Source organism: Oryctolagus cuniculus, chromosome 2 (assembly GCF_051225735.1).
Source record: "Oryctolagus cuniculus isolate XC-2025 breed Fujian yellow rabbit chromosome 2, ASM5122573v1, whole genome shotgun sequence".
Taxonomy (NCBI): domain Eukaryota; kingdom Metazoa; phylum Chordata; class Mammalia; order Lagomorpha; family Leporidae; genus Oryctolagus; species Oryctolagus cuniculus.
In genome coordinates, this window is record NC_142868.1 from 197,187,500 (window position 1) to 197,431,292 (window position 243,793).

At 57.3% G+C, this 243,793-nt stretch overlaps 6 protein-coding genes, 1 long non-coding RNA gene and 2 pseudogenes across 21 annotated transcripts; 3 read left to right on the plus strand and 6 right to left on the minus strand.

Moving 5' to 3' along the window:
- The window catches only part of LOC149128203 (uncharacterized), a 5,778-nt pseudogene extending 4,734 nt beyond the window's left edge, over positions 1 to 1,044 (minus strand).
- Positions 1,045 to 19,557: 18,513 nt separating this feature from the next.
- On the minus strand, positions 19,558 to 26,956 carry RRM2 (ribonucleotide reductase regulatory subunit M2). The gene is made up of 10 exons (XM_051827838.3): positions 26,816 to 26,956; positions 26,660 to 26,734; positions 26,257 to 26,400; positions 25,920 to 26,036; positions 25,098 to 25,231; positions 22,180 to 22,274; positions 21,944 to 22,077; positions 21,295 to 21,399; positions 21,092 to 21,205; positions 19,558 to 21,019 (listed from the first exon to the last, which is right to left on the minus strand). The coding sequence occupies exons 1-10, from the start codon at positions 26,912 to 26,914 to the stop codon at positions 20,867 to 20,869; spliced, it is 1,170 nt and encodes a 389-aa protein (XP_051683798.3). The 5' UTR covers positions 26,915 to 26,956; the 3' UTR covers positions 19,558 to 20,866.
- A 12,743-nt stretch (positions 26,957 to 39,699) lies between these two features.
- Positions 39,700 to 51,083, plus strand: CYS1 (cystin 1). 2 transcript variants are annotated; one of them, XM_089327844.1, is made up of 3 exons: positions 40,811 to 41,803; positions 48,355 to 48,407; positions 49,480 to 51,083. In XM_089327844.1, exons 1-3 carry the CDS (start codon positions 41,489 to 41,491, stop codon positions 49,664 to 49,666), a joined length of 555 nt encoding a protein of 184 aa, XP_089183970.1. In that variant the 5' UTR covers positions 40,811 to 41,488; the 3' UTR covers positions 49,667 to 51,083. The 2 variants fall into 2 exon arrangements, with proteins under 2 accessions (XP_069925564.1, XP_089183970.1); XM_070069463.2 differs by lacking the exons at positions 48,355 to 48,407; positions 49,480 to 51,083 and adding an exon at positions 42,272 to 44,436 and having other exon boundaries at positions 39,700 to 41,803.
- Positions 51,084 to 62,246: 11,163 nt separating this feature from the next.
- KLF11 (KLF transcription factor 11) lies at positions 62,247 to 72,864 on the minus strand. 2 transcript variants are annotated; one of them, XM_089327846.1, is made up of 4 exons: positions 72,663 to 72,852; positions 71,215 to 71,484; positions 69,155 to 70,079; positions 62,247 to 62,480 (listed from the first exon to the last, which is right to left on the minus strand). In XM_089327846.1, the coding sequence occupies exons 1-4, from the start codon at positions 72,702 to 72,704 to the stop codon at positions 62,338 to 62,340; spliced, it is 1,380 nt and encodes a 459-aa protein (XP_089183972.1). In that variant the 5' UTR covers positions 72,705 to 72,852; the 3' UTR covers positions 62,247 to 62,337. The 2 variants fall into 2 exon arrangements, with proteins under 2 accessions (XP_089183972.1, XP_069925565.1); XM_070069464.2 differs by lacking the exon at positions 62,247 to 62,480 and adding an exon at positions 63,674 to 65,987 and having other exon boundaries at positions 72,663 to 72,864.
- A 35,815-nt stretch (positions 72,865 to 108,679) lies between these two features.
- GRHL1 (grainyhead like transcription factor 1) lies at positions 108,680 to 153,913 on the minus strand. Of its 3 annotated transcripts, none has more exons than XM_051833272.3 (16): positions 153,726 to 153,913; positions 151,058 to 151,244; positions 148,171 to 148,241; positions 145,487 to 145,778; positions 144,582 to 144,658; positions 142,856 to 143,012; positions 142,573 to 142,684; positions 141,711 to 141,805; positions 124,882 to 125,040; positions 120,551 to 120,635; positions 119,162 to 119,301; positions 118,429 to 118,466; positions 116,024 to 116,115; positions 115,693 to 115,778; positions 111,709 to 111,773; positions 108,680 to 110,013 (listed from the first exon to the last, which is right to left on the minus strand). In XM_051833272.3, the coding sequence occupies exons 1-16, from the start codon at positions 153,743 to 153,745 to the stop codon at positions 109,899 to 109,901; spliced, it is 1,791 nt and encodes a 596-aa protein (XP_051689232.1). In that variant the 5' UTR covers positions 153,746 to 153,913; the 3' UTR covers positions 108,680 to 109,898. The 3 variants fall into 3 exon arrangements, with proteins under 3 accessions (XP_051689232.1, XP_051689231.1, XP_051689229.1); XM_051833271.3 differs by having other exon boundaries at positions 120,584 to 120,635; positions 145,487 to 145,883; positions 153,726 to 153,912; XM_051833269.3 differs by having other exon boundaries at positions 145,487 to 145,883; positions 153,726 to 153,912.
- Positions 153,914 to 154,077: 164 nt separating this feature from the next.
- LOC149128204 (uncharacterized) lies at positions 154,078 to 157,413 on the plus strand. Its single transcript, XR_016229554.1, has 2 exons — positions 154,078 to 154,339; positions 157,190 to 157,413. It is a non-coding gene; the product is annotated as an uncharacterized LOC149128204 (long non-coding RNA).
- An 11,866-nt stretch (positions 157,414 to 169,279) lies between these two features.
- On the minus strand, positions 169,280 to 238,857 carry TAF1B (TATA-box binding protein associated factor, RNA polymerase I subunit B). 11 transcript variants are annotated; one of them, XR_016229560.1, is made up of 17 exons: positions 238,712 to 238,857; positions 235,850 to 235,948; positions 232,696 to 232,783; positions 229,325 to 229,422; positions 227,596 to 227,691; positions 223,093 to 223,243; positions 210,356 to 210,512; positions 206,079 to 206,178; positions 188,026 to 188,173; positions 184,871 to 185,048; positions 183,916 to 183,959; positions 181,676 to 181,766; positions 181,196 to 181,296; positions 175,490 to 175,573; positions 175,154 to 175,224; positions 174,481 to 174,703; positions 169,280 to 170,091 (listed from the first exon to the last, which is right to left on the minus strand). XR_016229560.1 is itself a non-coding variant. In XM_008249995.5 (15 exons), the coding sequence occupies exons 1-15, from the start codon at positions 238,727 to 238,729 to the stop codon at positions 169,890 to 169,892; spliced, it is 1,764 nt and encodes a 587-aa protein (XP_008248217.3). In that variant the 5' UTR covers positions 238,730 to 238,857; the 3' UTR covers positions 169,280 to 169,889. The 11 variants fall into 11 exon arrangements, 4 of the variants coding, with proteins under 4 accessions (XP_008248217.3, XP_008248215.3, XP_089182944.1 ...); XR_016229559.1 differs by having other exon boundaries at positions 223,093 to 223,246; XR_016229558.1 differs by lacking the exon at positions 181,196 to 181,296.
- On the plus strand, positions 225,679 to 226,188 carry LOC108175786 (activated RNA polymerase II transcriptional coactivator p15 pseudogene; annotated as a pseudogene).
- Positions 238,858 to 240,633: 1,776 nt separating the features above from the next.
- On the minus strand, positions 240,634 to 241,065 carry LOC149128205 (cytochrome c oxidase subunit 7B, mitochondrial). Its single transcript, XM_089326820.1, has one exon. The coding sequence runs from the start codon at positions 241,015 to 241,017 to the stop codon at positions 240,775 to 240,777; it is 243 nt and encodes an 80-aa protein (XP_089182946.1). The 5' UTR covers positions 241,018 to 241,065; the 3' UTR covers positions 240,634 to 240,774.
- Positions 241,066 to 243,793: the final 2,728 nt, after the last annotated feature.

The following is a 243,793-nucleotide window of genomic DNA, read 5'->3' on the forward strand; positions in this document are numbered from 1 at the left end:
GGTCACAGAGGGGGGACACAGAGGTTGGGGACACAGAGGGGGGACACAGAGGGGGTCACAGAGGGGGGAGACAGAGGTGGGGGACACAGAGGGGGGAGACAGAGGTGGGGGACACAGAGGGGGGACACAGAGGGTGGGGGACACAGATGGGGGACACAGAGGGTGGGGGGCACTGAGGGTGGGGACACAGAGGGGGGACACAGAGGGGGGACACACAGGGTGGGGACACACAGAGGGGGGACACAGAGGATGGGGGACACAGAGGGTGGGGACACACAGGTTGGGGGACACAGAGGGGGGACACACATAGGGGTGACACACAGGGTGGGGACACAGAGTGTGGGGGACACAGAGGGGGGACACACAGGGGGACACACGGGGGACACACAGGGTGGGGACACACAGGGTGGGGACACAGAGGGGGGACACACATAGGGGTGACACACAGGATGGGGACACACAGGGTGGGGGACACACAGGGTGGGGACACACAGGGTGGGGGACACAGAGGGGGGACAGAGTGTGGGGGACACAGAGGGGGGACACATAGGGGTGACACACAGGGTGGGGACACACAGGGTGGGGAACACACGGAGGGACACACAGGGTGGGGACACAGAGTGTGGGGGGACACAGAGCGTGGGGGACACACAGGGTGGGGGACACTGATGGTGGGGAGACAGAGAGGGGGACACCCGGGGTGGGGGGCTCCCACAGCGGCCCTAGCAGGACTCTCCCTAAAAGTGGGCAATGCTGCTGTGAAGGCGGAAGTCCCAAAGCCGGGGCCTGGGCTCACGGGGTCACCGCGACCTTGCTCACCCCGGCCACACCATCCGCCCTCCCGCTGTCCTCTGGAAGCCCCTTCCTCTTCCCAGGGAAGCCTCCCCTCCCCCAGCTCCTCCCACCCCGGAAATTAGGAACACCCCCAGCCCGACTCTGGGCCTCCACGGAGCGGCTCCTGTGCGCTGAACGGCACAGGACACACTTCTCATCCGTGTAGGGCGGGCTCAGTCCACAAGCCGGTAGAGACGTCTCTGGACGCATTGCCATGACAGCTGCCTGCACGGAAAGCCCTGGGGACGGCTCCCGGGCGGCAGGCACTCGGCCCGAGGGCTGACCAGCTGCTCCCAGCAGCAGCCACCCGAGTTCTTAGAGGTCAGAGCGGCCGAGATCACCCCTGATTTGGGGAATGGAGAGAGGTGGCCGCTCGGCCCTCAAGGTGGGAAGCCGCGGACCCAGCGCACTGCCCCCGGGTGGGGGACATTGGCCCTGCTCCCTTCAGCCAACTCCCTCCTGGGCCAGCGAGAAGATGACAGTGACGGGGCAGAGTCAGGACCCGGGGCAGCTGGGGGCAAGGGGACCATGGCCATCACACACCTGGCAGGGACTGTGCACAGGCCGAGGGGCAAGACCACCACGACCCACACCTGCTGTGCCACACGGTCCACCCTGCCCCCCACGCACACCCCCACCATGCAGCCCGCACAGCGCCTGCCTGCAGGGTCATTCCACACCCTGCCCTTCCTAGCAGATCTGCAGCCGGCTATGGTGGCGGCGAGCAGGCTTGGTCAGGGGTACCACGGGGGTCTACCTGCTGGCTCACTGCACTGAGCAGAACGATCCTGGTACAGGGAGACTGGCTCTTCCCAGAGCTGCAAAAGGGGCGGTTTGCACGTCACCCACCTGTCATTCCCCCATCCATCTACTGAGCACCGGCTACGGGGCAGGTGGGATGCCAGACCTGGGGGAAAACAGGCAAATGAAATGCGGGACAGGTGCGGTGTGGGGACAGCAGGGAGGGAGGTGGGAGAGCGGAATGCAGGGGCAGGCCAGAGCACTTGGAGGGGGATGGGAGGCATGACCCCTGAGCCCTGTCTGCAGAGGCTGTGTCAGGCCTCACAGGCACACAAACAGCACTTTGCACCCAGCTCTGTGGAGACAGACGTCCCTAATCCTGCTTTGCCGTCAGGCCGACGTGGCCCTAGCAAACTGGCCATGCCTGTTGCCGTCAGAAGCAGCCCGTGCACACCCAGCCGTGTCCTCAGAGCGCCATGGCCGCCCCGCACCAGCCCCCCGCCTCCGGGCCGTGCAGCTCCTGCAGGGCTCATTTTTCCAGACTGCAAACTGCAATTCCAGGGGCAGCATGGAAGATACAGGAGGCTCCGGATGCCAAACGCCCAGGCGCCATCCCCAGGGAGCAGGCAGCAGAGGGGGTCTCCCAGACCCTGGGGGCCAGGCCCCTTGGAGCTGCAGCTGCAGCCTGGTGTTTGGAGAGGGAGCAGAAATCAGTGGCGGGAGCTTGCAGGTCAGCCGGAAACGGGGGTGGGAACGCGGGAGGCAGGGTGGGAGCAGCCCTGCCCGCCGGGGCTCCTGCCCTGGGCCGTGCCCAGCCCCGAAGCCGGCTCTGGTCTCTGGCCTTCTGCCCCTCACTGTGCTCTGGAAGGCACACTTAACTCCGAGCAGTCATTTTCATCAATTGGACGGAGTGTAGTCAATGTTCGCTCTGCCAGGGAAATGAGGCTTTGCTGAAAAGGCATCGGGATGCAGGCAGGTGCTCCTGGCGAGGAGGCGCCGGGGACCCACAGGCTCCTAAATCCCATGGCGCCTCCTGGGGGGGGGGGCGGAGGGACCTCCTGGAGCCCGGAGTGGACCCATCAAAGTTCTGCCGGCCGCTGGCATTGGGGCTCGCTCTCGGCGTGCAGCCCCCGCCCACCATGCTCTTGGGCGGGGCTCTGTCAAGGGTGCAGCACCCTCGTGGGACACACCCAGCTCAACACTCAAAAGACCCTGACACTCACACCCCCGAATCAAACACAGCATTGCCCGTTTTGGGGACAGCATCCGGGTGTCTCCGCGGAGGACTTCTCCCGGGTCGCATCCTGTCTTCCCTCATTTGCTGCCCTGGTCACCCAGGAGAAGGCGCTCGGGCGAGGACGGAGCGTCCAGGGGCACAGAGCCTGCTGGACCCTGTGAGTCACACAGGGTGTGCGGTGAGTGCCACCTGCCTCATGTCCCAGGGTGGTCAGCCACGGCCCCTGAGTCGGGTACAAGCCCCCGCCCCCCAGCGCCAGTCCTGGAGGGGTCCCAGTGGGGCTCAGCGAAGGCGTTCTGGGAAGCACCTCTGCTTCCCACGGCGGCCTGGGGAGTAGAGACGCCCCCCCCACCGGGAACCGGAAACGCCGCAGCCAGGGAGGCCCCGGCGCACACAGGGAGGCCCCGTCGATTCCCCGGGCCCAGCTGGACTCTGAGCCTGGCTCCACAGCTTTGCATCCCCAGGGGACGGCAGGAGACAGGAGCGCAGCTGTGACCTAAGGGGCCGGCAGCAGGGCCACAGCTCTGCCTGAGTTCCCCTGGGGCTGGAGTCCCCCACCACACCCACGTCCTTTTCCCATAGGTCTCCCTCTCACCTGCCCAGGGGCAGCATCCAAACCAAGGAATGACCAGCTTGGCTCCAATCCAGCTGACCCCCGCTGACCCTGGCAGGTGGGCATCGCCTGCATTTGAGGCCCTATGTGGTCATTTCAGCCACCTGGGCGTGGCTTCCTGCCGGATCACCTGCTGGCCCACTTTCTCCGTAACTCTGCCTTTCAAACAAATAAATACTTTTTTTTTTTTTTAGAAAAATAAAGGTAGAGGCCGGCACCGCTGCTCACTAGGCTAATCCTCCGCCTTGCGGCGCCGGCACACCGGGTTCTAGTCCCGGTCGGGGCACCGGATTCTGTCCCGGTTGCCCCTCTTCCAGGCCAGCTCTCTGCTGTGGCCTGGGAGTGCAGTGGAGGATGGCCCAGGTGCTTGGGCCCTGCACCCCATGGGAGACCAGGAGAAGCACCTGGCTCCTGCCATCGGATCAGTGCGGTGCGCCGGCCGCAGCGCGCTAGCCGTGGCGGCCATTGGAGGGTGAACCAATGGCAAAGGAAGACCTTTCTCTCTGTCTCTCTCTCTCACTGTCCACTCTGCCTGTCAAAAAAAAAAAAAAAAGGTAGAAAAATACATACTGCATGTTACAAACATGCACCCAAAATGCACCCCCCCACACGCCATGCACACACACACAAGCACTCAGGCTACAGGACACGATTTCCTGATGCCGCAGGAGGGCCGTCAGCACCTGTCCCCCACCAGGTGCCAGGCAGGTCCCAGCACGTGTTCAGCAAGAAGCTGGCTCAGAGAGGTGTCGCAGAGCTCCAGGGAGGCGAGGCTGCCGTCTTCACTTCCGCCTCCCAACTCATAGAACTGGAAACATTGCCCTCGCAACCAGGCGGAAGGTGGCAGATGGGGGGGACAGCGGAGGGGCAGGCTGCCCTCGGCCACAGGGTTTCTCCCTCCCGGCTCTCCCAACCCCATCCCGAGGTGACTGGGCGCCCCTCTCCCGTCTGCTCCTTCTCTGGACTCAGGGAGACCTGCAGGGGCCACGTGACTTGGCCAAGGTCCCCCAGGTGGCCCCCTCCCCCTAGAGCTGGAGCCCAGCCTCTGCTTCCTGTCCCGCCACCCGCCCCCGCTGCACAGATGGCGGGCGCTAATGACGGCTGGGGACGCCCCTGGAGTGGCCCTCTGGTTTCCGCGGGAACGGGTGACATTCAGCGCCACACTGAGCTGCTCCCTCTCCCCACAGCCCAGGGCTAATTGTCCTGACTCCCTTCCAAGAGTGTCTCTCCGAACAGCCTTCGCAGGTACAATTAGGCGGGTTCAGCCTGACTCTCACACTCCCGTGCTGAAAAATCCAATCAGCCAGGATCGGAAGTCCGCTGAGAGCCTGCTCGGAGCTGGGAATAAAGCTCACACATCATTACCCGCCCCCGCCCGCCGGGGAGCCTGGGCCCGAGACCCCATGCCACACAGCCAGAACCGCTCCCTGGCCAGAGCCCGTGACTGCTCTTGGTGCCCTCTCCTCCCTCCCAGCACACACCCCACCCCCGACTGCTGCCCCCTGAAACCCTGGACCGCTGTTGACTGGCTCAGAGGATGGGCACCACAGACAGCCCCAGGCCACGAAGGTCCCCAGAGGCCACCTGGTGAGAGATGGTCCTGGCCTTATTGATGACACCCTGGGGCCTCTACGCCAGGGGACGCCTGTTTGCTCATCCATAAACTAGAGGGCTGCGAAGGCGAGGGGTCCAGGCTCGGGGTGAAGCCAGTTTTCCTTGATGTACAGTGAAAATCCTGCGTGTGGGCGTGCACTGTGGCATGGAGGGCTAAACTGCCCTAGGGCCACCAGCATCCCATATGGGCGCCGGTTTGAGTCCTGGTTGCTCCACTTCCCATCCAGCTTCCTGCCAACACGCCGGGGGAAACAGCAAGTGATGGCTCAAGTACTTGGTTCCCTGACACCTACAGGGGAAACTCAGATGAAGTTCCTGGCTCGTGGCTTTGGCCAGGCCCCGCCCAGTTGTTGTGGTCATTTGGGGAATGAACCAACTGATGAAAGACCTCTGTGTGTGTGTGTGTGTGTGTGTGTGTGACTCTACTTTTCAAATAAATCAATCCTTTTAAAAAACACTCTGAGGGCCGGCGCCATGGCTTAGAGGGTAAAGCCTCTTCCTGCAGTGCCAGCATCCTGTGTGGGTGCTGGTTTGAGTCCCAGCTGCTCCACTTCCAATCCAGCTCTCTGCTATGGCCTGGGAAAGCTGCAGAGAATGGCCCAAGTGCTTGGGCCCCTGCACCTGCGTGAGAGACCTGGAAGAAGCTCCTGGCTTCAGATGGGCCCAGCCCTGCAGCCATCTGGGGAGTGAATCAGCAGATGGAACACCTCTCTCTCTCTCTCTCTCTCTCTCTCTCTCTCTCTCTCTCTCTCTGCCTCTGCCTCTCTGTAACTATTTCAAACAAATAAATAAATCTTTAAAAAAAAAAAAACACTCTGGGCCATGCCCCCTCCATGGGCTCCCTGTGAAAAAGCGCCCAGCCTGGGCACCAGCTGGCCCAGGGCTTTGTGGAGCTGAGCGAGGGGAGGGCCCCGCACGCTCCGGGCCTCGGTCTCCCCGCAGGCATGGACAGCAGAGAGGAGAGCCCTCGAAGGACCAAGGAATTGGGTGTTTCCCGCCTACCTGCTCTGGCTGGCACCTCCAGGACTGTGCTGAGTGAAACTTGACGGGTCTCTGACAAAAAGCAAAGGAAAGGAGAGGCCACTCCCCCCACATCACCTCCAAGACCTGGGGAGAGTTAATCACGGCCAGATCCGCTCCCCACTGGAATCTGACTGCCGGCGCCTGGCACTAGAGGGAAGGCCCGCCCAAGGCCAAGGTCCAGGGCTGGCCGGCCTCCCCCGCCTCCCGCCCGCAGGACCCCTGCCGCTGGCCTGGTTCCAGCCGCTTCTCCCGGGATGAAGGCATGGGAGAGGAGGGCTCCGGCCTGCTCAGGTGGGGTCAGGTCAGCGTCAGCTCCAGCGTGGGCACCGCTGTGCCGGGGGCCCCCTGGAGCCACGGCCACACCCCAGCCGGAAGCGGCAGGGCTGGCTCCGAGCCACGTGCCAAGCTGGTTGGTATTGAACTTCAGTTAAGCATCGAGAGTTCAAAAGGCCGGATTAGTCCAGGCGCCGAGAATGAAATCAGCGGGCACAGTTCACTGCTGCTGGCCTCTCATCCCAGCCGCCAGGCGGAGGGAGGGGGGACGGGCTCCAGCACCCAGGAGTGCCATCCCTGCCCGGACGGGGCCAGGACAGGACGGAGGCGGCTTGGGGACCAGCCCCCACCCCCACCCTCAGCGCCAGGAGGCCCTCGGGTGCCCCGGCTCTCCTCAACCCCACCCCCATGCAGCGGCAGACCTCGTGCATGGGATGATGGAAGGCACAGGTTCAAATCCCGGCCAGGCCACGAAGAAGCGGGACCGAGCATCGGCTCCCCGGCCGGGATTATTCACGGCTCCTAAAATGGATCCGGCACCTGGGGCAGTCAGGGGAGCCAGAAAGGGCCCAGGCGTGGCGAGACGGGTGAGCGTCCCGGGCCACGTGGAGCCCCGGGCCGAGCACGGCTTCCCAGAGGAAATCGCGGAGCAGGGTGAGGCCAGGCGGCTCCGTCCAGGTGGTGGCGGCCTCTGGGCAGGGACGTCCCGGCTCGGGGGGGGGGGGGGTGTCCTCTGCTCTCTCATGCACTCTTTGGTAAAATGCAGTGAGCTGCGCCCTTGCAGCCTGTGTGTCTGCGCCCCCACAGGGGGTTGAGAGAGGCCCATCAGAGCCCCCGGGTGAGGCTCCCTAGACAGCGCACGGGCAGGACAGCCAGCGCCAGCGGACCTGGCCGGATCCCCACGGAGCCCGGGACACAGGGAAGAGAGCAACTGAGGATGGCTGAGCCAGGGGGTGGGGGGGCTGGGAGTGGAGAGGGCCCGGCAAAGGGCGCGGAGCTGGGGAGCTGGGGGCCGGCGGGGACCAGGAAGGGGCGCCTCCCGAGGGCAATGGAAGACGAGCCCTGGGCCCCACCTCGGGTCTGACAACACCAAGATCGCTCGATGGAGATGAAGGCTGGGCCTGCGCTGTGGCCAGCGGGTAAATGCAGTGCCCGCATCCCAGAAGGGCACCGGTTCGAGTCCCGGCTTCTCCTCTTCCCATCCAGCTCCCTGCTGTCGCGCCTGGGAAAGCAACAGAAGATGGCCCAAGTGCTTGGACCCGCGTGGGAGACCTGGAAGAGGCTCCTGGCTCCTGGCTTTGGCCTGGCCCAGCCCTGGCAGTTTCAGCCATTTAGGGAGTAAACTGACGTATGGAAGATCTCTCTCTGTAACTTTGCCTTTCAAACAAATAATACCTCTTAAAAAGGGGGAGGGAGGTGACGCTGTGGCACAGCAGGTTAACGCCCTGGCCTGAAGTGCCAGCATCTCATATGGGTGCCATGACCCGGCTGCTCCATTTCCAGCCCAGCTCTCTGCTGTGGCCTGGGAAAGCAGCAGAAGATGGCCCAAGTCCTTGGGACCTGCACCCACGTGGGAGACCTGGAAGAAGCTCCTGGCTCCTGGCTTTGGATCGGCTCAGCTCCGGCCATTGCGGCCATCTGGGGAGTGAACCAGCGGATGAAAGATCTCTCTCTCTCTCTGTCACTCTTTCAAATAAATAAAATAATAAATCTTAAAAAAAAAAAAAAAAAAAAAAAAGACGAAAGCCAGATTGTGGCTGGCTGCAGAAAGGCAGTAAGGACGGGGACGGGACCCACTCATCCTTCTAGGTCCAACCCAATGCCACCACCTCCAGGAAGCCTGCCTGTGGGCCCTTGACTTTACACACTGGTGTCCCTCCTGGGGCAAAGGTCACCCGCCCTGCCTCCCGGCACACAGTAGGCACCTTTGAAACGGCTCGCAGGCCCCAGGGGGAGACGGTGTCAGGTCCGGGGCTCACACTCCCCGGGGTAATTCACTCCCCTGAACCGGGCATGGTGTCCCGGAGGAGGAAGGTCGCTGATACAATGAGGCAACATGGCTGAGTCTGCCTGTGAGTTACTTGCAGGGTCACAGTCGCTAACTCGCTGATTGCTATTTTGTTTCAATTTAGCGCCTTGTTCATCCTGCCAGGAACTTCCAGCACAGCCGAACCCAGCACTTGCTCTCCAAGCAGATCGGATGCGAGACGCCGGGTGCCCCGGCAGGGTGACGCCAGGCGACCAGAGCAGGGCCCGGTTCTCACGCTCCTGGTGAACTCAGCCCGGATCCACCTCCCGGGGCTCTCCCAGGCCCCCCTGCCTCTTCCCCCGGGCAGAGGTCTCGGCGTCAGGCCACCCAGGGGGAAGTGCCGGGTTGGTGCCCGGGCGAGACGAGGAGGCTTCATTGTCAGTTAAGCAATCGCCAGAGCCAGCTACTGTGCTAACGTTTCCTTTAGAACCCATTTTACGGATGAGCATGTGGAGGCCCGATGTCCAGCAGCTTGCCCAGAGAGAGCCGTAGACGGGAGAGTGGAAAGGCAGGGTCTGGCTCCAGGACCCCCGCTCTGTCCACCCCACCAGGCTGAGCTGCTGTCAGAGAGAAGACCAAGGACGGCAGCCGCCCACGGGGGAGAGCCAGGCAGGGCCAGCACTCCCCACGCTCCCCCACACACGGGTGTCACCTCAGCCCCCTCTACACCCCCAACCCTCGGGGCCAAGAACCAAAGCCACTCCTCTGTGCACCCCGCTCAGAGCCCAGCCCAGTTCCTGCACACAGCAGGGTCGCCAGGAGCGGGGAGAAGGCAGCGCAGGGGTGAATGAAGTCGGAGCTCCCCCGCTGCCATGTCCTGCCCCGGGGGCTGGGGGCTGCGGAAGCAGGCCCTCCTCCTCCTCGCTCCCCAGCTCACTGTGACCCCAGCTATAGCCCAGGCTGATGGAAACCTTGGATCCATCTGGCTTTTCACCCCTGGGCTTCACAGTCTTTGCACTTGAACTTGGCCATGACCTGTGTGCTGAGCTGCCCTCCCAGATAGCATTCACCCTGCAGCTAAGCCAACTCAGAGACCTCACTGCCACGATGGAGCCAGCACACAGGTTAGCTGAAGGGAAGACTCACATTAGACAGTCTCGTGTGGCTGATGTATAAACCTGAAGCCATTTTTTTTTTTTCACTGTCAACAAGCAACCAAGCTGTGACCGGTACAGGACAACTTTCTCCCTGAGATGCCGGCTTCCTGTTGTCTGCCATCCCAGGCCTCTTTCTGGACACGGCCACAGGGGCCCGGGTGTCCCGCGGCACGAGGCTCTGACCTCTCATGCGGCCCCACCTGGGTCTCCTCTCCTGCTGCCTGCAGTGGGGTGCGTGCCCCGGCCCTCCCGCTGCCCTTGCTGCCCAGGGATGCTGCCCGTCCCCGCTCCACGTCCCCTCCCCAGCAGCCCCTGGGCGGGGCTGAGCTCAGCAGCTCCCTCAGCCGCTCCAGCCCCCCCGCAATGAACAGCGAGTGAATGAATGAGCCGGCAAGCCCGCGCCTCCATCTGCTCCCTGAGGGAGAGCAATTCTGAAATTCCTGTGGCAATTTCCAGGTTTAGGGATTTCCTATTTTCCCCCAAGCCACGTAAATATTTACAGAGCCAGCATTCGCACACATGCAAGTCTTCCCTACTCATTTAAACTACTTTTTTTTTTTTTACAGATTTATTTATTTATTTATTTGAAAGGCGGAGTTACAGAGGCAGAGAGAGAGAGAGAGAGATCCCCCATCCGCTGGTTCACTCCCCAAACAGCCACAATAGCCAGAGCTGGGTCAATGTGAAGCCAGGAGCCAGGAGCTCCTTCCGGGTCTCCCACGCGGGTGCAGGGGCCCAAGGACTTGGGCCATCTTCCACTGCTTTCCCAGGCCATAGCAGAGAGCTGGATCGGAAGTGGAGCAGCCAGGACTCGAACCGGCGCCCACATGGGATGCCGGCACTGCAGGTGGCGGCTTCACCCGCTACGCCGCAGCGCCGGCCCCTCTGGCTGAGTTCGGCAGATGCTGCTGAGGTGCGAGTCCAGGTTCCGGGCCACAGTCCTGATGCCGGCTCACCAAGCAGCGATCCTCAGTCCTCGAAGATCGGCGCTCCTCCGTGCCCGGGCTTGGAATCGGAGTCCGTTCGCTGACGCCCCTCCTCGCAGCGAACCTCAAACTACAGCCGGTCTCCGGCTCCTTCCTCTCAGCCCTCTCACACCTGGCCATGCTCTTCTTTCTGGAAGTGACCAGCGGCACAACCCCGGCGCGGCCGCGCTGTCACAGGAGGGCAGCGCAGGACCAGCTCCCGGCCCTGCTCGGAGCCTCCGGGCGTCGCGGCGACGCGGCAGGCCAAGCTCGCCAGGACCGAGCGCCAGCTGCTCCACACTTGCCCCCCGGCCTGCGTGGCCAGCAGACTGGGTCCAGGACGCACCGCCAGCACACAGCCACGCCAGCTCTGTCCACGCCAGCCGGAGTTCCTGAGACTCTTGTGCCAGGATGGAGAGAGGTGACAGAACACGTGGGACACGCGTGGGACCCAGGAGGCAGCGGGAGGAGCCGGGCTCCCGCGTGCGACCTGCAGACTGGAGCATCAGCTGGCCTCTCTCTCGGTCTGTGTCCGCGTCGGGGATGAGCCGGTTCCCCGCTCGCTGTGCACACTCCCGTCTCCCACGCTGGGGTCCCCACCCCAGTGTGGTTCCCCCCCCCCACTCCCCTGGGCTCAGCCGGCAGCCCCTCGAGGCCTGCTCCAAACCCACCTGATCTGAGCTCTCTGGCTGACCTCCAAGCACAGCCCACCCGGGCCCAGGTGCAGGAAGGAACCAGGGGGACCAGCACACACCTGGGTGGGGGGAGGAGGGTCCAGCACACACCTGGGTGGGGGGAGGAGGGACCAGCACACACCTGGGGGGGTGGAGGGACCAGCACACACCTGGGCGGGGGGGGGACCAGCACACACCTGGGCGTGGGTGGGGGAGGGAGCAGCACACACCTGGGCGTGGGTGGGGGAGGGAGCAGCACACACCTGGGGGAGGGGGGAGGGAGCAGCACACACCTGGGGGGGAGCAGCACACACCCGGGCGGGGGGGGGGGGACCAGCACACACCTGGGTGGGGGGGTGGAGGGACCAGCACACACCTGGGCGGGCGGGGGAGAAGCCAGCACTCGGGGCAGCTGAGATGAGCTTACAGCCCCGGGGAGAGGGCCCTTCCCACACAACGGCTGAGCAGATGGCGCGGCGGTGGAGCCTGGGCCGAGGCCAGGCACAGAGCCACCCTCACCGTCCTCTACCCCTGGAGCAGAGGCACCGACCCTCGCTGCCCGAGCCCGAATATTCCCGACCACGCAGAGCTGACGCGGGGGACGGAGGCGGCCTGGGAGCTGGAGGAGGCGGGGCCTGGAGCCACAGAACCTGAACCCTCCTGTGGCCCTCACCAGCTGCGTGGCCTCAGCTCCCAACCCCGTGTCCGGCTGAGCCACTGATCAGTAGCCAGGAAGGCGCCTGGTGAGCGGTGGGCGCACTAAGGGCAGCCTGGGCTTCGAGCGCACATCTTGGGGGGGTGAGCCGGGGTGTGTGTGTGTGTGTGTACAGGCTGGCACCTTGGATCCACAGCCCCAGCTCCCGGGAGACTCTCCCAGCGCCAGTCCTGATGCCTGGCTCATGGCTCCCGGCTCGTGGACTCGGTCCCAGAGATGCGGTTCGGTTTCTATTTCGAGTGCACGTGGCATTTCACGGAACACTCAGACACCGCGCCACGTGTCCGAGAGATGAAGCTGCCGTTCTCGGCCCCCAGCCCACCACACAGCAGCCAAGACCCCTGCCCCTAGTTCTTTGCGGGGGTTGTGGTGTGCCCACGGACCAGAGGCGCCAGCCCAGCCCTGGGGGCCCCATCCACAGCGCCGGCAGCTTCACCCTGTAGTCCCTGCTGGGTCTCCATCTCTCCAATCCGGCGCAAACAGCATTTCCACAAACAAGCGAGGGGCAGGGCTGGGTGCATCCCACGCGGGCGCGCCAGTTCGAGTCCTGGCTGCTCCACTTCCACTTGCGCTCCTGCTAACGCGCCTGGAAAATCAGCAGAAACGGCCCAGATGGAGCTCCTGGCCCTGGCCCAGCCCCGGCTGTTGCAGCCACTTGGGGAGTGGACCAGCGGATGGACGCTCTCTCCCTCTTAATTGCCCATCAATCAATCAATCAATCTTCAAAGCAAATGAAACCATGGATACACCGGGACGCAGCGCTCATGGCAAGCATGGTAAGGGCCGTGAGCATGCACACCAGGTCTACGGCCTCCCTGAGGCCTCCCCGCCTCTGAAGCGTGGGTCTGACTGTGTCGCTTCCCATCAGAAACCCAGGAGGGCTGCTGGATGGGTCCAGACCCCCGAGCCCAGCGCCGAAAGCCCCTCAAGACCCTGGCTCTCCCCCCACCTGAACCGACCACAACCACACGGAGCTGCAGGCTTCTGCCAGGCCCCTCCCACCTGCACGCTCTGCCCTGCCCCAGCCTCTACCCCCTCAGGACGCCCATGGATCCTTCCCCCGTCAGGGGGAAGATCGCCGCCTCTTGGATGACTTCCCTGGTTCTCCAGCAGCCTGGGCTCCCTACATGCTTTGCACACTTGTCCATCACCCCACCAGGCTGGCGGTCTGCCACCCCCTCCCCCCACCCCCAGCTGGAGAGCAGGGACCTCTGACTCCCTGGACAGGTGTGGGCCTGAGCCCTGGCTCCCAGCGCTTTTCCACTTAGCCACAACAATTGTGCACGGCCCCGGGGGCTGCCCTGGGTCACCCCCTCCCCATCCGCAGGGTGCGTGAGAGATGCTCACATGTCTGGGGCCGAGGAAGCTTCCAGACTCCCCAGCCGAATGCCGTGAGAAGGCGGGCAGCTGTCTGCAGCTGGAGACACGGCCCGAGGCCGCAGAGCCTGTAGAAGCCAGGAGTGGCAAATGGCATGGTGCCAGCAGCTCCATAAAACCCATTCTCCCCATCACGCGAACATCTCGCAGGCAGAGGCTCCCAGAACGCTGAGGGAGAAGGAAGCCGTGCGCCAGCCAGGCGCGCTGAGGGCTGGCCTTGGACCTCGGGAGAGCCCCAGGATGACACCCCATGGCTGCTGCCCACTGTCTCCCCAAAACCTCATGCCTGGCCCAGAAATGGGGCACTCGCAGAGGCAAGAGCAGCGGATCCCTACAGGCCTGAGCCTCCAGCTTCAGCCCCGCTGTGGGCTACAGTCAGCGTCTACAGCTACCCACAGGACCCCCTGCCCAAGAGGGAGAGGCGGCGGCCCAGCCGGAGAAATCCGCGAGTGGACAGCAGGAGTAATGCAGGCGGTGGGAGGCTCCCCCTCCTGGCCACACCCGGGATAGCAGCCGCTCTCTAACCTGGCGTGGGAGGCCCTGCACTGAGCCAGAACACCAGATGCCCAGGGTGCGGGGGTGCAGGCTGGAGCCACGCGTGTGGCAAACCCTAGTGGAGAGTCTGGACGCGAAAACCTGCCCCCAGAGGAGACTCACAGACAGGGGAGGGGCGGGACGCGGCGGTGGGCCGGGATCCTGGGGCCCAGGGGAAGTGGTGAGGACGAGGCAGGGCTGCGGGCCACAGTTCAGGGCACAAGGCTTGTGTCTCCCCTGACCGGCAGTGTGGCCTTGAACAAGTGACATGACCTCTCCGTGCCTCCGTTCCCAGACCTGGTGAGCAGGAGAGGAGTCGGCACACATGAGTGTGTAAAACAGTGCTGGCCGAGGTACACCAAGGTGAGTCCTGGGGTCTCGGGGGACGGTGTCAGGCGAGGCAGGGACGCGAAAGGGACGTGAGCCGGGGGCAGTGGGTGCAGACGCCTCCTCCGGGGGGCCCGCCTAGGGCACACATCATCCTGGCCGTAAAGCCAGCAGTTAGGATCCCGTGTCCCATGCTGGAGCACCTGGCTTCAACGCCCAGCTCCAGCTGCTCCTCCGGGGTCCCCCCTGAAAGGAGCGGCCGAGAGCCGCCATAAAATGGCCTTAATAAAACAGTCCTGGGAAATGGGGAGTAAACTAAGTTCACAGAGAAAGCAGATAGCTACTAGCCAGAGATAAGGGCTACTACCCAGAGATAAGGGCGACAGAACATCCTGGTATGCACATAAGCCCCCTCCCCTGTGCTTGTTCAAGCTTAACAAAGAAACCGTGAGGCACGTAGGGCACGTAGCCACCCCTTTCTGCTCTTCAAGGACCCCCTCCCCTTGTCCAAGCTTAGACACGTAGGGCGTAGGGCACGTAGCCCCCGTTTCTGTTCTCTCCTCCTCCTCCTCCTCCTCCTCCTCGACGACCTCCTCCCATTGTAGTTACCCAATAAACTTACGCCACCCTATGGTATGTTAATTTTGTGGTTTTGCCCCTGAAAAGCTGTGTGAGATAGCTGCTCTGGGCTCCTCTCGCTTGCTTGCTGCTTGCAGCAGCAGGGGGCCCATTTGCGCAAATGAAATAAAAATTACCTCCTGCTCTATTGCATCGTCTGGTCTGGAGTCTGTGTTTCTGGGGTCGTCACAAGAGGACACCGCTTTTGGGGTCCTACACCCCCAAGCCAGTAACTGGGTCCCTGCCACCCATGCGGGAGACCTGGGCGGAGTTCCCAGCTCCTGGCTTCATTACCCAGCCCACCCTGGGGCATTTGGGGAGTGAACCAGTGGACGCAAGCATGGGCTCTCTCGCTCTGCCTGGTTGGGGGGGACAGGAGAGGTGTGGGCTGACCCCCAGGGAAGGGTGTTGCCTGCCGACCCCACAGGAAGGGCCAGGGTCTGAGAAACCTCAGCGGGGCGTCCCTGCACCCCCACTCTGGCTGCCCTGGCCGCGATGGCCGCAGGAGGCTGGAGCCTCACCGGAGGCGCCCTCTCCTGTCCTCCCCAGCTCCGCCGCCCAGGTCCAGGGGCCCGCATCCCTCGCTTCCTAGAAATGTGGATGGCAGGTGGGGCCTGCAGCGCTCACCTCCGCTAAGAAAGCCCGGGTGCCCAGGGAGGCGCTGAGGCTCCCGCCCAGCCCCGGACCCGGCCACTCGCGGCCCTGAGAACTGGCGTTTCTAGGCAATGCGGGTGCTGGCCGGGGCGCCCTATGCAGCCTATCCTGGGGGCTTCCCTGCCAAGTCCCTCTCCAGAGCACCACCCAGGCCGCTGGCGGCCCCTTCTGGCCACACGTGGTATAGCAGAGGCTGCTGGGCAGGCAGGGGCTGGGCCTGGGGCTGGAGCAGGCCTCCCATACAGCCACAAGCACAGGTGTCCGAAAGCCTCTGCTGGGACTTGGAAGAAGACAGGCCCCGGCCCACGAGGGCTGAGTCTTCCTGGGGAGGCCACATCATGTGAGGGACACTATCATCACACAGCCTAAACCCCCCCGACACCGAGCCATTGACTCTGACGCTCTGAGCACGACACCGCTTGCCCATTTTCCAAGTCAACCCTGAACCCCTCAAGAAGCAGGTCATGGGGGCTGGCGTTGTGGTGCAGCGAGTCAAGCTGCCACCTGCGGCACTGGCATCTGGTATGGGCACAGGTTCCAGTCCCGGCTGCTCCACTTCTGACCCAAGCTCCCTACCATGTCTGGGAAAGCAGTGGAAGACGGCCCAAGTGCGTGGGCCACTGCACCCAGGGGAAGCTCCAGGCTCCTGGCTTCAGCCTAGCCTGGCCCAGGGTCATTGCGGCCATTTGGGGAGTGAAACAGCAGATGGAAGATCTCTCTGTCTCTAACTCTGCCCTTCCAATATTTTTAGAAAAAAAAAAAAGCCGGCGCCACGGCTCACTAGGCTAATCCTCCGCCTTGCGGCGCCGGCACACCAGGTTCTAGTCCCGGTCGGGGCGCCGGATTCTGTCCCGGTTGCCCCCCTTCCAGGCCAGCTCTCTGCTGTGGCCAGGGAGTGCAGTGGAGGATGGCCCAAGTGCTTGGGCCCTGCACCCCATGGGAGACCAGGAGAAGCACCTGGCTCCTGCCATCGGATCAGCGTGGTACGCCGGCCGCAGCAGCCATTGGGGGGTGAACCAACAGCAAAGGAAGACCTTTCTCTGTCTCTCTGTCCACTCTGTCAAAAAAAATAAATAAATAAATAAAAAAGGTCAGGTCATCACCTTCTGTAAAGGCTCAGGTGGGCAACTCCTCACCCTGGTCCGGGCGCAAGGCCACAGAGCACGCACACAGCAGTGAGTGTGGCTACACCCCCGCTGCTCTTGGGCCCTGAAATTTGAATTTCATAGGATTTCTTGAAAGATCCTAATAACCTGTGCTCCTCTAAACATTCACTTCCCGAGCACTCACAGCTGGGCCTGCTGGTCAGACGAGGGAGGCTCCAGGTGGAGGGAGGAGGACGGAGACAAAGATCCAGGGAGAAGGGGGGAGCCCAGCACCCAGCCCAGGTCTCCCACATAGGGGGCGGGGCCCGCACACCTGAGCCGTCACCTGCTGCCTCCCAGGCTGCGTTACAGGGAGCTGGACCAGACAGGGCTCTAGATACGGGATGCGGCCATCTCCAGTGGCTGGCATCTGGATTTCTGAGCCACACGCCGGTGCCCACGCATGTTTTTTTCTGTGTGAAATGGTCTAATACACCAAGAAGAGCTCCCTGAAATGTCCCGCGTCCTAGCCAGCCGCCTTCAGCGCCAAGGGCCTCTTAGAGATAAGCCCAGCGCCTTCTCGGTAAGAACTGAGCACCAGCTGCTGGGGGCAGCGGGGAGTGGCCCCCTCTGGAGTGAGCCAGCGTCCCATCATGGTGCTGGCTGCAGACCTGAGATCAAAAGCCGCAGGGCTGACCCTGGAGTGGCTGAACGGCACGGCCATGTTTCACCTCGCACATCCTCTCCTTGCACCTGCTTGCTCTGCACCTCCGCCCCAGGTCACGATGCGGAAACTGAGGCCAGGAGAGGCAGGCCCCACGGTCAGGTGGTCAGGTCACTTCTGCCTCGGGCTTCTGTCCCTTTAGGGTCGCAGGTGTCTGCAGCCGGAAGGCCTCAGGTTTCACTACCCTCCCCATCTCGCTGGAGCCCCGCCTAGAGGGGGCGGGGTCAGAGCCCTGTGTAGAGCAATGGGTTCAAGTAGCTTCCCGCCACCGCAAGGGGAGCCCCTCCACACAGGGAAGTGCTTAGTCCCAAGAGGCTGAGTCACCCCGTCTCACTGCTGCAGCCACAGGGCTGGGGCCATTAGAAGCCCTGAGCTGTCATCCGGACATCCAGCACTGGCCACCCAATCACAGCTAACATCGCAACAGCCAGGCAGCACACAGGCCCGAGGACAGCAACACTCGTCCAGCTCCTGCTGCCCACAGGGCCAGCTCTCGGGCCGGATCGGGGCCCCGGCACAGCCGGCAGGCGCCAGTCAGGCTTGTCCACTGCATGTGAGCAGTGAAGCGTGACTCTCCATAGACATGCCTGGGGCTTGCACAGACCAGGAACACGTCCCATTGAAGACAAGTGTGTCCAGGCATTGGTGTTTGGGATCACAACGCACACTGCGTGCTAAAAACCACTGAACTTGTCAGGAGCCCAACCCACCCGGTCCCAAATGCCTGAACATCTCTCCGTGCTACCTAGTTTAAAACTGCAGGCTCCCAGGGCTGGCATGGCACAGCAAGTAAAGCCACTGGTTCCAGTCCTGGCTGCCCTGCTTCCAATCCAGCTCCCGGCTGATGCACCTGGGAAAGCAGCGGGGGATGGCCCAAGTGCTTGGGCCCCTGCACCCACATGGGAGACTTGGAAGAAGCTCCTGGCTCAGGACCAGCCCAGCTTTGGCCTTTGCGGCCTTTTAGGTGGAAGCTCTCTCTCCCTCTGGCTTTTGAATAAATAAATCTTAAAATAAAAACCGCAGGCACCCAGTGCCCCTACCCCAAGGCAGATGAAGTCCAAGAGCCTGCAACCAGGATACAGGGCAATCCTGACCCAGCACCGGGCCATGTCCTGCGGGTCCTGGGCAGCTGGTCCTGGAGGACAGCAGGAGCCAGGACTGCACCTTCCCTCGGGAGGCTGTCCTCCCACCTGGGAGCCCCCCCCCCCTTTTAAGATTTATTTATTTGAAAGAGTACAGAGGGAGGAGAGGCAGAGAGGTCATCCATCCGTTGGTTCACTTCCCAATTGGCTGCAATAGCTGGAGCTGTGCAGGACCCAGGAGCTTCCTCCAAGTCTCCCAAGCAGGTGCAGGGGCCCAAGGACCTGGGCCATCTTCTACTGCTTTCCCAGGCCACAGCAGAGAGCTGGATGGGAAGTGGAGCTGCAGGGACTAGAACCAGCGTCCATATGGGATGCCAGCACTGCAGGCAGCTTTACCCACTGTGCCACAGCGCCACCCCTGGGAGTCTCTTGAAACACAGCTGCCTGACCCAAACCAGCTCAGCCAAGCGCCTCTGAGAGGGCAGAGCAGCTAGGTTCTCGCCTCGGCTCAAATCCACTTCCCACAAACACACACCTATGAGTACCCCACCCCTGAAGGCCTCCTGCTAAGGGCCTGCACCTTGCAGCGGAGCCTGCTCTGAGCCGCAGAAAGGAACCCCAAGGACAGGAGGCAGCAGCAGCGCGGGGCAGAGCATCACCCTTAGCCCTGGCTGCCCCTTCCCTGACCGCGGCCGTTCTAACCCTCAGGGCTGCCCACACACCTGCTCTGTAGGAGAAAGGCGAGTGAGCTCCACCAGCAGGGGCCTGCTCCCCACCCAGCCCCCAAGGCTGACAGGGCAGCCGCTCACTGAGGAATGGCTGCGCTGGACAACGAGTCCTCAGAGGCCCAGGGCACGTGGACAGGTGGGTAGGAACTGAGTGAGCATAGACAGGGACCAACCTGAGCCATCCAGGCCCACAGGTAGCTGGCTGGCCGGGGGCAGCCTCAGCTGGGAAGCCCAGCCTGGCTGCAGGGCCCTGGGCAGGTGCTCGGGGCACTGCCTTCCAGGTGCACCTGCGACTCCTGCCGGAGCCAGAAGCCCCTTCCCCAGAACTGAAGGCAAACGGACGCGGCGCTCACCAACCAGCCGCTTCTCCCAAGCCAAGAGGCACATTTTACCAGACAAGGAACTGGCCTAAGGATGGCTTCAGTCGGCCTAGCACTGTGCAGTGTCCCAATTCAAGACTTTGAGATGCTTGTACTAAAAACCATTCATTTCCCTTCCAACGTTGAAGGAGTCTGGTTGGCAGAATTCTCCCATCATGGAGCTAACGGAGTCAGCTGGCCGGCTTCCTCCGGCACCTGACAACACGGCGCGGGCTTAGTTAACTGCACTGAGGTTCATGACTCGCATTTATTAGCGTTAGGCAACAATAATTTAAAAGACAGAAAGGGCTCCACGTTACAGGAATTTTTATAATTGATCGTTTATACAGCAAATGATGGAAACAGCAATGCACAACACCATCAGCCACCAATCACCCGGCTCCCAGCTCCCCTTCACCTCCCAAACATCTCGGCTGCTTCTCCCCTAACAGGAGGCCAGATTCAAGCCAGCTGTCACCCACGTTCATGCTTCCCCCTGGGACGTCCACTTCTCCGGAACGTGTGAATAGCTCCTATTTTCTGAAGGTTTAGGACCCGCCAGGTGACAATCGTACTTAGGTGGCTGCTGGTTACACTGAGTCATTTTCACTAAGCATAAACTTCAAGATGACATGGGGTGATTTTCAAAGCATGAACCACAGGTGAGACCTAAAAGGACATACGTAGTACCCATACCCTAACTCAAGCCACATAGTAAATAGGAACGGACTAAGTCAGCAGTACCTACTGACACAAGCAAAATCACAAACAGCCTCCAGGGGAGCCGGTTCAGCCCCGGTCTCACCAGTGAACAGGAGCAAGACCTTCGTCCTCGAACAAAACCCGCCTATCAGGAGATTCACAATGCTACCTTAGACCCCCCCAAAGAGGCCCTGCAAGGACCTTCTCCTACGAGCAAAGCTAGAACACTTGGAGAGCCGCCTGTGCCCCTCCACAGGCTGAGGGGGCAGGCAGTCCCCCGCCACGCCCCGCTGCACAGGAGCCCTGCTTCCTCAGGGGCATCGCAGACCGAGGCGTGAGGACCACCTTAAGTTCATTAGGTGCCTCAATTCATTCACGAGGTCAGAAATGACAGATTTAGCTTTAGTCGCTCAGTAAGTAAATTTTGAATTGGTTCCCATTAGTGGTAAACATAAGACTTTGTACGCGGGAGAAACCGAGCTGGCCAGGCGTTCCCGACAGCACAACGTCTGTGTAAAGTGCTGGCTTCAAATGCAAGCTGCTCAAGTAAACCCTGGAATCTGCTTTGAAGCAGCGAGGCCGACACCCTGCACCTGTCTGTGGCAGCCACTGTGGGGCGTCCTACTGGCGGGCTGGCTGAGGGTCCCCCCGCGAGGGCAGACTGCCTCTCCTAAGTGTCCAGGTCGCTTTTGCCGAAGCGTGCTTCCTGGAAGACAGCACCGGCACTATGAAAGAGCACACTGAGGTAGCTACAGACGCCAGGCACTAACACTAGGACAGTTCGTGGTGCAGCTCGGGACGCTTTTCCGAATCTTTTTTTTCTCAGGAGGGGAAAACTAAGAGCGCATCCTCGCGGTTCGCTTAGAAGTCGGCATCCAGGGTAAAGGAGTTCTCGGTCGGGCTCGACATCACCCCCATCCTCTGATACTCGCCCACTCTCTTCTCAAAGAAGTTGGTCTTCCCTTCCAGTGAAATGTTCTCCATGAAGTCAAACGGGTTCTCCACTCTGAACACCTGGAACGGCGCAGGGCGAGTTAGACCCAGAACGCCGGTCCCGAGACCGGGAGGCTCCCAGCCGCACCTTACCTTGCTAAAGCCGAGCTCCAGCAGGAGCCTGTCGGCCACGAACTCGATGTACTGCTTCATCAAGGCGCAGTTCATGCCGATGAGCTTCACGGGCAAGGCCTCGGTGAGGAACTCCTGCGGGCCAACACAGCTTCCCGTTAGGACGAGCGCCTCGCTCGCGGCCTTCTGGAGCCCGGGGTGGGGGGCCCACGCGTACCACGCACCTGCTCTATCCTCACAGCGTTGACGATGATCTCCTGGACTCTCTGCTCCGACGGCTTGTGGACCAGGTGCTTGAACATCAGGCAGGCAAAGTCGCAGTGCAAACCCTGGGGAAGAAATTAAACTCAAGACCACTCCGAAGCCAGAAGACCCCTACCAGAGCGGAACGGAGTTTTACAGTCCAGCCTGAAGAGCAACACGCATGTATAAATATAGGGAACACATGTCAGCAAGTTAAAGGGCTTCATTTTTTGCTGAATAAGTATGTGGACACGGGGCCGGCACTGCCGTGCACGGGGTTAACCCGCTGGCTGCAACACCGGCATCCCATATGGGCACCAGCTCGTCCTGGCTGCTCCGCTTCTGCTCCAGTTCCTGCTAGTGCGCCTGGGAAGGCAGCAGCAGGTGCCTAAGTTCTGGGGCCCCTGCACTCACACGGGAGACCAGAGTTCTGAGTCCTGGTTTTGACCTGGCCCGGCCCCAGCAGACACCGGGAAGTTAAATCAGCAGATGGAAGACCTCTCTAACTCTGCCCTTCAAATAAGTAAATCTTAATAAACAGGAAATAAACAAACGTGGATATGGAGCCATGAGACCTGTGTGCCTCTCAGAACCGCAGGTGTTCAGGGTGCAGCCTGAGACTGGACTCACCTCATCCCTGCTAATAAGTTCATTGGAGAACGTAAGCCCGGGCATCAGTCCTCGTTTCTTGAGCCAGAAAATCGACGCAAAAGAACCAGAGAAGAAGATGCCTTCCACCGCAGCAAAGGCTACGACGCGTTCTCCTGTCCGAGAGTTTCCAGTGAGTCACGGCATTCCCAGGGAAACCCGCAGTGTCATTACCGGGAACACGCGCTCTGGTCTAAGGTGGCCACGGGCAAGCTTACCGTAGGTCGCCTCTTTGTCCCCAATCCAACGCAAGGCCCAATCCGCCTTCTTCTTGACACAAGGCATCGTCTCAATGGCATTAAAGAGAAATTCCCTAGGAGGCGTAGACAGCATCAGTATTTAGGTCAAAGACCTCCAATTCCCAAAACTTCTAAATAACAGCACCGGATTGAAAGCCAAGTTCAACTATCTGTCAGCTCTCTCCCCAAAAGAACTCAGAATGAACTGTTTTCTTTTCACTATTTAGCTTTTCCCTTGAATATTACTTTTAAAAAGAGTTGACAGGCAGAGTTATAGAGGAGAGATGGTAGAGGTTGAGATCGCCCATCCACCAGTTCACTCCCCAAATGGCTGCAATGGCCGGGACTGTGCCAGGCCAAAGCCTGGAGCCAGGAGCTTCTTCTGGGTCTCCCACGAGGGTGCAGGGACCCAAGTACCTGGGCCATCCTTCGCTGCTTTCCCAGGCCACAGCAGAGCTGGACTGGAGGTGGAGCAGTCAGGGCTTGAACCAACACCTATATGGGATCCCGGCACTGCAGGCCACAGCTTAACCGGCTGTGCCACAGCATTGGCCCCTGAATATTACTTTTAAAAATCTCAATATTTGAGGGTCGGCACTGTGGTGCAGCGGATTAATGCCCTGGCATGAAGCGAAGGCATCCCATATATGGGCGCCGGTTCTAGTCCCGGCTGCTCCTCTTCAGATCCAGCTCTCTGCTCTGGCCTGGGAAAGCAGTAGAAGATGGCCCAAGTCCTGGCTGGGCCCCTGCACTGTGTGGGAAACCTGGAAGAAGCTCCTGGCTTCAGATCAGCACAGCTCCGGCTGTTGCGGCCAATTGGGGAGTGAACCAGCGGATGGAAGATCTCTCTGCCTCTCCAATAAATAAATAAATCTTAAAAACAAAAAAACAAGCCAGTGCTGCGGCTCAATAGGCTAATCCTCCACCTAGCGGCGCCGACACACCGGGTTCTAGTCCCGGTTGGGGCACCGGATTCTGTCCCGGTTGCCCCCCTTCCAGGCCAGCTCTCTGCTATGGCCTGGGAGTGCAGTGGAGGATGGCCCAAAAGTCCTTGGGCCCTGCACCCCATGGGAGACCAGAAGCACCTGGCTCCTGCCTTCGAATCAGCACAGCGCGCCGGCCGCGGCAGCCATTGGAGGGTGAACCAACGGCAAAAAGGAAGACCTTTCTGTCTCTCAGTGTCCACTCTGCCTGTAAAAAAAAACTCAATATTTGGGGCCAGTGTTGTGGCAGAGCAGGCAAAGCCTTAGCCTGTGACACCAGCACCCATATGGGCATAGGCTTGAGTCTTGGCTGCTCCACTTCCAATCCAGCTCCCAGCTAATGTGCCTGGGGAAGCAGCAGCAGACCACCCAAGTGTTTGGGCCCCGGCACCCATGTTGGGAGACCTGGGAGAAGCTCCTGGCTTGGGTCTGGCCCAGTCCTAGCCATTGCAGATATTTGGGGAATGAACCAGCAGATGAAGATCTCTTGTGGTCTCTCTGTAATCTTGCCTTTCAAATAAATCTTTTTTTTTTTTTTTTGACAGGCAGAGTGGACAGTGAGAGAGAGAGACAGAGAGAAAGGTCTTCCTTTGCCGTTGGTTCACCCTCCAATTGCCGCCGCGGCCGGCGCGCTGCGGCCGGCGCACCGCGCTGATCCAATGGCAGGAGCCAGGAGCCAGGTGCTTCTCCTGGTCTCCCATGGGGTGCAGGGCCCAAGCACTTGGGCCATCCTCCACTGCACTCCCTGGCCACAGCAGAGAACTGGCCTGGAAGAGGGGCAACCGGGACAGAATCCGGCGCCCCGACCGGGACTAGAACCCGGGGTGCCGGCGCCGCTAGGCGGAGGATTAGCCTAGTGAGCAGCGGCGCCAGCCTCAAATAAATCTTAAAAAAAAAAAACAAAAAACCTCAACATTTGATTTAGGCTGATGAGGGCAACTTTAGATATTCTTCAGCTCATATTGAAGTCCAAGGCCAACACAACTATTCTATGCTGGGGCTTAACTGGCATAATTATTTCAAGTCAGATCAGTTCATGGGCCGACCTTTTCCAGTTCTTTGAAGAACCACAGTCTTCACTGCTCTGCAGGCCACTGTCCGACACTGCCCCACAGACGAGCACTGGGGCACTAACTGGGCCACAAGTACATTAAGCCAACAGAACAAGCGGATAATTCTGCTATGCTGCTCGCTCCAGGGCAGGAAACCACCCTCAACGGGGTCTTCCTCACTCCCACCTCTGCTGCCCCTTGATCCTGGTGCCTGGACCGGGAAGATCTCCCAACCTGCTCCACCCGATGACCTTGCTTTCTGCAGCCAGCCAAGGTCATCAGACATGGAGCTTCCCCCTTCAGTGCTGTCCTCTCGGCCTCACCTGGCTTCTGGCGCCAATCAACCTTCCTGACCCAGCCCCTCTGGGGCCGCACCCCTAGTCATGCCCTGACCCACACAGCCCCATCTTTTACCCCGAAGTCTCTCAAGCCCCCCTTCTTCCAAGCCATCCCCAGCAGCCAGGTAGCTCCAGCGTCGCCACTCCCCTCCCGCGCGAGGCTCCTGGTCTGAGGTCACCCTCCCCATTTCCCCTGCTCTCCCAAGCACCTCCGACAGCAGCTACCATCTCAGCCTCCGTAGCTACACGAATCTCCAGGTCATGGCTGCCTCTACACTACGTGATCCCAGACACTCTGGGCCCTAGTTCCTGCGCTAGATTTAGATTGCAAGCTGCTCGGGGACAAATCACGTGCTACTTGGGGTCCACTCCCCCACCCGACCCTGTCCCGCATGCAGGTTCTGGACAGATTTGCCACACGAATACTGTCAGACCCAGGTTTTGGTTCATCACACCCAACCTCTAGGGTTCTCTTCCGAAAGGAATTAGATTGTCCGAGACACCTCTGGGCACCTGAAGCTCACCTTTCCTTGGGATCTTTAATGTACGTGTCAATCAGGAGGCTGTACATCTCGGAGTGTATGTTTTCCATGGCGATTTGGAAGCCGTAGAAACAGCGGGCTTCAGTGATCTGAACCTCCTGGCTGAACCGCTCCACCTAGTGGCAAAACAGCAGCGTAAGAAAACCTGCGTGCGCTCTCCTCACACCCTGACTGGGTGGCGTCTACACCCCTTAACACGCAGCACCGATCTGGGACAAAGCTTGGCATCTCACGGCATGTGCTCCATTTACAGACCAGGAAGCAGCTCCACCGAGTGAACGCACTGCTCCTACCATGAGCTTTTTTTTTTTCTGACAGGCGGAGTGGACAGTGAGACAGAGACAGAGAGAAAGGTCTTCCTTTTGCCGTTGCTTCACCCTCCAGTGGCCGCCACGGCCGGTGCACCGCGCTGATCCGAAGGCAGGAGCCAGGTGCTTCTCCTGGTCTCCCATGGGGTGCAGGGCCCAAGCACCTGGGCCATCCTCCACTGCACTCCCGGGCCACAGCAGAGGGCTGGCCTGAAAGAGGGGCAACCGGGACAGAATCCGGCGCCCCGACCGGGACTAGAACCCGGTGTGCCGGCGCCGCAAGGCGGAGGATTAGCCTAGTGAGCTTCTTTAAGGTCAGGAAGGAAAACAGCTTAAGAGGTAACCACCACAGGGACGGCGAGGCAGGAAATGCCGTGATACAAGCAGTCGCTTATGGCTCAGTGCACACTCGGTCCAGGAAAAAAAACTAAGTGAGGAAAGAGAACCAGTTCTACCTTGAATGTTTATGTGAATTCCAGGCGGACGGGGTACTCACCAGGTTCTCATTGACGATGCCGTCGCTTGCCGCAAAGAAAGCCAGCACGTGGGATATGAAGTATCTCTCCTCCTCCTTCAGGGCTTCCCAGTGCTGGATGTCCTTGGAGAGGTCCACCTGAAATTTCAAACGCCCGCGATTTCAGCAGAGGGAAGGGCCGGCAGCTCACACCCCGCCCTGTGTTCCCTCCGCCGGCGCCGGGTCCCCCGGCCGGCAGCACCCAGCACCCTCGGTGGGGTGGGGGGTGGGGGGTCAGATGCTAAGTGCACTTCGGTCCAAGTCCAAGTCCAAGCCCCAGCGTGGCGTCCTCCCAGGGCCAGGTGCCGAAGGCGCTCACCTCCTCCGCGGTCCAAAAGGACGCCTCGGCTTTCTTGTACATGTTCCAGATGTCGTGGTACTCGATGGGGAAGATCACGAAGCGGCGCGGGTTCTCCCGCAGCAGGGGCTCGTCCTCCACGCCAGCGGCAGGCGCCGGGGACTTCTGTAGGGGGAGAGGGAAGAAAAAAAGCTAAGTGCAGGCCGAAGTCGACGAACCCGCCTCTTCCCTCGATCCGCCGAGCCGGGTCGGCCGTCGCCCTGGGCCCCGCGGTGGGGGAGGGGGCCCCCGGGAGGGCCCGCTTTGGCGGGAAAGCGGCGGGGGGGCGGGGAGCGCGCGAGTCAGCTGAGCGGACAAAGCGGCTTTGGCGCCAAGCACGGGCTCCCCCTGCGGGCAGCCCCGCGGGCCCCGCCCCGCCACTCACCGGCTCCGCGGGCTCCTGGAAGATCCTCCTGGCGGTCTTGCTGGCCAGCACGCGGGTCCCGCTGAGGCTCGGGGGCTGCGGAGAGACGCGTGTCAGGGGCCGGCAGGCCCTCCCCGCACCGCCCCGCCCGGCCCCGCACCGCGGCCCGGCGCTCACCGTGTTCTCCTTGTCGGCGAGGCTGAGCCCCTTCAGCGGCGACAGCTGCAGCTGCTGCTGGTCGGCGAGGGTGGCGAGCGGGACGCGGACGGAGAGCATGGCGGAGACCGAGGCGGCGAGAGCGAGGAGCGAGGAGCGGAGAGGTGCAACCCGGACGCGGCGCGAGAGCGACTGCCGGCGGCCCGGGCCCGCGGCCTTTATATGCGCGCGTGCCGGAGGGGCGGGGGCCCGGCGCTCGGCCCTTCCCATTGGTTGCCCCCGGCCAGGCCCCGCCCCGCGGCGCGGCGCGCGGGAGATTCAAGCGCCGCGCGGGAGCTCCCTCCGCGCCTCCCGGGGCTGCGGGGCGTGGGCTCCCCGCGCGGTCGCGCCAGGGCTGCGCACGGCCGCCATCTGGGTCCCTGGGGCGGGGGTGCCATCCCGGGATCTGCCCTGCCTGCGGGTCTGGGCTCACCGCACGGCCGCCATCTGGGTCCCTGGGGCGGGGATGCCAGCCCCCGGGATCTGCCCTGCCTGCCGGCCTGGGCTCACCGCGCGGCCGCCATCTGGGTCCCTGGGGCGGGGGTGCCATCCCGGGATCTGTTCTATCTGCGGGGCCGGGCACGCCGGGCCTGGGCTCCTCGCGCGGTCGGCACCAGGGCTGCGCACGGCCGCCATCTGGGTCCCTGGGGCGGGGTGCCAGGCCCCGGGATCTGTCCTATCTGCGGGGCCCGGGCACGCCGGGCCTGGGCTCCCCGCGCAGCCGCCATCTGCGTCCCTGGGGCGGGGGTGCCATCCCGGGATCTGTTCTATCTGCGGGGTCCGGGCACGCCGGGCCTGGGCTCCTCGCGCGGTCGGCACCAGGGCTGCGGCACGGCCGCCATCTGGTGTCATCCCGGGATCTGCCCTGCCTGCGGGCCTGGGCTCCCGGCACGGCCGCCATCTGGGTTCCTGGGGCGGCGGTGCCAGGCCCCGGGATCTGCCCTGCCTGCGGGCCCGGGCTCCCCGCACGGCCGCCATCTGGGTCCCTGGGGCGGGGGTGCCATCCCGGGATCTGCCCTGCCTGCGGGGCGACAGCCGCGGTCGCTGGGCCCCGAGTTCTCAGCCCCGGCGTCCCTGCGAGTGCGGGGCCTGCGGCTGTGGGGGTGTCCGCATGCGAGGGGCGTGCAGCCTTGTAAACCAGCTCGAGACCCCGGGGCGGCTTTCCTCCGAAACCCCGGCTGCGCGGGTCGCCCCTGGCGTACACCCCCCCCCCGGCGGAGCGGAGACCCCGGAAGGAAGGTTTTGGAAACGAGGGAAGAACCGGGACTTTGCGGCCGGCTGGGGCGGGGGGACCCTGCCGTCCGGGCCGCGAGGGGCGGGCCCGCTCCGGAAAGCTCCATTTACCGACAGCTCTGACCGACGCCCCCCGCCGCCAGAAAGGGCGAGCGCCGGCGCCATTCCTGGCTTAACCTATGACCTTTCGGCTCAAAGAGCCCGTATGCGCTGTGGAAAACGGGCGCGCGAGCCCAGGCCGCGGTTTCGCCCTTCAACTTTCCGCGCCAGTTTTGACGTCTACTCCCCGATTGGCCCGCGAGAGGGCAGGCTCCGCCCCCGACCCCCCCGGTTCCCGGCAGGGCGCCACGCCCACTTGCGGTCACGCCTACTTCCGCCGCCGCGGCCACGCCCCCGCGGGGGGTGGGGCGGGCTTCCCGCTGGTGCGTGGCCGGGAGGCAGCGGACGATGGCTCCGGTACTGGGCGGCGCCGCACCTGCCGGACGCCTGCAGCGCGCTCGCCGCCCCGGCCCGGCCGCAGCTGCCGCAGGCCGCTGGGGAGTGAACCTTTCCCCTACCCTCTCAAATAAACAATATTTTAAAAGAAAACTGAAAGACCGACGATAAGTATTCCCTCACGTCCATACTCGAATGTCCCGAGTTGTTTCCTGTTTAGGATTTGTCGGATGCTGCATCCTATCCAGGGTCTGTTTTGTGTTTGGTTGTATCTTTTTTAAGTCTCTTTTCTTTTTCTTTCTTTATTTGAAAGGCAGAATGAGAGAGGGGGAGGCAGGTCTTGCACCTGCTGGCTCACTCTCCAGACGGCAGCAATGGCAAGGCGCCCCCCCCCCCAACCCGGGTCTCTCACGGCTGGCAGCGGCCATCCGCTGTCTTCCCCAGAGCAGGCACAGGGACTGGGAGCAGAGCAGCCGCGACTCCACCGGCCAGCGTTCACCGCCGGGGCTTACCCCGCCGCCTCCTGCCGCCGTCCCTCCTCGGCCTCCTATGATTGAAATCCCCCTCCTTTCCCCCACAAGGCCGACTTTCCCAAGTCCGCCGGTTTCCTTGCAGAATGTCCCAGATTCTGCATTTGCCTGGCGGTTCCTACCCCCGTCCCCGGCTATAAACAGGAAGTTGGGTCTGAAGGCGTTGTTAGGTTCAGGTTAAGTTATTCACAGGAAGACCTCACAGGAGGTGAGAGAATGAAAACTGGAACCCAGGTCTGAGTAATCCTGGGCGCCTGCAAACCACGCAGCCCTGTGCCGCTATGGAAAAAACGCTTTGCTACCGGCAGATGCCGCTCTCGGCCGGGAGACCTTGGCTGCTGGGGAAACCGGCCCCCAGGATGGCGGCCAGGGCGCCCCGCTGGGCTCACAGCCTCACTCTGGGCCAGGCTGTGTGGCTGGCAGGAGACTGGAGCCGGCCGCACGCGAGAATGAGTCGTGGGTGGCGTCCCCCCCCCCCCGATCGTCCCCCCGGGTGACACGGGACACACAGGCAGCCTGGCGTAGAGGCCCCTGCTCACAGCCAGCACCAGCGACGGTCACAGGAGAGGGCACTTCCGTGCGGGTCTCCCAGCCCCAGCGAGGCCACGGGAGCGAGCCCAGCCCGGAGCCGCCCAGACAGGACTCTGCGGACTTCCTGCCGCCCCCAGCTCTGAAAGTGTACAAAGATTTGTGCTTTAAATTGTGAATACACGTAAGGCTACCTTGGCCACTTCCACTGTGCGATGGATGGCGTAAAAGGCATGAACCTCGCTGCCCGGCCACCACCGCCGTCCACCCAGAGCTTTGCCCAGCCCGGACCTCTGTACCGTGGAGCTCACTCCCCCGACTCCCTCCCACCACCCTCTCTGCCCACCACCCCTGCAAATGTGACTCCCCCAGGTGCCTGGTGTAGACGGGGCCCCAGCCGTGGTCTCTCTTCTGACTCATCTCCCTTAGCGTGGTTCCGACGTTCATCTGCGCTGTGACATGGGGGGGGGGGTCCTTCCTTCTGGGGGCTGCGCGATGCCCACCACGTGCTCAGTGCACATATGTTCAGGGCTTTTCCCTTCTGCTACCCACCCGCCCCTCCCTCGTGGGGTCCTCTGGCTTCCCAAGCACTAACGGCCCAGGGAAGTGTGCGGCCAGCCTTCTCAGGCCCCTGATCATCCCGGTCTCTGAACTGGTCGGTCCCCTGGTGGCTGGAGCATGGCTTGGCCGCGGCACGCTGAGAGCCAGCCAGCGAGCTGAGGGTGAGGTTGGCCGGCCTCCCGCTGACCCCTTGGTCACCACTGTCTCCCCTCTCCCCCCAGGGCCTGACCACAGGGCCTTTGCATGCTCTGGTCTCCCTGCTGTCACTTCTCCGTACTCCCCCCCACCCCATCCGGGCCCCGTCTGAAGGCTTTTCCCACGGATCGACTTGAACAGTAAGAATTCCAGGCCGTTCCTCACGACCAGCCCAGCTTCCTCTTGGCTCATTACTGAATGACTTTTGCTTTAACACCGCCTGCCCTGGAAAGGGAGGTCACCTTTCTTATTTTCCTTTTTTAAGATTAATTTTATTTATTTGCAAGGCAGACTGAGAGAGAGAAAGAGGTCTTTCTGCTGGTTCACTCCGCATATGACCACAGCAACCAGGACTGGCCCAGGCCCAAAGCCCGGAGCCTGGAACTCCATCCGGGTCTCCCATGAGGGTAGCAGGGGCCCGAGCACTTGGTGCACCCCAGGAACATTATCAGGGAGCTGGATCGGGAGTGGAGCAGCCGGGACTTGAATGGGGGCGTCCCACGTGGAGGCTTAAGCCACGGCGCCACCCCAATGGCCCTGGGCTCCCCTTTCTCAAAAGGGGCAGAGGGGAGGGAACAGCCAACGGGAAAGGAAAGTCATTCGGAGCTGGCGACACGTGCAGATGGAGGCGAAGCTCCCCCAGCCGCTGCCACCACCCAGGCATTTTAGCTGATCTGTAACCAGGAGGTGCCGGGTCAGCGGCTGCTCCTGAGCTGCGAGGTAGAACTTCCCAGAGCGTAGCTGCTTTCAGAGAGATCAGTGTGGGAGTCAGGGGGGAGTCCCCTGTGACCGCTCACTGGGTGACCTTGGACAAGTCACTGGGCCTTAGTGACGCGGTGAGCTTGGTGGTCCGACCTCAGGGCTCAGTGTGGGGCAGGGTGTGTCAGGCTCAGCCCTCTGCACCCCGCACCCACACCCCGTGGTCTCCTGTTACAGAAAACTTCAGCGGCTTGTCCATGGCCTACTTCTGTCCATTTCCTGGCCCCACCCCCCACAGCCCTGTTGAGTGCCGGCTTCATCTCCTTCATCTCGTTGTTCTTCGAGGCGTGAAAATGACCATTGCAATTCAAAGCTCTCTCTCTGTGGACAGCAAACTCTGTTCTTCATGATAACTGTCCATCAGGGCTGGGGAACTTGCTTCTTCCGAGGGCCGTTTGGATATTTATAACATCATTTATGGGGCACGCAAAATGATCCCCTTAAAAATCAACCTGGCCATCGCCGCGGCTCACTAGGCTAATCCTCCGCCTGCAGTGCCGGCACCCAGGGTTCTAGTCCCGGTTGGGGCACCAGATTCTGTCCCGGTTGCTCCTCTTCCAGGCCAGCTCTCTGCGGTGGCCCGGGAGTGCAGTGGAGGATGGCCCAAGTGCTTGGGCCTCTGCACCCCATGGGAGACCAGGAGAAGCACCTGGCTCCTGATCGATGCAGCGCCGGCAGCGGTGGCCATTTGGGGGTTGAACCAATGGAAGGAAGACCTTTTTCTCTGTCTCTCTCTCTCACTGTCTAACTCTGCCTGTCAAAAAAAAATAATTCTCAAAAAAGAAAAATCAGCCCGCTGTAGGTTTATTGCACTCCGGGTCCCACCCATGGTTGCCGCAGCAGGGGCAGACCCTGTCTCTGGTCTACACAGAGACCCGAGCCATCAGCACGGCTGTGTCACATCCATACAGAGCTGCACTGATCCAAAGCCATGAGCCAGGAGCTTCTTCCGGGTCTCCCACATGGGTGCAGGGCCCAAGGACTTGGGCCATCTTCTACTGCTTTTCCAGGCCACAGCAGAGAGCTGGATCGGAAGAGGAGCAGCCAGGACAGGAATCGGCACCCATACGGGAAGCCGGCACTGCAGGCGGCAGCTGTACCTGCTACGCCACAGCACCAACCCCAAGTCCTAGCAGTCTTGAACACGCATGTAGGTCATTTCCAGTTTTTCCCTACTGTGAATAACGCCGCAGTGGACACCCTTGTGGTTCCTGGAAGTCGAATTACTGAGCCTAATGCTGAGGGTGAGGCAGGGGTCAGGAAAGATAAGACCGCCAATCCCGAGCCCCAGGCACCACCCAAGTCCCATCATCTTCCCCGCCCATCAGCAGGGTGGAGCGGCACACCCACCCTCAGCAGGCAGCTAATCTTTGTTTGTTTTTTTTTTTTTTCTTTTAAGATTTATTTCATTGGAGCCCGTGCTAGGACACACTGGGTAAAGCTGCCGTCTGCAGCACCAGCATCCCATACGGGTGCTGGTTCGGGTCCTGGCTGCTCCACTTCCGACCCAGCTCCCTGCTAATGCTCCTGGGAAAGCAGTGGAGGACGGCCCAAGTGCTTGCGCCCCTGCACCGTGAAGGAGGCCTGGATGAAGCTCCTGGCTTTGATCTGGCCCAGCCCTGGATGTTGGGGCCATTTGGGGAATGAACCAGCGGATGGAAATTTCTCTGTATCTCCCTCTCTTTAACTCTGCTTTTCAAATGATAAAAATATTAAAAATAATAAATAGCTGACCTTGGGTCAGCGCCGCGGCTCACTAGGCTAATCCTCCGCCTTGCGGCGCCGGCACACCAGGTTCTAGTCCCGGTCGGGGCGCCAGATTCTGTCCCGGTTGCCCCTCTTCCAGGCCAGCTCTCTGCTGTGGCCAGGGAGGGCAGTGGAGGATGGCCCAAGTGCTTTGGCCCTGCACCCCATGGGAGACCAGGAGAAGTACCTGGCTCCTGCCATCGGATCAGCGCGGTGCGCTGGGTGCAGCACACTGGCCGCGGCGGCCATTGGAGGGTGAACCAATGGCAAAGGAAGACCTTTCTCTCTGTCTCTCTCTCTCACTGTCCACTCTGCCTGTCAAAATAAATAAATAAATAAATAAAAATAAATAAATAGCTGACCCCATCACAGGGCGCGTCCCACTCTGCCCTCATCCAGTCTCACAGGCCCCCTCACCCCTCGTTTTGGGGCAGATGGTGTCCCTACACCTCTCGCACGTCGAGGTCCTGATGTGTGGCTCACCTGGGCTCTGGGACTTGTCCTGCAATGCGTGTGCCACGAACGGCCACCAGGGGGAGCCTCCGCCTTTGTGCTCACTCCGATGCCTCCCAGCCAGAAGGCACAGGAAGCAAACTTCTCCCCATTGCTCCCCAGGGCCTGGGAGACACCCGGGCCTGACCCAGGAGCTGAGGAGCAAAGCAGGAGTCGACCCGAGGTCTCTGTGGAGGGAGGGCAGCCGTCCGTTATTCAGAACGCACACTGGCACAGGTCCTTGGGGGGACACGGGGTCACAGAGCACAGAGCACGGGTCTGCCCTGGGCCTGGGCACCCGTGGCCACCTCGCCGTGAGCGGCCTCACCGTGATCCTTGGCAGTTGGCACAACGGTCCCTCCGGGCGCACGTGGCCCTGGGCAAGCGTCTGCTCTGAGCCACTGCCCGCTCGTTTGGCAGGACGGCTGGGACAGTGCCACCTGCTAGTGTCTTCTCAGCTCCTGTCTCGTGCCGGGCCGTGCGGTGCTCACACAAGTCCCAGCTGTGGCCGGGGCAGAAGCACCAAGCCCGCGTCGGTAGAGCACCTGCCGTGTGCCCTGCGCTCTGCCTGGCTCAACGGTCAGCCCCGCGTGACAGACGAGAAACCAAGGCACAGCAAGCCTGACCCCCTGCTGGTCTGGGACGCATCAGGGCACTGAAGACCCCGGTGCCGACCCCCACATCCCATATCCGAGTGCCTGGATTCCAGCCCCGGCTCCGGCCACTGATTCCACCTGCTGCTGATGCAGGCCCAGGGAGGTGAAGGGTGATAATTATGTCCCCGTGATCCGGGTGGGGGACCTGGATTGAGGCCAGCTTCGGCCTGACCCGGCCCTGGCTGTTGTGGGCATTTAGGGAATGAGCCAGTGGCAAGAGTACTCTCTCCCTCTCTTTCTGTCTCTTTGCCTCACAGATAAAGAATCAATACATTTTTAAAAGTATTTATTTATTTATTAGAAAGGCAGAGTTACAGAGAAAGAAGGGGAGAGAGAGAGAGAGAGAGAGAGAGAGAGAGAGAGAGAGAGAGATGTTCTATCCACTGGTTCACCCCCCAAGGGGCCACAAGAACCCAGGGCTGGGCCAGGCCAAAGCCAGGAGCCAGGAGATTCATCCGGGTCTCCCATGCAGGTGCAGGGTCCCAAGGACTTGGACCGTCTTCTATTGCTTTCCCAGGCCACAGCAGAGAGCTGGATCGAAAAATGGAGCAGCCAGGACACCAGCCCCAGTAAACTCAACTTTTAATTCTATCTCCCGTGAACATACAAAAGTACCTCCATCCATGAGACGGAAGGAGGTCGACAGGGAGAAAACAGGGGGGATGCGGGGGTCCGCAGCGCAGGAGGGGTCGTGTTCAACGTGTGCCTCCCGCACAGAGGAGCGGAGAGAAGTGGGTGCACGTGCCCGGCCCGGGAGAGCGGCAGGACAGGGGTGGGGCCGCAGGAGAGGCGGGGAGACCAGGGCCCCTCGGAGGACGTCGGCTGCTGCCCTGGAAGGCGCGGGGGTCAGTGGCCGCACTCGAGGGAAGGGGTGCGACGAGACCTGCGCTCGGCGCCTGCGGCGTGGCAGGGGCCGAAGCAGGTCAGGCTGGCCGCCCGGCTTTCTCCACGCCACAGCTGTCAGCCAGGCAGTGCTGGGAGTCCGGCCAGGGTCCATGGCAGAAGGACTCGGAGCGGCAGTGGCCGGCCGGTGGGGTTGTGAGGGAGGAGTCGCCGCGAAGTCCAAGTGTCTGGCCTGCGTGGGATTACAGGGAGTTTGGGGCGACCCGTGGCGTCAGGGAGAGGCCAGCTGTACCCCGTGTCTCCCCAGCCCCCTGCGGGCTTCTGCCCAGCCTGAGCCCCACACACACCGTTAGTGGGAAAGCGCGCATGCGTGTCTGGTCTCTGTGTGTCTGTGTGTGTGCATGTCCCTGTATGTGTTATGTGTGTCTCTGTGCATCTCTGTGTATGTGTATGTCTCTGTGTTATGTGTGTGTCTCTGTGTGTGTGTTTGTGTGTCTCTATGTGTCGTGTGTATATCTGTGTGTGTCTGTGGTTGTGTGTGTTTGTATGTCTGTATGTGTTATGTGTGTGTCTCTGTATGTGCTATGTGTGTGTCTCTAAGTGTATCTGTGTGTGGTTATGTATGTGTATGTCTCTGTATATGTGATGTGTATCTTTGTGTGTCTCTCTGTGTTTGTATGTCTCTATGTGTTATGCGTGTGTCTGTGTATCTGTATGTGTCTCTGTAAGTGCTATGTGTGTGTCTCTATGCATTATGTGTGTGTCTGTGTGTGGTTATGTCTGTGTATGTCTGTGCTATGTGTGTGTCTCTATGGTTATCTGTGTGTGTCTGTGTGGTTGTGCATGTGTCTCTAGATGTATCTCTGTGTGTTTATGTGTGTGTGCGCTCTGGGGCCCGACAAGGCACCCAGCGTGCGACGGCCACGCCCAGGGCGCGCAGACCCACATACCAGCCCCCCTTTCTTTCCGTGGAGAACAGCTTCAGACTCCCGGGAGAACTGCGCAGACAGGACAGAGTTTGCCTGCCACCCGCAGCCTGGCCGTGGGCTGTGGCAGAGCCACAGGGCGGGTTCCGAGAGGAGCTGACTCCGGGAGCACCAGTGGCCGTCGCAGCCTCGCTCGGCCCCCAGGGGCCCCGACGTCGCTCTTCCGGGCCAGGGTCCCGACTACACTGAGCCGTCATGTCTCCACCTCCTGCAGTCCACGACGATTCCTCTGTCTTTCTGTGGTGTTAAATAAAAAATGTTGGGAGCTCAGTGTTTGGACCAAGACTCTGCCCAGGGGCCAGACAGACCGAGCTACAGATGGAGACGGAGGGGCCGGCGCTGTGGTCCAGCGGGTGATGCTGGCCCCATATGAGCACAGTTTGGGCCCTGGCTGCCCCACTCCCGACCCAGCTCCCTGCTAGTGGGCCTGGGAGGGCAGTGGAAGATGGCCCACGTCCTTGGGTAAAACATCTGCTGGCACAGCCCCCGGGAAGCCCACTCTGTTTTAGGGGACAAAGTGTTGCCTCATTCTAGAATCGACACCAAGCCCACGAATGTCAGGACCCGGCACTGTTGCGGGGCTTTCAACAATGGGTACGTGCCTGGCATCTCTGCCACCTGAGAGCCTGCCCCCCCCTCCAGGAGCCAGCCCCAAGGGCAGAGCCGCCTGGGTCTGGGTCCCTCTCTCCAGCGGTGGCTCCCAGGGTCCCTCCCAGGCGGCTGGGCTGAGTCTGGAGGCAGGAGAGCAGACCCCGAGGCCGCGGGAAGGCTTGGAGCGGGTGGGGGGCACCCCCGCACTCCCAGAGCCCCCGCCACTGCTCCTGGCTGGGCCCCAAGCCTTTGGTTTCGTGCTCGCTGGTGCATTTCCAGTAGTGGCTGCCCCAAGCCCTCTGAGGACACCCCTCCCCCCAGCCCTCGGCTGAAGGCCACCCTGCTAAGCAGGTGGTAAGGCCCCTGCATGTGGATCCCACTTCCCCTCCACTCCCATCTCCTCTCCCCTCCACTCCCATCTCCTCTCCCCCTGCTTCTGCACCCCTCACCCTGCTGTCTTCTCCCTGGCGCTTGCCGGCTTCTGCTGGGGCCGCGCGTGTCAGCTCCCCCGCCCCACTGTGCACCTGCTGCTGCCCGCGTCCACCTTCCCTTTACTGAGTCCACGGTCCGTCCCTCCCACTGGCCGCTGAGCTCGGTGAGGGGACGCCGTGGCCGCTCGTGTCTCTGCCCCAGACATCTCCGCGGGAGCTGCTCTACAAACCATCCCAGAGTGCCATCACACTGAACTCATCTGGGGAGAGACGGAGTTTGTTTTCTGATAAATTCACTTTATGGGAGGCCGGTGCTGTGGTGTAGTGGGTAAAGCCAGCACCTCAGTGCCAGCATCCTATGTGGGCGCCAGTTCGAGTCCCGGCTGCTCCATTCTCTGCCGTGGCCTGGGAAAGCAGCAGAAGATGGCCCAAGTCCTTGGACCCCTGCACACACATGGGAGACCCAGAAGAAGCTCCTGGCTCCTGGCTTCAGATTGGTGCAGCTCTGGCCATTGCAGCCATCTGGGGAGTGAACCAGCGGATGGAAGACCTCTCTCTCTCTCTCTCTCTCTGCTTTTGCCTCTTTGTAAATCTGCCTTTCAAATAAAAAACAAATCTTAAAAAAATTCACTTTCTGGTACATTTGGATCAGTACTCTTCAGTGGATTAAAAATAACTTTTTAAAAAAAGATTTATTTATTTGAAAGGCAGAGTTACAGAGAGAGGGAGAGAAAGAGGGTGGGGGAGGGCTTCCATCTGCTGGTCACTCTCCAAATGGCCCGAATGGCTGGGGCTGGGCTAATCGGAAGCCAGGATTTGGTGCAGGGATGCAAGCACTGGGCTGTCCTCCACTGCTTTCCCAGGTGCATCGGCAGGAAGCCGGATAGGACCTGGTGCAGCCAGGACTCGAACCAGCTCCTGTGGGATACTAGCGCCACAGGCAGCGGCCCCCCCTGCTATGCCACAGAGCAGGCCCCACGTGCCTTTTCAATAAATAAACTAGCAAATCCTTAAAAGTGAGTCACTCTGTTGCTCAATCTGTCCTGTTTTAAACCCTCCATGAGCTAGAACAGGACCGTCTTGGAAATCCAACTTTATTAGCTCCAGGGCACTGCGGAGCCCACAGAATCCAGGTTTCCTCCCGTGGAGGCAGCCGACAGGCAGCGCCGCAGGGACCAAGAGCTCCTCCCGGCTCACACCCACCCCAGCAGGCCCAGGGACCTTCCCCGTGGTCCTCCCGGGAGACCCAGGCTGATGGAGCTGCCAGCCACAGTGCAGAAGGGAAACTGGGCACAGACGCCCCAGCACTGAGCGCCCTGTCCTGGGTCACAGCCCGAGAGTGGCCTGGGCCCACCCAGGCGGCCGTGCGTCCCTACTGTGCGCCCAGAGGCGGGGTTTGGAGAGCAGTGTGCGGGGGCCCACGCTGGATGGATCCATCCAGAGAGGCTCCGGGAATGCACTAGGAAGGCACACCCTGACCCTGAGTGTGCAGACTGGGATGGCTGTGCGGCTGGGCCAAGGCCAAAGCTGCCGAGTCCTGCAGCGCCTGGGTTCCCAGTGTCGGAGGACCGAGGCGGCCCAGAGCCAGCCCCCACGCACCTCCCCGCTGCGGGGCGCAGCCCTGCTCCTCGGGGGTGGCTTTCTCGCGGGCCCCACACTCCTGTCTGGCGGAGAGGCACAGGAAGGGCTGGGCAGCCTCCTGCACGTGCCCGCGCGCCAGGAGTAGCCCTCACGCTCCGAGCTCGGCAGTCAGTTCTCCCACATCTCATTCACTGGGGTGTAGCCAGCAAATGCAGAACCTGGGGGCGCCAGGCTAGGGCTGAGTCTAGCTCTGCGGCTACGGCTAGGGACCCGAGGCCTTAGGCAAGCTCCGCTCTGTTTTACCACCTCTCCGCCTTAGAGGGCTGTCGTGAGGCCTGTGAATGAGCTGAGGTCTGCAAAGGGTAGGAAGCATCCAGTGGGAGAGCCCAATGGGGTGTGGGCTTCCGCTTTGGCCTGGTCCAGCCCCCTGTTGCAGATATCTGGGGAGTCCAGTGGATGGGAGATCTCCCTCCATCTCTCTCTCTCTCTCTCTCTCTCTCTCTGTGCCTCTCAAATAAACAGATCTTTCAACAACAAAAAATGGGGGTGGGGCAGAGCACTAGGGCCCCCGGGGAAGGGTCGGCTGCCCCCAGTGGGTGGAGCCTGCCTGCTTGGGAAGGGAGAGTCGCTTCCCCTGGGCCTTGACCCCTGTGGCTTGCCGGGAGTCCTGGCACAGACTGCGCAGGCATTAATCAGTAATCCATGGGAGCAGGCTGGGACTTCACTGAGCAAGTTAGAGAGCTGCCGGTGCAGAGCCAGGACTCTTAATGTTTAACCTGAGCTCTCCCTGGAGGCCTGGGGCCGGCTCGTCTCCAGCGTGTGGACGGAGCCTTTTCCCGGCACTCTGGGGCCTGGGGTAGGTGCGCCCAGCAGGGACCACCCAGACCCAGCACTTCCGCGTTGAGGAAGCCGCTGTCCATGGTGGGGTGTTGGAGCTTACAGTGGGCGGGTTCCTGTCGATGGCACATTCTCTTGGCCAGTGGCACTGCAAAGGCTAACTTCTGGGATGTCGACTCCACACTTCCTTGACCTCGATGCCCTCTCCACTTCTCCCCTCCCCCTCCCTTCCAGTTTCTTCCGAAGATAAATAATCCCAACCAAGCCAGGCCTGAGTATGTTTTTCTAAAAGATTTATTTATTTATTATTTATTTGAAAGACAGAGAGAGATAGAGAGAGAGAGAGAGGTATCTTCCATTCACTGGGTCACTCCCCAAATGACCTCAACAGACCTCAGGGTCTGGCTGAAGCCAGGAACTGTATCCGGGTCCCCACATGTGGGTGCAGGAGCCCAAGCACTGGGGCCATCTTCTGCTGCTCTCCCCGGGGCGCATCAGCAGGGAGCTGGATTGGAAGTGGAGCAGCTGGGACTCGAACCTGGGGTGCCAGCATCACAGGCAACAGCTTACCCCGCGATGCCACAAAACATAGTTATGTTTTCTAAGGGGTCTCCAAGTCTCCCGCTTGGAACCGTGGGTTCCTGGAAAAGTGAGTCAGCCCTCGGGGCGTCTCAGGGCAGCAGATCTGCAGGAGACGGGACCCGCACTCCCAGGGGCCAGCACTGGGGGCGCTGTCGCTTGCTGTGGGAGGCCTCTGATGGGAGCCACTGTTGGGGACTACTGCGCTGCTGGCTAGGGGCTCGCATCCCACACAGCAGCTCCTGGGTTCGATTCCCGACTGCAGCTCCACTCTGCTTCCCTGCTAATGCAGACCCTTGGAGGCAGCGGCCATGGCTCAAGGGACTGGACTCTGCCACCCACGGGGAGGCCCGGATCGGAGCTTCCAGGGGTGCGGGCACTCGGGGAGTGGGACAGTGGGTGGGAGTCCTTGCTCTCTCTCTCCCGGTCTCTGAAATTGGTAAATCAATTTTAAAACTCATTCTGGATTTTGATCGTGTTCGGTGGAAGCCAGGTCTACAACTGCGCCGACCTTTAGTGTCCTCTCAGAACGGGAACAACAAGCTTGGCTCCACGCCTGCAGAAACAGAGCCGCCACGCAGGTGTGGGGGAGCAGGACAGGACCGCGCGGGCCCGAGTTACGGTGCCTGTGGCGGCGGGGGTCGGTTCATGAAAAGTCGTCTCCCTGAGTCCTACTCCCAGACGCTGCGTTTCAAGGTGGGCTGCTTCCTTGAAGGGACTTAGAGCCCTGTGTGGACTTAGAGCCCCCACACGCGTGGAGGCCTGCACGTGGCCCCTCGGCTACCCCTGCACACCAGGAAGAGGGGGTGGGCTTCTCCTTCTCTCCGTGAGACGGCCACACAGGAACCGATTGCAGCCCCGCGTTCACTCCTTGTTCTCCCGCCTCAAGGTTTCCACGCCCACCCTGCAGCTGTCAGACGGGGGAAGGGCCAGTCTGCGGCTGGCCAAGTTCAGCCCAAATCCCACCCCGCAGCGGCTCCGCAGCCCCACGCCCAGGTCCCGTCCGCGAGCAGCGCCCCGGGCACCCGGCGCCCCGGACACCCTGCACCTGCGGCAATGGGCGCCCCGGGCTCCGGCCTGGAAACGGCGGGGAGGAGCGTTGTCCGTCTCACGCAGCGTGGACACGCCCACTCTCCCCCAGTGAGCGGTGCTTGGGGTTGCGGGGGACTCCGGGGCAGAGGCAGAGACGCGAGCCGGGGTCCCAGGAGGGTCCGTCTGCATTGAGGGTGGGGCGCTGAGATGCGAGGCCCCGCGAATTCCCCGGTCTGGACCCGCGCGGGCGCTCTGACCGCGCCCGCCTTCCCCCCGCCTCTGGCCCCATTTAACCCAGGGTGGGGGGTGGAGCGAAGGGGCTCCGGCAGGGCCAGTTGCGGGGTCGACCCGGAGATCCCACAGTGCCCCGCACGGGCCTACAGCGCCGCACCTGCCGGGCTGGGGTCGCCCCGGGGGCTTGCAGGGTCCCCTGGGCGCGGGCGCGGGCGCGGGGCGGGGGGGGGGGGCGGGGAGGCGGCGCCTGCAGCTGCGTCCCGGTAGGGCCGGGATCCCCCGCGCCTGCACTCGCTCTCTCCCGCTCCCCGCCCCCGGATCCGTCCCCGCCCCGGGCCGCGCTCCCGCGCTAGGCCGCGCCCCGGCGCAGGGCCTGCTCGGGCGTCCGGGCGGCGGCGGGCGCGCCATGGGCAGCGGCAGCAGCCGGAGCGGCCGGGCGCAGAGGCGGCGGCGCAGCCCTGACAGCCGCAGGCCGGGGGTGGGTGGGGCGGCCGCGGAGGGCGGGGCGGCGCCGCGGGGCCCGGCGACTGCGGCACAGGCCGCGGGGGCGGCGCGGGACGCGGCGGACCAGGACCCCGGCCCGGCGGCGCCCCCCGACGGCAGAGAGGAGACCCTGCGCCTGCTGGACCAGCTGCTGGCGGAGTCGGAGACCTGGGGTGCCCTAGAGCCCCCCGCTCGCGGCCCGGCCCGGATCCGACCCGCTGCGGGCGCAGGGAGTGCGGTGAGTGCGCGGGACGGGTCGGGGGCGCGCGAGACCCCAGCCTAGCGGCTGCATCCCCACGCGCGGATTTGGGCCTCCTCCGCTGCCCGCCCGCCCCCTCCCCAGGCCCTGCGGTCCTTGCGCCCCTCGCCCACCCCGCGTGTCCCACGCGCTCCCCGAGCCCCCGCGAGCACCCCCGGCCCCGCAGCCCTGTTCCTGGCTGTGGGGTCTTTCCAGCCGCCTCCAGCTGCCTTCCAGAACACTCGTGACGACGGCCCCGCTGAGCCGGGGCCACGGTAGAAGCGGACCGGAGAGGAGGCAGGGGGCGGCAGCACCCTCTGGGGGCCCGGAGGCGGTGGCCGTGGGCGGGGACAGGCGGACAGCCCACGCAGCCAGCGGGGCTGAATCAGCGCTCGGTTACATAACACGGCCAGGGGCCGCGGGCGGGAGCTGGAAGGTTCCGCCAGCCCTCGCGGTGTTGGTTTTCAGATGCCTGGGAAGCGGTGAGCAGGGACCTCGCCCCTCCGACTGCCCGAGCGTCAGGGCGACGGCCCGCCCTGGGCCTGGCAGCCGCCGAAGTGGACAGCGCCGGGACGCTGCGCACAGGGGCGTGGGGCGCCGGACCTGGCGCGCTCGGTGGGCGCGGCCGGACGCACACGAGGGTGTCCGGAGGCCGGGATGAGGTCTCTGCCAGCTCTGGGCACCTCCTGCTGTGGGCGCGCCCTGCAGGGCTTGGACTGCACTGTGGAAGCTGTGTGCGTCCCGGAAGGGTCAGGACGGAGAAGGACAGCCGAGGGGAGCCGACAGGCAGGCTGGGGGTCCCCCGGTAGCAGGCTGAGGCTGAGCCGAGCTCCGGAGCCGGTGAGGAGGTGGTTGCCGGCAGCTGCGGTCCGTCCTCTCCTCCTCTCGAGGTGCACCCCTGGGATCCTGGTGCCTGGCTCTGAGCAGCCTGTGCTGGGGAGGGGGTGTGCTGGGGGAGAGGGGTCCTGCGTCTGTGCTTCCTCTCTTGGGACCTTCGCGGGATTCCCTGACTTTCCACGCCTTAGCAAGACCCCACTGAGCCAGCAAAGCATCGGAAGCCGAGAAGTCAGCTCTGCACGGGCACTTGACCCTCAGACGTGTTACTGTCGCCTGTGCAGAAACGCTGGAAGACGTCCCGAGCACAGGGAAAAGGCCGAGTGGGGACAGGAAGGAAGGGAGGGAACGTCCTCTAGGGCCGGTGTTCTGGTGCAGTGGGTTAAACTTCCACCTCTGATGCCACATCCCATATGGGTGCTGGTTCGGGTCCCGGCTGCTCCACTTCCGGTCCAGCTCCTTGCTAATGCTCCTGAGAAAGCAGAGGAAGATAGCCCTGCACGCACATGGGTGACACGGAAGAAGCTCCTGGCTCCTGGCTTTCCCCAGCCCTGGCTGCTGTGGCCATCTGAGGAGTGAACCAGCAGGTGGAATGTCTCTCTCTCTCCCTCTCTATAACCCCTTTTTTTAAAAAATGATGTTTATTTATTTGGAAAGCCAAGTGACACACACACAGAGAGAGAGAGAGAGAGATCTTCCACTTGCTGGTTTGCTCCCCAGGACTGGGCCAGGTACTCCATCCCATCCACAGCTGGGCCTGCCTCACCTTCTTTCTCTGGAGGTTGGAAACTCCTTCCTGGGACGTGGCCCTCACCGTTGGAGGCTCACGGCCAAGGGCTGTTTCTCTGGACCCTTTTGGAATGGGTCCTTGGCGTTTTAGCCTTGCAAAGCCTCTCCCAGATGCGGCTGCCTGGAAGCCAGGGCGCTGACCCCAGCATGGGAGAACAGTGCCCTCTGGTGGTGAGTGTGGCAACACCACACGCTGAGAATCCTGGCAGCTGGGAGTTGGGTACTAGGTCTGCTACCTTATTGCCAGGTTCTCATCATAAAATAATGAAACAAGGGCCGGCGCCGCGGCTCACTAGGCTAATCCTCCGCCTTGCGGCGCCGGCACACCGGGTTCTAGTCCCGGTCGGGGCGCCGGATTCTGTCCCGGTTGCCCCTCTTCCAGGCCAGCCCTCTGCTGTGGCCAGGGAGTGCAGTGGAGGATGGTCCAGGTGCTTGGGCCCTGCACCCCATGGGAGACCAGGAAAAGCACCTGGCTCCTGGCTCCTGCCATCGGATCAGCGTGGTGCGCCGGCCGCGGCGGCCATTGGAGGGTGAACCAACGGCAAAGGAAGATCTTTCTATCTCTCTCTCTCTCTCACTGTCCACTCTGCCTGTCAAAAAAAAAAAAATAATAATAATGAAACAAACAAAACAACCAGGGATTCAAATGATACTTTTTAGATAAGAGGAAGGGTAAGTCTATACAGTCAGTGGAGTGAGAGGAAATGAACTCTTGGTGAACACGCGTGGATCGCGGGAAGCTTGGGGAGACAGAAACCAGACAGAAACTAACACAGCGCCCCGGGGCGCTCGGGAGGCAGTGAGCTTGTGTGCTGTCCCGATGGTGGAGGGGCAGCTTACGGAAAATGCGTACTGTGACGAAACTGTGTGTGGACTCCAGTAGATTTCTACTTCCCACGACCCTTTTGAAATCCCCTCACATGGGTGCCTGTGTTACATGTCCAAAGCTCATCTTGAACCGTCTGCAGCTCTTCTGTGTCACTCTGCGCTCCCGTTCCCACGGCCCCAGCCCAGCCCGCACACCGCCCAGGTCCAGACCGGCAGGCGCCAGCGGTGGGAGCTGTGTCTGCCCCGGGCCTGGAGCCGCCCCCAGGGGCTGCCGTGTCTTTGCTTTCCATCCCATGTCCCGCATTCTGTGTGGCGCCTGGAAAAGTCACGCACAGGTGATCACCCCTGAGGTGATCCCCGGCCCATGCCTTGCAGCCGAGTGGGCAAGAGCCAAGGTCTCCAGCCAGGGGGTTGCAGGGCCTGAGACCTCCGCAGGACAGCCCTGTTGTCAGCTTGGGGTTTAGTGGCATTCATATTTCCCAGGGGTCACTTCAGGTGACTTCCTGGGGAAGAATGGCCGGCCTCTGCCCAGCCTGCAAGAGGGGGGCATCCCTGGGCCGACCTCAAGGTGCACCCGGCTCCCTGAGACCACACCTTCCCAGGAGCTGGGCGGGCTTCTGGGTCCCGTGTCACTCAGGATGTTACCTGCATGTGCTGTCTCCTGGCTCACAGCACCCCCTGGGGTGCGTCCCCAGTATGCAGATGAGGCTTAGACCTCGGAGCCCACCCGCGGGGGCGAAACTGGGCCGGCCGTGCTGTGCGGTGCCACCGACCCCAGCTCCACTCCCCGCCTGACCAGGAGCTCCCCACGGTCTGAGTTGCAGCTGGGGGACTGGGCGCTCAGCTGGGGAGGGTGCGCCAGTGTGGACTGAGGACTAGTTAGGGGGCAGCCGAGGGCCCGGCCCTGCTCTGCTGACGGTAGAAGTAACCACGGCCAACAGGCACCGAGCCAGCATCAGCAGCGGTGAGCGCTCACTCTACTGTAGCGGTTGCTGTTGACTGAGTACTTAGCATGAAGCACTGTTAGGGGCCAGGCACACTGATGGTCGCTTTCAAATCCCTCACAATAGCCGTATTTGCAGAGTGGTGAAGCCGGGGCTGAGACCCGAGAGCCCTGCCCAGGGAGCTCAGCCCTGGGGAGGAGCTGGGGGGGGGGTCTCTTTTGCTTTATAAAGGTTTATTTGGCGGTCGCCGCGGCTCACTAGGCTAATCCTCCACCTAGCGGCGCCGGCACACCAGGTTCTAGTCCCGGTCGGGGCGCCGGATTCTGTCCCGGTTGCCCCTCTTCCAGGCCAGCTCTCTGCTGTGGCCCGGGAGTGCAGTGGAGGATGGCCCAAGTGCTTGGGCCCTGCACCCCATGGGAGACCAGGAGAAGTACCTGGCTCCTGCCATTGGATCAGTGCGGTGCGCCTGCCGCAGTGCGCCGGCCGCGACGGCCAATTGGAGGGTGAACCAACGGCAAAGGAAGACCTTTCTCTCTGTCTCTCTCTCTTTCACTATCCACTCTGCCTGTCAAAAAAAAAAAAAAAAAAAAAAAAAGGTTTATTTATTTGTCTAAAAGGCAGAGTGACAGAGGGAGAGACCTTCCGTCCACTGGGTCACTTCCCCCAGTGGCTGCACCAGCTGCAGCCAGGAGCCTGGAACTCCATCCTGGTCTCCCATCTGGGTGGCCAGGGACCAGGCACTTGGGTCGTCCTCCGCTGCTTCCCCGGGTGCGTTAGCAGGCGGCTGGATCGGAGATGGAGCAGCCGGGACTCCTGTGGGTGCTGGTTGGACGCGCCACAGCGCCAGTGCCCGCCCCTTCTCTACCTGGAGCTCTTGGCTGCTGCCATGCCACGCCCTCCTATCTCACAGACACTGCTCAGCCCACTGCTGGCTCCAGTGGGGTCGCCGGCACCCCCGGAGCACAGCACCCGGTCCTTAGGTAGCTGGTGGGGGTCCTGGATGGAGCTCCAGGCTCTTGGCTTCGGCCTGGCCCAGTCCTGGCTCTTCCTGGCATTTGGAGAGTGAACCAGATGGAAGATCTCTGTCTCTGTCTCTTTGTTTCCGTGTTTAATAAGTGAACAGATGAACAAGCGAGGGTCCTAGGCAGGCAGTGCAGCCCCGTGCCCCGTGTGGTGTCTGCTGGGACTGGCCCTGTGCCACTCAGGACAATGGGCATCCTCCCTGCCCTCCACCCCAGGGCTGTCCCGCGTAGCAGGTTTCCCATGGGTACAGTCAGGACAGACTCATACACATCACAGAGCGCCTGCTTCCTGGGGGAGGGAGTGGGGGAGAGGTGACTGCGCCCCTCCCTCCCTGTGCTGAACACCCGCAGTGCCCCTGCAGGCTGTGCCCGCTTTGCCTGGATTTCTGACCCTAATGGGAGCCACAGGCCACCAGGGCCCAGCCTCTGAGCTCAGAGCCCGCTGTGTCTGCGGGGGCACCCGCGGGGCGCAGGAGAACGAGGGCGGGGGAGGGGGACGTGCTCTTAGCAACGGGTCACTCGGTGCCACGAAACCTCAGACGTGGGCCGTGGCTCTCCAGGCCTGGCACGCCACGTCCTGAGTTTCCAGGGGCTCCATGTTAATTCTGTCAGGCTTATGGAGCCCCTGTCTTCTGTGGGTTTTTTAACAGATCTTTTAAAACCATTTTTCCACCCAGAAAGGGTTATAGAAGGTAAACTCATGAGTTTTTGTGTGTCTCAAAATATTATTGGTTTTCTCTAATCCTTTTTTCAAATGTTTATATTTATTTGAAAGGCAGAGCAAGAACAAGGGAGAGGAAAGGGGAGAGAGAGAGAGAGAGAGAGAGAGAGAGAGAGATGCTTCCCTCTGATGGTCCATTCCCCAAATGACTGCAACAGCCAGGTCTGAGCCAGGAGCCAGGAGTTCCCTCCTTGTCTCCCACATGGGCAGCAGAGACTTGGGCCATCACCTGCTGCTTTCCCAGGTATATTAGCAGGGTCAGAAGCCAAGTAAGTAGCTAGAGGTGAGAGGCAGGTAACCCATGTGGGTGCCACGGGGCCCTGGTCCCTGGAGGTGAGAGACAGGTGACCCATGTGGGTGGCACGGGGCCCTGGTCCCTGGAGGTTGGAGGCAGGTGACCCATGTGGGTGGCATGGGGCCCTGGTCCCTGGAGGTTGGAGGCAGGTGACCCATGTGGGTGGCACGGGGCCCTGGTCCCTGGAGGTGAAGGCAGGTGACCCATGTGGGTGGCACGGGGCCTCTGGTCCCTGGAGGTGAGAGACAGGTGACCCATGTGGGTGGCACGGGGCCTCTGGTCCCTGGAGGTGAGAGGCAGGTGACCCATGTGGGTGCCACGGGGCCCTGGTCCCTGGAGGTGAGAGACAGGTGACCCCCTGTGGGTGGCACTGGGCCTCTGGTCCCTGGAGGTTGGAGGCAGGTGACCCATGTGGGTGGCACGGGGCCTCTGGTCCCTGGAGGTGAGAGACAGGTGACCCATGTGGGTGGCACGGGGCCCCTGGTCCCTGGAGGTTGGAGACAGGTGACCCCTGTGGGTGGCACGGGGCCCTGGTCCCTGGAGGTTGGAGACAGGTGACCCATGTGGGTGGCACGGGGCCTCTGGTCCCTGGAGGTGAAGGCAGGTGACCCATGTGGGTGGCACGGGGCCTCTGGTCCCTGGAGGTTGGAGGCAGGTGACCCATGTGGGTGGCACGGGGCCCTGGTCCCTGGAGGTGAGAGACAGGTGACCCATGTGGGTGGCACGGGGCCCTGGTCCCTGGAGGTTGGAGGCAGGTGACCCATGTGGGTGGCACGGGGCCCTGGTCCCTGGAGGTTGGAGGCAGGTGACCCATGTGGGTGGCACGGGGCCCTGGTCCCTGGAGGTGGGAGGCAGGTGACCCATGTGGTTGGCACCCCAGGAGGCAGGAGTCTGGGTCTCTGGTTCTGTCACTTGCTCTCTGCGTGAGCTTTGTGAGTCACTCCTGCAGCGGGGCCTCAGTCTTGTGACCTGTGAAGTGGGCGGGTGGGAGTCCCAGCCTGGGAGAGCCCATGGCTCCCAGACTGTACATGGTGGCTGCATCCGTCCATACAGAGCCGGGACACTGGGCAGGCTGCGCCCTGCCGACCGTGACAGCCTCTCCTCTCTCCCCTCCCCAGGCGCCCCCAGATCGCAGCTCTGAAGACCGTGTGGGGAGCAGCAGTGCCCCTGAGTGAGTACCCGGAGCGTCTCTCGTCCCAGCAGTCTCGGCCTCCTCTGAGGGCCACCCGCTGCCCCCAAAGCCCTCCCATCCCACCGTTGCTCCAGGGCAGCCCCTTGTGGGTGGCATGGGGCCCTAGTCCCTAAAGGCGACAGGTAGAATGTCCCCATGTGGGTGGCACTGGGGTCCTGGTCCCAGGAGGTGAGAGGCAGGTGACCCTCTGTGGGTGGCACTGGGGCCCTGGTCCGTGGAGGTGAGAGGCAGGTGACCTATGTGGGTGGCACTGGGGCCCTGGTCCCTGGAGGTGAAGGCAGGTGACCCATGTGGGTGGCACGGGACCCTGGTCCCTGGAGGTGAGAGGCAGGTACCCCCTGTGGGTAGCCTGGGCCCTTGTCCCTGGGGGTGAGAGGCAGGTAACTCCCTGTGGCTGGCACTGGGCCCTGGTCCCTGGTGATGAGAGACAGGTGACCCCCTGTGGGTGGCACAGGGCCCCTGGAGGTGAGTGGCAGGTGACCCCATGTGGGTGGCACGGGGCCCCTGGAGGTGAGGGGCAGGTGACTCCATGTGGGTGGCACGGGGCCCCTGGAGGTGAGGGGCAGGTGACCCCTGTGGGTGGCCCTGGTCCCTGGTGATGAGAGACAGGTGACCCCCTGTGGGTGGCACAGGGCCCCTGGAGGTGAGGGGCAGGTGACCCCCTGTGGGTGGCACGGGGCCCCTGGAGGTGAGGGGCAGGTGACTCCATGTGGGTGGCACAGGGCCCCTGGAGGTGAGGGGCAGGTGACCCTTGTGGGTGGCACGGGGCCCTGGTCCCTGGGGGTGAGAGGCAGAGCTCTGAGCTTCCTCTGGAACAAGGTCATGACCTCAGCCCCACCACGCATCCCGGACCCTCTGCGTCCTGCTCCCCACTCCCACCCACCCGTCCAATCAGAACAGGGAGGCGCGGCGCTGTGCGTGGTGCTCCGTCTGTCACTGCTTCCTCGGCTCCCCGTTAGCCTTGGCCTCCACTGGGACTGGCAGTTCTCAGGGCTGCCACGGAGGTGAGGGGCCCGCCTCCCTTCAGCCCGGCCTGTGTTCTCACCTACAGAGCCCCAGGGAGCAGCCACAGGAGGCCCGAGAAGCAGTGTGCCGTCTCCTACGACCCCTCGGAAGAGGAGCTGATGGCCAGCATCGAGCGGGAGTACTGCCCAGAGGGTCCCCCCGAGCAGGCCTCGGGGCAGCCAGGTGCGGGGGGGGCACCCCGCCTCCCCGCCCAGGGCCCTCGCTGGAGCTGACCCTCCATGGTCCGCTTCCGGATCTCTCAAGACCGACCTTTCCAAGTTCACGTTCAGACGGTGCTGAAAGTGGCCATGATGCTTGCTGGCAGGGGGTGGCCGCTGCGCAGACCAGGCCAGAAGGCAAGCTCAGGGGCCGACACACAGGTGCACGGGCCGGGAACAGCTCCCTGGGGGCTCCTGTCCCAGGGAGCCCGGCTGTGGGGTTCTCCTGCAGCCTGCGACACTTCCCCTTCCTGGTCACCCTCGTCTCATGCAGGGGACAGCTCACCGGGCATGGGTGATGCCAGTGAACCCCTCCTGGCAGCCACCCCTAGTGCTTCTGGAAGGTTCTGTAGGGAGAGGGGCCTCAGGCCTCATGTGGGTCCCAGGGGAGGCTGGACCCCCCAGAGCCTCTGAGTTTTGTGCCAATGACTCGCCCGGGGATGTCACTGGCTGAGGCTCCTGACTGCAGGTCTCGGCGGGCCCGGGACTCTGCATTCCTACCCAGCCCTCGGCAAGGCCCAGCTGCCGCCCTTTGAGCCCTGGATTCGGGGCCTGGGCTGCGGACTCCTCTCTCTGGCGTCCCCTGCTGGGAGCCCCGGCTGGAAGCTGCAGCTGCCACTCAGTTCCTGGCTCTCGAATCCCCCGCAGCGGGGCCCAGGCCCTCGCCCATCTGATGGCCTGGGATTGTACAAGGCCGGGGCCACTGCTCGTCCCTGCTGCTGGGCACAGAGCTGCCTGCTTGGGGAGGCTGTGTGTCCCTGACTCAGCTCTCCCTGCTGCAGCCTGACTCAGGCCCCGGGGACTTTCCGGACTTCTTCCCTGGGTGGAAGCGGAGCAAGTCACTTCGTGGGTGACAAATACGAAAGTGGACTTGCCAAGGACGTCCTGTGAGTGGGAGGCAGGGCCAGTGGCAGAGGTGGCCTGCCGGGGACAGTTGCCATGGAGACCAGGAGGCGGCTCATCCCAAGCAGCTGGTGAGACTGTCAGTACACGAGGGGGTAATGAGGGAACCAGGCCAGCTGTCGCTGAAGCCAGAGCAGGTGCTGGCTTCTCCCGCGCCCTCCCAGCGGCACGGCGGCCTCCCCAAACACCCTCGGTCTCCTGGGCACGGTTGCCCGCCCACGCGTCCTTGGCCAGGGGCAGGAGCACCTCAGGAGCTCCCGGCGACCGCTTGGCCCTGTCTCCAGGCCCGCTGACGTCACCGGCAGCCGGGCATCGCCATGAAATTTCGTTACTTGACAACAGTGCCTTTGATGGGCTGACGGCAGCTGGAGCCTGTGGCTGCGAAGTGCGAGCCTGGAGCAGCCGGCCGCCGGCTCAGCCCCCAGCGCCCCCAGACCAAAGCCCCTCTGCTGGCGCACTGACGAAAACCATTGCTCTCGTTATGCGAATACTTATTGTAAAAGAGATTAAAATTTTATTTCTTATTGGATCAGGCTTTGCACTTAATGATGCCACTGTTTACAATTTTTTAACAATTTATTTATTTGAACGGCAGAGTGACAGAGATGGAGAGACAGAGAGAAAGAAATCCTCCACCTGCTGGTTCACCCCCAAAGTGGCCACGACAGCCAGGGCTGGGCCAGGCTGAAGCCAGGCGCCAGGAGCTTCATGCAGGTCTCCCACGTGGGTACAGGGGTCCAAGCACTTGGGCGTCTCCCGCTGTTTTCCCAGGAGCATCAGCAGGGAGCTGGGTTGGACGGCGTGGGCTGCGGCTGGCCCCGGGGCAGCAGGGAGCACACACAGCTGTGCGTCCCGGCGGCATCCCGTGACGGGCTGTGCTGGCTTCTGGAGCAGCAGGCGTGGGCGTTGCCCAGCCCGGGTCCCCAGGGCCCTGGGAAGTCCTTCTGCGCCGGCCGCGTGTGCCGGGCGAGCACCGCGCCGGCCTCTCAGTGGTCATCGGTAGCTTCTGAGGTCAGGCTCCTGTCCAGAGCCAAGTGCAGGATCCGCCCAGCCGCAGACTGGGGCCGAGACGGGGTGTGGCTGCGACAGAGGGAGGAAGAGCTGACCTGTCACTCACTGGGAAAGTCTGTCACCGCGCGGTGTCGCCGGTTCTTCTGGATGCTCCAAAGACCCCGGTTGGAGAAAGCCCACCAGGTGTGTGTCCCAGGCCTCTGCTCTTGGGCCGCTGGCACCGTCCTGGCTGGGCTCTTCCCGCTGCTGCTGTCGGCTCCGGCCCCCTGCTCTCGCCCGGGACAAGAAGCTTTTGGAACCACCCTGGTCGAGGGCTCAGAGCGGCTCCTTCCCCTGGGCGGCTGTGCTCCCTCACGTGGGCTCCGCCGCCTGGCTCCAGGTCACATAGTGGACGAGGGTGCCCGCTCCACAGCCCTGGCCCGGGCAGGGGCACTGGCGTAAATGCAGGAGCCGCCCAGGGAAGGGGGCGCCCGGGGGGGTGTCTCCTTTTTCTTTAAAAAAAAGACTTATTTATTTATTTAATTTGAAAGGCAGAGTGACAGAGGGAGAGAGCCTTCATCCATTGGTTTAGTCCCCACATGGCTGCAACAGCTGAGGTTGGGCCAGGCAGGAGCCAGGAATTGCATCCGCGTCTCTCACACGGGTGGCCAGCATCTGCTGTTTTCCAGGCGCATTAGCCGGGAGCCTCGTCAGAAGCGGCGCAGAGCCCGCGCTCCAACGTGGGGTGCAGCTTAACCTGCTGCACGCAACCCCCACCCGTGGCTTCCCTTTTTCTACTCTGGCATCGTCAGGCAGGAGAAAGGTGCCCGTTGGCAGCCCGAGGACAGAGCCTCTGCAGGCCGGGAGGGGTCGGCGCCTCCTCTGGGGAGGAGACCGCAGTCACACCTGCTGCCCCGTGCCGGTCGGGACCCCGACCAGCGGCCCCGTCTCCCGGTGTGATGAAGCCTTGGGGCTCCAGACTTGGGAAGAAAGAGCTGCTTTTCCCTGAGGTGCGGGGCCCCAGGAAGCAAGCTGGCACTTGGGGTCCCAGAGGAGGACGACAGCTGCTTGGGGCCGCGGCTGTGGGACGTGGCTCCTCGGGGGTCGGACAGGACAGCCACCGAGCTCCAGTAGGAGGCGTGTGTGGCTGTGTGTGGCACCGAGGGGACGAGACTGCCCTCCCGCGATGCGGGCAGATTGGAGTGAAAAGTAAAACAATTCTGTGACCTCATTACACCTTAAGTCGGTGCAGTACAGTTCCAGACGCAGCTGGTGTTTGTCCTGTTTCACGTTGATCCAGCAAATGTTGGAAGAGGTTCACTCTGAGCCAGGCCCTGTGCCCGCTGCTCTGTGGAGGTACAAGAGAGACGAGGTGGGAGAGAGCCGGGTGCCGTGGGCACACACACAGGACACAGCCTTCCGTCGCTGTTCCCATCGGGACTAGGCTGATGCCCCAGCAGTCAGACCCCAGGTCCAAGCTGCCCTCTCCATCCTGGGCACCGGGGGTGAAGCAGCCAGGCCCCTTGCAGCAAGAGCACTGGTGGGTGGTGGAGCCGCGGCCGGAGCCCAGGGCTGGGGGGAGGCGGGGACTCCAGGTTCAGCCTCACGTGTGCCCACCACGTGGTCCCGTGCAGCTCAGCGCCTCCTCTGTCCCAGCAGCTGCTCCTCCTACCTCCTGTGAGACCCAAATGACAAAGGCCTCGTTGGCCGCTCTGGCAGCCGCCAAACGCGTGTGAGTGAGGGGTGGGACCCGGTCTGTGCCAACTGGGCCTGGCCCAGACACGCTGAGCTCAGCCGGGGTGGGGTCTGCTCTCCCCGCTGCCTGCCCCACTTCCCAGCAGGAGGCCCAGTGGTGCTCCCTGCCTTCGAGACTTTGTGAGGGGCTTCAGGGGGTCTCTAGGGGACACTGAAGGGAGTTGTGAGACTCCATGGCGCCCCCTGGTGCCCTCTCGGTGGCAGTGTGGTGAGGGTGTCCCACAGAAAAGCTGCCGGACAGCTGGGTCCCAGCTCTTTAACCAGGGGCCAGGCAAGGGCCCGCCAAGTGGGCCCCGGGCGCCCTCTGTCCTCAGGAGCCCAGGTCTCAGCCACGTGCGTCAGCCTTGAGAAGCTGATCCAAACCACGATACCTGCACCTGGAGAACTGGTGCACACCCCACACCTGCACCCTGGAGAACACACACCCCCTGCACACCTGCACCATAAACACACACCCCGCACACCTGCACCCTGGAGAACACACCCTGCACACCTGCACCCTGGAGAACACACACACCCCACACCTGCACCCTAGGGAACACACACCCCCCACACCTGCACCCTGGAGAACACACACCCCACACCTGCACCATAAACACACACCCCACACCTGCACCATAAACACACACCCCACACCTGCACAATAAACACATACCCCGCACACCTGCACCCTGGAGAACACACACCCCACACCTGCACAATAAACACACACCCCGCACACCTGCACCCTGGAGAACACACACCCCGCACACCTGCACCCTGGAGGACACACACCCCACCCACACCTGCACCATAAACATACACCCCACACCTGCACCCTGGAGAACACACACCCCACACCTGCACAATAAACACACACCCCGCACACCTGCACCCTGGAGAACACACACCCCGCACACCTGCACCCTGGAGAACACACTCCCCCTGCACACCTGCACCATAAACACACACCCCACACCTGCACCCTGGAGGACACACACCCCACCCACACCTGCACCATAAACACACACCCCGCACACCTGCACCCTGGAGGACACACACCCCACCCACACCTGCACCATAAACACACACCCCACACACCTGCACCCTGGAGGACACACACCCCACCCACACCTGCACCATAAACATACACCCCGCACACCCGCACCCTGGAACACACACACACACACCGCACACCTGCACCATAAACACATACCCCGCACACCTGCACCCAGAACAAACACCCCCCACACCTGCACCATAAACACACACCCCACACACCTGCACCATAAACACACACCCCACACACTTGCACCATAAACACACACACCCTGCACACCTGCACCCTGGAGAACACACACCCCACACACCTGCACCATAAACACACACCCTGCACACCTGCACCCTGGAGGACACACACCCCACACACCTGCACCCTGGAGAACACACACACCCCACACACCTGTAGCCCAGAGAACACATACCCCACACACCTGCACCCTAGGGAACACACACACCCCACACACCTGCACCCTGGGACACACACACACCACACACCTGCACCCTAGGGAACACACCCACCCCCACACCTGCACCCTGGAACATACACACTCCACATACCTGCACCCCAGAGAACACACACACACACACCCCACACACCTGCACCCTGGAACACACACTCCACACACCTGCACCCCAGAGAACACACACCCCACACACCTACACCCCAGAGAAAAACACACACACCACACACCTGCATCCTAGGGAACACACACACCCCACACACCTGCACCCTAGGAAACACACACACCCCACACACCTGTACCCCGGAGAGCACACACACACCCCACACACCTGCACCCTAGGGAACACACACACCCCACACACCTGCACCCCAGAGAGCACACACACACCCCACACACCTGCACCCTAGGGAACACACACACCCCACACACCTGTACCCCGGAGCACACTCACCCATGTGCACATAACAGCCTTCATCTCGGGGTGCCCCATGCCCCCAGCCTAAGCGAGGCCCGTCTGTGTCTTGAGGCTCTGCAGCCCCGTCCTGCAGTCAGCCACCACAGTACCCCAGGACTGTCAGCACCATCTCCTCATGTGGGGGTCCCCAGGTCCCCACCCCTGTCCCACAGCCTAGAGACCCCTCCAGCAGCAAACCAGGGCAGCGCGCTGGCTCCCTGCCCCCATTCACGTCCACAGTGTCTCCACGGCCGGGTGGAGCTTCTCCCAAGCTCTCGCTTCCTGCCCGGGCTTCTCCCCGTCCCGTTATTCCAGCTGTGAATCGGGTCCTTTTGGTCTGTGCTGGGCAGAAGCGGAAGTCGTGGTGCTGCTACTTCAGTATTAAGATTTTCGTCTAACGCCCGCCTCTATTACTGGTTTAGTGCTCAGACAGCTGCAGGCTGGCCCCTGGGCCCCGGGAGGTGGCTTCTTGTCCCTGCAGCGCTGGCGCTGACACTGGCAGGACTTGCAGACGTCTGTGTCCCCACACGGCCACCTTCATGGAGTCATTTGTCAAAACTGAAGTCCAGACACTCACATGGGGCCTGCAGTCTCTCCTTAGCCCTTGGCGTTTTCAAGATTTACTTATTTGAAAGGCAGAGTTACAGAGAGGCAGAGGCACAGAGAGAGAGGTTGGTCTTCCATCCGCTGGTTCACTCTCTAAATGGCCACAACACCCAGAGCTGGGCTGATCTGAAGCCAGGAGCCAGGAGCTTCTTCTAGGTCTTCCATGCAGGTGCAGGGGCCCAAGTACCTGGGCCTTCTGCTGCTTTCCCAGGCCATAGCAGAGAGCTGGATTGGAAGTGGAGCAGCTGGGACTCGAACCGGCACCCATATGGGATGCTGGCACTGCAGGCAGTGGCTTTACCCGCTACGCCACAGCGCCGGCTCCAGCCCTTGGTTTACAAAACGACAGTTTGTCTAAGAGGCAGAGTCAGAGTGAGCTCCCATCTGCATCTTTACTCCTCAGATGCCCGCAGTGGCTGGGGCGGGGCCAGGCTGAAGCCGGGAGGCAGTGTGTCCGGGCCAGGCTGAAGCCGGGAGGCAGTGTGTGTCCCACGTGAGCAGCAGGGGCCCAAGCCCTTGGGCCAGTTCCTGCCGCCCCCCAGGCTGTGCGTCAGCAGGAACCTGCAGTCGGAAGTGGAGCTGGGACTTGAACCCAGGTTCTCCGCCGTGGACAGTGAGCTTAGCGTTAACCACTAGGCTAACTGCCCACGCGCAGTCCTTGTTTTATAAATAAACTAAAGCCCAGGAAGGGGGATGCCTTTCTCCGTGACACTTAGCTGATGGAGTCACAGCCTGAACCAGGCTTCTCTCACCCCTGCCAACCTGGCTGCCGACGTCAGACCTGGCGTCGGGGGAGACTCGGGCCCCTGTGGCAGCCAGGAAGGCCTGCATCCCCGCAGCACGTGTACCCTGAGTGGGGGCTGCCCGGGCTCCTCCCTCCCACAGGCAGACCCAACTGCCCACTCAGGGTGCTTCCTGGCCCTCTGTCGCAGCCCCGCCATCTTACCTGTTGCTTGGAGTGTTCTCAGATATTTTCCCATTTCGGTTACTCACCTTACTGACTGAGATAAACCCTCTAGGTTTCTGAACCAACGCAGCAGGAGTTTATTAAATGCCTTTTGGATGGACGGGTGGACAGGTTTAAGGGAAGAAGAGTAGGTGGGTGAATGATGGATTGGTGAGCAGATGGCTGGTATGTGTGGGGTGGATTGATGGATAGAGGGACGTTCAGAGGCGTGTATATGGGTGGATGGGCAGGTGAATCTGAGGGAGTACGGGTGCGTAGGTGGATGGACGGACAGATGGATGGATGGCTGTGTGGGTCGATAGGTGGGATGGTGGATGAGTAGGAGGGTTTTAGGGAGAATGAATGCATACATGTGTGAGGGGGGTAGGTGGGTGGGTGGGTGGGTGGATAGACAGATGTGTGTGGGGGCTGATGGATGGATGGACAGATGTGTGCGTGTGGATGGGTGGGTGGGTGGGTGAGTGCACAGATGTGTGTGTGGGTAGATGGATGGTTGGATGTGTGTGTGTGTGTGTGGGGGTGGGTAGATGGGTGATTGGATGGGTGGGAGGATGGGTGGGTGGATGGATGGATGGATGGAAAGATGTGTGTGTGTGTGGGTGGATGGGTCTTGGGGAGGGTGACATGGGAAAGGGGTCCCTTTCATGAAGGAGTTTACATCTTAGCCTGCAAACTGGATTTGAAATAAACTAAGTTCTGTAAAAATCTGTCGTGTTTTTCCTGGCTGTCAGAACTCCCAGCCTTGCAGGAGTCCAGAGCAGGGGTCCCTGGAAAGCTCGTGTGAGCTGAGGCAGCCCAGTCCTGCGTCACATCCCCTCCCCCCGCAGGTGTCTTGTCGCTCTGCTCATTGGCCAGTTGTCCTGAGCTCAGCAGGAACTACAGAGGGAGAGGACGCCTGCTGGCAGAGTCAGCTCCAGGCTGGCCTGGAGCCCACGGGCTTCTGGGAGGGGAAGTGTCAGAGGGCAAGGGCTGTGTCCCCACCTCTGGGTGGGGAGTCCCTGAACGGGCAGGAAAGCTGTCCGCGCTCACACCCTGAGGGGGCCCAACCATCAAGGAAATGTCTCGTGTTCCTCAGTTTTACTTTAACTTTTAAAAATATTTTATTTATTTGAAAGACAGAGTTTTAGAGTGGGGGGAGAGGGGACCGAGGGAGAGGGAGAGGGAGAGGGAGAGGGAGAAGAAGAGAGAGGGAGAGGGAGAGGGAGAGAGAGTATATGAGAACCTTCTCCACTGGTTCACTCCCTAAATGGACACAGTGGCCAGGACTGGGCCAGGCTTTAGCTAGGAGCCAGGAGCTCCATTTGGTTCTCCCAGGTGGGTGCAGGGGCCCAAGCACTTGGGCTGTCCTTCGTTGTTTTCCCAGGCACTTTAGAAGGGAGCTGGATTGGAAGTGGAGCAGCTGGGAATCGAACTGGTGCCCATATGGGATGTGTCTCAGGCTGTGGCTTAACCCACTATGCCACAATGCCCGCCTACGTCCCCCGCCCCCTTTTCTTTTTTTTTTTGGACAGGCAGAGTTAGACAGTGAGAAAGACAGAGAGAAAGGTCTTCCCTCTGTTGGTTCACCCCCAAATGGCCGCTATGGCCGGTGTACTGTGCCGATCCGAAGCCAGGAGCCAGGTGCTTCCTCCTGGTCTCCCATGCGGGTGCAGGGCCCAAGGACCTGGGCCATCCTCCACTGCCTTCCCAGGTCACAGCAGAGAGCTGGCCTGGAAGAGGAGCAACCGGGACAGAATTGGCGCTTCGACCGGGACTAGAACCCGGTATGCCGGCTCCGCAGGCAGATGATTAGCCTAGTGAGCCGCGGTGCCAGCTTACGCTCCCCATTTTTAAAAAGCCTAGACAAATAAGCAAGCTGAAAGCAAAGGAACAGAGGCCAGCACTGTGGTTGAACAGGTGGGGCCACCACTTGTGGTGCCATCATCCCCTACCAGGGCGCGAGTTCGAGTCCCAGCTGCTTTGCTTCCATTCCACTTCCCCTTAATGTGCACGGGAAATCACTGGAGGGTGGCCCAAGGCCTTGGGTCTCTTGCACCCATTTGGGAGACCCGGATGCTCCTGGCTTCATTCGTGGGAGTGAACCAGTGGATGGAAGATCTCTCTCTCTCTCTTTTCCTCCACTCTGCCTTTCAAATAACGAAATCTTAAAAAATAAGCAAAGGAACAGTGATGTCGGCCAGAAAGTAGTTAAGAGCCTCGGTGGCAACACAGTGGGGAATGGTGGCTGCAAAGTCTCAACGCTGAGGGTGCAGGCTTGGGGCTGCCACCCAGAGAGAGTTTTCCAGGTGAAATGCTGGCTGGATGCCGCTAGCATGTGCACACAAGGCCACGGCCAGCGTGGGTGACAGTCTCAACTGTCAGTCTCCCTGATAGGCAGGCCTGCATGGTGGTGAGCCCTCACCCCTGCTCTCCCCTCTGTGTGGGCACAGGGCCACTCCTTCCCAGGACCCCTGGGAAGCTCCAGCCGGAGGCCGGCCACCCCAGGAGAGTTCGCTGAGCCAGGGAACAAGAAGCCAGGGGCTTGGCTCATCCTAAGACACGTGGCTCACAGATTCCAGGGCAAGGACCCGGCCCCCTACACAACACACGTGCTTGGCACCTGCTGCAGGCTGCACACCACCGCAGCCCAGGGACTCTCACAGCGGGGGGAGGACGACTTTTGCCTTATGGTGCTAGCATTCCAGAGTATGCATGCATGTATGTGTGTGTGTGTGAGAGAGAGAGAGAGACAGAGAGAGAGCACTTTCGCATCCATTGGTTCAACCCCCAAATGCCTACAACAGCTGGGCCTGGGCCAAAGCCAAGAGCTGGGAATTCAATCCAGGTCTCCCACACGGTGACAGGGATCCAGTTAGTTGAGCCAACACCTGCTGCCTAATAAGAAACTGCAGTCAGGCGCCGGGCCAGGCATCAAGCCCAGGGGCTCTAGGTAGGACAGGTCTTCCACCCGCATCCCACCTGCTGAGCCAAACGCCAGCCCCTGCAGCACTCACGGAACACACTGCACGGGTTACACTGAATTGCACGGGCTCCATTTTACTCCCCCAGTGGTAAGCGCTACTGGCCCAGGTTGCAAAGCAGCCAAGTGGTCAGGCCTGGGTTTAATTAGGGCTTTGTTGTTGTTCCAAGTTCAACAGTCTTTCGGGGACCTCACAGTCAGCTCTTAGAGACGTAGGACACATCTGGGGAGGTGCTGACGAGGTGCAGGGACTGGAGACGGCGCCTGGGCCCGGGAAGCCCCTTCAGTGACAGCCCCGGGAGCAGGTGCTGGGAGCTGGCCCAGGGCCTGTTCAGGGCTGAGGCACTGCACCCCTCCGCTGCTGGGGGCGGCGGCGGGGGAGGGGGTGGCTATCTGCCAGGGGCGGCCAGGAGACTTCCCAGGAATCATGTGCCTGGAGGGAGCGACCTGGCGCCTGGTGACCCCGTCCAGGGCAGCTGTCCTCTCGGACAAGGGCTGGGATCCCTCCCTGGCGGCCTCGTGGCCTGCACTGGCTGGCTTCCTACGAGGCTGCAATCTACTGAATCATTGCCGATGCTGCATATTATTAAACTCTGAGCCACAAATACATCTGAGGCAGAAACACTGATGAATTCCTCACGTAGCTGCCAGCACCGCATCCACGCGGGGACTGCCCCATTCCTGGTGAACGCTCAGAGTTCTTTTTTTTTTTTTTTTTTTTTTTTTTGACAGGCAGAGTGGACAGTGAGAGAGAGAGACAGAGAGAAAGGTCTTCCTTTGCCGTTGGTTACCCTCCAATGGCCGCCGCGGCCAGCGCACCATGCTGATCTGATGGCAGGAGCCAGGTACTTCTCCTGGTCTCTCATGGGGTGCAGGGCCCAAGCACTTGGGCCATCCTCCACTGCACTCCCGGGCCACAGCAGAGAGCTGGCCTGGAAGAGGGACAACCGGGACAGAATCCGGCGCCCCGACCAGGACTAGAAACCGGTGTGCCGGCGCCACAAGGCGGAGGATTAGCCTAGTGAGCCGCGGCGCTGGCCAGAATTCTATACATGTACGCAGTAAGTGCCCTACTCATTCATCGCAGTAGAGCTCAGCTCGACTGATTTTTCTTTGCAGTTTCTTATTCTGAGTTAGCTGTCACAGCTCACTGATACGCTGGAGCGAGTCCAGAGTGCTGACTCCTGACACGCGTCGTGTGCGTCTGGAGAACTCCTGTTTTTCTAGACCCCAGTCCCATCAAAAATGCAGTTTTCAGTTGATAGAGCTGCATATGGCCTTGTTTGAAAAAAAAGCTGTCACTCTGAGGAAACGCTATGACCCACCCCTCGGGAAGTCTTCCAAGCTCGTGCGGACGCTGGCCTGGAGGTCGAGTTCAAGAGGAGGGAACTCCTGACGTGCTGCATGACGGACTAAGCGGAGGGTTGTGCTACAGGCACACACAGGCCCTGGCAAGCATGGAGGCCACGGTCAGCCTTCCCTGGGGACGGCTGTGGACACCCTGTAGAGCTGACGCAGGTCCCGGCGGCAGCAGGAGGCAGTGAGCGTGCCGAGGGCCGGGAAAGGGAGGGGCAGCCTGGGATCTATCAGCAGGGATTCACGTGGATCCACCTGCTAGGGAACCGGCAAAGCTCAGGGGGACAGGGCGGTGACTAAGGCGGCAGCAGTTAGCTGGTGACAAAATGCCCGAGTGCGTGCTCACCCTCACTGCTAACAGTGCACACCAGCCCCAGGGCCGCCCGAGCCGCAGGAGCTTCAGGCCTGTGTGGGCACCTCAGACCCCACGGAACTACTGTTTTCGCAGTGGCTGTGCAGTCATTTGCTCCCTGTGCCCACCATCGTCCCTCCCGCCTCCTCACAGGTGACGTTCCTGCCCTTTCGCCCAGGAAACGCTCTGTGGGCACATCTGTCTCAGGGTGTCAAGACGTGGCACCGGTGGGCACCTGTGAGGCGCTGCTGGGAGAGGTGGGAAGAGCCAGCCGGCACACGGCTGGCTGTGCCACGGCCGGGCGGCCCAGGCAGTGAGATGCAGGGCTCTAGGCTGGGACATGACCAGACATTTCCAGATGCCTTCTTGCAGCGGGTAAGCAAGTGGGCGGAGCTTGGAGGGCTGCCCAGGATCCAGGAGACCAGTGGTGGCGGGGACCAGAGGACAACACTGGCAAAATGAGGAACGCCACGTGCTGGAGGCGCTGCGTCACGCATGGTGGCAGAGTGAGCGTGGGCACGAGGCAGGCGTCAGGGTGATGCAGGGTGACCCGAGTCTCGCAGCTGAACGACCTGTAAGGACGGACATGCCGTTCTTTTGGAAGACAATGAGGTTGACAGAGAGCGCAGGGGCGGGGCGGGGGTGATTCTGGGATGCTGGCGGAACAGACGCCATCACGTGCAGACACAGTGTCCAAAGTTCCAGTCCCAGGAGCAAGCCAGACACTCTCAGGGTCTGACAGTCTGCCTTTTTTTTTTTTAAGATTTATTTATTTATTTGAAAGGCAGTTAGAGAGAGGTAGAAGCAGAGACAGGGAGAAAGGTTTTCCATCCAGTGGTTCATCCTAAACAGCTGCAATGGCCGGAGCTGGGCAGATCCGAAGCCAGGAGCAGGAGCTTCTTCCGGGTCTCCCACGCGGGTGCAGGGGCCCAAGGACACAGGCCATCTTCTACTGCTTTCCCAGGCCACAGCAGAGTTGGATCTGAAGAGGAGCAGCCAGGCCTCAAACTGGCGTCCATATGGGATGCTGGCACTACAGACGGTGGCTTTACCTGCTACGCCACAGTGCTGGCCCCTACATGTTTTTTTTTTTTTTTTTTTTTTTTTTTTTTTTTTTTTTTTTTTTTAAGATTTCTTTCTTTATTTAGGAAGGCAGAGTTAGAGACAGAATCTTCCATCTGCTGGTTTGCTCCCCAAACGGCCGCACCAGTCAGGGCTGGGCCAGGCAGAAGCCAGAGACTTCATCAGGGTCTCCCATGCAGGCTGCAGGGGCCCAAGCACGGTGGCTCTACCATCCATGTGGGAGAGTCAGACGGAGCCCAGGCTCCTGTGTGGCCTGGCCCAGCCCTGGTGGTTGCAGCCATTTGGGAAGTGAACCAGCTGATGGAAGACCTCTCTGTCTCTCCCTGTAACTCTGTCTCTTGAATAAATGAATGAGAGAGAGAGAAGAGGAGAGGAGAGGAGAGGAGAGGGGAGGGGAGGGGAGGGGAGAGGAGAGGAGAGAAGAGGAGAGCAACCAAGCAGACTGAGAGGAGAGAGAGAGAGAGGAGAGAGAGAGAGGAGAGAAAGAGACCAAGCAGACTGAGAGGAGACAGAGAGAGAGAGAGGAGGGAGAGAGAGGGAGAGAGAGAGAGAGAGAGACTAAGCCGACTGGCCCTGGCTGGGGGTGGAGTCGGGGAGGCCCCTCTAGCACACCTCTTCAGTCCCACTCTGCCAGTCACTCTTGGCACGGGAGAACGACCTACAAGGTCACAGGCTGCTGCCACGGCTGGGTGGTTGGTAGTTCTGAGCCCCCCACAGGCCCGAGAATTGACGGGTGGTGACTGGCAGGGGCCTGGGGCAGAGTGCCCTTGGAGGCAGTCCTGGGGGGGCTGGGCACCCAGCTGTCTCTGCTTCCTGGCTCGCGCCTGCCTCCCCTGAGCAGCCCAGGCCGTGGGGCTGGCGAGCCAAGGTACAGCCTGCTCTCCTCATCAGCTCTCTCAGGCAGTCCACTTCCGCACTGACCCGGAGCCAGGCCCGCCCGAGCGCCGCCGCCTCCCGCGCCTCCTTCAGAACCCACCCCTGGAGGAGTCTAGGGAGCAGGAACCCGGGCGGGGAGCTCAGGTGGGGCCAGCGGTGAGCCGGGCAGACCTCGGTTCCAGAGACGCCGGGCAGTCAGACGACACAGCACACAGGTCCAGTTTGCAAATCAAAGAAGTTTTATATGATTCCAAGAAAAAAGTGACATTACACATACCCATTTAAATAATAAGCCTGTTACATAAAACGTAATTATGGAAGTCTACACTTTAGTATCGAAACCAATTAAAAGGCTCAAAGTCAAAAACGATCAGCACAATTGCTCCCGCGATAAAGTGCATGAGGGGGACCGCCTGTGGCGCCCGGCTCCAGCCCCCACGGCCCGCAGCCGAGGCGCCGGCCGCACGACGGGGCTCTGGTTCGCAGAAGAATACCTTCAGCCAGGAACCGCTTTCCAACTCAGACTCTTTCCACAGACAAACGGGGGTGCGGGGGGGGGCAAGGACAGTGACATAGTGACAGGGACACAGACGTCACTGAGTCTCCTCAGGAAACGGAGCTTACGTCAAAACCATCCCACAGAATGCAGAGACAACACCGGCCGGGATGACGTCTATGCGACAGGCAGCCACTCAGACCGTGAGTTATCCACCAGGACACCAGGACTGACCGCACACAGCAAGGCATCAAATTTAACGCCACTTGTGACATACGCGTTGTCAAAGACGTTTATGCTGACTTTTAAGGAGTCGGACAAAGGCTTGGGGCAGCAGGGCAAACACGAGCTATGTACAGTCACGGGGCGCCTGCAACTGTGCGCGTCTCAGACAACAGGACATGCAACCAGAAACGTGGACTCCCAGAACACACCCACCCACGCACGGGCATCTCAGAGCAGCTGCTATTAGAGGGGCAATAACACGCGGGGCGTGGAGAGGGCGGGATCAGACCGCGGAGACCTGAACACGAAGCCCAGTGACTCAACAGTCCAGGTGGAAGCTCAGCACGGCACACAGCACCCTCAGGCCGCCGAGGCAGGGCAACGTTCCCGATGTTTCTGCATTTGCTCTGTTGCCAGAAAGCCCACTGTGCAGCGACAGCCGGGTCGGCGGCCCCGGGGAGGCCAGCCTGGTATTTCCAGGGCACGCGCTCAGACACCTGCACAGCGGCGCCCAGGGCCTCCCTTCTGGGGGGCTGCAGAACAGCCCACGCCGAGCGGTGTTCCGTCTGACCCGCCTCCCTCACAGAGAACGCAGGGCAGCCACTGCTACAGCCTCCTTCCCACAGTTTCTCCCGCTGAACAGAGGCGCCAGAGCCTCAGAGCTGTCTGCCCGCTCATCTCAGCGGGCGCCCTCCGCGGAGAGTTCACCCGGCGGCACACACGCTTCCTCGTTCTCCGCCACGCATGATCCGGGACAGGTAAGGCCACGCTGAAGGAAGTCAGCTGATGATCAACGGAGCAGCTGGGTTTCAGGGTCGCCATCCTCTTTGTGGCACCCCAGGTACTAACAGGACACGGCGCGGGCCCAGGAGGCGCACGCACGCACGCCGAGAGCCTCGGGTGCAGGCCAGCGGCTCGCGGGCAGCCTGCCCAGCACGTCCTTGGGAGCCACAGGGGCCCGGGTCTGGTCACCAGGCATGGCCGCCTGGAATTCCGCTTGGAAAGATTATGGGAAACTGAATGCAATTTTTTATTCAATCAGTTCTGATTCCAACAACTCTTCGATCTAGAAAGCCCAGTAACAACCTTTTTTTTTGAATAATGTGCCGAGTTTACTAAAAAGCAGGGTCATTACAAAAACTTCTTATTAAACACTGAAAACAAGGCTGTAAAATCATCTACCTAGGAACTGGTAATTTGAGCACCAACAATATAAATATTTTTATAAAAAGCAGTATAAAATTAGTACCCTGTCTCGCTTCTACAAAACATGAATAGAAAGGTTGTAAAAATCCAGATTTTGTAAACTTTATTGCCGAAATGTTTGTCTGAATGCTGGTGACTTAAATTATAAAATTTTCTTCCATTTCCTTAAAAAAAAAAAAAAAAAAAAACCTTCAGAAACTACAAAAGATACTGAACAGGGTCTCACCCAGAAAAGCAACGTTGACGCACGCTCCAGAGAACCAGCCCCCCGTCCTCCCGCAGTCCAGGGCCTCCTCTGGGGACAGGAGCCCGACCCTCAGGCGGAGGCCGGCACGGGCGTGGGGGCTCCCGGGCTCGCGGGGCTCTCTGCCGCGGCGACTCTGTTCAGTCTGCCGACCTCGGCCTGCCAGCCGGGGGCCTTCTTGGCGGTCATGTGGCGCCGGGCGTGCTTCGTCAGGTGGTCGCTGCGCATGAAGCGCCGCTCACACACGGGGCACACGAACTTCTTCTCTCCCGTGTGGGTCCTGCGGTGGCGGGACAGCTCGTCGGAGCGGGCGAACTTCTTCTCACAGCCGTCCCAGCTGCAGGCGAACGGCTTCTCCCCTGGGAGGCGAGAAGACACACGACGCTCAGCACCTCCCGGATCGCCTCATTTCAGCCTCTGCCCAGCGGAGCCTCAGAAGGAAGTGCCGCCTAGAACTCGGACTGCTGACAAAGCCAGCCAGCCTCCGAGACGCAGCCAGGTGCAGCGCCAGGGCCAGAGAGGCCACCAGCCTCATGTTAGGAAGGGATCGCCAGTGAAGATACATCTCCCGGAACTGCGGCGGGGTGTTCTCGAGGGGGCAGTGCCCGTCCCTGCAGGAGGAACCACGCTTCCAGAAAGTTCTCCCGGGACTGCCACGACCACCACCTCCGCAGTTCCTACTTCACTGGCAAACAGATCGGTTACAAAACAGAGGGCTCAGAAATCAAAGCGCCGGGGCGGCGCTGCGGTGCGCAGGTTAAGCCATCACTCGGGGCGCCGGCACTGCCAGTCAGACCGCCAGTCCCCGTCCTGGCTGTGCGCTTCCCATCCAGCTCCCTGCTGACGTGCCCATGAGAGTGCTGGGCCCTGCCAGCCACGTGCCAGACCCGCACAGAGCCCCGGGCTCCTGGTGTCAGCCTGGACCACTCCGGACTGCTGCCGCCCTTTGGGGAGTGAAGCAGAGGGATGAGCTCTGTCTCTCCCCCTCTCTGTCGCTCAGTCTTGCAAACAAATACATCTTGAAGAGAACAGCCACTGTCAGGACTTCGCTTCTGTCTAACAGAGTCACCAAGACAAGCTACTTCTAAAGGAAGGACTGCTCAGCTCATGGTTTGGAAGTTCACGATGCGAGGGCAGAGAATTCGGACTGATTTTCACTCTCTTAGCAGCACTGACTCCGGGCAGCAAACATGTAACCCGTGGCCTCCGGGACACCTCCAACATCCCACTAATACCCAACACCCTCTCGTGACACGCCTTAAGCATGTCTGTCACTCACTCAAAGTTTCGGAGCATCAGGGACGTACCCCACGTGTGTCCTCCTGGAGGTACGGGGGTGAGCAGAGGGCCTTCCCCACAGAGGCCGGGGGCTCCCCCCCAGCAGAGCTCTCGGGGCCCCTCTGCGCAGCAGGAGCACACCCCTTCTCTCACCAGGCTGGGAAACACACAGTGCACGCGTGACCACTGACTTGTTAAACGCTGTTCTAGGACGCGTCTTCCCTGGATCATGACCGATTCAGCCATCTCCATCTTCACACAGTTAAGCTGTTGGCACAGCACTTTGTCCAGCAGGTGGCACATAAACGGTTTCAATCAACGAGTGAAATCCACAACTCTCAGAGGTGAATTAACAGGAAGACTCGGTACTATGATGAATCAGACAAGCAGCACGGGCTACGAAGGCCCTGTGTGTAAGCACCAGGCTCTGCCAGGGCCTGAGCACGCCGCCCGCAGCTCACACGCCGCAGGCTTAGCCCCCGAGGTCTATGCTAGTGGCATGTGAGAGCTGGGCCTTTAGAAACGACTGCGTCAAGGCCCTGCCCTGACGGATGGACTCCGAGGTTATGGAGGCGGGGGCTTTGACATAAAGGCAGCTGCCTCAGGTGTGACGACACAAGGAAGCCCCCCCCACACAGATCCTAGGCAGATGCCAGCCTCCAGGACTGGGCACTAAATAAACCTCATTCTTGATAAATTACGACAGCAACAGCAGCCAGGAGTGCTGCCCTACTGCCTCGTGGACGCCCTGGGGCTGGACACACCAACAGGCCTCTGGCGCCGGATCTGTGCAGTTCCCTACCTGTCAGCAACACATCAAACACACACCATCCATCCACTCCACTGACCCCAATTTAAACATTTTTCAGACTGGTAGAAATATGTGAAAAGTGATTTTGTCCAGGGTAAACTATTTCTCGAACTCCAACTGTTTACTAAGTGGCACGAGGGTACGTTTCACAACTTCACGGCTATTTCAGCTGGAGTGCTGAGGTTAGCAGGAGAGGAGCCCGTTCTGATCAGATGCTTGATTTGATCAACACCCCAGGGAAGCTGGCTGGAGAAGCCGGGACGCCTCCTTCAGCCCCTGCCTCCACCTGGAATCTGCGCTCTGGTGGGATCTGAAGCCCCCTGTGCCGCTGGTGTCAGGGCCTCGCGCCCACGACAGCAGAGCCCCGCCCACTGCGACCAGGCCAGCCACCCCCATCTCACACAGGACGCAGCCCCCACTGACCAGCATCAGGCCCGAGTGTGAGACACGAGGGATTCACACTCGGGGGACAGAGGACAAGCACACAGCAAGTAAAGAGCAGAGAGACAGACAGCAGCCTACGAGGGTCAGGGACCGGAGGAAGAGAGCGACACTCTGAGAACTGGTTCTGGCGGCCCTGGGAGGGCTCCCAGACAGTGAGGCGGCCGCACAGCGAGGAGGGCCCTGGCGGCCCGTCTTCTTCAATGGGCCAGCACCAGGGCCTGGGCCTCACGCACGGCCGCCGGCAGTACAGGGAAACAGCACGTTCCTTCCCACCTCCCTCCTGTGGAACCTCTGACCTGTCACGGTGACACCGTGGAGTGAGCAGACTGCTCAACTGTAGGGTCCTTTAAAGCCACGCAACACAACGCAACTCACAGGCAGGCCGCCCTAAACCTCGCCCTCCACCCCTGCTCCTCTGCCTGCAGCACGCAGGCCTCCGCCCATCAGCGTCCCGGACACAACCCCGAGGCGCTGTTCAAATGTAAACTTCAAAGAATGGCAAAGCCCAGCTCAGTTCCCCAACACTAGCCCGGGCTCCAGCGCCTGCGGCCAGTGGCCACTCCCTGGACGGCCGGCCGAGAGGGTGTTTCTACACACAGCTGTCTGCACAATAAAGCCAGCAATCCCCAGATCTTTAAGAGTGGCTGAGATTTCTCCCTTCTAAATTGAACACTTCCTCCTCAAAAGAACGAACTATTTGTCTAGAACATCGCCGAGTTCGACGTCTACAGTCTGGACAGAGCCTGCCCACCAGCCACCCAACAGGCATTTCAGTGAGCGCCACCGTGCATGTCCTAGCACGCAAAGCAGCATGGGTGTTTCCTGCAACACGGAAGTGGGCACCGCGACCCCCCGGAGGGCTATGGGAGGCCCACCATGCAGACGCCCGTGCCCTCGCCCCGCTCTGCAGGAAAACCGGACGGCTGTGCCGAGACCGCGGGCGTTTCGGGACCTCAGGAAAAGAGCTCAGGGCGCCCCCCCGCCCGGGCGTACCTGTGTGAGTGCGCAGATGAGCCTTGAGGTGGGAACTTTTGAAGTAGGTCTTCCGGCAGCCTGGGAAGTTGCACACGTAGTTCCTCCTTCGAGAAAAGTCTACCTGAGGGGCGCAGTTTTGGCTGGAGGTGATGAACACTGGGGCGGGCGCGAGAGGCAGCAGCTTGGTGCTGCCGACAGCCACGACGCTGGACGTGCAGGAGGCGGGCTGGGGCAGGGCGCCCGGGGGCAGGACCAGCATCACGGCTCCCTGAGGCACGGGCGGGCCCACGAACACGGGCGGGGGCGCGGGGGCCGCCTGGGGGAGGATGGGCTTGACAGTCCCCGAAGACAACTGCGGGGCGGGGTTCAGAAAAGCTGAGAACGTGCCACTCGGTCCCGTCACAGGGACCATCTGGCAAAGGACAGGGGGGCTGGGGACAGAGACGGCAACCACAGGCGTGGCTTTCCGTGGCAAGTCATTTTCCGGATTCTTTGGTGAGCACCCTGCCTGCTGGCCTCCGCCGGTGGCCAGGGAGCCACCGGACTTGTGCAAGCGAGGCTCGCAGGACGCCGAGGTAGGGCTGAGCGGAGTGCCGGCGAGGCCGGGGTCTTGCAAAGCCTCCAAATGTCCCAGAGGCTGTGCCCCTCCTTGTCTCCTGTGGGAAAGCTGCTGTTCTCGGGCGTGCGCGGCGCAGTGCGCAGGGGCAGGGCTCTCTCCAGTGTGGCGGATCACGCTCGTCACCACGGCTCTGCAGGGGACGCCAGGGGCGGGCTCCGCAGGTTCTGGCCGCAGGCCTGGCAAGCCCCCCTCCGCAGCCCTGCCCAGCACTCTGGCTGCCGCAGCAGAGGATGGCGGGACGGCCATGACTGCGCATGCTTGGGAAGGAACAGGTGTCCGGGCGGATGGCTCCACAAGATCCGGGCTCTGAGGAGGCGTCATGCACTTAAAAAAAAAAAAAAATAGTACCGTATGGAAAGGTTGTTTGGATTAAATATATTTTTTAAAGATTTAATTACTTGAGAGGCAGAGTTACAGAGAGAGAGAGAGAGATCTTCCATCCACTGGTTCAACCCCCAAATGGCTACCAGTGCCGGAGCTGTGCCGATCTGAAGCCAGGAGCCAGGAGCTTCTTCTGGGTCTCCCATGCGGGTGCAGGGGCCCAAGACTTGGGCCATCCTCCACTGCTTTGCTTGGGGTAACTTTTCAAAGGGATTTATTTGACCCTGTTGCTCCAGGAGGCTGGTCCGGGCCTGCTCGGCGCCCCAGGCCCTCAGGGCTGCAGAGGCACGCGCTCTCAGCCCCTCCCATCTTGCTGGCCCCTCCCAGACCCGTGCTCGCGCTGGTTGTGAGGCTGTCGGCGCGGCTCCTGCACCGCACAGCACCCACACGAGCGACTGACGCACTCGGACTCCAAGGGGAAGCACATTTTACTACAAAATGAACGCTTTTCACAGTCCTGCGGGTTCTGAACACCCAACACAGCCCCAGCTCATCAGTGCACGGTCACTGACCGCCAGAACCGCACCTGGCTTTTCGCTCCCACCAAAAATTCTCACTACCGTCAGGAGGGCCAGGGCTGCCACAGCCCCCTCCACCACCAAGTCCAGCCCGGGACAATCACACCACAGGGTCCTGCCTGCTGGCAGCCCACGCACTCAGCTTCTCCCGGCTGCAGCAAGGCAAAAGGCAAAAGCAAACACCAAGAGCCACGACTCACTGCGCCAAGCTCACGCAAGAAGCTGGCCATGGCACAGAGGCCAAGGTGCCAGAGCAGGCTGCCTGAAGGCAAACCCAGCCCAGCTCTCTCCAGCTGCCGCTGCGCACCCCGGGCCTGCGCCGCGTGGCGGGGCGGCCCTTGCTCGGCACCGCAGGGCTCCCCGGGAGAGGAGGGACGCCGCTTTCTCCCGTCTGCCTGAGGCTGCATCGCATGGCGGGCGAGCGGGGACCCTCCCGCATCCCTCCACACCCACAGGGAGCATGCACCTGCCCTGCAGCCCCCAGCGCCTCAGCACGCTTACCGAGCCGTCCCGGTCATTCCACACCCACCACACCCACGCCGCTCTGCCCCGCCTCTTACCAGGGTGGACAGAGAGTGGAAGTCCTTTGGTAGCTCGGGTGTGGCCGTGTGCACGCGCACCGCGGTGGGGACGTCCCCAGCGTCCGAGACGGGTGTGAGGGGCCTGACCTTTACCAGGTCCCCGTCCTGGGACCTTTGGCCCCAGGCGCTCATGCAGACCAGGGCCTCCACGGCTTCGATGTCCGTCTGTCCCCAGACGCCGCCCGTGGACCTCTCGCTGTCATGCCGCTTCCGCTCCAGGATCGACTCACAGATGTCCATGATGTCCACCTAAGGCCGCACGAGACAAGGGCTTATCGGTCAGGGGCAAAGCCGGGAGGGAGACCCGCTCCGGCCAGCTGGAAAGGCACACCGGGACCTGCCATGCACGCGACACTCCACACGCAGCTCCGAGTCCCGGGGCAGACGCTAGCTAATGGACGCTCATGACAACTCGGCTCCGGAGCCAACCGCGAGCCCGCAATTTCCACCGAAACCCCGACTCCTAAAAAAGGCTGCGAAGCCCACGTTTTGTCTTGGGTAAATGATTAATTTACCCAAGTGGCTGGGAAGGCCCCCCCCCCCAGCTGTCCAGCCCTCAGCCGCGGGACCAAGCCCCCGCCGGCTCCTCTGCAGACACCAAGCCTTGCAGTCCCTTGTTCCAGCCCCGAGGCTTGCTGGGATGAGAGGAAGAAGCCAGCCGGGGCGAGGGGAGCAGGGAAGCCACGGGGACACTGACCGATCTGCTCCCAGGACTTGCAGATCTGCAGACACACAGCTCCCCGCGCTCTGCCGAGGACCGCCCGAGCAAACAGGTGACGCACCCTGCCCCGTCCAGCCGCCCTGGCCGCCTGGGTCCGGCGGCTGCTCCCCCAGCCCAACACGCCCGCACCTCCCGACCAGCAAGGCCTGCACCCCGAGAGCCCCTTCCGGGCCTCGATTCCCGCCCCGCGCCCTCCCCACCTCCCGCGTGCCGCTTCCCGCCAGCGCCCTTCGCCCCGCCCCTCCGGCCGCGGCCCCGCCCCACCCACCCCACCCGCGGTCGTGGCCCCACCCCCTCCAGCCCTCGCCCCGCCCGCGTGCCGCGTTCCCGCCAACCGCCCTTGCCCCGCCCCCTCCCGCCATGGCCCCGCCCCGCCCCACCCACCCCGCGGCTCCGCCCCTGCCCCACCCACCCCGCCCGCGTGCCGCGCTCCCGCCAACCGCCCTTGCCCCGCCCCCTACCCCTCGCCCCGCCCGCGGGCCGCGCCCCCACCCCACCACCGCCCTCCTCACAGGGCCCGCCTGACGTCATGGCTGGAAATAGCCCGGCGCCCGGGCGGGGCGGCCGCGGCGCGCGAGACAAAGCGCACGTCAGGCGGCGCCGGGCACACGCCCCCTCCCCGCCCCGGCCCCGCCGCCGCCGGGCCCCGCGCCGCCCCCCCCCCCGCTCGGGCGCGCGCCCTCCCCGCGCCGACCCCGCCACTCACCGCGCGCGCCTCGCCCGGCCCCGCGGAGCCCGGTGTGTGCATGGCGCCGGCCGGTCGGAGGCAACAAAGCGGCCGCGAGCCGCGAGCGCGGCGCACGTGGGCGGCGGGCGGCGGCGACCGGAGCTGCTGCGCCCGCCCGCACCCTTCTGCCCCGGCGCGGCCCTCGCGGCGCGGGAGGGGCGGGGCGCCGCCGAGGGAGCGGCCGCGGGGGCGGGGCGCCGCGCGGACCAAAATACGCCGCGCCCTGCAGGGGCGGGCCGGCCGGCGCCAGCCAATCGGCGCCCGGACCGTGCGCGGCCGGCCAATGGGCGCCGCGAGGGGCCGCGTGATCGGAGCCTGCCCGCGGCGTGATCGCGCCGGCCGGGAGGCGGCACGTGTTTTGGTCGGGACCAGGGGGCGGGGCCTGAGCCCTGGAAAGTAGGGGAAAGGTCCCGGCGGCGGCGGGCGCGCGGGGCCGGTTGCGGCCGGGCTGGGGAGGGGGCCGGCGCTTAAAGGGGCCGTCCGTCGCCGACGTGGGCGCAGGCCGCGTGGAGGGGGCCCGTCCGGGAGCAGGGAGCCGCCCGTAGGCCGCAGCCCAGGGCTTTTGTTGTTGGGTTCTGCTGGAGTTGGGTGAACCCTGCGCGGGAAGACGGCGGGAGGCTGCGGGTCCAATGGCGCCCCCGCACTCGCGCCTGTGCAGCCGCCCAGGCCTGGGCCACCTTCCCTGGACGCCCTTCCCCAGGCGTCTCTGGGCCCCAGCTTGCTTCTCGGTTAAGCGGAAGCCCCTCTTGTTCCTCCCAGGGGCCGTAGAAACGCCACCGCCTCCGGGAAGTCCGCGGCCTGCTCTGTGGGTGGGCACTTTAGTCTTTTTCCTGTGCATTTGGGTTGCCGGCGTCTCAGCTGGGGGGCAGCGGGAGCCGTGCTGCGCTTGTGTCCCTGTCCTGCAGCGCAGCACTGCCGGGTGCACAGGAGCTCGCCGCCGGTGAGGGTGGACAGGACCCCCGCTCCGCGGGACTGCGCTCCGAGCAGGCCAGACCGGCCTCTCCGCACAGATGAAGTCACAGCCGGTGGAGGTGTGGCTGGCTGAGACCGGCAGCGGAAGAGGGTCGGGTTCCAGGCCCAGGCTCACCTGGTGGCCCCCGACCGCTCTTCCTAACCGCACGCACGTGGCACCTGGGAGGGATCTTGAACCTTGCAGGGGCTCCTGCGGGCTGACCGGGGCTGTGAGCCCTGCGCCCCGGCGCCTCCCACCCCCACCCCCACCCCGCGCCGTGGTTGCAGCTGGAGTTTGAGTTTGGGTCCCCCAGTGGGGGCGTGTGGGAGGCAGCTGGGATTAGATGAGGTCAGAGGGGGCCCGGCGGCCTTACAAGGAGGACTAAGCCAGTGGTTCTGGCTGCTTCCGGTCACCGCCGAGCTCGCTGGCTGCTCTCTGCAGTGCCCCTCCCAGGGTGGCCCCGTGTGCCTGCCGGGCGCGCGTCCGCTCTCCCTCTGCAGGGCCCCTGTGGCCGGCTGTGTCTAGTTGTCGGTGTGCTGTCTGCCTCCTCGTCGGATTGCAAAGGCGCGGTCCCTGGGAGTGGAGCGGGAGAGCGAGCGGCGGGCCTCCGCCTAGGCACCCGGCAGACGCCTCTGAGCGAGGGTCTTGGAACCAAGCCCCTGTTCTCGCCAGACCTGGAGTGCTTTCTCTACGCAGGACCCCACCACGGCCCCCGCTCCTTGATGACGGTCACCTGCGACCCCTTCCTCTGGCCGTCACACCTGCTCACCCAGCACCTCCCACCACGGCCCCCGCCGGCATCCACACCTCACTCCCGGAATGGTCTGCAAGCAGGGGTGGCGCCCAGGGTGTACTCGACCCTCAGCTGCAGGGCTGACCCTGCACCCCCTAGCGGGAGTCCTTGGCCGTCGCAAGAGGGCCCCCGCCGGCACTTCCTGTGTTGTGTCTGCCCCCACCTCCCCAGTCCAGAAAGCCATGCCCCCAGCCACCCTCCTCAGCTTTGCAGTGAAGTGCCCACCCTTGTCCACGGTGTCTGGGAGACGGCAAAGCCCTCCTGGGCCCCTCCAGAGAGCAGACAGGCCAGCGGGAGGTGGCAGGGGTGACTGGGGTCAGCCCTGTGTCCATGCCTCCATATCCCGCTGTGTGCATGCGCTGCTGTCATTTCACACTGTGTTTAAGAAACCAGGCGGCTCGGGGCTTCTGCGTCCATCAGCCTTTGTCCAGGACCCGCTCCCAGAGTTGCAACTGCCGGATTCATGGCTCTGTGCGTCTCTTGGCCTGTTTGTCTTTCTTTCTTTTTGGCAAGTTTATGGAGGTGCTACAGAGATTCAAGAAAGAGTGGAAACCCAAGTGTTCAACTCGGTGAGTTTTCACAAGGCAGGCACACTGTGTCACCAGCACCCAGGCCAAGACACGGAATCGTGCCAGAATGCGCAGAGTGCCCTGGGGCCCCCTTCCAGCCCCTGCTGCCCCCGCCCCGCCGCCTGCCCCCTGAACATCTCCCAGCACCGTGAGTTGGTTGTGAGACACACAGCACATTGCCCGGGGTCGCCTGTGGCTGGAGTTGGCTCGTTGCTGTAGACTTTGCCACAGTGCATTGGGCGGGGGTCGCTGGGACTGTGTCCGTTCTGGGGCTGTTGGTGGGAGAGCTGCTGTGGAGATTGGGGTCCTGGGTGCGTGCGTGTCCAGGGTAGCCACTGGCCCGTTGCCCTGGGATGTGCTGTCCTGTCTGCAAAGCCAGCCAGTTCCACCTGTCTCCGCTGAGCCTGGGCTCTGACCAAGTACGCAGGGAAGAGCGCCGGCAGCACTGTCTCCTGTTGGTGGGTTTTCCCGGAGAATGCTCCCTGCGCTTCAGAGCCGTCTTGCTCTCTGTGTTCCTGGAGGAAGAGTTTTGACTGCCGGCCTAGAAGCGTGAGCGTGGGACCCAGATTGAGAAGCGGGGAGGGGACTGGAGGGGGAGCACCCAACAGGGGAGCCAGCCCCGGAGAAAGCACCTGCTGTGTGGACAGACAGCTTCAAGGGAAGAGATGTCCTTGGCCCCTCCGGCTCCCTCGTGCCCTCTCTGCCGAGGGCAGACGCAGGAAGAAGGCTCCGGACCTGGGAGCCGATAGGTCCGCCTGTGGAGCGGAAACCACCCCGCCCGTGGTACCGGTTCTGTTACCGCATCGCCGAACAGACGAGGCCGTCCAGCTGAGGGTGTAGGAATGACCGCTTCTTCTGAAACTGCAGATCCTGGTTCTCTCTTGCTGATGTGTCCCATCTTGTGAGGGGCTGGCGATCATGAGTGGCGTGTGACGCTGCTGATCGCGAAAACACTGCCCACCCCACGGCAGCCCCCCAAGCTCATTCTGAAATCTCGTGGTCAGAGGAATCCCCAGGTCTGGGAATCCTGGCTCCGTGTGTTTAGCAGTGCCTCCAGGTCTGATAGTCTGGGGTTCCACCGGACTGATCCCCTTTCCATGCTGCACTGGGGGGCGTCCCAGACCTGTTACGGGGGAAGACCCACCCTGGACAAGACCCTTCCTCTGCCCGACCCTTGTCCCCAGCCAGCCCTGGCCCTGGCGCAGAGCCCAGTGTGGAGCCAAGAAAGGACTCCCCGTGTGTTAGCCTCTCGCTCGTTCGGGGCACACACCTGCAGGTGCCGCTGCCCCGAGGCCTGGGGCTGCCCTCCTGCCTGCCCTGCTCTTTCTCTCTGTCGGGCTCACTGGCTGGAAGGAGCCCAGGGCCCAGAGCTTGCTGAGTGTGCTTGGCTAAATGGCCTGATACGTGGTTGACCAAGCACATGGATGAATGACTCACAACGCTGCCGATGCAGGCCTGTTGGGGGCCTGCCTGGACGTGAGTGTCCATTCCTCCTGGCAGCCCTGGGGCCCCTGTGAGGGGGGAGCAGTGGGGCGTGAGGGGCGTGAAGGGCAAACCATCTGGGTGAGCCCACGCACTTCACAGAGGAACTGCAGGCGGAGCAGGTGCCGAGAGCGCTTGTCTCGGGGGAGCCATCATGAGGCTGCCTTGTCCCGGGTGTTTCAGGTCGGAGGCGGCTCAGGCCAGCGACCAGGAGATCCCACGGCGGGCGCGAGGTGTGCTGGCCACTAGCTCGTCCCCATCTTCAACGCACCGCATTCAGCCGGGTTTTGTAGAAGATGAGGCCGAGGAGCAGAGGTGAAGCCGCCACCCCTGGCAAGTGAGCCATCACCCCGACTCCTGCTTCCTCTTGCCTGCCGTCCCCTCCTGGGAGACGGGCTGAGCTGTGAAAGTGGGCTCCGCGCTGTTTGCTGCCCTCGAGTGGTGAGGAAGCAGGTGTACCTCGTGCCTGCTCCTGCCGTCCGGAGGGCCCCGCCACACCCCTGCTGCTGTGTCTCCAGCCTCTGTGCGTGTCTTCATCCCTGCTGGCCCTGGGTCAGGTGGAGGACCATGTGGTCCCAGTCAGCAGTGGGGCCGTCCCGTCTGGGTGGTCGGGCACTTAGCAGGGCCTCGGAGACCTGGGCTAGCACAGCCCGTGGTGCAGGGAAGCAGAGCCCCAGTGGCCCATGGTTGCGGGGCCTGGGGGAATACGACCCCTTCTGCCCCCCAGCCCCGGCGCTTGGCAGGAGGGACCCACAGACACTGGGCTGCACCAGGCACCCAGGACCACACTGGACAGGCAGTGGGCGGCAGTGGGGACCGCTTAGCTCCTCCCACCTGCAGAACTGGCGAGAGGCTGCTCGTGGGCCAGCTCCCAGAGAAGACGTCATCTGAGCTGGGTGTGAAGGGGCCTGCAGGAGGTGGTGGCCTTTTTGCTGCTGACGACACACCCCGCCTGCCTTCACTTCTCCAGCTCCGAGTGGGGCCTTCTACACTGTGCACACCAAAACGCTCCTGGGAAGAAACTCCCAGCACCCTGCAGGCCCGTGGCTCTCCCCCGTGGGCCAGGAGGGCGTGTCAACAGACCACCACACCCTCCCAGGGCCTCGGGGCCAGAGCGTCTCCCACGCGGCCTGAGAATCCGCATCCGGGCATCACGCTGTGAGAACTGCAGCTCTGAGCAGCCCCTGCCTCCTGTAGAAACACCTGGAGACCCAGGGCCTGGAAGCAACCCGTCCCATTGCTGTTAGTGAAAGCAGGGAAATGCTGAGACTGCCGCCCTCCCAGCACACACCCTTGGCGCTCACCGCCATCCCAGCCTGCCAGTGCTGGCCGCTGTCCCGAGATGCCCTCCTGGGGAGGCCAGCGTGGCCTTGGGCAGAGCACACAGAACCTCCTGGCCTCCGAGGACAACGCTCCCGGCTGCCCAGCCAACCGCTTGCACCTGGGTGTGCTGCCAGCCCGGCTTCCCCAGTGACCCAGTGCGGCCTGGGCCCCGGCCCGGACAGGGCAGCGGGGCCAGCCAGGCGGGACTCAAGGCCTTGGCAGTGGCAGTGGCGAAACATCTCACCAGGGCTATCTGTGTGCGGCCCGCCCCCCCCCCCCGGCCCTGCCCCGTTCCCACCGACTGGGGAGTGCCATGCTCATCCTGGCACTTTGCCCGGCCTGACTGGCATTTGTGGGGCTGTCCCTGTGTGCCACAAAACCTTGGGAGGGGAAGGCTGCAAGCCAGCCAACTCCTGATTCAGCACCAAGACGGATTTTAAGAGGCAGGCCGATCCCCAGCTCAGCTTCCTATGGGCAGATCGGCCTCTCTGCCGGGGGCTTCCCTGGCACCTGGGGCCCCCCATCACCAGTAGCTCCCCTCTGCCCAGGCTGCAGTCAGTGCCCCTGCTCGGGGTCCCCACGTGGGCCTCTCTGGGGCTGCCCCATCAACTGTGATTATAGTTCCCATCTGTCTGCACCCTAGACGGGAGCTCACACCCCAGCAGACGCAGGAGTCTAACCAGGGAGCAGCCTGGTGGGCTGGGATCGCCCTTCGCCAAGCCAGGGTGAGCTGAGCAAGAGGCCTTGTGCCTGGATTAACCCGGAGCCTCTTCCCAGACACCGTTCAGCCCCGGAGTTGCCCACAGACCTGGGCTGGGCCCTGTTGGGTCAGCCTGGGCTGCTCTGCACCTGCGCGGGGAGCCGGGTGAGGTGTGGTCTCTCCACCAGCATCCTGTGAGCGCTGGGCGTGGCCTTTCACCTTCTCTCCCTGCACCAACATTGGGCAGGAACTGGGAGCGATGACCCCCTCCCTCTGCTTGGGGCCCGGTGGCAGCACCAGCTCTGGACCGTAGCTGGGGGTCTGGCAGTGTTAGTTTGTGGCCCTGGGTGTGGGGGCTGCAGCAGGTGAGGGTGCCACTGTGTAGAGACGGGGGTGACACAGCCCACCGTGACGTGGGCGGTTTTCCGGTCTGTGAAGTGATTGACAGATCCACTTCCGGGAATGTCATGGGGATTAAATGAGATCATACGCCTGCCATGTGACAACTATGGGGTAACCGATGACTTTGGAATTTGCCCCGGGGCAGGGACGCCCCCAAGGGAAGCCCAGGTAGCACAGAGCACCTGCCCTCCTGGTGTGTTAGCCTCCTGCTCGCTCGGGGCACACACCTGCAGGTGCCGCTGCCCCGAGGCCTGGGGCCGCCCTCCTGCCTGCCCTGCTCTTTCTCTCTGTCGGGCTCACTGGCTGGAAGGAGCCCAGGGCCCAGAGCTTGCTGGGCGTACTTGGCTAAATGGCCTGATACGTGGTTGACCAAGCGCATGGATGAATGACTCACAACGCTGCCGATGCAGGCCTGTTGGGGGCCTGCCTGGACGTGAGTGTCCATTCCTCCTGGCAGCCCTGGGGCCCCTGTGAGGGGGGAGCAGTGGGGCATGAGGGGCGTGAAGGGCAAACCATCTGGGTGAGCCCACGCACTTCACAGAGGGAACTCGAGGCGGAGCAGGTGCCGAGAGCGCTTGTCTCGGGGGAGCCATCATAAGGCTGCCTTGTCCCGGGTGTTTCAGGTCGGAGGCGGCTCAGCTGTGGGGTGACGCCGGGGCAGCCTGACTCTGCAGCAGGCAGAACCGCTGGCCCCTGGCTGCGTCCGGTCTCAGGCCCGACTCCCACACCCGAGGTCCCCTGAGATAAGAGGCGGATCTTCGAGGCTTCGGGGGAAATCCCGGCACACGAAGAAACACTTGCCCTTTGTCATCTCATGACAGTCCACTGCAACTCGAGCGCACGCGTGGTCTCCTTGGCGAGCCAGGATGAAGGAGAGGCCCAGAGTGCCGGGGCGCCCCCGCCTCGTGGTGGTGGTGGTGGAAGCTCGCAGCTTCAGGCCGGGAGCTGGCGCTCCCTCCCAGACGTGCGATTCTCGGGGTGCCCTCTGCGGACACAAGGGTGCTGGGGAGGGTGTTGGAGTCACACACACCCTGGCTGCCAACACGTGGCTTCACTGCTGCCTAGCTCTGCACCCCAGGTCTGTGGGGTCAGCCCGGGCGGGGGTGGGGGCTGGGAGGGTTTTCCTCCAAGACTCCCAGGCAAGCGCTCACAAAAACAACAGGGGCGTGAATTGTAAAGGAGTGGGTGGGGGCTAGGCAGGCGCCCAGGAGCCAGCTCCTGCTCCAAGACCCCACCTGTAGGAAAAGCCCCCTACACAGAGCTTAGGGGTCCCTGATGCCAGGCTCTCACAGGGGTCCAGCGGGTGGGGGGGACGGGAGGGCCATGTGGACAGGGGCTGTCAGGGGGGACGCATCACAGGACCTGCACAGCCAGGGTGCCGGCTTGCGCGGCACAGACCAGAGCCTCCTGTTCCCTCTGGCACTGGGCAAGGGTCCCCTTGGGAGGAACACCTGCTAACTGTCATTAAAACGCAAGAGTGCCGGGTGGCACAAGCCTCGCTGCGGGCTAACAGCACCTGGACGTTATGCGTGAAGGGTCAGCTTGCCCGAGGTTAGCAAAGTCTTGGGACTCGGTGAGCAGAAGCTTTCCATTTGTGCCGGAGACCACAGATCCACGGGGCTGAGCGCTGGGAGCAGGGGCAGCGTTAGCACTGCCCCACGGTGGGAACACACAGCTGATGCGTCAGCCGCTCCCAGCCCCACACACCTGCCACTCTCGCTGAATGCCCACAGACCTAGCAGGCAACACCGCCCCCTGTGGCAGGGGCTTACCTGGGCCACACAGCCCGCGGGGGTGCGAGCTCTGCGCCCGGCCCCGCCCACCCAGTGGGGCGTGGTCAGTGGACTGCGGCTGGGGGTGTGAGGCTCTAATTTAGACCTGTAAATTATGTCTCTGTGGTTGGCACAACTATTTGTTTAATAATTTTATGAATGACATAAATGATTATGTTATTACAACAGTAGCTCATCCTCACTATAGAAAACAGAAATGCAGAAAAGCATAGGAAAACAAAGATTTTCCTCTTCTCCCTGTGCCCCCTCCCCCTCTGCCCTCCCTCCTCCCCCTTCTGTCCTCCCTCCTTCCCCGACTGTCCCCCCTCCTCCCCCCTTTGTCCTCCCCCCTCCCCCCTCTGTCTTCCCTCCTCCCCCCTCTGTCCTTCCTCCTCCCCCCTCTGTCCTCCCTCCTCCCCCCTCTGTCCTCCCTCCTCTCCCTCCTGTCCTCCCTCCTCCCCCTCCTGCCCTCCCTCCTCCCCTGCCTGCCCTCCCTCCTCCCCCTCTGTCCTCCCTCCTCCCCCCGCCCTCCCTCCTCCCCCCTCCTGCCCTCCCTCCTCCCCCTCTGTCCTCCCACCTCTCCCTCCTGCCCTCCCTCCTCCTCCCTCTGCCCTCCCTCCTCCCCCTCCTGCCTTCCCTCCTCCCCCCTCTGTCCTCCCTCCTCTCCCTCCTGCCCTCCCTCCTCCCCCTGCCCTCCCTCCTCCCCCTCCTGCCCTCCCTCCTCCCCCCTCTGTCCTCCCACCTCTCCCTCCTGTCCTCCCTCCTCCCCCCGCCCTCCCTCCTCCCCCTCCTGCCCTCCCTCCTTCCCCTTCTGCTCTCCCCACGCCTCCCCAGTCCTAGGGAGAAGCAGCGAGTCCCTCCTCCCCCCTCTGCCTGCCTGAGTCTGCTCAGGCTGCCCTGACCAAACGCCAAACAGCTGCTGTGTGCTTGTCAAGGCTCTGGAGGCTGGACGCCTGGGATAGGGCACATGGCCAAGTTCAGGGTTGGGGGCTGTGTGCCAGGCTGCAGAGGGCACCTGCTGTGTCCTCCCGTGGTAGGAAGACTTCCAGCCGGCTCTCCAGCCTCTTCCTATAAGGGCACCAGTCCCATGCGTGAGGGCTCCACCCTCGTAACGTAATCACTGCCCAAAGCCCCGCCTCCGAGGGCCACGGCTCTGGGGGCCCAGCGTTTGGGGTAGCAGGTTAAGCTGCACTTGTGAGGCCAGCATCCATATCCCAGTGCCGGTTCCAGGCTCAGCTGCTCTGCTTCTACCCAGCGCCCTAGCAATGCACCTGGGAAAGCAGTGGAAGATGGCCCAAGGACTGGGCCCCTGCCACGCACATGGGAGACCCAGCTGGGCCCAGCCCCATCTAGGGAGTGAAGCAGCGATGGAGGATCTCTCTCTCTCTCTCTCTCCCCCCCCCCCGCCTCTCTCTGTAACTCTACCTTTCAAATAAATAATAGTAACCACTCTCTCCCCTTCACTGGATTACTTGAAGAATTGGAGTGGGGGCCGGCTCTATGGCATAGCAGGTGGATTAAGCTGCTGCCTGCATTGTCAGCATCCTATATGGGCGCCAGTTCGAGTGCCGGCTGCTCCACGTATCCAGCTCCCAGCTAATGTGCCTGAGAAAGTAGTGGAAATGACCCAAGTGCTTGGGACCCTGCGCCCACATGGGAGACCCTGATGAAATTCCAAGCTCCAGGTGGGTGCCGCGGCTCAGTAGACTAATCCTCCGCCTTGTGGCATCGGCACACCGGGTTCTAGTCCCAGTCGGGGCACCGGATTCTGTCCCGGTTGGCCCTCTCCCAGGCCAGCTCTCTGCTATGGCCAGGGAGTGCAGTGGAGGATGGCCCAAGTGCTTGGGTCCTGCACCCCATGGGAGACCAGGAGAAGCACCTGGTTCCTGCCTTCGGATAGGCGCAGCGCACCGGCCGCATCGGCCACTGGAGAGTGAACCAACGGCAAAGGAAGACCTTTCTCTCTGTCTCTCTCTCTTACTGTCCACTCTGCCTGTCAAAAAGAAAATGAATAAATAAAAGAAAGAAAGAAAGAAAGAAAGAAATTCCAAGCTCCAGGCTTCACCTTGGTCCAGACCTGGCTGTTGTGGCCATCTGGGGAGTGAACCAGCGGATGGAAGATCTCTCTCTCTGCCTTTCAAAGAAATAAGTCATATATATATATATATATATATATATATATATATAAAATGTGTGTGTGTGTATATATATATAAAGATATATATATATACACACACATTTATATATATATATATATATATAAAGAATTAGAGACGGCATGCCACAAAACATGGCTCTAGCCAGCAATCAATCCCATGATCGCCGCTGGAAATGGTTTTATTTGGCTTCGCCGGGCCCAACATGACCCTCATGTCAGACCGTTTGCTTTCCGTGCATGGAAGAGAAGGGGGTGGCCTGGGTGCCTCACACCTGTGGCTGCAGCCAACGCCCAGGCATGCTCCCCCTCCCCCGCAGATCCTGGCAGGCACGGGGTCTGGGCACCCGCCTGGTGCGGGGACAAGGCCTGCATGTGGCCGCCTGGGTGGGGCGGCCAGGAGCACCCTGTCCTACGGCGAGGACCTGGAAGCGCGTTCTGGAAACACCGCTCACTTTTGCTGCTCGTCTGCTTCGGAGCAGGGGTTGGAGGACACACGAGTTCCCAACCTTCTGGCTTCCTGGCAGGCAAGGAAACAGGGGACGGGGTGTCCCAGGCCTCTGCGTGGGGGCCCTGCGCAGGGGCTGCTGGGAGCTCCTTGTCCCCCAGAGGCCGCTGAGGGCTTTGTCTTGCTCCTGCCTCGGCCCCTGTCGTGGGCCTCGCCCCACCTCCCCCGCAGCAGGACACAGCGGGGCTGATGGCCTCTGCAGCCAGCACTGGGGTCAGTGTGGCGGCACACGGTGGCAGCCGGGCTCTCTGCAGCCCACCACGAGCCAGCTGGACTCCGGAGGCTCCGGCTACACAGACTGGTGGGGCGGGGGGAGTCCCAGCACTACCTTGCCCATGTGTACCTCCCACTCCTCGGGAGAGGGTGAAATGACTCCCCCCACCCCACCCGACCCCAGAGAGCAGACACGCTCTTGGCTGACTCCTTTCCAGGCCCCTGCCCAGGGGGTCTTGCCACAGGAAGTTCTGGGAGCTTTAGCTGCTGTCCCCAAGGACCAAGTCTGGGGCTGAGTGGTGGCAGCCAGCTGTGCCAGGCGTGGTGGGGGCTGGGCCAAAGGAGCTGCAGGGAGGAGGGGGCAACTGGGGCAGGCAGGAGCCTCATCCAGCCCCTAGGGTCAGAATCCCCCTCCCCGGAAAGGAAAGGGAATGGAAGGGGAGAGACTAGGGGCAGGGGAGATCCAGAAGAAAACGAGTGTCTCCCACAAGGCCAGGGCCGGAGGGGCTTGGGCGCAGCTGCCCCCTCCCCACGCACACACCTGTGTAGGGAGCTGGGGCGCGGCCCATTGCCAAGGCGAAGCCAACAGATCTGAGCTTTCTCCTGAGGACGGAGAGGAGGCCCTGGTAGGACCTGAGGGAGGAGGCCAGCCTCTTCTCGCATCAGGACCGTGGTGCTGGGTGCACAGGCCCAAGCTGAGCCCGGGCTGTGTGGCGGCTACAGCAGAGGTGTCATCCCACAGTTGGTGAGGGTCCCACGTGAGGAGACGGCACTGCTGGGTGTTGCTGGGACTCCCACAGCCAGCGGCGGGGCGGGGCGGGAGGGGCTGCGTGGGGCCCAGCTGGAGGCTGTGCAGGAGAACCGGTGCTTCCCTGCGGCACTGTCCGCAGGGCCGGGGCTTCCTGTTGGAGTGAGCTGGGGCACCCGGGGCTCCTAGTGGGGCCCACAGCCCCCTGCCCTGTACCAGCCCACCCCTTCAGGCAGAGCCTGTTAGACAGCCTGTTACAGCCCAGTGATTTTCAGACACTCCATGGGTTGGAGGCAAGCCACAGGTCCTGCCAACAATCAAGGGGCAGGGCTTGTGCAGGTGGGAGGGAGGATCTTAGACGTCCGTCCTCCCGGGAGGCTGCCTTCGGCCCTTCAGTGAGAAGAGGATTCTGTTTACAAACCCGCTCTGAGCTGGTTCTGCTGGCTGGTCCGGGAGGTCCCAGGTTGCAAGGAAGCGGCAGGAAACTCCTCCCTTGTACCTGTTTCTGCCCAGGAGTTTACCTGAAAGGCCTCCTTGGAAAAACGGGGCAGGCGCTGACCAGCCCTTCCCTCACCAGGTCGCCGAAGTCGGCCATCAACCCTGCACCGGGACACAGGTGAGTGGCCCGGGGTGGACGCGACGCAGCCTGGCCAGGCGGCGTCTCCCGGGGCTTCTGCTGGCACTGGCGGGGGTGGCAGAGCTGGGAGCACGCGCATCTGCGTTGCTCTGGGTTTTTGATGTTTAGGAAGAAAGCTGCCCTGAAGAGCCACGCTCAAGCCTCGACGTGGCTTTCATCTCTCCCAGGCAAAACCCAGGAGAGGAGCGCTGGGCCACATGGAAAATGTACGTCCAGCTTGCCAAGAAGCCACCAAACTGGCTTTTCAAAGTGCTTCCTGCATTTCACGACCCAGCAGCTCTGCAGGAGTGAGCCTCACCAGCACGCACTGCTGCCCATCTGTGTGTGAGTGTGAGTGTGCGCGTGTGTATTTGTCTAAGAATCAGAGGGGGCCGGCGCTGTGGCGTAGTGGGTAAAGCTGCCGCCCGCAGTGCTGGCATCTCATATGGACGCCAGTTTGAGTCCCAGCTGCTCCACTTTCCATCCAGGTCTCTGCTGTGGCCTGGGAAAGCAGTGGAAGATGGCCCAAGTGCTTGGGCCCCTGCACCCGTGTGGGAGACCTGGAAGAAGCTCCAGGCTCCTGGCACAGCTCTGGCTGTTGCAGCCATCTGGGGAGTGAACAAGCGGATAGAAGACCTCTCTCTGTCTCTCCCTCTCTGTAACTCTGCCTTTCAAATAAATAAATAAATAAAAGAGAGACACACAGACAGACAGACATCTCCATCTGCTGGTTTACTTCTCAAATGGATGCAACAGTGAGGCAGGGCCAGGCCTTGGGGAAGTCCATCTGGGACTCTCCCGCACAGGTGGGGCCCCCACCTGCTGCCCCCAGGGTCTGCGTTAGCGGGAAGCTGGAACTGGAAGCCAGGGCTGGCTTAGGTACTCCGGCACATCTTAACCGGCTGGCCACACCCCGGCTCCCCGCGGCCCTGGTCTTCACCTCCTAGGGGATGGAAGTGACGACGTCACTGACGTCACCGTGAGCTCTGCTGTCAGGGCCGCAGGAGGAGCCTGCGGCTGCCGTCGCCCGGGTCTGCGTCCGGCAGGTTCTTCTCTAGGCAGATTCCTCAGAAACAGGGCAGCTCCTGTGTCGCCACCTCTTCCCCGCTGTTCTCTGCCAGGTTCTTCCTCTTCTCACCAGGCAGACAAGAGAGCGGTGAGCAAAGGGCCCTTGTTGAAGAAAGCCTAGAAAGCGCCTGGGCAGCCGGGAGGCCCCGCCTTGCAAGGACGGCCGTTTGTCCCGCCACTGCTCAGCACTGCCTGGCGAGGACGCCTATGCTAATGAGGTGTTCTGTGAGAACCAATCAGGGGGCTGACAAGGGAGTGGACTGTTTGGGACTGTTTTGCACAGACTTGGCAGAGTGCTCAGTCAGGCTGGGCAGACACAACCACATCTGAAGATGACATTGTGTGTGCTTCTGCCTCCTGCCCGCCCTCGGCTCCCGGAGGGCCGCCTCCTGCCTGCTTCTTCCTCCCCCACCCCCCCCCCACCCCCCGCCCGGTCCCTGATGCAGTGGTGTTGAGCATCTCTCCCGGTGCTGACACTTTGGCTTTTTTTTTTTTTTAATTAATTTTTTATTCAAAAGTCAGAGTTACACAGAGAGAGAAGGAAAGAGAGAGAGAGATCTTCCATCCGATGGTTCACTCCCAACTGGCCACAACGGCTGGAGCTGCGCCAATCCGAAGCCAGGAGCCAGGAGCTTTTTCTGGGTCTCCCACGTGGGTGCAGGGGCCCAAGCACTTGGGCCATCTTCTACTGCTTTCCTGGGCCACAGCAGAGAACTGGGTCTGAAGAGGAGCAGCCGGGACTAGAACTGGTGCCCATATGGGATGTCGGCACTTCAGGCCAGGGCGTTAACCCGCTGTGCCACAGCGCCGGCCCCTTGTTCATCTTTTTAACTATCTGATCGACTGCTTTGCCAATTCATTTTTGTTGGGTTGGTTGTCGAGATCGCCCTCGTTATTATTATTATTATTATTATTATTATTATTTTTTGACAGGCAGAGTGGACAGTGAGAGAGAGAGAGAGAGAGAGAGAGAGAGAGAGAAAGGTCTTCCTTTGCCGTTGGTTCACCCTCCAATGGCCGCTGCGGCCGGCACACCGCGCTGATCCGATGGCAGGAGCCAGGTGCTTCTCCTGGTCTCCCATGGGGTGCAGGGCCCAAGCACTTGGGCCATCCTCCACTGCACTCCCAGGCCACAGCAGAGAGCTGGCCTGGAAGAGGGGCAACTGGGACAGAATCCGGCGCCCCGACCGGGACTAGAACCTGGTGTGCCGGCGCCGAAAGGCGGAGGATTAACCTAATGAGCCGCGGCGCTGGCCGCCCTCGTTATTAATGTCAGATGTCACAGTGCCTCAAGTGTGTTCCCCTGCTGCGGGGGCTGCCACGCCTGTGTGTTCATGTGTGTGCTCACACGTGTGTCTGCTCACACGTATGACAGGTGCATGAGTTCACAAGTTGTACTCATGTGTGTGCTCACACATGCCTCTGCACACACATATGACAGGTGCATGAGTTCACATACCATCTGTTTACGTACACCACCCAACAGCAGCCTTTGATCAAAACTAACAGAAAAACTGAGGTAAGGGGCCGGCACTGTGACATCGTGGGTAAAGCCGCTGCCTGCAGTGCCGGCATCCCTTATGGGCGCCAATTTCAGTCCCAGCTACTCCTCTTCCGACCCAGCTCTTGGCTATGGCCTGGGAAAGCAGTGGAAGATGGCCCAAGTCCTTGGGCCCCTGCACCCCCGTGGGAGACCTGAAGGAAGCTCCTGGCTCCTGGCTTTGTATCAGCTCAGCTCTGGCCATTACAGCCATTTGGGGAGTGAACCAGCTGATGGAAGACCTCTCTCTCTTTGTCTTTCCCTCTCACTTCTGTAACTCTACCTCTCACATAAATAAATAAAATCCTAAAAAAAAAAAAAAAAAAAAAAAAAAAACTGAGTTCAGAGCTACAGAACCCTTGCCCATGGCTATGCAGGGCACCTTGCTCCTCGGGCCCCCGATTCCATGTTGGAATTCCTTGGGGTAGAGCAATGAGGAAGGACAAGTGCCCCACTTCAGGGTTTAGGAACCTGAAACTGATGACCAAAGTCCTCAAGTCAGTGACAAGAACCCAAGTTTCTTGGCCTCAGGGCCCCAAACCCTCTCACCCTCTCAGACATGACTGCGGCAGGCACCAGGGGAGTGGATGGAAAATCTCTTTCTCTCTGTCTCTGCCTTTCAAATAAATAAAAATAAATACATGAGGGGCTGGCGTTGTGGTGGGGCAGGTACAGCTGCCAACACCACCTTCAACGCCGGCATCCCATATGGGCGCCAGTTCATGTCCTGGCTGCTCCACTTCTGATCCAGTTCCCTGCTCATGGCCTGGGAAAGCAGTGGAAGATGGCCCAAGTGACACAGAGAGAGGGACACACACACACACACACACACACACACACACAGAGGGAGAGAGAGAGAAGGATCTTCCATCTGCTGGCTCACTCCCCAGATGGCTGCAACAGCCAGTGCTGGGCCAGGCTGAAGCCAGGGGCTTCCTCCGGGTCTCCCAGGTGGGTGCAGGGGCCCAAGCACTTGGGCCATTCTCCATTGCTGTCCCGGGCCATGAGCAGGGAGCTGGATCGGAAGTAGAGCAGCTGGGACTCATACTGGCGCCCATTTGGGAAGTGGGCATCATGGATGACAGCTTTACCCACTATGCCACAACACCGGGCCCATCTGACTTTCAAATGAGTAAACAGATCTTTCTAAAAATGAAATAAAAGAACAAGCATACGGAGCTTTTCTGGGAGGAGCCACCCAGGTATGTGGCCCTGGTTAGGGGTGCGGGTGCTGCAGACAGCGCACGGTGCCTGCTCAAGGTCTCACAGCTGCTCACTGCCAGGGGCCTGGTGGCCGGGAGGTGGACTCTGGGGACTGGGGGCAGTGACCATCCTGAGAGTCGGCTGGGTCATGAGAGGGGGAAAGGTGGGCTCACCTGCTGCCCACCTGCGGGGTCGCCCGCCCTGCCTTCCTTTGCAGTTGGTTCCGAGGGGTCTGCCTCCAGCCGGGGCCCCCCTCTGCAACTTCCCGGCGTAGCAGCAGGGGAGAGGGCAGTGCCTCCATGCACCAGCCCGGGGTGGGGTGGGGCCTGGCAGTGGGGGTCCCACCAGGGCCTGAGGCTCAGCCACCCTCACTGTATGGCCCCGACCCTGAGCAGCAGACCTGTGCTGACCCAGCCGCTCTGTACTGACAGCCCTGCCTGGGTCAAAGTCATCCCAGCCCCAGACGTGGAAGCTGAGAATCCAGGTCTCCAAGAGCCGGCCCGTGTGCACACCCTGCGTTCCGGAACGGGTCTGCAGACCTGCGGGCTCACCTGCATGGGCCAGGCCTGGCTTCCCAGAGTGCTCTGTGTCCTTAGCGCCGGGTAATCCTCCCCCTTAGGAAAGTGCGATCACGGGGGGTCAAGGGGTGTGGGGCTCCTGCCCCATGCAGGGCATGGCCACACTCGTTACAACACAGCCCATGTGCGGTGGCTGCAAACTGTACAGCTCCCTAGAGAAGTCCCGGGCAGCACGTGTGGGAACCTCACAGCGCTCACCTCTGGGCCACTCTGCTCCCGGGACTCTGGCTCAGGAAGCTAACCGGAGGTGGAGAGAGCAAGTGAACGCTGCAGAGCTAATCGTCGCTGGTAAAGAGCCTGAGTGCCCGAGCCTGGCCCATCGATCACGTCACAGGCACTCAGTGAACAGTTCACAGCCATCAAGTCAGTGCTACGAAGAGCGTCCGGAAAATGCTTTTTGTACTGCTGTTGGACTGAAATTTGCAAAATGGAATTGAGGAGGTGGGTTCAAGTTCCGTTTTTGGAAAAAAGTGAGAAGAGAATTTAGAAAAAGCTGATGGAGTACCAATGGTGAGCGCAGGTGATTTTACGGGTGACTTAAAATGCCTTTTTTACTCCCCAGTCATCTAAAGCCCATCGCCAGGGGCCAGCATTGTGGCGAAGCTGGTTAGACTGTCGCCTGCGATGTCAGCATCCCATATGAGCGCTGGGTTGAGTCCTGGCTGCTCCATTCTGATCCAGCTCCCTGCTAACGTGCCTGTGAAGGCAGCAGAAGATGGTCCAAGTACTTGGGCCCCTGCCACTAACATGGGAGACCGGGATGGAGTTCTTGGCTCCTGGCTTTGGCCTGGCCATCTCCTGGCTGTTGTAGCTATCTTGGTAGTGAATCAGCGGAAGGAAGATCTTTCTTTGTCTCTCCCTCTCTCTTCTGCCTTATAAATAAATAAATAAATAAATAAGGGCCAGTGCTGTGGCATAGCAGGTAAAGCCACCACCTGCAGTGCCGGCATCCCATATGGGCGCCGGTTCAAGTCCCAGCTGCTCCACTTCTAATCCAGCTCTCTGCTGTGGCCTGGGAAAGCAGTAGAAGACGGCCCAGGTCCTTGGACCCCTGTACCCGCGTGGGAGACCTGGAAGAAGCTCCTGGCTCCTGGCTTCAGATCAGCACAGCTCCAGCCATTGTGGCCATATGGGGAGTGAACCAGCAGATGGAAGACCTCTCTCTCTATCTGTCTCTCTCTCTCTGCCTTTCAAATAAATAATTAATGAATCTAAAAATAAATAAAGGAAACTTAATAAAGACCAGCCTGGGTCTCTCTCGCTTGCCTTGAGGGATTCTTTGAATGTTAATATTTTCCATGGTGACTGATACTGGTCACGGAGGGGAGGGCGGCTGTAGGAGCGAGTCTCGTGGGTTCTTTTCCTCAGCTTAGTATAGACCTAGAAAGCCGGGAAACAATTTGCAAAGAGGCAGAAACTGTATTTGACAGAAAAGAAACTTTGATTTGATTGGCAGGCGACAGAGAAAGCGTGTGGTCTGGGAGGAGCGCAGGTGGCGTGCCGAGCGGGACACCGGCTTGGAGAAGAGTCTCGGGTGTTTAAGGCGCCACTGTCTGTTCATTGGGTCATTCTGTGGGGCGCCCATTGGACGGGGCCTTCACATACTTTATGTTGATTGGCTTGGGGCTCGTGGAGATAGCGGGGGTCTCTCGGAGACAGTCCATCTCCTTAGGGCCCGGTCCCCTCCTCTGCTAGCTCTGGGTGGACGATTGCAGCTAACTTGAAGGCCTGGTTTAAACCGCAAGGTCCCACAAGACAGCCGGGGTCTCCTAGAGCCGGTCCGACTCTCCCCGGGGGCTCAGCCCCTTCCCCGCCAGCTCTGGTGGAAGACGGCAGCCACCCTGGAGTGAGATCTAAAGCCGCAAGGTCGCGCACGCAGCACAGAAGCTGTCAGTGGGAGAGGCCGGTCGGCCTGGAGACAGCTTTCCAGCCGCAGCCGGCAGCCTGCTGTGCCGGCCGTTCTCCCGGGTCCGAGGGCCCGCAGACCCCAGCCGCACGGGCCGGCCTCGGTAACTCTGCCGTCTATCGGTGGGAATACCTATAGACAAAAGGGACTCTCCTTGCGCTCATGTGGGTGCCAGCTCTGCCCCTCAACACTGCCCCGCCCCATGAATTCAACAGGCTCCTATTGGCTCATTTGTCTCCTGGTGTGATGCAAGTTTCTCATTTGTCACATGTCCAATATAATTTTTAAATTTTAAAAAATGTTACATTTATTTGAAAGAGAGAGAGAGAGATCTTCCATATATGGGTCCCCTTTCCTAAAGCCCACAACACTGGGCCAGGCTGGAGCCCGGAGGCCTGGAACTCCATCCAGGGCTCCCACTTGGGCGGCGGGACCCAGTCACTTGAGCCATCACTTGCAGCCTCCTGGGGTCTGAGGGTCTAGCAGGAAGCTGGAGCCAGGATGAGGCACTCCTCTGTGGGACGTGGGCTTCTCCTTATTTTTTTAAAAATAATTATTTTATTTATTTGAAAGACAGAGTTATAGAGAGAGCTAGAGCCAGAGAGAGAGAGAGAGGTATTCCATCCACTGGTTCACTCCCCAAATGACCACAATGGCCAGAGCTGAGCTGATCCGAAGCCAGGAGCCAGGAGTTTCTTCCGGGTCTCCCACGTGGGTGCAGGGGCCCAAGGACTTGGGCCATCTTCCACTGCTTTCCCAGGCCACAGCAGAGAGCTGGATTGGACGTGGAATAGCTGGGACTTGAACTGGCGCCCATGTGGGATGCCAGCGCTGCAGGCTGGGGCTTTAACCCACTGCGCCACAGTGCTGGCCCCCCTCCTCTTTTAAAAGACTTTACTTATTTATTTGAGAAGTAGAGTTACAGTGAGAGGGGGAGACAGAGAGAAAGGTATTCCCTCCGCTGGTTCACTCCCCAGATGGCCACAATGGCCGGTGCTGTGCCGATCCAAAGCCAGCAGCCAGGAGCCAGGAGATTCTTCTGGGTCTCCACATGGGTGCGGCAGCCGAAGCACTTGGGCCATCTTCCACTGCTTTCCCAGGCCATAGCAAAGAGCTGGATTGGAAGTGGAGCAGCCGGGACTCGAACCGGCACCCATATGGGATGCTGGTGCCACACGAAGAGGATTAACCCACTGCGCCACAGCCCTGCCCCCCTTTAATATTTTATTTATTTGTTTGCGAGGTAGAGCTACAGAGGGAGAGACGGAGGGAAAGGTGGGACGCGGGCGTCTTAACAGCCACGTCCGCTGGCTGCCCAGCCCCCGTCACTGGGGCTGGGTGCCGGTCCCTGTGCTCCCACACTGCTGGGAGTCCGGATTTTCTGGTCTTCCTGTGGATGGAAGCTTCTGGAAGATTCTCTCCCCACTCCCCAGTCACTCTGCACTTCAAATAAATAAATCTTTGGGGAAAAACACACCTCAGAACTATACGCATAAAAATGTAAATTTGTGTGCAGATGACACCTCACCAAATCTCAGTTTTAAAAGAGGGTGGTTGGGGCTGGTGCTGTGGTGTAGTGGGTAAAGCCACTACCTGCAGTGCCGGCATCCCATATGGGCGCCGGTTCAAGTCCCAGCTACTCCACTTCCAATCCAGCTCTCTGCTGTGGCCTGGGAAAGCAGTGGAAGATGGCCCAAGTCCTTGGACCCCTGCACCCACGTGGGAGACCCAGAAGAGGCTCCTGACTCCTGGCTTTGGATTGGCACAGCTCAGGCCACTGCAGCCATCTGGGGAGTGAACCAGAGATGGAAGACCTCTCTCCCTCTGCGTTTGCCACTCTGTAATTCTGACTTTCAAATAAATAAATAAATAAATAAATAAATAAATAAATAAATCTTTAAAAAAGGGGGGTCTTGGCTGGGTGCCTGATGTATTCGGCACGGAGCCCCCACTCCTTGTGGGCAGAACTGCATTGACCCCACCTCTGGCGCCCCCTGGAGCCCCCGCCCCGCCCGCTCTTCCTGGCAGGCTCCTGTTCTGTGCATGTGTGGGTCAGGGCTCGCTCAGAGAGAGACTCAAGGGGCTGCCATCTGTGGGCGCCTCTGCAGCTCCTCTGGGCTCCACCCCGGCCACCCCGGGGCTCTGCACTCCTGCCTGCTTTCCCGCCTCTCCCACGCCCTGGGCTGTGCTTCCCTGAGGGCCTGAGCTGCCGCCGGGCAGAGAGCAAGAGTGAGACTGGAGCTTCCCTCACCTCTGTCCCCTCCTGGGGTGGGGTCGGAGCCCTGTGGGGTCGTCCAGGCTGGAAAGCAAACAGCTGTGGTTGGGAGGTGTGAGTGACACCTGTCACCCTCTACGGCTGGAGCTGTTGAAGGAGTTCTCTGTGCTCCTGGCCCAGCGTCCCCAGTGCCCTGGCTCAGGCAGCCCCCGGACCTCGTCCCTGCTCATCCTGGTCCTGGAACGCTGCCCCCACCCCGGCCACCCCCAGCTCCCCTTCAGCTTCTGCTTAGACTCGGGAATCTTCCTGATCTTAGGCTGAGCTGGGGCCCTCCTGGGTGCTGCTGGAGCTCCCTGGGTGGCCCAAGGACCACATGCTGCCCACCCCCCACACTGAGCAGCCGGTGACCATAGCCGCCACTGCCTCGCGCTCCGTGGCACGTGTGCCTTTGCCTGTGCCTGGAGCAGCTCCCACCAACATGTGCTGAGCAGACACAGGGATGAACACATGCGAGCACGCACACACGTGAGCACGCACACACGACCTGTGTGGTCCACAGACTGGGCCCTGCCTGGTCCTTGGTGGAACTGTGGCCTTGGTGGTCCTCCAGTCCAGCATCCCCGTCTAGAGGCAGCCCCGGGGGGGCCACCCCGGCCTCTTCCCCTGGCTCCCCCAAGCAGTGGGGGAGGCTGGGCGAGCCCTGGTGCTCTCGGCCTTATCTCCCCCAGCAGAGGCCTCGGCAGAGACACAGTCTGCTATTTGTAACTCCTGGAAACCGGACTCCCTCCTGGAAGGCCCTGGCACGGAGCATCCCCCACCCCGCTGAGGCGCCCGGTCCCCTGGCTGGGTCTGCGCAGCCGCAGCCTGGGGGCCTGGAGACCACCCTGCCTGCCCCGGGACAGGGCTCGCTGTGCCTCAGCTGCCTCCCGGCCACCCTCACGTCCAGCTGGCCACCAGCCGGCTCAGTCTTGCCCTTCACCCACTCTCGGGAGCCCCTCCCTTGCGTCTTGCATCGGGGCCTCTGTCCCTACCCCCACTGTCCAGCGGTACCCGGAACCACCTCTGTGGCCGGAGCTGGTCTAGAATAACCTGCCCAAAGCCCCTCTGTGGCTCCAGCTTCCCTTCGGGGCCAGCCCTGAGCACGTCTGGTGGCAGAGTCCCAGGCTGAGCTGGGCCCTGTCCTGCCGCTCTCCTGTGGGTGAGGATGCAGGTGTGACGAGGAGGGGTTGGGGGGAGCCTGTGTCTGCAGGGGGAGGAGGGGCGGAGGCAGGGGGGGAGGGGCGGGAGGCAGGGGGTGGGGGGCTGCGACAGAGCCCTGGAGGCAGTCACATTCCTGCCTGTGGTCTGAGGCCAGGGTCCCGCCCAGGACCCCACCCTCTACAGCTCAGCCCTCCCTCTCCAAAGCCTCCAGGTTCTAGCCTGGCCCAGGGTCCTTCCTCCGGGTGCTCAGGTCACCCCTCTGAATTCAGGGACCAGCCCTGCCTCACCTCCCTCCCCATGTAGGCCCAGCTCCTCCACAGACATCTTCGCCCACTCTCACTGGCTCGGGGCTGTGTTGGGAGGTGTCCCGGGGTCTCCAGGCCCAAGACCCTCTGCGACCTTCACCGGGAGCTGGGTTTGGGCACGAGACAACAGCTGAGCTGATGGAGGTGGGACTAGGCCTCTGCCCTGAGTGGCACCCCCGGAAGGCATGGGGTGGGCACCAGCAGGGCGGAGGGCGGGCTGGGGCTGCTTCCTGCCTCGGTCTTGCAGCCTGACTTGGGCTGCGCTCCTATTTTCCATCAATTTTCAGAAGTCAGCCAGAGACTTCTGCTGCGTGTAACCAGGAACGCTGACTGCCCTAATGGAGATGCGTGAATCAGCTGTGTTCCCAGCACCCAGGGCCAGGCCTGGAGCACGAGAGAAGCCCTAGGCGGTCAGCATCTTCCTCCTTCCCTTGGACGGCATCCCTCTGCGGCCCGTGCGGCCGGGCTGACGCGTCCCCTGAGGACAGGCTGCCCGGGGGAGAGGCTGAGCAGCGGACGCATCCTTGCTGCTTGTGCCTTCCCGTGGGGGCTCTGGACAAGCCTCGGGGTCCCAAAGTTAACTGCCAGGCCACTGCTGACCCACCCCCAACACGCACACACATGCATGTACACACATGTGCACAGACGCTCACGGGCACACGGACACATGTGCCTGTCACTGCTGCTACTCACCCACCTAAGGCCTTGGCTGCCACAAGAGGTCCTGCCCTGCCCAGTGATGTGGCCCTCCCAACCCGACGGCCATCCGGCCGACTACAGAGCTGCCCTCAGCAGGGGTCCCTGCCTGTGCTGAGCCCATCTCCAACCTCCCCGCCAAGCGTCCTCCAACCCCTGCGCCCCCTCTTCCCTCTGCGCCCATCACTTCTCCTCCCCACTTCTCCCTGGCCCTCACGGACTTAGAGCTCCCACCCTCACTCCTCCTGCTGCCCCGCCCCCACACGGCATCCCTGGAGACCTCCCATGGCACCCTCCCCAGCAGCCTGGGCTCTGTCCACACTGGCAAGGTGGAGATGCCTGGGAACTGTATTTCAGGAAGCCGCTGGGCCAGACACTGCCACCTGCTGTCCCCTAGCAGCTCATGCCACAAGCCCTGTCACTCTGCTCCACAACAGACTGCCCTCAGCACCCTCCCCTGTGTCTCCCCGCCCCCAACTCAGGCCTGCACCATGGGCAGCTCCTCCAGGGGACACCCTCTTCACCCTTGAATCTGACCTCAGGCCTGGCTGTCCCCTGTTCCTACATGACCACTTCCCTACCCCGTGGCTGCCCCATCCCCTGGATGGATGCCTCTGTGCCCCACCACCCCACTCCAGGCTCCCATCCCCAGCCAGGCAGGGCGTCTCCCTAACAGCTCTGGATCAAATCACTTGGGAAGATGGCAAGAGCTGTTACTTCTCCCTTCCTTCCTTCCTTCCTTCCTTCCTTCCTTCCTTCCTTCCTTCCTCCCTCCCTCCCTCCCTCCCCGCCCCCACCAATGTTTAAAATAATTAATTAATTTTCGTTTATTTGAAAGGCACACACACACAGAGTGGTCTTCCACACACTGGCTCACGCCCCAAGTGCCTGCAACAGCCAGAGCTGGGCCAGGCGGAAGCCCGGAGCTCAGAGCTCAATCTGGGTGTCCCATATGGGTGGCATGGGTGGCAGGGACCCAGCCACTTGAGCCATCACTGCAGTCTCTCAGGGTGCGCATTAGCAGAGCCCGGTTCCCGTCGAGGCACACTGATACGGGACGTGGGCACCTCTGCTGCTGTGCCAGGGACGCGCCCCGAGTGCTGCTGTTTCCTCAAAGGGCTGAAGGCAGTCCCCACGGGGCCGTCCAAGTTGGCCGCACCGAGCGCCTGCCCCGGGCTCAGCACATGGTGCAGCAGCCCCTACTCACATGAGCCCATGAGGTTGTGCCAGCAGTGCCCCTCTCCTCACAGGGCAGACACTGGAGGCCAGGAGGGTGCGGCCCCTCACCTGGCCGCCCGGCCTGGCGGCCCCACTCCCTGCAGGCTGCGGGATGTCTCGGTCGCCTCTGATCCCCTTCCTGACCTGCCCCAGGCTCCCGAGCTCTGGGCTCTGCTCACCTGGGAAGGACCAGCCTTGCCAGCTTCAGATGAAAGCCCTCCCCCAGAACCGCAGTGACCCCCTGCAGCCTGCGTGCCCACGTCTCCTGCAGGACGGGAGGGGGCAGATGGACACCCATTCTAGGAAGGGCACAGGCCCAGGGAGCTGCAGGCAAAGGAGAGGCTCTGTGGCCTTGGGGGCAGGCCTTGGGTTTTCTTGCTCTGCGTTGACAGGAGCCCGAGAACAGAACTGCTCTCCAAGAGGGGATGAAGGTGGCAACCGAGAGCTCACTCTGGTGCCCATCTATCCTTCCATCACCAGGACACCACCATGCCACGACCATGTCACACCATGCCAGCACCATGTCACTATCACATCACCACCATGCCACTATCACGTCACCACCATGCCACCATGTCCCCACACTGTCATGCCATCACCATGGGACCACTGTATCACCCTCATATCACCATGTCACCACATTTTACCACCGTGCCATAATGTCACCACACTGTCATGCATTACTACGGGACCACTGCATCACCTTGTCACTATCTTATCATCACCGCACCATCATCATGTCACCCTCATTATCACCATGTCACCACATGTTACCACCATGCCACCACCAGGCCATCACGTCACCATCACCAGGACAACATGCCACCTGATCACTATGCCATCACCATGTCACATCACATCACCCTGCCATTGTCATGTCACCATATCACCAGCATGTCCTCATCATGCTCTAATTCTGTCACCATCATGTCCTCACCATGCCTGCACCATGTTACTGTCATGCCATCATCAGGCCACCCCTATAACATGTGGTCACCAAGTCATCTGGGCAGGATGACCCCCCACATTCCTGCCCACACCAGGGTTCACAGGGTGGGGTAGGCAGGGTTGAGGGTGATGGTGGGGCCAGCCCCTTAGGTGGCTCTGAGAGGAAGGGCAGCCATTTCTCTCCTGCCCTGCCTACCCCACCCTGCTCTCTGCTCCTGGGGCCTCAAGTCCTGGTCCAGGCAGAGCCTGAAGCAGGGGCCAGCAGAGCTCAGTGTGTCTGGTACATGGATGCAGGGGTGTCTCACCTCTCTGGGCTTTGCTTTCTCCATCTGCACCCCAGGTGATGTGGTGCCTGCCATGGCTCTTGGGACGGTTATCTCTGCCCTGGTGTTCCTGCCTGCCCAGGGCCCTTGTCCCCCAGGTCTCTGCAGGACTGATGTGAGGACAGTGTGCTGAGGACCAGGGTGGGGCGGGGAGCAGGGGTGCACTGGGGGCCGTGGCAGCCGGCAGGGAGCAGAGGAGTTGGCTGGGTGGTCCGGGGTCTCAGCTGGAGTCCTGTCAGCAGCCAGGTCCTCTGACTGATGCCACGCAGGGGACAGGGTCTCTTCTCTCCAGGAAGGTCCTAATGGTGGGAGAGCAGGAGCAGCAGCTGGTGTTCGGGCTGGGGCTGGGGGTCCGAGGTGCTGGCAGTCTCCTGGCCCGGAGCTCTCAGATTTCAGCCCAGAGCAGGGAAGGGACCGGAGTGGGAGGAACTTATGCCAGCAACACGTGACTCCTTTCAACTTCAGGGCCTGGAATGATCCAGAGGCCGGAGCTGGAAGTGGGGGAAAGGTTGCAGCGTCGCGCCAGCCGTGGGGCTGTGTGCCAGGGCCAGCAGGAACAAGGCTGCTGGCCAGCTGGGCCAGACATCCACAGGCTAGCCACCGCCTGGCCGCCAGCCCCTGGGAGGCGGCACATACCTGCGGCCAGGCCTGGCCAGCCATCTGGTCCCCGCAGGGGGGTGGGATGGCCTGGGGAGGGCCGTGGGAAGCAGGCCTGCTGCGGCGCCTCCCTCCTCCTGCCTGGATGGGGCTTCCCCAGGCCTGGCCCATGGCTCTCCTAACAGGGGAGCTTTCTGGCGCCACTGCTGGGCCACAGAGAGCCGGAAGGGAGGAGTAGGCTGGACAGAGGACCTGGTGGATGTGAGGCCTCTCCAAGGGCAGCAGTAAACTGCCCGGCCCTCCTCGCCTGGAGGCAGAGGACAGCAATGGAGGGAGAACAAGAGATAAAGCCGTGCCTGGGCCCCTCGGCAAGGCCTGTCCAGGTCAGGCTGCAGCCAGGGTGTCGGAGTGTCCGGAGAGAAATGGGTCACTCGTGAGGCCGACGCTGTGACTGCTTGTGGCCACCTGCCCACCCCGGCTTCTGGCCACATCACACGCCCATGGCCAACGCTGCCAGGCCATGCGGGGGCAGCTCCACAGTAACAGATCTCAGCGGGGAATGTTCAGTTGCTTCCAGGTTCTGGCTGTCTGCTGGAACCAGCAAGTAGTGGGCCAGGCCTCCCAGAGCTGCTCTGCACTGGCTGCCTGGATCCGGCCGTCAGGTTTGGGGATTGGGGCTGGGGAGGCCCCAGGAGGCCCCTCAATGCCCACCCGGCCCCAGGGGAGCTGGAGCAGAAGCAGCGACCAGCCTGGCTGCCAGGCAGCAGCGAGGGCACACAGAGCGGTGGCCCCGCTGGCTTCTGCTGAGCCGATCCTGCTCTGTGGACACTGGACAGGGTCCCCCACAGCGTCCTCCACAGTGGACGCCAGGCAGGCTTCGGGCATGGTGAGGGGAGGGCAGCTCTGTCTGTGGCTGTGCGACAAATCTTCGAGCCCCCAGGTCCCAGGCTGCCTCTCTGTGAAGTGATTACTTCTGTCTCAGTCCCTGCCCCAGAGCTGTCCTGGAGAGGGGCTGGCTACTGGCCCTGGGTTCCACTGCCTCAGCGATGCCTGCCCCTCGGAGCACGAGCAGCCACAAGGCAGACGGGGTGGAGGGCTCCGGGCAGGCACCTGGGCGCAGGCCATCTGGGTGAGCTGCCAGGCTCGCCTTGCGCTCCATCTGCAGCCCAGGGCAGGTGTCGACTGCCGGCTCAGTCCCCACAGCGTTTGGACAAGGAACGGGGGAGCAGGGGAGAGACTGTCTGCTGGGAGAGGCAGGACTGAGCCAGGCAGGGCCCTGGGCCCCGGGGGGCCGGATGCCCACCTGACCACCTTCCTACATGGCTGACAGCTGAGCCCAAGTCTGGGCAAACCAACCGCTCCCTGCGCCCATGCTGGGGACAGTCACCCTGGATACTACCCAGGGACAGAGCGCTGTGAAGAGGACCCTGTTTTTTTTTTTAAGATTTATTTACTTATTTGAAAGTCAGAGTTACACAGAGAGAGGAGAGGCAGAGAGACAGCAAGAGTGAGAGAGAGAGAAAGACAGAGAGAGGTCTTCCATCCACTGGTTCACTCCCCCATTGGCTGCAACAGCCAGAGCTGTGCTGATCCGAAGCCAGGAGCCAGGAGCTTCTTCCAGCTCTCCCACATGGGTGCAGGGTCCCAAGGACTTGGGCCATCTTCTACTGCTTTCCCAGGCCATAGGCAGAGAGCTGGACAGGAAGTGAAGCAGCCAAGCCTAGAACTGGCGCTCATACGGGATGCCGGTGCTTCAGGCCAGGGCATTAACCCGCTGCGCCACAGCGCCGGCCCCAGAAGAACACCCTTGACCTTGGCTATGTATCAGTCAAGGTTCTCCACAGAAACATAATAAGAGCTGACAGATACACAGAGATGATAGACGAGCATAGACAGGACGATAACAGATGACAGACGTTAGAGACAGAAAATGACAGGACTCGGCTTGCACAACTATGGAGGCAGAGGCCCATGGTCTCCCATCTGCATACCAGGAGAGCGAATTCAGCCTGAGCCTGAAGGCCTGGGGGCATCAGGGGGGACAGAGGACTGAATGGTGCGAGTCCTTGTCTGGGTCGAAGGTCGGAGGACCAGAAGCACTGGCGTCCACAGGCGGGAGAAGTGGATTTTCCAGTTCAAGAAGACACGGCGAACTGCCCATCCTCACTTCGCCATCTTCAGCTCCTGAAGGTCAGCGGCGCTCCAGCCCGCCTGGGTGGGGGGCTCTTCTTTCCCCAGTCTGCTCACTTGGGCGCTGTATCTTCCAGACACAGCCTCCCAGAAACACCCAGAAGCAATGCTTTATCAGCTCCCTGGACGCCCTGAGCCCTTGTCCACCCCTTCTCATCCACACCTATCTCCTAAAACCACACTGGACCTCCACACACAGACGGCAACAAGGGCATAATTCCACCCAGCAGAGCAGCCCTGTCCATGTACGACCACTAACACACAAATGCCTTCCCCTGGAGAGGCCCTGAGTGGTGCTCCCTCCCCCTGATATCCTGTAACTTAAATACCAGGATGTAAAACTAACAGTACTTAATGCTGATGTGTTAATACCCCCTATGTCACATGGCAGGAATAAGAGCAAAGAGAACGAAGACATTTGCTCAATATACTAGATACACTTGTGCAGGCAATGCATGCGTAACAAAATGAGGGGAGATGCTCACGACAGCCGCGGCCCTTACCTCTGTAACTGGTCACTAGGTCACCTACAAGTACCCTCTGTTACCATCTACACTGTGTTCTCTGCTTTCAGCGAGTACCCGAGCACATTGACCCAAACCTTCCTTCCTGAGGGTCTGGCTGTTGGTAATCCTGCCTGGACTAGGGCAAGGTAATGGCAAAGGGACACCCAAGGGATCCCTGCACCCCAGGGGTAGCCCCCCCCCGCCGTAGAGTGGCCGGTGCCCCTCGGTCCAGTCCCGCACTCAGCTAGCACAGTAACTCTGCTTTCCCTGTTGATTGAGCTGCATGAGGCGCCCCAAGTGGCCAGGCGGCGTCAATGCGATCATGGTTGCCTCATGGTGGAAACGTTTCTCCCTTGGGAACTAAGACCTCTAGGCCAGGGAGTCACAGGAACACACCGCAGAATTTTCCAGTGGGTCACTAGGGGCACTGCTGAGTAGCCACACCCCCCGGTTCCATGAATGCTGATACTGGAGAAACAGCACCATTTCTCGGCCGCTGCAGAGCCTTCTGGAAAACCCTGTGCTGCAAGTATTGCCACCCAAAGGCACTCTCACCAAGCCTTCACAAACCTCAGCCCACCGCGTGTCCAGCCAGCTGCTTTAAGCTCCTTTGTGTTACTATAGCTACATACTTGTGGCAAGACATGTTAGAGAGAAGACAGGTTTCTTTTGGTCCAAGTTCTGGAGGTCAAGGTCAAGGGGGCACATCTGGCCCTGGCTTTTTGCTGGCAGAGTCCTGAGGTGGTGCAAAGCATCACTTGGCAAGAGACTGGAGGTGTGCATATCCATCGTGCGGTTTCTCTCCCTCTCCTTGTACGGCCACCAGGACTCAGTCATGGGTCTCCACCCCAACCAATCACTTTCCAAACGCCTCACTTCTTTTTTTTTTTTTTAATTTTATTTTTATTTTTATTTTTTGATAGGCAGAGTGGACAGTGAGAGAGAGAGACAGAGAGAAAGGTCTTCCTTTGCCGTTGGTTCACCCTCCAATGGCCGCCGTGGCCGGCGCACCGCGCTGATCCGAAGGCAGGAACCAGGTACTTCTCCTGGTCTCCCATGGGGTGCAGGGCCCAAGCACTTGGGCCATCCTCCACCGCACTCCCGGGCCACAGCAGAGAGCTGGCCTGGAAGAGGGGCAACCGGGACAGAATCCAGCGCCCCGACCCGGACTAGAACCCAGGATGCCAGCACCGCAGGCAGAGGATTAGCCTAGTGAGCCGCGGCGCCGCCCCTAAATGCCTCACTTCTAAACACCACGGAGGGATTAAGTCCCCACACTCCTAACACCATTAACATAAGACTTTGGAGATAAAACCACTACATGAGTTGGGGCATCAGGGGACAAATCATATTCAAACCATAGCAGTGACGGATACGGCAAGACCAAGGAATCCCGCGAGCATGGGCCACTGTCAAACTTTGGCTGTGCACTGAGTTCCTTGATGGGGGAGATGCTGTATGGAATGCCATGGAGGCGGCTAAGGAACTGTTGCTAAGTCCAGGCTGCCAGTTTGGGCAGAAGAACTGCATGCAAGAGTGGCAAACATACACCCAGGACAAGTGTCTACCCCAGCAAGAAGAAACCCTGCCCCTCGCATGATGGAAACCGTCGACACAATCAACTTTCGGGTAGCTGGCTGATCGCCCGGGGAATGGTGCCATGACAGGAGCTCTGGTTGGTCTTTGTTGCTGACAGACTGGGTGGCCAGCCACGGCCATGGCCAGGTTGGCCTTGGTGAGTGGACGTCCATGTCGCAGAGCTCATGCACAGACCCCGTCCTTGCACGAGTGTCGTTTTATTCAAGAATAAAACCACCGCAGGTGGGAGGGTAATGCCGCGGGGTGGGGACAGCTCCTCCACGGGGGCTCCGTGTCCCCAGCTTTAGCAGGGTCTCCCGCACGTCCTCTTTCCACCTTCCAGGATCCCCTTTCTTTGCCAATCGATGCCCTCGAAGCCCTGAAGTTGTGAATTCAACTCGCGTGGAGATTCAGCTACTTGCAGAGGGAGCTTCCGCGTCTGATCTGCAGCACCTCCAGCCTCGTGGCCACGGGCGAAAGGCTCTTCTTGAGGCACCTAGAGGCTCTCGGGTCACCCCTGCAGCGCTTGGGCTGGGCATGTCTACCCCCGGCTCATCTCTCTCCTTCACCACACTGTCCAGCGACACGAGGACCAGCTGGGCAACAACAAGTCCTGGCTGTTGCAGGCTCTGGGGAGAGACGCAGGAAACTGAAGTCTCTTGACCTCTGCCCTAGGGGGCCCAGTGGAGGTGTTTAGAGTTGGTAATGGGAGCCGAGGTCAGCCCAGCTTCTCTTTCTGCTTCCTGGTTTAGCACCCTCCCTCTGGCGGCCTGACCTCTCCAGATGCCTACACTGCTGGGGCCGCCCAGTCTTGAACGGCGACCCTCCAACTTCCAAGCTGAAGTAGGGCTTCCTCCTTCCCCAGAAGCCCCCTCCGGCATTGTAGCTCGAACACTGACTCACACAGGCACACTCGAGCTAGGATCCTCCGAGGAGGGGTTCCTTATGCAGCGGTGGCACTGTCACTCCAGCAGGAAGCTGCCAACCCCTGAAGGGGCAGGGAGTGGCCTCCCATGGCAGGGGGCAGGGGACTGTGTAGACCACCTGAGGCACACGGCGAGCTTCCGGAAGAGCTCCTGGAGCCCAGAATCCACCTCCCCCAGCCCCTACAGTTGGTGCAGCCCAGGCAGGTGAGCCTTGGGGGAAGGGAAGTGGAGCATGGGTGTGGGGTGCCCAACAGATCTCTACAGGGGCCAGGTGTTTCCTGGAGGGCATTTGGGACTCCTCAGTGAACAAGTCAGACAAAACGCCTTGTTTCGGAGGATGGAATGTTCTGGAAAGCGAGGCGAGTGGTGGGCAGTGAGCATAACAATTATGTGAAATATACAGCACGTTAGAAGTGCGCACTGCCATGAACAACCCAGAGCAGGCTGAGGAGGTCAGAGGTATGGGGCGGGGGTGTGCCATGGGGATGGGGGAGGGGCCAGCAGCACTTGCCCTTCACCCGGAAGGGATCTGTTTCCCGCCCCAGGTCTCGGCCCTCAGACATTTTCCCAAGCAGGCCCCTGAATTTTCGTGTTTTTTTTTTTTTTTTTTTTTTTTTTTTCTGACCCTCCGGCCCCAGAGGTCATGTTCCCATGGGGTAGGCTGACGTGATGTCCCCTTACCCAGGGCAGGGGGCAGGCCAGCACAGCGCAGGTGTGTGCTTGGCCTTGCGGGTGAGAGCCGACTGCAGCATGGCCCTTGGCTCACCGGCATGGAGGGAGAAGCGTTCGCCGGGAAGAGCAGGGTGACTGCCTGATTCATCTTGTTGCCAATGCCACGGACACCCGCCAGGCCTGACAAATGCCGGGACCGTGGCTACAATCAGGTGATCACCTCCAGTGTGACTGCTGGCAGAGGCCATGGGTGAAGCTTGGCGGCCGGGGAGGTCGGGTGACCGCACACCTGGTTAGGCAGCGTCCTCGGCTGCCGGTGTGATGAAACAGTTTCCGCCACGCTCCAAGAACGCAAGAAGCCAGAATGGCCGGAGGAGGGTCAGAGGGTAGAGGGCACAGGTCGTGGGAGTAGCAGGCCCTCCTTATCTGCTACTGTACTTCCCACCCTACTTTTTTTTTTTTTTTTTTTTTTTTTTTTTTTTTTTTTTTTTTGACAGGCAGAGTGGACAGTGAGAGAGAGAGACAGAGAGAAAGGTCTTCCTTTTGCCGTTGGTTCACCCTCCAATGGCTGCCACGGCCAGCACGCTGTGGCTGGTGCATTGCGTTGATCCGAAGCCAGGAGCCAGGTGCTTCTCCTGGTCTCCCATGGGGTGCAGGGCCCAAGCACTTGGGCCATCCTCGCACTCCTGGGCCATAGCAGAGAGCTGGCCTGGAAGAGGGACAACCGAGACAGAATCCGGCGCCCCAACCGGGACTAGAACCCGGTGTGCCGGCGCTGCAAGGCGGAAGATTAGCCTATTGAGCCACGGCGCCAGCCTCCCACCCTACTTTTAGTTATTTATTCTCTGTCGATTGGGGTCTGAGATTAGTACACAGAAAATTCTAGACCTAAACACTTCCCAAGGTGTACATTGTGAACCATTCTGATAGCTTGATGAAACCTCACAGCAGCCCACCCTGTCCTGCGCGGGTGCCACTCACCCCCAGGTTCAGCGTGGTCATTCTACGTGTGCTCTCTGCCCACCCACGGCTCACTGGGCAGCGTCTCGGCTGTCCCATCAGGCGCCGGGTACCGTGGTGCTAATGTCCACATAACCCTTGTCTTACAGCCATGACGCTGGCCCTGGGATGGGCGGAGGAGAAGCCGGGATGTGTTTCTAGAATAGAGATCACACCACGTAACTTGTCCTACAGTGCAATGTTGTCTTGTTCTATTGTTACTCACTGTTACCAGTCTCTACCTGATTTCTGGTGAGGTTTGGTCATGGCCAGGTGTGTATGGGCACAGGCAGTTTCGTGAGGGTTCCTGCTGCCTGCAGCTCCAGGCATCCACCGGGGTCTCCGGATGAGAGCTGCTCCCATCGGATGGACTCTGCCTGTTCCTCTGGGCCGGACAGGAGTCAGGCAGTTTGGAGCAGGGTCCTGAGCCACGTTTTAGCAGGACCATGTGGCTGTGAGATAGGGGATAAAACGTGGGGCTGCACACGAGGAGTCCAGTTAGGTCACTGCGAGGGTCTAGGCCAAGATGAGGGTGGTGAGAAGCGGCTGAATTTTGGGCATTCTCTGAAGATGGGGACAACAGGATTTTCTGAGTGACGATGTGGACGGGGAAGGGAAAGCTGGTGACACTGGGTCCCGGGCGAGTGCGGGTGTGGAAGTGACAGCACTTTGCTGGTGCCCTCGGCGCCACGCAGCACGCTGGGTACGGCGCTCTAGAGGTGGGTAAGGGGCACAGGCCAATGCTGGATCCCAGGGCCAGCCTGGATGCCATTTAACCCGGGGAACACAGGAGCAGGAGGCGGGAGGAAGAGTCTCGTGTAGAGGGAGGCCCAGGGCCTGCAGGCTGCCCGGGGAGAGAACGTCCAGCCGGCGGCTGGTCTGGAGCCGAAGGGAAGCTCTGGGTGGAGAGCCGGGAGCTGTCAGTGTTGGAGCGGCTGGAATCAAGGAGCAGACTGTGGTCTGGCCCCTGGGGACAGGACAGCAACGCCCAGAGGCAGGAGATCCAGAAGCGGTGTCCTGGCCCTGGCCATCACTCCCCTCCTCTGCCCCACCCCTGCAAAGCCCTGATCTGTGGGGGAAGCGGCCTGGCCGAGGGGAGGGGCCTCACCAGGGGTCACCGGGCCTTCCACCGGGATCCTGCTCTGCACGTGCCTTCTTCCCTTCCTTCTGGACTTGAACCAGGAGGCACGGCCTTCGGAGCTGTTGGCAATTCCTTCCAGGCTGCGTGGGGAGTGAGGCTGTGGCTGGACGCCCCAGGGGAGGAGGACAGAATCCAGGATTTGGTGAGCCCAGGTGCAGGGAGGGCAGCCTGCCTCCGTCCAGCGCACTCGCCAGGCCCTGCCTGCATGGTTTACCGGCGTGACCACTCTGACTTCTGCAGTCTTCCAGTGATGCACCCGCCACACAAGCCAAAGGGACTCAGAAGTTGTCGAGGAGCTAAGCCAATGGCAAGCAGCTCGGCAGGCACGCGGGAGCATTTTCAGGCCAGACGGGAGGCTGTCCCGCCCTGGCCCTCTGCTCCTCAGGAGCTCCCTGAGCCTCAGCTGCGCGGTGGGCCACCCCACCACCCCATGTGACCCCTGTGAGGAGAGACAGGACTGTCACGGGCCCACTACAGAGCTCAGTAACCAGCAGGCCAGGGCAAGAAGCCGGGGCCATGCAGAAGAAACAAAGTCCACCAACACACAGACGAGGAGTCCGCGGGTGGAAACGCACAGGCCACAGAAAGCGGAGTCCCAGTGGCCCTGGGCATGCAGGGATGCGCGGCGTCGCTCAAATTGAGGCCAAATCAACAGTGAGACGCCGGGAACGCAGTCTCTCCCTCACACCGGCAGGAACAGAAACCACTTTGGTTTAGACGGCACCCTGGCAGCACCTACAAAATCTGAGCTGGCTATGTGCTCCGGCTGAGCGCTCGTCCCCTGAGAGTTCATCTCGCTGTCACATGTGTGCAAGGGCAGGCATCCCAGCATGCTCTGCAGCACTGTCAGTCATGGCACGGACTTGGCCCAGTCACGTGATGAGACCTAAGGAAGCGGCCATGTCCGAGGGCTGTCCACACACGAAACCTCATGCAAGAAGGATTCCTGCACAGCCCTGGGAGGGCCTTCCCTCCTCAGGGGCTCTAACACCCAGTCTAAAGGCCTGTGGTTACGTTCATGACAGCGTGAGAGACAAAATCTGGCTCAAAGATTTGCAAGGGTGATGGTTGTGGGGGTTCAGGACCAGGCATATCGAAGACAGAAGAGAGGCCATGCGGGGGGCGGGGGTGCATCAGGAGGAGGCAGGGGCTCCCCGCCAGGCTGCGCAATGGACCGCAGATACAAATACGGGGCGTGCTGGATGGGGACAGGGACAGATGGCTGCCTTTAAGGGCACCCGGAGCACAGGGAAGGAGGGACGCGGGCACCCAGGCTCCAGGCGCACCGCGGGGCGGCCCCGTGTGCCTCTTCCACACGCAGGGCTCTGGGCGCCTCCCCAGCCAGGCCTGTGGTGTCCTTGAAGCTGCCTCCTCGGAGCCCCTCTCCGTCTCCGAGGGGCTTCTAGGGACCACTGCACAGGACCGTCCCGGCCGGCTCCTGAGTCTGTCGTTTCTGAAAAATCGCCCTGCTGCTCTGCAAGTGACTGGGATGGCTCAAGGCACCGCAGCCCCTGCATCCTTAGGGACAAGCTACCCGCTCCTAGGGGCTGAGGACCTGTGCGCCGCAGCGAGCGCGGGGGCACAGGGAGGGGAGAGAGAGCTGTCAGGGCAAAGCCGCTTTAGGGGCAGAGGCCAGAGCTACGTTTCGACCGGCCAGACCCGGACCTTGCAGCCATTTGGGGAGTGAACCAGCATGTGAAGATATCTCTCTGTCTTTCAAAAGAATCGAAAACTTCCTTCAGGCCTCTCTCATGCTACCATGGCGTGGATCGCATCAGGAAAACCAAACACAAAGGAGGTACCCAGCAGGCGCCGTCAGAAACGACAGAGTGCTAGCCGGGAGATGGTTCTGGGCCCTAGTATATATTTTTTGCCCTAATATTTTAAAATCTCAAATTTTGTTTGATCGAGTATTGGAAGGATAAAATAAAAGTGAGTAACAAAAAATAACATGTTACGAAATGGACATATAAAATTTAATCCCTTTAGCTTAAAGTACACATTCAATGATACAATCAAAAATGACAAGACAAAATCAATTTCACAAAACAATATAAAATATTGTTATATGACCCGTGTCCCACGAAATCTCATCTTAGAAAGCCAGCGATCCAGCTCCCATACTTCATTAGAGTATCTTAACCTAAGAACCCAACTACCAGGCTCCTCATACCAGCGACCTAAGCTAGCCCCCGGGACCCAGCGCTACCTGTGACTTGGTATAAAATCACGTTTTTCGCTATTCTGTGTATTTAGACATGTGTACAGAATGTTCCCGCCACAGGACACCTTCTGGTGAACCCGAGGCGGCTTCCCAGACGCAGCGGCCCCGTGGGCGCCCGGCAGGTGCACAGCCCACGGCCTCTGTCCTCTGGGCTCCCCGCGGGGTGGGCGCGAGGGACCCCACCTCGGCCTCAGTGCGCAGGCGCCACGTTTATATATTATCTATTCATATAGACACGTATGTACACATTTACACGGACCTGCACACACATATTGCACTTATATACAAGGCGGCTTTCCCCGAACCGACTTCCTAGCGCGGCCCGCCCACGTTCTTCCGAGGGGCGGTCAGGTCCGCCGAGTCGCCGGCCGGGCCTCGGGAGTGCGCCGCCCGCGGGCACGCGGCCACGTCAGGGCGGGCACGCGGCCACGTCAGGGCGGGCACGTCAGGGCGGGCACGCGGCCACGTCAGGGCGGGCATGCGGTCACCTCAGGGAGGGCACGTGGACACGTCAGCGCGGGCACGCGGTCACCTCGGGGCGGGCACGCGGTCACGTCAGGGCGGGCACGTCGTCACGTCAGGGCGGGCACGTCAGGGCGGGCATGTCGTCACCTCAGGGCGGGCACACGGCCACATCAGGAGCGAGCTCGCCCCGCCCCCGCCGGGCCCCGCCCCCGCCCCGACGCTGGAGCGACATGGTGGACGTCCCGGCATTTGGATAAGCAGTGTAGCAGATATGCTCAAGGTTCCCAGAGTGTCTGTGGAATCTTGGAAAAAGTTTTCATACTTTCAATCCTAGAAAAATGAGAAAATTCAAACGTAACGGTATGTGGATTCGTCACGTGGAAGACGCCGACGCCGTCTCCACGCACGCGCAGCTCCGCCTGCGGCTCGGCGGGTCCCTTCCCCGAGGCCGCCACGCGCCAGAGGGGGATCCGCGGCCCGGCCCTCAGATCTCCGTCAGGGTCAGCTTGTAGGAGCCCGCGGCTTCCTCGATCTGCAGCTGGAAGGTGTCCTCGTTGGAGTAGTGCTTCACGATGTTGTCGTCCATGTTCACCAGGATCCTGGGGGCAGAGGGGCGCGGTCAGCCCCGGAGGACCCCCGACCCGACTGAGGACGACGACGCAGGCCTCGAGGGCCGCGTGCTGCCGCCCGGCCCCTGCGTGAGCGGCACCTGCTCTGTCCGGAAGCTCAATGATCAAATGGATCCGGGGGCCTGCGGCCCGGCTTCCGGAGACCCGGCTTCCCCGAGGGCCCCTGAAGTTTAAACCGGGGATGGGAGACGTCGGGCCATGGGCCGCACACGCCAGTGCTGTCAGCCGTCTGGCCCTGCCCGGGCAGCTGCCGGCAGAACTGAGATGCCATGGATCTGCAGCAGGCTAATTTTTAAGTTGACGATTTTGGATGGCTCTGGGCAGAAGAAAGGTTCCTCACGCCTGGTCTACACGAAAGACTACTCAGCTCCACCCTTGCACTGCACCCATCTAGAAAATCCCATTCCAGGTTCAGAATTCAGCCCCTGGGCCCGGCGCTGTGGCGCAGTGGGTTAAAGCTCTGGCCTGAAGTGCCGGCATCCCATGTGGGCGCCGGTTCTAGTCCCGGCTGCTCCTCTTCCGATCCAGCTCTCTGCTGTGGCCTGGGAAAGCAGTGGAGGATGGCCCAAGTCCTTGGGCCCTGCACCCGCATGGGAGACCTGGAGGAGTCTCCTGGTTCCGGATCAGCACAGATCCAGCCATTGTGGCCATCTGGGGAATGAACCAGCAGATGGAAGACCTCTCTGTCTCTACCTCTCTCTGTAACTCTGTCTTTCAAATAAATAAAATAAATCTTAAAAAAAAAAAAAAAAAGAATTCAGCCCCAAACTCTCATGCCATGCCCCCTCTACCCAAACAGCCACACAGCACAGGCACTATGTAAAACTGCTCTAAAATATTATCTCCAGACAAAGCAGCAAGGCTTTGTCACCTGAGAACACGACCTACAGGGGACAGGGCAGTAAAGGAGAAAAACGCAGGCTTTGGAGCCGCTTGGGGCCGATTCCGCACCAGGGTTCACCCGTCCACCACCAGGAAACTCCAGGGGGCTGGTGCTGCGGCGCAGCGGGTAACGCCACTGCTTATGGTGCTGGCATCCCATATGGGTGCTGGTTTTGAGTCCTGGCTGCTCCACTTCCGATCCAGCTCCCTGTTGATGTGCCTGGGAAAGCAGGCACTGCACCCTCCTGGGAGACCTTGAAGAAACTCCTGGCTCCTGGCTTCAGCCTGGCCCAGCCCCGGCCGTTGTGGCCATTTGGGGAGTGAACCAGCGGATGGAAGCTCTCTCTCTGTCTCTCCTACTCTTTCTGTAATTCTAAAGAAGGGAAGAAGGGAAGAAGGGGGGGGGGATGAAGGGATGAAGGGAGGGAGGAGGGAAGAAACTTGGGGACCCTGGTCAAGTCTCAGCGTCCTGAGCCTGGCTGCCCCACCCACAGACACCATGTGGTGATTCTCATCTGAGACCACGTGGGGCCCGTGGCACACCTGGCCCCAGGCCTGGCCACGCACCCTGGAATCTGGAGCCACAGTCCCCGTTACGCGTGGGAAGGCAAACACGTGTTCACTTGAGGGAACAACCCCACCCGCATCTTCCGACCGTAATTCACTGAGACACAGCCCACTGTGGCGCTGCTGTTCCTGGGCGGGTACTGATGAGCGCTCTGCACCTGCGCCACACACGGCACCGTCCCCACCACAGGCACCGAGGGGCCAGTCACTGCTCACCCCTTCTTGCACTTCTTGAATATTTTCCCGATCTTGTCATGAGGAACATCGTATTTGTCCGAGATCTGAAAGAACAAAGAGAAATAATTACAAAAGGCTGTTTTCACAGCCTAAATCGCAAGCAGCAGGTGGGCGCCCAGTGCTGTGCTCCTGCGGAATCGCACCCAGAGAGAAGCAGAGACCCAGCCTGTGCCGAGCAGGAGGCGAGGGGAGCACGCGTCCAGCTGCGAATACCCAACGACGGGAAAAACCCCGGGCTGGGACATGGCAGTCTATGTCAGGGCCACAGCTTTCTTTTAAAAAATGAGCAGACTTTTACAGAGCAGCTTTCGTTTGCAGAATCAGTGAGCAGAAAGCGCAGAGCTCCGTGCACCTCCCCATTATCCACGCCAGCGCCAGTGCTGGGCAGGTCACCCCTGGCGAGCGGACGCTGCGCAGTGCCATCAGCTCAAGTCCACAGTCACAGCACCCAGGGGTCACACGCCTCATGACGTATGTGAGCCGCGGGTGTGATACATGTGTGACAACGCGTTCATGGGGCCTCGGGCATTCTGATCAAATGGATACAACCCTCGCTTGGGAGGGAAACCCGTGCAATGGAGTCCATCTGCTGGAGCCCTTTCCGGCCCTGAGTCTTCCCTCACCTCATCTGTCACAGAACTGTCATGAGATCCATGTGTCTGCCACAGGCCAGCGCTAGCACTTTAGACACAGAATCACAGGAAGATACATTTAATACCCTGGCCCAGCAGTTCAGACGACAGCCGGGACACCTGCGGCACACACCAGAGGACCTGCGTCTGATTCCCGGCTATGCTTACGACTCCAGCATGCCGTTGACCCAAGCGTAGGAGGCAGCAGTAATGGCTCAGGGACTGGGTCCCTGCTGCTCACATGGCAGACCCAGACTGAGATCTGAGCTTCTAACTCCGGCCTGAATGAGCCCCTGGTCATAGCAGGCATCTGGGGAGAGCAAGTCAGTGGGTGGGAACTTCTCTGTTTCATTTAATTTATTTATTTTTAAAAGATTTATTTATTTATTTGAAAGGCAGAGTTACAGAGAGGCAGAGGCATAGAGAGAGATCTTCCACCCTCTGGTTCACTCCCCAGATGGCCACAACAGCCGGAGCTGAGCCAATCCAAAGCCAGCAGCTAGGAGCTTCTTCCAGGTCTCCCACGTGGGCACAGGAGCCCAAGGTCTTGGGCTGTCTTTTAGTGCTGGATCAGAAGTGGAGCAGCTGGGACTCGAACCAGCACCCATATGGGATGCTGGTACTGCAGGCAGCAACTTTACTTGCTATGCTACAGGGCTGGATCCTCTCTGTTTCATTTCATTTGAAATACAGAGCAAGACTGAGTGGGTGAGGAGAGAGAGAGGGCGAGCTCTTCTACCAATTGCTAGTTGGAATGCTACTAACAACCACATGCTCGTAACAACCAGAGCTGGGCTGCAGCGGAAGCCAGGAGCTGGAAACCCCTGGGCTCTCGGTCTCCCAAGCAACTTGGGCTTCCTGCCTCCCAGGGGCACATTAGCAGGAAGCCAGGGTAGGAAGTGGAGCCAGGACTTGAACCTAGGCACTCCAATATGGGATGCAGGAATCCCAAGCAGTGTCTTAACCACTGTGCCAAATGTCTACTCTCCAAATAAATACAATTAAAAAATTCTTTTAAATTAAAAATACATATCTTGTAGCCCGGAAGACACAGCAAAGTCCCGAATCACAGACTGAGAACTCTGACCCTGCTGGCTCTACCCAGAGCCTCTCCAGAAAACAGGGAAGAATCCGGCACAATCGCGAAGGCTCGGCACAGCTGCCGCCGCGGTGCTCAGCAGCCCCCAGCCCCCTCTGCAACGCGCGATGGGGGCCTGCCCGCCAGCGTTATCACTGCCACGTGCACTTCAGATGTCTTCCTTCCGGGGCACAGAGGTGCCTTCTACAAGGAAAGATGAACTGCTCCGAGGACACGCGGCGAATGCGGCCCTCATCACATGCGTGGTCTGGGACTGCTGTCCAGATCCCTCTCAACTGGGGTGCGCCCGGCCAAGGCACGTGGAGGAACAGGCCTCGCAGCCCGGCCTTCCGCTTGCTGTCAGCCTAACAGGAAACAGCTGTGCCTCGTTGTCCTCTGGGGACTGGTTCCGGGACCCCCAGGGATGTCGAAACCCGAGGATGCTCACGTCCCCCACATAAAATGGGGTGCTGCTTGCACGTAACTTGCACACTCAAACCACCTCCAGGTTACTCACAACCCCAGCACAACATAAGTGCGTGTGCACGGCTGCAAACTGCTGCTTTCAAATATTGTGGACAAGCAGCTGGCTGAGCCCCCTCGTGTGGAGGCTGCACACCGGGTGCCTTTCAGGGCAAACCCAAGCTCAGTGCTCTCCCCAGTCACGCGAGTCCACTTCTTTCCTGTACCACTGCGTGGTGACACCAGATTTGTTCATACGACCCCAGCTCAGAGGTGTGAGCACCCTCGGGCATTCCGTGTGAGCTGCGAATGGTTCTCGGTCCAGAGGTTTCCCGTCTTTCCCACGCTCTCCTCTCCCTATCAAGGGCTTCCACGGTTCTCACGAAATAATGAGGGGGCAGGGGCCGGCGCTGTGGCATAGCAGGTAAGGCCGCCGCCTGCAGTGCTGGCATCCCATATGGGCGCCAGTTTGAGTCCCAGCTTGTCCACTTCCGACCCTGTTGTGGCCTGGGACAGCAGTAGAAGATGGCCCAAGTCCTTGGTCCCCTGCACCTGCATGGGAGACCCAGAGGAAGCTCCTGGCTCCTGGCTTCAGATCAGCCCAGCTCTGGCTGTTGCAGCCATCTGGGGAGTGAACCAGTGGATGGAAGACCTCTTTCTCTCTCTGCCTCTGCCTCTCTGTAACTCTGCCTTTCAAATAAATACATCTTTAAATAAATAAATCTTTAAAAAATAAATAAAAATAAATAAATAAATAAATAAATAAATAAATAATGAGCACAGAGAAACCAAGGAGGAACTGCAGGCAGCAGGAAGTGCCAGTGCGGAAGGTGGTGCTGGCGGAGGTGGAGGCGAGAGGGACACCCGAGTGAGGCCGTGGACTCCAGGAGACGGCACCGCTGCTCCCCAAACCCTGCCCCTAACCTGCTTTATCCTGCCTCACTGCTCGCACGCGCCCTGGGTGCGGCCATTCCGCTTCAGACCCAGCTCCTGCTAATGTGCCTGGAAGGCATCGGATGATGGCCCAAACGCTTGGGCCCCTACCCCCCCGCGGGAGACCTCTAGAGCTCTGGGATCTTGACTTTGGCTTGGCCCAGCCCCAGGCATGGCGGGCATTTGGGGAGTGAACCAATGGATGAACACATCCCTCTCTGTCTCTCCCTGTTACTCTGCCTTTCAAATAAGTAAGTAAATAAATCCTAAAAATAAGCTTTCATTAGCTCCTAAACACTTTGCTACATGGTAATCTCCCTTCTTCAAGACAACAGAACATTCCTGCCTGGGTGACTCCCACCTACCGACCCAAGCGCCAGGAGCGGCGGGGTAGGTTCTCTGGCGGAGAAGACAGACACACACACAAATCTGTGGCTGGGCTGCAGGCAGAGCAGCCCGGAGCCTGGGGTGTCCCGCTCGGCTCTCCCGAGGCACTTGGATCGTCTCAGTTTGTCTCAGTGGGCTTCTCAGCTGGCATCCGTGTTTTTAAAAAGGAGTCACTTATTGCCAAGGCAGTGACAGACAGAGTGGGAGACCTAGGTCTTCCACCTTCTGGTTCACTCCCCAGTGGCTCCAACAGCCAGGGAGGGGCCAGGCCAAAGTCAGGAGCCAGGAACTCCATTCTGGTCTCCCATGTGGGTGGCAGGGGCCCGAGCAATTTCCCAGGTGCGTGAGCAGGGAGCTGGACTGGAAGTGGAGCAGCCCAGGACTCGAGCCACTGCTCAGGTGGGATGCGGCGCCGCAGCGCTGGCCCCGGCACCCATCTTTCAGAAGCGATGACGGCGCGCGTCCACTCACAGCCTCCATCAGGCCCTTCAGAGATGGGGTCTTGAGCATGAGGGCGTCGAAGACTTCTTCAGACTCCTTTCGGACGTAGAGCAGCACTGGAGCCAGCCGGCAGCGAGGCGGCGGAGGAAGGAAGAAGGAGAGAAAGGCTGCCGTTAGTTCACACAGCCTACAGTGGACACACATCACGGGTGCGGGCCACAATCAAAGCACGCCTTCCCACCAAGGCACGGGTGCGAGCCGTCTAGCGGGAGCGGACACACGCACTTGGGCAGCGCTGCTGTGCAAACCCCGGGTGCGCTTCTCACTTCGAATGCCCACCACGCCACGGCCGCCAGCTCACCTCTCTTGGGTTCTTCCACCCGCACCAGTTTGCCAGGAGGCGGGACGACGAAGTCATCTTCCACGCCAAACGGCCCCCTCTTCAGGGCGGAGCTGCGGGCGACCCAAACACACCAAAGGGCGACGTTAGCCTAAGCCGACTGCTGAGCAAAGCCAGCTGTAGGGGCAGTCACGGAGTTCCACATTTTGTTTAGATTTTAATAATACATTTATTAAATTAGTGAAATCACTATATGTAAATCATTATCAAATGACAGAGACAGACTGGATAAAAACACATAATACACAATTATACTCCGTCTTCAAGCAAGCTAGGCCGCGTTAGGTTGCATTTTGTATTTTACATAGTGTTCACTTCTTATCCGGCCCACCAGCAGCCCTCAGAGAGACACCGCCTGCAGTGGGGGCCGTGGAGGCTCTGGGCAGGCCCGGGGCCGCGCTTGGGTGCCTGCACCCACACAGAGGGTGTGGTCCAGGCCGGGGGTGGGGTGGGGGGTGGGATCCTTTGCCTGCAGGACGAGCAGGGAGGGGACCCTGGCAGCTTCGGAGGGCTTCGCAGTCCACGCTGTCAGTGGCAACGCCCGGGGAGAATGCAGAGAATCTGGGCAAAGGAGCCACAGGAGGGCATGGCGCAGCCAAAGGCAGGCAAGGCGGGGCCCTGGGCAGAGGGGCGGCGCCGTGAGCCAGACAGTGGTTAAAGAACGGAAGGATGAGAGCAGAAGGCTCGCTTCTGGAGCAGCGACCAGGCCTCCCACCATCTCAGTTCCCCGCAGGGCACCGGTGCCATGAAGGCTCTCACGGGACCGGCATCTGACAACATGAAGGACAGGCAAGGGCACAGCCAGCACTGCACGCCGGCGCTGGTCTGGGGAGTGGATCAGCGAGGCTGCGAGAGGACTCGGGGCAGGGTCACCACCTGTCACCGAGGCTCCTCCTTCCTCTTCCTGAAAAGCTGAGGGGGAGGGGCCCCGTGGCACAGCTCCACTTCCGATGCAGCGGACGTCCTGGGAGCCGCAGCGAGCGCTCACTCGAGCCCCGGCCACCCACACAGGAGAGCAGAACGGAGCTCCAGGCTCCTGGCTTTGGCCTGGCCTGGCCCCAGCTGCTGTGGGGATTTGAGAAGCAGACCAGTGGGTGGATTTACTGCCTTTCAAGTAAATTAAAATGAATAAACTTCTAAAGCCCTTGGGAAGGCCAAACCACACTGGGGTTTGAATAGGCTGGGGGAGGGGGCTGTTCCGGGGACTCACAGAGGGGGTTCCCCGCACAGGGGCACAGCAGCAGCACCCAACAGCCGGGCCTGCCCAGGGCCCCAGGCCCCAGTCCTAAAGGCGATTCTGCACCAAGGGCAGCGGGGGCTTCTCGGAGAAGCTGCTGCCGGGGCTGCAGGAGGGCAAACCCTGGGGCCTGAGCACCGGCAGCGCCCGAGCACGGGGACAGGTGAGCGGAGCCAGAGCCGGCCAGCGCGCGCCCACTGGCCGAGGCCGCCGGGACAATCAGTGTCAACATCAATGGCAGGAATGGACTGCAGCTCACGGAGTCAACCAGGAAACTGAGTCCACACCTGCACACAGACGTTAACAAGTGGAGGGGCCTGCGCCGTGGCTCAGTTGGTTAATCCTCCGCCTGCGGCGCCAGCATCCCATGTGGGCGCCAGGTTCTAGTCCCGGCTGCTCCTCTTCCAGTCCAGCTCTCTGCTGTGGCCTGGGAAGGCAGTGGAGGATGGCCCAAGCGCTTGGGCCCCTGCACCCGCATGGGAGACCAGGAGGGAGCACCTGGTTCCTGGCTTTGGATCGGCGCAGCGCCGGCCGTAGCAGCCATTTGGGGAGTGAATCAATGGAAGGAAGACCTTTTGCTCTGTCTTTCTCATGGTCTATAGCTCTACCTTTCAAATAAATTAAAAAAAAGAAAAATGACAAGTGGAGAGCTTGATGAGGCAGGACATTTTACGAAGCAGAAGTTCCTCCCCCAAACACTAAACCGAAAGAGGAGAAAGAAAAACAGCTGAGAAGCCCGGCAGAGACCACCTTAACCAAGAAAGCAAGCAAACCCCACAGTCAGGGCTGGCGTGAACCGGGCTTCCGACGGCACGCGCGAGCAGGGGAAACGTCATCAGATGCAGCAGCCGAACGCAAGCTAAGGGATACTCTGCGAAACAGCTGGTGCCAGGAGAGCCAGGGGAGCCGGAGAATGTTCCAGAATGAAGGTGGTTCAAGAGGACAGTGTGGCACTAACGCACGGGGGAGTACCCGTGGTGACGTGGCGAGCGGCCTCGTCTGCAGGGCACCTGGGACGACGGGTCACCGTCGGCAGAAGCGAGTGCTGTGTGCCGTGCTGCAATTCTTGGAGTCGGAATCATCCCAAACAGACTGACTTGAACAAAGCAAAACGAAACACAAATCTTACCCTTCGCCCTCCAGCTCCTCCGAGGTCATGGGTAGGACCTAAGACCAAAAGACAGGGTGTGTTTCAAACATGCGCTCAGAACGTCTCAGACCACAAAGCCCCACTCGGCACAACGCGGGAGCAGCTTCCGACGTGGCAGACCGGGGACGAGACCCCTGGCTGCCTTCCTAAGCCAGCTCTGACAGGCACCGTGGACTGCTCTCACACAGAGGCTGGTGAGCACAGCCCGGGCCCAGCTCCGGGCCATGCCGCGCCCGTCCCTCACTTCCCTCACCGGGAAGTTTCTCGGCAGAAACCGACCACTGCCCACGGCCTGCAGCCCCCGGCAGGAGGCCTTTGCCAGCGAGCAGGCTGCCGCGACCGTCAGGACTTGGCATGGGCCGCGTGACAGGGCTGTGCCAGGGACGGGCCAGGAGCTCGGACTAGGAGCCGGCCTTCCCCTGTCCTTTGTGCTGCCACGGCCGCCTTAAGTTGCAGACATTGGAGACGCACACTGCGAATGACATCACTACTCTAGAATCTTCTCAGTGAGCGACGCAGGAGTGAGTGGATGGAGAATACAGGACTGAGCCCACAGGCCTGTACTGCACCTCCACGTCCACGTCTTACACAGAGCTCAGTGAATGAACCGAGTATTCCAGCTGGTCAGAGGTCACGGGCGCTGGGCCTCCGTGAACGGTGAACCAGGCCAGAGTTCCTCTGGGCAGGGGCCGTGCCGGGGCCGGGTACCCACGTGAGCGCCCCGCTGCAGGCTGGCGAAGTGCACGTCGGGGATGAAGAGCACGGGCTGCGTGTCGAGGTCCAGGAAGGGCTTGAACACCGTGCTGTCGGTCCGCTTGTGGGAGGGCAGCAGCGGCGCCTTCACGTCCGAGACTGCAAACGACCGACAGACGCCCGGTCAGACACACAGACACAGAGGGACGGGCGCCGGCGCAGTGTGGGCTCCTGCCCGCGACGCTTACAGCACAGGGCCCCAAGCTACAGGCCGGGGCACTAAGGAAGGGAATCACAGGGCCTGCGAGGGAACGTGCTGTGTGCACGCGCACGGGGCCCCGGGAGGGAAAGGCGTCAGGCGTCCCTGAACACACGGGAGGCAAAGCCTTTGGCTTTTTTCATCGGAACAGCTGCACTATGAGCACAACTTGGAAGTAATCCCGCCTCCCCCGGTGTCTCCATTCTAACAGCAATGTACCTTTGACTTTAGAATATATCAAGAAACTCAACATTCAGCTAGAGTTCGTCAACACCATTGTCTAAAACTTAATTTTGTCGAATTTTTACTTATTTTTATTTTTGAGAAGTGGAGAGATGGAGACACAGAGAGAGATCTTCCATCTGCTGACCCATTGCCCCCCACCCCCACCCCCACCCCAAATGCCTGCAACAGCTGGGGCTGGGCAGGCCGAAGCCAGGAGCCTGGAGCTCCAGCCAGGTCTCCCACGTGGGTGGCAGGGACCCGAGGACTTGACCGTCGCCTGCTGCCTCCCAGGGTACGCACTGCACAAGCTGCACTGGGAGCAGAGGAGCCGGGGCTCACACTGAGCCCCTGGCATGTGCGCCCCGAGTCCGAGTGGCCTGACTCCCACACCAGACGCCGCCCGTCCAGTTCTCCAGCTGTTGGATAGAAGCACAGCCTGTCTGCCGTCAGCCTGGCCCCGAGGGACACGGGCCGACTCCTGACCAACGCCGAGGGACTGCAGAACACGCCACAGGCCCCGCCCCCACACCGCAGACGGGCCTCCGTCCTGGTGACCTTCTCACACGGGACTTGTGGACAGGATGGGGAGCACCTCAGAAAACGCAGGCAGCCTCCCCGGGGACCTGTCCGAGCGCCCTAGAGCCTGCCAGCTGGGACAGTCAAGAACGAGGACACCCTACATTCCCCAGGGCACCCCTCTAGCCCGTAAACCCACACAAGTCTCATTTCCACAGCTCCTCCGGGACTGACGCCCGCCACAAGGAGCCCGGAGTAGCCCCCGCACCGCCGGGGCTGCTGGCGGCAGAGCCGGGACCCAGCCCCCCCCCCCCCGCGGTTGCCTGGCTGAGGGAAGCCCCCCCCCCCCCGTAGCCAGGCCCGCACCGCGCCCGGCCGCCACCCTCGAGGACGGAACGGTCCACTCACAGGCGCTGCCCTGGCCGGGGCCGGGACACTTGCCTTTCCTCTTGCTCTGCTTCCGCTCTTCGTCCCTGATTTTCCGCTCGGCTCCCTGCGGGGCGAGAGAGGAGGGCACTCAGCGGAGCCAGCCTCCGAGAGATGGACTCGCACCCCAGCCCGACGGCCGTGGGGAACGGACCCTGCACCTGCTACCTCGCGGGCCTCCCCGGAGCCCTCGGGGACGCGGAACGGCCTGGATCGCAGGGAACGACCACGTGTACGGACAAACCCACAGAGCGGAGGCCCTCTGGTGCCGGACGAAAGCCGGGCACACCTGCCCATGCAGCTCGCGGCCTGCAAGGACGCGCGTGCCTCGCTTGGTCCAGCAGGAAAAGACAATGAGGCAGGATCACCAGGGGACCCACCCCCACGCGCACTCGCTCCCCCGGGCCACCCCGTCTCCGAGAGCGGGGTTCTGCCCAAGGAGCTGGCATCAGCGGAGTGACAGACACCACCAACTGCAGCTCACCGAAGCCAAGAAGCGACAAGGCACCTGCAGTGTCACTGAGCAGAGAACACGTGTGCTCCGAGTCCCACGACACGGGAGCCCGCATGGGGGACTCGCTGCAGTGCCACGCGACGGAGCCCACCCCACCTGCCAGAGATGGTGCACAGCGACAGTCACACACTGCATCAGCTCATCTGCCCACTGCAGTAAGTGCACGGCACGCGTGTCCTCACCAAGGTGTCCAGTCGCACAGCGGTCACTTCTCTTACAGATTCCCCGACAGCAGAGATGCGCAATGAAAATTCACCCCACTCGTCTTGGCTAGTGAGTCAACAAGGACTACATTTTACAGCCGGAGTAGAGAGGCAGAGGGTTAAGCTGCCACTCAGGACACCAGCCCTGGCTGCTCCCCTGCTGACCCACCTGGAAAGGCCGTGGAGGAGGACCCAGGCGCTCGGGCCCCTGGCACACATGTGGGAGACCCAGATGGGTCCTGGCTTCAGCCGGGCCCAGACCTGGTTGTTGTGGCCATTTAGGGAGTGAAACAGTGAATCTCTCTATTGCTCTGCCTTTCATCTGAGTAGATAAATCATTAAACAGCAACAGCAAAAAAAAAATAATAATAATAATAATAATAATATAGAGACGGGCACCTGGTGTGGTGTTAAAATGCTGTTTAGAACCCCGCGCCCCGCCTGGGGATGCCTGGGGCAGAGTTCTGGCTCCACCTCCAATTCCAGCTTCCAGCTCCTGTGCACTGAGGGAGGCAGCAGGAGACGACTCAAGTGCCTGGGGCCCGGCCTCGCATGCGGGAGACCTGGACGGAGTTCTGGGCCCCAGGCTTCGGCCTGGCCCAGCCCTGGCTGTTAGGGCATCTGGGAAGTTGGTTAGAAGGGCTCTGTCTCTGCCTTTCAAATAAAATGAAAATACACGAAAAGTCATTTTACAAAGTTATTGCAACTACATTCAAAAAGCTACGCTGGTGGGAAGGACCGGGCGAGAGAGATCACGGTGAGCCTCCGGGGATGGAGCCACAGCTGTGCGGCAAACACGGGTGGCGGCTACGGAGACACCGTGCGCATCAGCACCCGACCGCAGCGACGGAGGGGAGGGTTCCGCGGGGCGGGCGCGACCCCACGCACCTCACACAGGCGCTCCTGGGGTCTCCCAGAGGGGAGGGGGAGATACTGGTGCAGACACTGCAGCTGGCCAAGCTCCAGACAGCATGGAAACCAGGAGCCTGCTGGTGCTCGGTGGGTCCAGCTCCAGGAACTCCACGCACAACACGATGAGGAGGCCCGGCGTGACCACCCTGGTCAAACCAGCCGTACAGAGCACGTAGCCCAGCCGGGCTGTGCGGAGGGGCAAGGCTGAGGGTGGCTGCAGGCAGCCCATCCCAGACAGCGCCAGCCGGCACGGTGGCGGCACCCCAGACAGGCAGGGAGCGAGATGTTCAGACCCTCGCGAGCCCATGAGAAACGTTGCACACCCAGGACACCGACACTAGGCTGTCCCGCCAGGCGTCCTCTATGCAGAGGCGCCAAGGACAGGCCCTGGCCACCAGGGGGCGCAATTTCCACCGGCGTTTTCTCTGATAGAGCATCGGGCTGCCTCCCGTGCAGGATCAAGTCCATGCAGCTCTTAAGATGCCGAGACGCGTTCTTGGGAGGACGTGGGAAGATGTGCTATTTCCAGTTCCCCACTGCCAGTGTAGACCAGATGCACAGCACAGGAGCGTAGTAAACGCAGCAGAGGAAGAGGCGAATCTGAGAATCCAGGGGTGGGTGGGTTTTCCAGGGAAGGGGGGTGCAGGGCAAACCTAGGCTGGCAGCAGCACCGGCAGCTCTCAGGGGTGACGGGAAAGCCACAGCCAGACCCGGGCGTGGGCGTGAGGTCGCGCAGGGCTTCCCGTGCTTGCAAGGCCAAGGGCTTTGAAAATTAATGACACACGCATCTCCTCACAGAGGATCTGCACCGCCCCGTAATGGCCCGAGATTAGAAGCTGGGGCTGGGAAGCAGCGTGTGATTGCCCTAAGTACCCTGCTATTAGCACACGTCACCCCTCCGAGTGCCGCGAGGGCAGAAGGCGGGTCCAGGGCTGTTTCATCTCGCGCGTCTCCAGATCACAGGCTCCAGCGGGCCGGGGACGTCATCACGAGTGTGTGGCAGGGCTTCACCACGCTCGCCGGGAGCATCTGGTGCCCGGCTTCCCAGAGCGCCGCTGCATGCTGCCCTATTCCCACCGCCCGTCTCCGCCGAGCAAGGCAGAGCCGGCAACGACACGGGCCTGCACTGGGCACGCTCCACACACCCGGGCGACGCGCGTGAGCCAACGCACAGAGGCGCGGGCAGCACGGAGCTCGGGAGCGCACGCCTTCCACACCACATTCTCTGCACACAACACCAACGGGCAGGCTTTCGCTCTCCCGCCGCAGAGACCGGGGGTCGGGCCTGCACTTCGGACAAGGCACACGACCTCTCGGGCGCCCCGGTTCACAGGAGGAGCCCTCGCAAAGCCGCACCTCTAACTCTGAACGTGTCTCGGGCTCCTTCTCAACCTGCACTTAGGATTCTTGCCCTGTGGTGTGGAGAAGCCCAGCTCCCGCCTGCTCCCACGCACGCCCTGGGAGACGCCACCACCTGGAGGATGGCGCGTGATCGGGGGCCGGGATCCGCCACAGCTGCGGGGCCCAGGAAAGACCTCGGAAACCCAGGAAGGGTTTATTTCTGCTGATGCAAATAACACAAAGTGATACAAAATAAGAACAGAAGCCCCGGCCTGTGGCTCGTGTGGCTGCGGGCTGTGCCACGCCCTGTCCTAGCAGTGCCCTGGAGGAAGTGGCTCCGCCCCACAGGAAACCACGGGCAGCTCCGGGCTCACGGGGCCCCCTCCAGGCACTTGTGGACAGGGCCACCAGGACAAACCACTGCCTGGCGCCGACAACTGAACGCTGCGCTCGGAAACCGCCCCTGCGGCCCGTGAGGAACGTCAGACATGAAAGTGGTGCTCTCAGCTGAACCGGCGCAGCTGTGGCCCCTCGGCTTTATCCCCTGCCTGCCGCGGTGACGGCGCGTGCCATGTCAGCACGAGGGAGCACCTGCACCCGCAGAGGGTGGGGCTCCATGGGGGGCGGGGCAGGTGCTGACCGGAGCCCGAGGTGGCCGCAGGTCCCCAGAGCAGGTCAGGGAGGATGCGAGGACACAGGGTCTGAGCCCTGACGGCCACGTGGACTGAAGATGGCAGACGGAGCCAGGCCAAGCAGGTGGGGCCTCTCGAGGGGACGAGGAGAGGACACGGACCGTCCCTGTCCCACCCAGGGAGGCCGGCATCAGGCTGCCGACCTGCGGCCGGGAGGACCGAGAATCAGGGCTGCCCTGAGCGGCTGAGTTTGCGGCACGCTACCAGCGGCCTGGGACGTGCTCAGCACACGCGCAGCTGGGGTCTCAGCCGCCCTCCCCGGTCACCACCGCGCTCCTGTACCCCAAAGCCCGGACAGTAAAGACGCTCCCGTCACCCAGCCCCTTCCAGTGGCCTCCCCAGGATGAAGAGGGGCAGTGCCCACGTCGGTCTTCCTCACTGTGGGTCCACTCCCCGTCCTCAAGGACACCGCGTGTCCTCTCAGCCCGGCCGCTTCCCCGCCCCGGGGAAGAGAAGGTGCGGAGCCCACGGTGGCCCTCGTAGCCGCCTCCCAGTGACACCGCCGCGGCTTCACCACGCGGCCCCGCGTTCTCAGTGAAGACGCGTTTTCCTCCCCTGCAGCACCGAGACCAGACCCCTGCAGACTCTCTGCGCCGCGGGGGGGCCAGCATCAGCACACAGCCCCGCCCTGAGAGCCCGCGCCCCGCTGACCTTGTCACAGAAGACCTTTATCTGGCAGCAGGCGCGGTGCACCGGCTTGTTGCTGCGGCTGCTGTAGCTGTAGGTGTCGATCTGGATGTTGAGCGGCAGCCCCTTCACGCCCTTCTGGGAGGAGAAGTCGGTGCTCAGGCAGTTCACGGAGATGAAGACCTGCGGGAGACGGGGCGCCGTCAGGACAGCCGCCGCAGCCCGCCCCGCACAGCCCCGGGGCCGGCGGCACGCCATTGCTCCAAGAGGATTTACATGAAAGTTTGGCTTCTCATTTCAGAAGTCACACAGGCATTGCTTTAAACCCATGTCTGGTCCCAGGATGGCAGATTTCAAGATTTATTTAGTTATTTGAAAAGGCACAGTTGGAGAGGGAGGGGGAGGGGGAGGGGGAGGGGGAGGGGAAGGGGGAGATCTTCCATCCACTGCTTCACTCCCCAAATGGCCAAAGCCAAAGTCTGGGACTCTATCCAGGTCTCCCACGTGGGTGCAGGGACCCACGCACTTGGACATTCTTCTGCAGCTTTCCCAGGTGTGTTAGCAGGGAGCTGGATCAGAAGTGGAGCAACTGGGACTCGAACCCACACTCCCATGGGAGGCAGGTCACCGGCCGCGCCACAACGCCAGCCCCAGGACGCGGACACTCAGAGGGCAGGTGGACGGCAGTGCCCTGCGGTCCCTGCTGCGGTCACTCCAGTGTCACCAGAGCGTGGCTCGTGCAGCTGCTTAGGGCTTAGGCTGCTCTCTCTGGGGTCTGCCTCTACCTGCTGGCCCAATCCCGACACCACGTGCGAGGCTCTGGAACTTACAAGCCCCAAGCTCCCTGAGACGCCAGCGCCGCCCGTCAAGGCCCGCGCTGCTTCCCGTTTGCTCTTGCTGGACCCCTGGTCAGGAGTCCCTGGGGGCCGAGGGCTCAGGGCAGCGCTCACCCTTCCCAGTGCCCCCCACACCTCCTCTCGGGGCAGTGTCCCCGCCCAAGGCTCAGGCGCGCACCAGATAAATGTAATCTGGACTCCTATCTGCTGAGCCTTCAGGTTCGCCAAACACTGCCGCGGTCCTCGTTCGAGGAAGCTCCACGGAGGCGGCCAGGCGCCGGCTGCTGGACACTGCGGTCCGCGAGCCGGGGCGTAGGCTCCCCACTGCCCCACAGACGGCCGTGGGGGAACGGCGGCGTCGAGCCAGCCTTCGTGTCTCACGGCTCAGCTTCCCAAGCGCTCACGCTGCAGCCGGCGAGGGGCGGTGGGCCAGCGCCCTTCCCTGTCAAAGAGGAAGTGGGGGCACCGCGCCCACCAGGCCACCATCTCCCGCGAGTTGCCTCACGAGTCACGGTGAAGCCAGACACGCACCGAGGTGCTGCTAAATGGCGTCGCCTCTTCTTTTTTGAAGATTTCACTTACTTGAAAGGGAGAGAGAGAGAGAGAGAGAGAGAGAGAGATATCTTCCATCTGCTGGCTCACTCCCCAAATGGCCACAATAGCCAGGACTGGGCCAGGCAAAGCCAGGAGCCAGGAGCACTAGCAGGGAGCTGGATTGGAAGTGGGGGCAGCAGGGGCGTGTAGGATGCCAGCGTCCCATATGGCACTGCTTCGCTTCCTGGCTGCTCCATGTCTGGTCCAGCTCCCTGATAATGTGCCTGGGAAAGCGACAGAAGATGGCCAAGTACTCGAGCCCCTGTCCCCCACGTGGGAGACCTGGGTGGAGTTCCAGGCTCCTGGCTTTGGCCATTTGGGGAATGAATCAGTGGATGGAAGATCTCTCTCTCTCCCTTTCTCTCTGCAAGTCTGCCTCTCAAACAAACACACAAATAAATAAATGTTGAAAGAAAGAAAACGAACAGGTACGGCCCCTCCACCACTTCTGCGATCTGGTTACACTGCACAGGGCTCCCTGTCTTCCGGCTTTAGAACTCACTTCCGGTGCGTGAGCACCACTTAGTGGACAGTATTGGGTCTGCAGCCTGTAGGGTCAACCTGGGCACATTTCAGACCGGCAGATCCTAGGGCCGGAGACGATGCCTTGCAGTCTACCAACGGCCCTAACCAGCAACAGGTCAGCTGGCAGCATGGAGTCCCTGGTCACACTAAGACACAGAGAGGGACGGGGAAGGCTGTGAGGACACGAAGCTGACAGAAGAAAGGGGCGTGGGGGGAGCCGTGCAGGACCAGCACGACTCCGCTCCAGACACAGAATGTGGAGCCGGGACTTCACCCTCGTCCTAGCCTGCAGACTGGTGCTGAGAACACGTCCAAGTTCAAAGCCGTCTTTCATCCTGTGCCCTCATAACCCGCCCCCAGGCTGGTGTCACCGTCCCTGGAACCTCTCCGAACCCTTGTCCTGCCTCACCTCCGGTCCCACTGCTCCTGGCTGCCCCTGCCTCGTCCGGCCTGAGGTCCAGCGTCCCCACCCCATCCAGACTTCTGCCCGGGCACCGCTCAGGACGTGCCAGGCCCCGTGCTGGGCCTCCAACACTTGACACTCATCTTGCCAGGACAGTGGCAAATGACCAGGGGCTCCCAGGAGGCCGTCCCTCCAGCCCGGTCACTTCTCACCGCAAGCCTCACCGCGAGGCCCACCACTGTTCGGCTAGTCCGGGCTGTCTGCTCCCTGGGACAACTCCTCTCAGGGCTGCATGGCGCTTTACTTCCCTGGCTCCTCCCCGCGCTCAGGGGGAGGAGCTGTGGCCAAGCCCCGCCCCTTCCCCAGGGCAGCCCATCCTGCCAGCGACACTGCCTGTGCCTTCCCACTGAATTCCTCTCCAATAAATAACTTTTAAAGTACCTAGACATTGACACACAGGCAAAAAGCAGCAAATCGGAAGTCCAACCACACCACAGAGAACCTGTGTTGGGGCGTCTTTTCTTACATATTTTTAAAAAAGATTTATTTATTTATTGAAATGTAGAATTAGAATGGGAGAGAGAGGAATCTTCCATCCATTGGTTACCTCCCCAGATGGCCGCAACACCTGGGCTGTGTGGGCCAGGCTGAAGCCAGGAGCTTCCTCCAGGTCTCCCATGTGGGTGCAGGGGCCCACACGCTTGAGCCATCCTCTACTGCTTTCCCAGGCCATTTGCAGGGAGTTAGGTCAGAAATGGAGCAGCCGGGACTTGAACTGGTGCCCATACAGGATGCCGGTGCTGCAGGCTGGGCTTTAACCCGCTGTGCTACTGTGGCATAGCTCCGGCCCCATCTTAGGTATTTTTATGAAAGGATCCAGGACAATCCACGACACCCCCCCCCACACACACACACGGCGAGCGGACGGTCTGCAGCACACAGCGGGCATGGGAAGCAGGCGGCAGGCAGCTCGGCGAGCGATCGGACTCCTGCCAGTTATTCCAGGCCGTGGGGCTCCATCCCCAGCCCCCAGCAAGTCGCACTCCGCGCTTCGTCCCAGCAATGGACCCTTCACAAGAGGACTTCGTGCTAATCCAACCCTGACCTGGAACCCCCTCCCTCCCCAGGTTCAGGATCCGACGCAGGGCAGAGAGAAGCAGGAGCCAAGCCCCAGGCCCGGGCCGCGTGGCGTCGCTCAGAACCGCTCACTTCAGTGCACTTTTCTCCTGTTCTTAAGAAATTCAGTCTTTGGCGGCTGACGCTGTGGCACAGCACGTTGGGCTTCCGTCTGTGGCTCTGGCGTCCCATATGGGCGCCAGTTCTAGTCCCGGCTGCACCTCTTCCGATCCAGCTCTCTGCTATGGCCTGGGAAAGCAGCAGAAGATGGCCCAAGTCCTTGGGCCCCTGCACCCACGTGGGAGACCTGGAGCTCCAGCCGTTGCAGCCATTTGGGGAATAAACCAGCAGATGGAAGATCTCTCTCTCTCTGTCTCTCCCTTTCTGTAACTCTGCCTCTCAAATAATACATAATATTTCATTTCAATAAAAAAACCCCAATCTTCCCAAAGTGTACAGTTTTCTAAATCCATCACGGGCATCTCCTGGAGCCAGAAGGGCCCCAGACGACCCGAGTGGAGCCGTCAGACGCAGACGGCAGCCTCTCTGTCGTCATGCTGCCTGGCTGCTTACTGCAAGGGCACTGCTGTTCACACAGTCAGACCGCGTGAATGAACCGCAGAAGACGGCACCAATGCTCCCACTGAGGTGACCAGGAAAGAAACAGACCCAGCCACAGGGAGAGTGCCGCTGCCCGGGTCCACGACAGCACCTCGGTCTCCGGGAACCCGAGGGGAAGGCAGCAGAGCCACGGGCCCCGGCGGAGGGTGACCCTGAGGGCCGTTCACCCCCGGCGCCCGCCGGCACAGGAGCAGAAGCCGCACGTCCTGAGCTTCCCAGGGAGCGGCACGGGGGCCGCACCGCACCAGCCACACGGTCAGCAAGGGGAAGAGACACAGGGGACGATGCTCACGGCGGAGCCCCCACCCAGGGAGCCCTCCCTGCGGCTGACGTGGGAGTGACCCCCGTGGCCCCACGGCCCGGGGCGCAGGTCCGGCAGAACCCGCCGAAGGGGCCGTCAGACGCAGATTCAACCAGCAGATTTCATCTGGCACAGAAACATCTCCTCCCGCCGTCTAACCCACAGGAGAGCACCGACAGGTCAGAGAGCCCACGGCCCCCGGTGCTTCCACCAACCACACAGGAGGCTGCTCCTGGGCGCGGGTGCGTGATGCCGCGGGGTCAGTCCCCACTGCTGCCCCGCTTGCAATCCCGCTTCCCGCTCACGCAGCTGGGAAGCCACAGATCAGGATCCGGGTGCTTGGCCCCTGCCACCTACGTGGGCAAGGCGGATGCGTTCCTGGCTCCTGACTTCCGCCTGGCCCAGCACTGGCTGTCGCAGCCATCTGGGAAGTGAACCAACGCACAGGTCTCTCACTCCTCACCCCCCAACTCTGTCCTCCCCCGTCACTCTCCCTTTCAAACATCTTTTTTTGGGGGGGGGGTGGAAGAATGGGAGAGAGAGAGAGATGAGAGAGATCCTGCATCTGCAGGGGCTCAAGCACTTGGCCGTCACCTGCTGCTTTCCCAGGTGCACTGCGGGGAGCTGGATTACAAGTGGAGCAGCCGGGACTCGAACTGGTGCTCATACGGGCTGCCGGCATCACAAGCAGCGGCTTAACCACGCCGCTGGCCCAGGCTCTTGTTTACATACAGTTTTCTTTTAAAGGGATCTGAGTTTGAAATGGAAACTGAGTGACAAGGCGTTCTGCCCATAAGAGGCAGCGTGAGGTCGTGGGGGCTTGGCCATCTGGCCTGTGTGGCACCATCGCAATGCCTGGGCCAACCACAGAGGAAAACAAGAGCTACTGGCGGCCCACGTGGCCTTGCCAGCTGAAGGAAGAGCCCTATCCGTCCCGAGTGGAGATGCCCTTCCTGCCCAGGCACACGGCCCACGGCCTCTCCCGCCACCGTCAACCCTGCAAGGCCAGACGCGAGGTTCAACAGCCACTTCCCCGTACTCTCAGGACGGAGGTCGAGGGCGACTCCTGGGTCGAGGACAGGGACGAGGGAGCAGCTGATGCGTGGCCACCTCTGCTGTCACTGTCACAGCGCAGTGAGCACCCTGAGTCTTTGGGGGCAGGGACTAGGCTGTTTGTTTAATTTCTTCCAGGGTTCAGGGTGAACTGTCACTCCTGCGGGAACTGCGTTATGTGCTGGCCACAAGACAGAAAAACCACGGGTACGCAAAGCCTACGTGCTACATCCAAGTCGTGTCTTCCTACGTCTCAAATCCTCAGAAAACTCTGAGCAGTAAACAAAAGCAGGGGCTAGCGCTGGGTCACGGCTATGGGGCCGCGGCCTGGGTGCTGGATTCAGGCCTGGCGGGTCCTGGCTCCCGGCTCCCACCTGGCCCCGTCCCAGGTGTAGCAGCCACCTGGGCAGTGAACCAGCGTTAGGAGGAGCGCTCCACCTTCCTCTCACTCTGCCTTCCAAATAAATCTTAGAAAAACAACTCTTGATTTAAAAAAGCAAACACACAGCTGAAAGAGTCACACAAGTTGACCCCTCCTCTTCCCAGGCTCCAGCAGAGGACCCTCAACAACCGAACAGCTCGGATCAGGCGGCGAACTGGAGCGTGCGCACTAGCAGGCCACGGACAAAGGCCGACATCGTACAGAATCTAAGTGCTTCGCGCTCACTGGGGAACTGTCAACAGCTGAGCCGTCTGTGCCTGGGACGAGGAGGGAACCTCCCAGCTTCCAAGACGCTGCCCGGGGACTCCGATCTCCCTTTCTGGCTGCATTCCTACCACGAGAGCGGCCACACGTCACACGCAGGCCCTGACCCTTGGCGGAGTCATCCTGAGACCCCGGGGAGTACCGAAGGCTCCAGAGGGTCCCTGCTTGCACACCTGGGGTAAAGTTTCCTCATCAGGCACAGCAAGACGTCAACAGGCAGTAAGCACGTGGACCGACGACACGCTGTGACAGAAGCCACCTCTGCACTGGGCTGACTGAGGGTGGCCAGGGCTGCCCCTAACTGGGTGTCCAGACCCTGGCCTGAGAAACATCTCTGCCCCACGCACCCCGGCCTGCCCCGACCTGACACCTGACCACAAACACTGGCGCCGAAGCCGCCTGGAACTCCGCAGCACCCAGGTGCCTCTGATTTCAAAGTCTGATCACCGACTGAAAACACGACACCAAAAGTCTGCAAAGGGCCCCTAACCCCACAGACGCCCGGGGTGGGCACGGAGGGTCCTTCCTGTTCAGCCGCTCAGCTCTGTGTGCACACAGGCCCGCCCTGGGGCACCTGGCTGGTTCCTCCACCCGCAGGTCCCCCGACCCTCTGTGCCGGGGCTGCCTTGCCCAGGGGCCTATGTGTACCGCTGTGGGGAGCAGCGTGGTGACGCCCGCCCCACTGAGAACTGTGTCACCTCTCACCTTTGTGTGCCCAGACCGTGTGGCTGTGCCCCTGAGTGCTGACCCCAGACTCCCACACCCAGTCCGACAAAGCTGGACATCGCTGTGACACGGGAGCCACACGCATCCCCTCTTACAACAGACCCAACTCCCGTTTATTAAAGACTGATTTATTTACTTGAAAGGCAGAGTTACAGGGGGAGAGAGAGGGAGAGACAGAGAAGTTGACCGTCCACTGGTTCACTCACCAAATGCCCACAACGGCCAAGGCTGGGCCAGGCTGAAGTCAGGAGCCAGGAGCTTCTTCCAGGTCTCCCAGGAGGCTGGCAGGGGCCCAGAACTTTTGAGCCACCTTCTGCTGCCTTCCCAGACACATTAGCAGGAAGCTGGACAGGAAGTGGAGCAGCCGGGACTTGAACTGGTGCCCATGTGGAATGCTGGAGTCTCAAGTGGTGACTTTACCCGCTGTACCACAGCGCCGGCCCCGAACCTAACCTTTAACTCTCAAGAACAATCTACAAAATTGGTACTGGGGCCGGCGCTGTGGCACAGTCGGTAAAGCCACCACTTGAGCCTCCCATATGGGTACCTGTTTGTGTCTCAGCTGCTCCACCTCCATCCAGTCCAGCTCTCTGCCAATGGCCTGGGAAAAGCAGCAGAAGACGGCTCAAGTGCTTGGGCCCTGCACCCACGTGGGAGACCTGGAAGAAGCTCCTGGCTTGCACCGGCCCAGTGCTGGCCACTGTTGCCATCTGCAGAGTGAACCAGTGGACAGAAGATCTCCCTGAGTGGCCTTCAAATAAATAAATAAACGAAAGACAAGAAAGAAAGTGGGGCTGGCGCTGTGGCGTAGTAGGCGAAGCCTCCACCTGTGGAGCTGGCATCTCATTTGGCTGCTGGTTCGAGTCCTGGCTGCTCCACTTCCCATCCAGCTCCCTGTGGAAGATGGCCCAAGTGCTTCGGCCCTGCACCCACGTGGGAGATCCAGAATAGGTTTCTGGCTCCTGGCTTTGGCCTAGCCCAGCTCTGGCCATTGCAGCCATCTGGGGAGTGAACCAGCAGATGGAGTCGGGACGAATGACGAAGAGGCACTGTGCCGCCCACGGCTCGGCGGTCAGGTGACCTGTTGCCCAGATTCACGCCACTGTGCTCCTGTCTCCTCCAAGCTGGCCTAACCTCCTGCAGCGCCCAGCGGCCAAGCAGGTTTTTACGTCCTGGACGTTCAAGCTCCGCTGAGTGGACAGCTAACCTGCCTCTGTGGGGCAGACAGGGGCGCCCGGAGGCTCCCCCAGACCCACTGGGATACGCGGGGCCACCACACGTTTCCTGTGTGTTCACTTCCACGCAGCCACGCGCCACCAACAGAGACCTCCTTTCTGTTACGAAACTCGGGTACCTAAGAAGCCTTCCTCGACTCCGTAACTAAATGCGCAGGCAGCTCCGGCTGCCTCTGCAGACGCGGGGACAGCGGCGCCGAGAGCGGTGGCACCGGCTCAGGTCCCGGCCTTCCACGCGGGCTGCTCCCACCGCCTCAGGTCCACCGGAACTCGCCACGGCTCCTGTGTGTGTGTGGAGGGGCGAGGGGAGCGTAGGGAAAGGTCCAGAACAGTCTGCCGAAGCTGCCGCCGGCACAGCACTGCCTTCCGGAACGCCTCGGCCGGGAGTGCTTTCCCTGGAAATCCCTCACCTGGCCGTGGGCTCTAAGAGGGATCTGAGTGAGCGGACGGACGGTCAGGGAACCGGACTCTCCGGAACAGGACTCCCTGAGCCAGTTCGTCCACGGAGTAGTCGCAGAATGCTAATTACCCTCCCAGAATTTCCTAGAAGGACGTTAGAAATGAGTCAAGTTGGGCCATGAAGAGAGAAGGAAAAGGCCAAGTGTCAGAGCCGACAGCGCCTGCTCGCCTGGGCCGGGTTACACTCTGTCGCCTGCACCCTGACCCACAGCTAGGAAGCTCAGGCGAGGTCTAACTGCCTGGGGACACAGATCTGTCAGCGGGCAGAAAAGAACGAGGGAGTGGGGGTGAGTTAGCTACAGAAGCTGCTTCAGGAAGTCAGAGCAGCAAAGCCCGACGTCCGAGGACGCACTCGTCCCGGCCACGTGGCTCTCGCAGTCCTCAGCCCTGGCTGTCTGTCTTTTCATTCAAGGCGGCTGGCATCAGGCGGTGGCTGCGGCTCAGACTTCAAGACACAGGCAGCACACGGCACAGTGCCTGGGGCAGGGCCCCGGCCCCGCCTCCGCCCTGAAGCTCCTTTGTAGAAACCACACTGGCACATGGAAGACCTGCTGGGTCACTTAGCGGGAAAGTGGCCCTGATGGGGGCCGAGCAGGTTTTACACAAGTAAAGGCCCCCTACCGCACACCACACAGCCCGGGCTCGCACACCTCCACTTGCTTCACCGGAGTCACGGCACAGCGCCGGAGGGGCGGCTCCAGGAGGGCAGCCACAGCCACCCAGGACGTGGGCCCAGCTGCTGCAGGACTCGCCGGCCTGAAACCCCTTCTCTGTTAAAATCCAGCCAGGCCAAACAAGGGCACAACACCCGTAACATCCAGCTAGGATGCCGCGTGTCTACTGGGCTGCAGGCAGAAACCCTGGAGTACTGAGCGAGTTCTCTAACTCAGTCAAAAACACGGCACTAAGACAGCTCCAAGCAGCTCTCGCTGGAAGCTGCTGATGACCAAACGAAACCTGAGGTCAACAGCGTAGTTTATTTCCGTCCCAGGTCCAGTCGCGCTCATTAAAGAGAAGAAAATCGCTTGTTTTTCTAACATGTTTACATGGAGTTTAAAACGTCAGCGGGTGTGGGAGGTGGTGTTGTGGTGTAGCTGGCTAAGCCACTGCCTACAACGCCGGCTCCCACACGAGCGCCGGTGCCAGTCCCGCCTGCTCCACTTCTGATGCAGCTCGCTGACAGTGCACCTGGGAAAGCTGTGCAAAGTGACCGGGCACTGGAACCCCTGCCACCCACGTGGAGCCCCGGACGGTGTCCTGGGCTCCCGGCTTCGGCAGGGCCCAGCCTCAGCTACTGTGGCCACTTGGGGAAGGAGCCGGCAGACGGAAAATCATCCTCTCTCTCTCTCTCTAACTCTTTCAAATACATAAGTTAAAAACAACAACTATAAAAGTCACCAGAAGCCAGTGGAGTGGAGGCTAAGCAGCAGCTGTGGTTCGTGGCTGGAGCCTGGCCGGCCGAGGGTCACACAGCAGACCCCTCATCCAGACCAGCCGGCCCCGCCCGCCTCCCAGCTCCACAAGACCTTGCGGCTCTCCTGCCCTGATAGCGTGTGCGGGCCCAGCTTGTCCACACCGCCCAGGAGGGAGGCCCGGGCTGAGTCACGTGCTCCACGCAGGACCCAGTTCCAGAAGATTCTCGGGGTCACCCGGGAGGCGGGGCGTCTGGCAGGGGGTGGGGTGGGGGAGGTAGGGACCGTGTCCCACTGCTGGGAGCTGCGGACTTCCAAGGAGCAGCCAGCGGCTGCACAACTTCTCAGATGAAGAAAAGGGGAGGGGCGGGGCGAGGGAGGAAGAGCCGTGGGGGGAGAGAGGCACCAACTTGCCATCTTCCCACGGCTGGCAGGGCGTCTCCCGGGAGAGAAAACAGGCCTGGTGAGCAGCTGGGCTGCGGCCACAGCGCCACCCGCCCACGCCACCCACGCGGCCTCCAAGTTTCCGCAGGGTGCAGACAGCCAGGGAGGAGGGCACTAGCATGAACGGAGAGCAGGGACGGGAACGCCAGGAGACACCTGTGAATCGCTGCTCCCGGTGACGTCCAGAGCCGGCACCCGGTGAACTTCGGGTCACTTGGCAGACCCGGCGATTTGGCACCTGCTGCCCCAAATACGCAGCTTTGTTCTGAAGCATGAGGAGCTGGTGCAGGGCTGACCCACAGCAAACACGGAGCACATTCCGGCTCCGCCGGGACGGCGCGGGTCCCGGGGGTGCTCGGCCAGCAAGCTTACAACTGGAAGCTCTAATGACAAAGTGCCTCCCACTTAAAAAGATTCCAGATCAACGCGAGAGGCCTCTGTGTCTGCCAAGGGACTGGAGCTGCTGGAGCAGGGCTGCCACGGAGGAGGAACCCAGACTCCAGGCCCAAACCACTTTGCCATCTCTGTTCTCGGCCCTTCAGTTCACCCAAAACCTCAGCCGGAGGCCTGATTTAAAAAACAACCACAGGGGCCGGCGCGGAGGCGTTGTGGGCAAAGCCGCCGTCCGCAGTGCCGCCATCCCATATGGAAGCCGGTTCAAGTCCCAGCTGCTCCACTTCCGATCCAGCTCTCTGCTGTGGCCTGGGAAAGCAGTAGAAGATGGCCCAAGTGCTTGGGCCCCTGCACCTGCAAGGGAGACCCGGAAGAAGCTCCTGGCTCTTGGCCTCGGATCAGAACAGTTCTGAACGGTGCAGCCAACTGGGGAGTGAATCAGCAGATGGAAGACCTCCCTCTCCCTCTGTGCCTCTCCCTCTCCAACTCTGCCTTTCAAATAAATAAATACATCTTTTTAAAAAATCTTTAAAAAAATAAATAAACTAGAAAGCCGCCATGGAGGAGATCTCCCGGAGGGCCTGGGGGAAGAGGGTCAGCGTGACGAAGCTGTCAGACAGGAGCTCCACAGAGAACTTACTGTTTCCTGCAGCGGCAGGATAAAGAAAAAAAGAGCGAGAGGAGAGAATGGAAAACTAACTCGAGTGACAGCGTAAATGACAGCTGGGCAGACCCGGTGCTGGGAACCCGTTTCACAACCTCCAGGTTTCACCGCAAACCCCGGCTTTCTTCCGCGGCCAAGTCTCCCTGGGCCAATCAGACACAGCTTGTGCCGGGCGCCTCCGGCCATGCTCTCACAAACGTGTGCCATTGTCACCCAAGGACCCCAAAGCTGCCGGGATTCAGGGCATTTGACCTCTGGACAGAGCCTGTGGCTGACAGCGCAGGGCGCACGCCTCCAGTGCTTCCAAGCGGGTCCAGCAGGCTCAGCTCAGAAAAAGAAAAAATCACACAGCCCCTCTGCCCCACCCCCGCCCCAGGGGCATGCCCAGAGTGGTCTCCCCCAAAGAGCGCGCGCTTTGTGTCTGCTAACGAAAGCCCTCCCCACAACCGCCAATCGAGAAGATGTTATTGCCAACACCGATCAAACTCAGCAATGAAGAGAACTCATTTCCCCGGAAGCAAACAGGACTCGCTCTGGGACTAAAGCCTGACTCTTACAGCTGTGCACTGCCAGACGCATGAAGTCCCTGGGGCCGAAAGAACCTCAGCTCAGGAGCCTGCAGGGCCACCCGTGGACACCGCCGTCCAGGGGGTCAGCTCTGGGCCTGATGGATGCTGGGAGTCCTGCGTGGGAACAGTGCTCTCCGGCTTCTCTCGGTTCAGGCCAGGGAGCGTGCCTTCATTCAAGCGCAATCCCAAGTCAGATTCCTGACTCAACCCCTCCTGCCTCCTCCCTCCATTCACACTGGAAACTTACGTTGTGAAACCAACCCAACCTGTCCCTGCTCACTGCAACCAAACACGGCCACACCTGGTCTTAATGCACTGTGAGGGTGCTTCAGCAGAATGGAATCCCTGTAAATGCAGGCCTAAGTGCAGGCCAAACAAATTAAAAATTACTCTCACAATGAATCCCAAATATTATGCTGAGCCAAAACAACAACTGGGATTAAACTCATAAACCTGCATCCCACAAGCACACACAGAGTCTTCAGTTCACGGTGCCAAGCGGCTACGCCCCTCTGTGACAGACTGAGCTCGGCGAGCCCCATAATCCCCAGCACAAGCTCCGTGGCCCTGCTGGGACGAGGGGTGCAGGGGAGGCCAGAGGCCAGCCGGCACCCAGGTCGGCTCCCCCACCCCCACCTCGGGACCCAGGTCGGCTCCCCCCGCCCCCCACCTCGGCACCCAGGTCGGCTCCCCCCGGCCCCCACCTCGGCACCCAGGTCGGCTCCCCCCGCCCCCCACCTCGGCACCCAGGTCGGCTCCCCCCGCCCCCCACCTCGGCACCCAGGTCGGCCCCCCCGCCCCCCACTCAGCACCCAGGTCGGCCCCCCCCGCCCCCCACTCAGCACCCAGGTCGGCTCCCCCCGCCCCCCACTCAGCACCCAGGTCGGCTCCCCCCGCCCCCCACTCAGCACCCAGGTCGGCTCCCCCCGCCCCCACCTCGGCACCCAGGTTGGCTCCCCCGCCCCCACCTCGGCACCCAGGTCGGCCCCCCCGGTCTATTTGGTCCTCTTTCCTCAGCGACAGGGGCTTTGGCTCAATCGTGGCCGACAACAATGGAGTCTTCCCTCCCCACGGGGCAGGAGGCTGGGGCTTGCTCTGCTCCCTGAATGCCCTCTCCCCTCCGCCAGCCTCCCAGCTGGAGGTAGGAGATGGGCAGGACCGAACTGGCAGGAGAAGAGAAGTGGGTGGCACTTGCTCTGTCACACATCACACCCTGAGAGGGGATCGTGCCACCAGGAGAAGAAAGCCGCAGCCCCCAGGGCCGCTGCAGCTGGTGGACAGAGGCCCACGGCCTCAGGGTATCTCGGCCGCGGGACCCACCACCGTGAACGAGGCCAGCCTGGCGTCTCCCCACTGCTGTGGCAGGGGCGTGGCACGCGTCTGACTTCGGTTCTTTGCTGGTGCTAGTTTTTAAACACATGAATGGTGGTGACCGCACAGCCCACCTTCTAGCTGAAGGTTGAGGCATCACCAACAGAAAGCACCCCGTTGCTACGCTGTTTCCCTGCAGCTCATTAATCTGCTAACACTCAGGAAGACCCCTCCTCCCTGGGAGAAGTCCTGGGCCTGGCTTCGCACCACAGCCTCATACCACGATCCAAGACGCCCTGCGTCAGGGTGCCCTGGGCTCCGGGCGTGCTGGGTGTTGGTTGACAGTGTCCAGGCCTCGGCAGTTAGGCAGCACTCACCCAACAAGCAGAGAAATCCTGCCTTGGGCACAGGGTTCACGCCAGAGTCCACACGGCCGCTCCTCCTGTCTGGGCCGGGGTCTGCCCCGTGGGCCTCGGAGGCCTCCTCCCGCGGACACGGTGAAGGCGGCCAGGTGCCCACCGAGTGCCTGGCACACAAGCACTCACAGCTGCACTCTCCCAAGCCTCCTTCCCCACTACTGATTTTAGATCCTCAGGCTGAGAGGCACTAATGCAGTCAACACAGTGGCACAGCCTGGGCAAGACAGCAGGCCCAGGCCATGCAGGGGAGGAGGAGGGGCGGCCCCAGCGCCCGATCACCTGCGTCCCGAGCACACGTGCTCTTCCCTGGAAATCGCGAGGTCATATCGAGGATCCCAGTTGCCCCACAAAAGCCCTCCAAGGCCCCAGCCCACCTCGGACTACAGTGCTGGTGTCGGGGGCTGGGTTCCCGCAGCGGGGAGGAGATGCTGGGGAGCACTGAGCGCCGAGTTCCCATCTCTGCCTCCGCCCCCCTGAGAGGCCCCTCCTCACTGCTCTGCGCCCCTCCCGGTGACCTGCACTCACAGCCGCCCGTCATGTGAACTTCAGCCCTCGCCGGGCTGCCACCTCCTCGGGCTTCAAAGGTTAACGGCTTCTGCTCCTGCCCGGGTGACCTCCACTGCACACCAGGAGGGAAGCAACCTCCCTAAGTCAGGACGCGAGGATGCCAGGTGACCTTGAACCTGCCCAGGGACGTCTAGCTCTTTAACAACGACACAGAGCCCCGGTGCTGTGCGAGGGCGATGCAATGGACGGCACAGGACGGCACAGGCGCGGGGAGCTGCCCCGAGACGGCTGTGGCACTTCTTCCCCCCTCATTTTGAAAACCGGCGATGTCTACGGGCATCACACCAGCTGAGCGCTTCCCGGTAGTGAACGCGGGTCTGTGCTCGGCTGCTGGCTGAGGCACGGACGGCACAGGGCGAGTCCCGGCGTGGGCAGTTGTGCCCCAAGTGGGACATGAGCCCGGACGTTCAAGGTGCAACCTGCTACGTCCTCCAAGCAGCTGCCTCGGAAGTGAGAGGATGCGGCAGCTCAGAGCCCGGGGCGGAACCCAGCCACGGGGGCGCTGAGACCTCCGGAGCGGAGCTGGGGCAGACAGCCTCAGGGCAGTGGGAGAGGGGCTATAGCTCTCAGCAAGGGTCTCTCCACAGAGCAGCCAAGTGGGCAAGGGAACGCCGTGAGAGCAAGACGGGCCACGCAGCACTCGCGTGTCTCCAGGCCACGCCAGCTGCCCGGGGCACTCGCGTGTCTGTCTCCAGGCCACGCCAGCTGCCCGGGGCACTCGCGTGTCTGTCTCCAGGCCACGCCAGCTGCCCGGGGCACTCGCGTGTCTGTCTCCAGTCCACGCCAGCTGCCCGGGGACTCCCACCATCTCAGGTTTAAAACCAGCGGCCTCTGCCTGGCAGCAGCGCCAGGAGCGGCGGGGCCTGGGCTGGGGCCGGGAAGGGAAGGGAAACCGGCCTCACCTCCAGCAATTAGTGGTGATTACAGCGACTTAAGACATCCCTCCAGCAGCCCCTCCCTCTAGCACACACACACTGCAGGCCTCAGAACGAAACCGCCATCACCCCACCTCCCACCCACAGTGACACATCCCACAGAGCAACACCCACCCGACGCGGGCCTCGCGGCCGCGGACACCTGCCTGTCAGCCCAGACCGCTCCCCAGCCAAGGAGAGCCGGCCACCAGGGCCTCTTCACTCTTCCACGGGGATAAACGGCGGGCCTGCGTCAGAACAGGAAGGCAGGGCACGCTCCTGCACCGGCTCCGCCACACTCCCAGCGCCTCTCCCGCCTGCCCGGCGGGGCACCGGCCAGCCCTTCCTGCAGGTGCTCCTAGGGCCAGGCAAGTACGTGATGCACAGAGTCTACCTGCCCCCGGCCCACCCTGGATGCAGCAGCCTGCCGGGTGCCCTGCAGACTGGCGGACCCGACTGCCGCCGCCCTGCACCTCAGAGACACCGCTGTGCCCTGGGCACAAGGAGCGCAGTAGCCAAGCAAGCGCAACACCAGCCGCGCAGCTGCCGGGAACCCGGCCGCGCTGCCCTGCACAGACCTCGGGCAGGCAGCTTTGCAAAAGGAGCCCCGGCGTTCAGCACTAACGCGGCCCTTCCCTCACTGATGAACTCAATACAGGAAAGAGGAGGAAGGAGGCGACGGCACTCTGCACCGTGACGCCGGGAAACAGAGCTCCTAACACCACACCAGAGCTGAGGGCCCATCTATCTCAGCGGGCAGAAATCACATGTACTTTTCAGTTTCTTGTTTAGAAATATACTGCAGCCCTAGGCACTAACGACTCTCATTCCACGTGTGCAAACCGCCTTGTGGATGGGAGGCAATTTTCTGATCACGAACGCCCAGGACCGGGCAGGGCTGCGCCGAGCAGCGGCACCGGCATGGCACCAGCACGGCACGGCTGCGCTGGCTGGGACCGCACAGCCTTGCTCCGAGAGCCTCCCGCAGCTCGGCAGGCGCTGCTCCGCTGACCCTGACACCACCCACGACGAGAGAGGCGCAGCCACTCCCCCTGCAAACCAGGAAAGGGAGCCCAGGGCGCCAGGGACAGGACGGGGTCAGCCAGTGAGCCCTGGCCAGCGCGCAGCCATCCCGACGCTCCACACGCGGGACTCTGCCTGAAGGAGTCAACAGAACTGCCTCCTCCGGGGGGGGGGGGGGGGGGGGGACGGGTCCAGGGCGCCTGGGAGCAGAAACCAGAACCCATCAGTTCGGGCCGGCGCTGGGGTGCAGTAGGTTAAGTCTCCCACAGGGCGCCGGTTTGTGTCCCGGCTGCTCCTCTTCCGATCCAGCTCTCTGCTATGGCCTGGGAAGGCAGTAGAAGATGCCCAAGTGCTTGGGCCCTGCACCCGCGTGGGAGACCTGGAAGAAGCTCCTGGCTCCTGGCTTCGGATTGGCCCAGCTCTGGCGGTTGTGGCCGCTTGGGGAGGGAACCAGCGGATGGAGGACCTCTCTGTCCCTCTAACTCGGCCTCTCAGCGTCAGGCCAGCACATCTCCTGCTCTCCGTCGGCGGGAAGTGCAGCAGCCCGGCCCGGCGAACCCACCTTGGCCTCGTCGTTGATGTCCCAGGTGAAGGAGATGGCGTTGTACGCGATCTCCTCTATGTTGCTGATGGTGTTGAAGCTTTCTTTGTAGTCAGCTAAGCCAAGAGACGGAAAAAAGAGAAATCACGGTTCTCAGCTTCAGCCTGAGACCACAGCTCACCGCTCGCGCAGGGTTGGAAGCTCAAAGTCTAAGGAAATCACTGAGTTTAACAGAGACAAACTCTGCTACATTTAAACCTCACTGGGTCAACACTGGGAAACGTGAGGTCTAAATAATAACAGTCCCCAGGGCGCAGACCAGTCCCACAGACCCGAACCAGAGCTCTGCTGTCTCCCGACTCTGCCAGAGGACGTGCGCCATCCCACCGGAACAGCCGTTGGCGGTGGTGTCGAGCGTCTGGCACAGTCACACTACAGGTGACGCACACCCCGCGAGCAGAGGCCTGTGGGAACCCTTCACGCCCAGGGAGGCCCGGGACAGGCGCAGCACGCTCCCGCAGGTGCCGGCACCTGCCTGGCAACGGCGCTTTCTTCTGCCGCCTGCTTTTCCCTCTGCCTTCCCACCACCTCCACACCCAATCAGAGCTCTTAGGGAAGTCGCTACCCCCTCAAACACCTCGGTAGTCTCAAAGTGGGCGCCGCTCTGCCAGCTGCCAGGCAGAGCCGCCGCCCGGGCCCAGGTCCTTGTGAGGGGAGCAGTGGAGAGCGCGGCTTCCAGGAGGCCCAGGCGGCGTCTGGCAGGGCTCCGGAGCTGGCAGAGGGACTCAGACGCTCTCGGCAGGAAGCTGCCCTCTGCCAAAGACAACTGGACCATCAAACCGGACGCTGGCACCATGGGAACGGAGCTGCCCTCGCGCCATACCTATGTCAATGCACCTCTGTTTTGCCGTGTGCTGCCGGGAGTGCCAGTACTTCCAGTGCCGCAGCTGGTCGTCCCTGCTCTTGTCCTCAGCGAACACCACCATGATCACGCTCTGTGGACGAGAAGGAATCAGCACCACACGCGGTGGCGGGCGAGCCTCCGGGAGAACTCCCTCCGCGCCCGGTTTTCCAGCTCCGGCTGCACGGTGCAGCCACACACCCTCCTCCGCCCGGCTGCAGCCCCGACCCGCTTCCCCGGAGGATGGAAGGAGGGCGGAACTCACGCGGACTTTGCTGATGGGGTGGTGGATGCCTTCGCTGCTGCTCACCTCCTTCAAGGTGATGGGATAGAACTGGCCTTTGTTCAGGTAGGTCATCGTGCTGTCCCCCGGCTTCTGTCGCAGAGACTTGGACGCCTCCAGGGTATACTCGAAGTTGTTCCTGAGACAGAGCACGGCTCTCAGCCTCAGCCCCAGCCTGGCCGCGCGGCGAGGGAGACGGCCGGCGAGCACCCGCTGACCACAGCACCTGCTCCCTTGCTCACCGCACACGAGACCTTCCACAAAAGCACCCAGCAGCCAGAAATCTTCCCATCTCGCACCTCTGGGACTAAACATGCCTGCTGGGAAGCCTACAATGTGATGTCCACAAGGAGACCCCTGGAAGACCTGCCGAGTGCAGCCTGCCGGGAAACCACACCGGCACGCCGCCAGCCGGGCCTGTATCCAGCGGGGGCTGTGAGCAGCTGGCTGGCAGGCCTCTGACTCGGGTGGTCTGTTTCCACTTACAAACGCCTCTCGGGGGCCCGCATGATTCTCCACCTGTCCCGACCTCACGCGCCCTAGGCCACTGCAGAACCGTCCCAGCCAGAGGTCAGCAAACCACACCTACTTGTGTGTGTAGAGCTGTGTGAGAACACGGCCACGCCACACATGCGCGTGTCACGCGTGTCACCTGTGGCTGCTTCTGCACCACAGGCGCAGGGCTGGGCAAACATTCTCTGACCTTTTCCAGGAAGACTGAGCCAACTCCCACCCAAATCCTAGGGCGTCCAAGTCTATGACTCCCACACCTTGCGGCAGGCCTGTAAGGGAGTTCACTCAAGTCCATAAAACCCTAGACTTCAAACAAAAAAACCACAACTTTTTCACTGTAAAATACAACACATAAAACAGGATTACAGAGTGAAAGCCTGGACGCCCTTTTAGAAGATGTGAGGGGCTTCTATGTTCCTTATTAATGAGGACAATATGCCTGTCCCCAGAGCTGCCAACACTACGACGAGGTTAAAACAGAAGCTGCAGGTCAGAAAAGCAGCCGACTTCACGTGCGCTGGCTTTGATGAAGCCCATCAAACCCCAAACCACGGGCCTCGGGTCGATGGTGCCGCAGCGGGTTAAGCCACTGCCTGCACCCCAAGCGCGCGGCTTCCAGTCCCAGCTGCTCCGCTTCCCATCCGGCTCCCTGCTAATGCACCCAGGAAAGCAGTGGAGGACGGCCCAGGTGCTCGGGCCCCTGCACCCACGTGGGAGACCTGGAGGAAGCTCCTGGCGTTGGCCCGGCCCAGCCCTGGGCAGACCACTGTGGCCATTTGGGAGTGAATCTGTCTCCCCCCACCTCTGTAAATCTCCCCTTCAAATAAATACATAAATAAATAAATGAATGAATGAATCTTTTGAAAAATCAAATAAAAGCCTCCCCGTACTTGCTCGTCCCCTGAGCCCTCACTGACTATTGGCTTTCGGGAGCAGAAGGAGCTCAGGGTTCGAGCCCTCGTTTGTCCCCATTTACCGCCACCACGCAGGCAACCCGAGAGAAAGCACCAACACCAGGAACCAGGGGAAACCGAGGCGCAGTCCCAAGAGCCCGAGACTCGGCGCGCTGAAGCCAGGGCCTCCACCAGCGAGAGGGAGCAGAGCCGCGGGAGCCGCCGCAGACGCACCCACAGCCGCGCCAGCGAGAAAGGCCCCAGGGCCGGAGGTAAAGATCAAACTGAAGGGCGACTGTTACCCAGCGACACTGTCAAACACATAGTCGTCTGAGGTCATGCCGGGCATCCGCAGGCTGAGGTCCGAGGGGAAGAACACCTGCAACACCAGGCCACACCGCTTAGCCGGCCCCGACACCGGGCTCGGCCCCGGCGTCCGGGTGCGGCTCCGCAGGACGCCGCCCAGACAGCCCAGAACACGGAGGACAAGATACCACTTTCACATGACACTGGATTCGAGGGAGACCGTCTCCGTGGCTCCCCCAAGACACCCAGGATCCAAGGCCCCCCGTCTGCCTTTCCCACAAACCCCAGGGCTGTGAGCAAACGTGCCGGCTTCCAGGAGCCGCCGCGGCGCAGGGCCGAGCTAGGACGCGGGCCCGGTGGTGGTGGTGGGGGTGGCGCGGCGGGCGGGCGGCTGCTACTGCTCCCCTAGCTCCACAGCTCCACAGAGGCCACGCCAGCTGCCCCCCCCCCCCCCCCGGCGCGTCACAGAAGGGTTTCCGGCCCCTTGGGTCTAACCGTGACCTACGTGTGCAGCTCATCGTCCTAACGCCCTCAGAACTGTCTCAAGCTACCATGGACACTTCGCACACAGCACTCGGGACCTGTGTCCCCTGACCACTGAGCCACCACGCGAGACGTCACTTCCCAGGAAGCCCCCGCGGGGAGCTGGGCACGAGCAAGGGGCAGAGCGCGCGGGCCCTCTCCCCGCAGCGGCCCCAGCGCGGAAATCATGATCGCTAACTCAGCTGCTAGAAACGTGAGCCACGGCCCCTGATAACAATTCCTGGCTTTATAGGGTCAGTTTACAAATTACAACCGTGGGCCTTTTCTCTTAAAAAAATAAAAAACATCTTTTCTTCCTAATCCGCTCCTCTGAGGCGGGTTTCAGGCTCACATAACCGGGGCGGGCTCGGCCGCATACCTCCTGCACGCCCTCCTTGAAGGTCTCGGAGAAGGTGGAGTCCGGGGTGCGCCGCTGGGCGTTCGGCGGCTGAGCGGCGGCGGCCGAGCCGAACTGGTCGGAGCTCAGGCTGCGGTCAAACACCACCACGCGCTCGGCGGGCTCGGGGTGGTACACGGCCGGCGGGACGCCCACGGCAAAACCGTGGGGCTGGATCTCCGTCTTGATGGGGTGGCTGGGCATGGTCGCTATGGAGACGGTGACGGTGGTGTCGGGCGTCGGCAGGTGGCTCCTCTTGTCGCCGCCCAGCTGGCTGCCATGGGGGAGGACGATGTTGAAGGGCACATTCTTCAGCACCTGCACCCGGCTCTCCCCCGCGGGGACGAGGGGCTGCTCGGCCACGCTCGGCACGCTGCTCCTTTAAGAAGACAAGACAACACTGTCCCCACTCCCAGACGACAAGGGCTCTTGGACAAGCTTGCTTTTCCTTCTGGCCCTGGGCGGTGGGTTCCGTGCAGTAACCAGGCCTCGGGCCTCGGGTCAAGGCCAGACCCACAGGACACGTGGCTGCAGCAGGGCCGACGCCGCCCCCCCGGCCACGCAGACCCCAAAGCACTGTAGACAGCTCCACTGCAGAGGCTGCGGGCCCACAGCTCCCCAAGCAGCTAAGTGGTCAGTAGTCCTCACAGAGCGCTCGGCTACAGAGGGAACCAGGTCAGCGGGGTGCAGTGCAGGCCTGGGAGCCGGCCACCCCGGCCACGCTGCTCTCGGAGCGACTCAGGGCGGGACGCACAGCCTCGTCCCCCCCGCGAAGGCGCCAACAGGCACAGATCAAGGGCGGGCACACCAGTGCTCAGTGCCAGCTCTTACCATTCAGTCACCTAAGCCTTTAGCTTTCTCTCTCCTCCCTTTTTTTATTTTTTTATTTTTTTTATTTTTTGACAGGCAGAGTGGACAGTGAGAGAGAGAGACAGAGAGAAAGGTCTTCCTTTGCTGTTGGTTCACCCTCCAATGGTCGCCGCGGCCGGCGCGCTGCAGCCGGCGCACCGCGCTGATCCAATGGCAGGAGCCAGGTGCTTCTCCTGGTCTCCCATGGGGTGTGCTTTTCCTGGTCTCCCATGGGGTGCAGGGCCCAAGCACCTGGGCCATCCTCCACTGCACTCCCTGACCACAGCAGAGAGCTGGCCTGGAAGAGGGGCAACCGGGACAGAATCTGGCGCCCCGACTGGGACTAGAACCCGGTGTGCCAGCGCCGCTAGGCGGAGGATTAGCCTAGTGAGCTGTGGCGCCGGCCTCTCTCTCCTCCCTTTTTAAAATGTGTTAAGTTAAATCACATATTTTTTTACATTAAGCATTCTTCCTGGAGGCACAGAGAGAAAGGGGGGGAGAGAGACAGAGTTCCCATCTGCTGGTTCACTTCCCAAGGTGGGGAGCCAGGGGCCCAGCCCAGGTCTCCCATGTGGGCGGCAGGGGCCGAGCACCTGAGCCATCAGCTGCTGCCTCTAAGGCCGTGGGTCAGCAGGGAGCTGGAATCAGGTCAGGGCTGGGACGTGGGCATCCCAGGCAGCGTATTAACTGCTGCACCAGACGCACAGTCCTCCCGCCAGCGTGGCTTTCTCCATTATCACCCCGTACCAGCACACGCACAAGATCAATTTCATTTAATAAGTATCCTGAGCAACATACAGTGATTGCTAGCGGGGAAGATGAATGAATTTTCAAAGCCCCCTGAAGTCACAGAGGCAGAAAACTTGAAGAAAAAAAGCAAACTGGGGGCCGGCGCTGTGGCGCAGTGGGCTAATCCTCCCCGTGCAGCACCGGCATCTCATATGGGCGGCGGTTCGAGTCCCGGCTGCTCCACTTCCGATCCAGCTCTCTGCTGTGGCCTGGGAAAGCAGTGGAAGATGGCCCAAGTGCTTGGGCCCCTGCACCCACGTGGGAGACCCAGGAGAGGCTTCTGGCTCCTGGCTGCGGCCATTTTGGGGGTGAACCAACGGACAGAAGACCTCTCTCCTCTCTCTGTCTCTCCCTCTCACTGTCTGTAACTCTACCTCTCAAATAAATAAATAAAATATTTTAAAAATAGAAAAAAAGCAAACAGCAGCACAGGGAGGTCCTGGGAATCAAACCAAGTAGAGCCAAGTGCACGGACAAGCCCCGTGTGAACATACGCCGCCCTGGCCACGCGGGCCACGGGGGCCGCGCGCACCCACGGCAGTCAGCCGGTCCTCAGGGGAGGGCTGCGCGGCCCCAGGCTGTCTTTCCGCAGGCTTCGCGCCATCCGTCACAGCAAACTGGGAAACCTCAAGGGTCACTTTAAGGAAGCCTCCCAAGGCTTCACACCTTAATTTTCTGTCTCTCAAATCCGTCGACAGACGGGGACCACAGTGTGGTTCATTAGGCCTTGCGCAGGCAGTTACCCGGCACCCGTTTCTCTTCCAGGGACGCCCGTCCCACGGCAGCGGCCTCCTTGGAGACCTCGGACACGAACACAGCCTCCGTGGGAGCCACCATTCCAGCGTCCCTTCAGGGAGCAGGCAAGCGCGGCCTGCAGGAGCCCACGACACTCAGAGTGTCAGGAGCACCGCAGGAGAGCGGGGCGATGGGAAACAAGACCTGGGTTCAGAGGAGTCGGGCTCCCGGCCTCCCCCACCCCCACACCCACCCGGGGCAGCCCCATGGCCCGCGGCGTCTGTCGGCCTCACCTCTTGCTGGGATCCGGCTCCGCGTGCTCGGCCTCCGGCTTCGCGGCAGAAGACCTCCTCTCTCTGGGAACCTGAATGTCAACGCAGACCAAAAGGACTCAGCCCCTCGCCAGGGAGCTCAGTTCACCAAACACACGGCCTTCCCTGTTCTCCCTCAGGACACGCGGCGCCCGGCTCCGGGCCACACCAAGAACGAGACGGTGCCTGCCCCCAGGGGGCTCGCCGCGTGCTCACCAGCTTGATAGGTAGAAAGCAACCAACTCTGGCCAGCACCGCAGCTCACTAGGCTAATCCTCCACCTGCGGCACCGGCACATCGGGTTCTAGTCCCGGTTGGGGCGCCAGATTCTGTCCCGGTTGCTCCTCTTCCGGTCCAGCTCTCTGCTGTGGCCCGGGAAGGCAGTGGAGGATGGCCCAGGTCCTTGGGCCCTGCACCCCATGGGAGACCAGAAGGAAGCACCTGGCTCCTGGCTTTGGATCAGTGCAGCGCCAGCTGTAGCGGCCATGTGGGGAGTGAACCAAGGGAAGGAAGACCTTTCTCTGTCTCTCTCTCACTGTCTAAACTCTGCCTGTCAAAAAAAAAAAAAAAAAAAAAAAGGCAAGTAAGCAACCAATTCAACCTGTCATTGCTGGAGTTGGATTTCATCTCTTAAAAAGCAATACCTCTGGGGCTGGCGCTGCGGCCGTGGCGGTTAGCCCACCACCTGTAGCGGCAGCATCCCATAGGTCCACTTCCAATCCAGCTCTCCCCTGATGCGCCTGGGAAAGCAGCAGGGAATGGCCCAAACGCTTGGGCCCCTGCACCCATGTGGGAGACCTGAAAAGGCTCCTGGCTCCTGGCTGCGGCCTGCCCAGCCCCGGCCGTTGTGTCCGCGGGGGGAATGACCCAGCGGAGGGAAGTGCTCTCTATTTCTAACTCTGCCTTCCAAATAAACAAATCTTAAAAAGAGAGACAGAGACACCTCTCACTTGGTGTCACCTACTTGTCTCCACGATTTTTTTCCCCCAAAGAAAACATCATCTAACGTTTGTCAATATTTAAATGAAATGAGGTTCAGAATTGAAAGCCTGGGGGCTTATTTATCCTAAAGAGATGAAGGAAACAGCATTTGGGATGGCCGAAGACACGGGAGGCCCTCGCTGACCATAGCGATCGGATAAAAAAAAAAGTCAGTTTCCCTAAAACACAGGAGAGTGACATGTTCCAGTCTGAAGGGGCGGGGTCCGCGTAACCCCGTGTGGACCCGTAAGAGAATCGGCTTTGAAACGAGTCCAGGAAGTCAAAGCTTCAGAGAAGGGGGCTGCGGGAGGAGGGGCGCGAGCGGCCAGCACCAGCTCCCCTCTCCTGCAGCTCCTGCCCGCCTGAGAACCCCGCCCGCCCCCAGCTCCCAGTCCCTGTGTTCTAAGGTGGCTACGGTGGGCTCCCTCCCATCAAAGCTCAGGGGTCGGGGGACGCTGAGCCCTGAGCCAACAGCCACGCTCAGAAGACACTGCCTGGGGCGGGCAGCGGACTCTGCCCATCTGCCTTCCCCAGGCAGGACCCGACGCTGCTGACACATCGACAGCCCGTCTCCTCCCAGAGCCAGAGCTGGCGTGGGATATACAACGCCTGCATGTCCTGGGGCTCACAGGACGGGGGTGACCCAGGCAGCTCTGTTCCCGTCTGGACTCTTCATTTCCTTGCCAAGGAGGCACACGTCACTCCAGCATCACTCAGACTTTCAGAAAGGTCTCCAAGGTGAGACTTCGACTCTACATTCCTGAGCCAGCCCTGGAGCTGGGAGAATGCATGTTGTCCGCCGCCGCGCGGAGAAGCACGCCAAGGTGAGCACAGACGCGGGGCGGGGCCACGGCCCCGGCCCACCTGCAGGGTCCGAGCAAATGTGACACCGGGGCTGGTGGGAGTGTCAGTGACAGACAGCCAGGGTCACCAGGACGGCGGCCGTGCTGTCGCCTCCAGCTCGTGAAAACCGCATCGCCTTGCAGGCAACAGGGGCTGTTTCGTGCGGACTAATCCAAGCCAAATCCCTAGAGACAGCAAACCACAGGCCGAGGGCAGAGAACCTCAACCGGAAGACGCGGTGCCCAGGGCTCTGAGTCCCACCGAGGAGAGGAACGCGGGCCGCTCGGGGACACAGGTGAGCAGGTGAGCGCACAGGCAGACGGCCCCCGCAGCGTCCGACCCAGAGCCCATGGCGCCGCCTCACGCCTGTAACGCAGGCCTTTGATTCCTGGGACCGAGGCTTTCGGCTTTGAGCCTCGGCCAGGCAAGGTGCTCGTTAAGCTATTTATAGTCACTACAGAGGCGGCCGCACTGCGTTCTAGAGCGAGCCACTGCTTCCCGGGAGCTGAATGAACGCCTCCCAGACCGTGGACGCGGGAGAACCCACGCGCAGCTGCCGCACCCCACCCTCAGCAGCCACAGCGGCCCTACTCCACCCCCACAGTGGCCGTACCCCACCCGCATCAGCTGTACCCCACCCGCAGCACCCGTACCCCACCCCGGAGCACTCCGCAGCACCCACACCCCACCCCGCAGTGGCCGTACCCCACCCCGCAGTGGCCGTACCCCACCCTGCAGTGACCGTACCCCACCCCGCGGCGGCCATACCCCACCCCGCAGTGGCCGTACCCCACCCTGCAGTGACCGTACCCCACCCCGCAGTGGCCATACCCCACCCCGCAGTGGCCGTACCCCACCCCGCAGTGACCGTACCCCACCCCGCAGTGGCCGTACCCCACCCTGCAGTGGCCGTACCCCACCCCGCAGTGGCCGTACCCCACCCCACGGCGGCTGCACCACACCCCGGTGGCCGTACCCCACCCGCAGCACCCGTACCCCACCCCGGAGCACTCCGCAGCACCCACACCCCGGTGGCCGCGCCCACCTTGTAGTAGTCGTAGAGCAGCCCGAGTGCCGCGGCGCTGTCCTCGTCCCCATTGATGCTCATCATGGCTTTGGTGGCCGCAGTGAGGGGGTTTTCCAGGAAGGACTTCCAGGCTTCGTCCTCGCTGGTGTAGGGCCGCCGCTGGGGATAGAGGGCTTCATTCTGAAGAACTAACACTGGTCGTTTGCTTCAAAGAAATAAAAACAAAAAAAAACTTACCGTCGTTTTCTACTGTGAGGCATCACAAGCTAATGAGCTAATTTTAACAACAAGATTAACTCCCCAGACGGCCACGACGGCCGGGGCTGGGCCAGGCTGCGGCCAGGAGCCAGGAGCCTCCTCCAGGTCTCCCACGTGGGTGCAGGGCCCAAGCACTTGGGCCATCCTCTGCTGCTTTCCCAGGCCACAGCAGGGAGCTGGATCGGAGTGGAGCAGCCGGGACTCAGACTGGCGCCCTACGGGATGCTGGCGCTGCAGGTGGCAGCTTAACCTGTTGTGCCGCAACGCCCACAACGGAGTGTAAAGAACCCAACCAGGAATCCCTTTACATTCCCATAAAAGGTGTCCCCAGTGCTGGGGCACTTCAAAGGAGGGCACCCCACTTAAATGCAGACCCGTGGCGTGGGTCCTCCAGCGAGAGCGGACGTATTCAGGCCCAGGGGCAGCTGGAGTTAACCTACACAGGGATCCCAGGATATGCTCTTTGGCCAAAGAGAGAGAGAAAGAGAAAAAAAACACCCCAAGAAAATGCCAGGCTATTCAAACACTCAGCATAAACAAACACGAGGACAAAGGCAGGCAAACCAGAAGGTTCCTCCTCTTGGAACCCACATCCAGCACCCTGCACCCCATCTTACTCCCCTGTGTCTCGCTGACGCTGGCACTGGCAGCAGAAATTGCCCTACTACTGCCGGAGGGGGGCAGGCAGCAAAGGGACGGGGGAATGGAGAAAGCCGGAGAGTCGCAGGTCGCCAGCAGGCTGAGCGTGGAATGTGGCCAGGGGACTGTAAATCAATAAAGAGGCATAATTTTCTGGCCTGGGCGTTAACTGTTTATCTTAAAGATAAACACTGAAAAAAATCTTCAACAATAAGTGAAACCACTGGACAAAAAAAGATTTAAAAATATTTTTTAAAATATTTAAATATTTAAAAAATAATAAGTGGGGGGAAATCTGGTTTTTAAAATCTTTACTGCTTAGTATCTGCAGTGCTTCGTCTTAACGCCGAGTCGGTGGGAAAAACTCAGACACTGGTGGCAGTGCCCCGTCTTACAGACTTCACTCAAGATTCAGGCACACGCAGGGGATCCCAAAACCTGATGAGTAACCGCCCAGCGGGGCTGCTCGCAAGTCCACCCGGAGAAAAGGGAAACACTCTAGCGACTTGAAGCCAGATGTCTGCAACAACGCGAGTCCTTGCTATTGTAGCAGGCAATGTAAGCTCAGTTGGCATTGCGACACACAAATGAAATATGTAAATGGCCCGGAGGCGACCTACCTACTCTCAGCCGAATGGGGAAAGATCGATTATCTTTTCCAGTGATCAACAAAGCTTAGGGGTTGGCAGTCACCCAGGCCCTTTAAAAACACCCCGATTTCTTAAAAGGAGAGCATCTCTGGGACAGGGGGGGCGCAGAACCCAACCACTCCGTCGGCACAGTTTAAACGCACGGTTCCCTCCTGCCAGGGCGCACAGTCCCGGGAGCCCACGCTTTAACACGGCACAGACACAAAGGCTGCTCGGGGCGCGCAGGGCGCCCGCAAAGTGCGGAAGACGGCTCACACAGGTCTCCGCCTTTAGGACGGCAAGGCCGGGCACGGCGTGGTCCCTGAGCCCCGGGGAGACCCTCTGTCCCCACTCCGCCCTGCGCGCGCAGGCCCCCTCCCTCTCCCACCCCCACCCCCACCCCCAGTTCCCGCGAACAACAGAAAATAAATATTTCCCAAATGGCTTTAAGTGTGTGATCACCCTGAAGGTGTTTCGTATTTCCACAGCGTGCCTCGGGCCAGAATGTCCGCTTTGGAAATTCGGCCTTATCTCAGCTGTTAGTCAAGACGCAAACGCGCAGCCGGCGGCCCCCCTGGGGCTCCGAGGGGCTCTGCCCTGCGCGGCCGCACGACCTGCGCCCAGGTGGGCCAGCGCGCACTCCCCTCCGGCGCCGGGCCCGTCTCCCCACCGGGGACACCTGCCCCGCTCCGAACCGCGCCGGCTGCCCGCACAGCCGCCTTTTACTTCCCGGGGGGAGCCCTGTAGGAACAGCCGGGCACGCCCCGGCCGGGCTCCCCGACACCTGTCAGCGCCGCCGCGGCCCCGCAGGCGCGACCCCCGCACCTGGCTGCCCCGTGCTGTGCACGCCGAGCGCACCCCCGCACCCGCACCCGCGCGGCCAGCCGGGCGCCGGGCGCTCCGACCTGCCCCCAGCCCCGGCCGGAGGTCCGGGCCGGCCGCGCCGCGTTACCTGGGCCGCGGTGGCAGCGTCCGGCGGGCGCGCGCGGGGTCTGCGGCCCGGGCCGGCCGGCTCCCCGGGCCAGGGGTGTCCGCGGCGGGCTCCGAGCGAACAAAGCCGCGGGAAGGGCCGAGGGCCCGCGAGGAGTGCGGGGACCGCCCGGCCCGGGCCCCGCAGCCGCGGCCCTGGCCGGGCCCCGCGGCGCCCGCTCCTCACTCACTTGTCGTAGTCCTGTGTCATCGCGCTCGCTCGCCGCTGCGGGCCGCAGAACTGGACTTTCGGGTTGGGACAGTACACCCGATCCGGGGGGAGGCGGCGGGTCCGGAGCGGCGGCCCCGACGGGTTGGGTTCGCTTTTCTCGCTCTGAGCCGGCTCCGCGCGGGCTGCGCGCACTGGGCGCCGGGCTCGGCGGCTCATTGGCTGGCGGCGCGCCGGCTCGGGGCGGGGCCTCGGGGGCCGCAGGCCGGCTGCGCCGTGCGATTGGCCGCCGCGCGGGGCGGCGGGGCGGGGCCGACGGGCGGGCGGCGGGGCGGGGCCTGCGCGCTCCGCGTGGCGCGGCCGCTGCTGCCCCCGCTGCCCGCCGCCGGCGCCCCCGCTGCCCGCCCCCGCGCCCCCAGCTGCCTGCCACTGCCGGCGTCCCACGTCCCCCCCCCTCGCTGCTGCCCCCGTGTCTCCGCCACCGGCGCCCCCGCTGCTCGCCCCCGCCGCCCGCCCCCGCGCCCCTGGCTCGGGCGGCCCGCGGCGCCGCTGCGTTCCGTTTGCGGTTAGGGACCGCCGCGGACAGGTCCTGCGGTAGGTTGGGGAGTGGCGCGGTCCGCGCAGGACTCAAAACAGGTGGGAGATGGGGTACGGAGCGGGGCTGGGGGGTCCGGGAACCTGGGAGCGGTCTGGGGCGACAGGTGTGCCCCCGGGGGGCGCGGGGCCGCGAGGACCGCAGCCTTGGCCCCGAGGCGGGAAGCTGGGGCCATGGCCGAGCGCACGCGGGGTTTGGAGGCTGCCGGGAAGCCGGCGACGGCGGGCGGAATGGACCCGGGGTCGGCTGCGGACGCAGAGCCGACGGGGTGTCCTGGGAACGGGCTGCGGGCTGCGGCAGAGCCGGAGGCCCCCCGGGAACAGCGGGTGTAGACAGCGCGGGGAGCCCCGTGTGGACGGTCCCACTGCACACACATCAGGTGCACCTACTTCCAGCAGCGCTGTGGCCCCGGGTTCCACAGCCGCCGGGGACAGGGGACAGCGCCGGCTCCCCCTGCGAGTCCGGCTGTGCTGAGTGCTTGGGCTCCTGCACCCACCGGGAGACCAGGATGGAGCTCCGTGCTCCTGGCTTCAGCCCTGCCCAGCCCTGCCTGTTGCAGCCATTTGGGGAGTGAACCAGTGGGTGGAAGACTCTCTGTCTCTCTCTCTTTCTTTTCTTCTTTCTCCTTCCTTCTCGTTCTATACTTCTGCCTTCCAAATAATTTTTTTTGAAAAAAGAATACAGGCTCATTTTAAAAAATCTTTCTGTATTTGTTTCAGAGACAGACCCAGAGTTCCCCTCTGCCGTTTCATTCCCCAAGTGTCTGCAATGACTGGAACTGGGCTGAGGTCAAAGCCAGAAACCAGGGGTTCATCCGGGCCCCCATATGGGTGGCAGGAACCCAAGCACTTGAGCCATGGCTGCTCCTCCCAGAGTCAGGGAGCCAGGGCCAGCTACTGGGTGGGCACTGCGGTGTGGCCCACAGCAGTCTTCCCCAGCATCGTGACCCCCGGCCAAATGCCACGCCCATCGGTGGTGGCCTTGGGAGCCTTGGCGAGGGCCTCCTCTGTGGGGCCAGGCTCCATCCGATGTGCTGGGACAGAGGGGACCAGTGGGGAATGCAAGCGTGGAGGTTGAGGCAGCGGCAGGCCGCTGGCCATGCGCTCCCGCAGCCCCTCATTTTGTCCAGGGCCAGTGGACGCTGAGCCCCCAGGGACTGAGACCGGCGGCCCGTTTCGTACTGCCCTGTCCTGCTCCGGTCTCCGAGCCCTGACTCCCGTGTCTGCTGTTTAAACAAATGATGTTTTAAAAGTGAGCTCATTTGAGAGAGTTAAGTAAAAGTGTGGGTGGTGCATAGACTCAGCGCAGATCCTTAGAGCTGCCGAGGGAGGTGACGGCGTGGGCCCCTGGCCCCGGCTCCTTGCCCCGGCCACGGCTGCGACCTTCCCGCCGCCCGCACCTCACTCCTTTCCTCTCGCATCCCAGGCGCCTCACGCAGCCTCCTCTTCCCGATCCTGCGCGCTCCCACCAGGCTCGCTCCTGACACAGCCCCCGCTCCAGGCCCCTGCAGGAGCCGGCCTGGCCTGGGCTGGTGCCACGCGCCACAGGTTGTGTGCCCGTCCCTGGGTGTCTGTCCCCCACGGCATGCACTTTCCCAGCGAGAGCAGGGATCGTGCCGTGTGTGTGGTTTGGTGTCCCCGGGGCCACAGCCCCGCTGCTCTGCTGGCCGCCCTGTGTTTCGCTGCTGGGGCTGACCTCCATGGCCGCCCCGGAGGGCCTTTTTTTTTTTTTTTTTTTTTTTTTTTTTTTTTTTTTGACAGGCAGAGTGGACAGTGAGAGAGAGAGACAGAGAGAGAAAGGTCTTCCTTTGCCGTTGGTTCACCCTCCAATGGCCGCCGCTGCAGCCGGCGCACCGCGCTGATCCTGGCAGGAGCCAGGAGCCAGGTGCTTTTCCTGGTCTCCCATGGGGTGCAGGGCCCAAGCACCTGGGCCATCCTCCACTGCACTCCCTGGCCATAGCAGAGAGCTGGCCTGGAAGAGGGGCAACCGGGACAGAATCCGGCGCCCCAACCGGGACTAGAACCCGGTGTGCCGGCGCCGCAAGGTGGAGGATTAGCCTATTGAGCCACGGCGCCGGCCTCGGAGGGCCTTTTTTAAAAAAGGAAAATCTGGTCACTGAATTCTTGGCAGTGCCTTCTGTTTTGTTATTACTATTGTTAAACAAATCTATGCTCATGGTTGTTTTTTTGTTTGTTTGTTTTGTTTTGTTTTGTTTTGACAGAATGGACAGTGAGAGAGAGGGAGAAAGGTCTTCCTTCCGTTGGTTCACCCTCCAGTGGCCGCTGCGGCCGGCACGAAGCCAGGAGCCAGGTGCTTCCTCCTGGTCTCCCATGCAGGTGCAGGGCCCAAGCACTTGGGCCATCCTCCACTGCACTCCCGGGCCACAGCAGAGAGCTGGACTGGAAGAGGGGCAACCGGGACAGAATCTGGCCCCCCAACCCTGTGTGCCGGCGCCACAGGTGGAGGATTAGCCGAGTGAGCCGCGGCGCTGGCTTTTTTTTTTTTTTTTTTTTTTTTTTTTTTAAAGCAGAAAAGGGATAAGGAAAGAAAGGAAGAAAGACAGTTAAGCCAAAGGGAAGGGACCAGGGCGCAGACGCCTTCCGCGCCCGCAGACAAGAACGCTGAACCGAGGCGTCTCCTCACACAGGTGCACGGTCCTCCACGGATGGCTCATTTTCTCTTACACATCTCTTCTTTAAAGAAGGGGGGAGGGCTGTATTTTATTTCTTGGGATGCACAATAACCCTTTCTATCTCAATGGATTGTTTTTTAAAAATTAAATGAGGGTCCCAGGCCACTGCTGTGGCGTAGTGGTCTAAGCATTGCGCCTGCAGTGCCGGCATCCCATATGGGCTCCAGTTTGAGTCCCGGCTGTTCCACTTCTGATTCAGCTCCTTGCCATGGCCTGGGATAGCAGTAGAAGATGGCCCAAGTCCTTGGGCCCCTGCACCTGCATGGGAGACCCGGAAGAAGCTCCTGGTCCCTGGCTTCAGATCGGCTCAGCTCCAGCCACTGTGGCCATTTAGGAGTGAACGAGCAGATGGAAGACCTTTGTCTCTGTCTCTCCCTCTCTAACTCTACCTCTCGAATAAATAAAGTCTTACATTTAAAAAAAGTGAGAAGCCAGCACTGTGGTGAGACTGGTTAAGCCACCACTTGAGATACCAACATTCCAGGTTGGAGCTCCTGGTTCAAGTCCCAGCTGCTCTGCTTCTGATCTGCCTCCCTGCTAACGTGCCTGGGAAGGCAGGTGATGGCCCAGGTACTTGGGCCCTGCCATCCACCTGGGAGCCCCGGATGGAATGCCTGGCTTCAGCTTGGCCCTGTCCTGGCCGTTGCAGCCATTTGTGGGGGAACCAGCAGGTGGATGATCTCCCTCCCCCTCTCCCTGGGCTTGGGTAGTTGGTCGTCCTGAGCGCTGAGCCGGGCTCCCTGATCAGCCACCGCGAGTGTCCGTCCTGTGCACTGGGCCTGTCTGCCTCATCCCTCAGTCTTTCACACGTACAAATATTCCAGCGACACGTCCTGCAAACTAAGCAGCACTCTGTCACACTGGATCGGGTATCAGAACTTCTAGAAGGGGGCAGGACATGGAATGGTCAGTTTGGGCGGGTGTTAGTACAGCAGTTAAGGCAGCACTGGGTTCAGGTCCTGCCTCTGCTTCCCATCCAGCTTCCTGCACACCTGGGAGGCAGCAGCTGACAGCGCACGTCCCTGGGTCCCTGCCACCCGTGGGGAACCTGGGATTGAGTTCCAGGCTCCTGGTTTCAGCCTGTCCATCCTGACTGTGAAGGGAGTGAAGCAGCAGGTGGAAGATTTCTTTGACTCTTTATCACTCTGCCTTTGAAAGAAAGTGGAAAAAGAAAAAAAACAGTTTAAAAGATAAAATTTAGGGACTGGCACTGTGGCATAGCAGGTAAGACTGCCACATTCAGCTCCACCATCCCATATGGGCTCTGGTTCAAATCCCAGCTGCTCCACTTCCAATCCGCCCCTATGCTATGGCCTGGGAAAACAGTAGAAAATGGCCCAGGTCGTTGGGCCCCTGCACCTGTGTGGAAGACCCAGAAGAAGCTCCTGGCTCCGGCTCTGTGCAGCTCCTGCCATTGCAGCCACCTGGGGAGTGAACCAGCACAGCGGATGGAAGACACCTCTCTCTGCCTCTCTAACTCTGCCTTTCAAATAAATAAATCTAAAAAAATTTAAAAATTTTGGAATCCGTGTGTAGTTTCTTCATAATATGCATTTTTCACAAACTCCATGCATATGCTTTGTATATAGAATTTCAAAATTGTTTTGCACCAAAACAAGCTTACCTTTTCATTCCATTTTTCCAAAGATTCTTTGAAATGCCCTCGTGTAACCATCGGGTAAATCCCTGCAGATGGAGTTGGGGGAAAAGGGGTGTGTGGCCGCAGCTCTCACGCCTCCTTGCCGCTTGTGGGAGCCGTGAGCCGGGGGTGGGGGCTGAGGGTGAGCCAGCAGAGTCCCTTCTCTGTGGGCCCCAGGGAAGGTGACCGCTGGACAGGTCACCTGGTTCCCTCCTGCGCCACTGTCCCCCGGCTGCAAGAATGTCAGGTGCTCGGACGGCCACAGCCTCGCCGCGGAGCCCTGCTCCTCAGCCCTTCTGATCTGCCCCAGCACCCATTTCCCAGGCCAGAGCCCCCTGCACCTGTCACGGTGTCCCCCGAGCTCGCCAGAGTCCCAGGCCTCCAGCGTGGCCTACGCCAGCCCTCTCTCCACCTTGCAGCCCTGGTCTCCGGGCCGTGGGCTCAACCGCCCTGCGCTCAGCGCCCAGATGTGAGCCCCGCGGGACATGTGTGGGTTCATGGTCAGGCCTCGGATTCCCATCTGTAGAACAGGAGAACGGCATGGACAGTGCTGGGGTTTCCTGGGACGAGGTCCTTGAAGAATCCCACCCAGGCCCTGGCGCCCTGGTGCGGGTGGCACTGCCTCGGTGGCGCCAGGCGGCAGGAGCCCCGGCCCCCGTGTGACCTCACAGCCGCTTTAGCAGGGTTCCCTGCGCTCGGGGGGCCCCGCCGTGAAAAACCATCTGCAGTGAAGGGCCGAACTGGCCGAGCCCCAGGCCCTGACACCCAGCCGTCCGCCCCAGCCTGTGCACAGCCTGCCTGCGGGCGGATGGAAGGTGGTGCAGCCCCCACCCTCAACTCCCGCTCTGCCACTCAGGGAAGTTATCCAAGCCCTGAGCCTCGGTTTCCCCAGCTGCGAAATGTGGGGTGATCAGTCCCATCACTGGGGTTTTCTTTGTTTTAAAGATCTATTTATTTGAAAGGCAGAGAGAGAGAGAATATCTTCCATCCACTGCTTCACTCCTCAAATAGTAAAAACGGCCAGGGCAGGGCTCAGCCAAAGCCAGGAGCCAGGAGCTTCTTCCCGGTCTCCCACGTGGGGGTGCAGGGGCCCAAGCACCTGGGCCATCTGCTGCTGCTTTCCCAGGCCACAGCAGGGAGCCGGATCGGAAGGGCAGCAGCCAGGACGTGAGCTGGCGCTCCTATGAGATGTGGCGCTGCAGGGAACCCGGTAGATACTAAAGTTCCCATCCCTCCCTCAGTCATCAGCTGTGTAGGAAACAGAAACTATGCCTCATCCCGCGTCCCTCGTGCCCTGCACGGAGCCCAGCACACCCCAGGGACGGCACTGCTGCTGCCGTCCGGGCCTTTCTTGGGCGGAGTTCGGTGTTCGAGACGACCCTGCACCCAAGCTTGAGCTACACAAGGCTAAGCCTACCTTGTGGACGGAGGTGTGAGGTCCGTGGAGAACAAATGGCACGTCCCAAGCTTCAGGCCAGTGAGTTTGGGACTCGGACCCAGGCACCCTGTTACCGAATCCCAGTCTCCCTCCCGAGAGCGGCGGGACTGCCCACGTGCGTGAGCCGGCCAGGATGCCGGGGTTAGCCCGGGGCCCGCAGCGTCCAGCAGCCTGCACACACCCCATGTGGCAGAGCCCCGGCTCCTGCTTGTTGGCGACTGAGGGCCTGGGCACGTGGTGGAGCTGAAGCCAGGAGCCAGGAGCATCTTCCCAGTCTCCCACGCAGGTGCAGGGGCCCAAGCACTTGGGACATCTTCTACTGCTCTCCCAGGCCACAGCAGAGAGCTGGATCGGAAGAGGAGCAGCCGGGACTTGAACTGGCGCCCATATGGGATGCCAGCACTGCAGGCGGTGGCTTTACCCACTATGCCACACCCTGTGTCCAGGCTGCTGTATCCTGGGGTCTCGGGTTAATCCTGCATCGCGTGCCCCGGGGGGAAGGGAGACCAGGATTCCAGAGCCAGGTGTCTCCGTCCAGCCCCAGACTCGCTGGCAGTGCAGCCCGCAGCATGTCCTGCAAACATTACATTTAAGTTGCCCTCGAAGAAAGGGCTCCCGGGCCAAGCCTCCTTAGCTTACGATAATGCCCGCTCAGAACCTGGAGCCCTTGTAGGCTCCGTCCCAGGGCAGGGAGCCAGCCAGGAGGGGTTGGGTCGCGCGTCTGAAGCGGACGTTTCACCCACGCGGTTTTTACAGAAATCCCTGTGCAGGTGGAGGGCTCCCTCCCTTGGAATCCGTGAGCCCTGGGACCTGTGTTGTGAACCAGCAGACCACCGACTGCGGCAGGTGGGCTGAGTTCCCCGCTTGGTGATGATCAGATGGGGGAAGAAGTGGGGCTGAGCCAAGCAGGGCGGGACAATCGGGAGACTTTCCGGGGGCCTCGGAGCGCTGGGGGCGCAGTGAGCGTGAGTCCGCAGGAAGTGACCCTGGCAGCCGGTGCCTCGCCGGCAGCACCTGGAGCAGCGGCCCCGCAGCTGTGGGGGGTCAGACACGGATGTGTCCCGTGGCCGCGCTGGCTTCTCTGTGGCTGCTGCCGCCCAGACGGTGCTGGTGAGCACCGTCACAGAACTCACGTTTCTATCAATCAATCAATCAATTATCTATCTACCTATCTACCTATCTATCTAAAAGGCAAAGCTACAGAGAGGCAGAGGCAGAGAGAGGGGGAGAGAGAAAGTCTCTGGGACTCGAACTGGCGCCCACATGGGATGCTGGCACGGCAGGCGGCGGCTTTACCTACTACACCACAGGCCAGCCCTGGTCTCACGTTTTTTAACCTCAACCAGGCATGGGTAGAGAAGGCAGTGCACTGCACAGCTGGCCCCTGTGGCTCACGTGGGGGCACCGTGCCACGTGGGCCGTGGCGGAGGGCTGTGCTCTGCCTGGGGGAGCTGAGGACCCTAGAGCAGGGTCCTAAGGAGCTCACACGCATTCTTCGGAGGAGAGGAGGAAGGACCCATCTGATAGCGAATCCAGCACATGCAAAGGCCCCGGGCCGTGAGCTGCCGAGGCTTGCCTGCGTCTGTGCAGACAGGAGAGTGTGCGGGAGACACGTGGTTGTCCCCCAGGCCCAGCCACTCGGCCCTAGACCACGAGGAGCCGTCGGAGCGGCGTGAGTCTCCGAGGGCTATTAAACCTATTCTTGGAAAACAACTGGCTCAGCAGTGATAAATGCTTGCAGAGCCCAGAGGTTGTGCAACCCCCAGTCGGCGGGAGACGAGGAGGTCTGAGCAGGCAGTGACCGTGTCGGGCGGGGAGGGGCTGGCGGCTTACGGCCTGGGCCATTAGGTGAGTGGTGCAGTGACTGGGAGACAGGGCCCAGAGGAAGCCAGGCTGGGGGGAGGGGCCGCTGCTGACTCCGAGCCCAGGGCCCTGGATTCAAGCCGACACCAGAGATTGAGGCCTCTGGGGACTGGCAGAGCCTCCCGTGGGTAGGCCCGTGAGCCGGAGCAGCACCGCGTGGCAGGGTCGCAGACAGAATGAATCGAGGCATGGGTGAAAGGGGTGGGGGCGGGGTGACACCCACTTTCCTCCCTGTGGCCTTAAGAGGTCTTCGGTTCCTTTGAGGCGGCCCCTGGAACCGGCCGGGCACTGCTGGGGACCCGGCAGCCGCGCGTGAGCCGCCCCTTTCTGCCCCCACGACTGGCATCGCTCAACCCCCTCTCTGGGATCCAGGGTTCCTCCAGGGGCCGGGGCAGAGGGCCCTGCCAGCCGGGGCGCCTGAAGCCGGAGGCACCCAGGGACCAAGGGGCGTGGCGCATGGGGAGCAGCTGGGGAGGGGCCGCCTCCCCTCCCTCATCCCGACCAGCTCAAGCCTCCCGCCTGCAGGTGGGGAACACCGGACTCAGGGCAGGGCCCAAGTAGGGAAGCCACAGGGACAGAGCAGCCCGGGGAGGTGGGGGACAGGAGACCAGGCAGGCTTGGGCCTCGCAGCTGGGCTGTGCCGGGGTGCGGGGAGCAGGCCCCAGTCCCCCACTACGTACTGCGGCTCCAAGGGCGGGCGCAGGCTGAAGGGAGACTATTCTGGCATGATTTTTTTTTTTTTTTTTGGACAGGCAGAGTGGACAGTGAGAGAGAGAGAGACAGAGAGAAAGGTCTTCCTTTACTGTTGGTTCACCCTCCAATGGCCGCTGCAGCCGGCGCACCGCGCTGATCCGATGGCAGGAGCCAGGTGCTTCTCCTGGTCTCCCATGGGGTGCAGGGCCCAAGGACTTGGGCCATCCTCCACTGCCCTTCTGGGCCACAGCAGAAAGCTGGACAGGAAGAGGAGCAACCGGGACTAGAACCCGGTGTGCCCGCGCCGCAGGCAGAGGATTAGCCTACTGAGCCATGGCGCCGGCCTCTGGCATGAATCTAAGATACGGGGTGGGCACTGTGGTGCCAACATCCCATATCCAGCACTGGTTCCAGTCCTGGCTGCTCCGCTTGCGGCCCAGCTCCCTGCTACTGCACCTGGGAAAGCAGCAGAACATGGCCACGTACTTGGGCCCCTGCACCCACACACGAGACCAGGATTCCTGGCTCTTGGCTTCAGCCTGGCCCAGACCCTGCTGTTACACCTCTGTGGGAACTGAACAGTGGGTAGAAGACTCTCTCTCTCTCTCTCTCTCTCTCTCTCTTCCCCCATCACCCAGCCTTTCAAATAAATAAATAATCCTTAAGAAAGAAGGTAAAAACAAGGAAGCCCATTTCAAAATATTTTTTCCGGGTGGTGCTGTGTGTAGTGGGTAAAGCCATGGTCTGTTGTGCCGGCATTCCATGTGGGCACCGGTTCGAGTCCCTGCTGCTCTACTCCTGATCCAGCTCCCTGCTAATGCGCCTGGAAAAGTAGCAAAAAATGGCACAAGTGCTTGGGCCCCTGCACCAGCATGGCAGACCCGGATGAAGCTCTTGGCTCCTGGCTTCAGCCTGGCCCAGATCCAGCTGTTTTCGACATTTGAAGAGTGAACCAGTGGATGGAAGCCCTCTCTCTCTCTCTCTCTCTCTCTCTCTCTCTCTCTCTCTCTGTAACCCTGCCTTTCAAATAAATAAATATTTTTTAAAAATGTTTTTCTATTCTCTACTATGGCAAAGGACACATTTTCTGTGACTGACACTGGCGTAGCGGGTTAAGGTACCGCCTACAGCGCTGGCATCTCATATGGGCACCGGTTTGAGACCCAGCTGCTCCACTTCCAACCCAGCTCTCTGCTAATGCTCCCGGGAAAGCAGCAGGGGATGGCCCAAGTCCTTGGGCCCCTGCACCCACATGGGAGACCAGGAAGAAGCTCCTGATTCCTGGCTTTAGATTGGCCCAACTCTATTGCGGCCATCTGGGGAGTGAACCAGCAGATGGAAGATTCCTCTCTGTGTCTTTCTCTCTGTACCTCTAAGTTTCAAATAAATAAAATGTCTTTTTTTTTTTTTTTTTGACAGGCAGAGTGGACAGTGAGAGAGAGAGACAGAGAGAAAGGTCTTCCTTTGCCGTTGGTTTACCCTCCAATGGCCACCGCGGCCAGCACGCTGCGGCTGGCGCACCGCGCTGATCCGATGGCAGGAGCCAGGTGCTTTTCCTGGTCTCCCATGGGGTACAGGGCCCAAGCACCTGGGCCATCCTCCACTGCACTCCCTGGCCACAGCAGAGAGCTGGCCTGGAAGAGGGGCAACCGGGACAGAATCCGGCGCCCCAACCGGGACTAGAACCCGGTGTGCCGGCGCCGCTAGGCGGAGGATTAGCCTAGTGAGCCGCGGCGCCGGCCTAAAATGTCTTTTTAAAAAAAAAACACATTTTCCCATTTTAACCTTGAGTGTTTTTAAAATTTAGAGACCACCTTTTCTCATTTTATGTAATAGTCATTTAATTAATTTTTTGAAGAATTATTTATTTGAAAGGCAGAGCCACAGAGAGGTAGAGGCAGAGAGAGAGAGAGAGAGAGAGAGAGAGAGAGAGAGAGAGAGAGAGAGGTCTTCCATCTACTGGCTCACTCCCCAGATGGCTGCAATGACCGGAGCTGGGTGGAGCTGAAGCCAGGAGCCAGGAGCTGAAGCCGGGTCTCCCACGCGGGTGCAGGGGCCCAAGCACTTGGGCCATCTTCCACTGCTTTCCCAGGTGCATTGGGAGCTGGATCGGAAGTGGAGCAGCCGGGTCTTGAACTGGCGCCCATATGGGATGCCGGCGCTGCTGGCGGCAGCTTTACCTACTATGCCAGAGCGCCAGCCCCAGTTATTGAAGTGAGTGTGGGCTATGATGGTGATGAGAGGCGGCACCATTGCAGAGGTGTTCCAACAGAAGCCCCTTGGTGAGTGTCTGAGTCACGAGTGAACGCGCACTGAGTGTTCCGGAGACGACTGTTCTGGAAGGGCAAAGGCCAGGGGAGCGGGGGCAGCGGTCAGCTGAGCCCCTGAGCTCGCCCCAGCGAGGGCGCCCTCCGTCAGGAGCACAGCAGCATGTTTTTGAAGTCACTAGCCACACACCCGTGAGGGCCTGCGCGGTGGCGCAGCGGGTAGAGCTGCTGCCTGTGACGCTGGCGTCCCGTACCGCCAGTGGTTCCAGTCCCGGCTGCTCCTCTTCCCATCCAGCTCCCTGCTGTGGCCTGGGGAAGCAGCGGAGGAGGCCCAAGTGCGTGGGCCCCTGCACCCGCATGGGAGACCCGGAGGAAGCTCCTGGCTCCTGGCTTCGGCCTGGCCTGGCCTTGCCCATTGGGGTCATCTGGGGGAATGAACCAGCGGATGGAAGACCTCTTTCTGTCTCTCCCTCTCTTTCTCTGTAACTCTGCCTTTCAAGTAAGTAAACAAGCCTTTTAAAAATACATACATACCGGGAACCGCGGCACCGCACAATATTCTTGTCACCTCGCTTTTGTTCCCGGGACTCAGGAGGGAGGCTCCTCCCGCCTTCTCAGCACAATGTCCTTGGTGTAAACAGAGTAGGAATATTTCCATGTTTCTCCCCCCGCAGCTCTGGGCCAGGCCCTGGGCTCTCCCTCCCTGCTATGGACCAAGGCGGCTCCACTTATTTTTTTTTTTTTTTTTTTTAGGAATTATTTATTTATTTCAGAGACGGAGTTACAGAGAGAGGGTGAGACCCAGAGATGGATCTTCCATCTACTTGTCCATTCCCCAAATGGCCACAATGGCCAGAGCGGGGCTGGTCTGAAGCCAGGAGCCAGGAGCCATCGTCCACTGCTTTCCCAGGCCATTAGCAGGGAGCTGGATTGGGAGTGGAGCAGCAGGGACCGGCCGGGGACCGGCGTCCATATGTGATGTGAGGCCTGCAGGCAGTGGTTTGTTTAACCTGCTGCGATATAGCACCGACCCCATGGCTCCACCTTTGGGTGGCAGTGACAGGCAGGCCCGCTACATGCCCAGAGGGAGAAGCTGACCTTCAGGGGGGCAGGGCACCCTGGGTCGTCTGCCAGGAACCGCTGTTGCACTCCCCCAACAATGCTGATGACCCGGTGCCTGGGGCCACCGGCTGCTGCTTTGCAGGCGCATTGGCAGGGAGCTGGACTGGAAGCCGAGCAGATGGGGACTGGAGCTGGGGCTCCAGGATCCTGGCATCGCAGGCGGCGGCTTACTCCGCTGCACAGCACCGGCTCCCACGCCACGCATCTGACCTGGTTCCAGCAGGTGCGCGCCGGGGTACGGCTGTGGGCGCAGACTGACCACCGAGGGAGAGGAAATGGCCTGAGGGCTTTTCCCACAGTGTGGGCTGCACCCGCCTCCCTCCTGGCAGGTGCTCAGGCCCCGGGGGGACTCGCGTGGCTTTCCCTTAGGGTGGCAGCCACAATCACGAAATCACCCTTCACTGTAGCCCGGGGGAGTCTGACTTGGAAACAAACAACGTTTGCTCATAAAAGAGATTCCGCTGGACAGAGGAGTCGCTGTAGTGCCCAACTGCTTCACCCGCTGCACCCCCGAAAGGAGATGCGGTCTGTCTGCTCCTGGCGGGGAGGGAGCAGGGCGCCTCCTGCAGCGATGTCCGGGGAGGGGGGCCCCCGTGCTCACGTCTCCCTGGAGCTCCATGTGTCCATCATTACGGCACTTACCCTGCTTCTGTCTCCTTTTTCAATTTGATTTTTATTTGGAAGGGAGAGAGGCAGTGACACAGACAGACAGACACCTTCCATCCTCCGGTTCACTCCCCAGATGTCTGCAACAGCCAGGGTTGGGCCGGGTTGCAGCCAGGAGCCCAGCAGTCAGTCCGGGTGCCCACCGAGCGCGAGCGTAGCAGGGACCCAGGCACTTGAACCATCGGGCGCCGCTTCCTGGGGGCACATCACCAGCAGGCTGTTAGCAGAAGCAGAGTTGGGACTCGAGCCCGGGCACCCATCTCCTAACTGTGTACCTGGCAGTTTAGAGAGAGCGGAGGCTTGGAGACCACCTGCGGGGTGCCCCCGAGCTGAGCTGGGCGGCCCTGTGGCAGGCGTCTAGACACAGCTCCCCATCAGGGGAGTACGGAAGGCAGCGTGCAGCTGAGGGCTGGCGGGAACAGAGAGGAGGCGCAGACAACGCATCTCACCCTGGAGCCCACAGAGCGGCAGCCTCACTAAATACCTACCCCAGAGTGGCTGCTTTGACCTCAAGGGGACTCGGGTGTCTGGACTGGTTAGCTGGAAGATTCGAGGCGGAGCCTCCCCTCCTTGCCGCCCTCCACCCCTGCCCGGGGGGACGGAGGCCAGCAAAGCCAGCCCTCACAGAGACAAGCCTGTTCTGAGTTTGCTGTTTTTTCCAAATGCTTTCCCTGCATCTACGATCGAGCGGCTTCTCTTTCAGTGGGTGCAGGCGGTAGACTACACGGATTGAGTCTCAAAGGTGAAGCCGGCCTTGCACTCCTCGGATCAACCTCGCTCGCTATTATGTTTCCTACATGCTGCTGGGTCGGAGCTGCTGAAGTTCTGCTAGGATTTCTGCATCTGACCTGGTGAGGAACGTCCTGTAGCTTCCTTGTCTTGTGGTTTCGTTATCTGGTGCCGGAGTCGGCCGTGCTGGCATCACAGAACGCGTAGCGTGCACTCCTCTCTCCTGCTTTTACTTCCTAGAAGCACTGGTGTAGGGCCGGCTTTCTTAGTCCTTAGACGTCCAGCCACCAGGAGCAGCCCGAGGCAGCACCTCCGAAGGCCCTTTCCTAGGCATACACCCCCTCCCCGAGACCCCAGCTACTCACAGCTGCACACACCACCCACGTTCTGAAGACCCCACAGGAGGTCCCCGCCCCAGGCCGCCGCACGATGGGTTTCCCCGCTGTCTCTCCGGCACCTATCAAGGCATCTCAGACGCACGTGTCTGAGCAGACCTGAGTTCCTGGCCCACCTCTCCTCTGGGTCCTCTCAGGTGCTGGTTTGACGTCCAGTGGACCCACAGGGGCCCTGAATGGCCCAACGGGAGGTCCCAGGCCACCCCTCTTTGGGATAAGGCCTAAGACTCCTCATCAACAGAGCCAGCCTGTGCAATTACTCAAGCCAATCACACCCCGCTGCAGGGACCGGGGGCACTCCTGCCCTGCTGGCGCCTCGCAGCCCCTCGGTCACTGTACTCACTGTGGCCCCGAGCACAAGGAGCCTTGTGCCGCGCCATCTCCACAGCCTCAGCACAGAACAACTCCGCTCTGTGCCACGGGCAACAGGAGGCGATGCCGACAGCCTCGTCAGGCACGCGAACCTGAACTGCTCCAGAGAAAACCCTCGGAGCCTTGGTTTCCCACACCCACAACCGACCACTGCCCCAGCCGCCCTTATTCCAGTTAGCCTCCCTGCCCACACGCCCCTGCTGCTCCCGCGGAATGGTCACAGGGACACTTTTCTAACCTAGGCTGGGTCACATCAGACTTTAGCTTCACATTCCCCCCGGCTTCCCGTGGCACACTCGGGGTAAAAGCCATCACGACCCTGACTCACAGGGCCTCTTCCGTTGCACCTGCTGCCTCTCTCCTTGAACCCCAACACTCCTGCCACACCTGAACAATTCCTGGGTCTTCGCACTCGAGTCCCTGAACGGCAGTTGGTCTCCGGTCACATGTCCCCTCCCCAGAGGGCCCTCCCTCAGCCTCTCGTCACTGCAGTCCATTCCCCAAGCACACATCTGTTTACCAACTGCTCCCACTCAGGTCGCACACGCGGTCCTTACCGGCAGGGGTCTGGCCGAGGGCTGCACTCCTGGTCCCCACGTGTGTTGCTCAGGCAGTACCCGGGGATGAATAAATGGGCTCTGACAGACGCCTGATTTTCTGATATTCTCAACAGTCATTGTAAACCTGCACAATCTTCGCTAAGCGGTTAGGTGGGAAGTGCACCCATTTCAATTGCTGTTCCATGAATGAGTGGAGTGGATCATTCCATCATGGTTCTCGGCTTGGCCTCTGCCTTTCTGCTTTTTTCCCTGCTCGGTCTTTTCTCTACTGCTTTGCAAGAACTACCGACACACCGAAGAAATCCGCCCTTTGTCCTCCGTATGCTGCAAGCAGTTTCCCTACTTTGGAACCCGCTGTCCTGGGTCAGTCTTTTCCTCTTGGCGTCTGGTCTGAGGCGTGTTGAGAGTCCTTCCCCACACCACGGTCTCTGAAACAGTCACTCTGGTTTTGTTCTAACGCTCTCCTACGTGCACATACGGAAGAGCACTGTTTAGACCGCTGATCCCCCTGGGATTCGTTTGGGGTATAAAGAGTAAGGAAGCAGTCTAGTTCAAAAAAGCAAATTTAATTTTAACTACAACAAACACAAATTTCTAGATACCATTTATATATAAATATATTGCTTTAATTTTCTCAAAAACATTCATATTAATTAAAAAAAAGTTTACATGTCATATCGTATAGCATCCATTGTTAGAAAAGATTTATTATGTGAAAGGCAGAAGGAGGGCACATGGAGAGATCTCGCCCGCCCTCCGGTGCGCGCTCCAAACGGTCCCAGTAGTCAGGCTGAAGCCAGGGGCCTGGACCTCCATCCAGGTCTCTCCTATGGGTGGCGGGGCCCCAATACTTGGGCCACCGCCCTTTGTCTTCACAGGTGCACTAGCAGGGAGACACATCAGAGTGGAGCAGCCAGGCGTGAATGGGCACTCCCAAGTGGGACGCTGGTGTCACACTGCCGGCTTAACCCCCTGCACCCCAACACCAGCCCCCACAGCAAGCAACTTTATGAACACATTTGATACCTATGTATGTATGTGTGTGTGTGCACACATGTGATAAAATACACTTCCCACAATCCTCCGCAAAGTGGCATTACAATCTGACACCGCTTAGCACCACTGAAATATCTTTCCAAGTCTCTTCAATTGTTTTCAACGTCTTCTCACTCTTCTGGATCTTGAAGACTCGTTTGAACTCATGTATTTTCTTTTAAAAAGTTTCTTTTCAATTAAGCTCACTTCTTCATGGAGTAAGGAGGCCTTTATTCTCAGCAGGAAGGAGAAGAGATTTAATACAAACTGGTAACTCAGAGAAAAATTAGATTCTTCGTAGGTTGTCACATGTTTACAGTAGCTGGAAGGGGAGAGAAATGAGGAAGTTGTCCTGAAGCTAAGCTGCAAACGCAGTGTCAACCCTGGAACATCTCCCAGGCAGCTTAGAGGGAAACTCAGAACAATGTAGAAAACTCCTTAATTTACAACGGAATGAAGTCTGCACTGTGTCTGGAGACCGCGCATGGGGACACGGTGGACGGGAGCCAGGCCTTCCCCGCCCCTGACAGGAAGGACACTGCCCGTTTTCTGAGCATGCCCCAAGCACAGAAAGGCAGGTGGGGAGGACCCTGGACACACGGCCGAGACGGACTCAATCCCTGACGCCACCCATGCACCAGATTCACACTGAGCCTGTGCACTGTGCGGGAGCTGACTGAGAAATGTCACCTGTTCGCAAACAGCAGAACCTGACTCCGATCGAATCTCTATCACCAAACCTCCGCCCAGTGAGAGCCAGCAGTCTCGATCTACATCAAAGCGCAGGCAGCCCAGGGACAGAGAAGCAGGCCAAATGCCATCACGTGACCGTAGTCGGCAAGACCCAGGATATGGAGAACCCACCAGGACACCTGACCTAGGTAACTCAACGAGCAAATCATAGGGTAAAGAAGAGATTAAGAGGTGGCCTTATCTCTGTCTCTCTGCCTCTGCCTCTTTGTAACTCGGCCTTTCAAATAAATAAATCAATCTTAAAAAAAAAAAAAAGAGGGGCTGGCGCCGTGGCTCACTTGGCTAATCCTCCGCCTGCGGTGCCGGCATCCCATATGGGTGCTGGATTCTGTCCCAGTTGCTCCTCTTCCGGTCCAGCTCTCTGCTGTGGCCCAGGAGGGCAGTGGAGGATGGCCCAAGTGCTTGGGCCCTGCGTCCGCATGGGAGACCAGGAGAAGCACCTGGCTCCTGGCTTTGGATCAGCGTAGTGTGCCAGCTGTAGCGTCCATTTGGGGGTGAACCAACAGAAGGAAGACCTTTCTCTCTCTCTCTCACTGTCTAACTGTCAAATACATTTTTAAAAAATTAAAAAAAAAAAAGAGGTGGCCTTTACGATAACACTTAAGGAGCGGTCAGCCACTCACAGCAGATGGGCCTTATTTGAATTCTGAGGTGATCACGTGACGGCTGTGAGACACACCCCCCCCCCCCCCCCAGCACTGACTGCGTGTTTGATAATACTCAGGAATGACTACTTTTTAAAATCTGATCAGATGTATCACAGTTGGATCAGAAAAAGTACTTTGGTGTTTGTGATGGGCTTCCCAACAGTGCGGCAGTGGAGGCCGGAGGGCCTGGGTGGAGCAGACCCAGCTGTGCTGGGGGGGGGCGCTGGACCGGTCCTTCTACTGCTGGGCTCCCACTGAGCCTGTAAACTGAGTCACTCTGATGAGCACACAGGGTCCTAAGTTCCCGAACGTGTATGTCTGCACCACAGAGCTCTGCCACGTGTCAGCTAGGACCACGGGACAACCGCTCCTGGCTCTCTCACCTGTGAACAGGAACAACCCCAGGACTCACCTCTCAAAGGGTTGACAAAGGATTAAATAAGAATACAGAGGGGCCGCGTGGTGGCGGGCATCCCACACAGGCACTGACTCAAGCCCTGCCGCTCTACTGCGATCCTTAACGCAATCAAGTACGCGTCAGAGCGTGGCGCTCACGGCCGTCACAGCACTGGGTCCTCCTGCAGCACTGGGCTCCTGTCCCATCATCTATTTAAGGCGTTCATCTCAGAACTCAAACAAGGCCTGGCTCCTGCGAGTGGCCGACCACTCCTTAAGTGTGTCAGTTCATCAAGGCCTCCTGTAACGCGCCTGGGAAGGCAGCGCAGACGGCTCAAGTGCCTGGGCCCCTGCGCCCGTGGGGGAGACCCAGAAGACGCTCCTGGCTCCTGGCTCCAGTCCAGCTCAGCTCTGGCCGTTGTGACCAACTGGGGATGAACCAGCAGATGAAGGACCTCTCTCTCTCCCCTCCCCCTTCCTCTCTCCCTCTCTCCCCTGTAACTCTGCTTTTCAAATCTTTTTTTCTTTTTTTTTAAATAAGAATACAGAGTAAGCACTTAACCCAATGCTTGGCACATAGTAAGAGCTCAAAAATGGTCTCTTCCCGAAACTCCTTTAAAATTGACTTTTTGGTTTGTTTTCACTTAAAATCCTAAGGCTATTTCAATAATAAAGCTACTACCCCACACCATGTCACTAGTAGGGAATGTAAAGCCTCAGATGTTCACTCATTGGTTTAATCGCCATCTATATAGCATTCTGCCAATATGGCAGTTTCTTGGTCTTCTTTCTAACTTTTTCTAAATGTCAGCTTTATTGAGAATCTTTCTGATAAAAAGTTGTCACAAAAGGGAACAGGTGTATTCTCTCACACAAAGACCACAAGGGCAGTTCTATTTCTACACGAGAAAGACAAGAGAATGTATTCTGCTGGTTCACGCCCCAAATGCCTGCAGCAGCCAGGGCGGGGCCAAGGTCAGGTGCCAGGACTCCAGCTGGGGTCTCCCACAAGGCAGCAGGAGCCAGCTGCAGGAAGCTGGACGGGAACAGAGGCAGGGCTCCGACACGGGGCGGCTTCACCTGCTGACCACCATGCCTGCCCCACTATTACTTCTAAGTGAAATCACTGACAGCTTAGTGTGGATTACGCTCTTTAAAAAGCGTCTACGAGCCGGAGCCGCGTCTACCACACGATGCTGCGTCCGCGCCAACGCCTGCTGCGGGGTCAGCCCCGGGGAGCGCGCGAAGCCCAGGGCTCCAGTGGGCGCAGCACAAGGACACGGCCTCCTCACAAGCGGCCCTTCACGAGGGCGCTTCGAAAGGCTCATGCAAACACCGAACCAAAAGACGAATGTATTTTGCTGCAAAACATTTTGAAATCCACACTGAATTTCTTCCTAAAACGCACTTTCCATGAACTTAGGTTCAAAAGGTGCTGCGTATGCCAAAGGCATGGTCTCTCAGAAAGTGAAGCTGCTGGCCAAGTCGGCAGCTGGGTGGCCTGTGACGTCTCGCATCGTTTCAACAATAGTGACAAAGTTAACCTTGACAAATTCAGGTCCAAGTTTTGTGGGACAGCCCCAGCACCTGGGGATACAGAGCCGCTGCCCCACCTCTTCCTGTGCCGGGACAGGTGAGCTGTGTGGCTCTCACAGGGGGGTCAGGGCCAGCACCCACGGCAGCCAGCTGTGGTTCTGGGCTCCTGACAGAGGTTTCCCGAGATGAGAGGCGCCCTCACCGCCAGCACCGCAACCTTCTCTGCTCCTCCTGACAACCTTGACACCCGGCAAGGTACTGTGGCCCCTGCACAGGAACGCATCGCCTCCGAGGGCGCCGTCCTGGCCTTGCCGGGTCCCTGCTATCGGGCGAGCGCTGCCCCTCAGTCGCTGGCGACGCAGCTGCCCTGTGCTCTTTCAGGCAGCAGGTCTGAATGAGGACGACTTCATTTTATCATCGCCTACTGCACTTTCATTTCATTTACCTTTGATTACGCCAACTCCAGAAAGTCTTTTTTTTTTATTTTTTGACAGGCAGAGTGGACAGTGAGAGAGAGAGAGAGAGAAAGGTCTTCCTTTGCCGTTGGTTCACCCTCCAATGACTGCCGCAGCCGGCACGCTGCGGCCGGCGCACCGCGCTGATCCGATGGCAGGAGCCAGGTGCTTCTCCTGGTCTCCCATGCAGGTGCAGGGCCCAAGCACTTGGGCCATCCTCCACTGCACTCCCTGGCCACAGCAGAGAGCTAGCCTGGAAGAGGGGCAACCGGGACAGAATCCGGCGCCCCGACTGGGACTAGAACCCGGGGTGCCGGCGCCACAAGGCGGAGGATTAGCCTAGTGAGCTGCGGCGCCGGCCCCAGAGTGAAAGTCTTTAACAGAAAGTAAGTTTTGTTTAAAATAGTAATGATCATAGTTATCACCTACTGAGTACGGACAGACTCCAAGTATCTCATCCAATCCTCACAAAGACCTGGGGCAGTTCCCATTTTTCCATTAATTCGTTCATCCGCTCCTTGGTGAGCCCCGGCTCGGGGCCGGGCTCTGGCCCACTGTACTGCGGTTATGAACAGGAAGACCCTCCTCTCAGGAGATACCACGGAAGCACAGGAGGAGGAGCACGGGGTCTGTGACCGACGCCCGTGGCTGGCGTGCAGCGGGCCCGGAGCGGCACCGCGGCTCTTCCCCTCGCTCGGGGCGCCCCAGCACGTGGGCGACATCCTCCTACCTGTTCCCCCAGCTTCCCTCAGACTTACACGCGACTTCTCGTGTGTCTGAGATCCGCTAATTCTAATCAGTAACAATCAGGCTCTTATTACGTAGGTGACTTTTTTAAAAAATCAGAAAATAATCAATACATCTTCAGGCCAAACTGGAGACCCCATCACGTCTTATGCTCTGACTTCTAAAAGCATCACATACCTTCTGCAGAATTTTTGGGTGCTGAGCCAGTATAGCGAGTTCTTGATGACCAGGGATTGGCCTTTCTTACTCAGGACGCCCCTCAGGCTATGTCCGTGGAAACACGGCCTGTCGGTGCCCTTCTCAGTCCAGTTGAACTGAAAGCTTGAAGGCTTTTTCTCCCCAGGAGCTGGGGTGCAATCAGCCAGTGCACTGAATTGCTTTTGGAGATTCACCACCATCTCTGGAATGCAAGCAGAAGGAAAGCACCGCGGTCAAACGCGTGTTAAGTCCAGTGAGCTGGGCGAGCCGACGCGAGTGCACCCGTGCTGCGGCGGCAGCAAGACGGGACCGCCGGGAGGAGGAGGACGGGGCGCTGCAGAGAAGGAGCAGGATGGTCACCTTCACGAATTACAAGTAAGAAAAAGGACGTACAAGACCATCCAGATGTAATTCTCCAGAGAATTCTGAGTTACAGAGACAAAGGGCTGATGGCAACGCAGGCTCTGCCCCGAGTACCGGCAAGTCCCGGAGACAGAGCCTACGGAGACTCCCTGCGGGGACGAGGCTCCCCGGAACACAGTCTCCCCTGGAGCGCTTGTTTCCAAAGTGCAGTTACACGAGCAGTCCTCGTCAAGTCAGGGCACCGGCTGTGCTACAACCAGGCTGCCGGCTGGCACCGTCACAAGCTCACCTCGTCTCTTATACACCACCGGCTTGTCAATGTACGAGTGGTAGAGTGGCTTTTCACTTTTCCACAGGTACCTGTACAAGGCAGAAAACACAGCTGCAGTGGGATGGAGAAGAAATGGACCTAACCACGTTTCAGAGAACGCCTCTGCAGTAGCACTGAAGCTCCCGACACTGTTTGACAGCGCTGCTTAGCATGGCTTCGCGTGCTGACTGGCGCGCGCCCACCCCGCCTGCAGTCCTAGGAAGCACTGAGCGAGCTGGCCAGAGCACGGCCACAAGCAGTTAAGGTCCTGAAGCTGTGAACTATACACAGTGAGGTGGAGACGGTTTCCCTTACCACGAAATCCCCGCGCCGCGATCTGCCTACGACGCAGCCTCCCAGCAAGTGACAGCTCCTGTGCCTCGGCCTCAGTGCCCTGGGCTGCAGAGGAGGGGGCACTTCCAAGTCTGCTCACGCAAACACGGGGCCCCGAAGCCAGGCCCTCCAGCGCTGAACGCCGGGACGTCTCTCCCATGTCTGGCAGGAGGGCGAAGGGGAGGTCTAGATTCCAGCACCGCACAGCCCCAGAAAAGGCCGCCAGGGAGGCGCTACTGTACAAGGGGGTCGTGCAGTCACCCGACCCTGGGGCCCTCCGGGCAAAGACTAAGAGCCATCTGAGGTTCCTGCAGATGAGTGTCACCAGCCCTGCACTCGGGCCAGAGGGAGGGGCGGTGTTCTGGTGCTGGTTCTAGCGGCTGCTGCTATGGCACAGACACCAGTGTTCGTCCTCAATCCCATGTCCGCTACTTCTGAGTTCCCTAGGTTAACGCACTCTCACAGCTTCTAGTAAAAGTAATCTACCCTCCTCTTGATCCTTCCTTTGACAGACAACTTGGCAATGGGAGAGCGCACTGAGTGAGGGGACCTGGCTCTGCCACTGCCCGGCGGGATCCCCGTGAGTGACACAGCACCGAGGTTCTCCAGGTCAGGAATGGTTCCTGTCCGCTCTGTCCCTCCCTCGCGCTGGCAGCAGCGGTGCACAGGAGGAACCCATGAAATACGCTGAAGGACCAGCAGATGAACAAGAGAATTCCGCCTCTCCAAACCTGTTTTCTACCTTTACAGGATTGTTGTGAGGAATAATTAAGGCGAAGTAAATGCAGCGTCTTTAAATCCTACACAATTAGTAGAATAAATTACCCAGCACTTGACAAAGTGCTTGGATAGAGACACTCAATTATCCGTGGATTTTCCAGAAAAGATGAAAGGAATTATATTTTTCAATCCACAGTATTCTATAATTGGTAATTTTCCACATTATTTTTCATGCTGAGAAAGAAAATGTATATAAAAGGAGACACTAGCAATTTTATGACAGCATTTTAGTAATTTAGGAATTGAGACTTAAGGATTTCATAACTACTTAAATCAGTAAAATAATGACTATACATAAAAGAGAGACACAAACTTTTTACCTTGAGTTCCCACAGTGACATAAAAGGTGAAGAACAGAAATGAAGTACTCTCTAATCATCATATAAATGAAATTGTAATGAACCAAACCGCATGTAAAGTCTATCAGAAAGTTTACCATTTAATCCTGTGGTAAACGAGTCTGCAATTCTTTAAAATCTCTCTCTTATGGTGGCTGTTATTGTCTTAAACACTTAGAGTGACAGAATCACCAACAATAAAGAACTCCCCTAAGCAGCCTGACCCAATCTCCGGGCACACCCACTGACACACTCCTCCTGGGTTCCCAAGTCAGCTCCTCTGTTTGTAACTGACGAACACCCACACCAGTGGGAGCCCCGTGAGCATCAGGAGGCTGCACTACCATTCCCTCAACGTCCTCTGCCCTCAGGATGGGAAAGGTGACTGAAAACAGCAACACTCCAGTTGTGCAGGTGTCCCTTCTCAAACTAAGGTTCCTCAAAAACGTCCTTTGTTTGGCCCATCTCTTCTACTTACGTGAAGCTGCAGGGACAGGCCGCAGGCCTTGTTTCCTGGCTTCAAGTTATCTGTGTATTTTCCCTGCCTCTACATCATTTGATTCCTCATTTAAAAAAAAGTTGAGGGGCCAGTGTGGTAGTGCACCTGGTCAGGCTGCCGCCTCCAACACCTGCCTCTCCTATGGGAGCCAGCTCGGTCCCAGCTGCTCCACTCCCAATCCCGCTTCTGGCTAGTGTGCCTGGGAGGGCAGGGGAGGGGGGTCCAAATGCCACTCATGGGCGAGACCCTGCAGGAGGCTCCTGGCTTTGTCCAGCCCAGCCCTGGTCATTGCAACCATTTGGGGAGTGAACAGTGGATGGAAGATCAATCTCTCTTAACTTTGCCTTTCAAATAAATAGATGAATCTTTTAAAAAGTTGAGGCATAATGTACATGGAGAAGTCACCATTTTCAGTGGCTCTGCCAGCGCTGACAAACATATCCAGCTGTGTGATCACCATCATGACATACAGAACAGCTCCTTTATTCTGGAAAGCCTCCCCCACACAGTGGAAGTCAATTCCCCTCCTTACCCTTGGTCCCAGACAACCACCGCTCTTTCTCTGCCTCTCCAAATTCAGTTTTCCAGAGTGTAACATAAGTGGAATAACAATACTTGGAACCTTCTGAGTCGTTTATTCGGCAGAGGTACCTGCCTGCATCAGCGGCTTGTTTCTCTGCGTTGTGGGATGGTATTCTACCTATGCACAGGCTGAGGCCCATCCGCTTCCTAGTGGAAGGACGTCTAGGCTGTCGCTTGCTTTAGGCAAGTAGGAATGAAGGCACTATAACATCTCCACATGAATTCTATGTGAATCTGAGTTTCCACTTCACTTGAGTAAACACCTAGGAGTGGAAACTGCCGTAGTAAGTGCATTTCCAACTCTATGAGGATAAACTGCCTAACTTTCATCCCCACACTTGGTATGGCCAGTTTTTGCTTCTGTTCGCCTTTGTTTTAAGGCATCTAATTGATGTGTAAAGATTTCTCACTGTGGCTTTCATTTGCATTCTTTACCAATAATGTCAAGCAACTTCTGTGTGCCATCTACATATACAAATCTTCGGTCTAATAAACCTTTTGTCCATTTGACAAAATTGAGTTGCTTTCTCATTGTACGAGAATTTTTTATATATTCTCAATACAAATCTCTTATCAGACATGTGCCCTGCCATAATTTCTCCCAGCCTGTGGCTTCTTATTCCCTTAAATGTCTTTTGAGGAGCAAAGGTTCTTACACCTTAGGAAGTCAATTTTCTTTTATTGACCATGTTTTTGGTGTCATATTTGAGAAATGCCTGCCTAAGCCAAAAGGTTGCTGGGATTTTTTTTTTTTAATATTTATTTATTTTTTTATTTGAAAGGCAGAGTTAAAGAGAGAGAGAGAAAGGGAGAGACAGAGAGAGAAATTTTCCATCTGCTGGCTCACTCCCCAAACGGCTGCAACGGCCAGAGCCGGGCCTATCCAAAGTCAGGAGCCAGGGGGTTCTTCCTACTTTGGGCCACCTTCCGCTGCTTTCCCAGGTGCGTTAGCTGGGAGCTGGATCAGAAGTGGAGCAGCTGGGACTCGAACCAGTGCCCATATAGGATGCTGGTGCTGCAGGTAGTGGCTTTTACCCTTTATGCCACAGCGCTGGCCCCAGGGATTTTCTGCATATGGTTTTTAATTCACTTCCATGTTGTTCTCAACATTTTCAATAACAAGTAGAAGTCACAAAGTAGCCTCTTACGGTGTTCTTAGGGTTTCAGCTCTTGTTTAGTAGTGATCTTCCATGATCTCACGCAGAGTAAGCCAGAGCTACAGAAATGTCTTAATGATTTTTATCTGACTACATGGAAGACGATATCTAGAGAGAAAAACAAGAAACTAGAGGCAGAATGGCGGTGGGGTAGGATGAAATGGCAGGTGAAGAGCACACACAAGGGCTTCGCGGTTAAGAGTGGGCGGTGGGGCCGGCGCTGTGGCACAGTGGGTTGAAGCCCTGGCCTGAAGTGCCAGCGTCCCATTTGGGCGTCAGTTCTAGTCCTGGCTGCTCCTCTTCCGGTCCAGCCCTCTGCTATGGCCTGGGAAAGCAGCAGAAGATGGCCCAAGTGCTTGGGCCCCTGCATCCGTGTGGGAGACCCGGAGGAGGTTCCTGGCTCCTGGCTTCAGATTGGCGCAGCTCCAGCCATTGTGGCCACCTGTGAACCAGCGGATGGAAGATCTCTCTCTCTGTCTCTACATCTTTCTCTGACTTTCAAATTAAAAAAAAAAAAAAAAAGGGTGGGCAGTGACTTACACTTGTTTGTACATCAGTCTGCAGCAGGCTTCCTTGGAAAATGCCATTTTGTAACTAGACTGACTTTCTGTGGTTTCTAAAGTCTCCTCTTACTTTAGGGGAAAAGGTAGTAAGTTAGTAAGCCTAGTTCTTACACTAGCTATAGGTCAGTAAGCCTTACATGTGCTCCTGATTCTAATAGTGTAATCTGAACTGAGCTCAGGAGTGCTTTTCACACTGAGATGCCTGCACAGCAGGGCCCTGAACTCCTGCCCTCAGACTAGCCAGGCCTACCCCAGCGGGCACCACAAAACAAAGGCTGTTCCTCCAGCATGGCCTAGAGCCACAGAACAAACGTGCTTTTGCTATTACGCTTGAACCCACTGCGGGCCGCTGACTGCGAGCCGCTCTTTCTCTGACCAGGAGGCGGAAGGACCCCTCCTGGGCACCCCGCCCGTCCCCCTGCCTGTGCATCAGACCCCACTGCAGGGAACCTGTCACTCCCCTGGCCGGAGTCTGCCTCCCCGAGGGCCTCACTCCCCCTGAGAGCCTGTGTCCCCTTTACAAGCTCTCTGAGACACAGAGGAAAACTATCTGGTTCTATGCTGGAACTTGAAAGTGGCTCTAATTCAGTAAATAAGTAACAATTATTATTATTACTTCATGGATAAGGAAATTGGAGCTCAACAAATTATTATGGGGAATCTTGAGTTGGTTTTTTTTTTTTTTTTTTTTTTTTTTTTTTTTTTGACAGGCAGAGTGGACAGTGAGAGAGAGAGAAAGGTCTTTCTTTGCCGTTGGTTCATCCTCCAATAGCCCCTGCATCTGGCGTGCTGCGTCCAGCGCACTGCACTGATCCGATGGCAGGAGCCAGGTGCTTCTCCTGGTCTCCCATGCGGGTGCAGGGCCCAAGCACTTGGGCCATCCTCCACTGCACTCCCTGGCCAAAGCAGAGAGCTGGCCTGGAAGAGGGGCAACTGGGACAGAATCCGGTGCCCCAACTGGGACTAGAACCCGGTGTGCCAGCGCCGCAAGGTGGAGGATTAGCCTAGTGAGCCGTGGCGCTGGCCCGAATCTTGAGTTTTTTCCTCAAAGGATATAAAATTACCTATCAAACTGGTACTATTAAATTAGAAAATTTACATAAAATAGTTGTTAAATTTTTCAAAATTGCATAGAGACTCAAAACTCTGAGAATACAATTGTTCTAATCAGAAATCAATGGAAATAGATTCTGTATTATATAAGATACGGTGTTTAAAAATTTCAAGTTAAGGCCGGCGCCACGGCTCACTAGGCTAATCCTCCGCCTTGTGGCACCGGCAGACCGGGTTCTAGTCCCGGTCAGGGCACCGGCTTCTGTCCCGGTTGCCCCTCTTCCAGGCCAGCTCTCTGCTGTGGCCCGGGAGTGCAGTGGAGGATGGCCCAAGTACTTGGGTCCTGCACCCCATGGGAGACCAGGAGAAGCACCTGGCTCCTGGCATTGGATCAGTGTGGTGCGCCGGCCGCGGCGGCCATTGGAGGGTGAACCAACGGCAAATGAAGACCTTTCTCTCTGTCTCTCTCTCTCTCACTGTCCACTCTGCCTGTCAAAAAATAAAAAAAATTAAAAAAATTAAAAATAAATAAAAATAAAAAATTTCAAGTTAACTCAGCTTCTGTCCACTAAGGCTAAGAGGTGAAGTCAGCCTAATGGGAAACACAGTCAGGATTCAAACCCAGCCCCATCTGTCCCCAAGCTGTCTTCCCAGGCTGCTGTGGGGGAGCCCGTGCAGAGGAGGTCAGAGGGGCCGAGGGCATCACACACACTCACCGCCTGCTTTCCTCTGTCTTGATTTCCACAGGACCTCTGTCTGGGGAGTGGGAAGCATTCCGATGACAGACCCAAAGACTACACATGTGACATTCTAATCTCTGTGATGTTAGGACGCACACATGGGAAATGACCAAAGGGAAGGAGGCAGGAGTATCAGAATCCAGGCAAGACTTGTGCAAATTATAATGTTAAATTTGCATTTAAAGTCAAATTTGTTCAATTTGTACCCTGGATTGGATCCTGGAACACAGACACTGGCACAATCCAAATCAAATGCAGAGGTTAGATAATAGTTAATAATAATAACCAATATTAGTTAACAGTTAATACTAACAAAAAGAAAAACCAATCAGAAGTCGGGCTCCTCTTCCTGGAGAAGCAACGACACAGCGCTGTCTGCCGGTGCAACCCCGCCTGCCCACGTAAAGTCAGGCAGAAACACGGGGCCAGACCCGCGAGGCAGGACACGTCACTTACTTTGCCCTGGCTTCCTCCCGTTTTTGTTTTTTCTCATCAACGGTTTTCTTCATAACTTGGTACCACTTTCTGAAATCAAACCATGGCTTATCTGAAAGAAATGGAATCTGTGATTAGCCAATAAACCTAATAAACGTGGTTCATTTGAATTTTCGTTCATTCCTATAACTAATGTTTACATAGTAGATCTTGGACATGACGAGCGAGTCGCTGTCTCCACACTCATGATTCTCCCAAGCACCTGTCACACTCCCTCGTCTAAGTTTCCTCCCTATAGGGTGGTTCCACCTTGTTATCCTGAAGCCACCTTTTTAATCCAGGAATCGGTGTCTCCTAGAAACAGACTTTTTTTTTTTTTGACAGGCAGAGTGGACAGTGAGAGAGAGAGACAGAGAGAAAGGTCTTCCTTTGCCGTTGGTTCACCCTCCAATGGCCGCCGCGGCCGGCGCGCTGCGGCCGGCGCACCGCGCTGATCCGATGGCAGGAGCCAGGAGCCAGGTGCTTTTCCTGGTCTCCCATGGGGTGCAGGGCCCAAGCACTTGGGCCATCCTCCACTGCACTCCCGGGCCACAGCAGAGAGCTGGCCTGGAAGAGGGGTAACCGGGACAGAATCCGGCGCCCTGACCGGGACTAGAACCCGGTGTGCAGGCGCCGCTAGGCGGAGGATTAGCCTAGTGAGCCGCGGCGCCGGCCGAAACAGACTTTTTCAACCTACAAGTAGGCCTCCTCCTCCCTAACACTCAGCAGTATGGCCCGGCCTGCGGTGGTGTGCCAACACGTATGACAACCTGCAACTGTGGAATGGACAGAACAGCTGAACCCAGCCTCTCAGTTCTGTCAGCTCCTACTCCTGTTCTTCCTAACCCTAACCCAAAGATCACAGGTGGGGTGAGTGTGTGTTCAAGACGCAGAGGTTAGGGAGACAACAGGACTGAAAGCAGTCAAGCACAAAGGGAATTATTCGCTAATAAAAATCGCCCCTTTCAATGTCTAATTAACAATTTTTTTCAGCTGGTCAATATAATCATCACCTAACCCAAAACAGGCTTGTAAAGCACACAGCCACCGGAGAGAGGAGACCACCGAAGAATGACGAGGACAGAGGAAAACTAGACCGAGAAACTCGAGGTTCTCTGACCTGGACTCAGCCTCACCTTCTCTGAGGCTCAGCCCCTCATCAGTGAGGTGGGGGCGGGGGGGGGGGCAGAGACAGTGCAGGCAGCAGGCCCAGCCCGCTATCAGCACAGCTCCTCTGCGGCCTCTGAGGGAGACGCAGCAGCGTGCCGGCCAGGGTAATCCTTCAGCACTAGAAGGGACAAGGCCCTCGGTTCCACCTCTCACCCTTGCAGACGCCAACATGAGCGATCTGCAGGGAGAAGTATTTCATCTGCACATATTCTGGAAAGAACAAGCAAAATGGTTCTCACCACTAAACTTAAGACCCTAAATCCAATGAAAGTGAGATCCTAGAGAGGATTAAGCAACTGGAATGACTGTAAGAATGCAGCCATTTGCAAAGCTTTGCTCGCGGTGCTCGGGCCAGTTACTACGCTAGACCCTGCAGATACACTTAAAAACAAGGATGTGGCCTTCCCCGCGGGTCCGCACCACTACCCATCAGTGTCAGGCACTCACTGTGCACCAGAATTCTCCTATGCACTTTACGAAAATGCACGATCTAATAGGCAGAGTGACACCTAGGCCACTGGTTACAACTCAGAGTCTAAACACTGAGTAGTAGAAGTCTGGACAGGAGTGACGAGGCCAGAGTGATTGTTCTGATTTAGGAAGAGGGGAAGCAGGTTCTAGCAGGCGGGTGTGAAGAGCAGGAAAAAGAGTGATCTTTATGCTCCCTCTCGAGGAGTGAAGGGGGTGTTCAGGGACAGACGGGGAGTGGGAGCTAAGAGGGAGACAGCACTTCAGAGAGAGGGACCAGCAGGAGCACGCTGAAGCATCGGAACAGGCAGGACGGCCACAAAGGCGCCAGCAGCAGGCCCACGGCCCAGTGCGCCTGGCCAGCAGCGGCTGAGAACGACACGCAGGCCGCTCTCCACACAGCTGAAGTCACTCAAGTTTCTTAGCAGCCCAGAGAAACAACGAGACATCCCTGGCACAAGGCATGAGTTGTGCACTTGGGTACATCTAAGTGCAGATTGTCCCAAGTTCCCCGCTGAATTTACTGTAGCTTTTAATTTATCGTTTATAGTCTCTTTGAATCTGATTGATGAAAGATTAAGTACCTTGGTGGTCTTCATTATAGTCTTCAGCAAGATCAGACAAAGACCTGGAGACAACAATGAGTAAGTCAATCTATTTAATTTTTTTTTTTTTTTTTTTTTTACAGGCAGAGTTAGTGAGAGAGACAGACAGAGAGAAAGGTCTTCCTTTTTCCACTGGTTCATCCCCCAAATGGCCACCACGGTTGGTGCTGCGCCGATCCAAAGCCAGGAGCCAGGTGCCTCCTCTGGTCTCCCATGGGGTGCAGGGCCCAAGCACTTGGGCCATCCTCCACTGCCCTCCCGGGCCACAGCAGAGAGCTGGACTGGAAGAGAGGCAGCCGGGACTAGAACCAGCGCCCATATGGGATGCCGGCGCCTCAGGTGGAGGATTAACCAAGTGAGCCACGGCGCCGGCCCCAAGTCAATCTATTTAGAAAACATGTATTTGGGCAGTTAAATTCTGAATGCTTCTGAAAGAGAAGTACAAAATAGTACTTGAAACTGATGTCAAGTTTGGAGGAGAACCAAGCACAGACGTGGTGAGCAGCGTCACTCTGTACTGACACTGGGGAGGGACAGACTCCTTTAATTTCCATGACCTTTGAGACACGCACAGTGCCAGCGGTCTGCAGGCAGACGACATAAGTGATCCTCAAAGCTTAGGGGATATTTTAAAGCTCAGGAATCAGTGGAACAATGAGAAATACTGCTGCCTACAGAATAACAGGAATAAAACAGGATGCAACAACCAACACCAAGCTGAGTCAAAGATTATGTAAGAATAATTGTTACCACAGAGTACCAGTCAACATCCTGTGACTACGGAGTGGCTCCACTTTCTGTGTGGACGCCACAAGCATTCCTTTACTTTAAATAATTAGGTAAAAGCAACAAAAAAGCTTTTTCCTTATCTTTTATTAAAAATCAAGATCACCACAGAAAAGTATTACTTGTTGTAAAACTAACACACACTCACCATTCCACATTGTCATCCAATAAAAAGAGCAGTTTCAGTGCCACTACAATGACAGCCACAGCTTGTACATCATATTTAACAGTCTTTGCCATTTTAGCGATAGGATCAAACGTCAGGAAATCCACCTCTCCTATTCCAGTCATTTTCACTACTTGGCAGGTTAAACCCTGCATTTCATCTGTTGAAGAACAAAACAGTAAGACATACATTAAATTTTTTGGCTAATTAGACCACACCAATGTATATACCATAACTCTTTTTTTTTAAGATCTATTCGAAAGAGTTACAGAAAGAAGTAGAGACAGAGAGAGGTCTTCCACCTGCAGGTTCACTCCCCAGATGGCTGCAACGGCCAGAGCCACGCCGATCTGAATCCAGGAGCCAGGAGCCTCCTCTGGGTCTCCCACATGGATGCAGGGGCCCAAGCTCTTGGGCCATCTTTCACTGCTTTCCAAGGCCGTAGCAGAGAGCTGGATCGGAAGAGGAGCAGCCGGAACTAAAACTGACACCCATATGGGATGCCAGCGCTTCAGGCCAGGACTTTAACCCGCTGTGCCACAGTGCCGGCCTCTATACCATAACTTTTATCTTAAAATATGACACTCTAGGGGCTGGCGCTGTTGGCACAGCGGGTAAAGCCGCCACCTGCAGTGCTGGCATCCCATATGGGTGCTGGTTCCAGTCCCGGCTGCTCCACTTCCAATCCAGCTCTCTACTATGGTCTGGGAAAGCAGTGGAAGATGGCCCAAGTCCTTGGGCCCCTGCACCCGTGTGGGAGACCCAGAAGAAGCTCCTGGTTTCAGATGGGCGCAGCTCCAGCCTTTGCAGCCATCGGGGGAGTGAACCAGCGGATAAAAGACCTCTTTCTTTGTTCCTCTGCCTCTGTAACTCTGCCTTTCAAATAAATAAATAAATAAATAGGCCGGCCCCGCGGCTCAATAGGCTAATCCTCTGCCTGCGGCGCTGGCACACCAGGTTCTAGTCCCGGTTGGGGCACTGGATTCTGTCCCGGTTGCTCCTCTTCCAGGACAGCCCTCTGCTGTGGCCCAGGAGTGCAGTGGAGGATGGCCCAAGTGCTTGGGCCCTGCACCCCATGGGAGACCAGGAAGAAGCATCTGGCTCCTGGCTTCGGATCGGTGCAGCGCGCCGGCCGTAGCGGCCATTTGGGGGGTGAAGCGATAGAAGAAAGACCTTTCTCTCTGTCTCTCTCTCACTAACTCTGCCTGTCAACAACAACAACAAAAAGAATAGAAAAATGAATGGTAAAACGTTGGCAAGGCATACCTTTTCCAGTTTTGACTTCTAAAACATCTACTGTTTGCAGGACACCTCAGTCCCTAACCAACAGGCACATCTATCAGTGTTCTCTTGTCTGTGTTTCTACAGCAAGGTGCCCTTTCCTGAAACTGGCTTTCCTGGAAGGCCAAGTGCTGCTCGCGGAATGCACACACCCTGGCTAGCAGCCTGAGGCCCTCACCCTGTGTTTAACCAGAGGAACTGCTTTCTTAAGAAATGACATGCAGCTGTCACTCAAGCTAGAACACCAGGGGTCTTGGAACCAGGAGACCTTGAACCTATATTTAGGTTCCCAATCAGTAGCTTTGTAATTCTGGATTACAGCCACTTATCTAGTTCCTTCACTTGTAAAATGGGCTTATGGTGAGGATACACTGAGGTGAGATAAGAGTAAGTGAATATACTGTGAATACCCTGAGTAAAAATTAAAATTTATTTTTTTTAACATTCATTTAGTTATTTGAAAGAGTTACAGAGAAGGAGAACCAGAGGCAGACAGAGAGGAAGGGGAAGAGAGATCTTTCATCTGCTGGTTCACTCCCCAAAAGGTAGCAATGGCTGCAGCTTGGCCAGGCCAAAGCCAGGAGTCAGGGGCTTCTTCCAGGTCTCCCACGTGGGTGAGGGGACCAAGCACTTGGGCCATCTGCTGTTGCTTTCCCAGGCACATCAGCAGGGAGCTGGATCAGAAGCAGAACAGCTGGGACTTGAACCAATGCCCATATTGGATGCCAACACTGCAGGTGGAGGTTTAACATTCTACACCACAGCAGTGGGCCCAAATTTCTTTTTTTTTTTTTTTTAAAGATTTATTTATTTACTTGAAAATCAGAGTTACACAGAGAGAAGAAGAGACAGAGAGAGAGAGAGAGAGAGGTCTTCCATCCGCTGGTTCACTCCCCAGATGGCCACAACAGCCACAGCTGTGCTAATACTAATCCAGGAGCCAGGAGCTTCTTCCTGGACTCCCATGTGGGTGCAGGGGCCCAAGGACTTGGGCCATCTTCTACTGCTTTCCCAGGCCATAGCAGAGAGCTGGATCAGAAGAAGAACAGCCGGGACTAGAAGCATTGCCCAAATGGGACTCTGGTGCTTCAGGCCAGGGCTTTAACCAGGGTTTTAACCAGTGCTGTGCCACAGCGCCAGCCCTAAAAGCTTTAAAGATTATAGATTTGATATTTATATTTGTACGTATATTTCTATTTATGTTACAGTTCATGTACACGGTTTTGTATACTGTTTTTTGCGTAACAGGTAAGTATGCCTTTCTTCTCCCATTAAAAACACAACCGCACACTTGGTGCTGCTTAGTGATGACACAGTCACACCCTGCTGTGTCTGCTCACTTTTCTCGTCCAGCAAGAAATTCCGGACTGGATTCCATCACAGATTCCATCGACGTTCCCTGTGTCTCGCCACCGTGAACAGGTACGGCGAGGCTGTCTCCACACTGTCTCCACACCCTACAGAGCCTGTTCTGCTCTGACCAGGCTGCCCTCTCCATCTCTCTTAGGGACTGGAGGTAGCGTACGTGACTATACAACAAAGATGTCCCCAGATCAGTGGCTGGCATTCTCTTCAAGTTCATTATGTAACGACACCGCTGGTGCTTTGCTTTGGGTGGGGCGGATTAGGTCACCAACGACACACACCGAAACATCTGCCACTTTACCTGCACTCAGCACATTTGCTACAAAAACAAAACTGTCTTCTCAGGCACAAATCTCCTGCCCAAAATAGAATTTGATTCCTGAACAGCGTGCCTTTGGCCAATTCAATGATCTGAATTCCTGTACGGGAGGACTTTGCAACGAAGCTCCAGGCTGCAGACCCCGTCTGTGCACGTCACACCACTCACTCACCAGGGAGGTTGACTTCCATCAGGTACTTCATGACCAAGATGTTGGGGTGGAGGTAGCAGTCTTCAGTTATGTCTGGAAAACGAGGCAAATCTAAGAATATGGCAATTTCAATCATCTTTTTGTAGATATCTTCATAGTCAGGCCACGACTGAAATAAAAGAGGTAATCAGGGCAATGATTCACACAACATAATTTATTTTTAACAATATTTTCTCACTTTTAAAATAATACATATTCATTGAATAAAATCTAGAATGAGGAAAAAAATGAGGGGGGAAAATATCTGTAAGTCCTGACTAATCTAACATAGCGATTTTAAATCATAATACTAACTTTGAAAGCCACTACAATTTTACTCGGCTCATACAATATTTACTGGCCTTGCCCAGGGTGGGTGGGCAGCAACGGGAAGAGGGGCTGGCAACACTACTCCCAGCACAGCTGGGGTGCGACTGTGACCAGGAACTTCTGTCCTGCTGTATATCTGATGTCTATTTTACCTACATAAAACGTGTAAAAAGAGAAAAAGAAAAAAAGAAGGGAAAGATAATAGCAGTTAAGTGAACTACTCCATGTAGCAGAGCTGCTTCAAACCCTACCAGCATGGAAGAAACAGTTACCAGCCCATGCAGCTAGGAAGTCCTTAAGTAACTGATCCACCCCTACAAAATTCCTAGCAAGAGGATGTCTGGTCCTTCTGGGAAACCTCCAGCAATGGGAGCCCAACACCTTCTCGGAAGGCAGTCACGCTATTTTTAATGTGTCTACTTGTTAAAATGTTCTTCCTTAGTCTTTGCAAAAATCTGTTTCCCACTTTGAGCATGCAGGCATTGAAATCCCGAGTTGTTACATCTCACCCATCTTCTAACACGTGAAGGTATGGGGAACCAACTGAAGGAATGAATATTTCTCTCGGAAATTTCACTTGGTTAAATGCAGCCATTATGCAATGACAAGGCATGGGGAAAAACCCCTGACAAAGGTACGGGGTAAGGGTATGGGTATGGGTACAGAAGACTGCCACGCAGCCTGTCTCACGATGACATACAGCAAATCTGCTCAAACAATGAAATACTACCCCAATATACGCATTTCTTTAAAATGGGGCTGGCACCGTGGCATATATTAGGGTAGCAGTATAAATATTAGAGGCCCCTCTTTCTTTCCATTTCTACTTCCATCCCCTCCCGGAATGACCAACCTCCTAACAGCAGCCTTAAATCTGTGTTTGCCCTTTGCAATGAGTAGCCACAGAGAGATTTTAGAATGCAAACCTGATACGTCCCTCCCCTACTTAAATCCCTCCAATATTTATATTGCTCTTAGGCTAAGCTCCACTCTGAGAGTTTCGTACAAGCTGAATTAGATATATAGTTTCAGCTCCCGAATTTTCACCTAAGATTTTATGAGAATTTTCTAATATTTTGAGATAGCCTGTGAAAACATAATTTTGCGTGACTGGAAAATACTCCCTTCTGTGAATCCATCCTCCCTTGTTAGACATAAACTACATGCATCATATTGAGCAGCGACTGAGATGCGTTGTCTGGGTAGGTTTTATGTCAGCATCCTATTCTGGAGTGCGGGTTCAAGTCCCAGCTGCTCTGCTTCCAATCCGGCTCCCTGCTAATGTGCCTGGGAAGGCAACGCAAGATAGCTCAAGTACTTGGGCCTCTGCCACCCACATGGGAGACCCAGATGGTGCTCCTGGCTTCAGCCTGGCCCAGCCCGATCATCATGGACATTTGGGGAATGAACCAATGGATTTGGAATCTCCTTCTACCTCTCCCTCCTTCTCTCTCTCTGTCTCTGTGTGTGTGTGTGTGTGTGTGTGTGTGACTCTTTCAAGTAAATAAAGCAAATTTTAAAAAACAATAAAATGTGCTTTCTTAGGCTGTTCAGTGACTTAGGGAAATACTCATTAGTACAATATGAGTTTTAAAAAGCAAGAAACAGCACAATAGCTAAAAAGTGGAAACAAGCAAATGTGGTATCCCCATACATGGAATAGCATTCATCCTTTAAAAAGAATGAAATTCTGAGCTAAGCTCCAACATGGATGATCCTTAAAGACCTGATGCCAAGTAAGCCTGACACACAGGACAAATACTGTACAGCCTGACTTATGCTGGACACCTAGAGCAGTCACCTTCAGAGAGACAGAAAGGAGAATGATATTTGCCGGCGTTGGGGCAAGTGGGGAATGGGAAGTTAATATTTAATATTTAATGGAAAAAATAAAAAATAAATTTAAAAAATTTAATGGCTATACGGGGCCAGTGCTATGGCACAGTGGGTAAACTGCCACATGCGGTACTGGCATCCCATGTGGGCGCTGGTTCAAGTCCCAGCTGCTCCACTTCCAATCCAGCTCTTTGCTATGGCCTGGGAAAGCAGTAGAGGATGGCCCAAGTCCTTGAGCCCCTGCACTCAAGTGGAAGACCAGGAGGAAGCTCCTGGATCCTGGCTTCGGATTGGTGCAGCTCCAGGGGTTGTGGCCATCTGGGGAGTGAACCAGCAGATGGAAGACTTCTATCTCTGCCTCTGCCTCTCTGTAACTGTCTTTCAAAGAAATAAATGAATCTTTAAAAAAAGAAAAGAAAGAAAGTAATCTGATGTTTCTCTCAAGCACATTTTTTTTTTTTTTTGAGAGGCAGAGTGGACAGTGAGAGAGAGAGGCAGAGAGAAAGGTCTTCCTTTGCCGTTGGTTCACCCTCCAATGGCCGCCGTGGCCGGCGCGCTGCGGCCGGCGCACCGTGCTGATCTGATGGCAGGAGCCAGGTACTTATCCTGGTCTTCCATGGGGTGCAGGGCCCAAGCACTTGGGCCATCCTCCACTGCACTCCCTAGCCACAGCAGAGAGCTGGCCAGGAAGAGGGGCAACCGGGACAGAATCCGGCGCCCCGACCGGGACTAGAACCTGGCGTGCCGGCGGCACAAGGCGGAGGATTAGCCTAGTGAGCCACGGCGCTGGCCCTCTCTCAAACACATTTAAAAAATACTTAATGGATACAGAATTGGGAAGATGAAAAAGGTGTGGAGACAGAGGGGCTGAGGGCTGGGCAACAGTGTGGATACACCTGACGTCACTGAACCACGCCCTTAGAAACTGTCCAAATGCAAACTTATGCACACGTGTTTTGTAAAGCATAAAAGGAACCTAACCCCCGTCTAAAGGAGAAAAAGCAACATATTAAAGAGGTCATAATTAAAGTGTAATAAAACTAAAAATTTTTAAAAGTTGAACATAGATAAAATCTACAAACATTCAAAATCTATACTACTTGGTAATATCCACCTTTATCACATATATATATTAAAAGATTTATTTATTTATGTGAAAGTCAGAGTTACAGAGACAAAGGGAGACACAGAGAGATCTTCTGTCTGCTGGTTCACTCCCCAAGTGGCCACAATACCAGGGCTTGAGCTGGGCAGAAGTCAGAAGCCAGGAACTTCATCTGCATCTTCCATGTGGGTAGCAAGGCCCCAGGCACTGGGGCCACCTCCTGCTGCTTTTCCCAGGCCATCAGCAGGGAGCTGGACAGGAAGTGAAGCAGCCGGGACACAGCTGGCACTTGTATGGGACCCCAGCGCTGCCAGAGGTAGCTTTATCTGCTCCGCCACAATGCCAGCCCCTACTACCTTTATCTTACATTAAATTTTGGCAAAGGAATCATATGGCGTGGGGAGAGATACAGTTATTAAACAGTAACTATTAAACATGTAATACCAATATATATATGGGTATGCCCTTCCAGGGGACAATATATACTGAGCAAAGAGAAACTGTATCATCCGTAGGATCCGAAGCTCAGGGCTCCTGTGCCTGGAAACCACGCTGGATTACTAGTTAATGATTCCAGTGTAAGACTCAGAGGAATCTTCTGTGTACTGCCTCAAAGGAGGTTAGCGTTACAAGGGGACAGCAGCACTGCATGCCATTTTTGTCCCAGGGCACTGCTACCTCCTGCCACCACCATCACAGGAGGCAGCGGCCCAACTGTCCTTGTAGGCTTGGCCATGTACACCTCTGTGCCCACCCACCCACATCTGCTCCCAGTCCAGCTGAGCCAGGCTCCTAGGGCCCTGCACTGCCGGCTCAGGCGGGCACACCGCTACTCAGCGTGGTGTTGAGAGAGCGAGAGGCAATGAAGCATTTTTGTCTCTGTCCCACTGCCCTTAGCCCAGAGAAGGGAGTCTTTCGTTTGGACAAGATTCTAAAACATGGGTAACTATATATAATAATCAAACACTAACCGGTAGACGGTCTTATTTTGACTTGTAGAAAACGCACTTGGGGCTGGTGTTGTGACGCAGTGGGCTAAGCCACTGCCTGCGATAGCAGCATCCCCCGGTGCTGGTGCTAACCCTGCTGCTCTGCTCCCAGCAAACGCAGCAGCAGCTGATGACCCAGCAGGGGAGAGCGGGAGGGGGCTGAGGCTCCTGGCTTCCGCTGGCTCAGCATCCGCCACTGCCACTGTGGCCATTTAGGGAGTGAATCAGCTGATGAAGATGTCTGTCTCCCTCTTTCCCTTTTCTCCTTCTGTCACTCTGCCTTTCAAAGAAATAAATCTTAAAGAGAAAAGAAAATAAATGCAGTTATCTGCAAAACAACCCAGTGGCTCTCATGGGGCCTGAGTTTTCACTAGACGTGTGGAGTCTCCGCTGTGTCACGTAGACTAAGAGGCTTAGCAGAACCACGGTTAAAATGTGGAGTGTTCCGCAAGGTGTTTTCTCAGCCCTCTGGTTATAAATGATCTGCTTCCACCTCAAGCTGTCGGAGGGACCAGGTGAAACGACAAAGGGAGACTGAGGCAGAGCAGCAAGACTCATGGCACTGCTCGGAGCACCGGCTTGGTCAGAAGCACTTGCAAGGTGCACATTTATTTTATTTTATTTATTTGAAAGCCAGAGTTACACAGAGAGAGGGAGAGATGGGGGGGGGGGGTACTGATCTTCCATCTGCTGGTTCACTCCCCAAATGGCTACAATGGCTGGGGCTGGGCCAGGCTGAAGCCAGGAGCTTCTTTGGGGTCTCCCAGGTGGGTACAGGGACCCAAGCACTTGGGCCACCTTCTGTTGCTTTCCCAGGTGCATTAGCAGGGAGCTGGATCGGAAGTGAAGCAGCTGGGACTCATATGGGATGCCAGCCTTGCAGGCCGGGGCTTTACCTGCTACGACACAGCGCTAGCCCCACAAGGTGCTTACCCACCAGGCTTGCTGAGCCAATCCCTGACACTGGCCTCAGAATCTGCAGTTCAGCAAGTCTCACGCAGACTGAAGCCTGAGAATCCCCAGGGGTCTATGAAATGGCTGTGGACCCCTAATCAACAGAACAGGCCAGCTACGGAGAGTGAAAAAGAGAAGGCAGAGGCACCCCGTCATTTCTCTTGCAGTGTGGAGAAAACCCTCCAAGGGTTTTTCTCCAGAGCACGAAATGGAGGCACACACACACATTCCAGGGACGATCAGGCTAGTGTGGGGTGCCAGGAACAAAATCCATCAGCTCCTCGCGCAGGCTGCCCATAATTCCAGAAGGGAGGAGTGGGACTGAGGGGACTGGGAACACCTGTTACCCTAACACTCACCTTAACTTCCCTCAGGTAGATTTTAAGCTGCCAGGTTATTATCCTCTAACAAAGATTGCACAAACAATGCCACGGGCTGCCTGAGGCCTACCCAGTAGGACAGTGAGCAGGCCTGGGGTAGAGCTGGGAGAACCAGGGTGCATTAAACTCACCCAGTGAGACCTCCATCTGCAGGGAGAATAGGGTGCACTAACACCCAGTGAGACCTCCGTCTGCAGGGAGAACAGGGTGCACTAACACCCAGTGAGACCTCCGTCTGCAGGGAGAACAGGGTGCACTAACCCAGTGAGACCTCCGTCTACAGGGAGAACAGGGTGCACTAACACCCAGTGAGACCTCCGTCTGCAGGGAGAACAGGGTGCACCAGCTCACCCGTGAGACCTCCGTCTGCAGGGACTCAGGCGGTGACGACAGCACTGGAGAAGCTGCTGTCCTTCAACTACAGGGACCCAGTTTCACAAGGTGTGAGCCGGCTTCCGGCACCATGAATCACCCTGGCAGAGTGCCGCGCGGTGGGTCTGGCTGAACCAGCCTTGCCTCTTTTCTCTTCTCTCGCTCGGAGATCAGAACGTTGTTTATCAACATGCAGAGTGCTGGGGATGCATGTGCTTCAGGAGGAACTTCCCGTCTCTACTACTCTAGTGAGCGATGACGAAATGACTGATCCTGAGAGGTTTAAAAACACTGCCAAGAGTGTGGTAGAATGACATGCATGTTATATATTACATATTATCTACTTAGAACTGGGCTGTGCGTTTAAAATATACAAAGAAAATCATGGCTAACAAGACAGAAGTAGCCTCACTGTGTTAAGTCACTGGCAAAATAAATTGTATCTAGCGAGACAGGTGCATCCAGGCCCAACACCTTGGTTCACCCAGTGACTTGATCATTTGGAAGACTGTGAAGGGGCGGTGTTCCTGAAAGGGACTAGGTTTTTGGATTCTACCAGATGCGCTGAAAGATTTTTGCTGCAAGTGACTGGTGCTTCGCATCAGCACCATACTCCAGAAACGCAAGTGAAAAATAACGCAGCAGGAAAGGCACAGGCGACAAGGAGAGGGCTGTCTCCAAATCAAAGGCGCAGGTAAACGAAAGGCAAGAACGCCAGCCAGCCACCTCCTCCCCTCGCTCTGCTCTGGGGCTGAGGAATGGCGGAAGACTGGAACTGCCTTGGCCTGCCTGGACAGAGCGCAGGCCGCCTGTGGTGTCCGCTCCCCTCTGCTGGAGCACAGTGTTGTCAGATCTGTCACGACTAACACAGCAGCTTCATGGAAGGAACAGCTCACCTAGAGTAAAGGTTTGAGAAGGATTTTAAACGCTCTTTTCCTTTTCTTTCCAGGGTTTGTTTTTTAAGGTGTGCTCTACTTTCTAGAATAGCAAAAATAAAACAAAACCAAACACAGAGGAAAACAGTGCCCAGCAGCCCACACACACAGAACTCGGTGCACTATCTTCACGGCCATCTCCGAGCACAATTGTACCTTTTGTCATTTCTGGTGAAGGCACAGCTGCTGCAGAAGCCAAGACTTAGCAGGGAAAGCGAAGACGTGGAGGGGGAAGAAAATGCTTCCTTTGTTGACGAAAAGCCGTTTCCATTTAAAAGTTTCAACATACTATAGAACAGTGAATGCACTTTTGTGAGCAAAGGCAAAGCACACAATGAAGAAAAGCTGCCTGTCGATTAAATAAACAGTCATCGGAAGGCATCCCAAACCTTCCCCTTTTTCTTGAAAAAGGGGGGAAGGAGGGAGAGCCCACAGACTATCACCACCCTTGGCCGAAGATGTGTCTAGAAGGCTATTAAATATGACACACAGGGCCTCTGGAGTGATACAGACCTGTGTAATCACAATAGTAAGAAATCACAAGTTTAATACGCTTTTTAAAAGACCACAAAGCTATAATAAATTGTCCCAGCATGCATTAAAAATGGAGTGCTTGGGAAAGCATTTTATTGAATCTCCCAAATATTCCAGGGAGTTTATTTTCGTCATGAAGCAATGCTCCGCGCAGGTAAGGACAAGCTCGAGTTTCTGTTACGCAACTGCAGCTCCTGCGATAACCAGATCACAATGCCTGTCAGAGCCAACTTCCTGCTCAGCCAAGAAGGAGACCAGTGCCTCGCCCTTGCTCATTCTCATTGTTGCTGTGAGGCACAGACTCAGCCGAGAAAAAGCTAATGCTACGTGCACCTGTTAATCCAAACTTCTAACAAGACTGTGTGTTACGAAGGAACATGAATAAGGACTAGAACTATCAGAAGGACCAGAACTATCAAAGGGCTGTAATGTATTATGTATGTATCATGATTGGTAAAACAGTTCACTGCATATTTTCAGCTTGCTAGAATTATCTTTAGGGTTGTAAATCAACCACATGAGAACAAGACGCGCTTTCTTATGTCCCAGGTCTAGTCTTCCGAAGTCTCTGGTGGACACGTTACTTTCTGTGAGGCACAGTCCTCGTGCTGGGGGTGACCGAGACCTCTTCGAAACATGCTGCCCACCTGCACGGACAAATGCAGACCTTTCAGACACACACCAAATACGAGCTGCTGCCCAGCGAGGACTTGCCAGGTGCACAGGAGACAGTAGTCTGTTTTGGCCCTAGGATCGGAGTTGCGAACAAGCTCTCCTTAGAGCCCGTTTCCCCAGGCTCTGCTGACTGCTGCGGCTGCCACTTCACACACCTGCACCAAAGGAGAGGGAAAGATGGTACCCAGCAGAGCGGGTGACTCCCCAGTGATTTCTATCTGACTGGAAGGGCACAGTGGTTATCTGCCGCAGCTCACCTTCGTCCCTCCTTGGTTCAAGCTGGTGTGAAACCAAGGTCCCATTCTCTTCCGGGAAGGGCAGGTGAGGGAGCCCTGGGCTGGGCATGCTGAGTACGGGGTGTCCTGGCTCAGGATCAAACTAAATCAGAGATAATCCACCTGGAATCAGTCTCACTCAGGAGGAAGAGGCACGGTTCTCCTAAAAGGAATATCAGTGTAGGCTCACCGACACATTTTCTAAACTGAGCACTTCACTGTTGGTTTCAATCTATTGGTGAGAAGCAGATTCACTGATAAGATTACTACTCTCATGCTTGGACTTTCATGATGCTGACACACTCACAACTCCCATTTTTAAATGGCCTCGCCTTTAAGCAGAGTTATATCCCTTATACATTTATCCACTAAATTCAACAGAACGCTTTTTTAAACCAAACCTCACTGAATCTGATCTACCACATAATGAGCACATCAGAAACAACCTGGACATTTTCTACTTATGTGAAAACTTCTACGCAGATAAATTTGAAATCTCCAGAAAATAAACGTTTAAAACCATTCTGCCTCATAATGATGCGTTTCAATCATTTATTTAGAAAACACAACTGAGCCCTTACTGAGTACATAAACTCACCTTACGTCATGGATTATAAAATAAAAGCACTAAATATGGTCCCTACTCTCAGGGGGCTTACACCTTACAAACACACCCATGTGTGATGTAACGCCTTCTACTCCTCTTTCTGAAATACTACATACACAACTCTCTCTAGCTGTCTTTAAAATTTTGAAAAAGACAAAAGAATGCATTTAACGTATCTGTAAAGTGTGACGCTTGATAGTAAAATGAGCACCACTGCCCGACTTAAGAAGCGGCTTCTCCCAGCACTGCCGGGTCTACCAGGGCCCTCCCCTGTCCCGGCCCCATCTCCCCCCAGGAACACTATCCTCGGATCCTGAATTTGCTCACCACTGACTTGACTGCAAAAGTGATGACCTCAAACAGTTATATCTTTCTAGTCTTGCCTTTTACACTCAGTGTCTCTAGATGCATTAATGTTGCCTAGAGCTGCAGTTCATTTATTTTCATAGTTATTTATTATACCACAATATGAATATGTCACATTTTATCCATTTTCTTTTTCATAGGCATTTAGATTGTTCCTAGTTTTGCTTTTTTTTTTTTTTTTTTTTTACCTTCTAGCTGCCTTCTTTAATCTTTTCTCTGTAAACAGAAAACTGTCAATAGAGAACTAGTTAAATAAATTGTGGCACATCTACACTATGCACCTATAAAATGAATTAAAAAATTGATAACTAAATTGCAGTTACATAAGAAACTATTCCCACTCTCTAGAAAAATATAATAAACTATTCAGGCATAAAAGGTTATGATGGATGTAACTTAGTACCCTCAATAACTCAGAAACTGAAATAGACAGATACACAGGTAGACAGGAAGAATGGCTCAAATGATAAAACAAGTGGAATAAAATGTTAACAAGCTGATTGTGGATAAAGGGTATATGATTTTTTTTTTTTTTTACAGGCAGAGTGGACAGTGAGAGAGAGACAGAGAGAAAGGTCTTCTTTTGCCGTTGGTTCACTCTCCAATGGCCGCCGCAGCCGGTGCGCTGCGGCCGGTGCACTGCGCTGATCCAAAGGCAGGAGCCAGGTACTTATCCTGGTCTCCCATGGGATGCAGGGCCCAAGCACTTGGGCCATCCTCCAATGTACTCCCGGGCCATAGCAGAGAGCTGGCCTGGAAGAGGGGCAACCGGGACAGAATCCGGCGCCCTGACCGGGACTAGAACCCGGTGTGCCGGTGCCGCTAGGCGGAGGATTAGCCTAGTGAGCTGCGGCGCCGGCCAATGAATTTTTTATATAATTTTAGTTGTACAACTTTTCTATAAATGAAAAATTATCACAAAATAAAAAAGTTGATTTCGGGGCCAGTGCTGTGGCGTAGCGAGTAAAGCTGCCACCTGCAATGCTGGCATCCCATATGGCCACCGCTTCAAGTCCCGGCTGCCAGTCCAGCTCTCTGTTGTGGCCTGGGAAAGCAGTGGAAGATGACCCAAGTCCTTGGGCCCTTGTATTCATGTGGGAGACCCAGAAGAAGCTCCTGGCTCCTGGCTTCAGCCTGGTGCAGCTCTGGCCATCGCAGCCACCTGGGGAATGAACCAACGGATGGAAAACCTCGCTCTCTGCCTCTGCCTCTCTGTAACTCTGCCTTTCAAATAAATAAATAAATAAATAAATCTTTAAAAAAATGTTGATTTTAAAAAAGGTCTCCAAGATGAAAGTGAAAAGAACAAAGTGCAATGGTTGTTATTGAGACATAATTTCATGTTATCTTTTATGTTTATATGTTACACTGGATGACTACAGAGCTCTGAGATCCACCGTGCGGCCCGGTGACTACAGAGCTCTGAGATCCACCGTGCGGCCCAGTGACTACAGAGCTCTGAGATCCACCGTGGTGCCCGGTGACTACAGAGCTCTGAGATCCACCGTGGTGCCCGGTGACTACAGAGCTCTGAGATCCACCGTGCGGCCCGGTGACTACAGAGCTCTGAGATCCACCGTGGTGCCTGGTGACTACAGTCGATAACAACATATACCTCAAAATAACCACAAGAACACATTTCAAATGTCTCACCACAAAAATCTGATGGGTAAAATGAAATTATGGATATGTTAGTCCCAGTTAACCATTCCACGTGATACACATGTATCAAAGCACCACATTGTATTCCATAGCTGTACATAATTATGATTTATCAATGAAAATAATATATTTTTTTATTTTTTTTATTTTTTGACAGGCAGAGTGGACAGTGAGAGAGAGAGAGAGACAGAGACAGAGAGAAAGGTCTTCCTTTGCCGTTGGTTCACCCTCCAATGGCCGCCGCGGCCGGCGCGCTGCGGCCGGCGCACCGCGCTGATCCGATGGCAGGAGCCAGGAGCCAGGTGCTTTTCCTGGTCTCCCATGGGGTGCAGGGCCCAAGCACCTGGGCCATCCTCCACTGCACTCCCTGGCCACAGCAGAGGGCTGGCCTGGAAGAGGGGCAACCGGGACAGAATCCGGCGCCCCGACCGGGACTAGAACCCGGTGTGCCGGCGCCGCTAGGCGGAGGATTAGCCTAGTGAGCCGCGGCGCCGGCCCAATGAAAATAATATTAATAAAGAAAGGAAAAATGGTCCAGAAAAGGGATTAAACCAAGGCAAGTAATTTGTGTAAACAAAACCATGACCCTCCAACAACAACATGGTCCCTCTACAGGGGGAGAATCTGAAGAACAGACTACGGACAATATTCACAAATACAGATTACAAGATATCTTTTTAAATCTAAGAATGAAGCATGAGATCCTTTAAAGAATTATTTAGGCAACATTCCCTAAAAAGCATCTGAATACTGATTCTCTTTCAAAATGTTTAAAAGTCAACATCTGGAACACCTTTGTTTCTGCCTGTTAAGGACTGACTGTTACGGGAACTGACCCTCACCACAAACCACAGAGACAGTTTCAGGCACCAGACAGGCATCTCACGGCCCCAGCTTGCTGCTTGGGGGACTGGGAGCGAGCCCCACCTTCAAGCTTGCCCCCTCAGTCCTAACTCCACTGGAACTGACCCCACACAAGCTAAACCGAGGATGCAGCCAATGCTGGCTGAAAAATCTAACGTTCTGCATCGACCACTCACAATGACCCACATTCTAACTCAGTGCAAAATACTGCTAATACTTAATAACCTGAGATGCAACATGGTAACAGCATGCTGCTGTATTTCTAATCATCCATTTCCTTCTGGCTTAACATTTCAAAATAAGTACTTTATAGAAGCATACTGCAATGAATGCTTCCGTAGATACTTTAAAAAGTTGATAAAAAAAATGAAGTTAAAAGACAAGTTTGTTTTGGTGTGCAGCTTGGTTACAACACACATTTCCCACAAAGTGTTTGCAGACTCCTCTGTGCTATCTTCCTAGAACCTATTTTGAGTGTTTTGAAAAACCAGGGTAATGAGAAGGGCAGAGCAGCAGACAAACTAGAGGAGCGCCTGAGTGAGAGGCCGCCGGCCGACCCACGTCGGAGACGACCTCACTCTGCCTTCCCACGGAGCCTGTGCGTCTGTGAAACTGGGCAAATGGCTGAACTGTGTTAGCCATGGATAGAAAGGACCACACAGAGACCATGCAGGTGAAAGAACTTCATAAACTCTGCATGAGTTTATAATAGAACAAATAGAACCTGCAACTGGCACACAGAATTAAATGGATTCTTCTCATGAACAACTCTAAAAGCCCAAGTATACAGAGCCATTGATATTGCTCATTGACACAGTTCACAGACTGGGTGAAATTTCTCAGAAGGAATCACTGTAAAAATTTCCTGTAGGAGAAACTAACATTTTAAAAATTAAGTCATGGGGGGTGGGGGTGGGGGTGGGGGCGGGGGCCGGCGCCGGCGCTGTGGCGCAGCAGGTTAAGCTGCCATCTGTAGCACCGGCATCCATACAGGTCCCGGTTCAAGTCTTGGCTACTCCACTTCCAATCCAGCTCCCTGCTGATGTGCCTGGGAAAGTGATGGAAGATGGCCCAAGCACCCATGTGGTAGTTGAGGGTGGAGCTGTTGCAGCCACCTAGGGAGTGACCAGCAGATAGAAGATCTCTCTGTCTTTCCTCTCTCTAACTCTGTTTTGCAAATAAATAAATACATTAAAAGAAAAAAATTAAGTCCAGGGCCAGTGCTGTGGCATAGTAGGTTAAGCCTCCACCTGCAGTGCTGGCATCCCATATGGGCACCGATTCGTGTCCCGGCTGCTCCACTTCCGATCCAGCTCTCTGCTAATGGCCTGGGAAAGCAGTGGAAGATGGCCCAAGTCCTTGGGCCCCTGCACCCATTGGGAGATTCCGAAGAAGCTCCTGGCTCCTGCCTTTGGATGGGCCCAGCAGCGGCCATTGCGGCCATTTGGGGACTGAACCAGCAGACAGAAGACCTTTTTCTCTGTCTGTGGCTCTGCCTCTCAAATAAATATATCTTAAAAAAAAAATTTAAATTGCATGGGAGGATATGATGCCAAGAACAGGTGTAAAGACAGTATTTTAAGTTGTAATATACTGTCTACAACTCATGCTTACTTTGAATCGCAGGGGTACACAGGTTTTTACAAAGTGGCTGAAACATGTAATTCCAAAGATGTACTCTAATTCCTGACTGCATTTTCACAACAGATTGAGGTCTCTGACTTTACAGTGAATGTAAACAAAGACATATAATCCAACTCTTTATATCGAGCTTTTCAGAAATGCACCTGTTCTATAAAATCAAGCCCTATATATTTGAATATTCTGTTCCCTTCATGTGCAAAAGTACAACTCACAAACAATATATTTTATTAGCATAAATATACAGTCTGCACTTTCAGGATATAGTTGGGTCAAGTAATAACTTAAAACTGTTGAAAAGTAAGAATAGTGGGTAAAATTTTAAAAATGGAAATAATTTAGTAAAGCATCTTTATTTACATGAAACATTCTAGATTACTGTTTAAAAAATAAGCAATAGCATCATTTTAGAGAAACAATTTTCTTACCCTATCTTGTTATTATCCAAAGATAATTCAAGCCAGTAAAAGTCACTCAAAGTGAATCTACTTAAAATAGAAGCCAGAATTTTATCTACTAATAAATAGTGAAAAGGTTTTTAATTGGGACTTTAATTTGAGGAACAAAACTAAAAAGCACACACAGTAAGTTTACCTTATATCTGCTAAATTCTCCTAACAAACAAACAATGAATGAATGAATCATTGATACCCTTTTTAGCATAATTTTCCTAGCAACATTGTACAATAACAACATGGTATCTTTCCCACTGGTTTTGACTTTGTAGTTTCCGAGGTCTCTACCCGCTTTACCAGGGACCCCTGCTGATCTTCCACTCCAGTCTCCCCTCCTGAAGCACCTGCTGTGACACTCTCATTCCTTCTTCCACTGCTAACTGCAGCAGTCCCCCCTTATCTTGGGGGACATCTTCCAAGACACCAGGGGATGCCTGAAGCCTTGGATAGTGCTGAACCCTATTTTTTCTTTTACATACATACCTATGATAAAGTTTAATTATAAATTAGGTATAATAAGAGAGTAACAGTAGATAATAACAAAACAGAGTATCTAATAATACACTATAATAAAAGTGATGTGAATGTGGTCTCTCGCTCTCTCTCAAAATATTTGGACTTCTTCAGCTTTTCACTTAAAGGCAGAACGTCACACCTGCCTTTGTTGTATCCAGACGGCCAGATTCACTATTTTTGTACTTGGGGGCCATTAAGTAAAATACTGGTTACGTGAACACAAGCAGTGTGACGCCACCACAGTCGATCTGATGACCCAGACGGCATGGAGCCACTGGACGAAGGAGCGAGTCACCTTCCAGACCTCTGGATGGGGCTACAGGGGACTTTGGGAGAATTTCACCATGCTTCTCAAAACAGCACAATTTGAAACTAATGAACTGCTTATTTTTAGCATTTTTCAGGGACCATTTTTGGACTGCAGTGGACCACGGGTAACCAAAAACTACAGAAAACAAGGTGGTGATGAGCGACAACTGCACTCTGCCAGCAGAGTCACAAGCACTTTTCCTGCGCTAATTTCAAACATCAAACGAAATGTCTGAACTCCTGAAAAATTGTAATTTCACTTTATATTTGCACAATATCAACACTGTTGGGCTGGGAAGTAACAAACCCCAATATCAACTTGACCATCAAAGGATATTTGAATAGACATCAATCTGCAAAGTCAGACCACTATTACATATTTCTGATATACCTTTCATCCCAAAGCCAACCTTTTAAGCAATATAAACTGACAAAAAGGCTCTCCCTTCCCACCATAGTATCAAATAGTAAATTACCCAAGTAATTTATTTACCTTTAAGAGAGCAAAGATGAAGTATTTTATAAGAGACTTAGCAAGTTGAGAAGTAAAAATATCTTAGCTTAAATAATAAGAAATGTTAGATTACTCTGGCTTCCCAATATGTTTATTTTTAACGTCTGAAATTCTGTTTTTAAAGAAGAGTATATACTGACCTTTGAGAGACTGACCAGTAATAAATCAGTAATAATGAAAAGCCCGTCAAGGTTTCAGATGCAAGTCACTACCTGCACTAAGCTGCAGACGTTGTCCCGGAACCCTAACTGTCGGCAGTGAAACCTCGCCTTTTACTGGAGCTCAGGTCCCCGCAGCGGCACGTGCCCAGGTCTCCGACGCCACCCGGTCACCGTGCTCTCTGCCCCCTGGGCTCCCTGCTCAATCTCTGCTAGTCTCCCAGCAACCCCTTGGTCTCAGGCTAACGGGGCTGTGGCCTTTCCCTGGCTGTTTCTGGCAGAATTTTATGTTTTTCCTGATATTTTTTGCTCTCTATCAAGCCAGATCCTCCCACAGTGAAGCTACCCAGGCAGCTCCATTGCCCGACAGCTGCGAGTAAAGGGGAACGGGCCTAGGTCTAAGTGCCAATTTGTTTGCCTTCAGTCAGTTCCAGGATCTGAGTTCTGGAGGGTTTTAGGGGATATTTGGCCCAATTTTATATTTGTGAGGGAGAGAATTTGCAGTCTCTTGACCACCTCTGGAGCTCGACCCCCCTCCAGACTGTAGTTTTTATCAGAAGAGATGATGTTGTGGCAGACAAGAAAAAATGACTTTCCTCACTGGAAATCCTTGGGGCCAAATCCAGGTTTCGTAATCTGCCAACTATATGACCACGGGCAAGTTACTTAACTTTTCTGAGTCTCAATTTCACCATAACAAGCTATTCTTATTAAACTGCTACAAACATTATTTAATGTCATACGCACCTATCAGACACTCAACAGATGTCTCTTAAGCCACAAACAGGAGCTGGTTTTGTGGCACAGTGAGTTAAAACACAGCTTACGTGCCGGAGCCGCGGCTCACTAGGCTAATCCTCCACCGTGCAGCACCGGCACACCAGGTTCTAGTCCCGGTCGGGGCACCGGATTCTGTCCCGGTTGCCCCTCTTCCAGGCCAGCTCTCTGCTGTGGCCCGGGAGTGCAGTGGAAGATGGCCCAGGTGCTTGGGCCCTGCACCCCATGGGAGACCAGGAGAAGCACCTGGCTCCTGCCATCGGATCAGCGCGGTGCGCCGGCCGCAGTGTGCCAGCCGCGGTGGCCATTGGAGGGTGAACCAACGGCAAAGGAAGACCTTTCTCTCTGTCTCTCTCTCTCACTGTCCACTCTGCCTGTCAAAAAAAAAAAAAAAAAAAAAAAACATAGCTTGCAACACCTGCATCTCTATCAGAGTGCTGCTGGTTCAAGTCCTGGCTACTGCGCTTCTGATCAAGCTTCCTGCTAACGAGCCTGTGAAGCAGACGATGGCTCAAGTACTTGAGTTCCTGCCACCCCTGTGAGAGACCTGGATGAAGTTCCTGGGCCTCGTTTCAGCCAGGTGCAGCCCCAGCTACAGCAGCCACACAGAGAGGGAACCAGGTAGATGGAAGGTCTCCCTGCCTGCCTGCCTGCCTGCCTTTTCTCTCTCTGTCTGTCTCTGCCTACCTGTCTGTCTCTCTCTGCCTACCTGTCTGTCTCTCTCTCTCTGTCTGCTTGCCTCTCTCTCCTGTCATTCTGCCTTTCAAATAAACAAAGCAATCTTAAAAAAAAAAAAAAAAAAAAACAACCCTGCAAACAATATCAAGGTAATGAAAGTCACAAAATTCTATGAAAATAATTCATTAAGTGAGCAAATGAAGGAAATATGTAATGTTAGTATTTCGTATGCTGGAACCTTCTGATGAAGACCAAAGGGAAATAGTGATAAAGATTCCTAATTAAAGGGCAGAAGCACTTCCACAGGAGACATGTGAAACAGATCCAGAAAAAGATAAACTAACCAAGTGAAGGACTTAATACAACACCTTCTGAAATAAGTTAGTAACTTTTTCTCTTTCCTCCAAAGCAACCTAGTGTATAAACAACAAAAACACATCTTTAAAACTTTAAAACACATCTTTAAAAACTTTTACTTATTTGAGCACTAGCAACAGAGAGAGCTAGAACTGCAGAGAGACTGAGATTTCCCATCCACTGGTTCACTCCCCAAACAGCAACAGCCCAGACTGCACCAGGCCAAAGCCAGGAGCCGTGAACTCAATTCGGGCCTCCTATGTGGATGGCAGGAACTCAACTCTTGAACCATTATCGGCTGCCTCCCAGGGCGTACATTAGCAGGAAGCTGGAAATGGGAACAGAACTGGGACCCAATCCAGGAATTCTGATACGGGATGTAAGTGTCCCAGTGGCTTCTCCACTGCTTCGCCAAGTGCCTGCCCCTTTAGCGAAATTATCTAAAGCTGCCTATAAAAAACTTCTGAAGTTCAGTCCCAACAATATACTATCTGCAGTGTGTACACATAACACCACAGGTGCATTTTGAGGATAATCTAAAGAATTAGAAGAAGCCACATGAGGAAAATAAAAATAATTCTACTCTTCATTAAATTATGGCTTACATTCTATGTTTGGATATAACAAAAACTAGATGGCATTTTAAAAACTTCAACATCAAAGAGTGAGTCTGGCAAGAAATACAAATCAGCACACCACTCTGGTATCTTATTAGTGATGGCAAAGCAACAAGGAAAGTGAGTTACCTCCACAGCAAAGATGCCTTTGTCACGCCCATACAGTTTCATTTCTTCTGGAAAACGCTCAAAAGCATTTACATATGGAATATGGTCCTCTTCAACAAATCTATATTTTTAAAAAGAAAAAGCTTCAATCACAGCTATGTACTGGCTTAGCAGAGTAACTGAAAATCTCATTTCAAAGGTCAGGAAGACTCGTGGGCACATTCTACCTCCACATCTCCTGGAGGAGATCACATCCACTGTCCTCTATCACCAATACCCTAATCCACACCACGCCTTCCGCCTGAAGGCAGCAGAAGCCTGCCTGGGCTCTCTCCTTTCACCCTCCCTTCCCAGAATGCACTCTGCACACAGCTGTGGGAATCATCTTCTAAAAACAAATCCCACCACATCTTCTGCTGCAAGTGTCCAGGGGTTCCCGTCACACTTAACACCCAAGTTCCAATGGGCAAGGGGTTTCCTCTCGGAGCGATGGCTATGTCCTGGAAGCAGATACAGGTGGTGGCCACACGACTTCACGGAGAAACACTGAACTGCAGTGTAAGGGGTGAACTGCATGATATGAACACTGGATCTCACGTAAAGGAATCCACAGGGCTGAGCTGGTTTACGGAGGCCTGCGTCTACCCCAGCTGACCCTCGGCCTCTCTGCCTCTCCCCAGCCACGCTGTGCTCACTCCCTCCTCCTCCTCCTCAGTCACACTGAGCCTGCTCTGCTGAGGGCCGCGCTGTGGCTGGAATGCTAGCTAGTACTCTGACCGCAACAGCTGGCTCCACGTTCACTCAGAGTGCAGCTTGACCTTCACCTTTGCAGGGAGGCCTTCCCCAACAACCAGTCTACAGCAGCCATCACGTCATCCTATCTCCTTTCCTTATGCATTTGCTCATTTGTTTCTCCCTCTAGATTTGCGCTTCGTGAGCACAGGGGCCTCACCCACGTGGCTCCCAAGTGCATCTCAAGGGTCCAGGCTCTGGAACAACACCTGAGTGTTGGTATCTGGCATGGAGAAACCTTGGCTGTTTTTGTCGATCGCTGTGTCACTGCTAAGTCAGCAAGGTCCTTCCCAGGCTGCTCAGAGGCATGGATTCACCCTAAGGACTGGGGTGTTGCTGCACGGTCAGACGGAGGAGGACTTGTGCCATCAGTGTAAGGTGCACAGGTTTTCTGCCAGACTAGTCACGCACACCCTACAAATCAATGTTCTTTAATTTGTTTCTACGTGTGGCAGTAGTTCACAAACTTGAGCTTCCCGATGAATACCAGAGTTCCTGACTCAGAAGACCTAGGATGGCCTGACAAGCTCTCAGGTGATGCTGAAGCTGTTGACCAGGAGGCCACACTCGGAGAACCTGTGACTTAGAGCTCTTCCTGGGAGGAAAACAGAGACAGGAGACCCATGGTGGCTGCGGCCTCTTCTCCTATCGCCCCAAGCAACTAAGCTCTGTCCCCAACTCCACAGAATAAAATCAATGCCTTCCAGCTAAACAGATCCAATCTTCTTGAAGGAATCTAAGAATTTCCCTTGATGGAGAAAGAGCAGGAAAGAGGGAGGGAGACACAGGGCAGAGTTGGGGTCTTACCTCCATTTTTTCAATCACATATCATATTCTGCCTGAGAAGGATTTCAGATAAACATTTTCCCATACTGTTAGATTTCTAGGAGTTTTGTCATCCTCTTATAGACTGCCCCAGGTAAGATGGCTAACCCCCTTACCCAGCTCTCACGATATGATTGGATTTGTTTCTCTAAGAGCCCTCTGGTTATCAGGAGGAAAACAGACAGGAATGCCAGAACACTGCAGGCACAGAGCTGGCTGAGAGACTGAGTGATGCATGTGAGCACAGGGCAGACAGAGGCACCCGGAGTAGTGGGAGGAATGGCTCCGAGAGTAATTATGGGAGCATAATATGACCACATGGAGACAGAGCAGAGTTGAATCCCAGGTTTCTTGATAGGGTGCAACAGGGTGCACGGCCTTTATGCTGGAGAAGGAGCTGGATTTAAGCAACAGACGGTGAACCTCTGTTTAGTCACGCTGATCTGAGATACCATAAAGACATCTAAGTAGCTGTGTCCAGCAGTTAGCTATATATATGAACATACATGCCTGGCCTTAGCAGACAAGTCTGGGCTAGAGACACAAAGAGTGGAGTCACCAGCACAGAGATGGTAATTAAAGCCTTGGGAAAGGATGAGATCACCCCGTGAGGGCATGCAAAGGAAGATGAGGTCTTCAACTCCAGAGTAAAATCCACCGAATCACGGGCTATCTGCACGCTGAGTTAGTCACACTTGAGAAAAGCCTTGTTATTTGGTTGATGTGGCCAGATTCAAAGGCACTTCATTTAATCAAAGGATCTAGGGGCAACGAAGATGATGGCAATGGTGAAAAAAAAAAGAATAACGACCAGCACAAGCTCCTAGGGGCCAGGGCACGGCATGCCACTCACGCAGTGTTCATCATGGAAAGCAGTTACCAGCCTAAGAGGAGTCATTAGCACGGGCGCCATTTCGCCATGAGGAGACAGAGGCAGAGAAGTTAAATGACTTCCTCAGGGCGTGTAACAAACAAGCGGCAGAGCTGGGACTCCAACCCAGGACTGGCGGCTCCAAATCTGTGTCCTAACAGCACCCGGCCACTGAGAGACCCGGACGTTGTCACATGGAGCAGACAGAAAGCAAGGGGGAAACCCTTTACACTTTAATGATTTGGGCACAGCTAAGTGAGAATGTCTTCCACACAAAGCTAATTTCTTACACACAACTTTCTCATTAATTATACAACCTTTAAATTCTCTTAAAAAATGTAGATGCTTACTATATGCATAACACTCTCCCAAGAGTTTTGCTTTCAACTTTTCCATAAAGACAACCTATATTTTATCTCTTAGAATACCAATGCATGCTTCTGTATAACTATTTTTTTTTTAAAGATTTATTCATTTATTCAAAAGTCAGAGTTACACAGAAGGAGGAAAGGCAGAGAGAGACAGGCCTTCCATCCACTGGTTCACTCCCCAGTTGGCCACAATGCTGGAGCTGCACCAATCCAAAGCCAGGAGCCAGGAGCTTCCTCTAGTTCCTCCCACGCAGGTGCAGGGACCCGAGGACCTGGGCCATCTACCACCGCTTGCTTGCTTGCTTTTTTGACAGGCAGAGTGGAAAGAGAAGTCTTCCTTTTGCCGTTGGTTCACCCTCCAATGACCGCTGCGGCCAGTGCATTGTGCCGATCTGAAGCCAGGAGCCAGGTGCTTCTCCTGGTCTCCCATGGGATGCAGGGCCCAAGCGCTTGGGCTATCCTCCACTGTCCTCCCGGGCCATAGCAGAGAGCTGGCCTGGAAGAGGGGCAACTGGGACAGAATCTGGCGCCCTGACTGAGACTAGAACCCGGTGTGCCAGCACCGCAGACGGGGGATTAGCCTATTGAGCTGCAGCGCCGGCCCATCTACTACTGCTTTCTATAGCAGAGAGCCGGATTGGAAGTAGAGCAGCCAGGTCTCGAACCGGAGCCCATATGGGATGCCTGCACTGCAGGTGGCAGCTTTACCAACTCCGTCACAGCACCGGCCCCTTCTGTGTAACTATTAATAGCCATTTTGCTAATGTAAAGATACTGTGTTCATCTTTTCTTAGAAATAAAAAATACCTAATGATACTACTCAGGTATTTAAATGTGACCTTTACTCTTCCAAACATTTTATTCACAACAGATAATTATTCTTCCAATATCCTACATGAGGTACATATTATTTTCATTACAAAATAAGAAAACCAGGCCAGCACTGTGGCATAGTAGGTAAAGCCACCGCCTGCAGTGCTGACATCCCACATGGGCACCAGTTTGAGTCCCGGCTGCTCCACTTCTGATTCAGCTCTCTGTTATGTCCTGGGAAAGTAGCAGAAGATGGGCCAGGCCCTTGGGCCCCTGCACCCATGTGGGAGACCTGGAAGAAGCTCCTGGCTCCTGCCCTTGGATTGGTGCAACTCTGGCCATTGCAGCCATCTGTGGAGTAAACCAGGAGATGGAAGATTTCTCTCTCTCTCTCTCTCTCTCTGCCTCTGCCTCTCTGTAACTCTGCCTTTCAAATAAATAAATAAATCTTTAAAAATAAGAAAACCAAGGAGCAAAATTACTAGCCCACAGGGGATCAGATTTCAGAATTATAACCCAAGGCACTCCACATTTCCAGTCCCTTCATCAAGTCTTCCTGTAAAATTCAAATTCTGCAAAGGCGGTCCACTAGTTCATGCCGATTGTCATACAAAGTTCCAACTTACCTCAGAAGGTCTGAAAGAGTGACGGCCTCTCTCTGCCAAAGTAAGGACAGATAGAGGAAAGCAAGCGTCCTGGGCACAGTCATCTTCACAATGCCCTTCTCCTTCCGCTGCGAGTACTCGACCCCATCAAGAGAGCCCGAGCAGATCGACGCGGTTTCTTCGGGAATAAATCAAGACATTGAAATACGTGAGTAACTATTCTGGACAACAAGGGAAAAACAACAGCCTCCACCAATCCAAAGAGACACGGGAAATACATGTAACTCAGAATTCGGCTGCAATTACTGTGCCTTACAACGGAGGCGAGAGGACGTCAGCCGACACGGCAACTGTGGGTCACCCGTGGGAGTGAGGAGGCATGAGATTCCCAAAAAGGACTGGAACTGCTTGAATTTCAAATAGGGAACGTGAGCGATTTTTAAATAAATAAAAAGGATAATCAATTACAAAGCAAAGCAAAAACGTGTAATTCCTCTGACCCAAGACTCACCCCTCACGGCCCCTCCTCTGGAGCTCTGCCTCCAGAACACTTCAGCAAGGGCACACACACACACACACCCCCCCCCCCCCGGGAATCCTCTACCAGCGACAGAGCACCCGTACATATGCACAGATTCTGTGCGCGCCAACACTTGAGAGAAGGAAAACAAGAGGGAGATGCTGTTTACCGAAACAAGGAAGACGGCAAAGAACAGGTCTGGTAAGAGTTCAAGATGTCAGAACTGCACACTAAGTGTGAGGCTTATTCTCTCTCTCTCTCTCTCTCTCTCAATGGACATGCCGAGTAAGCAGTTGAATATAAAAATCTACAGCTTAGAGGAAAGAGGGCAGTTTATATGCAGGACATGGCTGGTGGTGGATGACAGCCACAGCACCAGATGAAGTCCCCAGAGGAGTGCGAGTTGACACCACAGCAGGACTGGCAGGACGCGAGAAACGCCACGTTTTCTTGGACATTAACCTTCAAAATCATTCCTCAAAACCCTTTTTCCTAAATCCACTAAATCCTCTCTTCTGAGCACTTATCAGTAAAGAAGTTTTCTTTAATTGTGCATTTATTATCTTCCTCCTCCCACTACAACACAACACCTCGAAGGCAGGCAGTCTGGCTCCACGCGGTGTCCACAGTGCCGACAGTCGTCACCAGAGTAGAAACACAACACACATTCAGTGACCCACTAGCCCAACAGTTCTACTTCTCAGATTTCACCAGAAAGAAATGATTTTTGGAAATACGAAGATTTAAGGTCAAGGAATGCTGTGCAGCAGTGTTTGTAGCAAGAAAACAATTCAGAACATCCAAGGATCCGAGAACAGAAGCTTAATTAGGGATAGGGAATGCCATGCTTTGGGGCACTACATGTAATTCCCATAATGCTTTAGATTAGTGCTTCTCAGAGTATAGTTTCCGGACCAGCAGTATCAGCATCACCTGAGAACTGGCAGAAATGTAAATTACCGTAGCGTCACAAGCCCAGCCCTCTAGGTGATTCTGAAAGAATACGCCTGTATAAGAACACAGGTTTCTATAAACACTGAAACTGCACATACACACACATACACTACACACTTTCTTACACAGTCCACTTTAAGGTGGCAGATTGAAAACACCCCAGTCTGCCTTCTCTCACCACAATTAAAGGGAGCTTTAAAACACATAAATCTAAGAACAAATAACACAGAAACAGAGACAGCAGCAATAAAATTTAGAAGTTGGAACACATATGGACAGGTGGTTACTTCCTTGGCAGAACTGAGAGTCAGATCCAAAGCCCGCTGTGGGGAAGGCCAACTTCACTGGACATCCCTACGGAAGGCCTGGGAATCAGTGAGCCCAGGGAGCCCTGGGAATCGGACAAAGGCAGCGCACACAGCACCAGGAGGAGTGCTTAGAAGTCTAATTAAGAAACAGTCAGGTTCTTCCCTCCAACCCCACTCTGCCCAGTGACTGCCCCTCCCAAATCATGGCCGCAGACTGGCCTCTCCTCCAGAGAGGGTACAGGGAAGGTCCCCTGGAACAGGGCAGGACAGCGCAGGCCCAGCGGAGAACTGAAAGCAGACCTAAGTGAGAGTTCACATCCAGAGTGCGAGACAAATCCTACCCCCTCAGGCCTCCTCCTCCTCACCCAGTCCCCACAGCTGACAGCCAGGATCACACACCCACCCAATCCAAGACTCAGGAGACTTCCCTGGGGTATCTGACCAGCTCTGGGGGGAAAGATTTCAACACAGTAATGCTGGATGTTCATGAAGAAAATAACCCACAGGATCAGCCTTGACTACAGAGCAGAGAAGACAAAAATCACCATGGGTACAAAGACTTTTTATTTTTTTTCCAAAGATTTATTTATTTATTTGAAAGGCAGAGACACAGGGAGAGAAGGAGAGAGAGAGACAGCACTTCCATCCTCTGGTTCACTCCCAAAATGGCCCCAACGCCCAGGGCTGGTCCAGGCCGAAGCCAGGAGCTTCTTCTACGTGGGTGTAGGAGCCCAAGCACTTGGGCCACATTCTATTGCTTACCTAGCTGGACTGGCAGGAAGCTGGATCAGAAATGGAGCCGCAGGCCGGCGCCGCGGCTCACTAGGCTAATTCTCCGCCTAGCGGCACCGGCACACCGGGTTCTAGTCCCGGTTGGGGCACCGGATTCTGTCCCGGTTGCCCCTCTTCCAGGCCAGCTCTCTGCTGGGGCCAGGAGTGCAGTGGAGGATGGCCCAGGTGCTTGGGCCCTGCACCCCATGGGAGACCAGGAAAAGCACCTGGCTCCTGGCTCCTGCCATCGGATCAGTGCGGTGCGCCGGCCGCAGCGCGCTGGCTGTGGCGGCCATTGGAGGGTGAACCAACGGCAAAGGAAGACCTTTCTCTCTGTCTCTCTCTCTCACTGTCCACTCTGCCTGTCAAAAAATAAAAAATAAAAAAATTAAAAAAAAAAAAAAAGTGGAGCCGCTGGAACTCAAATCATCACCCATACGGGATGCTAGGACTGAGGGCAGAGGCTTAACCTTTTACGCCACAGCACTAGCCCTGATACAAAGCTTTTGATCAATTTTTTAGTCTCCATTTGAGTATGCACCTTAGGTTCACTGAACATCTGAAGAACACCTCTAATATAAAAAGCAGGCGCAGGGCCGGCACTGTGGTGTAGTATACTTGGGCCTCTGCTCAGTGGGAGACCCACACTGAGTACCTGGCTTCTGGCTTCAGCCTGGCTCAGCCCCAGCTGTTACAGGTGTTTGGAGAGTGAACAGTGGATGAGAGATCTGTCTCTGTCTTTCAAATAAATAAAATAATAAAACAAAAAGTAGAGGCCAAACCAATCCAATTGGGGAAAGATATCACTAACATCCTCTGCAATCAGATGTTCCACAAAAATGAGGAAGTACATCAGGAAAGAAGATGAAATAGGACCAGAAATAAGGATCTACCCAGAAAAGTGGACAGCGTGCACTCAGGGAGGGTGAGGGAAACAATGGCAGAGGAAACTCCACACTCCTAGAGGGCCGCTGTGGAGCTCCGTGCAGGGTGTGGACGCATGCAGCTCAGGACCCAGCAGCCGACAGCCTCAGCCCCAGCCAGCCCCGGAGTGAGGCGAGACCGCACTGCAGCAGCCCGAGCCCCTGGCAATAAAGCTGTGGGAAGAGCCTGAGGAACAGGCCTGGAGTGTGGGAGACAGTGCACCTGCCGATCTAGGGGGAAAGGCGGGGGGCACATTTCTCTCCCCCAGACCACCTGGCACCGGCATCCTGTACCTAGCCGAGGGCTGGTGCCACTTTGGACATAGGCAACAGCTGTGCCGGCTCACATCCGTGCTCCCAGCAACCAGCCAAGAGGAGATGCCCGAGTCTGGCTGGGAGCTCGTGACTGTGGGAGCCTTGTGTGCCAGGACTGTGAAAGCACTATGGCTTCATGGGAGGGTGCAGGGTGTGGTTGAACTTCGGGCAGTCACTGTGGGCGGCTCCACACACTCGGGGCTCCCTGATTCCCTGGTGAGGGTCATTGCTTCAGGATCCGTGTTCACACCACGGACTGCATGGATGCTTCATGTGGTTCTCGTGAAACTGTACCCACTGGGGATAGCACCCAGGCACTGGTCTCCTTGGAGGAGAGGAGGTGAGCGTGAGACTACACCAACAAACAGCTACACCAACTAAACCAACCTCCCCTCTGATAAAAGAAAAAAAAAGGCGATTTACCACACCCCACTTGGGTGTCACCTTAGACACTCAGCTCACCCTAGAGCACCGCAGAGAGCCCGTGACCACACCAAGCGCACGCCTCTGGGCATTCGCCAGAAGAGCACAGCCCAAAGATAAAAGCCATCACAGAGTGAAAAAATAAGTTCTTTTTTCAGATTTTATTCATTTATTTTTTCATTTTAATTATTTATTATATTTTATGTATTTTTAAATTTATTTATTATATCTTTTATTTATTTATTTGAAAGTCAGAGTTACATAGAGAGAGGATAGGCAGAAAGAGAGGGAGGGCAGACAGAGAGAGAGGTCTTCCATCCACTGGTTCACTCCCCAATTCGCCACAACAACTGTAGCTGTGCTGATCCGAAGCCAGGAGCCAGGAGCCTCTTCTGGCTCTCCCACGTGGGTGCAGGGGCCCAAGCACTTGGGCCATCTTCCACTGCTTTCCCAGCATTAGCAGAGAGCTGGATCGGAATGGAGCAGCCGGATCTCGAACCGACGCCCATATGGGATGCCAGCGCTTCAGGCCGGGGCGTTAACCTGCTGCGCCACAGCACCAGCCCCAAACCAACAAGTTTTCAACAATAAACACAGCAATTCAAGAAACAAAAATAAAGACAACACCCCAAAAGAAAACAACACTTCAATACTCAAATGTAAAGATGAAGAGACTGATGAAATGCCCGAATAAGCAGCAAATCCATGAACCAAAGAAATCCATACATGACACGAAAGAAAATTTTTCCCACAAAATTGAGATTTTAAACAGAAATCAAAATGAAATACTGGAAATGAAGAATTCAGTAAACAAAAAGTATGGTGGAAAGCCTTTAAGAACAGACTCAGTGAAGTAAAAGAATATTCGAGTTAGGGGACAAATCTCTCGAAATTTTACAGTCAGAACAAAAAAAGAAGAAATAAAATTAAAAGAAGGCCGGCGCTGCAGCTCACTAGGCTAATCCTCCGCCTTGCGCCGCCGGCACACCGGGTTCTAGTCCTGGTCGGGGCACCTGATTCTGTCCCGGTTGCCCTTCTTCCAGGCCAGCTCTCTGCTGTGGCCAGGCAGTGCAGTGGAGGATGGCCCAAGTACTTGGGCCCTGCACCCCATGGAAGACCAGGAGAGGCACCTGGCTCCTGCCATCGGATCAGCGCGGTGCGCCGGCCGCAGTGCGCCAGCCACGGTGGCCATTGGAGGGTGAACCAACGGCAAAAGGAAGACCTTTCTCTCTGTCTCTCTCTCTCACTGTCCACTCTGCCTGTCAAAAAAAATAAAATAAAATAAAAAATAAAAATAAAAGAGATTTATGGGAAACTATCAAATGAGCCAACATACAGGTCTTAGAGGAGTTCCTAAAGGCATGGAAAGAGATAATGGATTAGAACACCTTTCTAGTGGAATAATTACAGAAAATTTCCCTAATATGGAGAAAGACAGGGACGTCCCAGTACAGGAAGCACACAGAACTCCTAACAGACATGACCAGAAAAGATCATCACCACAACACACTGTGGCCAGACTCTCCACAGTAAAGATTGTATAATGTGAATCACAGAAACGCCAGATTACTTTCAGAGGATCTCCAATTAGACCCAGAGAGGACGTCTCATCAGAAACCCTACAGGGGCCAGCACTGTGACACAGCGGATAAAGCCATGGCCTGCAGTGCCAGCATCCCACGAGGGCACCAGTTCAAGATCTGGCTGCTCCTCTTCCCATCCAGCTCTCTGCTATGGCCTGGGAAAGCAGTGGAAGATGGCCCAAATGCTTGGGCCCCACGTGGGAGACCTGGAAGAAGCTCCTGGCTCCTAACTTCGGATCGGCACAGCTCTGGCCATTGTGGCCAACAGGGGAGTAAACCAGCAGATGAAAGACCTCTCTCTGCCTCTCATTCACTCTGTGTAACTCTGACTTTCAAATAAATAAATAAATCTTAAAAAAAAAAAAAAAATGAAACCCCTATAGGCTAGGAGAGAATGGCAAGATATATTCTAAGTCTTAAGAGAAAAAAATTGTCAGCCCAGAATACTGTGTCCTGCAAGCTCTCACATATGAATGAAGGTGAAATCACGACCTTCCATAACAAACAGAAATCAAAGGAAGAATCTGTCACCACTCGTGCAGCCTTACAAAAGATGCACACAGAAACACGGTCATCACTATACAAGCATTTCTTTTAAATAGCCAGGTGCCCTTAATTAGGTGCATATACATTTATAATACATCATCTTGTTGAATTGATCCCTTAATCATTACATAGTGCTCTTCTTCATCTCAACAGTTTTTGTGTTAAAGTCTATCTTGTCTGATATTAGGATGGATACACCTGCCCATTTTTGGTTTCTGTTAGCATGGAATATCTTTTTTCATCCTTTCAGTTTCTGTCTAAGTGTACCTTTGTTGGTGAGATGTGTTTGTTGTAGGCAGCAAGTAGATGGGTTTTCTTTTTAAATCCATTCAGCCAGTCTGTATTTTTTAACTGGAGAGTTACATTTATATTTAAGGTGACTATTGATAAGTAACGACTTGGCCCTGCCATTTTTCCATAAATATTCCTGTTGTTTCCTTTGGATTTCCCTTGTGCTTTTACTGGGAGATTTTCTGCCTTCAGAGTGAACCTGGGGAGTGAACCATCAGATGGAAGACCTCTCATCTCTCTCCACCTCTGCCTCTCTCTGTGTTACCCTAACTTTCAAATAAATGATTCTTTTTTTTAAATTTTTATTTATTTGAAAGACAGTGTTACAAAATGAGGTAGAGACAGAGAGAGAAAGGGCTTCCATCTGCTGGTTCACTCCCCAGTTGGCTGCAACAGCCGGAGCTGCACCGATCCAAAGCCAGGAGCCAGGAGCTTCTTCCAGGTCTCCCACACGGGTGCAGGGGCCCAAGGACTCAAGTCATCTTCCACTGCTTTCCCAGGCCACAGTAGAGAGCTGGATCAGAAGAGCGAGCAGCCGGCACTAGAACCAGGCCCATATGGGATGCCAGCGCCTCAGGCCAGAGCTTTTAACTCGCTGTGCCACAGCGCCGGCCCCTAAATAAATAAATCTTAAAAAAAAAAAAAAATGCTGAGGGATCTAGGAGACATAGACTCCAATACAACAGTAATGGGGGACTTCAATACTCTACTTTCAGTAATGGACAGATCAAGGAGGCAGAAAATCAGCAAGGAAACAACAGAGTTCATCGACACCACTGACCAAATGGATCTAACGGCTATCTGCAGAACCTGTCATCCTACAGATGCAGAACGCACATTCTTCTCACCTGTGCATGGTACTGTCCCTAGGACAGACCACATGTTAGATCATAAAGCAAGTCCCAGCAAACTAAAAAAAAAAAAAAAAAAAAAAAAAATTGAAATCATACAGTGCATCTTCTCGGACCACAATGGAATGAAGCTGGAAATCAACAAATCAAGAATCTCTAAAACATATGCAAACACATGGAGACTGAACAACATGCTCCTGAATGAACAAGGGGTCACTGGAGAAATCAAAAACTTTCTGAAAAAAAGTGAAATGCAACATATCAAAACTTATGGGATACAGCAAAAGAAGTGTTAAGAAGAAAGTTTATACCAATTGGTGCCTGCATCAAGAAATTGGAAAAGCACCAAATAAATGAGCTACCAATGCATTGCAAGAACCTAGCAAAACAACAGCAAACCAAACCCAAAACTAGTAGGAGAAAAGAAATAATTAAAATTAGAGAAGAAATAAACAAAATTGAAAAAAAAAAAATACAAAAGATCACTAAAATGAAGAGTGGGTTTTTTGAAAACATAAACAAAAGTGATGAGGCCAGCACAGTGGTGAAGTGGGTTAAAGCCCTGGCCTGCAGCTCCAGCATCCCATATGGGCACCGGTTCGAGTCCTGGCTGCTCCACTTCCAATTTAGCTCTTGGCTATGTCCTGGGAAAGCAGTGGAATAATGGCCCAAGTGTTTGGGCCTCTGCTCCCATGTGGGAGACCCAGAAGAAGCTCCTGGATCCTGGCTTTGTATCAGCTCAGCTCTCGCCATTGTAGCCATTTGAGGAGTGAACCAGCGGATGGAAGACCTCTCTTTCTCTCTCTCTGGCTCTACCTCTCTATATAACTCTGTCTTTCAAATAAATAAATGAATGAATGAATGAATAAATAGAGAGAAGATCCAAATCAATAAAAGTAGAGATAAAAAGTAAATGTAACAACAGACACCACAGAAATAAAAAGAACCATCAGAAATTATTACAAAAAGCTGTATCCAACAAAACAGGAAACCTAGAAAAAAACGGATAGATTCCTGGACACATACAATCTACCTATATGAGCCATGAAGACATAGAAAACTAAATAGGCCAATAACCATGACAGAAATTTAATCAGTAATAAAGACTGAAAAGAAAAGCCCAGCACTGGATGGCTTCACTGTAAACTCTACCAGACATTTAAAGAAGAACTAATTCCAATTCTTCAAAAGCTACTAAAAACAATTGAGGGGCCAGTGCCGTGGCTCACTTGATTGATCCCGTATGTGGCGCCAGCATCCCATATGGGCGCCAGGTTCTAGTCCTGGCTGCTCCTCTTCCAGTCCAGCTCTCTGCTGTGGCCCTGGAGGACAGTGGAGGATGGCCCAGGTGCTTGGGCCCCTGCACCTGCATAGGAGACCAGGAGGAAGCACCTGGCTCCTGGCTTCGGATCGGTGCAGAGCCAGCCATAGTGGCCATTTGGGGGGTAAACCAATGGAAGGAAGACCTTTCTCTCTCTCTCTCTTTCTCTCTCTCTCTCACTGTCTATAACTCTACTTGTCAAATAATTAAATAAAAAGAAAGAAAGAAAGTTAAGGGTATTGGGAAAAAATAGTCACAATATTTGAGGGTTAAAGAACGTTATTATTGTGCCAGCATTGTGGCATAGCGGGTAAAGCTGCCACCTGTGATGCTGCCATCTCACATGGGCACCAGTTCGAGTCCTGGCTGCTCCGCTTCTCTGATTCAGCTCCCTGCTAATGCCCTGGAAAAAGCAGTGGTTGAAGGCCCATGTGCCTGCACCCCTGCCATCCATCTGGGAGACCTGGAAGAAGCTCCTGGTTCCTGGCCTCAGCTTGGCCCAGCCTTGCCTGCTGCAGGCATGTGGGGAACAAATGAGTGGATGGAAGGTATCTCTCAATTCCTCTCTTTTTCTCTCTCTCTGAAGCTCTGACTTTCAAATAAAAATAAATAATATGTTTTTTAAAAAGAACATTATCTTTAAAAAAAATAAAGAAATCCACCAAAAGAAAGGTGATGGAACCTTAGCATGGTGGTGAAAAAAGTCCTCAAAGTCAGCGGGACCACGTATCCAGACACCTCAGCAAAAATCAGAGCAAGCCAGAAGCTCCAGAGAGAGCGCTTCTGCTGAGACAGGCAGAGCACCCCATGTGTCGACAGGAGGCGTTAAGGACTGAGAGGAAATGGAATAATAGATTGCAGATCAGTAATAAATAGAGAGAAAACTAAGCAAATACTAAAACAAAAACCAACTCTGAGAAAACCAAGGAATATACAGCAGAAATAACCACAGTAATTTGCACGGCTCAGTTCTGAACAGCCTTTATACATTTACAAGAGTTAAGCATTACATATTCATCTAGCAAGAAGAAACTATATAATGACACTGGGAAGACAGAAAAAGGGAAACACATAATCACGTACTGGTGACCATGTAGGGAGGAGGCCAGGGGGACGTATGCAGGACAGTGCACCTTCCACAGTGGAAAGCAACAGCTAATGCCTCCTACCTGGAACCTGGCGTAATACTAGACACTCGAGAGAAACGTACAGAAATCACAAATGTACTGGCAATAGGACACTCAAGGACTATAATTTCATTTTTGCAATGTTTCATAAACAAACTACAGAACTATTTGAATTACATGTATGTAATAAAAATTTAAAGAATGAAAACAATTTCACAAAACAATAAACCTTTCCTTTTCTCCATATACATGAAAAAAACTTTCAGGAATGATCTACTATAGCAATAGTGCTTATTTTGGGTGATACAATAAACCAGGTATTTTCTTTGTGACTATCTACATTTTATAGTTTCATATTGAGCTATATTAGCAATTACTTTTAATGTAAATACTAAAAGAAAGCTCTAGAAATAATAAACAAAAACAAAGTAAAGGCCGGCGCCGCGGCTCACTAGGCTAATCCTCCGCCTTGCAGCGCCGGCACACCAGGTTCTAGTCCCGGTTGGGGCGCCGGATTCTGTCCCGGTTGCCCCTCTTCCAGGCCAGCTCTTTGCTGTGGCCAGGGAGTGCAGTGGAGGATGGCCCAAGTACTTGGGCCCTGCACCCCATGGGAAACCAGGATAAGTACCTGGCTCCTGCCATCGGATCAGTGCGGTGCGCTGGCTGCAGGGCGCCGGCTGCAGCGGCCATTGGAGGGTGAACCAACGGCAAAGGAAGACCTTTCTCTCTGTCTCTCTCTCTCACTGTCCACTCTGCCTGTCAAAAAATTTAAAAAAATTAAAAAAAAAAAAACCCTTCATGTAGGTAAACAATAATGATACTTAAAAAGCATTAACATCTTTTTTTAAAAACGCTGGATGGTTTCACAATCACAGCCTCCTAAGATTGTGTTTGCGTTCTTGTCTGCCCAGGAATACAAAGGAGAAAACTCCAGAAATTTGTTGCTGCCCAATTATTCTAATATCTGACTTCCTTGGACACAAAATGTAACTTATCTGGCATCTGTGTCATTGTGCAGTCCAGCAAGAAATGCGGATATGCTGATAAAAAAAATTTTTAATCTTTGCAGGGCAAGGAGCTCACAAAGAAACAGTCCATACAAAAAACGTTTTGTTTAAAATTTTATATAACCATACTTAACCTTTATTTCAATAAACAATCCTCACCACCAGAGGGTTTAAAAGCTCTTTCCCAAATAAGTCTATCAGCACACGAGAGTCTTGTAATCCATAATAAATGCCTGGTCTGTTTTCTCAAGGTCTGTTCTCTACCATGATTTAAAAAAAAATGTAGGAACCGGTACCGTGGCATAGCGGGTTAAAGCCAAAGCCTGCAGCACTGGCATCCCGTACAGGTGTCAGTTGGAGTCCCAGCTGCTCCACTCGACCCAGCTCCCTGTTAATGTGTCTGGGAAAGCAGCGGAGGGTGGCCCACATCCTTGGGCCCCTGCAACCATGTGAGAAACCCAGAAGAAACTCCTGGCTCCTGGCTTTGGATCGGCTCAGCTCCAGCCGTTATGGCCATTTGGGGAGTGAACCAGTGGACAGAAGACCCATTTCTCTCTCTCTCTCTAACTTTACCAAATAAATAAATCTTTAAAAAAAAAATGCAGAGTTGGAACAACTACAATGAATAAATGCTTTAGGGAGAAGGTCTATGTAAGATTAAGGATACTCATTATCTATTGTAAGTGAATGGCATTAAATGGTAAAGGAATCACACAGTTGTAATATGGTGAATTTTACTCAGCTTTACGCTTAGAACTGGACATATCCATCATTTCTGAATTGTGTCTAATCCCATGGCTAAGTTGTAACATCTGACTATCGCAGTTTCTCTTTGAAAATTCTGAACCCACACAAACATCAAAAACTTAGTGAAAAAATGGAATTAAAAATAAGTGTATCTTGGTACAAAAACTTTAAATTCTTTGCAGTTTTTTTACAATGTGCATTTCCCAGGAACTTTTTGAAGACCCTTTATATAAGGGTCTAACCTCCATCTTTCTAAATCTACTTAACCTTGTCTCCGTTTAAAATCACACAAAAATACTCACCTGGAGACAGCGTGCCTTTTAAAAACTTGTGCTAAGGGGCTGGTGCCGTGGTGTAGTGGGCTAAGCCTCCTCCTGCGGTGCCAGGATCTCATATGGGCCCTGGTTCATGTCCCTGCTTCTCTTCCTCCCACACGGGAGAACTGGAAGAAGCTCCTCGCTTCAGACTGGCTCAGCTCCAGCCATTGCAGCCACTGGAGAATGAACCAGCAGACGCAAGACCCCCCCCCCTCTCTCTCCCTTTGTCTATAACTCTCTGCCTCCCAAAAACTAAATAAATCTTTTTTAAAAAAAACAACTATGCTAAGATTTCATTTAGTTTTCCTTTCTTTCTTTCTTTTTTTATTTATTTGAAAGGCACAGTTACAGAAAGGGATAGGAAGAGAGAGAGGGGTCTTCTATCCATTGGTTCACTCCCCATGGCTGCAATGGCCAGAGCTGAACTGATCCGAAGCCAGGAGTTTCTTCCTGAGTCCCCCACGTGAGTGCTGGGGCCCAAACACTTGGGCCATCTACTGCCTTCCCAGGCCATATAGCAGAAAGCTGACTGGGAAGTGGAGCAGCCTGGACTCGAACTGGCACCCATGTGGAATGCCAGCCCTGCATGTAGCGGCTTCACCCGCTCCGCCACAGTGCTGGTCCCTAGTTTTCCCTTCTTTTAGCCGTAGGACTCAGCAAGTCATTCTTGCTAAACCAAATTCCCCTCTTAGCTTATCAGGAGACTGATAAATTTTCTAAGATGCAGTAACAGCTTTAACATCCTCATGCTTACCTGAGTGCGATGCTCTGGTACTGGAGGAAGGCTTCCGACTCTGGACGTCAGACTGAGACTCCGCCCAGCTTTCAACCAAGGACAGACAGTGAGCATCACTTAGCTCAGGATCACTGGTCCAGTCTGAATGACTCAGGTGGTCTTCTAACACCTGCTTGAGAAATAACACAAATAAAATGATGGCAAGGATGCTGTAAATGCAACTTCTGGAAACGCACATCCTGATCATTATGAACACCATAAAAACAAAAAAACAGGGGTCGGCGCTGTGGGGTGGCAAGTAAAGCCACCGTCTGCGGTGCTGACATCCCATATGGGCACCGGTTTGAGTCCTGGCTGCTCCACTTCAGATCCATGCAGACCCGCAGCCTCCAGGTCCCTCCTCAGTATGGGACACACTGCTGCCATCTCCACCTCCACTGTAGCCCTCCCCATTCCCGAGCTGACCCCTCCTCTGGAACTCCGTGCCCTGGTGTCCAGGCACCCCTACCCGTGGCTCTCAGCTGTGCTCTCCCGGCACCACTGTTCCTCACACTTCTTTGCTGGTAACATCAACCTAGAGAGGCCCAGAGCTCATTCTCGCTTCTCTTCTCTGACTTCACAGCTTGCTGATGTCACCTGGCCTTTTTAAATATTTTATTTATTTATTTCATCTACTTGAGAGGTAGAGCAAGAGATAGAGGCAGAGACCGAGACACATCTTCTATCTAACGGCTCACTCCCCAAATACCCCCAACAGCCAGGACTGGACCAGGGCAAAGCCAGGAGCCCAGAACTGTTTGTGTGTCCCACATGGGTGGCACAGGCCCAAGCACTTGAGCCATCACCTGCTGCCTCCCACAGAGCATTCACAGGAAGCTGGACTTGTGGCGGTGCTGGGACTTGCACCAGCACTGATGTGGGCATCCCAAGCAATGGCTTAAATCAGTGCACCACAACACCCATCCCACGGTCTTGTGGTTTTAAATATTGGCTACTATATTTTAATTCTAAAATGTAGCCCTCCCCACAACCTCTGCTATCTTAACATGCCTGAAACCAGGATATATCTTACAGTCAGGGGCATATCACACTTTAATTCGCAGCTTTCTTTTCTTTCCTGGGAGTACTTACAACAATGGTGTAAACAAACAATGGCATTTTAGACTAACGAGCACAGTGTGAACTGACAGCTTTCAGATGTACATCTCCAGGCAGCCTCTCTCCTTAACCAGACATGTATACCTAACTGCACACCTGACATCTCCTCTAGGATGTCTAACAGCTATCTCAACCTTAACACGTCCAAAACGAAACTTTCAATCTTCCTGTTCCACCTGCCGTTTTAGCTGGTGGCAGCTCCTTCAATCCAGGTGCTCAGGCCAGAAACCCTGGCATCATCGCTGACTCCTGCCTCTACATCTGTACCCGTTCATCAGGTAATCCTGTGGGCTCCAGCCTACAAGTTTACTAGTGGAGGCAGGCATCTGGCACGGCTAAGTTGCTGCTTCAGATGCACATATCTCATTTTGCAGTGCCTGGTTCAAGTCCCAGCTCCTGCTCTTCAAATCCAGTTTCCTGCTAATGCACATCCTTGAGGCAGCAAATAATGGCTCAATTACTTGTTTCCCTGACACCAGATGGAATTCCAGGCTCCTGGGGTAGGCCTGGCCCTAGCCCTAGCTGCTGCAGGTATTTGGAGGGTGAATTAGAGATGGAAGTACAGCTGCACTGATGACAGATCACCCATGTATGTAACAGCTTAGAATTTTACTTATTGCTTCTTTATTCACCACACTTTTTTTTTTTTTTTTTTTTTGACAGGCAGAGTGGACAGTGAGATAGAGAGACAGAGAGAAAGGTCTTCCTTTGCCGTTGGTTCACCCTCTAATGGCCGCCGCGGCCAGCGCGCTGCGGCCTGTGCACCGCGCTGATCCGATGGCAGGAGCCAGGAGCCAGGTGCTTTTCCTGTTCTCCCATGGGGTGCAGGGCCCAAGCACCTGGGCCATCCTCCACTGCACTCCCTGGCCACAGCAGAGAGCTGGCCTGGAAGAGGGGCAACCGGGACAGAATCCGGTGCCCTGACTGGGACTAGAACCTGGTGTGCCGGCGCCGCTAGGCGGAGGATTAGCCTAGTGAGCCACGGCGCCGGCCCCTATTCACCACACTTTAAGGGTGATACTAATGCTGCTTTACACAGGTATTTACTATTAACAGGGTCGGCACCATGGCTCACTTGGTTAATCCTCTGCCTGCAGCACCAGCATCCCATATGGGTGCCGGGTTCTAGTCCCAGTTGCCCCTCTTCCAGTCCACCTCTCTGCTGTGGCCTGGGAGTGCAGTGGAGGATGGCCCAAGTGCTTGGGCTCTGCACTGGCATAGGAGACCAGGAGGAAGCATCTGGCTCCTGGCTTCAGATCGGCACAGCACCAGCCGTAGTGCCCATTTTGGGGGTGAACCAACGGAAGGAAGACCTTTCTCTCGGTCTCTCTAACTATCTATATCTCTAATATCTCTGTCAAATAAATTTTAAAAAAATCTTAACCCAAAAATACTAAAGTGCCGCAGTGGCGAGCGAGTAGCAGTGTTCGGCCCAGGGACGGAGCAATGCCTGAGTCAAAGGAGCTTGTTTCTTCAAGTCATCTGGCAGTGACGCTGACAGTGACGCTGACAAAAAGTTAAAGAGGAAAAAGCAAGTTACTCCAGAAAAACCTGTGAAGAAGCAAAAGACTGGTGAGACCTCAAGAGCTCTGTCGTCTCCCAGACAGAGCAGCAGCGGCAGCGATGATAACGTTTGATTGGGAAAATGAGGTGCGTCAGTGTTCGGGACTCCAGAGGGAAAGTTCTAATTGATACTCCCGAGGACTGGATGGATCCAGACGGTGAAACGAAGCCAGGGAGAAAAGGCACTTCTTTAGATGCAGAGCAGGGGAGCCAGCTGAAGGAACAGATCTCTGACGCTGAAGGCGCAGTAAGAAAACCGTAAACCTGAGCCATACGATACCTGCGACGTCTTAGTTGTTTCATTCTCTTTTTACATTGGCTTTTGTTTTCTAAATGTTGTTTTCCAAGCTGTTGTATATTTGGATCGCAGAACACTTTGTAAGACAAATACTTTTTTTATGTGCATTATTAAAAATGTTCTAAGTGAAAAAAAAAATGCCACAGAGCATCCCAGGTTCTGATTCGTATTTTCTCCATGCTAGGCAAAGTCCCAGTGCATGAATATAACCAACAACGATCTTAGCTGTGAAATGTAAGATCAAGTTCTTAGTTTGGATAATTCTCTCTTTTTTCAAAGTGTCACCTAAGAACTATACAGCATCTTTTTCTCTTCTTGTGAACTATCTGTTTCCTATGTCAAGACAGGATGACTTCTCCTAATTCAATGACTGTAAATATTCCCTTTTAGACTATTTCCCTGGAGTTACTTAAATGGTCATTTCCGAGTGGATTTCTCAGGTTACCGCCCCTCTGAGCCCTGCATTTTGCACGATTAGCGCCCTGAACGTCTCACTCCAAGCAGCAGCACCACGTGAGGACACTCAGGGCTCAGAGGCGTCCGCGCTGCCCGCCTGTCCCCTCTTCTTCACCCAGACTCCCATTCCTCAGTCCTGGGTCACCGAACTCTGCATGTGAAGCCATGAAGACCCAGCCAGACACGGGAACACCGGGCTGAGCTCCCACGCTTTTCACACATCTACACTGGACAGATGCACAATGTTTCTCAGCTCTGGAGAGGACGTCACGCCCACCCTGCTGTTCCTGGCAGCGGAACTGACCCTCCGCTCAGATGGAACATTCCGTGGCACACTGCTGAAGCAGTAAACAAGCTGCTACAATGACACGGCCGCCCCAGTGAATGTGAGGCACACGGCACTCAGACGTGTTTTTCTTCATATCAAGGCTTCTGAGAAATGACAACTAAGCTGAATCTTGAGTAGGTATTAATATATGCAAAAAGGGGCTGGCGCTGTGGCATAGCGGGTGAGGCCACCACCTGCAGCGTGGCATCCCATATGGGCGTCAGTTCAGGGCCTGGCTGCTCCACTTCCAATCCAGCTCTCTGCTGTGGCCCGGGAGGCAGCGGAAGATGGCCCAAGTCCTTGGACCCCTGCACCTGCCTGGGAGATCGAAGGAAGCTCCTGGCTCCTGGCTTCAGATCGGTGCAGCTCCAGCCATTGCAGCCAACTGGGGAAGTGAACCGGGGGATGGAAGACCTCTCTCTTTCTCCTTCTCTCTCTGTGTAACTCTGATTTTCAAATAAATAAATAGATATTTTAAAATATATATATACATATTCAAAAAACCACTAATAGCGCAATGATAAAAATTTCTTAAGCTTCTATCTAGAAAATTAACCATTACAAATTCCTTCATGTTTCATGTAGTCTAATAAGAAGTCAAAATTCGTTCCCATGTCTGTCAGTGACCCGGTCCTTCCGAGCAGCACATGAACCCCATCTTCATCACTGTGTCTCTCAAGACGTGGCTTTAGTCCCCCCTTTGGGAACTGAGACTTACTGTAACTTTCCTTCCACTGGTGTAGACCGGGTTTTTACAATATGCCTGCTTGCTCTTCTGAAGATAGCGCTTCCAAAAATTATGTAAAACTTCATTCTAGGGTAAAGAGAAGGAGTGGTAACTCAGGTTACAATACAAATATGTGGGCACATCCACACCACACATGCTGCCTCCCATCTACATGTATGTCTACCTACATTCCCTTAAAGAGGGCAACTGCAGTGTCAGGTACAGGAGAGACACTGAACAAACGCTTCGTCAGCTAAGACTTTAGAGGAGGAAAGGACACGGAAGCTTACCTAGCTGAATCTCTCTCTTTGACATATTATGTAGATGAAGCATCAGAAAAAGAAAACTTTCGCAGGACTACACTCCTGGCTAGGGGCAAAGCTGCTGTCCGGTCCACCACTCAGCCCGGCAACTTCCTAGATTCAGGTCTTAAATTTAGGTCTTTGATCCACCGTGAGAGGTAGGATCTAATTTCATTCTTCTACATATATATGGACCTTGCCAGCACCACTGTGTCAAAGAGACACCTGCTCCACCATGTTTATAGCAGGATTGTCCACAACAGCCAAAGTATGGAATGAACCCAGCTGTTCACCACTAGATGACTGGATACAGCAAGTGTGATTTATACACAGCGGAACAGCCCTCAGCTATAAAATGAACGAAATCCTGTCGTCTGCAACAAAATAACTGGAACTGGAGGCATCATGTTCAGTGAAATGAGGCAGACACAGAGAGACAAATATCACATATTCTCCCTCCTGTGTGAGCTGGAAGTTACAAACAAACCAAAACCCTCAATCTGAACACAGAACACTGATTACTAGAAGCTGGGTGGAGTGGGGAAGGATAAAAGGAGTTTGGATAAAAAAAAAACAAAAACTAAAAACAAGAACCAGAGAAGCTGGATGTGGTTCATTAATCACAACAAATACACTAACGTGAAATGGTAACAGGGAAAAGGGGGTGAGGGGTGTATGGGAATTCATTGTGGTACTACCTCACAATTTTTGCTTTGTAAATGTAAAATTAATTAAAAAAAAGATAAAAAAAGAAAAAAATTCCCAAAGTGGCTTTCACCTGAATGAGGCAACATGAAATTGAAGTAATGAGGAATACTGTGTTGCTCCAGGGAGTCTGCAAAGTTGAAGTGTGGCCCCTGGGCCGGCAGCGTGGCCTTCCATGGAACTACTAGAAGTGGAAACTCGTGGGCCCTCCCTGGCCTGCTGCTCAGAAACTCTGGGATGGGGCTAGCGACCTGTGTTTCCACAAGACCTTCGGGTGACGCGGATGCACACTCAGTGAGAAGCACGGGTGTCATGGTTCACCCCCGACGGCATCCTGTGGAACTCAAGTCCTGACAGCTGCCACAAACGCACACAAAGCATTTCATTCTACACGGTGAACACCACATAGGACAGTCCCTGGAAATTATTAACCAACAGAAGGCATCAGTAAGTCTGCAAAGCTGCTTGCTTTACTTATTAACACAGCATTTCCTAAATATCTGAAACCTACACCTTTCTAAGAATTTTCTTTTGGATGTATTGCTTATTTCCAGCTTGTAAAACACGCTCCGAGAACTGGCGGCCTCCTAAATGGTTTGAGGCGGACACATGAGCAACTCGATCCCCCCAGCAGTCCTAGTGTTAGCACCAACCCTGGCGGCCTGCACTCCTGCAGTTCAGCGTCCGACAACGTGCAGCACAGCCGGGCTCACCTTTAGCTCCGGGCCTACTCCAAGGGTCTTCAGAGCTTCTGCTTGCTGACAGAGTATATACTGAAAGCCTTCACACACGTACCAATCCCAGCCTTTTTCTAAATGAAAAATAACACGTTTCAGACATTCGCCTTTCTAATTCACCAACAGTGATGCTACTGCACAGCTAAAATTCATGTTTTATACAGTGCAACTTGAATTTTTTGTACCTCTAAATAGGGTTTCCATTCCAATCAAGCAAATTTATAAATAAATGCTAAAACTAAACACTATGTATAATTTATCAGAGTTAACATATTTTCAGTTACCTATCATTTTTCTGAAATAGTAACCTAAAAAGCAGAAAAATGAAGTCACCATGTTAAAAAAAAAAAAAAAAAAAAAAAAGGAAAAAGACAAAGTGAGAGGTGGGCACTTGGCCTAACAGTTAAGAGGCTGCTTGGGATGTCCACGTCCCCTAGCAGGGTGCCTGGGTCTGAGTGCGACCTCCACTCCGACCGCAGCTCCCTGCTAATGCACACCCTGCGCGGGAGCAGGTGATGGCTCAAGGAGCTGAGGCCTTGCCACTCACATGGGAGCCCCAGACTGAGTTCCTGGGAACATCGGGGGAGTGAACCAGAGGATGGGAGCGCATTCTCTCTTTTTCCCTCTCTTTCTCTGTCTCACAAATGGAAAACACAAAAAACAGAACTTATTAAAGTGAGATAAGCTTTAAAATACAGACATAAATTTTACTGAACAACGCCAAGAAGAATCCTAAATGCAAACACGCAGTCACTGCTCCCTCCACTTTTCAGTTCCGGTTCACAAAGCCAACATGGCGGTCTGTAGTCTGACAGCCAGGAGGGCAGCAGCGCGGTAAGAACATTCAAGCAGAGGAAAGCGGCCTGCGTGGTGCTTCTCTGGAGACGCTTCCAGGTTCAGGGACGAACTACAAGTAAGGAAACTGCTGCTCACTGCCTGCGGGCACCAGCAATGTGCTGGGGACTGCAGGAGGCTACCTTCTCCAACCCCAAAACACCCACGGAGGCTGGGAAGAAATCGGCCACCATGAGAGCAGAGCCACGTCCAACTGTCACTACCAGCCACAGGAAAGGAAACACTCTGCAGATGCCCGGGTTTCGCCTTCACCACTGGACTGTGGTCACAGCACGGTCACAACGTGACTAAACATGTTACAAGCACGGATTCAGGAAACCCTCCCTGCACATGGCAGGGGACACTTGGAGGTCACAGGGTTTCCCAGCCTGCCCACTAACCCAGCATCCTCCCTGAGTGCCACTCAGAGAAAGCCCGGGTTCCACGGGATGCAGAGGTTGAAGGACTTTAAGCTCCTCATGCCGTACACACGTCTCTCTTCCTCCTCACAGTGTTCTCAGAAACTGGTAAAGGTGTATTTTACATTCAAAGTCTGGAGGCAGAAGTTTGGCCTAATGGTTGAGGGGCCGGTCAGGATGCCCACACCCCATATCAGAGTGTCTGGGTTCCATGCCTGCATTCAGCTCCTCACTCCGGTTTCCACTAGTGTAGACCCTGGCAGGCAGCAGGGATGACTTCAGGAATTAAGTTCCTGATACCCAGGTGGAAGACCAGCTTCAGCCTCGCCCTCGGCCTAGCCTCGGTCATCACAGGCACTTAGAGTGAACCGGCAGATAGAAGTGCATTCTATCTCTGTCCATCTGAGAAATATAAATCAAAAATACATTCTGAGGGGCCGGCACTGTGGCATAATGGGGTAAGCCTCCGCCTGTGGTGCCGACACGCCACACCGGTTAGTGTCCCGGCTGCTCCTCTTCTGATCTAGCTCTCTGCCTACAGCCAGGGAAAGTAGTGGAAGATGGCCCGAATGCTTGCACCTCTGCAACGCGTGGGAGACCCGGAAGAAGCTCCTGGCTCCTGGCTTAGGACCGGCCCAGCTCTGGCCACTGTGCACATTTGAGGAGTGAACCAGCGGATGGGAAACCTCTCTCTGTCTCTCCCCTGTCTGTAACTCTACCTCTCAAATAAAGAAATAAAATCTTTACTAAATAAGTAAATAAATAAATCCTGAGTGTTTTTATTCATGTAACAAATAGTATCACTGTTCTCATTTTACAGCTGAAGAAACTAAGATGATAGGTTTGCCTCTAAGATACCTAACACCTAATGAAATACCTAAAGTTTAAGTTTAAACTGCATATTTATTTAAATAAGACTAAATCAGGTTTTACTCTGATAAATTTTTTTTAAACGACATTTATTTGAAAGAGTGACAGAGAAAGAGTGAGATTGATCAATCTTCCATCCGCTGGTTCATTCCCCAGATGGCTACAGCAGCTACAGCTGGGCCAGGTGGAAGCCTGGAGCCAGAAACTCCATCTTGGTCTCCCATGTGGGTGGCAGGGACCCAAGCACGTGCCCCATCCCCCTGTGTTCCCAGGAACATCAGCAGGGAACCAGATCAGAGGCAAAGCAGCCAAGACTCAGACCAGCACTCTGATGGGGATGCTGGCAGTCAAGATGCCAGTCCTTAAGTTTAATGAGAATTAATCAGGTTTTAGCCCAATAAAAAGTCACTGTTAAAGGTTAAACAGGAGCATGAGCTAGCCTCTTAGGCTTTCTCTCTGTAATGCATCTGTAATTGTCAATGTGTCTCACAAAAGTATTTCATCAACATGTATCAGTATATGTATGCGTACACACGTATAAGTACACACTTTTCATGTGTATGTATCCTTAGAGCTACCTCATGTAAAAGTCCACCGTTATCACGAGCCTGGTTTCAAACTTGAAAATCTGGTCCTAGGTAATTAGTTACAAAAATAAAAAGCATCAGGTAGACTTTACCTCAGATCCTTGTCAATCATGGTTAATTATATGTACTCCCTGGATAAACGAAATAGATTATCTTGCAAAGCACACCCCTGCTGAGGCTACTTTAAAGGAAAATAATCTTCCTTATTTTAAAAGGGTGTGTTCAAAATTCAGTGTGAGAAATGAACTGCTGAAAGCTGAACACTGGGCTTAAGGAGCTTAACCTGCCAGTTCCACCACCGAATCATTTCAGAAGCCAAGATCTTCTATAACACATTCATAATCCACAGCAGATACAGCACAGAACACATGCCCCCCGCTAGGGCTGTTTTCTGCCTGAGTTGCTCCACTGGAAAAACAGCTCATCGACAATAAACAGGACAGGAACGGGGCGGACGTCAAGACATCTGCTTCCAATCTATCACCAGCAGGCACCAGCTCTGACTCCATTGTGGGTTATATGACTGACACTCTGGCATTTTCTCCAGATTCCATGTGTATTCCACTCCACGGCCCCAGATCATACAGGTGAAAGATGTGAATGGATAACGCCGAGCACCTGGGACGAAAGAGCTTACCCAGCTTGCTTTTTCTTTTGAGCCCGCGGCTGATGGCTTTGATCTTGGTGTTGGGGATGGACTCGGTGTGTATTACCTCCTTGGATCTCTGCGGGAAAGAAAAAGCCTTAGGAAGGTGGCCTGCATCCCCCTCCCTGCCTCTGAGTGTGCTCTGGGAAGTCGAGTGAGGAAACAGTGCCAAGATCAACGACGGTGACATCTCAGGAACACAAAGGAAACTGTGCACTCAGGTGAATCTTAGTTGCTTCTCCATTCCATATACCTGAGTACCTCACACAGTGCCTGCAGCACAGCAACCACTAAGTGTCTGTTAAGTGAATAAACTTCTAGGTCACACTTTTAAGTAAATTTTTCAAATCAAGTCAAACCAAACAAAAAAAGTCAAATTTACTCTCTTTTTTCCTCCAGGTAAAACATACTTTGGTATTAAAATAATTTCTGTATTTGCTGTAACAGGCAACGCCTAACCTACATACAGGTTAGCTTCACCCAACTTTTCTATGTCTGAATAATACTCTAAAATCACTCATTTCTGAATTATAAAAGTACTATTTTTAATCAGACTTACAGAATTAGAATAACTAAATGGTCAGTGTAATTCACGCCAAGTCTTCAATCACAAGTGTTCTTTGGGGCAGACATCCAGGATTCTGACTTACCGGAAGTAAAATACTGACTCTTACTGCTGGAAGACAGTGACAGCTTTCAATCAACAAAGGACATTAATACATTCTTCCGCATTTGGATATTTAGAATGAAATGCATCAACTCTCATTCAGAACAGAAAAAAAGACATGTGTCTAACAAGACTTTGGGAATGCAATCTCTCTAGCGACAACCATCATATTCAAAGCAATTCTGGGGTACTAGGTTTGCACACTGAGAGCACAGACATGTCAAAATAAATACCAAACCATTCATCTAGCACAGGCAGGTAAAACTCACAAAAGTGGCCAAGAAGAAAAGGTAAAATCTGGACTTGACAAAATGTGAAACAGTAAAACACTAGAAGTAGTTAAACATCCAAAACTAGTGCTACAATAAAAAAAAAGAGACTAAAAGGAAGTTACTGAAATGTGTGTTGAGTACTGTCAGCGACACTGCCTTTCATCCTCACAATTTCCAAATTTTCTATAATAAACATGCACTGCTTTTATAATCACAAAAATCTGTTAAACTCACACAATTCTAACCTATACTTTTACTAAATGCCCATGAAATACTGACCAAAAATATTTGTTATCTAAACTGACTAGACTCCAAGCAGAGTGGAAGGCCTGGAGAACTGCGGAGGCAGCTGTAGGCAAGGAAAGGGACAGAGAAGTCAGACAAGCTGTACCCTGGCTTCCACGCCTGTGTGACTGCCGTCTCACTGGCCACTCCCCTCCCACTGGGTCTCACCAGCACTGCACTGCACAACTCAAGGGAAACCAACTATGTCGCATTCTAGGTGAACAGTATGTGAGGATCGCCACAGACACATCAGGAAACACTGAAAACGCTCAACACACAGCCCTGCCTACCACGGAGGGCAGGCAGGGAGCTACGCTCTGGGCCTTCACAAAGACGCTGCCCACCTTCTAGAAGCCCACATTCTTCACAGGTTATTCCATGTGGGCCGACAGTCTTCCAAACGTGAAGTGAGCCAGTGGCATTAGGCTCCCTGCTACTCTACCCTGTCCAGAAGCAGAAGTCTACACAACCAGTTTTCTCATTTTCAAATCTGCCTTTTTTAGTCCTCTATGGTGAAAGGACTATTCCTTCCTGGCTCTGCAGACTTCGAGTGGATCGCTTTTCTACAGAGAAGGGCTCGTCTGTCCTGCGGCAGACGGTCTACATCCTGCATTATTTTGGTCACACCGCTCTGCAGATGTGGTCCCTGATAAGGAACTACCACCTGACACTCCCAGCGTGCAGGCAGCATTGCCTCCCAGGTTCACTGGACAGTGTGACAGTCTCTATCTTAAGAAGCAGGTATGCTGGGATACATGAAATGTGTTCTATTTTAATAAAAAAATCCTTTTAATTAAAGGAAGAGACCCAGGGGCAGATTTAAAGGGAAACCACTGTATCTCAATGGAGGTGACCCTGTGAAAGGACGGGTGTGTGGAGAAGTCCCAGCAGACGTTGGAAACACCTCTACTGGACTGCACAGAAAGGCCAGCCAATGCTTCACATCTACCAGGCAGAGACGAAACAGGAGACGATATCCAGCGAGAGCTTCTGGCAGCTTATCTAGGACGGAGACTTTCTCTCTTTAGAGGGGGGGCATTCAGTGCCGTCAGCCCAGAGCAGCAAGACAGCAGAGCACATCTGGGTCAGAAGAGAGGCACCTGACTCTTAGTTAGGAGATATCTTGGAGCCCATGTGGAAATCTTACAATTTGAAAAGAATCCTGGACCCCCCCAATCTATCAAGCCCTAAAGGACTGATAATTGGAATCTCCGAGCTGTAGTTTCCTCGTCAATAAAACAGAAGTAAACCAAGAGAGGAGGAGGGCAGGGGGAGGGAGAGGAAGAAGCGGCATTGGCAGCAGCAGCAAGCGGACGGGATAAAATGAACACTGGAGTTAGAAGCCTCAGGTTCAAGTTCTGGTTCCACCTTATAACGGAGCAACTGTGGCAAGCCCACTCAATTGGTGAGCCCCACTTGTTGCACCCATAAATAGGTCTAACAGTGCTTCTCTGCCAGTTATGAGAAAACAAGATAAAAAGAAAGCCTTGCAATCTGTAAAACACTAAAGAAAGAGAAAATGTTAGTAACACTTATTTCTGATACTCTCAACAGTCGCCGATCTAATATTCCATCCTCCAAATCTCTAAGCTAACACAACACATTAAAAACCGTCAAGAATTAACTAATAAAAAGAAATGTACCACTTTCTCAGTACAATTTTAATTCCTTTCCTGTAAGCCCTGAATCAGGAAGTCACTGATAAATGTAGCTCAACATAATTTCAAAAACTGATCCTCAATCTAACTCACAGACCCTTGGCTCATGTGTAAGCACTGGATGACTTCTTGTCATCCTTCCTGGAATTGGGTATGCTGCATGAGTGATAAAAATACATCGTTCTTTGGAAGCAAGGGAACATACCAGGCTAAAATAGCAATTCTTAAATCCCAAGCAAATTCATAAAGGATATGTTACTTACTTCTGTAACATTGTGGCAAGATGTGCAGTAATATTTGCCCTCATCAGTAAGACCCCACGAGACAGCAGCACATTGAGTACAGCGCTCCTGAAACTCTCTCTGCACAAGAGGAGAGAAAAGGTGTTACCGGCAAGCACGCCCCACACTGTGTAAACCCTGCATTTCTGCGCAGTTCCGCACAGAGCTTTCCTGGCAATCTCACCCGATAAATACGAAAGCACAGAACATCGAAAAGCTCTCCGCGAGACACTGCAAACAAGAAGGGCGACTCAGTCTTCTGAGTAGTGAGCAACCACATTGGTGCTAAAAATCACTAAGACACAGTCTGTTAGCGGAAAGAAAGAAGTCAAAAATGTAGTGGTGGTAAGCTAGAAAAAAGATGAGTTTTTTTTTTTTTTAACAGGCAGAGTGGACAGTGAGAGAGAGAGAGACAGAGAGACAGAGAGAAAGGTCTTCCTTTGCCGTTGGTTCACCCTCCAATGGCCGCTGCGGCCGGCACACCGCGCTGATCCGATGGCAGGAGCCAGGAGCCAGGTGCTTCTCCTGGTCTCCCATGGGGTGCAGGGCCCAAGCACCTGGGCCATCCTCCACTGCACTCCCTGGCCACAGCAGAGGGCTGGCCTGGAAGAGGGGCAACCGGGACAGAATCCGGCGCCCCGACCGGGACTAGAACCTGGTGTGCCGGCGCCGCTAGGCGGAGGATTAGCCTAGTGAGCCGCGGCGCCGACCCAAAGATGAGTTTTTATTAAAAAAAAAAAAAATCCCTGAAGGGCCTGACATGGTGGCATGGCAGGAGAAAGCTACGCCTGCAGTACCCACATGCCACAGCCAGTTCCAGTCCCGGCTGCTCCACTTCCCATCCGGCTCTCTGCTGTGGCCTGGGAAAGCAGTAGAAGGTGGCCCAAGTCCTTGGGCCCCTGCACCTGTGTGGGAGACCCAGAAGAGGCTCCTGGCTCCTGGTTTCAGATCAGCCCCGCTCTGGCTGTTGCCACCATTTGGGGAGTGAACCAGCAGATGGAAAGCCTCCCCCGCCCCCACCTTTCTCTCTAACTCTGCCTTTCAAATAAATAAGTAAATTAAAAAAAAAAAAAACACCTTGAAATAGTGCTGTGAGAAAAAAATGACAAAAGGTAAGAACGCATCAGTACAGAAACACCACTTGCAGTTCCTCTGGGACACTAAAAGCACACATTCACCGCAAGGAACCAGCTTTCTTTCTTTCTTAAGATTCATCTATTTATTTGAAAGGCAGAGACACCGAAAGAAGAGAAAGAGCTTCTGTGAGCTGGGTAACTCCCCAAATGGCTACAACAGCCAGGGCTGGGCCAGGCCAAAGCCAGGAGCCAGGAGCTTCTTCAGGTCTCCCACATGGTGCAGGGGCCCTGCACTTGGGCCATCTCTGCTGCTTTCCCAGGCAGGGAGCTGGAACAGAAGTGGAGCAGCCGGGACTCGAACCGCTGTCCAAGCATCGACACCGCAGGCGAAGCTTAAACTTAACCCTCTACCCACAGCGCCAGCTCCGGAATCAGATTTCTTAAAAGATTTTTATTTGCGCGGCAGAGAGACTGACAGAGCTCTCCCATGCCCTGGTTCACGCCCCAAATGGCCACAAGAAAAGCAAGGCCCGGCCACAGCCAGGAGCCCCAAGCTTAACCTGGGTCTCCCACTGGGTGGCAGGGGTGCCACCGCGCTGTCCCCAGGTACGCGGCAGCAGGGGGACCCAGGCATCCCGACCAACGTCTCGGCGGTGCTCAAGGCCAGCTCCAGAAACCAGACGTTCGTATGCGAGCTCTTTCAAGTTTCTGCTTATTCATCGGGCCGCGTAACGGGCATCAACTCTGGGCGCAGCACGCATTTCGGTGGGCGCTGGGGGCTCAGGGGCGGCCGGGCACAGAAGTGAACCACCCAGCAGCCCTCCCTCGCTCCTATCGCCACGTGACTTATCGCTGCTCAGATACCCAGCACTCCTGAATCCGCTCCAACGACCCGGAGAGTGTCATAGATAGATAGATAGATGTGTCATTCATAGATAGATAGATAGATAGAAAGAATAGATAGATAGGCGTTCCAAGGAGTGTGTCAAAGATAGATAGATAGATAGACAGACAGATATAGATAGATGTGTCATAGATTGATAGATTGATAGATTGATTGATTTAGATAGATGGATAGATAGATGTGTCATAGATAGATTGATAGAATAGATAGGCGTTCCAAGGAGTGTGTCAAAGATAGATAGAATAGATAGATAGATATAGATAGATGTGTCATAGATTGATAGATTGGTAGATTTAGATAGATAAATGTGTCACAGATAGACGACCTGGAGTGTGTCATAGATAGATGTGTCATTCATAGATAGATAGATTGATTGATTGATAGACAGACAGACACCCGGAGTGTGTCATTCATAGATAGATGCGTCATTCATAGATAGATTGATAGATTTAGATAGATAGATAGATTGATTGATTTAGATAGATTTCTGTGATTGATTTAGATAGATTTCTGTCGGCAGCTCCGGCGACCCCGTGCTGGGCCGGTCGCTGGGCACCTGCGGGCGGGAGTCCTGGGGGCCCTGGGGCTCTGCCCGCCGCCCCTGCAGCACCCAGGGGGCCCCGGGGGTGGTCCCGCCCAGGAGCGAGGAGCCACGCTGGGGGCCGCCCCGCAAACCTGAGAGGCCTCACCCTCCGCCCTCGGCGACCCCATCCCGACTCCAGCCGCTCCCCCAGCCGCGCGCCGGCCCTCCTGCCCACACCGGCCGCGCAGCCGGCTGGCGTCCTCCCGCCGCTCCTCCTCAGCCTCACTGCCCTCCGGCCACGGCGCTCGAGGGGCCGCCAGGCAGGCACTCCGCCTCCTTACCGCCTCCTCCAGGTCCATCACGCCGCCACAGCCGCCACAGCCGCCGCCGCCAGGGCCCGTTACCCAGGCAGCGAGCGCAGCTTCCGGGACCGTCGGGATGAACCTTCCGGTCGGAAGCGCACGCCTCCGAATTTAGGTTCCGGGCACCCGCGGCCGGAAGCCGCCGCGTGCCACAGGACGCGGCTGCGCACATCCCGCGTGCGCCTCCCAGCGAGCGTCCTTGCCCGGTCTGGGTCTCTGAAACCAACCGAAGAGCAATGGGGCGACGCCAATGCCGGGGGTTCCTTCACGGTCGCGTCCCACGGTCCGACCCTGGCAGCCCCACGTGCTTGTTCGGGTGCGAGGAACGCAGTGCAGCAGGGCCCTCGCTGCTCAAGATGGACGATTCTGGCCCTTCCGGTTGGCTGGCCACGGCTGGCCACCCCTTCCGTCTTTTGCTGAGGGGCCACGAGACCTGGGTTTCCAGTCGTGCCTCGGCCTCAGTGTCCCTCTGCAAGCATCAGACGTTACCTGGGAGCACCTCAGGTGTTGGGTGCTGACCGCGCCTCCCGTGGGACTCAGGGAGCGGACGCTGAGTCCGGGAGTCAGCGGTGCCCGAGGTCCACCAGCGCCCCGGCCTTCGGGGAAACTGTGTTCTGGTGCGGAGAGAAGAGGTAGAAAACAAGGAAGGAGAAGACGCGCTCGGGCCGCGGAGTGGTGATGCGTGCCCAGGCCAGTGGGAGCGAGAGGGCTGCCGTGTGAAGTGGGTGCTGAGGACAGGTGTCCCCGAGGGGATCTTTGACCCAGAAAAATAAGAAAGGGTCACCTGGAAACCTAACAGGAGGGAGGAAATGAAAAGAGCAACATGACATTCTGTGGAGAGGCTCCACGACTAATACTACGTCTTTGAAAAGGCTGAGAAATTCAGCAGACGCTGGAGACGGAGCAGGAGAAAAGCGAGGTTCATCAGTACCAGGACAGCGGATCTCTACAAACACCGTGCACGTTCATTTAAAAGATCGCAAGAGGAAGTCGTGAACAACCCTAGGCCAATACGTTCGGGAAAGAAGAAATGGGAAATTCCTTAAAAAAAAAAAAGTTATCAAAAGGTATGCAAGAAGAACTAGAAAAGCTGAACAATCCTTCATTTAAAACACTGCCTCCATGAATTAAAAATTCTCAGAAAGAACCCCCCAGGTCAAACGGCAGAGCTGTAAGTTCTGCCAACCTTTTGGGAAAGAAGTGACACCCATCCTACATAGACTTTTTTTTTTTTTTTTTTTTTTTTGACGGGTAGAGTTAGAGACAGAGAGAAAGGTCTTCCCTCCGCTGGTTCACCCCCCACATGGCCACCACAGCCGGCGCTGCGCCTATCTGAAGCCAGGAGCCAGCTGCTTCCTCCTGGTCACCCATGCGGGTGCAGGGCCCAAGGACCTGGGCCATCCTCCGTTGCCCTCCTGGGCCACAGCAGAGAGCTGGACTGGAAGAGGAGCAACCGGGACTAGAACCAGTGCCCATATGAGATGCCAGCGCCGTAGGCGGAGGATTAACCAAGTGAGCCATGGCGCTGGCCCATAGACTCTTAAGATAATGGAGAGGGGGTGTGTGTTTGTCAGCCTCCCTTGAGGCAAGCACAGCCTTGACACCAAAACCTGATAAAGATATTTTAAGAAACTCAGTATTAAAGACCAGTCTCTCAGACACAGACACGGAAGTTCCAAACAAAATGTCAGCAAATGGAATGTGCTCCACTGCCGCCCACGTGGAAGACCCGAATGCAGTTCCCAGCCCCTGGCCCCTGGCCCCTGGCCCCAGGCCCCTGGCTCCTGGCTTCTGGCTCAAGCCCGGCCTGGCCCTGCCCATTGTGGACTTTTGAGGAGTGAGCCAGTGGGTGAGAGAACTCTGTCTGCCTTGCAAATACATTTTTTAAATAGAAAAAAAAATTTCTTTTTTTTTTTTTTTTGAATGTTTCAAATGTACTTTATTTCTTCAATAATGCAGTATTTTGACTGGTACAGTGCTTTTACTTGGCATCACTTATGAGTTGGTTTTCAAGCAATTCAGTATTACACCAGCTGGGATGATTACTGATTTCTCCATTCCTTTGGGGTGACTCTGCCAACAGGGGACAGGTTCCATTCTATTCCAATTTGTGTTGCTGTATATGTCCATACAGCAATACAGAACGTGGTTCCACCAGCTAATACAATATTACCATATTTGTCATGAAAATCAGGTGTACGTTTCTGGTGGCTCTGCCTTGCCATTGTTTGTTGAATGCTTCGAACTTGGAGACGACTTAGCGCATTTCTGACCACAGGAAACATCGTGAAGCAGAAGATACAACTGCGGCAACAGTAGCTACCGCTTTGCTGCAATTCCACTACAGATACCCTTGCAGAGCCCTCGAAAAAAAAATTTCTTTTAAAAAAGTTAGTGTAAGTTGAATATATATTTTGTTGTATTCAACAGTACATAAATATGGTAATAAATCACAACCCAGCTAGGTTTATTCTAGGAATGCAAAGTTAAGTGTTAAGTAAATAAGTTAAACAGTAAGTAGTGTGGTACAAGGATAGAATCAAAGATCAATGGGACTTGGGGCCGGCGCCGTGGCTCACTTGGCTAATCCTCCGCCTGCGGCACCGGCATCCCATATGGGCGCGGTGTTCTAGTCCTGGCTGCCCCTCTTCCAGTCCATCTCTCTGCTGTGGCCCGGAAGTGCAGTGGAGGATGGCCCAAGTGCTTGGGCCCTGCACCCCATGGGAGACCAGGAGGAAGCACCTGGCTCCTGGCTTCGGTTCAGCGCGGTGTGCCGGCCGTAGGGGCCATGTGGGGGGTGAACCAATGGAAGGAAGACCTTTCTCTCTGTCTCTCTCTCTCACGTATATAACTCTACCTGTCAAATAAAAAATCAATGGGACTTGATAGAAAGCCCAGAAATTGACCCACAAATACCTGTAAGGTAACCTGCTCAGCAACCAAGATGCTACTAAAATTAAGTGGGGAAATGATAGTTGTTTTTTTTTTTTTTTTTTTTTTTTTTTTTTTTTTTGACAGGCAGAGTGGACAGTGAGAGAGAGAGACAGAGAGAAAGGTCTTCCTTTGCCGTTGGTTCACCCTCCAATGGCCGCCGCGGCCGGCACGCTGCGGCCGGCGCACCGCGCTGATCCGATGGCAGGAGCCAGGAGCCAGGTGCTTTTCCTGGTCTCCCATGGGGTGCAGGGCCCAAGCACCTGGGCCATCCTCCACTGCACTCCCGGGCCACAGCAGAGAGCTGGCCTGGAAGAGGGGCAACCGGGACAGAATCCGGCGCCCCGACCGGGACTAGAACCCGGTGTGCCGGCGCCGCTAGGCGGAGGATTAGCCTAGTGAGCCGCGGCGCCGGCCCATGATAGTTTTTTTGATAACTGATTCTGGGTAATTGAAGATTCATGTGAAAGGATTATTGACCTTTTTCTCACTCCATCCTCAAAAATTAAATCAAATGGATCATAGACCTACATGGGAGAGGTAAAACCATGGTGTGTCTGGGTGGGGGGAGCATAAATAAATATCTTTATGACTTGGAGAGAATAGATTTTGTAAACAAGCATAAAAAAATTTCCCATGAAAGAAAAGATCATTAAGTTGAACTTGATTAAAATGAAGAGCTTTATTCTGTCAAAAAGCTAGACAAAGCTGAAGCCAGGAACCAGGACTCCACCCAGATCTCCCACGTGGGTGGCAGGGACACAGCTATGTGAGCTGTCACGTGCTGCCTCCTAGGGTGCACATGGTCAGGAAGCCAGAATTGGGAGCAGAGCCCGGCCCGGAGCCCAGGCTTTCCAGTGTGGGATGTGGATGTCCCAACCAGCGTCCTGACTGCTGTGTTAAACACCTGCACGTAAATAAATAATTATAAAACATGTCGGGTGGGAAGGAGATTGGAAAAATAAAGTGGGACAGAAAGGAAGAGAGCAGATGGGTTAGGAGGTGGTGGGGTGGGATCCTGTCACCTCTCTGACATTCGCCTCTCTCACGTTCGAGAGGAGTTTGGAGCAGTGGGTTCGTCCTGCGATGTGGGGCATCAGCACTCCCAAGGCGAAGGTGGCCCTTCCTGCGCAGGGAGGAGTGCGTCTCAGCTTCTCATGCTGCTAGAGTGTCTGAGAGGAGCTCGTCATGGAGGAAAAGTTTGTCTCCACTCGTGTCTCGTGGGTTCACAGTCGGAGCTGGGCTGGCCCCACAGCCTGGGGCCTGGTGAGAGGAGTGGGAGGTGGAACCCATGCACAAGGAGGGGTACACAGAGGACACCGAGCAGACGGAGAGCAGCTGGGCCAGACTCAGCTGGCAAGAACCCCCTCGCAAAGGCGCGGCCCCAGCAACCCACGGACCTCCCACTAGACCCACCCCCTGAACAACAACTGGATCTAGTCTCCACCCTGTGAGTGCCATCAATCCACGACTTTGGGGTTTAAATGTCAGCTTGAGTTGGGATGCCCAGTCCCATTGGAGCTGTAGCAGGGAGCGCAGTTGAGCTCCGAGAGGGACTGGGCCAGATCGTGAGGCAGGTCGGGAGATGATGGTAAGAACGGCAGGTTATCTGCTGAGCGGGACGCGGAGTCGGGCGGCAGGATCTGGCTTGGATTTGGAAGGGTGCCTCTGGGTGTGAGGGTGACAGGTGGAAGGGAGCACGAGGGGCAGCAGGGCTGTCCCACAGAGGGCGGTGACGTGTGCAGGGCTGGGGTGGTGGCAGTGCTGCTGCCAAGAGGCAGCTTCTGGATACGTTTATGCAAAGATCTTTCCTGATGCAGGAAGAGAGGTGTGAAAGATGATCATGAAGCTTTGGGTCTGACCCGCTGTAAGAACGCAGCAGGCGGGGCCGGCGCTGTGGCGTAGCGGGTAGAGCTGCTGCCTGCAGTGCCGGCATCCCATATGGGTGCTGGTTCTAGTCCCAGCTGCTCCACTTCCGATCCAGCTCTGCTATGGCCTGGGAAAGCAGTAGAAGATGGCCCAAGTGCTTGGGCCCTTGAGTGAGAGACCCAAAGAAGCTTCTGGCTCCTGGCTTTGGATTGGTGCATCTCTGGCTGTTGCAGTCATTTGGGGAGTGAGCCAGTGGATGGG

Bases quoted from the DNA above. Each gene is read 5' to 3' on its own strand.
- RRM2 (XM_051827838.3), bottom strand. From the start codon at position 26,914: ATGCTCTCCGTCCGCGTCCCGCTCGCCACCCTCGCCGACCAGCAGCAG. The intron at 26,735-26,815 runs GTGAGCGCCGGG...GTCTCTCCGCAG, and splicing joins TCGCCGACAAGGAGAACACG to CCCCCGAGCCTCAGCGGGAC. The intron at 26,401-26,659 runs GTGAGTGGCGGG...CTCCCCCTACAG, and splicing joins TCCAGGAGCCCGCGGAGCCG to AAGTCCCCGGCGCCTGCCGC.
- CYS1 (XM_089327844.1), top strand. From the start codon at position 41,489: ATGGGCAGCGGCAGCAGCCGGAGCGGCCGGGCGCAGAGGCGGCGGCGC. The intron at 41,804-48,354 runs GTGAGTGCGCGG...TCCCCTCCCCAG, and splicing joins CTGCGGGCGCAGGGAGTGCG to GCGCCCCCAGATCGCAGCTC. The intron at 48,408-49,479 runs GTGAGTACCCGG...TCTCACCTACAG, and splicing joins GGGAGCAGCAGTGCCCCTGA to AGCCCCAGGGAGCAGCCACA.
- KLF11 (XM_070069464.2), bottom strand. From the start codon at position 72,704: ATGCACACACCGGGCTCCGCGGGGCCGGGCGAGGCGCGCGCG. The intron at 71,485-72,662 runs GTGAGTGGCGGG...GTGCGGCCTTAG, and splicing joins GGCCGGGCGAGGCGCGCGCG to GTGGACATCATGGACATCTG. The intron at 70,080-71,214 runs GTAAGAGGCGGG...TTTTTTTTTAAG, and splicing joins TCCACTCTCTGTCCACCCTG to TGCATGACGCCTCCTCAGAG.
- GRHL1 (XM_051833269.3), bottom strand. From the start codon at position 153,745: ATGACACAGGACTACGACAA. The intron at 120,636-124,881 runs GTCAGCGGGGCG...CTCGCCCCGCAG, and splicing joins TAAAGGTCTTCTGTGACAAG to GGAGCCGAGCGGAAAATCAG. The intron at 111,774-115,692 runs GTGAGTGGACGC...TTGTTCTTTCAG, and splicing joins TGAAGGGCCTGATGGAGGCT to ATCTCGGACAAATACGATGT.
- TAF1B (XM_008249993.5), bottom strand. The intron at 229,423-232,695 runs GTAAGCTCTTTC...TTTTTCATTTAG, and splicing joins CAAAAGAAAAAGCAAGCTGG to AAAAAGGCTGGGATTGGTAC. The intron at 170,092-174,480 runs GTATGTGATGCT...CTCCCCTTCCAG, and splicing joins ACCCAAAAATTCTGCAGAAG to CTACTGTAAACATGTGACAA.
- LOC149128205 (XM_089326820.1), bottom strand. From the start codon at position 241,017: ATGTTTCCTGTGGTCAGAAATGCGCTAAGTCGTCTCCAAGTTCGAAGC.